We start from the raw sequence: 288,358 nt of genomic DNA on the forward strand, positions 1-288,358 counted from the left end.
CTTTGGTATCAACAAAAGCGATACTTTTAACTGTACCATGATCTTATCTTGGGCCAGCCCTGCCTGCTTCCAATCTGCGTTTAGCCAACCAAGCACAGGCTTATGTCTTCCCAGTCTGATAGCTACAGAGGACCGAGAACCAATGCAGTAACCTTGGATTTAGTCAAGATGCAACTCCAGTCAGAACGAAGCTTCTTAATATCTTCCTTAAAGAGCTTCATAACAAAGAAGGTATTCTCCCTGAGTGACCCTTCCCTACCTCCTCACAGATCAGTTAAAACTCTCATTTCCTCCCATTCTAAAATAAAGAATATCTGATTCAGAAATATAACCTCTCTCTCCTTCTTGCTACAGTGCCTTTTAATTAGGCCTATAAAGACTCTGGAGATTATAGAGCTTGCTTTTTTTTGTAGTGTGTTCTGGAAAATTACTGCAATTGGACCAAATCGAAAAAGGTTATTCAATGTGTAGCATTTTTCAATGGCATTAGGGTGTTGGCTTTTCTTATAATTATGTGTAAAGCAAGCAGAGCATGTACGTTCTTTTGGAAGACTATTGATGGGAGTGAAACAATTTCGTTCTTACCCAAGTCAAGTGCTAAAATCGTAGCAGAGAGAGATATTTCACAAAGGACAGAACTTCTTGTTCTTCTGTTTCTGTAGATCACATGTGGAACTATTTGCAAAAGGGTGTGGAGTGGGGTTGGGGGACAGCCTTTCTTAGACACAGCTAGGTGGCAAAGTGCTTAGAGCCCTGGACCTGAAGTCAAGAAGGCCCAGTTCAAAATCAGCCTAGGATACTTATTAGCTTTGTGACCCTGGGTGAGTCCTTTAATCTTAGTCAGTTTCAATTTCCTCCCAGGGTCGTTGTGAGAATAAAATGAAATAATATTTAGAGAGCACTTTATAAACCTCAAAGTAATATATAAATGCTGGCTATTATTATTGCTTGCTGTTTTTCTAAAAGTCACCCTCATAATGTCAAATTTTCTATGCTAATTTTATTGATCACTCTCTGTGGAGTTTAAGTGCTTCTCTCAATTCTTTGAAAAGGGAGAAAAGAGAAAAAAGCCAATGTTCCTTATTTTTTTCCTGCTCTAACATCCTATATGATTTTAAGTTTCCTTCTAGGTCAACTATTTTCTGTTCAGAGGTCACTCCCAACTCTGACCTTCCAAGCTCTGATAGCCTATGTCCTAATGTCCTTCCAGTTCTTCGTATGCATTGAGGTCCTTTCCAGGCTGGTCATTTTCTCTGCTAAGGGCTCTCCTAACTCTTGGACATCCAAGTCCTTTCCAGCTCTAAAATTTGGTGTCTCTCCTAACTCTAACATTCCTTCCCATGACTCTAATTTAACATTATTGTTTGTTCCCTTTTGGCACGTTGATATGCTAGGGACTGACTCTATGATCAAACATGCTAGAATTCCAGTGCTACCTATGTGGAATATTAACTTAATGTTAATTAATGTATTACTGGTTAGAGCACAGGACAACACATAAACAAAGGAAAAATTAAAAAACATAGAAATCCATCAATATGTATTTATTAAGCACATACTATATGCCAAGCATTGTGCTAGGAATTCACAAAAAGGCAAAAACAAAAAACCAAACAAACCAAAAAATCTTATTACCTGCCTTCAAGGAGCATACATTTTAATGTGGGAGATAATGCATAAACAACTAGGAGCTAGTGGTAGCTGTTGGATGTAAGGGAAGGGGCAGAAAAGACCACTTGTAAAAGTTGGGCTTTGAGAATGATGATAACAATACTACAGGCTTCATATAAAACAGTAGCATATGATTGTCAAATGAGTACTTTGAGTTTAGAGCTGAGATTAAGGTGGACTGAATTTAATGTATTAGGGGTTAATGCACAGAGCTGTTGTCTATGCTGTGTAACAGATACGCATTGTTATATATAATTTGAAAAGCTGTTTGGACATGGGCCTCAGTACATATAATAGTGATACTGCCATTCGTTTATGTAAGCCTTCTGTGTTTGACAATCTTCGTAGCCTCTAGCATGGTCACGAGTATCCTGAAGGGTGCCAAGTGTACCCATAAGTGTTATTAGAAGCCCTGAGGCAAAGAGAAGTTAAGTACCTCAGATTGAATTCCAACTGGGAAGCAAGAATCAGCCACACAGTCAAGGACAGTATTCTGGAAACCAACTGATTTCAACCTTCAGGCAATTCTTTTTGTCTCCTTTGTCAGAATAGCAGTGGAGGGGCAATGTGTTATGGTGGAAAGGATGTTGGCTCTGGAACCAACAGACCTGGGTTTAAATCCCTGCTCTGACATTAGCTATATGGCCATGAGCAAATCACTTAAATTCTCTAAGCCTTGGGTTTTTCCTCTGTAAAATGGAAATAATCATACTTGCATGACCTATTTCACAAATGCTTTGAGGAAAGCATCTTATAAAATGTTGAAAGACCATGTGAAATGAATTATTATTCCCATAATTCTTCAAACAACAGAATCAGAGATTGTTTGGTCTGCATTTCCCCATGAATGATCTCTAGGGTCCCTTCCAGTTCTGGAAAGTTTCTAGCTCCCTGCCTTATTTCTGTCTAAATCTGACTGTTTTTGAAGTCTCAGCTCTTATCCCTTAGTTCAGTCCACCTTAATCTCAGCTCTAAACTCAAAGGACTCATTTGACAATCATATGCTACTGTCTTATATGAAACCTGTAGTATTGTTATCATCACTCTCAAAGCCCAACTTCTACAAGTGGTCTTTTCTGCCCCTCCCCTAAATCCAATAGCTACCACTAGCTCCTACTAGTTTATTCATTGTCTCCCACATTAGAATGCATGTTCCTTGAAGGCGGGTAGTAGGATTTTTTTTGGTTTGTTTGTTTTTTTGTTTTGACTTTTTGTGAATCCTTAGCACAATGCTTGACACATAGTAAGTGCTTAATAAATACATATTGATGGATTTCTATGTTTTTTAATTTTTCCTTTGTTTATGTTTTGTCCTGTAGCACAGGCTCTAGAACTACTCTCCCAATCCCCCATTATCATTGGCAGGTCAGGTCTCCAGAGCTTGGCTTCTAGAATTCCTCTTGGGGTTTATGGGTAATCCTGAGGGGTTGGGGGGGCGGATATCACTCAAAAGTCCCATCAATGTACTTCCTCCTATGATCATCAGTTAATACCAGCCAGCCAGATTTAACTAGCTTTTAGAAATAGTTATTTATTATGGTAGTATAGTTGGCACAAACCATTCCACCCCCAACCCTCTGCAAAAGTCTGTGACATATTTTTCCCATAAGTACTTATAGAGTGCAGGGGAGAGTGAGCTCAAGCTTATACCAATGTATGGCAAAGGTGGGGTAACTTGGTTTCTAGAAATTCTTTTGCTAGAGTCCTTAAGATATTGCCCTTAGGTATGGTAATTTTCTGCTGGGTTTAAAGAGCCTTGAATATGGCTTCCTTTATCAAGTCCAGTCTATCCTCTACTCTGATGTAGACATTGTCATTCTATTAGCTAGGATGCTGAAGAAAATGGTCCAAATCCTGTGATTCTCCAAAGTTTGCAAGATCCTCATCCAGTTAAGGCTGAGACTGAGGCACTCTCATTCCACCCCTCCTGCCCTCAAGGAGAAAAAATTCTTTCAGGAGCTTGAATGGAAGCTTCAATCAATAATCGGATAGACAATCAAATCCCTGATTCTGAGTAGCTTGCCCCACCGGGGCATGACTAAGTCCCTCAACCAATCCAAATGGAATTCCTGTGCAATATCATGCCAGTTCATCGATTGTCTTTCAAAGACAATAAATTGGTCAAAGACTTTTTAATTTTTTAATTTTTTTTTTTGCTATATATATTTTTTAGGGCTAGCTAATGGGATTAAGTGAACTTGCCTGGGGTCACACAGCTAGTAAAATGTTATGTGTCTGAGGCCGGATTTGACCTCAGGTGCTCCTGAATCCAGGGCCAGTGCTCTATCCACTGCACCACCTAGCAGCTCTGGTCAAGGACTTTTTAAACTTAATCTAAAGCCAATGATTGATTGATTCAATGGAGGTGTCTAGGCTTTGTTCATATCTAGGTGTGTTCCCACCTAGTTAAAATCTTGTCATTTACTTTAAATGGGGTGAAGGTACTTATTTAGGCTCACCTTCACTGTTAGCTCTCTCCTATAGATCTTAAGCTCCTTGAGGGGGAAGACAGTTTCTTATATATCTCTGTATTGTCCACAGTACTGTTTTTACGAAACAGTAATATTCCATTCCATTCATATACTACCATTTGTTTAGCCATTCCCCAGTGTGATGGGCCTCTACTTTATTTCTAGTCCTTAGCTACTACAAAAAGTTCCACTATAAATATTTTGGTGTATACAGAGACTTTGCTTCCTTGTGGTATTTGCCTAGCAGTGAAATTGCTGGATCAAAGGATATAAACATTTTAGTCACTTTCTTCAAATGATTCCAAATTACTTTCCCGGCTCCACCAACAGTGCCTTTCTTTCTGCATCTACTCCATCACTGACTAATCCTGTCTTTGGTCATTTTTGTCAGTTTGCTAGATATGAGTCGAAAACTATTTTCTTTGCATTCCTTTTATTATTAGTGATTTGGAGCATTCTTTCATATGGTTGTTTTCTTCATTTGTGAACTACCTATTCCTGGTATTCTTTTCACTCAACTAGTGTATCATGCTGTCTCTACCCTCTGCCAGTTAAATTCTAAAAACACACATGGTGCAGTGGAGAACTGAGGCAATTATCCCTGTAACTCAGACCCCCAAAATAGTTTCACTTAGAATATTCAGATTAATTGGACTAAAGTTTTTTTTTTTTACAATTCTCTGCCAAGCAAGCAAAGTGTTTTCATTAAAAGCTATTCTAATTTAAACCAAGTCAGCACAGGAATTGAATGGTTTTGTCCTCAGTGAAACCCAAATAATCCACTCATTAAAGAATCTCTCTTCTATTCCTGAACAAAATGGATTACAATATCCATTGTAATCCATTGTAGTATCATTGATAAGGTCATTCCTACTGCTCTGCAAGCCTTCTTTCCCTTCCCTGACCTAATCTAGTTCCCAAATCAGTTTTGCCTAACTGAGGCACTTTACCCAGAGATTTACTATCACTTTCACTCACTACTCCCTTATGGCTCTGTAACATGGGTCAAAAACATCCTCTCCATTTTATAGATGTTAAAATCCAGGCCTCTAAGGACCACTAAGTGGCTTGTCCAGGATGATGAAAGAAGGCAGGGCAAAATGAACAGAAGAAAGATTTTATCTAATTTCTCTTCTCAATGTTTTCATACTTCCTCTTTTCTCCATCTCTTTTTCTATTTCCTTGTACTCCCATCAATTACCTTCCTTTCAAGTGGGTAATAATTACCTTTTCCCAGCTGATATTGTCCTCCTGGTCACTCCAGAGTGGAACCAAGCCTCTCTATGAGCTGCAATGATTACTTAACTGGTTGAAATCCTTTCTCTTGTAGTAACATCCAAGAGTGAAGAAGCTGTCTCATTCATTCCATTTCAGATCTGGCTGTTGGCAGGGCGTAGAATCTGCCCAGTGTCAGGGGAGCTCCCATTACCCTGCATTTTCTCTGGCCAAGATATCAGGTAATGTTTTGTTGTTTAGTTGTTTCAATTGTGTCTGACTCTTCATGACCCCAGTTAGGGTTTTCAGGCAAAAATACTGGAGTGGTTTGCCATTTCCTTCTTTAGTTCATTTTACAGATGAGGAAACTGAGGCAAACAGCATTAAGTGTTTTGCCCAGGGTCATATAGCTAGTAAGTGTCTGAGGCCAGATTTGAACTCAGGTGCTCCTGACTCCAGAGCTGTCCTTCTATTTACTATGCCACCCAGCTGTCCCAGGGATATTTAATCTCTACACATCCCCACCCTCCTTTTTTAAATCCCTTCTCTCAGTTGTGTTGTTTTGTTTCTTTTTCCACTCCTCACATAGCTTTATCAGTACTCAAGGATAAGGCAGTCTATGGAAACAGCCCTGGTCTTTGAGTGGGAAGATTTGAGTGTAAGTCTTGGCTCTGCTATGTATTCCACATAAGACCTTGGCCAAATCCTTTCACATCTCTCAGCCTCACTTTCTACATTTTCAGATGGAGATAATACTTAAACTACTTACCTCACTGAGTTGTTGTCAAAAGGATGAAGATTCTTGTTAATTTTAAAGCTATGAAATATGGAGTTATTACTATTATTGTTATTCAGATTTTAATTGGCAATGCATATGTTGTGTTTGGTTTTACATTTAAAAATTTAAATGTATTAAAAGTTAAAATGTCAACAAAGATACACTTCTGAAATTATGGAGATGACATATTAGTTCAAAGTATGTTGATTTGAAATCACAGGACCTGGACACAAATCCCTACTATGCTAAGTACTGCCTTGTGACTTCGGGAAAGTCATTCCCCCTCTCTGGGCCTCAGTTTACTCCTCTGTCAGATGAGGGAGTTGGTCTAGATAATGTCTAAGGTCCCTTCTAGCTCTAATTCCTATAACCATCACTACAGTACTTAGAATAGTCTCATATAGTGGCTTTCACTACTCCAGAATGAAATAAATGAGTAAACAGATATGGGAAGTGCAGTCCCAAATTGAATTTAAATCTGCTTTTATCACCTTCTATAGAATATATCCCAGTGGATAAGGAAAAGAAAATGTAAATGGCTTTGTAATATAAAACAACTTTCAAGATCTGCTGTGAGAAAAGGTGAGTTTAAATAAGAAAGATACCCAACAACATCCAGGAAATGCTACTAGTCAAGTGCATTCCGACCTTGTCGTTCCTTGCCCCCAACCTCCTGGATTAGAGTTTCTGTAAAAGTCACAGAAGGGAAGAAGATTGCTTATGTTTCATGAGCATCAGGGGACAATAATAACCCTTTAAAAAGTGTTTCACTTTGAGTGAAAAGTGAGATGACTACACATGGGAAGACTGTTTTCGTTCTGAAGGGGGCAGAGTACCGCCAAAGCCTCTCAGACCAGTCTAGTAGGAATCTTGCCTCCCCTTCCTTGTGGGCTGGGCCCGTGGCAATCTCCAAATGCACAGACGTCTGGGTTTTTCAGTGAACCCAGTGATCATTTCTTGCACAGCCAAATGCATCTTCAGACATGATATAGGATAGAGGTACATTGCCTCTCCTTAAAGAGTATAAAGGGCAAGTTGATACTAAGGTGCTTATGCAAGATGGATGTAAGAAAACAAACCTATCTCTCAACCTCCTGCACTCTTGGTGCCTGACGCAAAGGACAAGAGCATACCATTAGCACAGCCTTCAGCGTTTTCAAATAAAAACCTTTCTTTTTCCATCATAAGTGCCCAGCATTGTTTCTGATTCCCAACGAGAAACACCTTTTCATAAACATCTTTGGTGGTGGTGTTCTGCGCGTGGTTGTGTTTGCGGTTTTGCAGGAACAAAGTGATAGCATAACTCCAGGGATGCCGTTATCAAACCAATCACAGTCATTATAATTAGAAACCCAACTAAGAGAAAGCTGAACATGAAATTCATCCACAGAAGATCTGAACGGCATACATTACACCCCATGTTTGATAGTCTTTGAAGACGGCCAATTAAATATATTTCGGGGAGAAGAAAAGTATGGGGTTTTTTTTGTTTATTTAAATGTATTTGGGTAATTGTATCAAAGGTTCAACAGCAATTGAGAGGGAGAGAGTAAGACGGTCGCTATTAATTGCTGGTGACCAGCTGCTATAAAGCAGATGCCTAAAGCCAGCTTAACTGGTTATTAAAAACAACAGCAGTGCCCACTAGACACTAATTTAAACTGGGCCTGCTGTGGCCAAGCTAGAGGAGAACCGAGGCAGTTACCCAGACAATTCAAGGAGAAAAAGGAAGCCCAATAGCTGTGCCTCGATTTCTTTGAAAAAGATATGCTTCTATTTTTTTTTCCCCTTGACTTTTTTAGATTATGGTCAGAGAAGTTGTGCATCTTAACCTAGCCCCAAACCCTGAAGCTTTTCCCTGCGTCTTCCCAAATGGGATAGAGGGTGAGGGGTGGGGGAGCAGTCTGAACACAAGAACTTGGAGAGGGAAGACGAGGCGCACTGGCCTCGAGCGCATCCTGGGCGCCAGGGTCTAGAGCTCCTCCTTTCCTACGCCCCTTCCCCTTCCCTCCCCTTTCCCCGGGCTGTACTGTTTCACCCCGTCTCCTGGCAACTGGAGGGCGCTAGGAGGGACGTCATTTCCTGAAGATCTCGCGGGAGGGGGAGGTTTGGGGGGGCAGGGGGCGGGGTGAGGGTTGAGACGTCGGAACAGGCTGGAAGCAGAGGCTGGCGCTGGAGCTCGGGGGGCGGGGAGCTCAACAGTTAGCAAAAGTGCCCCGCTACGGACCTGGGGAGGCGGCGAGCGCCGGAGCGGCCTCGGAGCAACTTCTCCTGCTCGTGGGACAGCTCCAGGGCACTTCGGGAGTCGGTACCCCATTGCACTTTGGAGGTGGGGATCCCGTCCTCCACTTTCCCCCAATTTTGCATTTCGGGGGACCTTTCGCAGGGGACGGTCCTGGGCTCCGGACATGCCCCGAGATCTTTGTTTGACAGCTCGGGACTCGCCTAGGCTGCTTTGCCGGGGGCTTCGGGAGTAGAGCCCCCGATTGAGGGGGTGGGGTCCCCCAGGCCAGGGAGAAGAAGTGGCCTGGCTGGGGGAGCCCGGGAATGGTCTGACTTGGAGGTGGGGGAAGGAGGTCCAGCGCTGCAAAACACCCAGCCTCCAGCCCCATTCAGCCTCCAGGGCTCCCCTCTTCAGAGCGAACCTGAGGTCGGGAGATGAGCACCCAGCTGGACCGCCTGTCGGTGACCTCGTCCTCCACCGGCTCTCTGGGCTCGGCGGCCGGGGCGGCGGCTGGCTCGGCTGGCAGCGGGCTCCGGCTGCTGTCGGGCAACGTGCGCAAGCTGCACCACGCACTTAACTTGCTGCTGAACGATGCGGAGCGGGAGCAGTTCACCCATTGCCTGAATGCTTACCACTCGCGGAGGAACGTCTACGACCTGGTGCGGACCCTGCGCCTGCTGCTTGACAGTCCGGACAAGCGGCAGCTGCTGCCTATGCTGCGCCTGGTTATACCGCGCTCCGACCAGCTGCTCTTCGACCAGTACACGTCCGAGGGGCCCTATCTCAAATCCCACACCGCATCGACCCCTGGGGGCGCCAACGGGGCTGGTCCGGGGCTGCTGGACGGTGCGGCCGCTGCCTCTCCTCCTCTAGCCGCTACTGGCTCCCGCAGCCCCAGTCGCTGTCCAGCCGACCCTCCCAAGTGGACTTCGGTTCCGGCCCAGAGGGGGCTCCTCTGGAGGAGCTGCGCGGGGAGGTCCGGCTTGTGAGTCTTAGGAGAAGCAAGACCAATGAGGGTCTCGGCTTCAGCATCCGAGGTGGCTCTGAGCACGGCGTGGGAATTTACGTGTCCCTGGTGGAACCGGGCTCCTGGCGGAGAAGGAAGGGCTAAGGGTGGGCGACCAGATCCTGAGAGTAAACGACAAGTCTTTGGGCCGAGTGACCCATGCTGAGGCTGTCAAGGTAGGTGGAAGAGGGACAGACAGGCAGCCTTGGATGCAGGAACAAAATGTTCACTTAAAATTCCCTGCTAGTTTTGGGGTAGGGGGATAACATAGGGATTAGCCCTTCCCTAGCAGAAAGTTTTCTGGTGAGCTCTTTAGTGTCTGGTATAGTGTATGGAGAGAAACTTCCGTCCTAGTGACATCCACCACAGCTGTAATGGCGAGTTTGTCTTGGCCCTGTTTAGGGGTGAAAGCGGTTTTCTGAAGTCTGCTTACCTGCCTAACACAACTTACAACTCACCACCCAGATACTACCACTGCTTCCAAGATCCTCTGTGGAATAGTCTTGGGCAGTGCAGTCTCAGGCTTGGATTCTTGGGAAACTGACAAGGAGAATAGACATCTGCTCTTTCTACTTCCTGTGCTATGCTCAGTGTTCCGTGACCCCTTCGTTCCAAGACAGGTTTCCTAGTCTGCAGTGAATTCGATGCAGAATCCCCACAGTAGAATCACGCAATTAGAATGTATAACATATGATATTAGAGCTGGGAGAGATCTTCTAGTCCAACTCCAGTAATTTTACAGAAAGGGAAACTGAGGCCTTGAGAAGAGAAGTAACTATTAGGAGGTCCCAGGATAAGTGGCAGAGCTGGCCTCCTCAGTCTAGTGCAGAGTTCTTTCCACTGTAGTTAACAGTTCCTGTTCTTCTCTCTTCTCCCTTCCCCCCACCTCCCTCCCCCAACTTGGGGAGCATCTCTGCGTTAAATTTCATAGGAGTTCATAGGATTTAGAGCTGGAAGGGACCCTAGTCCAACTCACTGTTGTTACAGGAGAGAAAGCTGAGGCCCAGAAGTTTAATGACTTCACCAACATCATGCGTAGCTAAGTGGAAGAGTCAGCATTTGAACCCAGGTTGGGAATGTCTTTTTAACTCTTAGAAGGAACTGGGCATGTTGACCATACCACACTAGTGATAGGAACCCCAAGTGGGTAGACTGAGCAAAACTTCTTTTGGGTACTATTGCAGATTTTTTCCCCTCTTCCTCCCTCCTCCCTTCCCTTTTCCCTTCCCATCAGTTCACCTTTACCTTTTATTTAGCACATCATTTATTTATAAAGAGATGGTCCATTAACCTTACCCCTTTAAAGGTGTGTAGTTCACAGATGATAAATGTATTCTATGATGATGTGTGATCTAAATGGTGATTTATACATTTGGATGCAATTTTACTAGCAGCTTAAAGACTATCTGGCTATTTCCTCATTACAGAGGTGTGAAGCAGGAAATTTCCAATCTTTTAGAGGGTTGAAAAAAAAGAAGCAATAGAAATACTAGATCCACAGTCAGAATTATGTGCTATATCAAATTTAGTTTTGTGTTCCCATTTTTGAATAGTACAATGAAGAAGAATACTACCTAGTTAGATGAAAATTAGGATCCTTGGAAAGAGCCTTGCTGGACTAAGAGTGTTGCCATTAGGAACGCAGAGCTTGGGACAACATAAACAGAGATGGGAACTTGATATAGTGCCAGCCCTTTAGCAAAGTTTATTTACCATTGGCACTTGGAAAGCAAAATTTAAAATCACCGAGGCAGCCTCCTGAAGTTTCAAAGTCATTTTTTTTTTTGGCAATGAGCAGGTACTTTATTTGAACAGAAGTTTCATGGTTGGCATTAGGGATGAGCCAGGTTGTAAATTCATTGTGTAGAAGGGCTACCTTTCCCGAGCTGCTGTGGCCTGCACCTCAGTGTTCTCTAACTTGAATTCCAGCGCTAGACTGGAATGGTCATTTGGACACAATGAATCTTTTCTTCTTCCCTTTTAGTCTGCACGGTCCCATTACTTCACCAGAAAGTTACCTTTGAAGCACTTAAAATGCAAAAAGCAAAATGAATACCCCTCTGAATCACTGTTAACATTTTGAAAACACTGAAGAAATCCAGTACAGAGCACATCCAGCATAGCATAAAGGTCTGATTTCAGTGAGAGTGAAGATTCAATGTCTATCTTGGAGTCAATAGAATGTCAGGGCTAGAAGCGGCTTTTGAGATCATCTAGTCCCATTGTCTCATTTTACCTTGAAGCCTAGAGAAGGGAAGTGACTGCCCCAAGGCCACATAGCTAAAAAGTAGGACATGAATCCAGGTTTTCAGATTCCAAATACGTTAATTCTTTCACTTAAAACATACTTTTAGTCTTAATGCCATTGGTGTCTTCAGTTCTAAGAAATGTACACTGTCTAGGTACAGTCAACTCTCATTTCCCAAAATTGAGACATTTAACTAAATTCTTTAAATAGAGAACTATTTATTCTTTTCTATGAAATTTGGATTTTCTCTATGTTAAATGAAAGTAGATGGAGATTTAAGGGACTATTTCCCCCCAACAGCAAAATATAATGGATTCAAGAACAAGATGTCCCCCAGCTCTACCCTCAAGGGAAGCCTAAAGCTCTTGGTGGCATGAGCTTTAGGCAAAAGGTGTCCAAAATCAACTGCTTTCTCATTTATAAAATGTTATGTCTTAGACTTTCATCTGCTGTGCCTAAAATGAGGTGTCATTTTCCCATTTTTCCCTAATCTCGTAAAACTGGTAGGAAAAATCTGCTATTTTGAATTCTGTTTCTCTTCCTTTCCATTACAAATAAGAAGGCTTATTCTCAAAAATGTATTTTTGATATTAAAATCTGTTGCATGTGTCTTATTTGGTGGCGAAGGGTGAATGCTCCAAGCTCTTAGAAGGATCGATATGCACACGAAAAATCAAGTTTTGGAAGTCAGATCACACCCTGACTGCGATGTGCCAGACTCTTACTCTCTTCACAAGCTTCTCTTCTCCCCAAACCCACCAACGTTTTTGCAAAGTGGGAATTGCATGTGACAAGGTGTTTTCCTCTTTAACTGATGAAACAAGCATTGATCACCACCCAGAGGCAGGATGTTGGTGATGAATGTACAGTTCCATTGAGAGGTGCACAGCCTCTCTCCTTAGAAAGCCTTTTTACCCTGAGGTAGCAATCACAGATCTAGATATCAGTGCAGCCCCTTATTTACAACTTCCCCCCAAATATTTTGGCTTGGTTTTGATGAAACTCTCTTGAGTGAATGATAACAACCACCACAAATACCAGCTTTCTTTCCTCCCAGTTCTCTTCCTCTCAGTCTCTCTGACATGCTGAGTCTAATCTGCTGGGATTTATTGATTTTTCTTTTCTTTGCTCTGCCTTTAAGATAAAACTGTAGCCTACCCAAAAGAAAGTTGGCTGAAGACGTGATATTCTGAGAAGGGAATCTTGGCACTCAGACAACCTCACACTAAATCAGGAAATGATGACATAAATTAATGGGCTCCATACTGTACCAGCTGGAAATTTATTTTCCTTTCTCTGACCCTAAACATCAGCAATGGTGATATTTTTGAGCAAATGAGGTTTAAAACAAAAGTAGGATTCTGGCACCAAAGGTAGAATTATGAAAGCTTACAAGCAAACATTCATGTCCGTTGGTCTGTGAGCCTTGTGGTTCTGTGGGCATCAATGACCAGCATTTCCAGGTGTTCTGTTGTACATGTTTCATCCAAATTAAAATTAAATGACCTTCTTACTGCTGCAACTGAACCACCAAGAAATCCCACAGGCCCATTGTAGTGTGAATGGTTTTATAAGTGAAAGTTACATTCCCTTTTATTTTAATTAGGGTTACTCAAGCCCCTTCCCTTCACCTCCTATAATATCCCAGGGAGCAATCAGTGCATATTAATATGTCATTCTATTTGGTCTGGCCCTTTCTGAATTACGAATCTGTCAGCTGCCAATTTGTAGTGCCAGGTTATCTGAGACCGTTACAAATGATTACCAAATCTTCCTTCTCAGCCTGTGAAATGCAGTTTCCCCACTGGTCTCTTTCCCTTATTCGATTTGGAAACAGCACAGAACATTTTTATTTGCACCGAAGAACTTCCAAGGGACTTAGCCCAGGGACTGGATGATTCTTGAGGATTAAGGACAATATTGAAAGGTTGTTACTAATAAATTTTTATTGTATTTATTTCTTGTTGTACCACATCCAAGACAACGGTGACTTTAGACATTTCTAGGGTCAATTTCTTTAATGAAATGATCAATCCATCTATCTGTCTATATGCACACATATATACATATATACGTATATATGTATGTATGTGTACACATACAAATACATATACGCACAGATCTAGTTGCCAATGGTTTTTTAAAAAAAATTATACTTTATCAGCCTATGCTGTGAAGATTAAATATTCTTTTAACAAATTATCTTTCCATTCTTTTGGGTCCTAATCAGAGACATGCTTAGAATGGAAGAGAAAGACACTTTTTTGGGGGGGGGGGAGGACTGATATTTTTGCAACAAAAACACTTTTATCATTTTGGACTTTATATCTCTGCTTCTTTTAGGGATTGCTAAGAATCAAAGCAGGAAACTCATTCATTTAAACATTTAAAAAAATTAGAATAATTCTAGTCATAGATGCTTTGTGTTTTTAAGTCACTGACATTTTCCTACCCCAGCCATGGTCCAGTCTACTGCTGGTTGTTAGCTACCATAGATGCATCATATGAATAGAAAGTTCAGTGAATCAGATCTTTTAACCTCCAGTCATTTTTTTTTTTGTATTCTCACAGAATTAAATGCTATCAACCATAGAGCTAGACAAAGTATATGCGCAGCCAACTCTTATTGGCCAGGGAGTATTACATATTCAAGTGTATACAATGTGAGGCTACACCCATGAACACACCTAGAGAGCATGTGCACATTGCCCAAGGATTAATGATCATCTTCTTATAAGGACTGTTTATTGAAACAGGCTTAAGGGCTTTTGCTATATAGCTCTGTTTCCAGAAAGATTCATTTACAACCCAGGAGGAGCAATCTGTCTTTCTTCCCTAGGAGGCTCAGGTCAAGTCACCACAAGGACAGTAGGAATGTGATTAGCAGAGACTACGTTTGTTTCTACCTCGAGTCAGCTGTAGGCTAAAATAAAAATCTTTTCTAACTGCATCTTGTTTTCCAGACATAAACCTCATGTTACCCTGAATTTAAACACAAACAGCCTGGATTGCCCTTTGGGTTCCTTGTTGGCTTTTCTGTACTGAAGAAATTTTAATTTTGGCAGTTTGGCAAGCTCAAAGGGTGTCAGGATGGAATAAGGATCATTTTACGTTCCATTCCTAACAATTCTTATTGGCTAGGATGAGCAGTACCAAGAGATAGGAATGTTTGTCTTTCGACTTCGCTGTATTGAAATGATATGGAAAGGAAGAAACTGATTGTCTCAGGAACCATGGAATGTAGAGCCTGAAGGTGATGTGTGCCCAGTTTTCCACAGAAAACCACCTCATCACTTGCTTTTTATTAATTATACCCAGCATGGCTAGACGGTTGTCTGTTATCATGGTTTAATTTTTTTTAATGCTTTTTTATTTCTTAAGTTCAGAATAAAATAAATAAAATTTTAAAATACATTCTGTACTTCATAAATACTAAGAAAAATCCATTTCCATATACAAAATAGAACATGAAAAGAGGATTATAAGTAAAACCATGAATCTTTATTACATATAGCTTGCTTTAAAAAAAGTACATAATAAATTCAGCATAGCATTTTCAAAGCACCTTGCTTGTTTCTTTCTTTCTGAACATCTTCCTATTCTCTTATGTGCATTCAAAATGTTTCAGTGACATTTTTCTTTTTTGACTAACCTTCAAATTCCCCCCCATTTCTTATGTCAAAAAATGGGTGTATCATTCTGTACCTCATCGTGTGACATTTTATGATGTGGAACATTGAAGACATTCCTGGATTTGGAGGCAGAGCTCTTGAGTTCAAATCTTGGTTCTGACAGTTAGTCTCTGGGTGACATTGGACAAGTTATTTGGGCATCTTTTCTGAATTTATAAAATGAGAGGATTGGGTCCCTGAGGCCTCTTCTTGTTCCAAAGGGGTAATCCTACCACCCTCATGTATGACCGTATGCTGTAGTAGACTTGAACCAAAATCATCTAACTTCTGCCACTTCTACTTACTAGCCATGTGACCTTGAGCTCTGCTCTGATCTTCAGTTTTCTCATCTGTGAAATGGGAATAATAATACTTGCATTACCTATCTGATAGGGGTATTTGACAACTCAAATAAGAATGTGTACATAAAGTCCATTTAAAATGCAAAGTGCTTTAGGAAAGTAAACTGCTCTTATGATGGCGGGTGCTCTTTTTATTTAATACAATATTCCTACCCACTCCCACTACCATTCCTGATAATGCCTTTACAGAGCTCTTTTCAAGTAAAGACAACTGAACACAAGCAATTCTTGTAGTTGAGATCACCCAATTCATTTCCTTTGTCCCTTAGCTCTTAAAACCCAAAATCATGCTTCCAGAAGTAAGTAGGCCTATTTCAGTAACTCTTCTGTCTCCAAGATTCCACAATAGAATCATTTCTGCATTTGGAAACAATAAAAGATCCAATTTTAGGTAAAGTACATTTTCTGTACAAAGCATGGAAGATGTTTCAAAGTCTACTCTCAAGCAAAGCAAATAACTCGCAAGTTTAAACTTTTCCTTCTATATTGAAAAAACATATTTAAGCTGATTGATTTTTCAGCCCCATCCTCCTTGCTTCCCCTGTTGAGAATTACAGTGTTCTTAATGCTCAATTGGCCGAGGTTTCACTTCAACTGGCAGTCCATTCTGGAGCTATTTTTTCCCCAATACCCTGAGTGTATGTATTAACAGCAATGCCTCAGCTTTGAATACTAAGCAAATACCTCAGCCTGCAGTAAACAAAACCCGAGAGGCTGAGTCTGTGCAATGCTAGAAGAGCACTTGAATTAAAATAGAAAGGCCTGGGTGGTCATCCAGATGTTTTATTTAAATGACATCATTCCCACAGATCCAGATGCTTGGCACTTTGTAGAAAAAGCCCATTAGACAATTGGATTGCTCATGTTTTACCACTGCATGTTTTGGCATTATAGAGACATAGCCAGAGAGCTCTAACCACTCCCCTCCATTGCTATGCTAGGGCAAGATCACAGGTTTGAGGTTAATCACTTTACTAGGATGTTCCACAGGTGAAAATAACCTGAAACCTATGAGACCACTGTTTTATTCAAGACCAAAGTTGCATATTGGTCTTAATCATAATTATTATTGACTTAATCACTAGCATTTAAATATCACTTTGAGGTTGAAAAAACTCTTCATATATGTTGTCTCTTTTGATCCTCATAACAGCCCTGGGAGGTATGTGCTATTTTTTTTATCATCCCCATTTTTGCAGATGAGGAAACTGAGGCTGAGAGCTTAATTATTATTTTTACTGATACTACTACTACTACTACTACTACTACTACTACTACTACTACTACTACTACTACCCATTTATATAGAGCTTACTATGTACCAGGCACTGTGCTAAGCACTTTACAGTTATCTTATTTGATTATCACACCAGCTTTTTGAGGGAGGTGTTATTATTATCCCCATTTTACAGATGACAAAACTGAGACAAATAGGGTTAAGTGACTAAATCATACAGCTAATAAATATGTGAGGCCAGATTTGAACTCAGATCTTCCTGACTTCATGCCTGGTGCTCTATTCACTTCGCCACCTAGCTGCCCCACATGGACACACACATATACACATATAAATACAGTATATGTGTGTGTGTGTGTGTGTGTGTGTGTGTGTGTGTATAATATACATATATATAGTATATAAATATGTGTATAATGTACTATACACGCACCCACACATGCACACCAATGTTTGGTATCATTTAGACAAAACATATGGATGACTGCCCAGGCTTTTCTATTTTCATCTAGGTACTCTTCTAGAATTGCACAGACATAGCCCCTCGGATTTTGTTTGCGGCAGACTGATGTATTTGCTTAATATTCAGAGATGAGACGTTGTTGCTAATACATACACACACTCACACATATGTGTATATATAACAAATTGTATATAGAACACCATAGTGGACATTAAGAAAGATATCTTTTAGGAAAATCATGGGCCTTCCCTTCACACGACTTCCAGTCTAGTACAAGGACAAATCACACACTCAGATGGTTATAATACACAAGAATATCAGAGCATTTGAGAGGTACAAAACAAAGCACTATGTCAGGTCCAAGGGAGGAGGTTGTTACTGGGGTGAGATAATAGGGGTCAGAATAGTATTTGGAGAGATGATAGCATTTGAGCTTTAAAGGATGGGTACAAATTTAACAGAGGTGGATAAAGGGGCTTTCTAGGCTCAGGGAACAGTGTGAGCAGAAGCCTAAAAGTGCAGGGTATATTCTGGGAACAGATTGGTCTAGTTTGGCTGGAACATGGAATGTATAGAGGGGAGTAATGTGAGCTAAGTACAGGACTACCCAAAATGATGGAGGGCCTTACATTCCCAAGTAGAGATAATGGAACCTTATTTGGTTGGCAGTAGGGAGCTAATGAACATTTTTGTGGAGAGGAGTGATATGATCAGACTAAGAGTGATTATTCTGGTGACAACATAAAGCAGTTTGGAGGAGAGAGCTGAGGTAAAAAGACCCATTTGATAATCCTGAAGAGTGGTAATGAGTATCTGCCCTAGGGAAGAGAGATGAGGACGCAGATGCCAGATATATTGAGGTGGTGGTATTGACAAGACTTGGTAATTGATTGGCTATAAGGGATAGGTATGACAAGCTAAAGATGCCATCAAGATTCCAAGCATTGTAAACTGGGTGAACAGTCATGCTACCATCAGAAAAACCTAAGTTAGAAGGAGCACTTGGTTTAGGGCAGTATTAGCCTTGAAAGCCTTAGGCTGTATCTTCACCAACCAACCAACCCCAGACCAAAGCAAAACAGATGTTTAGGGGTAAAAATAAAAATCTTTAGGCCAGATTGAAATGATGAAGATCCTCACTTATTTGGGTGACTATTCAACTCTCCATAGTGCCCAGGTCAATGCAGGTATGAATGGATCCATTGGGCAAGACAGCCATCTTTGGCTGTTTTTTCCTCATTGTAATTATAAAATCTTGTGGATCAATTGAACTTCAAATGTTATATTTTTGAGTTTTTCCCCTTTTAATTTATTGATATGAGGCAGAAATAGAGACAATGAAGTGACAGCAATAAAAAAAAATGTTGACTCTCTGTCTCCCTGGGAAAGAGCATTCCCCCACCCTTGTCTTTCTAGCCTTACTGCATCAGGATGCTTCCAAGGAACTATGTAATGAGGTACTTTAACTTCCTTTAAGTGGCTTTGAATGGTTAAATGATGATTTGGGACCATTAGTAATTGTGCAGCTTAAAAGTAAAACCAAAAAACCCCAACTTTTAATTTATTTCACTGAAATAATACTAGAGCTCTCCACTAAGAGCTTCTGTATAACAGATGAAAATTTGCCTTTCAAAGCTTAAAACAAGTTGGAAAGCAATACAACCCTCAAAAAGATACAGATCTATTTTTTCCTTGCCTTTTTAGGTACTTGTAAGTTTCATCAAATGTAGCTGGATTCATAATACCAAGAACAGACAATGGGCAGTCCGTTGGTGCACGTTGAGTCAGCATCACCTCCGTTTTTATTCATCTTATTGACTCCCAGTCTCATTTCCCACAGTGACTGTTTTGAGACCTTTTTTTTTAATTACCTCAAACCTCCATCTGCCTCTGCCTCTATTCCTTTTGTGTAAGGTGATCATGATGCCTGCTTAATCAAGATACAAGCTATCCAATGTGAGCCCTTCTCAACTTTGCTCCCCCACAATTCAAAACCCTGTATTCTTCATTTTCTCCTCCTTCTCTCTTTATCTCTGAGAAATAAATGCTTGTCTTCCTTACCAGTGCTGCTGTCCAAATACAAACAAAAAGGTTTTTTTAAATGCCTCTTGGGTATATAGGGACTATACTAGGGACTGGAGGGGATCTAAAAATCTGATAAGACAGCCCTTGGCCTCCAGAAGCTTGCAATCTGGTAGAGGAATAGGATGCTAATACCAATACACAATGATACCAGCTAAGTGCATTAAAGAGTTATAAAGCCAAGGTTTATTCGAGGTCTAAAGGGCAAAGTCATCACCAACAAGGGATCAGGGAAGGATCCTTGGAGAAGCATTTGAGTTGGGCTTTAAAAGATAGGAGAGAATTCAACGAGATTCAAAGAATTCAGTAGGATGTGAGGAACAGAAGAGAGGACATTTCAGACCCAGGGGAGAGAGATCTTGTTCTATCAATCAACCAGCCTTCCCCCTCTTCCTTCAGTCTTTCCCTTTTCAGTGGTTCCTTCCTGACTGCCTACATATATGCTTTGGTCTTCTTTATTGAAGGATAAAGACTGGATCTTCAATTTCATTGAAATTGGGAGCTCTTGGGTAAGGAAACTCCCTCTCTAATGCAGGTCAGCATCTTCTCTGCAATTTAGAGTCTTGCATCCAGTATGTGTCAGAAGTAGGACTTGAACACAGATCTTGTCTCTGAAGCTGGTTTTCTATGGACTATTCCACTCTACCTCACTTATGTATCCTTAAAAAAGTACCTAAAACTCTACTACTCCCTTGAACTACTCTCCTATTTTTTTCCTTCTCTTCATCCATCAGACGTCTTGAATAGTTCACACTTGTTTTGTTTCGTCAGTGCCACCTAAAGATTCCTTAATTACTCTGTCAGTATTGACTAAAAATGTCCTAATTGACAAATTCATTGGCCTTTTATCATTCCCTTTTCTCCAGGATCTTTTCTTGTCTTCTTTTATCATTTAATGTAAACTCTCCATTTTACAGATGGAAACCTGAAGCCTAGATATGAGTCTGGCTTGCTTAGAGTCACACAGGCTATTTGTGGAAGAACCAAGCTGGGAACTCAGATCTCCTGACTTCCTTTCAGTCTACTTTCTATTATATGGGGAAAACCAGGTTGTCACTAAGGATGTCCCTGAAGGAATATTTCCAAGGGCTTCCACAGGCCAGAAAATAGCCATGTCATTTTGTTGTTGATGGTGGTGGTCCCTTTGTTAGATAGAAAGAGGAAATTTTATTCATTCTTCCTGGTCCAGAGTCATTTTTGCCCAGTGTTCTTCGGAATACATGGGGCTGAAAAAGATATGTGGTAATTTTTATAGCTTGGGGGATTCCACATCTGTGTTCAATACTTTTGAGATCAGGGAGAGTGGGTGAGGGAAAGGGAAGAGAGGGAAATAAATTGATGCCAAGTTTCTGGGAGGGAAAAGTGAATGTATTTCTTTTTTGGAGGCTTACAGCAGAAAGACAGTATGTTGAGGGTGGAAAGAATTCTGGATTGAGCATCAAAAGAGCTCATCCTAGATGTATCGTTGTTTTGTTTCATGACCTTTGGCAAGTCAAAGCTTCTCAAGACCTCAGTTTTCTCATTTATGAAGTGAAAGAATTGGACCATGTGACCACTAAAATCCCTTCCATTGCTAAGGTCCTATAATTCTATAAGACATTGTACAAAACTGGTTCTCCATCTTTCAGAGCTGTTTTTCACTACCTCTCCTTTATCCATCAGCCTCATAGAGGCTCCAGAATTCAACTCTCTGTCTCTCTGTCTCTCTGTCTCTGTCTGTCTGTCTCTCTGTCTCTCTCTGCCTCTCTCTCTATATCTATCTATATCTATATCTATATCTATATCTATATCTATATCTATATCTATATCTATATCTATATCTATATCTATATCTATATCTATATCTATATCTATATCTATATCTATCTTTCTCTCTCTCTCCTTTCTCCCTTCCTTTCCCTACTTAGATAAGTTAGTGGTTCAAAATCTTCTGTCCCACCTTCTTTACCTCTAACCTCTTAGCTTAATTAACTCCTTTATGATACCCTTTTCCAAGAAGTCTTCATTTATTTTGTCCTGTCTCTGTCTCTCTCTGTCTCTGTCTGTCTCTGTGTCTCTGTCTCTGTCTCTCTTTCTCTCTCTCACTTCTTATCTTCTCTTTGTCTCCCTCTCTTGGCAACCTAGGTCGTCTAATCCCAGGCATCAGCTGTCAGCTCTTTGCATATGACTCCTAAATTTGACCCTAGCCTTGGCTTCTTTCCTGACCCTTATTAGTTCCACATTTCTGACTGCCTATCTCCGTGTGGCTACACTATCAACACATTAAACTCAACATATTATGAATATGGGGAATAGACACTTTTTGTCTGGAGTATATGGTAAATGACAGGGAGTAGTAGACAGGGAATAGACAAATACATTGGGGCAAATCAGAGAAGATTGAAATTCAATCCAAAGAGCATGGGCTTTCTTTTTTTTTCCTTGAAGAGTGCTAGGGAACAGCAGCTACAGAATATTGCCTGTGTTTTCAGATGCAGTCACTGAATTGGTTAGTTTTACTGTAACTGTTTTTATTACAACAATTGGTTCTAGGATTGGGACAGTATTATAAGGAAATGACTAGGATGTGAATAACAAAAGACATCACTTTTAGAACTTAAAAAATGATGGTGATTTTGAATTCTACAACTAAATAAGTGTTTTTTTTTAAAAAGTATTTTTCTGTTCATGATAAACATAGGAGGTTAATGGCACCCATATGTTGTGGCCAAACAGATGGTATTTGACTGATAGCATTTTATTACAGAAGTCAGTACCTTCTCACTGATATGTTGGGTTAGGGATATTTTTTGTTTGTTTTTACTTTGATTTTAATAACTTTACATTGGTCTGATTTGTGGGCTTGGCTTATAATGAAAGATTGATTTGTTGGTATAGGGTTTTGATCTCTAACTTTACCCCTGTGAATTCCCAATTAAGGGAAGGCCATTCATCTTTCCCTGAGGATTGAAGGGAAACAGTGAGGGAGGGAAGGATTGGCAATTGGTAATGAGTACAGGGAATTCCATTAATTTCTTCACTTAGTGGACACAGAAAATGTCATTGACATAAACAGATCCTTCTGAAGGATGGAATATGTCACAGACATTGATCCCAGAAAATAAAAGACTGCATTGCAAATCCATCCAGGAGTAGCTACAAGCTATTGTATTTGTGACTTATTGGATCTAGTTATTCCTTTAAAAAAAAAGGAAGCAAGAAAAAACTTTTTTAAGTGATTAACTTAAATAGTAAAAGACTAAAAGCCTAGCTTGGTGGATAATTAAGGAATTGCATTAAGCAGGAATCAATATCATTTTGGAACCTGCTCTGTCATGTGTCTTTTTGAGTCATTTTTCGTAATGGTGGTCACTGTATTGGTGGTCATTTATACTTATTGCAGGCTACTTATAACACAGTCCCTGAGTCCTATTTTTCTTCCTCTTTCTCTGATTCTCTATTTTCTTTCACAATTAAACCCAACTTTAATTCATAAAGATGTTTAGAAGTGTCACAAAATGCAGTGCGGAGGACTGTTCAAAAATGTCAGGTCCCTGGACCAGCATCTGGATTCCCATAGGTAGGAGAAAAAGAAAGGTTTTCTTTGGAATTTTCCTGGTTGTTGATTGATTGGTGACATTGAGTTCATACACAATGACTTCATTGAACCTTCTTGAAAAACAGCAAGGTCATAAAGGGAAAGGGGTGGTGGCAGAAGCCTGTGCTGCCTATATTCCATGTTGTAAATATACTGTGTTCTCACTGTAAGACACGTTGGAACATACAATGTTAGAACAGGAAGTGTTCTCAGAGGTCATTCAGCCCCTTCATTTTGCAGATGAGGTAACTGAACCTCAGAGAAGAGATGGCCTTCCCCAAATGACACAGCTTGTTAATAGCAGAAGTCAGGTGTCATGCTTATACCCCATTCTACCTCTCCAATCTCCAACAAGTGGCGATAAGAGAGCTGGATTTCCTTTGGAATCTATGGATGCTTCCTTTTGTATCTGATTGAGTGTGTCCTTTTTTAGAGTGGGAATCCATTTTAGCTCAGTTTAAATGAGCAGAATTAAAATCTGTTTTTAAAATCTTTTTTTTCTCCAAACTTCCCAGGTGTCTGTAATTCATTTGCACATTTTAAAGCACCTACTTTATGTCATAACCAAAATAAAGAATCCCTTCTGCTGATGACAATGCTATCTTCTCAGTCATCCAGGCTCGAACCCTCAGTATCATTTCCAACTCTTCCCTGCCCTTCACTCTCCATTTCCCATCAGTTGCCATGACTCTGGATGATAACTTTAGTACTATAAGGCACCTTAGAGATAATCTAGTCCAATGCCTTCATTTTATACATGAGAAAACTGCATCTCAGAGAAATTAGGTGATTTGTTCAAGGTCACACAGGTAGTAAAAGGCAGAGCTAAGATTTGAACCTCTGACTCCATATTCAGTGCTCTTTTAAAAAAAAAAAAAGGAAAATGCTTGGTTTTGTTCCATTGTATGTGATTCTTCATAACCCCATTTGGAATTTTCTTGGCAAAGATACTGGAGTGGTTTGCCATTTCCTTCTCCAGTTCGTTTTACAGATGAGGAGGCTGAGGCAAACAGGGTTAAATGACTGGCTTAGGGTCACACAGCTAGTATCTGAGGCCAGATTTGAACTCAGGTCTTTCTGATTCTAGGCCCAGTGCTCTATCCATTATGCCATCCTTTATTTCTATTTTATAGAATAAAAAAGGGCTGTATTTGTACTAAATACAAACAAAATTCATGTGTTCTTGTGTATGGGAGAATAGAAAAAGATGTTAGTATCAGAAGCTGCAAATTTATAGTAAGTAGAGTTTACTTTTTAAAAATGTTTGTAATAAATTCAGCATGTTACTTTTCAAGCTGTCCTGCTTTGTCTGTGTTTCATTCTTAACTTCCTTCTGTTCTTATCTTTAATTCAATTCAATAAACATTTATTAAGTACCTGCTGTGTGCCAGGTACTGTACTCTACTGAGTGGTGGGGATACAAATCAGAAAAAGAAAGACAGTCTCTGCCCTCAAGAAGCTTACAATCTAATAAGGGAAGACTGCAGATAAAAGGAAGCTGGAAAGGGTGGGGGAAGCCAGGGGGTGTCTGGCCCAAGAGCATCTCGTTTCTTGGAGTTGAAACCTGGCAGAGCTGCACATAGAAAGTGGAGTGTGCTGAAAGTCCACTGTATGCCTTCTATGAAGGAAGGCATTGGAAGGAATTTAGTACTCCCCCCTCCAGCCCTCCAGTCATAGGGGAGAGGAGGCTGACATTTCCAAGGCTTGAGTTAACAGCATGGTGATAAGATTAGAAGTGATCTGTGCATTTTCTTTTAAATAATCCAATGGCCCTGTCTTCATTTTTTCTTTTGGGGGGCAATTTTATCATTACCCCCTCTCTTCTCAAGATTTCTTTCCCCCCAAGCACTTTGTAGCTCTTTCCTTTGCCTTCATGACTTCTTACCATGCATTACACTTGTTTGTATGTCATACAACACCAGTGCCCAGCACAATGAATACACAGTAAGCACTTAATAAATGTTTATCGAATGAGTAGATGGATCTGGACACCTGGAGACCAGAGACCTAGGTTTGATTCCTGAATTGGTCCTTGGCCCTTACTATTTGTGTGACCTTGAGATGGTCATTGCCTTTCTGGATTTTAGTTTACTTCTTTAGAAAATGAGGAAGTTCACCTAGCTCAGGAGTTCTTGGACCATAGATAGATTTCAGGGAGTCTGTGAATTTGAATGGGAAAAAAAAGACATCTCTATTTTTATCAGCTCTAAGTGAAATTTAACTTTTCCTTAAGTTATGAATGTTGGCAACAAACATTATTTTAAGAAGAGGCCTGTAGACTCTGCCAGACTGCCTAAAGGGTTATGACATAAAAAAAAGCAAACATTATTTTAAGAAGGGACCTGTAGGCTCTGCCAGACTGCCAAAAGGGTCTATGACATAAAAAAAAAAACCACTTCCCCTGGATAATCTACAAGGTTCCTACTAGTGATCAATCTGTGATCCTATGAAAACAGAGGATGTCATTGACAATCGTAAATTTAAGGGCCTATTGAGTGGTCCAGATAGTAGGCTAATAGAGCTAGAGCTTCTAGCTGTATTCTAGGTTTCTTTTAGGGACCTCAGAGGTCTTCATATCACAGAGGAGAAAACTGAGGCCCAGGGATAAGCAATTTGCTGAAGGTCACACAGGTTGTAAGTATCAGAGATGGATGTGAACCCACATCTTCTGATTCAAGAACCAGTGTTATTAGCATTTTACTGTACTCTTTCTTTCTTTTTAAAAATGTTTAATTATGTTTGTTTTCTTTTTAAAGAAATTTAATTTTTGTTTTCATGAAGACCTGTCATCCCTCTTTTCCATCACGTCTCCTTCCCCCTCTGAGAAAGTAGGAAAAACAAAACCCGTTACCAGTATGGATAGTCAAATACTATATAAATGCTAGCTTTTACTCTTTTTACATTTGGATCCTTTTCCTCTTTCTTTATTCCTTTTTGGGGATGGACCTAGTATCATTGGGTCAAAAACTATGCACAGTTTAATAGTTTGGCACAGCATAGTCCTGAATTGCTTTCCAGAATGGCTGGATTAGTTCACAGTTCTACCAATAACGCATGAATGTACCTGTTTTCCCATAGCCCCTCTATCACTTGCCATTTTCCTTTTTTGTCATCTTTGCTAATCTGATTTGTTTTGGTCAACTGTCAATCTGAGTTGTTTTAATTTGCATTTTTCTAATGAGTGATTTAGAACATTTTTTCATATGCTATTTAGCTTGGATTTCTCCCTCTCAAATCTATCTATTCAATATCCTTTGACCATTTATCAACTGGAGAATGGGTCTTATTCCTATAAATTTCAATCAGTTCCCTATATGTCTAATAAATAAAATGTTGTCAGAGAAACTTGCTGTAAAGATTTTTTCTTATTTACCTGCTTCACTTATAATTTTAGCTGAATTAATTTTGTTTTTGTAAAAAGTTTTTAATTTTAGGTAATTAGTGCACTGCTTTTTAATATGTTTAATAGATATTTCCTCAGATCATAAGTGTAGAGGTAGAAGGGACCTTAAAGGCCGTTTAGTCCGACCCTCTAGAATAAGAGATTGAGTGGGAGGTATTGATGGAGAGACATAGCTGGATTATGATAGGAAGCCAGGCTAACTAAGGAAAAGCTGAGGTATGATTGATAAGGGGCTGGGGTGAGGTGGAGTAGAGGAAGCATGTAATCTGGAACCTTCCTGTTTTGTTTGTTTGTTTTGCTAAAAGTGCTGACTTCATTAGTTTGTATGTTCCTACAGAAATACAAATATTGTCGATGCACTCTGAATTTGAATATCCAGTCATCAACTCCTTGTGTTTCTTGGGAACAGTCATTCTTGTATTCTCCCATCTCTCCAGTTTCATACTTCAAACCATTTGGAGAATTCTTTTTGAATTTCCTTCAGGGGCACTTTACATAAGAAAAATCTCCTCTTACATATGTGTATTATTACTTCTGTACATCAGTGGATCTGTGGTCCCATCAACTTGGATATACCCTGCACAATTAGAGAACTCATCATCTGCAATTCATATCCATGTTCTTCCGTCAATCTACTACAGAGGATGATGTAGGTGTTTGTTTTTGCATTTCATAAATACCAGGAGAATGCTTGGGCTCTCCTTCTAGTATCTATCATTCTTGCCACATGGTAGACCTGCATTTTTTTCATATTACTAAATTATATTCCTTACCAATCAAACAATAAATCAATAAACATTTATTGAGCACCCAATATGCCCCTAATTCTGTGTTGAGGAGAAGGGCAAAAATATAAATTAGGTCAGTCCTTGCCCTCCAGGAACTTACATTCTAATAGAGGAATTCAATACATGTGGGAAAAGAGGGAGAGAGTTGACCAAGGAAAGTACTTTTGGTGGAGGCAGGCTTTGGGATCGTGAGTAGAATTAAGGGGAAATAGATTGTCATACCTTTCCAGTAGTAATGATAGTATTAATGTGATCATTACTCTTAGAACAAAAACAAGTAGTAGGAAGGGAAGGGAGTAGCCACATGTATACTTACAGGGAAGTTGGCAAGATTCTTGTACTAGCTAGGTCCTGACTGATGAGTAGATGGGATACCACCTCTTGAGTATAGTTTAATCATTGGGCATATGTTATAGCCTACCCATGCCCACCATTCATATATTTATTGTCCTTTTGATGACTTATATGTTTGATTCCTATGAGATTTTAAATATTCCGAGATTTGAAACCATGTTACGTTGCCATGAAAACACTTGAGTTGAAAAGATTTGCTCTTTGTACCAGGAAAGGAATTCTGTATCACTAAAAGTATTGTAGTTTCCCATAGGTAATCTGACTCCTATATAATCCTGGGTACAACTCCTTGTTTGTCTATGTGCAGTGCCTCTTCTGGATATATATATATGTAGATAGATAGATATAGATATAGACATATATAATAGATATATAGATATATATTGATATACTCTCTATATATGTGTATTATATGTGTGTGTGTGTGTGTATATATATATATATATATGTATATATATGTACTAAACTCAATGGAATGGCCACTCTATTGAGACTTTTTTTTATCCATTTAGGTTTTCCTGTGTGAATTGATGGGCTGATTTTCAAATAATAATGGCTTTCTTTTAGGCCACCCGATAATGTACTGCGATTTGTTACAGTCAGCCTAATATCATTCATAGATGGAAATATCTGGAGGACTTCATCATCTGTAGGGATTCCTTCCATTTGGACCTTGTGTAAACCATCCTTTGTGATAGTGAACACCTTTGGCAAGAATATATCTCTTTCTTAAATGTTTTGTTTAATATTAATAGAGAATTGTTGAACAGAGCTATTCCTGTGCTTGCATTTATCAAAGCATCTTTGTAGATTTTAACATAAACACAAGAGATTCCCTTTTCGAGTGCATTCTTTAAGACTGTGTTTTGTTCTAACAAGTCACTTTTTTTAAATCAATAAACAATAAATCCAGTGGGATCTCATATTCTCTGCACCTTTCAGTAAACTGTGTGACTGTAAAGATGTTTTTAAAAGACTGGTTCCCTTCTCATATTTTCATAAAGGAAAACATCAATATGTGGGCAAATTATTCTCACAAAGATTTGAAAATAATGAGAAAGGCAAATGGGTCAGTAATTATGGATGTTCCCTCTGTTGTAGAGGTTCTTAACTTTTTTTTTTCCTGGACCCCTTTGAAAGTCTGGTGAATCATACGGATTCCTTCTGAGAATAATGTTTTTAAGCATATAAAATAAAATATTTAAGATTATGAAGAAAACCAATTACATAGAAATAGTTAACTCTTTTCCTGCTGTTTTTTGGTCATTATTAATGCCTGTGATTTTCCCCCATTATCTTGCTCTCTTTTCCTTTATGAGATATTATCTGAAGTGATTACACAATGCTTTCAAAATTCTGCCATCACTTTGACATCTACTGGTCTATTGCAGCTGCTGTTTCTGACTTTGTACTAATGCTATTTCTATTTCTTCTTGTAGCATATCAAGGATTAATGTGTTAGGCTTCAAATGTGCTGGTACCTTTGGAATCGATAACAAAATAGATCATTACAGAAACATTGAAAGATTCATTATGTTTTCTATTTGTTGTCTTATCTCTGAATGCTTTGAGATGATTTGGCTCATTTAAGTTTCTTTTCAATATTTCTGTAGATTTGTTTTACCTTCTGCTTTTTCCTGTTTTATATTACAGTATTAGAGATAATCTTCCATTATCCTCCCTCATAATGTTTTGCAATGTTTATATTTTTTTCTAATTTTATTTTTGTTTTCAGTTCCAGATTCTCTTCTTCCTTCTACCCCCTCACCCACCCATTGAGAGGGGAAATATGATACCCTTACATATTTGAAGTCATGGAAACTATTTCCTCATTAGCCATGTTCTGAAAAATAAAGAGAAAAAATACATACTTCAATCTTTACTCTGAGTCCATCAATTCTCCATCTGGAAGTGTTTAGCATTTTATGGCATGAGTCCTTTGGAGTTATGGATTATTGTATTAATCAGAGTTACTAAGTCTTTCAAAGTTGATGATCATTACAATATTGCTGTTACTACATATATTGTTCTTCTGGTTCTGCTTATTTCATTTTGCAACAATTCATATAAGTTTTCCCTGGTTTTTCCTACCCCCTTCATCATTTCTTATAGCACAATAGTATTCCATCAGAGTAATATACCATACCTTGTTCATCCATTTCCCAGTTGTTGGACATCCCCTCAGTTTCTAATTCTTTACCACCACAAAATAGCTGCTATAAATATTTTTTTGTACATGAGTCCTTCTCCTTCTCTTTTTCCTTTGATCTTCTAGGTATAGACCTAGTAGTGGTATTACTGGTTCTAAGGGTATGCACAGTTCTATAGCCCTTTGAGTATGGTTCCAAATTGTTCATCAGAATGGTTGGACCGGTTCACAACTCCACCAACAGTGCATTAGTGTTTCTATTTTCCCACATCTCATCCAGCATTTGCCATTTTCCTTTCCTGTCATCTTAGCCAATCTGATGTGTGTGAGATGGTACCTCAGAGTTGTTTTAATTTGCAGTTCTCTAATTTATTAGTGTATTAGAGCATTTTTTTATGTGACCATTGATAACTTTGAGTTCTTCCTCTGAAAACTGCCTGTTGTATTCTTTGATCATTTATCAATTGGGAATGGCTCCTATTTTTATAAATTTGACTCAGTTCTCTATATATCTGAGAAGTGAGGCCTTTATAATGAGTTTATATTCTTAACCTGTGTTGCTCTTGGCTGCTGTTTACCTCTACTTGGCAAATAATTGCTAGTTAACAATGTTTGGGGGCTCTTTTGGCCTCCAGTATCGTGACTATATTGGGGAAAATGTTTTTTTTTTTTAGGAAATGGTGATAATCAAGATCAATATCTTTGCTTTTAAAAAAAAATTTCCCACTTTTTGATTTTGAAATTTGTATGTGCATATAAAAATATGTATGTATTGTAGTTGAAAGAGTAGGGCTTTCCTAGTCTCAAGTGTATCTAGTGCTTGCTGTGTGACTATTGATAAGTCACTTAAACTCTCTGAGGCTTAGTTTCTCTGACTATAACAGTAGAACTAGTTCCCTCACAGTCTTGTAAGGGAAACACTTTGTAAATCTTAAAGTGCCACATAAATGTGAATTATTATTATTATTATTATATTATATTATATTATATTATTATTATATGCATATATGCATAAGTATACCTGCTAACCTACATCTTGTGGGCAGCTAGGTGGTGCAATGGATAGAGTGCCAGGCCTGGAGTCAGGAAGACCTGATTTCAAATCCGGCCTCAGACACTGCTGTGTGACCCTGGGTAAGTCACTTAACCCTGTTTGCCTCAGTTTCCTCATCTATAAAATAAGCTGAGAAAGAAATGGCAAACCACTGTAATATCTTTGCCAAGAAAACACCAAATGGGGCAATGAAAATTGAACACGATGGAAATTGACTAAACAAAGACAACAAAAACCTATATGTTGTCTTGTTAAGTTGTTTAGCCCATAGAGGATGATGTAACTCTTGGCTTTGGTTAGATTTTATAAAAGTGTAGAGTAAGATGTATTTATTTTTAGAATATTTTAATCCACCTGCCTAAATTACTAAATTTTAAAACATCCTTTTGTCTGTTTATCTATCTATCTAGGCAGCTAAGTGGCACAGTAGATAGAATGCCAGGCCTGGAGTCAGGAAGACCTGAGTTCAAAGCTAGCCCCAGGCACTTACTAGCTGTGTGATTCTGGGTAAGTCACACCTCTGTTTGCCTCAGTTCCTCATCTTTAAAATGATTTGGAGAACATGGAAAATCACTCCAGTATCTTTGCAAAGAAAACCCCAGATGGGGCCATGAAGAATCAGGCACAACTGAGCAACAATATCAACAATCTATTTATAATCTATCTATACATACACATACACGTATATGAAAAATATTTATATTTTTGTAATGGCAGAGTGCTCCCTTAGTAGGCACATTGTGAGAGATTGAATAAATGATCCTTTCACAATCAAGGCCATTTAACAGTTCAAAGATAAACTTTTATAAGATGTGCACTCCCACTGAATCATGAGAATGGTCAGAAGAACAGCAAATTTCATTGTCTCACTATTGATAATGTTCAGTTCTCAGCCTTCTGAATGTCCTCATTTGTTGAGATGGGAAACTTCTAGATTTCACAAATTGAAATCAGGTCCAGGAGAATATGTAGCAGTGTGGAAAGTGAGGTACATTTTATCTTGTTATCTCAAAGCAGAGGCAATCTGATGTGATAGCTACTGAGTCAGTAAGACCTGAGTTCAAATCTCACTGCTGCCACATACTGGCTCTATAACCCTGAGCAAATCATGTAAACTCTCAGTGCTCCAAGACTCTAACATCATAAGTTTATAAACTAATCTGAAATAGTAGGCATGAGCAACTTCCTATCCTGATAAAATCACAGGTCTAGTCTAAAAGAAAAACAAAAACAAAAACAAAACCTCATTCCATTATGACCTAAGTCATAGGATCAGGAAGTAGTAGAATTAGTAGGAACCATGGTACTCAGACTCTTGGGGCAAAGAATATTGGAAGGGCCTTTCCCATTCCCAGACTATGACACAAAAGAGGTTAACAATCTCCTTGTAAGTGCTTAACATTGATTAAATGCTAAAAGCAATAGGGTTTTTCATTTGCAGCTGATCTAACTGAAAGGAGTCTTAGGAGATGACATGTTAGAATGCAGAACATAGCATGGGAAAGCTGGGAAAGATTTGTTAACACTGCTAAAGATAATAATAATAGCAGATATTTGGATAGCAATTTAAGGGTTAAAAAGTGCTTTACATACATTTTCCCATTTGAGTCTTACAACAGCACCAGATGGCAGGTATTATAAATACTTACCTGTCATATAGGGGACTGCATGTGTGTGTGTTTGTGTGTGTGTGTGTGTGTGTTCAGTCATGTGCAACTCTCCATGACCCCATTTGGTGTTTTCTTGGCAAAGATACTGGAGCAGTTTGCCAGTTTGTTCTCCAGCTCATTTGACAGATGAGGAAACTGAGGCAAACAGGGTTAAGTGGCTTGCCCAGAGTCACATAGCTAATAAGTGTCTGAGGCTAGATTTTAACTCAGGAAGACGAGTCTTTGTGACGTCAGGTCCATCTTTCTATCTACTAGCTGCTTGAAGTACCGGTCGTATTATCCCAAATTTTTTTCCAAATGAGGAAATTGAGGCTCAGTGACCTGTTCATGGCCCCACGTCTGATAAGCATCTGAGGTGGCATTTCAACCCAAGTCCTTCTGATTACAAGCCCAACATTCTGTCCATTATTTCATACTGCTTCTCAATGCCTCGTAATTCTTTCTTTTGACTATACTAAGGAACAAAGGATTTTAGAACTGGAAGAGACATTTAGCATGGACTGTTAGAATTTCAAAGGACATTTGGGACCATTTACTTCAAGCCCCTCATTTTACATTTGAGGAAACTGAGGTTCACAGAGGATGTAATTAATTCACTTGCTCTAGGCCACACATTTGGCAATGACAGAGACACAACAAGAACCCAAGTCTTGCTCATTATCAGGCAGTGCTCTTTCCACTACTTATCCTGCCTCTCCAATATCCAGGGGTAATTGGAGATAGCCAGTTGAATCTCCTTTGTAATCCAGTGATGCCTCCTTATTAGCTTCCAGAAATAACCAAGCAAGGAGGACTCTGACTGGAGCAATAGAAATGGATACAAGGTTACCCAGGCAATTGCATACATCTGAAATAAGAAATTGCCTACTTGGCAAATTGCTTATTTTTCTTCAATTCTCTTTCTTCAGGGAAAGGATAAAGTGTTGTAGGGGAGGGGAAGGAATAGCTAACACCAGTCCCCAGAGCTGTGACTTAGGAAAGGTGCGATTTGGATGGGGCATAGATGGCAAGAATGTTACACATCAGTAGGGTGCTAACTTCCAGCATTCACGTAGCTGTTTGAAGGCTATGATTTCCTTCTTTCTAGAAATGACAAAGGAAATTCTAGTAATACAGATGATGAAGAAGGAATGTGTATTCTTTGAGTTGTTTCCTTTCCTCCCTTCTCTTCCACCTGTTTCCTTGCCTGTAAAATGGGGATAATAATAGCACCTATGTCCCAGGATTATTGTGAGCATTAAATGAGATAATGTTTAAACAAAGCACAGTGCTTGACACATGGTAAGTGCTTAATAAATGCTTTCTTCCTCCTTCCCTCCCTGTATCCCTTACCTTTTCCCTTCCCCCCACTCCCTCTCTTTCTTCCTTCCTCTTTCCTGCCATTCCTTCCCCCTGTCTTTCCTTCCTCCCATTTCCCTTCCTTCCTTCCCTCATTTCTTTTTTTCTCTCCCCACTCTCTTTTTTCTTTCCTTTCTCCTGTCCTTCCTCCTGTTTTTCTTCTTTCCTCCCATTTTTCTTTCCTTTCTTCCTTCTTTCCTTCCATCCTCCTTTCTTCCTAATTCCTTCCCTCCCTCAGGAAAAATAGACAAGCTAGCCAATTCAATCAGTTTTCAGCCTTATTGATTTGACCTCCACAATTTCTTTCATATCTCTCCACTTTTCTCTATTCACAGGACCACTGTATTTTAGTTCAGGCTCTCATCACCACTGGCCTGGACTATTGCAATAGCCTTCTAATTGCTCTTCCCACTTGCAGTCTCTGTCCCACTCCAATACATCTTCTGTGAAAATGATATTCCTAAAGCCCATATGTGACCATGACTCCCCCTTGCCCAGTAAGCTCCATGGGCTCCCAATTGCCTCTAGTGTCAAATACAAATGCTTCTTTTTGACAGTTAAAGCCCTTCACAACCTAGTTCCAAGTTATTTATTGCCCTTTTTTCCCTTTCATGCACTCTGTGGTCTAACCAAACCGGCCTTCTTGCAAGTTTCTCACACAATATGTTCCATCTCCCATCTCCATGACTTTTCACAGGCTACCTATCTCTCATACGCAGAATGAACTCCTTTCTCACTGCACGTACCTTTTAGAATCCTGAGCTTCCTTCACATTCCAAACTCAACCACCACCTCAAACATGAGGCCTTTCCTAATCACCCCAGGTTCTAGTGCCTCTCTCCTATACCTCTCCCCCCTCCACAAATTACCTCATATCTACTTGGTATATATTTTGTATAGTGTGGTATAGTGAGTGGAAAGCTAGCCTTGGAGATAAGAAGACCTGGGTTCAAGTTCTGTCTCCAAACATATACTGCTTGTGTGACCCTGGTCAAGTCACTCTTGGTGGTCTAATGACTTTAAGACTTTAAGTTGCAGAGGAGGTACTGACTTGCCTTGGTAGAGGGAGTTTCCCTATCCATAGATTTCACTATGCCAGTGAAATCACAGGGCCAGTCCCTATGCCTATTTTTTGTGTATACTTGTATGTGTACATAGCTCCTTGAGGGGAGGGACTATTTCATTGTTGTCCCCTGGTATGCTGCACATAGTAGGTCAGGGATTCTCAACCTGGGGTGTGCAAACTTGAATGGAGGAAAAACCCTACATCTTTATTTTCACCTAACCTCTATCTGAAATTTTGCATTTTAAAAAATTATTTAAAAACATTATTCTGAGAAAGGTCCATAGACTTCACTGGATTGCCAAAGGGCTCCATGACACAAACGAGGTTAAAAACCTTTTCATAAGTGCTCAATAAATGCTTATTGATTGAATGCTGAAAGCAATAAAGTCTTTCATTTGCAGCCCCTCAGTGGTCTAACACTAGAACTAACACTACCAAAATGGCTCTAGGAAAACTTTGGGAAGGCTTATAATCAGGGATATTACCAGGGAGACTCTAGCATGGTGGTCTTCAGGCCGTGGCAGGAGGAAGAAACCCATCATGGTTCAGTGAGTCCCAGAACTTGGCACATGATTGTATCAACAAGCTCTCTTGGGATGCCGGGGTCCATGCTGTCAGGCAGCCCAGGATCAGAGCAACTTGCACTGTTTATAGACAGGAAAGGCAGGTCTGATTTTTTCCCCTATCCCTGAGGTCCCACGCAGGCTGGCACTAATCAGCAAAGAAGCTGAATGTTTCTAGTCTGGAATTTTCTACACATAGAACAGTACTTCTCAGAGAAAGTTATTGAAAGCAACATGAGTGCACAAAAATGTTCATAATAGCATTGTTTGATTTTTCATGCTTTATTGACGCCTTTTATTTTTGCATAACGACATTTCTGAACATATCTGTGTTTTCCTCACCCTTCGCCTCCCCCCACCCCAACTTACTAATAAATAACAGTTAAGCAAAGCCAACCTTCACCATAGTGAGTCTGATAATCTCTGCAACATCCAGGACCCATAACTCCTGTCCCCTCCAAGGAAAGGAGAGATGCCTTTTCTCACATCTTTTCTGGGGCCAACATTGGTCACTCCAGTTATATATTTCTAAGCTTTGTTAGGGCTGTTAAGTAGCACAGTGGATGGAGCACTGGGCTTGAAATCAGGAATACTCATCTTCATGAGTTCAAATCTGGCCTCAGACATTTATACTCTGTGTGACCCTGGGCAAGTCACTGAACCCTGTCTGCCTCAGTTCCTCATCTGTAAAATTAGTTGGAGAAGGAAATGGCAAACCACTCCAGCATCTTTTGGACATGACTGAAATGACACAACAACAAAACCTTTGTTAATTTAGAGTTGTTTTATTTTACCTTATTTTAGTCAGTGTGTGTATTGTTTTGCCAGCAGCATGATTTATGAAAACAGAAAAAAAATGGAAACAAAATATGCACCCAATGACTGGAGAATGGCTGAACAAATTATGGCGTGTGAACATAATGGAATATCACTGTGCCACAAAGAATGAAAACTAGGAACAATTCAGAGAAACATGGGAATGCTTGTATGAAGTGATGCAGAGTGAAGCAAACTTGACCAAGAGAATAATACACACAAAGACTACCACAACATAAAGGATGTGAACATGGAGAGGCAACAGAATTCTGGTGAAGTACCATGGTTATAATTGTTGAAGTCAGAGGGCTCATTACTTCTTTTTATTAACAATCAATAAATTAAATTTCTTGGAGAAGGCACTTTGTTGGAAGTTTAAGTGTTTGTTGGAAGGCATCTGATGTGTCCAAAATATGTATAAAATAAAATTGGTTTAGATTCACTCTCTAGTCCTTTCCAACTCTAAATTCTGTGATGTTTGGGAGACTTTGAATAGTGTATCTAATTTAGTGTTGTTGAGATTGGAGTCCTTTAGGTTTATTGAGTGGCCATGTTGTCAAAGAGATAAAGTTTTTATTAATATATTTTTAAATATCATCTTCATTTCCAAATATACCTGTTCCCTCTTCCTTATGTAGAAACTCATCTCTCATGACAAAGAAGAAAAAAGAAGAAAAAAAAGTTCAATAAAATTAAGTAACTCTTCAACCAAGTGTAAATATATGTATACATAGATAGATAAGATACTTTTACACAGCTGTAGCCGCCCCCCCCCCCAAAGACACCAAATACTTTCTTTTTTGGCTAGGCAATAGGGTTAAGTGACTTGCCCAGGGTCACACAGTTAGTAAGTGTTAAGTGTCTGAGGACAAATTTGATCTCAGGTCCTCCTGACTCCAGGGCTGGTACTCTATCTACTGTGCCACCTAGCTGCCCCAAGAATACTTTCTGTACTCTTATCTAGTGCCAAGCTGCTTCTTCTTCTTCTTCTTCTTCTTCTTCTTCTTCTTCTTCTTCTTCTTCTTCTTCTTCTTCTTCTCCTTCTTTTTCTGGCAATTGGGGTTAAGTGACTTGCCCAGGGTCACACAGCTAGTAAGTGTCAAGTGTTTGGTCTGAGGCCTGATTTGAACTCAGGTCCTCCTGACTCCAGGGCCAGTACTCTGTCCACTGCACCACCTAGCTACCCCTTCCATAAGATTTTGAGTTTTAAATTTTCTCCCCTTCCTTTTCCTCCCCCTTCCAAGATGGCATGCAGTCTGATATACTCTCTACTTAGACATTCATGTTAAGCATATTTTCCCATTAGTCATGATGTAAAGAAGAATTAAAACTGATGGGAGGAACCACAAGAATGAAGCAATAAAACAAAATAACAAAAGAAAAGGAGAGCAAATAGTGTGCTTCCGTATGCATTCAGACTATATAATTCTTTCTCTGGATATGGATAGCATTTTCCATTGTGAATCTTTTGGAGTTGTCTTAGATCCTTGCATTGCTGAGAGGAACCAAGTCTATCAAAGTTAGTCATCGCACAATGTGGCTGTTACTGTGTACAATGTTCTCCTGGTTCTGCCCATTTCACTCAGCATCAGTTCATATTAGTCCTCCATTTTTGCACAAACAAAGCCAATGCAACCAAGATTAGGAGGGAAGCAGGAAACTGGGAAAGAATATTTACAAACAGTGTCTCTGATAAAGGTCTCATTTCTTAAATATATAGAGAACTGAGTCAAATTCATAAGAATATGCATCTCCCCAATTGATAAATAGTCAAAGGATATGAACAGGCAGCTTTCAGAGGAAGATATTAAAGTTATCTATGGTCATATGAAAAAATGCTCTAAATCAGTATCGATTAGAGAAATGCAAATCAAAACGACTCTGAGGTACTACACTAATCATACCCATCAGATTGGCTAACATGACAAAACAGGACAATGATAAGTGTTGGAGAAGATGTGGGAAAATTGGAACGTTAATTCATTGTTGGTGGAGTTGTGAACTGATCCAACCATTCTAGAGAGTAGTTTGGAACTATGTCCAAAGGGCTATAAAATTGTGTATACCCTTTGACCCAGCAATACCACTTCTAGGTCTGTATCCCAAAGAGATCATAAAAATGGGAAAAGGACCCACATGTACAAAAATATTTGTAGTAGCTCTTTTTGTGGTGGCTAAGAATTGGAAATTGAGGGGATGCCCATCAATTGGGGAACTGCTGAACAAGTTGTGGTATATGAATATAATGGAATACTATTGTGTTATAAGAAATGATGAGGGGGCAGCTAGGTGGCACAGTGGATAAAGCTCCTGCCTTGGAGTCAGGAGGATCCGAGTTCAAATCTGGCCTCGGACACTTCATGCTTACTAGCTGTGTGACCTTGGGCAAGTCACTTAATCCCAACTGCCTCATCAAAGAAAAAAAAATTAAAAAAAAGAAACCCAAGTGATAATCAGAAGAATTTTAAACTCAAAAGCATATGGAAGTGATTGTTGATAAATCAAAATAAATTAATAAAATAAAAAAAAAGAAATGATGAGCAGGCAGACTTCAGAAAAACCTGGAAAGATTTAATTTCTCTCTAAGACTGTAAGTTGAAGACTATATTGGTAGAGGGACTTTCCTTACTATGAATTCCCTATACCATTGTAATTACACTTTATAAAAAAAAGGAATCCATAAGGTGGTGGACTGAGGACTTGCCCTGATCCCCTTATTTTTCAGAACTGACCTTGCACTGGTGTCTCTATGCTCTCTCTCAGCTGAAGACAAGCTCCATGTCACTTGTCCTAAGTGTAAAAATTCCAAGTGACATCTGTTTAGCATAAGTCATCTAGTCCAAAGCCTTCACTGGAACAAGTGGTACAGTGGATGGAGCAGGAACTGGAGTCAGGAAGACCTGATTGGCCTCACTTACTATCTGTATGACCCTGGGCAAATTACCTAACCTCTGTCTGCCTCAATTTCCTCAACTCTAAAATGGGTATTATAATAGCACCGCTTCCTAGGGTTATCAGGATTAAATGAGATATTAATAAAGTGCTTAGCATGGTGCTTGGCATATAGTATATATTTAATAAATCCTTTCTTCCTCCCTTTTCTTCCTCTCCCTCCTTCTTTCCTTCTTTCCCTCCCTCTCTTCCTCTTTCCCTTTCTTCCCTCCTTCCTTCTTTCCCTTCTTCTTTCTTCCTTTCCTTCCCTTCCTTCCTTCTTTCCTTCCTTCCTTACTCCCTCCCTCCCTTCTTTTCTTCCTTTTTTCCTCCTTTCTTCCATTCCTCCTCAATGAGGAAACTGAGACTAAGAAAAAAAAAAAAAGAAACTCACTAATGGGTCACAGGGGCAGAAAATTGGCCGAGATGGGATTTGAATTGAGATCTTGTGACTTTGAATCTAGTGAGTTCTCTTTCCCCTGCAAAAGAAGTATCACATTCTTTTTTCATTTCAAAAGTACTTTTGTTTGTTTGTATAATCTAATTAGATCCTTACCCATTTTATGATGAGGAAATTGAAGCCCTGAGAAGGTAAGTGACTTTCTGGTTGTAGGGGAAAAAAAAAAAGACCTGGGTCTTTTAGTGTTCAGAGGCAAGACAAAAGTCAAAACAACTAGCCATGGCCCAGGATGCAGGGGCTGAGCTTGGCATCTTCGATGTCTGATCAAGCTCTAAGTACTGCTGTTCATTTACTCCCCCATGCTGACCTCTTTTAGGGTCATGACCCTCAAAACAGAGGTGGCCACCAAGCTCATCCCCCTCCTGCAGCATTCGGATGTTCTCCTCAAGCTTGCTCTTCCTGCTTCCTCAGGGCATAAGCATAGCCTTCACTCATCACGCATCTTAATTTTAACTGAGATTCTACTTTCCCGACCACTCTGTCAAGGGAGCACCAGGGGAGCCATAAAAGAACACTGTAACTTTCTCATTGCTCATCTTTCCCAACTCTTTTATTGCTGTCTCGGAGAGCTGATCTCAAGTGGTTATCGCTCCATCAGGCACTGACATTTAACTATGAAATTAAGACAACAGGCAGTTTCCTTTTCCACTCTTCTTCCCCTGCTGGAGATTAGGAGTCCAGAATGGTTGCACTTGTTGATACAACCAAAGCTCCCTGTGGCTCTCCTTTGTCTTTGAAAATGGCACATTTTGTGTTGCATAATCTTCAGGATGTTTGGGGAAATCTTTTGGTGACAGATCTGGGTCAGGTTTGATTCAACCATGTGACTAAAAACTAAGCAAGCTTGGTGAGTTTGTACTTTCATCCATTTCCATTCCAGTGACTAAATATGAAGTGCCTACTGTGTGCAAGGCACTGGGTGTGTGAAAATCAAACAAAACTACTCTTTCCTCTAAAGGAGTTTACATTCTACTGTTGTTGGTGGTGGGAGCAAAGGGAAGGGGATACAATACATAAACAGATTAGCAATATACATGATAAAACTTTTTACTGTATAATGTCTCTTTTTAAATTAATTTTATTTTTAAAATAAGTTTTTATTGGTGTCTTTTGCTTTTTATATCATCACAGGTTTCCACAGGATCTGTACCCTTCCCACTTACAGAGAGCTATCCCATATAACAAATGACATTTTTGAAAGAAAGAAAAAGAGAAAAGAAAAAAATCAGCACAACTTATTGACACATTGAAAAAGTCTGAAAACATGCACAATGTACAAGACCTGTGGACCTCCCACCTCTCTGAGGGTGTTCTCTCGCATCTCTTCTTTTTAGTCATGCTTGATCTTTATAATTTTGCAAGAAATTAATTTTTAAAGTTCCACACTTAGCTCCCCCCCATTGAGCATTTTCATATACAAAGCTGAACAGAAAAATAGGATTGCATATAAAATGACAAAAGTGTACTAGGTACAGCTTGCAGACAGGATGTTTGAGGTGGGAGAGAGCACTAATAACCAAGAGGATCAGGACAGGCTTCCTCTAGGAGAGGCCTCATGAGCCTTGAAGTGAGTGAGGCTTTCCAAGAGTCATGGAAGAATGTGCAAAGGCATGGAGGTGGGAAATAAGAGTGCTGAGTTCAAGGAATAGCAAATAAGCTACTTTGGCTGGAACATAGAGTATATGAAGGAGAGTCATATGTAGTAAATGTTGAAGGATAGTTTGGAACCAGATTGGGAGAGGTTTTAAAAACCAAGTTGAGGGGGTTTGTATCTTATAAAGTAGGGATACAATTGGCATATTATATAATATATGCAATATGATATACAATATCTCATACAATAGGCAGTAGGGAGTCACTGATGAAGATTCTTGAGCAGTCAAGTACCATGGTCAGATTTATGCTTTAGTAAGATTATATTGGCAGCTCTCTAGAGGAGGGATTGGAGTGGGGAAAGACTGGAAGTTATGAGTCTAGACTATTAATGAGTGACCGTTCATTTTAGGACCATAATATTACCACTCACCAATAATAGTTCATAATTCTACAATACTTTAAAGTTTCTCAGGTGCTTGCCTAACAACAACCCTGTGAGCTGGGTAGTTCAGCTGCCATTTTTCCCATTTCATAAATGAAGAAAGCGAGAGTTATGGAGCTGAAGTAGTTTGCTAATATGCATCTGATTGGGAACTTGAACCATGTCTTTTGAGTTCAAGACCAATTTTCTTTGCACTGTACCTCACTACCTCTCGAGATAGAGTTAGATATGTATGGCTCTTGCCCGGAGAGCCCTTGGCTTAAATTGGAAAAAGATGGGAATAAGCACAGAAGAGCCTACCTCCACATTTTGTAGGCTGGAGAAAAATGCTGTGTGCTAAACTCATCTGCAAGAGTTCATTAGACAAACATGGGACCTGAAGTAATGGGACCTTGAGGCATTTTTGAATTGCTTCCTTCTTCCTAATAATCTCCCTGGTAGGAGCAGTCTTTGAAAGTTTGATGATAAACAGGATCATTAGCACTGTGTGAAAGGAAATAATGTGAAGGGGAAAATAGGACCATTTTTCTTGAGATTTTTGCCCAAAGGGCAAGGAGGCCTTTTTATACCTTGCACTACCCTTTTTCTTGTCTTTTTTGTCTGATCTTCTTAGGCAAAATGTGGGATACAGAAAAGATTGTTCCCATTTTCTTGGGGGAACACTGAGCACTCTTAGTCATGTTAAATTAATGCCAAATCTGGTTATACCACAGGCCTCTGACCTGGGGCATAGTTTGCATGGCATTATAGAGTTAGAGCTGAAATGGACCTTAGAGGCCATTTAGTCCACTCTCTCATTTTACAGATGAAGAAACTGAGGCACAGAGAGGTTAAATAATTTACTTCCTGAGGCAAGATTTGATTCCAGTCATTTCTCATTCTAAGCCCAGTGTTCTAATCCCTAGGCTATTTCATCTTTTAAACATATCCCCTTCTAAGAAGCATCTTGGTGATGCAGTAGATAGAGCACCAGTCCTGAAGTCAGGAGGACCTGAGTTCAAATGCGGTCTCAGACCAGACACTTGACACTTACTAGCTGTGAGACCCTGGACAAGTAACTTAACCCCAACTACCTCACCAAAAAAGCAAAAAATAAATAAATAAAAAATAAACATATCCCCTTCTAGACTCCATATCTAAGCTATGTGACTCTGGGACAGATCATAGGATTCTAAGATTTGGAATTGGAAGGTAGCTTAGAGGCCGTCTAATAAAACTATCCCTTTATTCTACGAAGGAGGAAACTAGGCCTATGGGGGAGAAGTGATTTGCCAGAGACCAGTGGTAGCCAATGATAGAACTGAGATGCGGCAAAGTGCTTTCCTCTCTAAAGTAACAGGAGTTTTATCTGTCTGTCCCTAGGCACTGAAAGGGTCCAAGAAGCTAATCTTGTCTGTGCATTCTGTCGGACGCATCCCAGGGGGCTATGTCACCAACCACATCTATACCTGGGTGGATCCTCATGGCCGGAGCATCTCTCCCCCTGGGGGTCTTCCCCAGCATCAGAGCAGCTCCCTCCGGAGACAGGAAGGGGAGAGGAGGAGCATCCTGCAGTTTCTTCCAGAGGGAGATGAGAAAAAGGTAAGCAGTGTTATCCCTTCCACATCTCAACTTTTCCCTATCTTGGTTTCTATATATCACAGATTGGCATAAGAAATTAAATGGGAATTTTTGGGGAGTTTTGCAGAAGCCGCAGACAGCAAGCAAAGGCCAGCTGACAATACAGAAGAAGTTTAGAAACTCAGAAATGTAAAAATATATGCACAGAATTGTATAATATCAACATATTTTATTTTTTAATAACACAATCAGATTTCTTCTCCAGTACAAGGGAAGGGCCAAAAACTTTTACATGGATTTTTCAGATCACCAGGGTGCTGAGCTCCGAGACCCTTCAATGTGGAAGGGATAACTATAGACGGAACCTGGGCTGCCCAAGGTTTCCTTTTCTTTATAATAATAAGAATGAAGTAGTCTTCTGGTACAACATTCCCTACCTGTTGAAGTCCTAGACAGTTAGAATTCGAAAAGGAGGGGGTAGTTCCAGTCTAGACATAACTATCTATTCCCAACCCTGGATGTCCTGGAAGTCGAAGCAGTAAGCCTTAACCTGAGCTTGTTTTCAGTACCCCTTGTATAGGTATAGCTATGCCCTGTATCCTAGAGAAACACAATTCCCAGAGTTGGAAGGGACCTCAGAGGTCATCCAGTCCAAGCCCCCTCTACCTGAGCAGGAGATGACATCCTTGATAAGTAGTCATCCAGTCTTTATGGAAAGGTTCCAAGTGAAGGGAAACAACTATCTCCTGAGACAGCCCACCCCACTTTTGGACATCTCTAGTGTGTTCTTCTTTGGGGAAGATATTGCATAGATGTGAAATCTGTCTCTCTGCAATATTCCCCTCCCTCCTCATTCTTAGTTTTGCCCTCTGATGCCAAACAGAAAAAACCTAATCCTTTTTCCTCATAGCAGCTCATTACACACTTGATAGTTATTATACCTACCCTGATTATTATAAAAGAAAATCTTTTCTCTAAGTTAAACATATCAAATCATTCAACTGGTCCCCACATGGCAAGGTCTCCAGTCTCTCCACCTTCTCTGTCACATTCTTCTGGACATGCCCCAGCTCATCAATGTCCTTCTTAAAATATGGTGCTCAGAATTGGGCACATTATTCTAGATGTCACTGGACCAGAGCAACCTAGAGTGGGTACATGACTTCTCATCTTCTAGATGAATCTAGTCTTCTCTGAATACAGCATAAACTTACTCTGTGGCTATATTTTCACTGTCCTCACCTAACCATGTGTGGTATATTCTGGGAGAATTCTACAGAACTCATGTTTCTCCCCCCACCCTGGCTCCACTGTTATCTTCTTGAAGCTAAATATCCCTAATTCCCACATCCAATCCCCATATGGCTAGGTCTCCAAGGGCTTTATTATCCTGGTCACACTTCTTTATTGAGAAACAGAACCTGAGGGAATTGGGTATTTGGGGTGAGGGCAAGGGGGAAGCTGCAAATATTCTAGACAAACTTTAGCGTTACTATTCTACCTACCCCTGTTCCTCTAGCTAGTATAGCAGACTTGGATGTGACTTAAAGATTCATTTGCTCTGATGTGATAAAGCTCAAGTGAGATTGCTATGAAAGCACAGATAAATGTCATATTCCTTGCCCTAATGGAGCAATCTAGTAGGTCTGATTAGACATGTACACAGTTAAATGATGGTGAGTGGACCAGTGATTTCACTGGTATAGGGAACTCCCAGATGAGAAAACTCCCTCTATCACTGTAGGTTGGCATCTTCTCTGAAACTTAGGTATCGTTTTAGAAAGTTGCTTGGGGCACTGCCCAGTAAGTTTGAGAGGTAGAACTTTAAGCCAAGTCTTCCTGGATCTGAGGCCATTGTTTTCATAGAATATGACGCAAATTAGAGTATGATACACATATAAGAGGAACACAAGGTACTAGTTGGTCAGATAAGAGGAGGAAATAACATCTTGCTGCATAGTGGGATATTGAGAATGAATCCTAGGACTATTTAACCATGAGGGTAGCATTTGAGCTGTGCCTCAAAAGGAATGGGAAGGATGTTGAAAATAGAAACTGCTGATGCTAAGTGAAGTGAGCACAACCAGGAGAACATTGTACATAGCAACAGCCACATTGTGCGATAACTATGATAGACTTAGCTCTTCTTAGCAATACAGTGATCCAAGACAATTCCAAAAGACTCGTGCTATCCACATCCAGAGAAAGAACTATGGAGTCTGAATGCAGATCGAAGCATACTATTTTCACTTTTCTTGTTTTTCTTTTCTGTAGTTTTTCCCTTTTGTTCTGATTCTTCTTTCACAACATGACTAATGTGGAAATTGTTTAACATGATTGTACATGTATAACATATCAGATTGCTTGTTGTCTTGGAGATGGGGGAGGGGAGGGAAGGAAAAAAACGTGGAACTCAAAATTTTATAAAAATGAATGTTGAAAACTATCTTTATATGTAATTGAAAAAAATGCTATTAAAGGTAAAAAAAGACAATGTGAACCGGTGGAAGGAAGAGGAGGGATTCTAGGCATAGAGAACTGCGTGGGGAAAGGTGTGGAGGAGGGACTGCCTGGAACCTAACAGTGGCTAGGCCTCTGTCCTGGGGCCACTGTTAAAGCAGTGCTTCTTAGCCAAGTTCCAAAGAGGGAATGGGAGTTAAAGAAAGATGGAAGATGATGGGGGTGGGGAGGAATGGGACAAGGTGAATATTATAGAGGATAGAAGGTCAAGCTGGCTACTGCGTCCTCCCTCTGCACCCCCTATAGTGCAATTGTGGAGGTGACAGCACAAATAAAAGAAAATGCTTGTCTGGTGCCATACTCATGCTAGATTTTCTGATCTATGTGCCCTGAGTCTAAACTACTCTAATATACAATACCTGTGAGTGTGTGATGGAAAGAGTACTTGACTTAGACCCTGGCTCTGATACTTATTAACTTTGTCACCTGGGGCAAACCCAGTTTCCTGTTTGTAAAATGAGAATTGTTACCTTCACACTATCTTACTTACTTTACACTATTATTGTGGGGAAAGTATTTTGTCAACCGCAAAGAGCTATATAAATGTGTTATTCTTGTTGTTAACAGATGCATAAAAGAATTCATACCATTTTGAATATATTAATTAGCCTCTGACACATATTAGCTTTGTGACTGTGGGCCAATCACTTAACCTTTCAGTGCTCTAGGCAGTTCTCTGAGACTCTTAACTTATAAAGATGGTGCTGACCTGTACTGGCAGAGGGAGTTTTCTTCAACCTTGAGAATTCCCTAAACCAGTGAAATCACAGGTCTAATTCCTATCTTCTAATTAGCCAATGGCAAGGAGTACTATCATACTTCAGGGATATAGACATGCCTTAAGTGAACTGCCTGCCTCCTAGACTCCTTCAGATCTGAGGGGAGAGCGAGATGGAATCATAGTATTGTTGTATGCTTAAGAGCTGGAAACAACCTTAGAGAAAATGTCCACTCTCCCTCCTTTTACATTTGAAGAAATTGAGGCCTAGAGAGGGAAATTGACTTTCTCAGATAATATAGCCATTCAGTAGCAGAATTGAGACTCAGACTTAGGTTCTCTGATTCTAAATGGAAAGGTCTTTTGCATAGAAAGGGAAAGAGGAAAATCAATTAAGCAGTTATCAACGAGCATTTATTTAATACCTACTATGTGCCAGGCACTGAGGATGCAAATATTAAAAAAAATAATAATCCCTACTCTCAAATACTTTACATTCTGTCAGGGAACACAACCTGTCTCTGTAGGTATGTGTGTGACATACTGAGTTGCCTGCTCCTCTCTCTTTCTGCCTCCCTCCCCCTGTCTCAGTCTCTCTGTCTCTCTCTTTCTCTTTTCTGTGTCTCTCTTTCCATACACACACACACACACACACACACACACACACACACACACACACACACACAGACCTATATGCATACACATATAGGTGTGTGTGTATACATAAGTACACATATGGAATAAAGACAAAACAAATACATAGTAGTCAGAGATGGTGGAAAGTAACAATTGAAGGTAATTAGGGAAGGCATTGTGCAGAAGGTGGTTCTTGAATTGCATTTTAGAGGGATTCTATGAGGAAGAAATGTGTTTTAGGATGACCAATTGCAAAAGCTCGTGTGAGTTGGAAGCTGGAGAGTTGGGAGATGGAGTGACCCATGTGGAGGAACAGAGACCAATTTGGCTGGACTGTAATGTAGAATGAAGCCAAATAGAGGACCAGAGGCAATAGGGAAAAGACAGTAAAGAGTTACAGCCAGGAACAGTTTGTTTGGGAAAAGTTCAGAGTAACTTGCCTAGATTTTAATGTTGGGCTCTCTGGTCTCAGCAGTCTCCTCCCTCCTCCCCTCTCACCAGCTTCATCACCTTCTAATTTGCTCCAGATAATTCAGGTTCACCCAAGAGTCCCTTTGGGTCACCCCGTAGAGTGCTTGGAGAGTGAGTGTCGCTCTTACCTGCCAGAAAGGAAATATATTACAGAATGAAAGGCCCCATGCTTTGCTGATGAAATATTCATGGTGGTCATGGGAAAGGGAATGTCGTCATTGTCATTTCCATTTAAAGGAAAGGAGAAGTGGCTGGAACAGGGGAGAGTCTGGCAAAGGGCTGCTTTGTATCTTGGACGCCTGTCGGCTTAATGTGGAGGCAATGTCTGTAGTGTAATCCGTGAGATGCCTTTGAAGTCAGACTTGGGAAACATTTCTCCTTGGCATTTGTCTTTCCCTCCTCATGCATCTCTATTTGCCATCAATCCTTTGACTTTTGCACACATCCTCAACGTCAACTTTGAAAGCATTTCTGACCTCAAGTAATACATACAATATATATCAATAAATTATAATTATGTCACATTCTACAGTTTACAAAGTATGTCCTTCACAATAGACCTGTGAAGTAGGTAGGGTAAGTATTAGGAGCCTCATTTTATGTGAAGAAGTTGAGACACAGGAGGTTAAAGTGACCTACCCAGGTGTTCAGACTTTACATCCAGCGTTCTTTCCACAGTACATGAACATAGAGGATTTGGAGCCGGAAAGATCCTTACAGATTGTTTAATTCAGCAGTGGAAGAGGCTGAAGCCCAGCATAGGGAAGGGAGTTCCCTGAGGTCACACAGCTTAGAAGTAGCAAGTTTTCTGTGTCTAAATCCAAGGCTCCTTCCACAGTGCCACATTGCCTTTCCACAAAGTGCATTTAACTTATGTCTCCCCACTCAGTCTAAAGTGCAGTCATATCTTATCATCTGGATAAATACATGTGCCTCCTGTGAATGGAGCCTCAGTGATATGTTTTATCGTCTAGAGTCAGTGCATGAAGACTCAGATAGATACTGATCAGTCTCTATACTGATATAACCTCTAGCACCATGGACAGTTCTTCTATGACTGATTTATGGGAAAACACGGAGAGGAATGAGGTGTGGGAAGACTGAGATTAGTATGGTTGGAGGGAGCATCCACCCCAGGGGATGAGTTGAGTCTGAGATCCATCTAGGTCTTCAGAGTGGTCAGCCAACAATTTTGTGGGCCCACCCCTGTAGTAATAGTAGCTAGTGATAGCCAACATTTATATGGCGCTTACTACGTGCCAGGCACTGTGCCAAGCACTTTATAATTATTATATCATTTGATCCTCATGACAACTCTGGGAGATAGAAGCTATTGTTGTCCCCATTTTGCAGATGATGAAACTGAAGCAAATAGAGGTTTAGTGGCTTGTCCAGGATCACATAGCTAGTAGGGGCCTGAGGCTGGATTTGAACTCAGGTCTATTCTGAATCTAGGTCTGGTGCTCTAGCCACTGCACTACGGGTAGTTGTAGGGGGACCTGGGCTGTATGGCTTCTTCCTCCTCCTCCATCTTTTGGGCCAATCTTCTGAAGAGAATTTATGGGAAAATATTGAAAAGAGTGGAATGTGAAAGAATAAATGGAGTATTCATACCAGTGAGATCACAGATCTTTCAAAGTATCCAAATCGGCAGCCCCCTAGCAGTTAAGAGTTATTCTCCTGATTTTCTTGGATTCAGCTGTTTAGCACACAGACTTTTAAATGTCTTTTTTGCTTTTTCATATGTAGCCCCAGTGCTTAGCACAGTAAGCATTTAATAAACGTTCTCTCTCTCACATACACACATACATCTTCATCCATCCATTTATCCATCTCTCTTTTTCTATCTATCCGTCTCTCTAGTGAGATGGTGGGGAGTATCTATCTTGTATTTTCTTAGAATGTTTAGATCATGCTGCTTTACACTTTCCTAAAAACCTGACCTAGAAATTAAGATTATTTAGAAAATTTGATTATGTTTTTCTTGCAGTGGACACCAGCAGCCAGTAGGTTAAAAGTGATGTGATGGCACTATGGGTAATGGAAAGAACCAGTGCTGGGGTCAGGAAACCAGAGCTCTAGCTCCAGTTCTGCCACTCACTCTCTTGCCATGTGACCTGAGGCAGGTCACTTTCCCTCCCTAAATGTCAGTGTCTTCATCTACGAAATGAGAACAGTAATACTTGAACTCACAGGTCTGTTACAAGGATCAAATGAGATAATGGATAAAAATTACTTTGTTACCACAAAGTGCTATGTAAATGTAGGTTCTTATTATTATATTATTGATTGCCAGTCATTGTCTTTACAATTTCTCTCTCCCTTTTCCCCCGTTGATCACACCAAAACTTTTAAAAATTCCATTTGCTTAACATTAATATGCAAGATATGATGCATTATAGTCTTTTCTGATCAAGGCAGAAGGTAGTCCTTCAGGCTTCATTGGTATGCATGGATGTGGCTTACCATTGGATGCTGAGACTGGTGCTTAGTCTGGGGGCTTTATACTCTAGATTGAGCTTCACCTCTCTTCTGATAAGTCACCCATTACAAGGGAAATGGTGACATCTTGCAATCATGAGATGAGGGGGTGAAACTGACTGGTGCAATGTTATTTTTCAGAACCAGTCCCGAAACATTAGGAAAAAAAACTTGAGCTTCTTCATTTATGCATGCTGGGCACCCTTGAAGTGACCTAGAGTGTGCTCAGACTTACATTCTCCTGCCTCTCAGCTCCCTTTACAAGGGCAGTATACAGACACGTCCCAGAAGAGTGGTATGCAGCCAGCAAGAAGTAGTAGGAGCCCGGCAGCCATGGCAGAACTGTGTCCAAATTGAAAATGCATAAATTTCTTTCTGTCATTGGGAAACTAGCAGGGTATTTTGTAGGAAGAGGAGGGTGGAGAAAAAGGATTAAATCAGCTACTATAATGTAGACTCTTTTTTTTTTTTGCAAGGTATTTGAAAAAGAAATATGCCCGGAGATCCAGAATTAACACTCCAGGTGGGAGAGGGATATAACTTAATACTACCATGCAGAGCCAAATAGAAGGTTTATAAGGTAGATTTGAAATGAAATGTTCCTTTGGCTAGTTTTGTCTATGACTGAAGGGCCCATCAAGGTTAAAATCAAGGCCATGAAGCAAATATGTCAAAGGCAGAAATGTTCTTACCTGGTCCTTTTATCAAACTCTGTGAATGTTTATTTAGTGCCTATTATATTCAGAGAACTGTTTAAAGGCTAAGGGAATGTGAAAATGGATGCAACACAGTCCTTGCTTCAAGGAAGTTGCAATTTTGTAGGGGGCATGTGGCAACTATAGAGATAATGATAATCATACTATTTAGCATTTCTATCGCTCTAAGGTTTGCAAAACAATTTACATATTCTTTCCCATATGATCCTTAGAACAATCCTGTGAGGTAGGAGCTATTATGAGCCTCATTTTATAGTTGAGGAGCCTAGATGCATATTCTTTATAAAAGATATAGGAAGTACAGACATGCCCATCAAGATGATTGATGCTATTTCCTTGATAGGCTTGGAATGAGTTGTCTGGTCAATATGACCAGGTTAAAGATGTGGTGCTTTTGAGGACAGCTTTCTGTGGAAGATATAATCCCATTAACCACAGGTTGATTGAGTCATGCTTATTGAAGATCTCACCCTTGGACTGACTTTGGCCAATAAAACAAAAACAAAAAAGAAAAAAGAAAAAACCCAAGCAGACATCGAGTAGGGCTATCAAAGAACCAGAGCTGAGCCAAGCACGTCTACAGAGGGTTCCAGGGGACCCCTTAGCCCCACAGAGGCAGTCTTAGAACTTCTTAATCTCAGAGATGGTGTAAGGCAATAAAAGGGTGGCCAGTTAGTCAGTAAACATTTATCAAATGTTTACTATGTGTCAGGCATTATATTAATACAATTCCTAGTGCTAGGAATACAAAGTAAGGCAAAATAACATTCCCTAATCCCAAGGAGCCATGGTCTAATGGGGGAGGAGTTCTTGGAGTGGGGAGCCAAATGGGCCCAGAAGAGGAGGGAATCACATACTTCTATATTTGGTAGTGGCTGGAGGTATCATTAAAGTGGTTGTCATGTCAATAAACATTTATTAAGTGTCTACTATGTGTCAGGCACTAGGCTAAGTACTAGGGATACAAACAAAGGCAAAAGCTAGTTGCTGTTCTCAAGAAGCTCATGGTGTAATGGGGGAAACAATAATTTACAAACAAGATATATACAGGATAAATTGGAGATTATCAACAAAAGGAAGGCATTAGCATTAGGGAAGATCAGGAAGGGTTTCTTACGGAAAGTGAACTTTCAGCTGGAACTTGAAAGAAGCCAGGGAGGCCAGGAGGTAGAGATGAGGAGGGAGAGTATTTGAGGCATGAGGGACATCCAGGGAAACAGTACGGAGTCAAAAGATAGAATACCTTGTGTGAGGAACAAGAAGACCAGTGTTCCTGGATTGCAGAGTACCAAGTGGGGAGCAAGGTGTAAGGAGACTGGAAAGTAGGAAAGGCTTTGAAGGACTTCAAATACCAGACAGAAGATCTTCTGTTTGATCTTGTAAGGTAATAGGGAGCCACTGGAATTTATTGAATAGAGGAGTAATGTGGTCGGACCCTGCTTTAGGACAATCACTTTGAAAAGCTGAGCAGAGGATGGACTGGAGTGGGGAGAGCCATTGGACTGTTGCAGTCATGTAGGTGTGAGGTGATAAGGGCTTGCACTAGGGGTGGCAGTGTCAGAGGAGAGAAAGGAGTGCAGATGAGAGATGCTGCAAAGGTAGAATAGATAGAACATGGCAAGATCAGTTATGGGAGAGACAGTAATGAGTTGAAAATGACAACTAGTCTGGAGCTTGAGTGGTGAAAGTTCGTGGACGGCACTTAATTCCTGGTCAGTGCTGAGGTCCTGGGCCCAGTCTCCTAGAGAGCAGGAATAAACATGTAGTCCCATAACTGGAGAAACACCAAGGCACCAAACCAGAATGTAGAGAAGAAAGCCTGGACTTTGCAATCCATTACTACAATAAATTATGAAGACTGCCACATAGGTACTAGGTAGTATAGGAGATAGAGTGCTGGACTTGGAGTCGGGAAGAGCTGAATTCAGATTTTGCCTGAGACACTTAGCTGTGTGACTCCATGTAAGCCACTTCATCTCTGTGAAGCCTGGGCATCTTCTGTGGTAAAACAGGGATAATAATAGCACCTCTTTCCCAGGGTTATTGTGAGGATCAAATGAGTTAATATTGTAGAGCAATCTGCAAACACTAATGTACTCTATAAATGTGGGCTATATTGAAGAGATATGAGAAGATTCCCCCATCTACCTTTATGGAGGTGGGAAGTCCACAGGTGTTATATATTGAACATGATTCTGGACTTTTTCAATGTATGGTTAGCTGTGCTTACTTTTTTTTCTCTCTAAAAAAGTTGTTGTTCAGTTGTATCTGACTCTTCATGACCCCATGGACCTTGCTTGTCCATGGGGTTTTCTCAGTAAAGATAGTGGGGTGGTTTGTCATTTTCTTTTCCAGTAGATTAAAGCATACAGATGTTAAGTGACTTGCACAGGGTCACAGTTAGTGTCTGAGGCTGGATTTGAACACAGCTTTTCCTGAATCTCAGTTTGGCACTCTATCCACGAGCCATCCAGTTGCACTAAAAAAACAAAGAAAGAAAGAAAAAAAACCAAACCAAACAAAAAACACTTTTTGTCATAAGGGATGGCTCTCAGGGAGGGAGGGAGGAAGGATACATAGGATAGTATAGTGTTGTAAGAAACAGAAAATATCAGTAAAAACTTATTTTAAAAGATAAATGGTAGCTACTACTATGATAATAACAACTACCACCACCACCACCACCACCACACCACCACCACCACTACTACTACTACTACTACTACTGCTACTACTGCTACTACTATTACTATCACTACCATCACCATCACTACTACTTCTTCTATTACTACTGTTTCTACTATTACTACTACTGTTATTACTATCACTATTACTACCACTACCACCACCACTAGTACTACCACTTCAACTACTACTACTGCTGCTATTACTGCTACTACTACTGCTACTACTACTACAACAACAACATCTACTACTACTACTATCATAACCACCACCACCACCATTACTACTACTGCTTCTACTACTATCATGACCACCATCACCACCACCACTACTACTACTACTACTACCACCACTATTACTACTACTATTACTATTACCATTACCATTACCACCACTACTTCTACTACTACCATTGTTACTACTACTACTCCATCTCCTCTCACCATCACTACCACTACCACCACTACTGCCCCTACTGCCACTACTACTACTACTACTACTACTACTACTACTACAACATAAGTCCACTGGGAAACAAGATTGAATATTTAGTAAATCCAAATGCAAAATTCCATTTTGAGGGAGCAGAGGGGCTCACTAGAGTATGTGGGGCATGTATTTTTCTGTCTTCCTTCAGTGTCTCTCCCATCTTGGGGAGTCTCTGTCACCTACATGGATTAACCTGGGGACAAAGGTTCTTGACTCTTCAGTATCTCTCTCTCTCACTCTCTTTTTTTTTAGGCAGTTCAGTGACTTGCTTAAGGTCACACAGCTAGTAAGTGTCAAGTGTTTGGTCTGAGGCCAGATTTGAATTCAGGTCTCCTGACTTCAGGGCTGGTGCTCTATCCACTGCAACACCTAGCTGCCCCTAGGATCTCTCTTGATTCTTTTACAATTTTTTGCTTTTTCTCTATGAAGCAAAGTAAAGGCCGTCCTATATGCAGGATATATTGTTGGTCTGAGTGCATGTTACAGGAGCTGAAGGCCCTTTTTGCTCACATCTGTAGGGACGTAGATGTGAACTACATTCTCATGTTCCCAGGGGAGATCCTGCATGTGAGCAAGATAAATCAAATTTCAAGGATAACCAGGGGCAACACCGGACAAAAATATGAAGCAAAGAATAATTTGTGCAAGGCCCTGAAGATTGGTCCATATTCTTATGAATACAGGATGTATGGTTCTGGGCCAAAGGTTAGATATGTAATTTAAATCATTCACTTATTAAGAATCATAGGATCAGAGATTATAGAATTATAGATTTATAGCAATGAGCCCTTAGACATCATCTAGTCCAAGCGTCTTATTTTATAAATGAGCAAACTGAGGCCCAGAGAAGTTAGTTGACTTGCCTAAGGTCTTATAGGTAGTAAATAGCAGACACAAGATTTGAACTCCAAATATAGCACTCTTTCCCACTATATCAGATATGAGAAAATTAATTTGATTTTTTTTAGTTTTGGGTTTTTCTTTTGGAAGCAATTGAGGTTAAGTGACTTGCCCAGGGTCACACAGCTAGTCCATGTCTGAGGCCAGATCTGAACTGACTCCAGGGCTGGTGCCCTATTCACTGGAGAAAATTAATTTTAAAGAACTTATTTTGGGAGGTGAAATTGATGGGAATATGGGAGTGGTGGGGAAAATGGAAGGAAAAGAGGGAATACTTGGAAGATATGATCACTATAGGAACAGGTCGGTCCTGGAAGGAGAGGAAAAATTCTTTGTGTCCTCAAACCCAATTCTCCCCTTCGTATTAGGGTGAGTATAAGCAGATGGCCGTCCTTCAGGTCCAGGTGATAAATTGCAACTTCAGCACACTAAATACTCTTCTCCTGGCCCTCGAGAAGACCTGCTTATTCTAGACCCCAGAAGTAACTGAGTCACTTTTCTCATTTAAGAAAAACAAAGAAGGTGGAGATAGTCCTGCTCCCCTCTGTCCTGGTCCGTCTATATTTGGCTGTTGTGTCTAGTTCCAGGTATCATTTTATCAAGGACAGTGACATGCTGGAGCACATCCAGAGAAGGATGTCTGGGATGGTGAGGCCTGGAGACCGGGCCATGTGAAGATCGGTTAAATCCAGGAATATAAGAAGAGAAGACTTTGGGGAATGGGGAGAGACACGAGAGTTGTCTTCAAGTGTTTGAAAGGCCATTATGTACAAGTATTGAAGATGTATTGGATTTGTCCTGCTTGGCCCCAGAGGACAACACTTGGAGCCAGGAGTGAATGTTGCAGAAAGGAGGGGCAGCTAGGTGGTGCAGTGGATAGAGTACTGGCCCTGGAGTCAGGAGGACCTGAGTTCAAATCCAGCCTCAGATACTTGACACTTGCTAGCTGTGTGATTTTGGGCAAGTCACTTAACCCCAATTGCCTAGCAAAAACAAAACAAAAAACAAACAAACAAACAAAAAAATATGTTGCAGAGAGCAAGATTTAAGCTGGATGTAAAGAAAAGCTCATTAATAATCATTAGGGCTATCCAAAAGTAGACTTAGCTGGCTTAGGAGGAGGTGGGTTGCCTCCTACTGGAGGTCTTCATGCAGGTGACCACTTGTCAGGGGTGCTGGAGAGAAAATTTGTCTTCTTATTGGAGTCAGATGGAATGGCTGGAAGAGCCATTGAAAGAGGTCTCTTTCAACTCGATGATTCTACGCACCTATTCCTGGTGAGTAATTGATGCATGTGGAAAAAACTCCTGGTTCTGTTGTTTGCAAGTAAGCATGCATACATTTCACGCACTGTTCTTTACTGCTGAGTTTGCATTTTCTTTTTATTATTTTTGGGCCTTCGTGGCAGAAAAGGTATGAAATGGTCTCACGGAGCATTTGTTTCCACACATCAGTGAACAGCTCTCCAAAAATAATTCCTTTTACTTGCGAAAAGCAGACCTTTTAGGTTGAGTTTACCAGTATTGCAAATGGACCCTAGCTCTGTGTTGTCTAGGACTGCACCCCCATACATGCTCAATGACATTTTAAGAGGGAGCAGAGAGATGTATGATATGAGAACTGTTCTTTTGTACCTCCTTCCTCCCTGTGTGAACAGGCCTCAGATGTTCTTCAGGGTAAAGTGTTTGCCAGAAGGCTTGGGGGAAGTTGAGGAAGCAATGAGATTTTTAATACCTAGGGCTCTGTACTAAGACTATTTGATGAAGGATTGATTCTTAAGGTTGCTTGGAATGTGCTGTTCCTTTAAATCAGGAGTCTTTAACCTGGGGTCTGTGAACTTGGTTTTCAAAATATTTTGTTTTAGTATGTTTACCATATTTCAACATAATTGGTTTCCTCTGTAATTTTTTGTATTTAATTTCACTTATTTTAAAAAAACTTTTTTTTTCTGAGAAGGGGTCCATAGGCACTACCAGATGGTCAGTGGACTCCATAAGGCACAAAAAATGTTGAGAACATTTGTTTTATATGAATTGTTGAGGTTCAGCTCAAGCTGTATCCTCATCTAGAGAGGCAAGTTGCTTTCATGGAAGGAGTGTCAGATCTGGGTTCAAATGCTGGCACTGGCACTTGTTAGGTGATTTACCTTGGTTAAGTCATTTAACTTCTTTGATCCTCAGTTTTCTCATCTGTAAAATGGGGATAATAATGCATATACTACCTATCTCAGAGGGTTGCTGTGAGGAGAGCTCTTTGTAAGCTACAAAGCACTAGTCATATCTATAGCTATAGCTGTAGATCTGTCTCTAATCTTGCCAAAGGATCCTGTCCAGCCTGAAGGAGATAGTGTATCACTGGCCGTTTTCAAGTATTGCTCCAGGGTTTCATTTTTTATTCACAGCCTAGATGATGATGGTAGAACCAAAGCAGGGGATTCTGAAAGGGTATGCCAGGAGGAAAAAGGGAACATATACCTTTTAGGCACTTAGCTTAGTGTACTAGGACCTGTGTTAAGTGCATTACAAATATCTCATTTGATCAGATCAGGAGAAATGGTCAGCAATCCTGTAGGGCAGGATTTTGTTGGAAAAGGGCCATGTATCAACTGTTAAAAAAATGATCAGGCCCTCAGAAGAAAGATACACAGCACAAAGGAGCATATTTATTGAGATAAATAATAGCCTGGGTTGAAGATGGGATATGGATGAATCAGTATTTCATATAAATAAAAGGGTCATTGTTTTGACTAGAAACTGAAAATCAGAAATATGGAGCTCGTTAAAAAAAATAAAGCAGGGATAATATAAGGTCACAGTAACATATTTACAACTCAGAAAAGTGGATCATTGGTTATATTTTTACTTAGGCCACAAAAGTCATAATGAAAATGACTCATTTGCATAACACTTTAAGGATTACAGGGTGCTTTCCTCACAACACCATGTCGGGGGCCAGTACAAATATTATTTGGGACACTTTACAGATGAGGAAACTGAGGCACAGAGAGGTACAGTGAAATGCCGAAGGTTACCCAGACAGTGGTAGATGAACTCTTAGGTGTCTTCTCACTTTAGATCTATGCTCCTATGACCCTATGACTCCTTTCTATTGTGGAAGTTTTTATAGTGACTTAGGACAGCACCAGTGAATAAGGACAGTAGGGACAGTCATGGTTATAGATGATGTTTTTTCATCAGTAAAATACCTCCCAAGGGGTTATTTTCTTGTCAGCAGAGATGATCTTTGGACTCTCATTCCACTGCTATTTTTCACGTCTTCTTTCTCTTGCTCCTAGAATGAGCAGTGTCTCTAACACCATTCCCTCACATTTATTACAGTAGCATCAGTGACAGAGTACAGTTTGATTTGTTCCTTTGCCTCTCCAGTTCTGATGGAGTGTTCAGTTCTTCTTAGCCGTGCATGAATTGTTCAGTTTAACCAAATCAAAGCATGTTTCCACTGGGCAGAAAGGACCAACTATACTGTGGCACATTAGAGCCATTATTGCGGTTCCTAGGCAGAGAAGGAGCCTGACTCTCTTGGGGAGAATATGTTTTGGAGATGGGTTTCTGTCCTTTATTTTTAGAGGTGGGTGCTACTCGTGATTGAGTTGGCAAAGAGGGGCTAAAACAATAGTCCTCCTTATGCTTTGTTGAGCCCACAAAGACAGAATGCCAGTGTTGGAAGCATGAGCAGCACTAAACAGTGAACATGTATTAAGCACCTACTGTGTGCTAGACACCGAGCTAGGGATAAAAATGGACAAATGACAGTCTTTGCCCTTAAGGAGCTTACATTCCATTGGAGGAGGGTTGGGTACAAATAAATGTAGCATGATGAAAATTGAGGTGGGAAAGAATAGTAAATAGGAAGATGGGGAGAAGAGGAGAAGGTGAGAGAAGGCTTCACAGGCGGTGGTACCTGATCTGAGCCTTGAAGGCAGTGCAGACTCTGAGTGTGGGAGTGAAGAGGGAGTGCATTGCAGCTATGGAGGGCATCTTGTACACAGGGACATCTGTGAATAGGTGAGCATTTGTTAAACACTGTCTAGGAGCCAGGCACTATGCTAAGAGCTGGAGATGCAAAGAAAGCCAGAAACAAGGCCCTGCCCTTAAGGAGCTCACATTCTGATGAGAGAGAAAACATGCAAACAAGTAAGTACATATGTGTCTGTATGTGCTATTATATTTAAATATACTATATATGTGTATATACACATATAAATACATATATAGGATATTTCTATATAGGTCATATATAGTATATCTTAATATATTTATATAAATAGCATAATGTATATCAGTATAATATAGTATATAGTATAGCTTCATATATACTACGTATTACATAGAAATAGACCCTGTATGTATACTATATATTATATAGCACAGTAGCATAATATATATATAGCTTATATAGCATATACATATATAGTATAAGTAGTACATATCATGTATATCACATATACAGATCACATATACATTTATACACATGCATGTATATACATATATCACATACGCACACAACATATACAAATATCCAATACATACCATATAATGTATCTAGCATATAATAACAAATGCACTACATATGATCTATAAATATGCCATATAGAGTATATACTATGTATATACTACATAAATATACTGCATATATGTGCATATATCTTAGTATATACTATAATATATAAATATACTACATAAATATAGTAAATAGACTATATATACTATGTTTATGTCTTATGTATATATACACATACATGTATTTATATATAGTCTATATCTATATATTTAGTATAAATATTATAATGATATGTATAGAATATGAAGTATATCTTACTATGTACTGTATATAAATATATTATATATGGTATGTATACTATATAGAGAGAATATAGTATATATGGTATATATCTTATATGTAGCATACATATTTAGTATGTAGTATATCTATGTTGTATATTGACAGTATATTGAATACACATCCCATTTCCTAGTGTGCATATGTGTGTGTGTGTGTGTGTGTGTGTGTGTGTGTATGTGTGCGCTTATATAAACTATATATAAATATACAATATATGTATGCCAAGGGGGAACCTCCATCCTCAAGGCCACACGTGGGCTTCTAGGTCCTTGGGTATGGCCTTTTGACTGAGTTCAAGTTTTACAGAACAAATCCTTTTATTAATTTATTTATTAAGACTTAGAGGGCCACTCGTGGCCTGAAGGCTGCAGGTTCCCCACCTCTGGCCATATAAGCATATGTCTTAATGTATTCTATATTGACTATTATATATAATTTATAGAGACATATAAGCTATATATTATATAAATAAATATATTCCATATAGAAAAATATACTACAAATATATACATATGTGTATACATGTATGTGTGTACATGTGTGTATGTATATATGTATGTAAAATATAAATGAGAGGCAATCTTAGAGGGAAGTCTCCAGCAGTGGAGGGGAACAGCAAAAGTGGCTTGTAGAAGGTTGGACTTGATATGAGTCTGGAAGAAGCCAGTGAAGGCCAGAGGCAGAGGTGCAGGTGAGGGGAGAACAACCAGTGAACAGGCACAGTACAGAAGCAAGAGGGTGGTGTTTCAAGTCTGAGGAATGGCTAGTATTCTAGTAGTTCGGCTGGAATGTAGAGTTGATAAAGGAAAGTAGCTGGCACTGTTAGGCTAAAGAGTTTATGTTTTTTCTTATAAGAAATAGGGGAATGCTCAAGATTTTTGAACTAGAGAGTGACACGGTCAGACTGGAACTTTTAGGCAGATAATTTTTCTTTTAGTAAATAGTATTTTTTAAATTTTTTCCAGTTACTTATAAAGATAGTTTTCAACATTTATTTATTTATTTACTTATTTATTTATTCGTGCATTCATTTATTTGCTTGTTTATTTATTTATTCATTTATTTATTTATTCACTCATTCATTCATTAATTTATTTATTCATTCATTCACTTATTTATTTATTTTTAGGCGATTGGGGTTAAGTGACTTGCCCAGGGTCACATAGCTAGTAAGTATCAAGTGTTTGGTCTGAGGCCTGATTTGAACTCAGGTGCTCCTGACTTCAGGGCTGGTGCTCTATCTACTGCGCCACCTGGCTGCCCCTCAACATTTATTTTTTAATAAGATTTTGAGTTTCAAATTTTTTTCTTCCTCCCACCTGTCCCCCCTTCCCAACACAGCAAACAATCTGATATAGGCTATACACGTGCAATCATGCAAGCATATTTCCACATTAGTCACGTTGTGAAAGAAGAAATAGAACAAAAGAGAAAAAACGCAAGAAACAAAAAACCAAAAAAAGTGAAAACAGTATATATTCAGACTCCATAGTTCTTTCTCTAGCTGTGGATAGCATTTTCTGTGATGGGTCTTTTGGAATTGTCTTGGATCATTGTATTGCTGAGAAGAGCTAAGTCAATCGGAGTTGATCATCGCACAATGTTGCTGTTACTGTGTGCAGTGTTCTCCTAGTTCTGTTCACATCACTCAGCAGCAGTTGATGTAAGTCTTTTTTTTTTTTTGCTGTTATTTTAGGCAATGGGGTTAAGTGACTTGCCCAGGGTCACAAGCTACTAAGTGTTATATGTCTGAGGCCGGATTTGAACTCAAGTCCTCCTGAATCCAGGGCCGGTGCTCTATCCACTGCGCCAGCTAGCTGCCCCGGATGTAAGTCTTTAGGAAGATAATTCTTGAAACTGTGAAGTGGATGGCTTGGAGTGGGAAGGGACTCAACACAGGGAGACCATTTAGAAGTCCGTAACTGTAGCCTAGGTGAGAAGTGAGAAGTGCCTGAAACAGCATGGTAGCTATGTGAGACTACAGAGGAGAGCAGAGGTGACAGATGTTATGGAGGCATAATTGAGAATACTTGGCAATTTGTAGAAGGCCAAGAGGATAGAAGTGTCAACAGTATCAAAGGAAATCAATTAACTTATCAACTAGTCAATTCATAAGCATTTATTAAGTCCCACCTGTGTGCCAGGAAACACTAGCTACGGAGGATTCAAAGGGAAAAAAGAGAAAGAATCCATCCCTGTCCTGAAGGAGCTTACATTCTATTGGGAGAATAAAGTACACATAAGTTTTGTGAGCTCTTTGAACTCTGGATCATTTACAATGACCAAAATTGCCTTAGCAACGAGTCTGGTACATAGTAGGTACTTAATAAATGTTTGTCAACCTGGCTTGGCTAGATCCCTGAAGAAACCTAAATGCTTTTATGGAGCAACAGGTCACTCCTACTTCCCACCTTCTGCAAACAGAAGTCAACTAAAAACAGCCTATAAAGATTCAGTCTTAAAAAATCTTAACCTGAAATGAGTGTGGTCTTCATTAGGAATCTCTTCCTATGCTTTTCTACAGCAGAGGGATGAGCACTTGCTGTCTCTTGATGCCACCATATGGTCAGCTTGGCCTCTGGTCAAAATCAGTGTGTTTGAACAGGTTGGAAACAGTACTCCCCCAGGATGCCACTGGGCGGGCATACTGTAGAGCTCACTACATCCCATCAAGACTGTCCGTGCAGTGGTCTTAGCTATTTCCAAGAGAGCTTTGATTTGGCAAGGATGCTTGGGAACAGTTCTTCAGAGTTATGGCCAAAGCTGAGTCTGGCATTTCCAAAAAGCATCCTGCCTAACATTTCCTGATGCCAGCCATCTGTTCATGGGAAGGACTAAGATGCATGTACCTGTTGCTCTCTGTGTTTTCAAATGTACTGTGATTGCAAATGTTATTGCTTGCCTGGATGTATACATTCTCAGGAGCCTCACAAATTGGATAATCTCTCTTTCTTTAAAAACTTTACCTTAAATCTGCCAATAAAAAGCATCTCCCAGTTCATTATCTATACTAGCTGCCAAGAAATATTCTGCGGCCCATTTGCTTATAAAAAATGAGGAGCCGGATCCTTATATTGTGCAAACCAGTCTCCATTTGTAGGCTGGGCACTTGAGGAAGCTGCATTAATTCTTTGGCGCCCAGGGTGCAATTTAGTCTGTACAGGGAGGGACTGTGTGGGATGAAGTTTCTTTGTAATTATGACCCCCCCCCACCCCCACCCCAATATGCATTGTGCTGTTGTGCCTAGCAGGAAAGCAGCTGGATTTAGAATCTAATGTTGGATGTTTGAAAATGAGCCCTGCCATTTAACTACTGTAATCTTGGCAAGTGACTTCCCTTCTCTCTGGGCCTCTGTTTCCTTTTCTAAACGGCAGAGATTGAGCCAGATCTGGGGTTTTTAACCTGGGGTCCATGAACTTGTTTAAAATACATATATACATGCACACATATATATATTTCAATATAATTGGTTTTCTTTATAATCCTATGTATTTTATTTTATGCATTTAAACACATTATTCTGAGAATGGGTGCTTAGGATTCACCAGACTGTGGAAGAGATCTAGGACACCAAAAAGGTTAAGAACCCTTGGGCTAGACAATCTCTGAAGTCCATGCCAATTTTAAATCCTGTCACCCCCTGCTAGCTACTGTGATTAAATGCTCTCCTCCACACATGGTAGGGTCTGTCACTCTTAAGACAAGCTTAAAATATTTATTAAGTATTATTTAAGAGGATAGTAAAAAGAATGCTGAAATTGGAATCCTAAGGCCTAGATTCCTGTCCTGGATCTGACACTTAATAAATGCATACCCTTGGGCAAGTCATTTAGCTGCTCTTTTAGCCTCAGAATCTTTTTTCTCCATTTTTATTTTTTTATTTTTTAAAATGTATTTAGTATTTTATTTTTCTCCAGTTACATGTAAAAACAATCATTTTTAAAACGTTAAGTTCCAAATTCTCTCCCTTCCTCTTTCCCCCCCATTGAGAAGGCAAGCAATTTGATATAGGTTATGCATGTGTAGTCGTGCAAAACATATTTCAATATTAGTCATGTTGTGAAAGAAAATGTAGATCAGAAACAAACTCAAGAAAAATAAAGAAAGTAAAAAAAAGTATGCTTCAATCTGTATTCAGACACCATCAGTTCTTTCTCTGGGGATGGATAGCTTTTTTCATCATCAGGCCTTCAGAGTTGTCTTGGATCACTGTATTGCTGAGAATAGCTAAATCATTCACAACTAATCATCTTACAATATTGCTGTTACTTTGTACACAATATATTTCACTTTGCATTAGCTCGTTTAAGTCTTTCCAGGTTTTTCTGAGAGCATCCTGCTCATCATTTCTTATAACACAATAGTATTCCATCACAATCACATAGCACAATTTGTTCAGCTATTCCCAATTGATGGGCATCCCCTCAATTTCCAATTCTTTGCCACCAGAAATGAGCTGCTATAAATATGTTTGTGCATAAAGGTCCTTTTCCTTTGTGTTTTTTATCTCTTTTTGGATACAGATCTAGTAGTGGTATTGCTAGGTCAAAGGGTATGCATGGTTTTGTAGCTTTTGGGGCATAATTACAAATTGCTGTAAGGAATGATTGAATCAGTTCACAACTCCACCAACAATGCATTAGTGCTCCAATTTTCCCACATCCCTTCCAACATTGGTCGTTTTCCTTTTCTGTCCTTTTAGCCAATGTAATAGGTATGAGGTAGTACCTCAGAATTGTTTTAATTTGCATTTCTCCAATCAATAGTGATTTAGAGCATTTTTTCATGTAGCTACAGATAGCTTTGATTACTTCATCTGACAACTTCATATCCTTCGTTCATTTATCAGTTGAAGAGTTTCTTTTATTTTTCTTATAAATTTGACTCAGTTCTCATTTGAGAAATGAGGTATGTATCAGAGAAACTTGCTTCAAATTTTTTTTCACAGTTACGATTGCTGAATGTATTTCCCTCCATCCTAGTCTCCCCCCCTTTATTCTATTCTCTCTCTCTTTTCACCCTGTCCCTCCTCAAAAATGTCTTGCTCTGACTACTCCCCCCCCAATTTGCCCTCCTTTTTATCACACACACCCCTTCTCTTTTCCCCTTCCCCTCCTATTTTCCTGTAAGGTAAGATAGATTTCTATACCCAATTAGTTTCAGAATTTTTTGCTGCAAAATGAGAATGATATGACTTGAATTATCTACTGCAAAGTGTCATCAATCTTAAATTGCTACAGATGTGTGAACAGTTGAAATGATAGGATTCTAGAGAAGTGTTCTCCTGAGGATGCTTGAGTGTCCTAACTCCCAACTTGAGTTAGAACCTGGGGAAATAGAGTACCTGGTCACCTGAACCAAGGAGGACATGACAATTTGTTGCACTCAGTACCTGTCAGTCCTCATTGTTCTGCAAGTGATTGAAAGTCTGAGTCTAGAAACAGGCTAGACTTTCTGCTCCCAAAGAGTTCATTTGGTTGAATGACAGGACCCCAAAACAATGCTTAATGAATGACTCGATATCAACTTGGAAGTCTCTAGCACCTCCTCAATCTGCCCTTGGCCTTGTTCTTTTCAATTTTTTTTTCTTAATGACGTCGATAAATGTTTAGACCTGCCAATCTAATTTACTGATGATATAAAGTTAGGAGGGATAGCCAGCATGTTGGGTGACAGTCAGAATTCAACAAAGATCTCAATAAATAGGTTGAAATAATGTGCTAATAAGATGAAATTTTAATAGAGATTAAGTCCTGCCATTGGATTAAAAAAAATACATTTCTCAAGTAGAATGTAGATGTGAGGTAGGTAGATAAGAGCTCATGGGATTGCTCAGGGCTTTAACTAGACTACAAACTAAATATGAATCAATACTGCAACATGGCAGCCTAAGAAGTTGATGGCATTTTAGGGTGCTTTAAGGAGGAACCCTATATAAAGTCCAGAACATGAGTGGTGGTAATCCCATTATACTTACCTCAGCAGTATTATGTGTGGTTCTGGGAGCCACTACATGAGGACTGATGAAATGATTGGCCCAGCTGATGAGATTGCATTTAACCTGGAAAAAAGAAGACTTAGAGGGGACATGAAGAGCTGTCAAGGGGAAGAAGGATTAAACTTGTTCTGTTTAGTGACAGAGGGCAGAACTAGAATACTGTGTGACATTTGCAGAGGCCAGTTTTGGCTTAATATAAGGATAAAACTTCCTAATAATTCAAGCTACCTATGAAGGCAGCCAGGTGGCACAATGGATAGAGTACTGGGCTTTGAAAGAGGAAGGCCTGGGTTCAAATAAGACACTTCCTAGCTGGGCAAGTCACTTAACCTTCTTCTGCCTCAGTTTCCTCATCTGTAAAAGGGGATAATAATAGCACCATCTTCCATGGTTGTTGTAAGGATAAGGTGAAATAACACTTGTAAAGTACTTTCCAGACCTTAAAATACTAGCTGTTATTAAATGTAATGGGGTTTCCTAAGGAAAGAACAGGTTGTTTTTCTCTGAAGACCTTCAGGTTGAAGAGGGCTGGAACACCCTTTACTGGGGAAGTTGCAAGTTCTTGGCATTTAATCTTTTTAAAAAATTTATTTTATTTTTAATTCATGGAACAAAACAAGCATTTCCATAGCACAGTCCAATAAAAATATGATTGCATGTGAAACTACAAGTCTATCATATACAGCTTGCTGTCCTCTGCATATGTGGGTGAAGTGGGGGGGTAGGAAGGTGGGAGGAGAAGATAAGGTGACAGGGATAGGGTAAAAAGAGAGGCTGAGAAAGGAAATAGTGAGTAAAAATAGAATGGAGGGAAATTGGGATTGAATTTTGATCATATAGGGATTAGATTAGTGGGTCTCTTCCAACTCGATGCTGTGCATTGCTCAGGATGATAGAAATGGTTTTGTTATGTAAAACTCAGTGAGCTCATTTTTTCCGTGTTTTACAGGCAAGTTTATTAATGGTGTTTTGTAGGAATATAAGAATGGCTGTCATTTCTCTAGTACATGGAGGTTTATGAGGCATTTTCCTCATGATAACCCTGTGAACGTGAGATCTCAGAGTTGCAGCTGGAAGGGACCCTACAAATGAATTAGTTCAGCTCTCTTATTTTAGAGATGAAGCACTGAGACCCAGAGACCTTAAGTGACTTCCTTTTGTTTCTCGGCTTTTTTTTTTTTGGGGGCTAAGCAATGAGTTTAAATGACTTGCCCCGGGGTCACACAGCTAGTAAGTGTCAAGCGTCTGAGGTTGGATTTGAACTCAGGTCCTCCTGATTCCAGGGTCAGAGCTCTATCCACTGCTCCACCTAGCTGCCCCAAGTGACTTCCTTTTCAATGACTTGCCCAAGGCCACACATGTAAGAAGTAGCGATGTGAACCTCAGTCCTCTGACTTTAAATGCAGAATGCTTTTCTTTGTTCTATGCAGGAGGTGGAAACATTGTTCCCTTTCTACAGACAGATATAGTGAAGTGAAGTGACTTGCCTAGAGTCATTCAGCTAGTAAGTGTCAGGATTCAGGTTTTGAACTCAGAACCTAGAATGCCAGAACTGAAAAGGAGTTTAGTCTAGCCTACCACTTCTATTTTACAGATGAGGAAACTGAGGTCCAGAGAGGGAGAATAATTTGACCAAGTCTACATGGCTAATTAATAACATGGCTTAGACTAGAACTCAAAATATTGTTGAGGTTAATGTGTTGATCTGTGTAATTGCTCGTAAGTGAGTTTACGTGCTCTTCAAAATGCACTTTATCTTTCCTACTTACTCTAAAATCTATGATGGTGGGAAAGTCATAGTCAAGGGTATGGTTTAGTGTGCTTCAGATTTGGGTCCCTCCAAACTGATAAACTCCCTTTGCTTTCTCTTGCCCCCTTACCCTCTGCAGGTGAACCTGGTACTTGGTGAAGGGAGGTCCCTGGGCCTCATGATAAGAGGAGGAGCAGAGTATGCCTTGGGGATTTATATCACTGGTGTGGATCCAGGGTCCGAAGCAGAAAGCAGTGGTCTCAAGGTGAGAGCTATCCTAACAATCCCATGAGCTTCAGTTTGAGTGGGGAGAGATGGGATATCTTTGCTACCTTTACCTTTACTTGATAGTAATCAAATTGTTATTTTGTTAAGTTATTTACAGTCATGTCTGACTCTCTGTGACTCCATTTGGGGTTTTCTTCGCAAAGATACTAGAGTGGTTTGCCATTTCCTTCTGCATCTCATTTTACAGATGAAAAAGTAAGGCAAACAGTGACTTGCCCAGGGTCACACAGCTAATAGGTGTCTGAGGCTGAATTTGAATTCAGGTCTTCCTGACGTCAGGCCCAGTGCCCTATCTGCTGTGACACCTAACTACCTTGGTAATCAGATTGATTGCTGGGCTGAGTCTAGCGGTCCTGACTTATTTGGCTATACCTTGGGCTTGGTAGCATTTTAAACAAATGGTAAAGATTTTAACAAATTTTTTAACCATTTTAAACAAATGGTTAATGGTCACAGTGGTAGGGCCCTTCTTACACTAGTTGTCAAGCACTTTGGTGATGCTCTGGGAAAGGAATGCAGCATCCCAAGTGATAGGGGCCATCTGGACCCAAGCAGAGGTGTCTGCAGCTCCCATCAGGCACCAGCACAACATGACTCTTCACCTTCATCGCGCCATATCTAATCTGTTGTGAGGTCCTCCTGATTCTGCCTATGTAGCATCTCTCATCTACACCCCTTTCTCTTTTCTGACTCTCAGCACCCTAGTGTAGTCCCTCATCACCTTATGCCTGGACTATTAAAATAGCCCTCTGGCTGGTCTCCCTGCCTCCAGTCTGCCCTCCATCCACTCTATCCTTCATTCAGCTATCGTAATGATCTGTCTAAAGCATAAGTCTAACCATGTGTCTCCTTCTCCCTATTCCCCCAATAAACTCCAGTGGCTCTATGTACATAGTTTATTATATGTTTTCTCCTCCATTAAGATGTAAAGGCCTTGAGGGCAAAGATCTTCTTTTTGCCTTCCTTGTATCTTTGTGTATGTGTGTGTGTGTGTGTGTGTGTGTGTGTGTGTGTGTGTTTGTTTGTTTGCCTAGGCAGTGGGGTTAAGTGATTTGCCCAGGGTCATACAGCTAGTAAGTGTTATGTGTCTGAGGCTGGATTTGAACTCAGGTCCTCCTGCATTCAGGACTGGTGCTCTATCCCGTGCACCACCTCGCTGCTGCTACTTCCTTTGTATCTTCAGAGCCTAATATCATGTTTGCCCAATTTGTTGTTGTTCGGTTGTTTTCATTAGTGTCTGACTCTTAGTGACTCCATTTGGGGTTTTCTTGGCCAAGTTACTGGTGATTTGCCACATCCTTCTCCAGCTCATTTTACAGATGAGGAAACTGAGGCAAACTGGGTTAAGTGACTTGCCCAAGCTCACATAGCTGGGAAGGATTTGAGGTTGGGTTTGAACTCAGGTCTCCTTGATTCAAGGACCAGTGCTCTATCCATTATGCCACCCAAATGCCCTTTTGCTCCATAAAAGTGCTTAATAAGTTCTTGTAGACTGACTGACCAAACACATGCCCCATTCACAGCTTCTGATTTCCATGGCCTCTGGTGTGCTTACTGGTGTGCTTGTGGAACAGAGTGGAGAAAAATCCATGAGCTAGAGCCCTATTTGACGATTACAAGATTGCTTAGGGCTTCCAGGCTCCTAGAAGGTGGGGACTGAGTCTCTGTCATTGTCATGAACTAGTACTGTGTTAAGGAGACTAAGTACTTAATGAGGATTTTTTTTTTCTGATGAAGGTAGTCCCAAGGGGGAAGTTGGACAAGCCTCTGTACACAGTGGATGCCAAATAAATAGTGATTGACTGACCCAGCGTTGTGGAGTCAGATGAAACCCAGGGTGTGGGCCTGTATGTCCTTCATTTTCTAATTTCTGTCGCTGTAGCTAACCACCAAGTTTTGAGACATGAACTCTGAGGAGTAAGGCCGCTTATCTCTGCCACTGCTTTTTAGAGACGTTGCGTAATCTCTGTGGGATTCATTTGAGAACAATATAGATCAGACCTTGGTGATGGATGGTTTATTACTTAGCCTGGCAGATAAGGCCCCACATCTGTAGCCTGGAAAATTTTCATCACCTGAACTCATGATTCCATTTTTACTCCCTCCTGCTGAAGGGTACAGTGGGGGAAAACATTTTGCTTGAGAGAGCTCAGAGACCTAGGCCTCACATGCCTTTAACTGTGCCAGTTTGGGCAAGGCAATTGACCTTGGTGGGTCCCAAGTTTCCTCTTTTGTGAAATAGTCACAGGCACTAGCTACAGGGGATGGAGTCAGGACCCCTGGGCCCTGCCTTATAGATGTGACTGTCAGCAAGTTCCTTACCTGCTCTGAGCCTCAGTTTCCTTATCTATAAAATCGGGATGCTATTACTTATATTGCCTATCTCACAGTGCTGCTGTAAGTGCTCTTATAAACCTTAAAGCATTATAGATACCTGAATGCCTCTTTTTACAGAATTGAAGCAGCTTAATGGACCTAGATTGTCTCCAAGGTCTCCTGTATCTGTGATAATGCTCATACCTCTTCTATCCTCTTTCTTCTAAATGGACTAAGAAAACATCAACATTTTCCTGTAGCAAACACATTCTAAGCACTTAAACAAAAGCTTATCCTGGAAATTGGAAATAGCCTGCCCCCTCCCCCTCTTCCTCCCTTCCCTCCACCTCTACCCTTCCCCATAATCCTTCTCCCCCTCTCTTTTATCCAGCATGGTAGTGGAAAGAGTTCTGGATCTAGAGTCAAAGGTGGTGGTATTCAAACCCCAACTCTGCTTCTTATTACCTCTGTCACTTGGGCCTCAGTTTCCTCGTTTGCAAAATGAAGGGTTTGGACTAGATGACATTTAATGTTCCTTCCAGCCTTAAACCTATTGTCTCTCCCTCTATCTCTTTCTTTCTCACAAATAACTTCTAAGGATAGACATTATAGGGAGAATGTTTATTTGGCTACTTTTCAAGAAATTCTATAGAGGCATTGATGACTTTGGGCTTGTGATTACATTGTGGGCAATAAAATGCTTTATTTGCACATAAAGTGCCTCTCACAAAGCTTTTGCCTTCTATAATATCAAATGCAGTAAAGTATTTTATATTCTTCACCACTGTTACTGCTTTCTCTTGAAAGCTCTTTCAGATGTGTGAACATCTCCATACTTTGTGTTTTATCAGAAGTCCATTCGACTAATGTACTTTTCAGTGTGGATAATTGCACTGCAAATACCTAGGAAAAAAGGAGATTGATCCTGTAGGTGGCAAGCCAATCACATGCATTATTTGTAAATAGTTTTCATTTTTGGCTAATGAGACAGCCCTCCGGGGTGAAAACGCCAACTCTTCCTGCAGGGCTCTGAGCTTACAGCCTGCCCAGCTCTGGGAGGGCCTGGCTTGGAGCCATCGTCAAGGAGAAGAGCCCCACCTACCTTCCCACCCACCTACTTAAAGTCTCCACTAGCTCTTGCTTGGGTTGCTAGGCGAGCTGCTTTTCTCTAGCAGTTACTCTTAGGGACATCAAGGCACCACTGGAAGCAGCATTAAGGCTTTCAAGACCAAGAGAAAATCTTTTCTGAACTGTTGCATCACCGTGGGAAACTCCAGTGGAACCAGGGGAGGAGGGAGTAGCTAAGGCCAGGAGAGACTCTGGCTCATTGGAGGATGTGGACTGTGCTTGAATCCAAATGAGACCCCAGAAGGGGGCTTTCAGAAGGGCTGCCATACCTTTCCACTTAAAAGGTGGAAAGAACAGGTTTTCTTGACAGTAGCAGTTGAAACAAACCATGTAAGAAAGATGTTTCAGGAAAACTTGAAAAAGAAAATCATGCTGTCTCAGGGGTTCCTGGGTTCTTATCTGGCAGGAAATACTTTTCAGACCCAAGTATAAGCATCTCAGGTCTTTGCGTGTAGCATTGCCAGCTGCCTGTCTGTATCGAATCTCCTTTTAGATCTATCCTCTTTTTCTTATTCTCACTTTTCAAATGTCATCCTGTCTAGGACCCAAGATAAATCACCTTGAAACCCTTTCTCTTCTTTTTAAATGCTATCCATGCATTCATCTCGTCCAACCTGTACATACCCCTGATAAGTATTCATCCAGTTTCTTCCTAAGACCTTCAGGGTTGGGGAACTTCCCCTCCAGGCAGCCCATTCCCTTTGAACATCTCAAATTGCTAGGAATTTTTTCCTCACACAGAACTGAAATTTGCCTCAATGTTAATTTCTACCCACTGTTCCAACTACAGAGGGTGATCTACTCTCTAGAGCCAGGTGGAACAAGCCTACTCCTCCATTTGCCTGATAGCCCTTTAAAAGCTGAAGAAAAATATCAAACACATCCCCTCTTCTTCTCTTCTTCAGGCTAAACATGATGCTACATTGAAGCAGTCAGATGGCCCAGATAGCATGCTGGACTTGGAGTCAGGAGGACCAAAGTTCAAATCCAGCCTCAGACACTTACTTAACTGAGTGTCCCAGGGCAAATCACTTAAGCTTTCTCAGCCTCAGTTTCCTCATCTGTAAAATGGAGATGATACTAACCCCTACCTCACAGGGTTGGTGAGATTAACATATGTAAAGGGCTTTGAAAATCTTAAAGTGCTATAAAAATATTGTTATTATTATTAACAATGTTCATTGTCACAGTGTGCAAGTAAGGGACAGGCCCACAGTATTTCTGTCCTGTCTAGTTTCTGCATCAAGTGTCAGACATCACTCAGAACACCAGGATTCAAACAAATAATCATATCTATATCTATATACAGATAGATATATAGATATATCTAGGTATGTATGTATATGTATGTGTGTGTCTATTTGTAGGTATAGATGTAAGTAGGTATGTATATGTGTCTGTATATACACGTGTTTTTGAATGTATGTGTATATACACACACACATACATATATACATACACACATACTTATATTCCAGTAACCCCAGTTAGAAGCCATTCTCAAAGTGATTAAAAGCAGTTCAGAAGGATAAAAGCTACCTACAGGAAGGTTAAAAGTAATAGTAAGGAGGTTCCCTGGGATCTTAGGAGCTCCCGAACTCCTTAAAACTGCTTTTATATCCTTCTTGCCTGATGGACCCACAGCTGAGTCCTAGATCAATCCACCTCAGGGCTAAGTTAACCCAAACTGGCCCAGTTGGGCACTTCAACTTTCTCTCTCACGATATTCTCAGCTGGTTTTGTGTGGGAGTGTTGATATTAACTCACGTATCCACAGTTCCCCCACGATCCCGGTGCATAAAAACTTCCCAACTCCCTCAATAAGGATTTTTGACTTGAACTCAACTCCAAAGCTAACTGGGGAAATTAAAGCTTCTCTCTCCTGAATAGAACTAGGAACTAGGACTGGGACAAAGAGAGATTTGGTGTTTATTTTATTAGAGAAACCAGCTCAAGAGGTACTGTCACCCTTTCTAGTTCATTTTCAGCAAATCTTGCTAAAAGACAGTGACAATTTATATCCCTGACCAGGGTGTCAGCCTAGCCATTTAAATCTACTCTCTTTGAGACACCCGCATTCCTCTGAGATAAACCAACAAGCAGATACAGCGGTCTCTGAGGCTGCCTTCCAGAATAATACCACTGGGTTTTCTGTGACAGGAGACAGATCTCTCAAATCAGCCTAATTTATTCGTGCCTTTTGCCAGTCTACCCATGTTCTTTCAGAAACTCCAGAGTCTCTGAGATTTAAGTGAGTGGAGAGGGAAAAAAGAATTCAGAAACATGTACCTACCTGGCCCAGGCTAGTAATCGTTCATTTCCACTGTCAGTGATTTGGTGCCCCTCCTGACACTCCATTTCCTTCACAGGGGAGGCAGCTTAGCTCAGTAGAAAGAAGGTTGGACTCCAGAGCCCTGGGTTTGAATTTCAGCTCTGATGTTTATTAGCTGTGGAACCTTGAGTAATTCACTTTCCTTATCCTTGGTTTCTATTGTTTTTAAAATAGGGATGATAATAATACCTGTGTTACCTGCTTCACAAAGTTGTTTTGAGGAAAGCGTTTTCTGAAACCCCTGTGACAACAAACGTCATCTTTAGACAATAGCTTCTTGGTTCAGACTGACATTTGTTTTATAACATTTCCCTGAACTCACTACCATTTCAAAATATTGATCCCGTTTTAAAGAGAGAGAAAGCACACTGGTGGAGTACTGAACTGGAAGATGGGTGGATGAGTGGGCTTTGTCACTAACCAGATTCGTGAATCTTGGCAACTTAATTTATATAGGGGACAGTTTCTATAGTCCTGCCCCTGCCTTCAGATAATACCTCGTCTATTTACTGTATACACATTTTATATTTACTTGTCAGTATATATATATTGTTTTACCTGATGGAAAATAACCCCCTTGAGGACAGGATCTGTTCAGTTTTTATGTTTATATCCTTAGGAGCTGGCATTGTGCCTGTCACATAGCAGGTCTTCAGAAAAGACTGTTAATGTTTCATTGGTTGATTGATCTGGAAAAAGAGAGGTTTGGACTGAAGGTCCTTCCGGCATTCTGTGATCCTGTGAGTCTAGACAGAGCAAAACTAGAAATTGATATTCACTATCTTTCTCCTTGTGTGTATGTACACACATACACACACACACACATACAACACACACACACACACATGTGCTTTCTCCCACCCCACTCCTACTCCCTCCATCATTTCCTCTGAATGAAATATGAGGAAATGAGTCCCTGAAATATCTTGTTATTTCCCCGGTTCCCCCTTTCACTGAGCAGCAGTTGAAGAGGTCTCCATGTCAGTGCTGATGCCGCATTGTGACACTCCCATCAAACTCTGGGCTTATTGATTTTTAATGTTGCCGAGGCTCGGCTGTTTTCTCCAGCACTGCTTGGTTGTTCACCAGATGTTGGTATCCATTTAACATTATGCTCTGTGCACTCCTTGGAATTCACTGATTTGTGTACACAACATGCTATGAATTGAAAACATGTGAAGAAGGAGGGTTGAGAGGAGGTAGAGACCCTGGGTTAATGTAAATCATCTTTGTTGATTTCCAAAATATACAGGTGAATGGCTTGTTTGAATCCCAGGAGTTATGACTGATACTAAACTTTGATGGTAAAATAAGCATTTATTGATAGGCCTGTGAAAGAATAATGCATCTCCCCCCACCATTGGTGTGCAAGGCACGGTATGTATGTTACAGCTTGGTCTACCTTGTGTATCACTAGAAAACAGGAATCTCTTCAGCTCCATCTCTCATTTATGGGATTTCTCCTTAGAATGGTAGTCTTGGGCTTTTTCTAAAATGAGGCACTTTATTGGCTCTACCCACTGAACTTTTAGAAGGCTCCTTTGCTGAGCATGATGGAGACATGGATTGTAGGATTATACATTCAGTGTTGAAAGGGACATTGGAAGGTCCAACCCTCTTTTTTATAGATGAGAAAACTGAGGCTTACAGAGGTAATGGACACCCAGGTAGTAAATGACCAAGGGCTCCTGTATACTCTTCTCTGAGCGTTATGTCTTCATATAGAGGAAAGAATCATAAATTTAATGTCTGTAGATCCAAGTTCAAAGTCCAGATCTATTACTTAAAATCTATGTAATCTTCAATAAGTCATCTTACTTCTCTGGCCTCAGTTTCCCCATTTGCAAGATGAGGGGATTGGACCATGAATGGTCCAATTTTAGAGCTAAGGTTCCTTTTAGCTCTAAATATATGACTCCAAGAGGGAACAAGTGGGTTTTGTTTAAGGAACTGCTCAAGAAAAAACCTGGTAGGATTTACTGAAAGAACCCCTCTCTCCCAGAAGGCAGTGAAGTTTTTGTTCACCAGTGATGATTATGAGTGGGTGACTGAGAATTTCAGTCTTTTGTTTCATCCATTAATTCTTCCCCCTCCCTCTCCCCTACTCTTTTTTCTTTTCTATGTGTAAATATCTTTGCATATCATATATGTATATATATATGTATATATATACATATATATATAATAGTATATGTGCACGTATGTGTATGTGAATATGTTTTTGTGTGTTTGGCTGTATTTACTTCCATGCACCAATTTCTCTGTAACTTGCTTTATTTATATAGTACTTTTTTTTACTTCTGTCTTTCATATCTGTTTCCTCACATGGCCCTCATAATATCTATGTGAGGTAGGCAGGACAGATATTCTTATATCCTTTGTACATAGTGAGGAAACTTGAGGGAAGATTGTTGACTAGCCAAAACTCCCACAGCAGGTAGTACAGTTGGGGCTAGGACCCAGAAGATCTGACTTTTAGCCTCATAAGGAGAGAATCCTTGAAGGAATTGGGAATAGCTGAAGAGGAAATAGGCCATAGATTGGAAAGATTCCCATGAGACTAAGATAACACCAGTGTTTGCTGTTAGTAGAAAACACATATAGGCTCCCTCGACTCTTAATACAAACAAAATATTTATAAAGTGCTTAGCATAGCAATACCTAGCACATAGTAGGCACTTAGTAAATCCTTCCTTTCCTCCCACCCTTGTTCCTTCCTTCTCTCCCTCCCTTTTTCTTCCTTCCTTCCTTCCTTCCTTCCTTCCTTCCTTCCTTCCTTCCTTCCTTCCTTCCTTCCTTCCTTCCTTCCTTCCTTCCTTCCTTCCTTCCTTCCTTCCTTCCTTTCCTCCCTCCCTCCCTCCCTCCCTCCCTCCCTCCCTCCCTCCCTCCTTCCTTCCTTCCTTCCTTCCTTCCTTCCTTCCTTCCTTCCTTCCTTCCCTCTAGTGTAGGCCTGCACAACATTCAGCCCATGAAAGGATTTCGGGTCATCCATAAAAGGATTGCGGGCAGCCAGCAAAAAATGTAGAGGATGTAAAACAGGCTTGCACAACATACCACTCGTAGGCCACTTTGGCAGACTGCAAGCCATTCATGGGCCATCTATCTATCTATCTATCTATCTATCTATCTATCTATCTATCTATCTATCTGTCTGTCTGTCTGTCTGTCTATCTATCTGTCTATCTATCTATCTATGTGGGGTTTTTTTAGGCGATTGGGGTTAAGTGACTTGCCTAAGGTCACACAGCTAGTAAGTGTCAAGTGTTTGGTCTGAGGCCGGATTTGAAATCAGGTCCTCCTGACTTCAAGTCCTGTGCTCTATCCACTGTACCACCTAGTTGCCCCTATCTATGCGTTTTCAATCTCAGTGTTTGATCTAAGAAAGACAAACATGATTAGGTTGTGTCCATAGTTTTATTTCTCTCAAAGCTGACATGCATGAGTGGATGCAGTCTGGAACTGGGCTCCTTTTGGATTTTGTGGACACAGTTTATATGCACAGTTTATATGTTGTACAGGCCTGCTCTAGTCCTTGGATGTATTTGGATGGAAATGGACTACCTTCCTAGACCTTTCTGAAAATGGAAACGGGTTTTCTTTGGTTTCTGCCTCCTAGTGCCTTAGACATCAGCTCAAGTTCTACCTTGTCTTGTTTCACCTGTAGTGGATAGCTTGAGATTCACATGTTTACCAGAATAGCTCAGCTCCCCTCTCCATCAAGATTCTTTTCTCTTTCATGTGACTTATCACATTATAGATTAGAAAACAGTTCCTGAAGGGAATGGAAAATATAAGATACAACATTAAATTCCTGACTGCCTGACATTTTGCCACTTTTAGAGGGGTCTGAAATCTAAACTCTCCAGAAGTTGATCCATATTTTGACCTTTACTTTTGCCAAGAGAACAGACATGTCTAGAGACTGTTTGAAGAAGAAGTCTGTCAATGAAAGTCACAAAGAAGGAAAAGTGAACAGACTGTCTATGGAATGGATGGCAGTCTCTACTCTGCTATAGAAATTGGAGTTTTTTCCTGTCTTCTTGCCAGGTGAAACTTTGGGTGTCATGGTCACAAAGGGTATTTCTGAGGTTTTTGACATTGTCCTGTATTGCTCTGAAGAAGCCGAGGTTTCCCTGAGAGGAAAAAGAAAGAGAAAGGCAAAAAATCTTGCAACGTTCTTTTTCAAAATTCTCACCTCTCTGTGGCTCTCCAATCTGTCTTTTACAGTAGAAGACCTATACGGGTCATTGCTGGTTCCCCCTTGAATTTCCACTTCTCTTTGGTACCTAGAGATGACAGGAAAGTGAATGGGAAAACACCTGTAGCTTATGGCAAATTAGTGTTACATTTAGTTGGACTAGTGTTGCACTGATCCCCATTGAGATGTTTTTCAGTTGAATGAGGAAACGCATGTGGCCAGAGAGTCTGTGGCATCAGAGAAGGCTACTAAGAGGTCCCATGTCCTGGATCTCTGCCCTGAATGAGCTCCAGGTGGCAGAGCCACTTTCTTCCTTTTAACAAAAGAAATGAAAAATTATAAAAAAAAATCCATTCATCTCTTCTATTTGTATTGTTCTTGGAGGATTTTGAGGGTTGGAAGAGGGACTTTTAGGGTGATCTTGGAAAATCACATCCCTTTTCTGGACCTCAGTTTCCTTAGCTGTAAAATGAGAGACATTCACTAGATAATCTCTGAGATCCTGTCCAGCTCCAATATTCTAGGTCCCTTCTGGCTTAAACATCTGCTTATAAAATTCTTAACCAGTTAGATTTCTAAGGTCTCTTTCAGCTCCCATTTTTTATAAACCTATAAATTTTAGTCCAGCCTCCTTCCCAATGCAGAAATCTCTTCTGCAGCTGTAGAGGGTTGGAACTATGGAAGGGATTATAATATCATAACATTTTATCAATTAACGAGGGCTTATTGAGTGCCCACTGGGTTTCAGATACTGTAATAGGTGCCATAACTGTGAGTTGTGAACAGGTGGTTAAGTGCATGAAAATATGTTCATGACAAATCTAGATTCCTTGCTAGCTAATAAAAGGCTTTGTTCACATCTGATGTTATTGAAGACCTCAGAATATAAATTTGGCGTGTGCAAGATGAGTATCCTTGCACCTCTAGCAGGGATAGGAAGCATAGTTTCCTCTCTATTTTGCCATAATTTCTAGCTTGTTTTTCTGAAATTGCCTCTGAACAGATCTTGATAATAAATTGTAAAAGTTCAAAGTGCCTGGTCCCTCACGCATGATTAAAGGAGCACCATCTAGTACTATAATTACTTCCAGTTACATGGCTGCAAAAATAAAAGAGAGAAACTAAAAACTCTCATGAGTCAGGCAGTGATTATAAAGTTGAAAGGGCAACCACAGGCTTACCTTGTGGAAAGGAAAATGAAAGGCTTTCATAGTAAAAGGCCCACGTACTCCATCCCATGCATTGAGAAGCTCAGATGGGGGGTAGAATAACACCTCTGTTCTCATCTGAAAGGTCCTCAGTGGTGAGAGCAGTGTGAATATTTGAGGGGCTGGTCGTCTGACCCAGGGTCACTTTCTTCCAGTTATTTGATTCTAGTTCAGTCCTCAGTCAGGGGCTCGTGACAGGCCAACACCTTTATTATAAAATGTTCAGCACATAAAATGGAAAAAAAAAAAGAACTGATAAAAGGGTGGGCGGAGAAAAAAGTAGAGAAAAAGTGATGGGAAGAAAGAAATTGTTCCCTGATATTATTCAGAGACATAAAATGTCTTAGTAGGAAGGGACTTGGAACTTAGAACAATGCAACCTAAAACATAGCATGTTAGATTTGTGAGGTAGATGTCCAAGACCACACATTTTATAGAGGAGAAGCATAGGCCCAGAGAAGGGAACCTACTTGAGATCACACAGAGTCGGAGTCAGGATCTGGTTGCTCTGTACACCTACCCAGACCTTAAAACAGTTGGTCCATTTGGTAGACATTTTTAAAACTGCGTATGAGGGACCTGGGAAAGATTGATCTCTTCACCCAGAGAAAAAAAATCAGATGGAAAAAGGGTATAGTGCCTGGAGAATTTAGGTTGGTATACAGATCAGTTTAGACTTCAGAGTGGTTAAGCTTTGTTGAGGTTTAAAAAATAACTAGTGAGGTTATTATTACCTAAGGACATTTCAGAAGAGGAGCAGAGCTCCTTCTAAGCCTAGCCCTGTCTCTCCAACAACCTCTTAAATTAACTCGGAGACCTTTTACTGAAAAACTTTTTCCTTTGTGAAGAGTACAAAGGAAAAAAAGAGGCTTGGGATCATAGCATCTATGAAATTGAAAACTGGAATTTTTTTTCTTTTTGTGTCTGTTTTATTGCTTTGAAAAGAGAGCAAGGGAATCCACATGTGTTGTATATATAGATATGCACACACATACATCTATACATGTACAGATGTACAAATAATCTATATATGCATGTGTATATACATATAATATACATATATAGTTGCACATAGAATGCATATACACACATATATACACAATGTGTTGTAGATATTTTAAATGTGTACATGTAAATGCATACATACATATATATGTATATATGCATATATCTATATATCTATATCTATATCTATATCTATATCTATATCTATATCTATATCTATATCTATATCTATATCTATATCTACATCTATATCTATATCTATCTATATACATTTTATATGCATACACTAAAAAATCCTGGGATCCAAGTATAGCTATTTGCTATTTGCAGCATGGTGATGTGATGCTTGAAATTTGTAACCTTTCTTAAGTAAATTATGTGAATAATCAATTAATTCATAAGCATTTATTAAGCACCTACTATGAGCCTGGCTGTCTAGATGCTAAGGATACAAGTAGAAAGAATGAAACAATGCTGACTCTTAAGGAGTTTACATTCTAACAGAGAATACAGGGTAAATATCAAGAGGATAAATGCCACAATATACAAAGTGGTTAAATGTAAGGTAGTTTGAGAGGGAGAATGCCCAAGCAGCAAAATAGTAGTGACTGCAGCCCCTTGAGAAAATTATTAACCAGATGCTTAATTCAAGCGTTAGAACTTTCAAATAAATCGTTCCCTTTCTGGTAGTTAAGTAGCTTGGGAAGCACATTAGGCAAGTCTGTCATATTTCGATGGCTATGGAAATTTAACTCCCCATGATTGTCTGTGGCAAAGGTCCCATAAATACGTGCACGTAATCACCATGTTTTTGCTTATAATCCTTCTAGAGAAGTTTCTTTTCATGTGTGACTGGCCTGAGGGGCATACTGGAAAGACTCTGAAGGCCTGGGTTCTATTTGTGGCTTAGCCTCTAAGTTTCTAAGTCACTTTGGGCAAATCATTCTGTGTTTCTGGGACACAGAGATCGTCTAGTTCAAACTCCTCATTTTTACAGATGAGAAAACTAAGGGTCCGCTGGCCTCCAGCATGCTATAGTATTATTTCTTCTTTTTTTCTGTTTATTTTTTAAACATTTTTAAAAATTTCAAGTTCCAAATTATCTCACTCCCTTCAGCCTCTCCTCCAACCAATGAGAAGGTATGCAGTATGATGCCTGTTATACATGTGAAGTCATGCAAAACATATTTTCATATTAGCCATAATGTGCTATGTTACAGTAAGAGAATACGAAAAAGTTCTTTGTAAGCTGAAACTGGCATATTGTTACACACTATAATTAGAAAGTCTGGCCCTGGTACTCAGCATTTATTTAGTTCGTTAAGGTTTGCAAAGGGTTATAAATATTATCTCATTTGATCCTCACAACCCTGGGAGGTAGGTGTTATTATTATCTCCATTTTACAGATGAGGAAACTTAGGCAGGCATAGTTAGTAATTGTCTGAGGCTGGATTTGAATTCAGGTCTTCCAGACTTCAGTTCCTGAGCTTTCATGTAGCTGCCTTTAGGCCTTACTAGATGGAATTCTGAGTCTGAAGTTAGGAAGAACTAGGTTCAAATCCTGCCTCTGACATTTATTAGCCGTTTCCAAGGAGAAGTCAGTTGATTTCTCTGTGCTTTATAAACTTCAGCACTCGTGAAATGAAATGTAAGGTCAAGTGGTCAGTCAAGTAAATAAATTTTGATTAAGTACTTACTGTGTGCCTGACACATGGTAAGTGTTAAGAGCTGAGGATACAAAGGAAGGTAAAAAACAAGGTTACTCAAGGAGCTCACATTCTAATGAGGAGATGACATGCAAATAACTATGTATGTACTGGCTGACTCTTTCATTGTCTGTTGTGCTGAGAACAAGAAGAAAAGAGTTAGATAAAATTCAAAGGTAATCACAGGCAGGTATTTCATTTTTATTCAGTGGGTTGAGTTCTCATTCTCTATCAAAAGATTGATCAGATTTGGAAACTAGCAGAAAAAAATGGACTGATTTGCCTTTTGACTCCTCTTTGCTACTTTTTAGGGGAGGTACAAGTAAGCAGCTAGAAGACTAAACTCATGGGGATGGAGGGAGTGATAGAAAAAAAAAGACTTCATAATCCACAATGGGGAAAATCATCCCCTGGACACCTGCGAGGTGAGACATGAGACAATTCTCATGGCACCCTGGGGGCCCAGGTTAATCCCTACCCTCTTCCACCACCTTGCCTCTCTTACTATTTAGGAAGAACTTTACTATTTGGCAAATCTGGATCTTTGGCTGCCTGTTGAATGAACAGATTGGGAACCAGGGATCTCATTTTGTCGTGCCTTGCCTGTCTCCAGCATCCTGTGTATCCTCATACTTTTATTACCTTGAATACTTACCAAATGATGGAAGGTGCTCTACATTCTTATAGAGCACCCACACAGGACAGCTGCTGTGCATTTTAGAAGTTTCTTTTGTCAGTGGTTGGCGGTTAGAGAAACATCTTGGGTGTTCTTCGGAATCCGTGAGATCTTGTAAATAAGAGTGCAAGCTACTGTCTCAGCTTTTGTCATATGTTCTGTCTACACTTATATCATCTGCTGATTTTTACCCCTTGGTATATCTATCACAGAATTTTTGTCATTAGCTCATCAAAGCTCTGCCCTTGTCTCTGTAGGTCACTGGTTTGCCCCAACCCTCTTTCCAGTAGTTTCCTTCAAGCCTCCTTCATAGGGACCATGTTAGCAGCTTTCAGAACTGTGGGAGAAAACTTATGTTGTCTCATTAAAACTGCATTGCTATCTTGTATCCCCCAAAAAAGCCATTAAAATTTTATACCTGACATGGAAAACTATTAAAGATTCATAATTGCAATAAAACTCTCTAATAGAATTTGAATTTTCATCCCGATAATGCAGCAGCAATCTGGGTACTGTTCCATGCAGCAAAATCCATTTCAACAATGCTATCAGAATGGATTGAAAGAACCCAGAGATAATGTTTATTGAACACTCCCTTCAAAGCCACTTGTCTCTGTCCCTCATGCTCTTATCCTGAGAGGATGACGTTCCCTTCTCCAAGCTTGGCTCATAGGATCAAGTTGTTGGCTTCTCTCTCCTCCCTCCCTGGCAAATGCCTCCCACCCACACCTCCAGTACGCGCGCACACACACACACACACACACACACACACACACACACACACACAGCAAACAGCATCTCAGCAGCTGAGTTGTGAAGGCAGGAGCCCGGGCATAATCCTGCCTTTTTTTTTTTTGAGTCCTCAGAGCATCTTGGAATGAAGATTTTTACCCTCCCTCACCCCAACCCCTTTCCTCTTCTTTCTGGATTGATACTCAAGGAGTGCATATTGTAATGTAATGGTATGGCAAAGTGGCTAGACTGTTTTTTTTTTTTCCGGACTTCCATGGCTGAGTACAAAAGGCACTTAAATGGGTCAGCTGGACTTTTCCATTTGTCATTGTCATAACTATAATACAGTGGCTGGATGAGAGAAAAGTACGTGAGTAGATAGGAAGTTCAAAGGAGAATGAAGGAATAAACCAATGAAAATCATTTATTGAGCACCATGTGCCAGGAATATCTTTTCAAAAAGTCTTTATTGAGCAGAATCTGTATTCTCAGTTTAAGGTTTGTATTCTAAAATGGGTATTTTGGGAAGAGAATTGCCATTGTGGAGAAAGTTATTTGTAACTGGGGGCAAGCTACAAGTGCTATAGAAAGGAACACTTGATTGTGAATTTGGGGAGGAGCTTATGTATATCATTTCCCCAAAAAGAGGGTAGGGGATAGGGGGTCAGTATGGAAATAAATGACATCTTCATCACAACTCAGACAAAGTTATTCCAAAAATCCCTTTCAGGAGACAGAGAGAGAGAGTCAGAGACAGAGACAGAGAGACTGAGACAGACAGAGAAAGAGAGAGAGAGACAGAGAGAGAGAGAGAATTGAATGACTGTAGAAAACAAGTAGTTTACTTAGTAGAAGTAAATAAGGCTACTGCCTTCATTTGGTGGCCTTTGTGCACTGGGCTCTGTACTCTAGGCCATTACCTATAGGTGCTGCTCAAGTGTTTCAGGAATGTGGAGACATCTGCTACTGTCACCTCTTCTTCCCCCATGCTTGGCATTTGAAGCCTTTTACAAGCTGACTCCAATCTCGTTTCCAACCTAATTTCACGTGACTCCTCCTTACAGGCCCTACAATTTAGCCTAGTTGTTCTTCCCCATACACAGCCCTCCATCTTCTATGACTTTGCCTCCCTGTAAGGAGTTTGCTTTTGCGTAAGCTGTCCCTCGTTCCTAGAATGCTCTCCTTCCTCACCTCTACCTCTTAGAATCCCCTGCTCCCTTCAAGACCCCAACCCTCTTTCCAGTAGCTCAGGTGCCATTTTCTACATGAGGCCCTTCCTAAACTTTCTAGTTGTTAGCACTCTGCCCCAAATGCTGAGATTCCTTTATCTTCACTTTGTATGTATTTTTGACTTATTTATCTATATACATGTTGTTTCTACTAGCAGAATGTAAGATCTTTGAAAGAAGATTTTTTTAAAAAATTTGGTTTTGTTTCCTTGTTGCCTAGCCCAGTGTCTGGGCAAATAATAGGTATGTATTAATATATACCTATGTATTATAATATATATAGGTAATACACAAACACACACACACACACACACATATATATATAAATGCTTGTTCAATTGAATCGAGCCTCAATATTTTACCTAGTTTAGGATTTCAGATCTGGGACTTCGATTTGGGAACTGCCCAGAAGAATCCAAAGTAGAAGGGAATTTATTTTCATTCAGCAAACATTTATTAAGTACACGCTGTATGGTAACGGTAACATTTTCTAATGATCAGCTATGATTAACTTAGCTCTTCTCGGTAATATAGTGGTCTAAGACAAGTCCAAAAGACTCATGATGGAAAATGCTTTCCACATCCAGAGAAAGAACTGATGGGGTCTGAATGCAGATCGAAGCATACTGTTTTCACCTTTTTGGGTGCTTTTTTTCCGCCTTTGTTCTGTTTCTTCTTTTACAACATGACTAATGTGGAAATATGTTTGATATGATTGCACATGTATGACCTATATCAGATTGCTTGGGGTGGGAGGGAAGGGAAGAAGAGAGGAAGAAAAATTTGGAACTCAAAATCTTTCAAAAAATGAATGTTGAAAATTGTCTTTATATGTAATCGGAAAAAAATAAAATACTAATAAATTTTTTTAAAGTATATAGTGTGTGTCAGAGGACTCTACTAGGCACCAGCATATACAAAGTTTAGATTAAACATGGTTACTACCCTCATGCAGCTTAGAGTCCAGTAAGGGAATAAGGCACAGACACAGGTAAGTACGATACAATACAAAATATTACATGATAAAATGTGTTAGACAAGTGCAGGGCAGAGTTCTGTATGAGGCCTAGGGGGAAAATCCCTTTAGGGTCCTAATAGGAATAACGTGGGGGATGTTGGCCTTAAGAACATTAGCTGCCTGTCCTTGGGTTGTATTTTTGCCTAAGGGTTCATCTTAAGGCATTCATAATATCTTTATCAGTATAGTATGAAGAACTCTCATTTTTAATATTTTGAAATAACTTATCAATTGTTTTAAAAAGATAACTGTCACATCTCAGTGTCACCTCCCCCTCACCATCATACCAACGGAATCCTCCTTTGAAACAATGGATCACAACAATTGCAAAACGAATCAGCAAGTCTCAGAGCCCTTATTTCATCAAGTGTATTTATCTTTTGTGTGTCTCCTGCCACGCACAAGGGTGTACACATAGGAGGCACTTAGGACTTCCTGCCTGACTGATGTGAATGGTGAAATGGAGAACCACAATGGAGGCAAATGAACCCCTTAGGTTCTTCTTCCTCTGATTTCCACTCGGGGCTGCTGTCTGTCAGGCCTTCACTTAAGGAAAGAGTGGGGGTGGGGTGGAGTTAGTCTCTAATCATTACCAGAGAAGCCAAGATTATGCTGTCTATTCTGTCTGCCTGAGACAGACTGCACTTGTTCTCAAGAGTTATTTGTTATTTTTGTCTTGGCTCTGGGGCAGGAAATGTTTCAGCAAAGATGGTTGAGCATCCATTCTCTTTCTCCCTTCCTGAGAAATTGGGAGGAACTTGAATCCCAGTGTTGTATCTCCTTATCCTTTTCCTTATAGGACAAACTTTTCTTTTCAGGGTCCTAGATCACAAGATCATTGATTGAGAATTAACAGGGATCTTGGGGGCCACTGAGGACAACCGCCTCTTTGATAGATGAGGAAATGAAGTCCCACAGAGGTTAAATGACTTTCTTAAGGTCACATAGGTAGTATTAGTGGCAGAGCCAGGATTTGAACGCAGGGCTTATGCCTCTAAATCAGGGTTTTTGATCTGCTTGGAGTGTCAAGGAAATTCAGCTCTAGGTGGGGAGGTGTCATAGGATCCTAGGATACTGGAGATGGAAAGGATCTTAGATGTTGTCTAGTCCTTATTTTATAGATGAAGAAACTGAGGCCCTGACAGGGGAAGGAACTTGTCCAAGATCACACAGATAGTACTCATCAGAGTTGGAATTTGGACCCAGGGTTTCAGAGCTAGAATTGGACCCAGGGCTTTGGACTTTAAAGGGATAAGAATTCAGCTGTAGACTTCTAGTCCAGTATTGTTGCCAGTGGAATGTATTGTTTTTCTTGCAAAGTTTATGCATCTACAGGTAGCTCTTCTCTGGCTCCGAGCATTGGTAGGCACCTAGCAAATGTTTATTGAATTGAATAGCATTGGAGGTGGCGTGGTGTATTGGAAAGGGTACTGGATTTGATTTGCCACAAGGTTTCTCCCTGGAACTCAGCATGGTGGTCCAACCATGGGAAGGCAATTCTCCAAAGCTCCCTCCTAATGACTGGCCCCCATCTGTGCTCAGGAGGGAGTGCTCAAATCTACTTTAGTGTAAAGAACAGCCTCACTTCATCTGCATTTTAAACCTTTAACAAAAGCTGAGTAGGTACCAGGTGGTAGAGGCAGCAATCCCACAAAGTGCCATAGGCAGCCTACTGAAAGCTTCATTGGCTTCCCTGAGAGGGGGCCTCTTACCTGTGCTGTACCATCTCATCTGGAGCTGTCCCATCACATCCTCTTTCTCTGCAGCTCTGAAGGGTCTTCCTCCCCTCCCCTCCCACTGACTTCTCACAAGTTGCCTGTGTTTGCAGAGATGTTGGCCATGTCTCAGGAATACATGCCCATTGGCTACTGCTGCTGCCATGGAGGGCATTATTTGTAGTGATGTCACAGAATCATAGAAGCTTCTCATCATTGACTCTGGGAGCTAGAAATGCCCTTCAGAGCAACTAGTCTCTTGCAAGCATCTGCTCTATAGAATCTCTGACAGGGTCTGTACTTGAACACTTCCACTGACAGGGGACTCACTACTTCTTGAAGTTGGCCATTCCACTGTCTCATAACTCTTTTATTGTTGGTTGATAGCTCTATTTTTAGGAAGTTGCTAGTAAGCTAAAACTTTCTTCTCTATAATTTCCATCTACCATTCGATGTCTTTTCTCTGGAGCTGCACGTGAATAAGTCTAATCCCTTTTCCAGATGACAGTCCTTCAGATATTGCCACCTTCCCCTTCTCAACTAGTAGAAACTTACAGTCTTCAGTGTTTCCCAGCGAGCTTCCTAAGGTAGCAGGTTGAATTTCCAGGAAGGAGTTCAGGCCCGGAGAACAGAATGCTCTTTATAGATATCTGCCAAGCTGATTACAAAAGCTTATTATGTCAAGTCTCATCTAACCTGGACTTGTACATGAAAGAGATGCCCTCTGCCATCTGACTCTAGCCTGTGGTTCTAGCCTTTTCTTTCACTACTTCCCTTCCATGTACCTTCTAGACATAGGTTTTTGTTCTGGCTTTGATTACTTAAATAGCTTGCATGGCCCTGGGGAAGTTCTTTCACCTTTGTGCCTCTGTTTTCTCAGCTGTAAAATGGGGATAATAATTGTGACATGACTTATTTCAGAAAGGCTGTGGGGAAAGCACTTTGAAGTACTATAGAAACAAAACTCTTATTGTTGTTTCTTTCTCCTCCCACCAACACTCCAGGTATTTTTTTCATACTCTCTTATGGAGTTCTTATAACCCCAGATCCTTACCTCTCTTTCAAGGCCTGGATCAATCTCATCTCCATGAACCTGGAAATAATCTTTACCACTGTTGAACTATTATAGTGCTTATCATCTTACCACTCATGGGATGCTTGTCAATGTACTACCTTGGATTATAGTTATTTGTGTGCATGCTTATTTCTCCCTGACCAGGCTGTAACTCCATCAGTGTAGTGACCCTGCCTTGTGCCCCTCAGCCCCTGCCCCCCACGGCACTGAGCATGGGACTTCGCACATAGTCTGCTCAACATGTATTTGCTAACTGAATCAAATTCATTTTATGTGCCATAGATATGCAGAGATAATTCATGCCATGCCTGCTTTGTTTACTGAGAGAAATTGATTCACTGTCTATTGTGGGCACAGAAGAGAATAAATTCCCTGAGAACTGTTAGTTGTCCTGGGTGGAGGAGAAACTCCATGTTCTGTCTTTGGCAGCTTCCTTCATGCTTGTGTTGCACTGGTACCTGAAGGAGTTTACTTTGTCCCCTGATGGACTGCAGATGATGGAGGGATCTTACCTTATCCTGACAATGAAGGGCATTTCTGTGGTTTGCTATCACTTGGGACATATTAAGTGATAAATATTACTTCTAGAGCAAAAAATAAAATGAAAACACTTTTATTGCTTTATCCTTCAATGCCCTCCACAGCAACACTCCCTCCCCCTCCCTTCCCCTATATGGGTGATACTGATGACACTTAATTTTAGGTTTTGAAAATGTTGTCCATTTGAATGTGTGGGCAGGGGGAAGCTAACTAGGCAGATGATGCAGTCCAGATGCATTTTGTTTTGTTTTCTTGTTTCACCATTTGTTTGGTTATTTTTTCCCCCTCCTGATTAGCAAGAACAAAATATTAGCCTTGGCTTCCTGGTCTGTAGAGACTGTGAAAATTGGTGTATACTTCCTTAAATGTCAACTTAATTGTGAGTCCAGCTTCACAGAGAGCTCCAGCAAAAAAGTAACATTTCTGTGCATAAGCAAATACAGCTGCCAATGTATTTGTAAGGTACTGGCTTTTCTCCCAGGAGCTCTACTGAGATTTTTTTTTCAATATGGTAAATAGAATCATAGAATGTCAGAGCTAGAAAGAGCTTAAGAATGTTGAATATTAGATTATAGAATATATAATGTCAGTGCTGAAAGGGACTTAGAACATAGAATGTTAGACTATATTATATAGAATGTAAAAGCTGGAGAAGACCTTGGAACATAGGAACATAGAGTGTTAGGCTATGAAATATAAAATATCAAAGCTGGAAGAGACCTTAGAATGAAGAATTTTAGGCTTTAGAATCATAGGATGTCAGAACTAGAAAAAGCTTCAGAACGTAGAATGTTAGACTATAGAATATAGAGTCTCAGAACTAGAAGGGACTTAGCATGTAGAATTTTAGACTAGAATATAGAATATCAGAGCTGGAAGGGACCTTGGAACATAGAATATTACACCTTAGGATATAGTATGTCAGACATGGAACTTAGAACATAGAATGCTAGACTATCGAATATAGAGTGTCAGAGTTAGAAAGGACTTAGAACATAGAATGCTAGAAAATAGACCATAGTTATCTAAAGCCCGAAAAGCTTTCAGAAGTCATCTCGGGGGCAGCTAGGTGGCACAGTAGATAAAGCACCGGCCCTGGAGTCAGGAGGACTGGAGTTCAAATCCAGCCTCAGACACATACCACTCGCTAGCGTGTAACTCAAAGCAAGTCACTTAACCCAAATTGCCTCATTAAAAAAATAAAAAAGCCATCTCGCTCCAACCAGTTCAAGGAAACTTAAATCCAGGCTAGAGAAGAGACTTCCTTAAGTTGACCAAGAGGCAATGGAGCAAAGACAGTCTCTTGACCCCCAGGGTTGGATGCTTTCCCCCACGTGAATTCTTTTTCTGTGCCCTATCTACTTTTACCTGCACTAATCAATTCCCATGTTTATTCATCTTAGCCTTTCTCCTTTTGTTTTAATATAGCACATCCAAAGTAATCACCCTTTCCTAAGGGAATAATGAGTTACTTTCTGTAGATTGCCTCAGTTTTTTTGTTTTTAATAAGAGAAGAGCTACCAATGCTACCATTATATGTGAAGTAATCTCTTGGACCTCCTGGCTTAATCAGAAGGCTGAGTTAGAATGAAGTAAGTAATGAGGATTACTTTTTTTTGCTTAATAAAAGTGACAGAGACTTACTTAAGAAAACAGAGCATTTCACTGATATTAAACATGCATGTCTAAACCCCACAGTGACACCAAATTAGGGTAGCTGAGTATATACCCAACTGAGCAGAGTTCAGTCAGAAGACAATATGGCCATATGAAAGGTGAGTGAAAATGGGTTCCAAACCCTATGTTAAGGGCTGGGAATACAGATACAAGTAAAGAGAAAGACCTTACTCTCAAGGCTTTTACATTCTACTAGGAGAAGAAAGCATGTAATAGGGCTGTATAAAAAGACACAAGGAAAGAAGAGAAACTTGACAATAAATTGATGGAAATAAGCAGGAAAAGAAATGAAACCATCTCTATCAAACAGGCCAGGAAAGCTTTCATTTGCAGCAAGTCTTAATAGCATAAAGGGAAGTCTAATAGAAGACAGGCACAGAGAGAGGACAAATAAGTGGCAGAGAAGAACTCTTTGTACCAAGACTCAGGAGAGAATCAGAGGGGAAGGTGGGAGAGGAAAAAAAGCAGCAGAAATATTTTTTTTATTAAAATTGTTAAAGATTTTGTTATTCTGAATTTGAGAAACGCTAGCAAACATGAATATTTTCAACAAAGCACAGAAAAAGTATGATTCAGTATGTGGAATGACATATCTTATTATGCACAGCTTGGTGTTGTTTTTTTTAAGATATACGAAATTTGCCATGTTAATTCCCCAAAGCTGTTCCAATTGTCTGTGTTTCCCACTAAACCTCTTTTGTTCTCATCTGTCCTTTTGCTTTTTCTTGTTTTTCTTTTGTATTGCTATCACTAGCCCCTCTCTCTGTCAAATATTCCCTTTCCCCCCATTTTTATAATTCTGTCTCATAGTAAGGTAGCAGAGTCACTCAAAACAGATCTATGTATTGATCATGTCCAAAAGGCATGTCTCACTCTGCACCTCTGTCTATCACTTTTCTCTCTGGAGGTAGATAATGTCCTCAGTCCTCTGTAGTCATGATTGGTCATTCCATTGATCAGAGTTCTTACAGATTTCAAAGTTGTTAGTTTTTGTGATGTTATAGTTATTATTTAAACTGTTCTCCTGGTTCTGCAAACTTTACTTAGCATCAGTTCATATAAATCTTCCTGAATTTCTTTGAATCTGTTCCTTTCATCATTTCTTACAGCACAAAAATATTCTATTGTGTTCGTATACCATAATTTGTTCAACTGTTCCCCAATTTCTAGGTACCCCCTTAATTTTTATTTCTTTGCTGCAACAAAGTGCTTCTATGAGTTTATGTTTTTTAAACATGTGGCTCTTTCCCTCTTTGACTGCTTTAAGGGGCATAGATATGCTTAGTAGTGACACTGAAGTATCAAAGGGCATCCATAGTTTAGTAATTGGGGGGAGGTATTGTTCCAAAATGCTTTCCAAATAGGCAGACCCATTCACAGCTCCACTAGAAGCACATTATTCTACCTGTATTCCTACAACCACCCCATAACTCTCATTTTCCTTCTTTGTCATCTTTACCAATCTGATGGGTATGAGATGAAACCTCAGAGTTGTTTTAATTTGTAGCTCTCTTATTATAAGAGATCTGGAGCATTTTTTCATATAGTTGTTGATAGCTTGCTTTTCTTTTTTAGACATTTATTTATTCACGCAAGAAGAAACCTTTTAGCCTGTAGTTTTAGTAGAGTAGGAACTATAATTGCTAGGGAATAAAAAAGAAACATAATCAGGAGAGGTTTCATATACTATACTATCCCAGGGGTTGGCAGACTATGGCCTGAGGGCCAAATCCACCCTGCTGTCTGTATTTATTTTTTAAGCCTTAAACATTTTTTGTAAAAACCATTCTTAACTCCCAACTGAACAAAAACAGGCAATGGATGGATTTTGGCTTACAGATCCTACTGACCTCTGGTATAATATATGTAGGTGCAGAGAATTGTGTGAGTGAAGGCAAAGAAGGGAGATTGAACCAGGCTGAAGTAGAAGGTACCTGTTGGGGCAAAGTAGAAGACTGAGTTGACTAGGTAACCTGTTAAAAGGCTTTGAATATGAAGTAGAGGAACTTGAACTTAATCCACTAGTTATTAAGGACTTGGTTAATTGGCAAGGAATGTTTGGAAGCCATTGATACTTTGCCGCAGTGATGATCTCATTGATGGAGACACTCTCTCTGGTTGTGAAGAGCACAACCCATACGCACTCTTCATCTTGTGCAATTCTTGTCCCTCTCCTCCCATAAATCCTTCACATAGGGGGTAGGGTCTAGTGCCAGAGGTTCCCAAACTTATTTTGCCTACAGCACCCTTTTAAAAAAAATTACTCAGCATCCTCCCATCTACTTTCTTTAACCCTTTAATGTTGTTTTATTATTATTATTATTATTATTATTATTTTGCATCATTTCAAACTACTGCTGCCTCCCTGGATCATTCCAGTGCCCCCAGGGGGCAGTATCACCCACTTTGGGAATTTATGGCTGGCCAGTTAGCAGTAGGCCTTCCCCTAGAGCTCTTGGCATTGTAAGGATAATGATAGGGCAAGTGCTATAAGAAGGCAGAGCTACATGGCTGAGTGGATAGAGTGCTGGGCCTAGGGTTGGGAAGATCTGAGTTCAAATCTGGCCTCAGACACTTACTAGCTATGTGATCCTGGGCAAGTTACTTAACCTTGTTTACCTCAATTTCCTCATCTGTAAAATGAACTGGAGAAGGAAATGGCAAACCATTCCAGTATCTTTGCCCAGTAAACCCCAAAAAGGCATCACAAAGAGTTAGACACGACTGAAAAATGACTGAAAAACAAACAATAAATGCCATGAGATGCAAAGGTTTTTTTTTTTTATTATTATGGAAGCAATGTTTTAGGAAAACCAATCTGGCAGTGATATATAGGAACTTGGAGACACTAAAGGAAAAAGTCCAGGATCTGAGTTCTAGTCAATCAATAATCAATAAACTAAGTAAGCAATACTAAATGCCAGTTATTGTGCTAAGGACTAGGGACGTAAACAGAAAAATGAAATAGTCCCTGCCTTAAGGAGCTTATATTCTGTTGTAAGAGAGCACACTTACGTTAAGTTTATACAAAATATATAAAACACAAATACAAACATTTTGGGAAGGAGGGCGCTAGAAACTAAGCAGGGGTGAGGAACCTGCAGCCTCGAGGCCACATGTGGCCTTCTAGGTCCTTGGATGTGGCCTTTTAATTGAGTCCAAGTTTTACAGAACAAATCTTCTTATTAAGGGGATTTGTTTTATGAAGTTTGGACTCAGTCAAAGGACCACACTTGAGGATCTAGAGGGCCACATGTGGCTGCAGATTCCCCACCCCTGAACTAGAGAATCAGGAAAGGTTTCAAGACAGCATTTGAGCTGAGCCTGGAAGGAAACAAATGATTTTGAAAGGCTGGGGTAAGGAGGGAGGAAACTTTCTGGGCATGGAAGAGGTGAGCATGTTAGGAAGAGCGAGATGCTGAATTCAACTGGATTGTTGTGTGAAAGGTATAGTAATGCCTAATTAGGCTGGAAAGTTAGCTGTGAAGATCATTACTTGCCAAACAAAGGAATCTCTATTTGGCAATAGGGAGACACTGAAGTTTATTGAGTAGGAGAAGTGATCAGGAAAACCTATGCATAAGGAAAGTCATTCTGGTGGCTATGTGGAGGAGAGGTCAGAGACTGGATGGAGGAAGACCAATTATGAAATTCTGGTAGTGGTCCAATAGAGAAGTAAGGAGGATCTGAACTAGGGCAGGGTCATGAGAGTAGAGAAAAGGAATCAGATAAGAGAGATGTTGTGGAGATATAAAAGATTTAGTGTAGTAAAGAGTACTGAACTTGGAGTAAAAAAAAAAGACCTGAATTTAAATTCTACCTCAGATGCTTATTAGCTGTAACCCTGGGCAAATCATTTAACTTCTCCACCTCAGTCTCTTCATCTTAAAATGGAGATAATAAGAATAGCCCCCAGGGTTGTTGTGAAGATCAAATGAAGTCACATAGATTAAAATTCTTTGCAAACCTTAAAATACTATATAAATGCTAGCTATTATTTATTATTATTCATTATGTTGGGATGAGAGTACAAGGAATCAAGGATGATGCTGAGGCTGTGGACTTAGGAGATGGGGAAAAGTGGCAGTGCATTCTATAGAGATCGGGAAGTGTGGAAGGGGGGTGGTTTTGGGGGAACGATAATGAGTTCTGGTTTGATCCGGTTAGTTTGAGATGTTTATGGGATATCTCGTTTGAAATATCCAATAGGCAAAGTGGGATAAAGAATCATCTATCGGAGAGTAAAAGGATAGCCTAGATGAAGTTAGGACCCAGTTGAGATTAGATAACATAAATTCGCTAAGGACTAAGGAGAAAGACTTTGGTTAAATGTACAGATCTGGGAGTCATCTTTATGGAGATGATAATTAAACCAATGGGAGCCAATCATATCAAGGGAGTGAGAATAGAGAAGGAAGAGAAGGGGACTCCAAAGCTGGAGTTGTTGGGTAGAAGAGCTAAAACAGAACATGGGCATGATAATTCAAAGAGGAAGACAGAGTTGAGGAGAGGGCAATCAATACAATGAAATACTGCAGAAAGGATGAAAAGATCGGGGACTGCAAAAAGGCCATTCAAGTTGACATTTAAGAGAGCATTGGCAACTTTTGAGGAGGTATTTCAGTCAATGATGAGATTGGAAGGTAGAAGGCAAAGGGTTATGAGATGAATGGGAAGAAAAAATTGGAGGCAATGGAAACAGCTTTTTTCTAGGAGTTTGGTTGTGAAAGAGAGTAAAGATATAGGATAATAGCTTGAAGGCATCTTCTTAAGTGTAAGGTTTAGTGGGGATTAAAAAAAATTCCCAATTACATGTAAAAACATTTTTTAACATCTGTTTTTTAAAATTTTGAGTTCCAATTTTTTTCTTCCATCCCTCCCCCCTCCCCTCCTTGAAAAGGCAAGTGATTTGATATAGATTTTACATGTGCAGTCATGCAAAACATACCTCCATATTAGCCACGTTGTGAAAGAAAAGACAGACTGAAAAAAAGGACAAGGAAAATAAAGTTTAAAAAAAAGTATTTTTTGATCTGCATTCAGATGGTATCAGTTCCTTCTCTGAAGATGGATAGTGTTTTTCATCATAAGTCCTTTGAAACTGTCAGATCATTGCATTGCTGAGAGTAGCTAAGTCATTCTAGCTAAGTCATTCACAGCTGATCATCATACGGTATTGCTGTTATTGTGGACAATGGTCTGCTGGTTCTGCTCGCTTCACTTTGCATCAGTTCATATAAGTCTTCTAAAGTGGGGATGTTTTAAAGGTGTGAGTGTGTATACTGTAGACAGTGGGGAATTGGGATTTGGGGGAGATTGATGATTAGAGAAAGAGGATGAATATGGTGCAATCTACTGGAGAAGACAGGAGGAATTGATAGCATCTTTAGAAGAAGTCCCCTTTTAGAGGTCATGAATGTAGAGACTTTGGGAAGGAGACACCTCTTTTATCAAAGACTGGTGTGAAGGAGGAGAGGATGGGAATGATGCCAAAGAGTTTTAAGTTGTAGAGGGGGAGATAAGATGTAGCTCATGGTGAATGGCCTCTATTCTGTAAGTAAAATATAAAGCAATCTTCTAGTCTTGGGGGGCTGGGAGTTGGACAGGATGAGAGAGGCTTGAGGAGAGAAGAGAAGGCTTGGAATAGCCTCTGTGGGGAGTGAGATAGAGAACCAGTTAGGGAGGAGTTAAAGGATTATATTGCAGGAGTGGGGGCCCAGTTGAGTAATTAGGTGGCACAGTAGATGGAGCGCTGGCTTTGGAGTCAGAGAGGCCTGAGTTCAGATTCTGCCTCAGATACTTATTAGCTATGTGACCCTGGTTAGGTCACTTAACCACTCTCAGCTTCAGTTTACTCATCTGTTAAATGAGAGAAATCAAAATATCTATCTCCCAGGGATACTGTGAGAATCAAATGCGATAACATGTAAAGTATTTTTGCAAATTCTTTAGTCCCTGTATAAATGCTAGCTAATATTGTTTGTAGCGGAACCTGTCAGCATGCTTTTGTGATTCTTTCAGTTCCATTTAGCAGCATGTAAGTAGGAATGGAAGAGGCAGATGAGAGCAGTAATCCAGGGCTTGGGTTTGGAAAAGCAAGATCAGAACTGCTCCTAGTTCTGTCTTTTACTTGCTAAAACCACTACTCTAGACTCCTCTATCTTCGTCTATAAGATGAACACTCTGATGCTCCCAAAGGCCCTTCCAGCATTCTGTGCTCTAACATTGTTCCAACCTGGTGTGTGTATGAAGTGGGTATCGTGTCTACGGCAACTGAGCAAGCTGTTGTGTACATAATTATACTGAATAACTTTAAAAACATAATCAATATTGTTGGCTAGTGTAGGGTGTGAACTAAGATGGCATCCTGTATGGTTTGGTATTAGGATTTGAATTAGAAGACCTAAGTTTAAATCCGGACTCTGCATAGTACTACCTATGTAACCTTGGGCAAATCATTTTCTCTCTCTTAGCCTCAGTTACCTCTTCTGGAGTTTCCTTTCAGATACCATAAATGGCTGTGTGACCTTGGATGAAATTACTTACCTTTCCTTCACCTTCTTTTTCCTGTACAAGTCATTGCATCTCTCTTGGCCACAGTTTACCCTTCTTATGTTTCCTTTCAGATGCCATTAATAGCTGTGTGATCTTGGATGGAATTATTGGACTTTAGCTTCCTCTTCTATACAATAAAGGAGTTGGGCCAGATTACCTTTAAGGTCCTTTTTAGCCCCAGTGTCATGTGGTTCCACTTCACCAGTATCACTGACAAATATATGGATGTTTTACACAAGACTCAAATAAGGAATCAGTCATTCTGAGACTGATTAGCATCCATTTTCCTCTCTGTTTCTCCTTACCAGAAAAAAAAAAATTGGTATTGGTGTAGAAGCTTAGTCAGAGAAAGATGACCAGACCTTGGAAATAAGAGGGGTTGGTTGAGGATGTAATGGAAAAAGCCAATTTTATGAGCATTTATTAAGTGCCTCCTCTGTGTAGGCATCATGTTGTGTTTAGATTGTAAGCTCCTTGAGGGCATAGACTATCTTTTGCCTCTTTTTATATCCCTAGTGTTTAGCATAGTGACTGGCACAGAATAGGCACTTATAAATATTTATTGATTCGTTTATTGTTTGGTTGGTCGCTGGGTGCTAGGGATATACAAAGACAAAAATAAAATTGTTCTTGCCCTCGATGAGTTTACATTTTGCTAGGAAAAAACAAGATAATAGCTAGCTCTATTTATGCAGTGTTTAAGGTTTGCAAAGAGCCTTACAAATATCTCATTTCATCCTCTCAACAGCCCTGTGAGGTAGGTGCTATTATTATCCTCATTTTGTAGATGAGAAGATTGAAACAGAAAGAATGAAATAACTTGCCCAAGGCGACAAAGATAATAAATGTCGAAAAGGATTTGAACTCAGGTATTTCTGACTCCAGGTTGGCCCTATTCATTGTACCATCTAACAGTGTCCAGATAAGTCTAGTTAAGTTGCTGAGGGTATACAAAGTGATTTCCTGGAGGGGAGGTGGAGAGCACTGTAGGTGACTCATGAACTAAGTCTTGAATAGAGATAGAGATTCAGCAAAATTGAGGTGGAGGGAGAGAAATCCTGTGTAGAGAGACAGAGGTCATTTTTCTAGTCATGTCTGACTCTTCATGACCCCATTTGGGGTTTTCTTGGTAAAGATATGAGAGTGGTTTACCATTTCTTTCTCCAGCTCATTTTACAGATGAAGGAAATTGAGGCAAACAGGGTCAAGTGACTTGCCTGGGGTCACACAGATAGTAAGTGTCCAAGGCCAGATTTGAACTCAGGAAGAGGAGTCTTCTTGACTGGAGGTCTGTCTCTCTATCCACTGAACCACCTAGCAGGTAGGAGAGAGGTGGAGGAGTTAGAAAATGAAATAGAGTGAGTGTGTGGAACAACAAAACCAAAACAATTTGACTGGAATGTAAAGTACATGAAAGGAGAGAATGTGAAATCAGTCTGGAAAGATAGATTGAAGTCAAATTGTGAAGGGCTTCAGAGGTCCAGCAGAGGAGTTTGTCTCTGATTGATAGTCAGGCAATAAGTCAGCCACTGAATCTTCTTGAATGGTGGAGTTAGGTCTATGCTTGAAGAATGCCAAATTGGCATTGATGTGGAGAATGTAGACAGGAAAGATTGGACATCAATGCATGGTGATGATGGGACAGTGGAGAGAATGAGGATGGATGAGAGTTATTGTGGAGGTGCAGTTTACAAGAGATCACAATTAATTTGCCATGGAGGGTGAAGAAGGACCTGAAGTGGGGAGCCTGGTTTATTAGAAGGATAATGGTACCATTGATAGAAAAAGGGGGAAGGTTGGGGAAATGTAATAAGTTTTGCTTTGAATGTGTTGAGTTTGAGATGCCTATGTGATCTATCTACATAGAGATGTCCCACAGGTGATGTGGAACTAAAGCCCAGGAGAGAGATGAGGACAGGATACCTAGATCTGGGTGGATCTATATGGAGATGATAATGGAACCTTTGGGAGCTGATGAGATCACCAAGAGGGTATATAGAGAGAAGAGGGCCCAGGACAGAGTCCTGAGGCAGAACCATACAAAACAGTGAGGATTTGGGTGATGGTCCACCTAAGGAGACTGAGAAGGAATGGTCATACTGGTAGGAGACTCACAGGAGAACAGTGTCATGAAAACCCAGGGAGGAGAGAGTATCCAGGAGGAGGGGGTAGCCAACAGTGTCCCGCTTTAGAGGAGTCAATAAGCATGGGGCAGAAGGAAAGACCACTGTACTTAGTGATTAAAAGATCATTGATGACTTTGGAAGCAGCCTGCAGAGGACAGAGAAGTGAGTGGGGTCGAGGAGTTTTCTAGGGAGTCATGTGAAATGGTAGCTTTAACACGGCAGGGGCAGGAGGAAGATGGTAGGGTCATTTGTAGGCAATTTTTTTAATTATAGGGGAAACCTAGGCATAGTCTCAGTTTCTACATCTGTAAAGTGAAGGGGCTGGACTTAATGCCCTCTAAGATCATTTTCATATCTGTGATCACATGACTATGGGCAACAAGTAAGGAGCTAATAGATGAACAGAGATTGAAGATTACGAAGAGAGATGAAATGATTGAAATATGAGCTCCCACAGAAGTCAGGGGTCAGCCAGTTAACTAGTATTTATTAAGTATGTACTACGTGCCAGGTCTTGTGCTAAGCACGGAAGATATAAGGACATGCACTCTTAATTTTCCCCTCCTTTCCCATAAAAAAACTAGTCCCTGCTCGCAAGGAGATCATAGTGTAACCCTGGGCAAGTCACTTAATCCTTTTTGCCTCAGTTTCCTCATCTGTAATAAGGTGGGTCCAAGTTGAAAGGCTGACCTGGCTAAGAGAACTACCTTTTCTTCTAAGACCTGAGCAAAGGAGTAGAGAATGGGGGAAGATGTGGAGGAGAGGGGCAAGTTCATACCTGGTGGTCTTCATTTTTTTGTGTCAAGTATCCATAACCTGGCTTCTTCCTACCTTTCTGGTCTTCTCTCCTTCATTAGACTGTTAGTACCTCACGAGCAGAGACTTTGTAAGGTAAAAACTTCCTTTGTAGGCCGGGTGCTTAAAGCAGTGCCTGACACATAGTAGTGCTTAATAAGTGTTTGTTGACTCAGTGATTGTCAGTCAACCTCTATAATCCAGCTGTTCTAATCTTCTTGTAGTTCCTTGAACACATTCCTTCATTTCCTGTCTTCACATTTTTGTACTGGCTATCACTTATGCTTGGTGGTGTAGTGGATAGAGCGCAAGGCCTCACTCAGATACTTAATAGTTGTATGACCCTGGGCAAGTCACTTAAACCTATTTGCCTCAGTTTCCTCATTTGTAAAATGAGCTGGAGAAGGAAACGTCAAATCACTCTAATATCTTTGCCAACAAAATCCCAAATGGGGTAATGAAGAGTTGGACGTGACTGAAACATGCTTAGAATGCTCTGTCCTCACACCTCCACCTCTTCATTTCCCAGGCTTCCTTCAAGATTTAAATCAGGTGCCACCTTCTGCTAGAAACCTTCCTGGATCCCCTGTCTGCTCTAACTTTCCCCACAAGTTTGCCTGCTATCTGCTCTGTATATACCTTATGTGTACTTGTTCACATAATTTCCATCAGGACCTGGAAGATACACACACACACACACACACACACACACGCGCGTGTGTGTGTGTGTGTGTGTGTGTGTGTGTGTATCATCCATAGATCTGGAAGGACAATATATATAATATTATAATATATATCATTATATGTAGTACATAATCTAATTGAATATCATATATAATTATAATATATATTATATTTATATATAATTATGTAATATAATTATATACACATACAGAGGCCTAGATCTATTTTATTCCAGATAACACCTGGAATAAAAGTCATTGTAAATCTTTTAAAACTTTGTGTAACTTTGTATGGTGTGATGAAAGGAACACCAAATAGCCCAAGAGACCTGAATTTGAATCCTGACTCTGACACTCAGTAGCTGGCCCTGGTAAAGTCAATTCACCTCCTTCAGCATCAGTTTTCTCACCTCTAAAGTGGAAATAATAATGGTTTTACTACCTACCTCACAGGGTATTGTGAGGAAAGCTTTTTATAAACATTAAGTACAAATGTGCTTTATTTGTCATTTTTACTTCTTTTTTTTTACCAGCACACACATATACACACATAAATATGCATAAACATTTCCCCAACTCTCCGTATACATACATGCATACACACACACATACACAGTGGGAGATGTTGCAACCTTAGAAAACTCAAGAAGGGCTGAGTATTGCTTCAGGGTCAGGAGGGTGGGAGAAAGATTGTGAGACATGTCCTAGACCCTCATGGGCCTAGAAAGGGAGAGAACTGCAGGAAAGAACTGGAAGGGAGCAAGCACTTAGTTTTTGTGTGGGACAGAGACCACTTACTCAAAAATAAAAACAAGGACTTAGATACCTTGAAAGTAGAAAGGAGTGTATTGCTTTCTCATGAGAAAGGGTACCCCCTTAGTTGCCATTGTGGGCCAGGAGAGTATGAATTCCTTACAGAAGTAAAGGCTTATTTATGCCCTAACGCGAGCTCCTCCTCCCTAACCCCCTGCCCCTTATCCCATTGGCTGGGCTTTCGGGGACACAATCTTTTCACAGAAATCTAGAAGAAAGGTAGTTACACAAGTTTGCCCAGAGACAAAGAAACGGCGGGAAGTTTTTGCAAGGGAAACCAGTTCAGGTTGGGGGCAGGGCTTATTCTTTCTGCTAAGCATTTACAAAAAAACAGGGTCTGAGTGGGGGAGGCTTTTGAAAGCATCAGGAAATGTTAACAAGAACCACTGATTCCCTGAGGAGGTTTCCGTCTGAGAGATCATCTCTCACATTTTGGAGGCAGCATAATTGCAGTATATTTGTGTATAATTGGAAAAATCATCCAGCCTCTTTAGCCTCAGCTCCCTCTGAGATTTCTTCCAGTTCAGCGTCTGTGATCCATCCAAAGAAAAGCCATGTGGCAGAGGCAGAGGCAGAGCCTGGGATGGAGAAGTATCAATTCAACTTTAGTTTAGCCAACTTTTGACTCTGTGTTAGACCCTGCATCCTGGGAGCTTGCCTTTCAGCACACCCTGTACATGGATGGTCACTCCGTTGTTTTATCTTTAGGTCCCAGTCCCTTGTTTGTGACACTTTGGAAGTCTAGTCCACCCCTTTCCATCTTTGTTCTTACTTCTTTGTTTGCTCTTGATACCCTCAGGTGGGGGACCAGATCCTGGAAGTTAACGGGAAGAGTTTCTTGAACATTCCCCACGATGAAGCTGTTAAGCTGCTGAAGTCATCAAAGCATCTCATCATGACAGTGAAGGATGTGGGGAGGCTGCCCCATGCCCGAACCACCGTGGATGAGACCAAGTGGATTGCCAGCTCCCGCATCGGAGAGACGCTGGTGAACTCAGCCGGGTCTGTTACTGGTGCTCTCTTGCCCACAGAGGCATTTCTGGAAAGTAGTTCAGGTTCTCACAGTTCCTGTACTCTGTGCAATGAGTTATGCTCTCAAGGTACTGTGAGTCTCTGATTGGTCACTGCCTATGACAGGCAATATCTTTAGGAGGGTGGGGCATTGTGCTGTAACCAGGAGCGTACTGATTCTGAAGTTAGAATTCTAAATCTGTCATTTGTTACCTAAGGTAATATGAACACGTCATGTACCTTAATTTTTTTCGTTTGTAAAAAGAGGGTTGGATTAGATACTCATCTTTGGGTCCCTACTCTGAATCTGGTAATGGTAAATGATGATTATCTTCTCCAACTCCCCTGTACTTCTCTTCTGAGCCTCAGTTTCCCCATGTATAACATGAATCTTGCTTTTTTTGTATTCTCAGCATTTAGCACAGTGCCTAGCATACAATAAGTACTTGATAAGTTTATTGATTAATTGATGTCTACCTCAACAGGGCTACTTATAAAGATGAATTGAAACAATGTCTTTAAAAAACTTGGTAAATCTCAAAGTGCTGTATCAATGTCAGCTCTTATTATTATCAATCATCATTCTCTGGCTTGGATTTAACTCATAAGAGCCTTCATTACATATTCTGAAATTTACCAACCTCTATTCCTGGCTGATAGAATGCAGTCTCCTTGAGGACAGGATGGTTTCACGTTTGTCTTTGATTCTCCAATGCTTAGCGTAGTGCCTGGCATATAGCAGACCCTGAATAAATGCTTGCTAAGTCATTAATTGTGTTCCCCGTAGCCTACAATTCAGTAACCCTCAAGACTAAGACCCTAGTTATCTAGGCCCAGAATCTTAAGAGCTTATTTCCTGGAAACCAATGGGAAATTCATCTTCCTTCGAAGTAGAAGTGGCCTTACCAAAGAAAAGCAATTTTCTCTGGCCAGGCCAATTTGAACTGTTTAGAGGATGCTAAGAATTGTTATCTTTGTTTGCAGGATACCTGGGGATCTCACTGGAGAAGGGCCAGCAAAGGTAAGAGGTTCTTAATCTTATGGAGATTTGAACAACAACAATAAAAAAGGTCCTTTCTTTAGCTGGTGTTTAATCCTGACCCAAAGGCATCAGAAGTTGATTTATTCCTATCAGCTCTTAATTGGTTTGATCACTTTCTTTGCCGAGCTTTTTTGGTACACCCTGGGCAACAACAGATAAGAAATCACATCTGGCCAGTTCTCTGACTCTTTCTGTCTTAAGACATTTATTGGATTATCTAGCTACTTTTATCTTCGCCTTCCCATCCCTGAGCTGCCCTTCCTGGGGATTGGTTAATGGGGCTCTTGAAAGTACCCCCTATGAGTCAGGGTCTTTGGGGAAGCTTTGAGTGAGTTTCTCAGGAAGGAATCCATTTCTCACGTTAATCTCTGGGGAAAGCTGTGCTGCCTGAATATTTGGAGGAGGAAGGAGATGAGAATTTTTGAGAGGGGAACGGAAATGAGCTTTAATTTGAGATGCTGGAACAAGAACTTACATGATCCTGCTTCATCTTGTTATGGAGGTTTTTTTCCTCCTTTGAAATCCTGATGCCTTATCCTGGCTTGGAGATGGCCCTAGCTTCTGAGATCCCAAGCCAACGAAGTACAGTTTCTGTTAGATCCTGCCAAATTCTGAAGAGGCTTCAAGTGCAAGGAAACCTCTCTTGTACTTCTCTCTTTTTTTTTTTTCCTGTGGACCTTGCTAATGTGCTTAGCATGCATTGTTTCATGTCTGTGTATGTGCTATATGATGAGGTAGAAAAGAGTGCTTGAGGCAGATGGAGCAAGCAGAACATGAGATAGGAGATAAGATCAGGATGTGACCACACAGAAAAGTGGTTAAAGAAGACTATGCATTGAAGCCCCCACCATGGACTTACCTGTATGCTTTCACAAAGCACCCTCAATTCCAGAGCAACTCTTCCCCTCCCCATTCTTGTTCTCTTTGCTTATCACCTCCGGACTACCTGATATCCCAGGCATTTTGGAGCCATTCTTGCTCTTCCCATTCTTTTATCCCCTTTCCCCTATTCCATAAAATTTTATTTAAACCATGTCTTTGACCTAGCTAACCACCTTTGCCTCCTATGAAAAGCAGGGGATGGCCACTCTGCTCCCTTAGGGAAGCAGTTCTTTAGGGGAGCAGAGCCTGTGGCCTATGCTCTGCCTTACACGTGGAGTAGAGCCCACTGGGGCTCTCTGCCTCACGGGGAACAGGACTGCTTGGGTACATCACCCCAATACATGCCTTTCTTTAGGTTGGAGACTCTCAGTGAATTCTTTTAGGATGCTAGGACTCACTTATTCCTTATCATTTCAGGTAGCACCCCAACATTCTTAGGGTCCACCCTGAACTCATCACTAGTGGCTATAGAGAAGGTCTAAGTGAATTCTTTCACACCTGAATCAGCTCACCCGACTCTAACATCAGCGTTCTATATCCCGCAATGTCAAGCTTCATGAGGGCAGGGACTGGGCCTTATCTAAGCTTTGGATGTCCCACAGTGCACGGCATTCTGCCTACTTTAGAAACTCAGTAAATGCTTATTGTATTGAAACAGGCATACCAATGGCCACTATGTCCAAGAGGGCAGAATTTGGAGCTGTGGGTAGAAATTACAAAGGTAGATTTTGGCTGAATGTGCTGAAAAACTTCCTACCAATTAGAGCTGTCCAGAAGTGGAATGGGCTGACTCAGGAGGTAGCAGACTCTCCTTTGCTGAAGGGTCTTCAAGTACTGGCTGGATGACTGGATGTTCATTGGGCACATGGCAGAAGAGATTTCTGCTCAGTTAAACTGAGGTCTATTCTAAGTGTGAGATACTGTGATTCTGTTACCCCCTAAGTTTTGAGATTCTCATTACTACCAGGTGATGTTTTTTGGGGGCTATAGTTGTTCACAAAGCCCATGCATTGACTCATGGAGGAATTATTGCAGCCCGCCTTGGGGGAGGAAGTGCCCTCACTCAGTGAAATCATCAACCCTTGAAGTGTTGAAGAAAGTAGAAGTTTTAATTTCTTTGTTCACTTTTTGTGATAATAATAACTCACGTTTCCATAGCACCTTCAATTTACAAAGTATTTTCCTCGTCACAACCCTGTAAGATAAGTAGCATCAGTATTATTAGCCCCATTTTAGAGAATAGGAAAGTAGAATCATGGCTAAGACTTAAGTAGTGCTTTATAGTTACAGAGCATTTTACATAAATTGTCTCATTTGATCCTCATGGCAGGCCCCTGAGGTGATCAGGACAGGTGTTATGAAACCAGTTTTAGAGAAAAAGAAGCTGAGGTTCAGAGAAGTAAGGCACGTGTACCATAGGTCAAGGATTCTCCCTTTCTCTTTGGGTTTGGAAGATGCATTTAGCCACTGCTGACATTTGAATTTGCCTTCTAGAAACTTGTAAGAGGAAAAGGACTTATATGTGAGAAAATATTTATAGCAGCTTTTTTTTTTTGTGGTGGCAAGGAATTGGAAACTGAGAGGATGCCCTTCAGTTGGGGAAGGGCTGCACAAGTTGTGGTATCTGGTTGTGATGGAATACTGTTGTGCTATAAGAAATGACAAGGGGGATGGGTTCAGAAAAACCCAGGAAGATATATGAATTGATGCAGAGAGAAGCAAAAATCCCAAATGGGGTCACGAAGAGTCAGACATAACAGAAAAGACTGAAGAATAACAACAAAGTGGGCAGAAATGGGAGAAGGTTTTACAGGGTGACAGGAATATTATAAAGATGACCAACTATGAAAGACTTGGCTACTCTGATCAATACATGATCCAAGACAATTCCAATTCCTCATGATGAAAAATGCTATCTACCTCCAGAGACAGAGCTAATGCACTCTGGGTACAGATTGAAGCATACTTTTTTTTTTCCATTTTCTTGCTTTTTTTTTTGACGTGGCTAATACGAAAATATATTTTGCATGACTTCATATGTAGAATTGATTCCGTATTGCTTGCCTTCTGTCAGGGTGGGGAAGGGCTAGAGGGAGAGAATTTGGAACTCAAAACTTTTTAAAATAAAGAACATCAAATAAATTATTTTTGAAAAGGAAAAAAAAATAGAAGCTTATAGGCAAGCAGCGGCACCAGCCAGCTCTCTTAATTTAATGTTAATGACTAGTGTGGTCTGTTAAAACCAGTACGTGGACAAATGGAAGCCATGGCAAAGTGGGCAGGGCAGAGGTGACATAGGTTTGGGGAAGCCACCTTTAATTTTATCTGTAATAGGGACATTTTGATAATCTGGATCTAAAGTCATAGAGTCTGTGCAGAGGTAGATGGTGTTCCAAATCCATTAACATGGGTAATAAACTGAGGTGCTATAGATAGATTCCCTAAAACATTACCAGTCTGTGTCTCCTTCTCCTTCCATCTCCCTCATCTTTATGTCAGTCCTTTCTTGCTCTATTTCTTTTATTGCTTCTCTCTACCAAGTTAATACCTAGGCCCTGGGTGTGCGCCAGTAATCTTACCTAGAGTTTGTAAATGTCTGTAGGAGGCATTCTTCATGGCCTTAGAGGTGGCTCAAGCTTCAAGGTCAGCCTCCAAGCCACCCAGCCTCAATGAGATTAAGTAAATCCCAGATGCCCAGGTCATATAAGAATTATAGGGTCTGGGCCAGAAAAGCCATTTAGCAACCCTTACCCTCATGCTTCCTCCCTGCCCCCCATTCCTGTGAGGGTGCTAGGTGGGCTCTAGTTATTATCTATGAAGTTATCTCAGTGCTAGAAAGAAAATGTTTCTCTCAGTCTTGTAACATCTGTATGCCAGTACTCTGAACTTTACCCCCCAAAGAACTTTGGTTTAGTAAGAATTTAGGCCAGCCCAGTCTTTTTTTTTTCCTTTTAAATTGATTTTTAAAAATTAGCAAGCATTTATTTTTTCCTCCTCTCCTACACACATTGAGAAGGAAAAAAAGAAAATCAAAACTCTAGCAACAAGTATGCATAACTAAGCAGTCCAAAACCAACTATCTCATTTTGCATTTTGAGTCCATCTCCTCTCTGATCTGAGTTCATTAGTCAACTCTTAATTATCTATGCTTCTAGAGGAATGTTAGTGGTATGGATAATTGAAAAACTAGGACTAATCCCAAACTACAAATAATCTGAAACCTACTTCTGTTTGACTCTGTGATAAAGACTATATAATTTTTGTAACAGAAGCAGACTCATCTTCGTAATTATATTTGGCTTAATAAGACTTTATTTGAAGGGGCAGCTAGGTGGTGCAGTGGATGGAGCACTGGCCCTGGATTCAGAAGGACCTGAATTCAAATCTGGCCTCAGACACATAACACTTACTAGTTGTGTGACGCTGGACAAGTCACTTAACCCCATTGCCTAGCCAAAAAAAAAAAAAAAAAGAAAGAAAGAAAGAAAGAAAGAAAAAGAAAAGAAAAGAAAACCTATCTGTGGCCCAAAGAAGTTTAAAAAGGGGCAGCTAGGTGGCACAGTGGATAGAGCATCGGCGCTGAAGTCAGGAGGACCTGAGTTCAAATCTGGCCTCAGACCAAATACTTGACACTTACTAACTTTGAGACCATGGGCAAGTCACTTAACCCCAATTGCCAAAAAAAAAAAGACTATGACGACTTTATTTGACCTTAGCTAAAAATGAGTTTGCATTTCCTGAGACCTCACTTGCCTCTTTGCCTATTCTCTTCGTTCTGAGCCATCCTTCACATAGCTGCCAGAAACACCTTCCTAATGCATACATCTGACCATGCCACTCCCCTGCTCAAAGATATTTAGTGGTTCTCTATTACCTTTAGGAGAAAATACAAGTTTCTTAGCCCAGCTTTGACGGTCCTCTACATTCTGACTTCAGCCTATCCTTCCATCTTTATTTCATAGAATTCACCTTTTCACACTCATTGTCCAAGTCAAATTAGACTACTGATTGTTCCCAAGTTTTGCCTTACCATCTTCTGCCTCTATTCAGATGTTCGGGTTGTACTCCATGCCAGGAATGCACTCATTTTCTTATCTCTGCCTTTTCTTCTTCATCACCATATCATCATCATCATCATCATCATCATCATCATCATCATCATCGTCATCACCCCTTCTCTTCCTTCAAGTTCTAGCTCAGATATCACCTCTTCCATGAAGCCTTCCCTGACTTTTTTAGTTGAAATGTTTTATCTATCATAACCCTATGTCTAGCTCTCTTTATTTCTAGCACAATCTATAACCTCATACTTATTTGTGTCCATGTCATATCCCTTTGATTATACTGTAATTTCTTTGGGGTCAAAGACTGATGGGTTTTTTTCCTATCTATCTCAACACCATCCTCACCCCCATCTCCGAAACAAGGGGTTTAAACACAGTAGGCACCTAATAAATGTTGAATTATTATTGAACTGAGGATGTATAGAATAAATTCTTGTTGTCGTTGTCATTAATATAGTATGGAGAGGTGGTCCAGAAGGTCGGGCCAGTGTGATTCAGTGGAAAAGGGTCAGAAGACCTGGGTTTGTATCTGTTTTTGACACTCAGTTGCTGTTTGGTTATGGTTAAGTGACAATGTCTCTTAAAGTCTCTGGGTTTCAGTTTCCTTATCTGTAAAATGGGGATATTAATACTTACCTCACAGAACTGTTGTTAAGGAAAGTGCTTTATATAAATCTAAGTTATTTGTTATACCAGTTCTGACTCCATGACTTTGGGCAAGTCATTTTCATTCATTCATTCATTCATTCAGTGAGCATTTATTATGTACCTACTATGTGCTGGGTCCTAGAGATTCAAAGACAAAAATAAAGCAGACCCTGCCCTCAAGGAACTTACATTCTCCCAAGTGAAACTCATATATCGATAAGTTAATACAAAAATATGTACAAAATGAACACTAATTAATTTCAAGGATGGAAGGGCACCCCTTCTGTGATGGTCAGGTCTCCGGCTTCAACTGCATTATTTGTAAAAGGAAGAGGGATGGACTGAATGATTTCTTCTGTTGCTTTCAGCTCTAGGGGAAAAATTATGAATCCTAGTCATGATTTTGTGATTCTGAGGCTGTTTCATATTAGGGGGAAGCCTTTTTGGGATTAAAAATGGACCAATGGGCAGCCAGTGAGCAGCTGCCTCTACAGAGATGGAGACCTCCTATAACTGTCTCTTAGTAGTGATTAGCCAGGGAAGTCTGCGCTGGCGGCAGAGCTAAAAGCCCAGCAGGGAGCCTTTGCCAAAGGGATTGGACTCTTTGTTAGCGTTCCTTTCAATTCTCTGCAGCCCGAGGCGCCCACCTTTCTCCCTCCTCCCCCCTCTACTTTTAAGAGAAAATGATTTGGGAGGTTACACAGGTGGCTGTGGCTGATAACAAACTCCAGCTCTCCCTTTGGCAAAACATCTTACTGCCATTTGTTTCGTTAACAGGCATCAGGCTGATTGGTCGTTTTCTTTCTCTCTCCCTTGCGGTATTTAAATCCCCAAGGCCTGAGAACCGAACTGTCTGTTCTTGAAAAGTGGTGGCTCAGAAAATCCTCAGGGCAGCCCTTGACCTTGGGGACAGTCGCATTCCCCAAGGCTGAGCCTGGAGGGTGGGGGTGGGGTGGGGGTGCTGGCCCAGGATGGAGCTAAGGCTCCCCCAGGGGAGCGAAGCTGCAGTGGCGCATGAATCCTGTCAGGTCTCTGGATCTGGTATCATGGCTTCCCTGGATGTTTAGAGAGCCAGCTTTGGCTAGATGGCAGGATAATAGAATTCAATTTAATTTAACAAAATCTATTAAATTTGCTATGTGTGAGGCACAGTTCCAGGGGCTGAGGATATTGGGATAGGACTGGACCTATAGTCAATTTCTAGATGAAGACAATACCTTTGAAGATAAAAAATGAAACAAATGCTTCCTTAAAGGGCTTGAAATCTACTTGGAGGAAAGGGTACACGTTTGGCATTTATACAGATAAGTATAATTCATGGTAATACTTGTAGTATAATAGGAGGAAGCAGAGGTCCAGATAAAGGGCCCCTAGAAAATTTGAAATTCCAACACTTTCAGGTTGGAGAGTTGGGGAGACTTCAGAAAGAAAGTGGCACCTGCTGTGGGCCTTAAAAAAGGAAAGGATTTCATCAGGCAGAGATGAGTGGGGAAGGCCTTCCATGAGTGGGGGAATGCTCTTTGTACAGAACAGAGAGGAATGGAGGAGAGTGGTTAACAACAGCTTGTAAAGTCCTTTTTGAATGGAATAGACATTGTATGAAAGGGAGGCTGAAATGAGACTATAAAAGTACATTGGAGCCAGATCATTGAGGATTTTGTTGTTGTGATCTTAAATGCCAGCCTAAGGAGTTGGAATTTTATCTTGGAGGTAGTAGAAAGTGACTGGAAGTCATGAAGACCCAAGTTGAAGACCTTCCTCTAACATATGCTGGCTACATGACCTTGGGCCAGTCAACTATCTGCTTAGTGCCCTCAGGCAGTGGTCTTAGATTGTAAATGGCATAGAATGCTTTGGAGAAATTCATCATTGGAAGTTCCCTATCCCAGTGAAATTACAGGTCTAGTTAAAAAAAATGATTGTCCATAAAGAAATGTATGATGAGGCAGAATGTGAGAAGGGCCAAGAGGAGTAGGGGCAAATGGTTATGAAAAAGCCTGCTCCCCATGGTGCAGTAGTTAGAGCATTGAATTTGAAGTCAGGAAGACCTGAATTTAGATATTTAACTAACTTTGATCCCAGGCAAGAGGTAGCATTATTCCCATTTTACAGATGAGGAAATGAGACCCGGAGTGGCTGAGTCTCATACGCGTCCTGTCTCAGACAGGATTTAGCTGAAAGGGACCTTAGTGGTCCTATAATCCAGTCCCTTCATGCAGGTTCCTCACAGAGTTCAAATGAGATAATATCTGTAAAAGCATTTAGCACAGTGTCTGGCACTGAGTGGCTGTTAAATAAATGCTTATTTCTCCTTCCCTTATTCCCCACATGCTATAAATGAGGGAAATTAGTCTCAGAAAAGCAAAGTACCTGCACGGTTTCCGACATGCAGGACATGTGAGGCAGGGTTCAAACCGGGCTCCTCTGATTCTAGCTCCATTCTACTATATCACATTGCCTCTAGCTGTCCAGGCCATAATTTGAACCAATGTTTCCCAAATACAGGACAAATTCTTCTCCTTTCCCATATGCCATGTTTCCTTTCCTAGGATGTTAGAATTGGAAAAGCCTTTCTAGTCTTGTCTAATCCCTAGAATCATAGCACCTCAAAGCTAATAGGAACTTCAAAGATATTCCTAATAGAGTCCTTGATTCATTCTCATTCTTCTTCCATGCCTCTCTCTCTCTCTCTCTCTCTGTTTGTCTCTCTCTCTCTCTCTCTCTCTCTCTCTCTCTCTCTCTCTCTCTCTCTCTTTTCCTCTCCATCCTTCTCCCTCCTTTTTCTTTCCCTTCCTCTCCTTCCCTCTCTCTTTCCCTTTCCTTCCCCCCCTCTCCCTCTCTCTTTCCCTTCTCTCTCTCATTCTCTCACTCTCTTTCTCTCTCTCATCCTCACCCTCTCCCTCTCCCCTTCCCTCCTCTTTTATCTCTTGTCTTTCTCTCTGCCTCTCTATGTAACTCTCTCTGTCTCACTGTCTCTGTCCCTATCTCTCTCTGTCTATCTCTGTCTCTGCCTGTCTGTCAGTCTGTCTGTCTCTATCCCTTCCTTCCTCCCTCTCCTTTCCCAACTCTCCAGTCCAGGTCAATTTGCCTGTGAGGACCGTAATCCAGGCAAACTGGGGACAGTCTCTTGTCATTTTCCCCACCCCCCACCTGAAACTTCTGGCCTTTTTAAGGTATGTTACCTGAGAAATGAATTCCCAGATCTAATATATGATGGTTAATTGAGGTTATTATCTCCTTTTGTTGATGGCCTCTTGAAATCTAGACCATTCTCAGGTCAGACTTGAGCAGCCTGAGAGCTCAGAGAGCACTTGTGTACAAGGTTAGGTCAGGCACGTCTTAGGGGCAAGCTGACCTGGAGCTGAAATAGGCAGTCAGATGGAAATGGAAACAGAGAGACAGACAGAGACAGAGACAGAGAGACACAGAAAGACAGAGACAGAGAGACAGAGACAGAAAGAAACTGAGAGACAGAGAGACACACAGACAGAGAGATGGAGACAGAGAGACACAGAGCGAATGAAAATTAATACCTTGGACAGTTCTCTCACCTTAAGGCTGTCTAGGTGCCTTACCCTATGTAACAAATGTCAGTTGCTATTTCTCCTCTGTAGCTTGCCCAAGATCTGACATATAAGCAGTATATGAGTCAGCCTTCAAACCAGGTTTTCTGATTCTAGATCCATTGTGCCTTTTGCTGCATGTCATTAGCTGTTCTTGTCAAGGCTAGGATTTGAACCCAGGTCTCCTAACTCCAGGACAAACTCCACCTTCTTTCCCCTGTGTCCTGCTACCCTTCCTGGGATCTTGTTGTGACTGGTATGTCATGAGGGAGATTTCCTTCCTGTGGCTTACGCAGGCATGTCTCACATAAGATTTTTAGTCATGCCAAGGAAATGTGGATTCTCACTCCAGAATAAATTCTGTTCTCTGTGTGATCCAATTTGTCTTTCAGCTGGGATTCTACAAGGGGCCAGCCAGGTCCCAGGTCACCCCAAGCAGCATGGTCAACCAGACCCGGGTCATCTTAGAGGAACAAGCCCGGCATCTGCTTAATGAGCAGGAGAGAGCAACCATGGGCTACTACTTAGATGAGTATAAGGAGAATAACATCCATGTGGATGCCCTCATCATGGCTCTGTTTGAACTACTCAACACCCAAGCCAAGGTACAGTGCTGTGGCCAGGGCTGGTGCCACTGGAGCTGCTCCAGACCAGTTCTGTAGACTTTGAGGCTCCAAACAGCCACCAGGCTTCAGGGAGTGGGGAGGAGTACCATGAATGCCTGATGGAACCCTCACTTTCTTCTAGACTTTGTCAAGACCTCAGTTATACATTCAGAGGCCCCCAGATCTAAGAAACACATGCCTAAGATTGAGACACCTTTGTTTGGAAGTTCAAGAAAATGCCTTATTTTGTGGGATAGTGTTTATAGTGGAGAGGGGGATTAGGGAAGGGATCTTTGGAAAGCATGAATTTGGGTTTGGGGTTTGTAACAATTGGGGAATCATAGGATTGTGGACTTAGAACTGGAAATGACCTTGGAGGTAATTTAGTCCAAATGATGAAATGACTTGCTCAAAGTTGAGTAAATAGTAATTGTCAGAATCTTGTCTCAAAAATTAGAGCTAGGGCTGAAGTGGAACTCGACAGTTCCCATCGTCCACCTACAGTAAGATAGCTTGACATAGGTCTAAATAGTCATAGGATCGTGGGATTTCGAAGTGGAAGAGGTCTTAGAGTACCTCTGGTCCAATCTTTTCATTTTATTGATGAAGAAACCAAGGCCCAGGCCTTAGGTTGAGTGTCTTGCCAAAGGTCACCTGGACAGAAAGTAGCAGAGACGTGATTTGATTTGGAAGCAAGTCTTCTGACTTCAGATTCAGAATTCTTTCCACTAGAATAGAGGAAAGTTCACAGGGTCTGGAGGCAGAGGACCTGGATTTAAATCCTGCTGCTGATACCTACTACTATTGGTGTAATCCTTGGCATGTCACCTTTCCTCCCTGAGCCTGTTTCCTCATCTGTAAGATGAGGTTGGACTTGATAGCCTTCATGATCTCTTCTAATTCTACATCTATGAACCTGTGACCTTGAGCAAGTTATCTTAACCAAATCAGTCAAGAAATGCTATGAGATTATTTGTGAAAAGGAGTTAAAATGTAAGGAGGCTTTAGAGATTATTTAGTTTAAGATTATAGAAGGGGGAAAAAACCTTTTCGGGAGTGCTCGGCTGAATATGTTCTTTTGTTCCCAGTTTTCCCTTCTATCTGAGGTGAGGGGTCTGATCTCCCCCCATGACCTTGATCGCTTTGACAACATGGTGCTGAAACGGGAGATTGAGTCCATGAAGGCCCGACAGCCCTCCTGCACTGGCACGGACACTTACTCTGTGGTGTCTTACAGTGACACCGGCTCCTCCTCTGGTAGCCAGGTCACTTCTACCACAGTCAGCTCTGCTCGAGTGAGTGCCCCCCACGTCGGGCCCACCGTCTGCTTAGGGGTGGGGATGGGGTTCTTCTCCCAGCCCCTGATTCTCTCTCTACGCACTCAGTAGCAGCTCCCATCCCTTCCTCCCCTCCCTCCCAAACCATAACCAGAGGCTGGCCAAGGTCTTTTTGCAGCTGACCATTTGTAACAATGTGATCTGACAAATAGTGAGCAGTACCTCACGATCCCAGAGGATTCAAGACCTTTCATCCAAGCTAAATGGTGTGGCGGAGGAAGGAGGAGCAGGAATCCTTCTTCTCTGGACCCTCCGTCTCGAGGTGTGACACATCAGTCTGTAAGCAAGCATCTGTGTTTACCGCAGGGTCAGTGCTCCATGATAATCCAGTGGCTGATTATCCAGCTTGTCTGGGTCTCCTGGCTCAGTTTCTCCTTCTTGTTTCACGCCTTTTGGTCAGTTTACTATGCCTTCACCAATAAAAGGGAAAGAAAAGGGAGCAGAGATAGAATTTTGACTTCTCTGTTTGTCTGGGTCCTTGCTGTTTTGATATATTGGGAAAGGAGGCTGGAGCTATTGACAAAAATGAGATTTTTAAAAACATTATCTAAGGATTTTCATGACACTGTCTCTCATATTTCTCCATGTCTGTGGATATTCAAGGTGGGGATAATGACCTATGATTCCATTGGTGGAGGGAGTTCCTGGTGAGGACCTTCCTCTACCAATATAGGTTGGCACCTTCTCTGCAAATTATTGTCTTAAAGAGCTGTTTATAACACTGAGAGGATAAATGACTTGCCCAGGGTCACACAACCAGTGTGTCAGAGGTGAGACTAGAACCCAGGTCTTCTGGCTTCAAGACTTACTCTATCCTCTATGGCATACTGCTTCTGAATATTCTAAGTGTGGTCTATATATGGCCTCTTGACTGTTACCAGATCTTAGGAACCCACAAATTACCTTCCTTCAGCAACAATCTGTCTCCTTTTCCATTGCAGAGTGCCTCCTGCCTCCTTCCTTAAATTGGGGCAGGTGTGGGAACAAAGTCCTTGGGCAGCTTTATTTCCCACAAGAACTCCAAGTCCAAATCATTTTCCTGGACAGGTGCAGGAAGTAGCATCAAAGCCCTGATTATAACAATATCATCATTTCATGCTTCAGGATATAAACTGATCACCTGGAGTCCTGATTCTCCAGGATGAAACTAGAATTCTTCTGCTCCTCTGCACGTGTTCAGCATAGTAAATTCACTTTGGCATCTTGTTCATCCAGTTAGTGGTTTATGCAGCACTTACAAGATGGGCCAGGGATATACTTTGTCCAGGGGGTGACCCCTAGGTGAAAGTCCTGGCCACTGTGGACATAGTGCGGGGCTCAAATGCAAAGTGGTACCTTCTGAATCCCTGAGGATAATCTGGGATCTAGTTAAAAACTGCACGCTTTAATCTGTCACATGCCTGTCTCCTTAAATCAGGGACCCTGACAGAAACAAATTTCAATCATCTGCTGCCCCTTGGGAATCATTTAGATTTTAGGAGATGATTCTGAGTGCTTTTTCAGGCCCAGGGAACAAGACTCTTAGAAGCAGTTTGGAAAGAACAATGAATGACCTAGGAGACTGTGGTCCTGAGTTCTAGTCCTGGCTCGATTACTGACTCACTGTGTCACTGTGGGCAGCTCTCTTCTAGCTCTCTAATTCTCTAATTCTCTGAGCCCCTGGCCCAGGCCCTACCCTGTGTCAGTATTACTTCACATGTCCCAAAGCTGATATGTCTTCAAAAGCCCAGTCCCCTGACAGATTTTGAATTTTGCGTTGTGGTAGCTGGTGTTACTTCCCCTTCTGTTCTGAGGACCTTTGAGAGCTGCAGAAAGTTTCTATGTCTGGATTTTTTTCCTAACCAGCTAGGCTTCATCATATTCAGTCCAGTCTCTGATGAGCTGTAAAGATGGTTCTTTCACTTGCTGTCACTTTTATGAGCAAATACCTCCTACTGCTGGGTAGTACCTGGACTGGTACAGAAGAAGGTTTAGCTCTAATGATCGCCACTGCCCTTCCACATCCAGAAGAAGCCCTAAAAGCCTTACAGGCAATGTAGGTGATCTTCAGCACCTCAGTTACTGCCTTTAGGAGAGACCAAGAGCAGTGTTCATGGAAACCTGGAAACCTTCTTCATTTCAGGGACAAGTGAAGTACTTTGTGCCTGCACAAGAGATAGTTTGCCAGGGAAGGGCACACCCTGGGTTATTTCTCAAGTGCTTCTAATACATTTGTGTGGTAAGACTATATATAGAGATATATAGATATAGATATATATGTACACACACATATATACGCATATAAACACACACATATATACATGTAGTCCTTATATATACACATGTGTATATATTCACATATATACACATATGTGCATGTGTATATATGCACATATACCTAAATATATAACATACGCACACATACATGTACACACACATATATGTGTGTGTGTGTGTGTGTGTATATATATATATATATATATATATATATATATATATATATATATATATATATATATATATATATATATATATATATATATATATATATATATATATATATATAATATATATATGCCCATGCATCCATCCAAGCAAGCAGCAAACATTTGTTGAAAGCCTAGTGTATGCACTATTGTTAGGTACTAACTAGGAAATTTAGGAAACCTTCCCTAATACCCAGCAGTGAAACTTGCTAACAGTCTGGAGCTCGGCAGGCTACGCAGGCTGAATCTAATTATCTGGCCCCCTTTTCTTCTTCTGTCATCATTCCTGAGACATTCCTCAGACTGTAGCACTCAATCAGACTCAAGCCCTGGTTTACATATGACTGTGGAAGCCTGAAGATGACATTTGCATCCAAGGCATTGCCTGCATTTCATATAAAGGCTTCTAGGAAGGGCTGAAAGTCTCTGCTTCTCCCCTAAGACCCAGATCACAGGCTGCACCACTGGATAGCCCCTAATTTTCTATTTTTGGTAGATTGGTTTCATGACCACTATATGAGTTTCAGTATTAATCCTCACTTAGCTCTAGGGCCCCCTAAAATGTCTGCCCTAAACTGCTCCTATGATTTTTACTTTAACAGCTTCATGCAAGAGAATATGTTACTTAGTGGATTTGTGGCAAGAAGGATTGGGGGTTCTTTTACCAGGGTCTTATGTTTATTTTTATTGCCTTTTTTGTGTGTGGAATGGTAGTGGTTTGCTGCATCTGTTCCAGTCCCTAATGCATTGTTTTATTTTGTTTTTCCCCCCCTTTTTGTGCTTGCCTAAATTATCTTTCCCAGGAGCGGCTCTTATGGTTAATAGACCTAATGGAGGTATGGTCCTTTCGCTGGGAAGCTTTCCTGCTATGGTTTCCATAGTAAAAAAGATGGGGTCGAGGGTGGGGTGAAGGACAAAAAGTGGTTGGCTGCCAAAGGCAGGTCTGTCTCTAAGGTCTGGCCCTATAGGGGGCTGAATAGGAAGGACATGTTCTCCAACATCTCCTCCTGTTTGCCTCTCAGTCTTTTTATGTGCCCATCTGCCTGTTCTTGGATCTCTCTGTCTCATTGTGTGGTCTGGTTGCCAGCTCATTAGGCTTTTCCTGTGGCTTCAGTCCTCCTCTTCCTCCTTGTCACATCATACCACATGACAGCTGCCATGTCAGTGTGTCATGGTGGAAAGAGACCTCGGTAGTGGCAGAGCTGGGAGTACAACACAGATCTTTTGGCTCCTGCTCTATGATCTTGGCCAAATTACATCATTGGTGTCTCAGTTCTCACATTTATATTTTAAGGTCCCTTCCAGCTCTGACATTCTATGTCCTAAGGGCCCTTATGCTTTTGACATTCTGTATTATAATGTCCCTTCTAGCTCTGACATTCTGTGTCCTAAGATCCCTTATATGTCTGACATTCTATATTCTAATATCTTTTCCAGCTCTGACATTCTGTGTCCTAAGATCCCTTATACCTCTGACATTCTATATTCTAATGTCCCTTCTAGCTCTGAAATTCTATGTCCTGAAGTCCCTTATATCTCTGGCATTCAATTACCTCTGACATTGTATTCTCTGAAGTCCCTTCCAGTTCTAAATTCTTTGCTTATTCATATGTGTGGTCGAAGCTGCCTCATGCTGCTTATGGAATTACTAAGTCACCACTACAATATGGCATAGTAAAAAGAGTTGGAGTCCAGAAAGACCTGAATTCAAACCGTATGTTCAATAACTGGTAGCTGTGTGAGAATGGGAAAAAACTTAACCTGAGTCTCAGTTTCCTCGTCTGTAAAAAGGTCAAAATAATACTTATAGTATCTACCTACTAGGGCAGCTAGGTGACACATTAAATGAATTGCTGGGCCTGGAGTCAGGAAGACTTATCTTCCTGAGTTCGAATCTGGCTTCAGATATTTACTGGCTGTGTGACCTTGGGCGAGTCACTTAACCCTGTTTGCCTCAGTTTCCTCATCTGACAAGTGACCTGGAGAAGGAAATGGCAAACCACTCCAGTACCTTTGCCAAGAAAACCCCAAATGGAGTCATGAAGAGTCAGACACAAACTGGAACAACTGAACAACAAATAAAACCTACCCATCAAGGTTTCTGTAAGCATCAAATGAAATAATTTATGCAAGGTTCTTTGATTCTCTAAGAGCTTTGTAAATGTCAGCTATTATTTTGATTACCAGTAACTCTTTTTCTAATAATTGGTCCTAGATCTGATGGATTTTGCTTATTTCCTGTATATAAGCCCTGTGTCACTTAGGGAGATAGGAATCTTAACATTCTCATAACCTTCTTTTCTCCTTCATTACCTACTAGCCCTCAGTCTCTGGGTGTTAAGTGTTCAGAGAAGTTAAAAGCAAAAGAATTTTTACCAAGACCTCCTAACTTTCTTCCATGTCAGTTCAGGTGACAGTTATTGAGAATTATTGTCCTCCAGGGCTAGGGATGAGTACTCATCTAAATACATTAGTGACTGTGGGCCTCAGGGCAAGCAGAAATGAATGCTGTCCATCTGTATTAATCTCTTATCTCCCTCATTTGCCCTTCTTAGTGAAACTCAAGTATACAGCAAGGAGCTCAGTAGTCAAATCCAATAGAAACACAATAACATTAACCAATACAAGAGATTAAGACTTGGGTCTCCTATTAGATAGACAAACAGATGATGGATGGAGAGAGAGAGAGAGAAGAGAGAGAGAGAGAGAGAGAGAGAGAGAGAGAGAGAGAGAGAGAGAGAGAGAGGATTTATTAAGTTCTTGTTATATGCTAGGTTATTGTACCAGGCTGGGCAGTTAAGTGGTAATGGATAGAATGGCAGGCCTGGAGTCAGGAAGACCTGAGTTCAAATGTGGCCTCAGATACTTACTAGCTCTGTGACCCTGGGCAAGTCACTTAACCCTGTTTGCCTCAGTTCCCTCATCTGTCAAATGAGCTAGAGAAGGAAAAGGCAAATAACTCTAATATCTTTGCCAAGAAAACCTCCAATAGGGTCACGGAGAGTCAGATATGATTAAAATGCCTAAACAACAACAATAAATAAGTACCAAGTACTGTTCTAGGCAATGAAAATACAATACAAGCAAGATAGTCCTGGCCCTCAAAAGAGCTTACATTCTTGTTAGGGAAAAAGAACACATAAATGGGGAGTTGCAAAGAGTGGAGGGATGGGTATGGAGCGATATGGTTTAGAGATGTCTGGGAAGTAAGGGCAGAGGTCTGGATCTGAGCAAGATGAGGTGAAAGCTCACCTATCAGACCCCGGGGGAGTCCAGGGATAAAGTCTAAGTTTCAGGGGATGAAGGCTGGAATGATTTGGAGATGTACAGGAAGATGGTGGTATAGAAGAAAGAGCATTGCATCTGAAGTCAGAGACCTTGAGTTTGAATCTTGTCTCTGACACTGACTACCTGTGTGACTATGGAAAATTCAGTCAACCTCTCTGGGCCTCCGTGTCTTCATCTGTAAAATGAGGGGCTCACAATAGATGGCTCTAAAACTGTCATCTTGTGACTCTGCTACCCCTAAAAGTTTTGTGTGGCCTCTTACATTTCATCATCTTTCCATGCCTGCTGCAGTCAGCCCTTGACTCCCAGCCCACATCCAAGCTTTCCGGGGCATGCAAGGATAGCTGTTGTAGCAGGCTAAGAACTCTGGATCTCTATAGCTTTACCTCTTATTCAGTGCTGAAGAAGGTACATTATAATGTAGAGAAGGCTGCTGGGGGGTAACCAGGAAGGAGCCCACACACAGTAAGGAATACAGCATAGCATTAGAGTCACCTTCAGGAACCCTCCTGAAGTATTCTGTCAGAGTAGGAGTGTTGAAGGGGAGGCGGGCCTCAACCAACCAGCACCCTGCAATCTCACCTCTAAAAGGGCCCTGGTAACTGACTTTGGGAGTCACGCTCTTAGAGTTTTAGAATTGTAGCGTCAGAAGAAACAGTAAGAGGACATCGGGTCCAATCCTTACCCAAAATATTAATTCCTTTTTACAGCCCTTCCGACATCTAGCTCACACTTGAACTCTTCCATTGATGGGGAGCTCCTTCCCTAATGAATCAGTCCTTAACAAGTTTTGGGATTTTTTCCTTTGCTTCTTCCATGCAAAAGTCCCACCAGTGTTTCTGAAGGTGTTTCCAAAATTTTTTTTATTTAGGGGATAGATTTTCAATTTTCTGAGGCTAATCCATTCACTCCCTCACCCATCCACCCCTCCCCAGAAAATCCTTTCCCCCTCCAAATCCACATACCCATTCAGAATAACTATTAAGCCTGGTGCATTGCAGCAAAGTTGCCTTTTTTTCCCCCCTCTTTTGGCACATGTACAGGGTGAGATGGAAACAGCTAGGTAACGGTGCCCCTGAACTTCGTCACTGCACATAGGAGGGACCAATTACCATTTAGAGTAATTCTCTTTATCAGGCAGAATGGCTATCTTTACCCGGTTAAATGCCTTCTCCAATTGCAACTGTTTTCCATAAACAAACCAACAATCAAGGAAGATCAGATGCAGTTCTCCTAATCGTGAAATCGCCTTTATTTTTCATTTGCTTAATACCAAGTCAACTCTGAGAATTTTCACCTGATTCCAAAGAGCATTTCCTTCCCGTAAAAGAACTGCTGCCAAGATAGCAAAATGGAAAGCTGTACTGATTAAAGGTGGGGGTGCTGTGGAGAGAACTTCACTCTCAACATTTCATTATATGGTGAATGTTTATTTTATGACAGGTGCGAAGTTTATAGTTCCATAGAACGAAGGCTGTCTTATGTCCCTTTGGTTTCTAGGGTCCTTTCCAAGTCTGAAACTATTGGATCTGTGATTTTCAGGGCAGTAGAAGTGGAAGATTGTCTCCAACTTTTTAGACTCTAGCCTGGCTCAGCCTCAGTGTAGAGGATTTCAGATTCTCCTCGAACCACAGCAAAGACAGAGATACTTGTATGACCCAGTTTGAGAGAGCACACACGTGGACTTACAATGTCTGGGGGTCGAAACTCAGTTCTGTTGCTCACTAGTTATGCTGGACCACTCCCTGGAGTCTCAGCTTCTGTAAAATAAGGGAGACTATTCCTGCCTTGTCGGTCTTAACAAGATTACTGTGAAGATCCAATGAAATAAAATGGATTTTTTTTTGGAATTCTGGTAAAGCCCCATACTAATGCAAAGTAGGGTTATTCTTTTTATTATTACTATTTGAGATATTTAAGATGTCATCAGCAATTTTTGCTGAGCAGATTCATGCCTATATTGTGGGCTGTAGGAGGTTATGAGGGAAGGTAGAAGCTTGGACCTTACCCCAGAAGGGAATATGTATCACACCTTGACACTTTTCTTATTGTTTGTTGTTAAAGGTGGCTAGGTGGCACAGTAGGTAGAGTACTGGGTCTTGAGTTTGAAAGACGAGTTCAAATCTGGCCTTAGACACTTACTAGCTGACCGTGGGCAAGTCACTTAACCCTGTTTGCCTTGGTTTGCTTATCTATAAAATGAGCTGGAAAAGGAAATGGCACACCACTCCAGCATCTTTGCCAAGAAAACCCCAAATGAGGTCACAAAGAGTCGAATAGGACTGAAACAAAAGCAAGCTTAATTATATACTGACCCTAGAATTGCTTAGCCTTCCCTGACCCCTCTTCATTCTAGTGTCTTCCCTCTGTTGATTGATTCCAATTTATCTTTACACAGCTTGTTTGGACATAGTTGTGGGTATATTGTCTCTTCCATGAAATTGCAAGCTCCTTTCGGGCAGGGACTGTCTTTTGCCTTTCTTTGTATCCCCAACACTTATGTGCCTGGCATGTGATAGGCACTAATAATTGTTTACTGATTGACTGATACCTCAGACAAATTGTCCAAAATTATTCACTGAGTAGTAGCTAGGTTTCAGCCATCTTTCAGGAAGTTTAGTGGTATTGTTTTCCAAAGGAAATTTAAAGCCACCAAACATTTTCATAAGATTCTTTCAAAAATAAAGTTTGGGGCGGCAACTAGGTGGCGCAGTGGCCTGAAGTCAGGAGGACCTGAGTTCAAATCTGACCTCAGACCAAACCCTTGACACTTACTAGCTGTGTGACCCTGGGCAAGTCACTTAACCCCGATTGCCTAAATAAATAAATAAAGTTTGGGTTCCTAACCCACAGTCGGTGAACATTTTAGTAAACTGTCTAAGCAGCATCAATGCCAGAGGATCAGGATGGACCATAAAACAAGGAAATATTTGCTCCTTAAATCTGGAGATGGCTTAGGGAAGAATAGCAAGAATTTGAAAACCTTGGGAAAGAAATCTTAGGGGGAAAAACTCAAGAATCATAGCTTTAGAGCTGAAAAAGACCTTTAGAGATTATCTTATCTGAGAATTCTTAAACCTTTTTGTGTGTGATCGGGATCCCTTTGGCAGGCTGGTGAACCCTTCTCAGAGGAACATTTTTAAATACATAAAATAAAAACATAGGATTTTAAAGGAAACCAATTATATTGAAATAAAGTTATCAAAATATTTTGGAAAAAAATAAAACAATTCAAGATAAGACCCCAGGATAAGAACCCTGGCTTTAGTCCAACTCTCTCCTTTTGTCAACAGACAGGTCAAGTGACTTACCCACTGTGACACTGGGAGTAAATGGCAGGGCTGGGCTTGGCACTCAGGGCCTCTCACTTCGATTCCAACATTCTTTTCACTATGTTGCCTCCCCGGACTAGGGTCATTCAGCCTGGATCAGTGAAGAATGAGGGAGGTGCTTAGTTATAGTCTCTTTAGAGAGAAATGATTCAGAAGAGGAAGGTAGAGGTGTCAGAGCAGGAAGGGTTTTTAGAACATAGGATGATAGGATAGATAATATAGCTTAAAGTTGTAAGAGTGTGTAGAATGTTAAACATGTGACATAGAATGTTAGATCTGGAAAACTTCTTAATGAAATGATTCACTGAAGCAAACTAAACTGCATGTAGAAGGATTGAAGGCTGACCTTCAAGTACCTCCATGTCAGAGTTAGAACCTTTTTCCTCCTCTCTTTTCTTCTCTCTCCTCTTCCTTTCTTCTTCTTTCTCGCCCTTTTCCTCCTCCTCCTCTTCTTCTTTTTCTTCCTTCTTTTCCTATTCTTTTTCTTTCCCCTCCTCCTCTTCTTTTTCTTCTCCTTATTCTGCTTCCTTCTCCTTTTCTTATTCTTTTTCTTTCTCCTCTTTCTCTTCTTTTTCTTCTCCTTCTTCCTCCTTCTCTTCCTTCTCTTTCTCATCCTCCTTTTCCTTCTTCTCCCTCTTTTCCTGTTTTTCTCCCTTCCTCTCTTTCTCCTTTTCTTCATCTTTCTGGTACAGTAGGCACAATACAAAGCCCTGCCAGTAATAGGTGAGCAATAAATAGTTGTTGAATTTAGTTAAGTTGCTTAAATGTAGTTGCCCCCAGAGGCAAAGAAATAAGCTCAACTGTTGCCCTCTGGAGGACCCTACCATCTCTAGAATATTGAACTGGAATCCTCTATTTTTGGTAGACTCTTTTAAAAATTGCTATTAATACTCTTTTCTCCACCTCCCCCACTGCCATTTCCTAATTACTGCCCCTTCCCTCTCAATATAACCTTCCCTCCCTTGTTACAAATAAATCCAGTCAAGAAAAGCAGATAGACATATTGGCCATGTCTGCCAATGTATTCCTCATTACACATAGTCTACTGTGTCTTTGCTGAGAGATAAGAAGCATGCTTCCCCATCAGTCCTCTGTTGTCACAATCTGATGCTGCATCAACCAGCTTTCTGAGTTCTTTTAATGTTTTTAATGTTTTCCTTTAGTAGATTCTTCACAGCAGACCAATAGCCATATTTCCGCCACAGCTTTCCCCTCCCTGTTTGCAATAGTCACGATCTTCTGCATTCGGTGAAAGTTAGTTCCTTATATTCCCGCTAAGTGAAAGTGAGAACCCATAAAGAGAGGAAATTGGGAGGCTTTTGTTTATAATATTTTCATTTCTTTTCCTCAAATTGCTAATCCTGCTGAGATCTCTCTGGCCCTGGTCGAAATCCCCAATCACTATTCGACCTGAGCTGATGGGCCTCTAATCTCATATTCCTTCTATTAAATTCCATTTTAAGATTCCTCAGCACAAAAAAAAAGTCCTCAGTGAAGCACCTGGAACAATAAATTCACCCAGCAGTTTAATGGCATCTGAGGTAGTTATTGCAAGTCTCTGCCTCACATTGCTATGAAGTTTGGAGCAAGAAATAATTCAGGTGACAAATGTTTAATGATTGTCCGCAGTGGGCTTATGTAACATCTGCCTCCATGGTAAGGACTTGGACAGGGCCAACTCTATGTACAGCTGACTTAAGGATGAGAGCTGTGAGGGCCTTAAGTGCAGTATAAGTATTATATTTCGGGAAAGGACTTGGTTTCAGATTCCAGCTCTGCAGTTTGTTATCTGACTTTGGGCTAATTACATCACCTCTCTGGGCCTCCATTTTCTCATCTGTAAAATGAAGAGATTAGACTAGATGATCCCTAACATCTTTTCCATCTTCTAAATTCTATGATCCTATAAGATGTTTTGGTCTGAGATGCCTTTTATTAGGTAAGACTATTTCTTACCTATTTTTCTACCTCTGCATCTTCTGTCCAAGTCCCTTCTCACTTCTTTCCCACTTGACTGCACAGAATTTCAGAGAATTTCAGAACCAAGTGGGATGTTTGAGAACATCTAGACAAGGGGTTATTAACCTTTTTTGTGTGTGTCATGGGCCCTTTAGGCAAGCTGGTGAAGCCTATGGACCCCTTCTCAGAAGAATGTTTTTAAATGTATAAAATCCATAGGATTACAAAGGAAATTAAAGGTTAGTGAAAATAAAGATGTAATTTTTTCCCATCCAAATTCATGAACTTCCTGAAATCTTTCCCCAGATCCCTTTAGGATCTGTTGACTGTAAGTTAAGACTCCTATTGTAGACCAACTCTCTCATTTTAAAAATGAGGAAACTCAGACTTGGAGAAATGAATTTCTAAAAGTCACATAGCTTTAAAGTTAGTGGTGCATCCAAGAATTGAATGCAGTTCTCCGGACCCAAGTCGAGGCCTTTCTCCACCATACCATACTGTCTTTTCCATTAGAGCCTGCACACAGAAACCTTAAAGAAAACAACCTAATCCTGGGGTTCATCTAATATCTCCAGTGGAGCCTTGACTTGTGACTCCATCAATTTTCTTGAAGTCAAAGTGAGAAAGAAGGGGATTGTAAAAGTTAATAGCCATCAGGAAAAACCCAACACAAAATAACCTGCAAGCTGTAATTGTTTAATACTAACTTCTAAACTTTGGAAATTGATGTTTGAACAATGCCAAGCTCAGCACCTCTACCAGATGCTCCGGAAAATGATGAAATGCAAACAGCAGCCCCATTTGTCTTCCATGTTTATTCATTGACAGACCCTGCGCATTTCTAAGAATCACTCAGTGCTCTTGGTTTGGATAAGTACCGTACAAGGAATATGTGCTTTGTCCTCCTTCCAACAAAGGCCAGGAAACCGGTGGGTCTACTGCTGAGCCCTCACTGAGGCTTTGCAACCTTGAGAAAGCTGGCTAACCTCTGAGTCAGTTTCCAGAGCTGTAGAATAGGGAGAACAGTTGTAGTACTTTTGTCTATGATGCTATCAGGAGGTGGATGTGAAAGCCGTTATGGTTTCATTGGAGAATTTAGATTCTGAGATTTTCCAGTTAACCATAGAATCATAGATTGTTAGAGATAGGCAGGGTCTTACAACTCAGGATGTTAAAACTAGAAAGGTGATAGGAGCAGAGAACTGGAGGTAGGAGGGACCTTATACCTAGAATACTAGAGCTGGAAGGGGTCTTAGTGCATAGAATCACAGAGTCACAAAATGTGAGACTTGGAAGGGATCACATGTAGTCCACCCTATATGTAGAAGAATCTCAGCTATATGACACGTCCAACAAGTGGTGATCCAGCCTCTGTTTGAAGACCTACTAGGAGGCGAAAACCACCACTTCTTGATGTGTAAGAGGGAGGAAGGAAAAGCATCAATTAAGCACCTACTAGGTACCAGGTGCTGTGCTAAGTGCTTTATAAATATTACATATTTACAAATATTCTGAGACTTTAAAACAGAAGTTCTTGATCTTTCTTGCTTGTGTGTCCCCTTTAACAGTTTGATGAAACCTATGAACTCTTTTTCAGCATGTTTTTAAATTCATCAAATAAAATACTTAGGATTATAGAAGAAATCAATTACATTGAAATATAGTTTCTCTCTCCTTATCCATCTTTTTCTGTCTGTCTGTCTGTCTGTCTGTCTATCTATCTATCTATCTAATCTTTCTGACAAATTCACAGACCACAGGTTAAGAAACCTTGCTTTAGAATATAAAATGTTAGCACTCCATTTTGGGGTCCAAACCCTGAATTTACAAATGGGGAAACTGAAGCTTAATCCATTCACATATAAAGTAGGAAACCAGCAACAGCATGTAATAGGACAAAGGACCCAAAGTAGTGACTTTATATTAGTCTTTCATTTTTAATAGAGTGAAAAGCTAAGTAGTCAAATGATAGTTCAACATAAGCGTATGTACCAGACATTTGTGGGCCTGTGGGAGGTGATGGCCAGACATGGCAAAGTCTTAATATACTTCACTTTGAAAGTCATAACCCTGTGCATAAAAGTCATTATAATTTATGACCACACACAATCTCTATTTTTGTCCTAAAATATTAGACACCAGGGACGGCCTAGTCCTGCTTTTGCCAACCCTGAAAAATTGAGTTTTATTTTATCTCTAACTTAGAAGAAGATAATTTCTAGTTTCAGCTGCTTATGGGCTGAGCAAGGAAGTTGGGGGTGGGGAGAGGAAAAGGAAAGGTTTCTGGGTGTTCACATACAGTTCTTAGCTTCCTGAAGACTTGCAGATTCATTTTAGAGCGAGAAGGTACTTTGCAGATCATCTAGTCTAACCCAGCTGAAGAAATTGCAACCTGTAGAAGAACTGGGACTTACACAAGGTCACACTGGTAATAAGCTGGCATTTGAATCCTGGTTTTCTGAATCCAAACTCAGTGCTCTTTCTTCTACACCATGATCGTTTAGTACCTGTTTATTAAATGTTTGTGTGCAAGGAATTGTGCTAAGTCCTGAGGGGAATACAAGATAGGGTTCCTGTCCTCCAGGTCCTCACAGTCTGACAATAGGTGCAGAACAGGAGGACACCAGAGTGGTGCAGATAGTAAGTACTTTCAGTTGGAGTGTTCCAGCTGGAGCACGGATTTCTCGGAATGCTTGATTGTTTTGTCTAACTTCCAATTAGGTGGGTTTCCTTTCACCCCCAGGTGACACAGATGGAATAACTATGACCTGAGGACCTGCCTCCTGCTACCCTTCCACCCCCCAAGAAAATATCTTCCCTATTGGAAGCTTCTCTTCTTCAAGGTCTAGGTTCTAAATCTTTTTGCCATTTTTCTCTATAAATGCTTGCTCCTAACTCCCTCCTTTGAGCAGTTCTGACCTTGATCCTTATCGGGAAGCTTTAGCGATAAAAAGCCTATTCTTTGAATATCTTTGCTGACTAATATATCGGGTTATTAAACTGCTGTCTCTGTCTATTTTGGTAGCAAATGAGGTAAGACTTTAAGGACAGGAGCCTTCTGAGCAACTGGATTTAGCAGATGGAGAAATGCAGACGTCCTGCAGCTCCAGACTAATCAGTTGTTTATCCAACAATAAATAACAGGCAATAGAACAGAAGATGTGTTCTCCACTCTTTGGCACCTTCCAGCACTAATTACACCATTAATGGCAGAGAGTGAAATATTTCACACTGTCCACAATACAATAATGCCAATTCTGTCCAATGCAGCCATGAAGAAAGCCATTCTTTACCTTCCAATGGCCTCCTGTCATCATCCTAATCCTCTGTCAATGTCACACCTACTTTTCTGGGTACTTCAGCTCACCCAAAAGCGGGAAGAATATGTAGTTTAGGATTATAGATGTAGAGCTGGAAAGGCCCTTTGGAATTACCTAGTCCAATGCCTTCATTTTACAGATGAGGAAACTGAGGTCCAAGAGGGAGAGTAGCTTGCTCTAGGTCACATAGATGGCGACAGCTAACATATAGAGTGTAAAGGTTTACAAAGAGCTTTATAAATATTATCTTCTTTGGTCCTCACAACAGCCCCATGCTGTTACTATCCCCATTCTATAGATGAGGAAACTGAGGTTGGCAGAGGTTAAGTGACTTGCCCAGGTTCACATAGTCTAGTTGGTGAGACAGGGAAAAGATTACTAAAGATGCAAAGCCATGTTTGCTAAGTGTCAGGTTGTGGGGCTGGGAGGGTAGGGTGTTCTAAGACTAAGTACTCTGGGTGTTCATTGGAAAGAGCTATTGTGAGTAGGGGGTGCCTGTGAAAGACTCCAGGGAGGAGGTAGGCCTTAGGTTAAGCCTTGAAAGAAGGGGAACATTATGACAGGTCCACCAGATGAAGCCCATTTTCTTGTACTCTTGCCCTAGGAGAGCAGAAGAATCTCTGTAAAGAAGAACCTGCACCCCAAGGATGCCTTTACCTCTAATATTTATGATTCACACACATGCTAATAGTTCATCCTCTTCTCCGAGCCACTGTAATAACTTTGTGACTTACAGAGTACTTATCTCTTGACAGCTCTGCAATTGGGCATCCAAATACAGCTAGAGCAGAGTTTCAGGTGGTTCTAATACAGCAAGTAGTACAAGTATCATGATTCCTATTTTATAGATGAAATTCGGACTCAGTGAGGTCATGTAATACATTTATGGTCACACGACTAGTCGGCAGCAGAGCTAGGCCTGATGCACTTGGACTCGGAATCTGAAAACTTGGGTTAGAATCCTTGCTCTGCCCCTGACTAGCCCTGTGACCATAACCCACTAAGCTGGGCATCCTCCAGACTTGGCTCAGTGCTAACCCAAACTTCTGGATGAGGCCTACTAGGGCCAAGGTCATGTTTTTTCTCTACACCTGTGCATGTCCCAGCTGTCTTTGAATGCTGGGTATTGCTGCTCTACCTGCAGGAGACATCAACAAAATTTTTACATTCCTCTTTTGCTCTTCCTAATACACGCAAATGATATTTTTATAAATTCTTTGGCATTAATTGGGAGTGCTTAGTCAAAGTCACTTTAGGCCCAAATTACTTCTTTCCCAGAACATCTTTTGGAGAGTCGTGAATTAATTTCATTTTCCTTGGTGCTCATTTTTCTGACTTTACCTCAGTTGTTGACATGGACCAGGACATATTTTGACATTTCATAATGTCATTTGGGCTGCAATTACACAGAAAGCAAACATCTGGCACTGATTTGAATAGGTGATTGCCAAGGCCCAGGGAGGCCTCACCCTTTACAGCGGGGGATGAGAACAACACATGAAGTTAACGGAGATATATACTACTTGGGCATCCTCAAGGGGTGGTACCTAACTCTCAGGAACAGGGAATTCTGATTTAGTGAAACATACAGAAATGAAGGCTAGCAACCAGTGCTCACTTTATCAATAGGCTAAATTTTAAAAAAAGTCCTCCACATGTTGTTTTGAGCTGGAGTGATGGAAGTGAAAGGAGAGGAGCCATGATATAGCACTGAAGCAGCAGAAAGACAGGGTTGTTTTCCCAGAGGACAAGCAGCTTTCTTCTTTTCAGTGTGTATTTGCTGACTGCTTTCTTTTTCATTTCTTTCTAGAATACTCTGGACCTTGAAGAGACTGGAGAAGTAATCCAGGGCAGTATCAATGCTCTGCCAGATGTTTCCTTGGTAAGATGTTCTGCCTTCTCTTTTGGCCTTTCATTGGAATAGGACATTTCGGCCACTAAGAACTAGCAGAAGGGCCAGTGAGGTGATACAGTGGATAGAACACTGGCCCTGGAATCAGGAAGACCTGAATTTAAATCCAGCCTCAGATAATTACTAGTTGTATGACCCTGGACAAGTCACTTAACCCTAATTTGTCTCCAAGTGGGGAAAAAAAAGAACTAACAGAGAAGCAGCATGTCACCAAAAAGTGTAGGCTCATAGGTGAAAGCTGGAATTAACCTCAGAGGCCAATTAATCCAACGCTCTCGTTTTATAGAGGAGGAGATTTAAGCCCAGGGAGTTTAAGTGACTGTCCCATGGTAGCACAGATAGTTGGGATCAGACTTGAGTTAGAGGACCTGCCTTAGAACCCCCAAGACCTGGGTTCAAGTACCATCTTTGACATAGACTAATTGGACTAATTGGACTAATCACTTATCCCCTCAATGCCCTTGGGCAGCTCTCTAAAGCACCAAATTATAAATGAGGAGCAGATCTGGATAAGGGGAGGGAGTTTCCATATCTGGAATCCCCCACCCTGATGAAATTGTAGGTTGACACAAAACCGCAAAAAAAACCCCCAAAAACCCAATTATACCAGGCATGTAACCTGGTTTTCATGAAATACATTTGGCATAATGACGAAAGGGGGCTCTGGGTCTCAGTTTTTAGTCCCAGCCCTGCTCTTTGCCCCAGCCTCAGTGTAGCCACTTTATACCTGTGGGGGCTTTGGCAGCTTGTGGTCCCCTTGCTGGATTTCAGTGTCCTCAGTACATAAAGTGAGGGGATTAGGACAAATGCTTCCCTAAGGGGTCTAGGGAAGGGCTTTCTCTCTCAGAGGCTGTATGTTCTCTGGTCCCTTCCAGCTCTAACCTTCTGTGTCAGATGGTCGTTTCTGGCTGTAAATCCTATATTTGCATAACTCTGTATCTTTTTCTATCTTGTTTTTCCCTCTGCCCTAACAGCAGCCATCCCACATTATCTATTATATCTTCTTCTGTTTCTGTTTGCAAGCCACTGGGCTTCTCTGTGTAGAGTTGAAGGATAATGTCACCTGTATGCTCATTTTCTCTTTTTCCACTCCCGCTGTGCTCCTCACTGGTATAAGCTAATCCCTTAGAATGTAGCAAAGCCAAGGAAATGTCTTTTTTTTTTTTTAATACTGCCTACTGCCTGTAATTAAGTCTGTAAAGACTCCTTGCTACAGGATATTGCTGATGCCAAGGACTTAGTGAGATTCCCAAAAGGAGGAGGCTATTAGGTAACAATACCGTCTGCAAAGATACTTGCCAAGATCCAAGCCGCAGGGGTCAGTCTTCTATCAGCAGCTGAGATGACCCAGATTTTCCACTATGGTGTTGCATTATTCAAGCAGGCCTCATCACGTGGCTGATAGAACCCTGACAACTGTAGGAGACAGAATTCCAGCCTGGATCTTGGTTGGTTCTGGTACAACCTCCCATCTCTTGAGTCTCTCTACAAAAGAAGGCTCTCCCAGATCTAGTGATGGAGTCTGATGGCCTCTGTTCTTGCTGGATTTTTTGGCAGGATGATGTCGCCTCTCATCCTGAGGCACCACCCAACTTCAAGCCTCCACCACCACCTCCTCCAGCTCAGTCCCTTGACTCTTCTGTTCCTCAACAGAGAAAGACTGGGAAAGACCATCTCAAACACCCTTCTTCAGAGTCTTCTCAATCGGGCCCTTTCTTCACAGCACCCCGCAACATTAGCTCACCAACTGGCCAGCCAGAGAGGGACACAACCAGCACCCCATCCACTGGAGCCACTTCCTCTGTAGAGGGGTCTCTTGCCAGCCCCATCTATGCTACCATTTCTCCAGCCAATCACAGCTTGAAGAGACCAATGGATACACACCTCTCATTTGTCAACCAGCACCCAATAGGCCCCTTCCCCAGGGTCCAATCTCCAACTCATCTGAAGGGCACGTCCCTTGAAGCTTCCTCAGGGAGCAGCCTCCCAAGTCTTCCTCTTCCCTCTCCTCCTGCTGTCCCTATTCCCCTTGATAAGACCAGTCCCAAGTCAGGAATGAATCATCATTTTGTCATGGTGGAAGTACACCGGCCAAACAGTGAACCAGACGTGAACGAAGTGAGGGCCCTGCCACAGACTCGAGGTGAGTAGCCACCAGTCTGTCATGGATCCAGAATTCTCTCTACCCACTAAGAATGGGTCCACTGTTGCTTCTCTGCCATTGACTCTTATGAGAAAAGAACAAAGAAAGAAGCTGATACTAGGGGTTTATTCCACCAAAAAAAATTTTTTTTCCAGGCTATGGCCCTTGGGCCAGTAAAGATTCAAGTCTGGCTTTTCTGTCTTCTACTCCTACCATTCAGTGGTAATTATCATTGTTGACTGAAAAGCAATGCAGAAATAAATTTCAGTGGAGCTTCTTAAGTGATCTAATTATAATCAGTGTAGTTTTTAGTGGGAGCAGTGTGGTACACTACAGTATACAAATGCTGACTTGGAAGTCAGAGGAACTGTGTTCAAATCCCAGATCTGCCACTTGTGAGCTATGTGCCTTCAGAAAGCTACTTTATTTCTCTGGGCCTCAGTTTCTCCATCTGTAATATAAGGGCACTGGACTAAGTGACTCCAAGTTTCTCTTCCCAAGGGCATTCAGTGTATTTGATTCTATCCCGTTTGTTTGAAAATTGGTAATCCATATTAATAATGAGGCAGCATGGTGGATCGGCCAGATGGACAGCTTTGGAATCAGGAAGACGGGTTTGTGTCCTGCTGACAACATACTTCACATGCATATGTCCTCTGATGCCATGGGCAAAGTCCCTTAACCTCTTCATCTGTGCTTCAGGCACTTCTCTAAGACTTTGAGTTATAGATGAGTTTCCAACTTACATGAATTACAGGGAATTTTCACATTAGAACTTCCCTACATCAATCACACCACTGATTGGAGAAAAAATAATCACTTATGATTCTTTGAGGTTTGCAAATTGCATTGCATACATTATCTCATTTGCTTCTCACAAGAATCTTGTGAATTAAAATATTCTTTTCCCCACACAGAGAAGCTATCTTCCACTGATGTCTAACCCCGTTGCCTCCTTGTGGCATAAAGGTGACCCAAAGGCTCTGAAAGTAGTGTTCTAGTTCTGATAGGTCCTACCAAGCTAGAAAGGATTTGAGTACGGGTTGGTGATACCAGCTTAGCTAAATGCGGAGGAGAGGGTCCCCAGGTTGGCCTAAGGCTGGAAACTTTTCTGGTGGGCCAGCCCCACAGGAGCTCATAAAGGCCATCTTCTAAGGCTAGGAGGGGTTGCAATTTGTACTAGCAACAGAATTACCCAACCAGTAATATAATGGCTTCTCCAAGAACCAGTCAATCAAGTATTTATTAAAGTGCCTGAAGTGTATCGATAGTTGTACATACAGTAACCAAAAAAAAAATTACCTTTCCCCAGCCATCCTGGATAAATGGGAGCTTTCCATATTTTGACCTTGGAATGAGTTTCAAAATAACAAGGAGAAAAGAGCAAGGGAAATGGCCTTCCTACAGTATATTACACACTGTGCTATGGTTTGTGTGTCTGGAGAGATAATATTGAGCTGTCTTAGACCATCACCTCTATTTTCCTCCTCCCTGGGTGGCAGTGACACACCTCTGGGATGAGCCCAGGCATTTAAGACAAGCTGTCTCAATGGCTGGCAAAGCTAGGAATTTCGAAGTAGAAAGTCCAACAACACTTTGAGAGGGAGAGGTTCTGAAGTGACTTTTGATACCCCTCTAAGGCAGGTCTTGGAACAGCTACACAACCATTCATTGCCAGCTTTCCGATTTCCCTCACCCCAGGACGTCGAGAAAAAATCATGGCTTTGTTGGGCCATGTTGCCCTCTTGTGGTTTGACCTGTCATTGCTAGCTTAGAGGGGTCTTCAGTGCCAATAGATGGTAATAGAAGGCAGTTGGTGGGACTTTGCACTTATTTAGTAACCATTTACCCCTAGATCAAGAGTTTTTAACCTTTTTGTCTGTCAGAGGTCTCTTTGGCAGTTTGATGATAACTAGGGACCCCTTCTCAGAAGAATGCTTTTAAATGCGTAAAATAAGATGCATTACAAAGGAAACCAATTATATTAAAATAGTTCTCAGAATATTCATTTTTTTAAGTTAATGGACTCTAGGTTAAGAACACGATCTTAGATCACTGAGCAACTATCAGACACTAATCCATAAACCTTCCCAATTAGCCTCAGAGTTGAAAGGTGATTTCTCCCAGTTTTCAGATGGGAAATTCAAATCTAGAAAAAAATGATCAGTTTCAGCATCAGATACAAGAATGAAATAGAGGGGTCCAGACTCGAAGCATCCGCCATGACCCCCTAAACTAGGAGTTATTAACCTCTGGTCTATGAGCTTCAAAAATATTTTTTGATTACTGTATTTCAAAATAATTGGTTTCCTTTGTAATTTAATTTTATACATTTAAACACATTATTCTGAGAAGCATTCCCTAGTTTTCATCAGATCATAGAAAGAGATCCATGGCACAAAAAGATTAGGAACCTCCACCCTAAACTAAGCTTCTCTAGGCTAGCTAGCAGGCTTTTGGAGAAGAAGGAATCCTATTCAATTGAAATCCATTTGGATCCTGTTTCTGAACTCTAATTACCTCAGAAAGGCAAGATTCCAACTCTGGCCTCCAGCTCTGACTAGGGAGCAAGACTGTCTTCCTCTTGCTGTCTCTCATCCTGCTTCTCACCATGTTTAATCCCAGACCACTTCCCATAATGTCTTGACACCTGAAAACATGTGATTTATTATTTTCTGCAACCACTGTCTGGGACCTTTTCTCCCTCAGGGGCATAACTATATCAGAACTACAGTGTCAGAAAGGGCCCCTTTATTTATTTCTAATACAATACAACAAACAGTGTCTACTGTGCACAGAGCCCGGTGCTAGGTACTGGGGGAGATACCGAGCTTACATATGATAATAGTTCATGCCCTCAAATTGCATATAGAATAGTCAGGAGATGTCACCAACTCAGATCATACAGTATTGTTGTTCAGTTGTTTCAGTTGTGTCTGACTCTGTGAATCCATTTGGGTTTTGGTTTTTTTTTTTTTGGCAAAGATACTTGAGTGGTTTGCCATTTCCTTCTTCATCTCATTTTACAGATGAGGAACTGAGGCAAACAGGGTTAAGTGACTTGTCCAGGGTCACACAAGTAGGAAGTGTCTGAGGCCAGATTTGAACTTAGGAAGATGAGTCTTCCTGACTACAGGCCTGGTATTCCATCCATTGCACCACCTAGGCACCTCAAAAATACATGAAAAGATCATTAAAGAGTCAGAAAACAAGGGTAGGGGAAGCCTGACGAGAAACTATCAACTGGAGGAATCAGGGAAAGTTTCATGGAAGAGGTAGCTTGGGGGGTGGGGTTTTAAAGCACAAGGACTTCAACAAGCAAAGAAAAAAGGAAGGCATTCCAAGTCCTGGGAACAGTGTGAGCAAAGCACAAGCGTGTCTGGGGACATAAAGCAGTCCATTTTGGCTAAAGCACTTTGTGTGTAGGGGAGTGATGTCAAATAAAACACAATGAAAATAGTAAATATTAATTAAGTGCCTACTGTGTGCAGGAGCACTGTGCCAAGCACTAGGGGACACCAAGTTGAGCTAAGACAATATCTTCACCCTCAAGGATCTTTCCAGGTAGTAGGAGGAAGAAAATGGAAAAATAGCCAGATGATGGAGGGCCTTGAATGCCAAACAAAGGAATATGAACTACTCTTTAGAACAGTAGGGAGCCAGTGAAGATTTTCAAAAAGTGCAGGATGTTAAGGAAGATTATTCTGGTAGTGGGATGAAGAATGGATTACATGAAGGAAAAAGTAGCAGAGAATAAGACACAGGAGATCATAGAAGGTGATACTGAGAGTCTGTGTGAGAATGGCAGCAGTTGAAATAGAGAGGAGAAGAAAGATATGAAAGATGACAGCGTTAGAATCCTTAGGACCTGGAACTGATTGATTGGATAGGATAGAAGTGAGGAAAGGGAAAAATCAACAGTAATGCTAAGGTTATGGATGTGAGTAACTGACATTGACATATGTTATGGAAAGTATGGAAATCAGAAGGAAAACCTGATTTAGGGGGTAAGATGAGTTTGGTTTGGGACAAGAATGTGTCAAAGCCAGGTCAAGCAAGAGAGCCGGTCATTAAATTCTCAGTATGAGCTTAAGCTTCTACCTTGGAGGGTGGTAAACAATTGGACAAAGCTGGGCTTGATTTATCATTTTGCTTGATTGCATTGTCGACTTAAGAAAGTGATAGAGAAAATGTTAATAATGAAGATTAAACTTAAAAGTGTGTTGTGCGTTTTCAAAGAGCTGGTTGTTAAACATTTATTAGCACATCCCTGGTTTGAGATATGTTCATTTGGAGGTGCTAGAGGGGTATCCATGTACAGATAACCCATAGCCTGCAGGTGATTGGAGGTAAGGGTCTTGGATAGGTCAAAGAGAGCTCAGATCTAGAGATAGAGATTTTCAAGTGATCCACATAGAAGTGGTATTTGCCAATAACCAAAGGGTAACCATTTCTGAGCCTTCTCCACCCTTCTACAATGCAAGGGATATTGGGAGTATATTTTGCACCATTGGTGGTGGTGGTGGTCCTTTGTTTTCTAAGAAGACCAGTGACATCATAGGGATGTCTTGACTTGTGTGTGAATTGGATTTTAGTTGAGGCAGAGTTGTGCAAAATTGTCAGCCTTGTTCTCTCTTTCTGAATCCTCCAAGTCCAGTAGCAAGATAAAAGTCAAGACCTTTGGAGAGAAAGAAAGGAATGACACTCAATTGCCTTTATACCCTTGCAAGTAAAGCGTAAGTGAATTTCAGTAAACTGAATCATGGATCATCACCAAGTGATGTCTTCTTGCAGTTTTAATGGCCTTATCTGGAGTGAGTATAGTTGTAGGGGCCTGGAATAGCACTGTATATCTCATATTTAATTAACTGTCCAAAGGGCACTACTGCCAATGCATGGCTGCTGTGGCTTCTCCCTGTTGTGACTCCTGAGTCAAAAAACCCCTGTACCAGTCTTTGGGTCTTTGAGTCTCACGGGAGCTACTTGAAAAGAAACTAAAATTTCCTAGATTAACCTGGTGCCCAAACTAGTATCCTTATCCTCCTGTTTACCTACTTATGCCCTATGTCCAATTCCACGTGGAGAGCAGAAGGGACTCAGAGGCCCAGTGTCCATAGGTATTCCTCAGCAGCCTCCTGACAACATATTCTGTTTTCCTTCCTGCTAACAGCTGTTCTCCCGCTGTCACCCCCAGCAGCCTCTACCCTTTCCCAACTATCAGACAGTGGGCAGACTCTCAGCGAAGACAGTGGCGTGGACACTGGGGAGGCAGAGGCCTGCAGCAAGGACCAGGGCCGACAGCAGGCCTCCATAAAAGGAAGAGGCAGCAAGGACCTCCCCCGGAACGAAGGGGCAGCAGAGACAGCCACCAAACCGGTAAGTAATAGACCATGAGGTGAGGAATAGATATGAGGTAGCTTCCTAGGCAGGGCAGGCTGGGGATTGGACTCCACCCTGGGGTTTCCGGGGTGTTCTGGGATGGGGAGGCGGTGGAGTCTGCCCAAGGGAGGGGGTTCCTAAATGTGATTCAGAAGCCAGTGGGTAAGGGGTCATGGTTGACCTTGTTCTCAACCCAGCCTATGTGTGTGGTGTGAGAGGCATGAGCTGGTCAGCAGCTGTATGTATCTTGTGCCTGAACAACACAGATAGGGTTTTGCCATACCCTGCCTTGAAGGCACCCAGTCATAGAGGCCTCCTCATCACCTCCCCCCCATCTTTAAACATGCTGGCCTTGCCCCATCCCTAGAGTCACTGAATCAGAAAATTAAAGAACTTCTTCCTATTACACATTGATCCAAATAGCTGGCAAAACTAGAGACCAAGTTTGCCAATGTTGCCCAAACTCTATCACACCCTGAGTGGTGACAAAAGATATCAGGATTTCTCTTTCTAGTGGATGAGAATGTAAGTCCATCTGAGCTTGCACTTGCTTCTGGGTGGCTTTTTCCACATAAGGGTTGTCCCCTATAAAAGAGCTCAGCATGTAATAAGTAATTTAAACACACAAAAACTGGGAATCGATAAACCTGGGTTCTAATCCTTGCTGTGTGTGGCCTTGGACAAGTCACTGACCTCCCTTGGACTTCAGTTTCTTCATTATGGTAATGTGTAAATTCCTTGAAGATGAAGACTGTATTGTATGTATCCCTTCCACATGCTATACGCATTATACATGGCAGATTTAATAATACTTGTTGAATGACTGGATGAGTTTTTTGTTTTTGTTTTTTTTCCTTTTTGGTGAGGCAATCAAGGTTAAGTGACTTGCCCAGGGTCACAGCTATTAAGTGTCAAGTATCTGAGGCCGGATTTGAACTCAGGTCCTCCTGATTCCAAGTGATTGAGTTTTTTAAACAAATAGTTTGGATTAGATGAACTCTAAGGTTTTTTTCCAGCTCTACGATCCTTGGATAGGGCCAGGAAGCTTAGAAGAATCCAAACTGTCCAATTTTAGAGGCAGAAAGGAAATCTAACCAAGACCTTTAGGGGACCCACTGAAGGGGCAGCCTTTGGGGATGATAACATTTCCTCTGCCTTCAGCCTGGCCTCCTGGAGCCCACATCCTCTCTGATCCGAGTGATGAAGAGCGCGGCCACCTTGGGTATTGCTATTGAGGGTGGTGCTAATACTCGACAGCCGCTGCCAAGAATCGTAACCATCCAGGTATGGAAAGAAGCAACATCTGAGAAAAGCAGAATCCTTTTTGGTTTCCCCTAGACTTGGCTACGTGACTCCTCCCTGCCTTCTCCCAAGCAACCAATGTGATGGCACTGCAAATTCCAGAAAACATCAGGAGGTTAAGAATTCTAAGTGGCTCCAGGACTCTTAGCCTCACCCCACCTCTTGCCCCTACTCTCTCTCCTATATTTCTTCTCCATAGTGGTATCTTGATCAAAGCAGTACTAGAGCTGTATCCAAAATATTTCTGTGCTTTGAAGTTTACCAAAGATGTGATCTGGGAACACCACTGATTTCACCTTTGTCATTAGCCCTCCCACAAACATCCTCCTACTAGAAGTCAGGAAGGGTGCATAACCATGAACCAGAGGCTTAGGGCTATAGAATAAAGACTCAGTCTCTGGTTTTAGAGAGACCTTAGATGGAAGCGAGGAGTTGCATGTATTACTACCTGTGCATTGGAGCTAGGTGGGGAGGGGAGTCTGGGATAAAACAAGCCTATAAAGCTAGAATGGGTTGGTGGCTTCAGCCACCTGGATATTTAATATGATCTTTATGCTCTGCTTAGGTGTACCCATAGCTTGGCACAGCATGTGTTGGGTCCAGGGGCCATTTTGCATTTGTATGTGAGCATTACTACATGTGCCAGCTGCCACACACATGCAGAAGGCATTCTTGGTAGCTACTCAAGTGCATGTAAATAAGAATTAATGAGAGTAAGCTCAGCTCCTGGCTGTGGCAGTCTGAGGCCAGGTGAATCCAGCCTGCGGTCTGTCGGAGCCACCGGTGGCTGGTCTAGGGCCGTGGGTATCATGAGCTGACATCCTCGTCCCGTGTCTCCTCTTTGCAGAGAGGCGGCTCTGCCCACAACTGTGGGAAGCTGAAGGTGGGTCATGTGATCTTGGAGGTGAACGGCACGACAATGCGGGGCAAAGAACATCGGGAGGCTGCCCGCATCATTGCTGAAGCCTTCAAGATGAAGGACCGGGACTATGTGGACTTCCTGGTTACTGAGTTCAATGTGATGCTTTAGGGGAAGGACCCCCAGAGCCCAAGTAGAAAGATGGCCCAAGGGAGAGTGCCCAGGATCCAAGTAACTGAGAACAGTGGTGGCTCTGATGAGCTCTGTGTTGTGTCTCACACGTGTGAAAGTGCACGTAGCTCCACATCAAACAGATGCTCCTTCCCAGATCCCTCGTGCTCCCCTCCTGGCTATGGCAAGGTGATGTGAGAGGCCTGTTCCAGCCAGCCCGCCAGCCCAGATTAGGGCCCACCTACTCCCCTTGCCCTCGGGGAAGGTCTTGTTCCCAGGCACATGGTCAAGCTGGCTGCTGGCTGGCAGACAGAAAGACAGACAGACAGACAGACAGCTCTTAGCATCTGCTGGGTTAGCAGTCAGCCCCAACAGCGCCCAGAGAGCAGGAAGGAATATGGGGAAACAGGGAAGGACTAAGAAGAAGAAAGAGGCCCAAGAGGGAGGGAAAGCAAGAGCTCCAAGAACAGAATAGACGGGGAGCTTATGCTTTTGTCCGTCCTTCCTCTTACCTGTTTACCTTTGTCACTACTTGGCTCCACCTTTGTGTTAAGGGACATGTCCCGCCTTTACCATATGCTCAGCTCTGTTGTCCTTTACCTTCACCCTGAACCCTTTTGAATCCCTCCTGAGTTGGGTTAGAGGCTCTTTTGCCCTAACCTGCCAGCTCTGGCCTCCTCTCCACCTTCTCACACTCGTACCCCTTGAAGAGAGGAATATATCCCATCTGCCCCCGAGGAGCTTGGCTCCCTTTAGTAACCCCTCTCCTTCCTCTGACAAGCTGTTAGCCAGAGCAGGGGTGAAGAGAGAGCCCTGGGGCCTCGGCGGCCAGAGGATGGTCCCCCGGAAATGCCCTGCTGCAATCTTCGTGCCACAGACTGGGTGGGCAGCAAGTGCCCTCCTGCCCTGGCTGTTTATTCCACCCAGCTTACTTCTCCACTGTCTTATTTATTATTTGTTTTCTACCCTGTCAGCCATGGATCCCAAGCTCCCCCATCTCCAGCACCTATCCTGTCTGGTTATCCTGTGCACAGCCTAACGATGGATGCCTTGTAAATGCAGCAATGTCAGTGTATTTATATAAAGAGCTTGTGATTTTAATTTTTCAATAAATCTAACATGTTAGGAAAAAGCGTACTGTGGGGCCCGCCTTCTTCCCACTGGAAAGTGTCACTGGGTCACGGCCTCCCACTGAGGAGCCCCTGTCTTCTCGGGTTATCGTACAACAGTGTTTAATGAGTTTTGATCTTTCTCTGATACTGGCTAGTTTTGTGGACTTTGGAAAATCATTTAACCACCCTGTGCCCCATTTTCCTCATCTGTAAAATGGAGGCAATACCACTTTGAATGTCTTGATGCAGGGGGTTGGACTAGAAGACATCCTGAGAGCTTTTCCAGGACTAAGTTGTATTATCTGATATGCTCCTTGAAGACAGGGACCAGGTGGGATTTATCTCTGTGTTTTTCACATTATTATTCCTATTGATGGATTCTATGAGTTTGTAACCCAAACTGGGCAATCCATTCTGCTGCATCTCTCCTACAGCCCACAAGGGGGCCAGCTTTGACCTGATTGAAGACGAATCTCCCTTGATATCTCAGCTGGACATTGAAAGGAATGAATCCTTTTAAGAATGGAGTTCCTCTGGCACTTCCAGAGTCTCTGAAGGTGCCTCACAAGGCAGTCCACTGGAGGAAAGCAGTGTAGCATAATAAAAACTAGAACTGGGTTTAGAGTCAGAAGCCTTGAGTTTGAATTCTTTAGCTGTTACGTATGACTCTGTGACTATGGACAAGTCTTTGGGTCTTGTTTTCTTAGTCTTTAAAATGAGAGGGTTAAACTTCACAGTCTTTAAGATCCTTTCAAGGGCCAAATCCTATGCTATCTGCGAAATCCGTCTCTCCTCACAAAGTACCGTAGAGGGTTTCTGTATGATATCCAGCTGAGACGGCTTACCAAGAGGTATTTCAGAAAGACTGTCTAGGGCCCTAATAATCACGGTTCCAGAAATGGTTTCTAAAGTTCATTTTATTATAACCTCAGGGCATCTGGCTCGGAGTAGTCTTTTCACAAAGGAATGAGTTCTGAGCTGGATTTGTGAACCAGCTTCCCTCAGTGAGCAAGGCCAATTCCCATCAAATCAATCAATTGGACATTGAGGGATCAGGCAAGACATCCAGGCACTCCTAGAGCATATACTCTGAGACCTCTGTTGACAGCAGAAGATGGGGTTAGAGTGAGTGAATCTTACCCAGCGATTATGCCTATGTATCTGTGTTCCCAAGACCCCTGCTATGGATATGTAACAATATTGATGAAGTAGAAGCCTTTGTCCTTAAAGAACTTATAGCCTAGTGGGAGCATAAAATTAATACTCATCTTCATATCCCCACTGCCTTGTACATACTAATTGCTCAAAAGCTGTTGAATGAATAACAGGATAGATAACTTATACATATACATACATGTGTGTGAAACAGCATGGTTTAGTGGAATACATACTGGAGTTGGAGCCATAAGACCTACATTTGAACCCTGGCTTTGACTAGATGTATGACTTTAGGCAAATCATTTAATCTGTCTTGCACATCAGTTTCCAAATAGAGAAGCATCATATATAGTGGAAAGAAAACTAGACCTGGAGTCAGGAGAGTCCTGACTCTGACACTTGCTCTCTGTGTGATCATGGGCAAGTTCTACCTTCTCAGAGCCTCAGTTTCCTCACTTGTAAAATAGGGATAAAAATATTTGTATTAGCTCCTTCCTTGGGGAAGTAGGGTGGCCTAGTGGATAGAATGCCAGGCCTGGAGTCAAGAAGACTCCTCTTCCTGAGTTCAAATTTGGCCTCAGACACTTCTTAGCTGTGTGACTCTGGGCAAGTCATTTAACCCTGTTTGTCTCAGTTCCTTCACCTATAAAAGAGCTGGAGAAGGAAATGGCAAACCACTCCAGTAGCTTTGCCAAGAAAACCCCAAATGGGGCCATGAAGAGTCAACTATAATTGAAAAACAACTGAACGAGAAATCTTCTTCCTATGGTTGTTATAAGGATCAGTGAGACACTGAATGTTAAGTGAATTGTACACCTTGAAACTCTATACATACAGGCTGTCCAAAAGTGCTACTGTACTGGACACTGTGTTGTTATTACATTGTTTTTTAGTCATGTCTGACTTTTTCTTTTTAGGCAATTGGGGTTAAGTGACTTGCCCAGGGTCACACAGCTAGTGAGTGTCAAGTATTTGGTCTGAGGCCGGATTTGAACTCAGGTCCTTCTGACATCAGGGCCAGTGCTCTATCCACCACGTCTAACTTTTCATGGCCTAATTTGGGATTTTCTTGGCAAAGATGCTGGAGTGGTTTGCCATTTCTTTCTCCAGCTCGTTTTACAGATGAGGAAACTGAGGCAAAGAGAGTTAAGTGACTTGCCCAGGGTCACCCAGCTAGTAAGTGTCTGAGGCCAGATTTGAACTCAGTAGGATGGGTCTTCCTGACAGACCAAGCACTCTATCCACTGTGCAACCTAGCTGTCCAAACACAGTGTAAATGACAGTTACTATTAAGGCGGGACAAAAATGCTTGTATTACCACCCTCACGGACTTACCATGAGAAAAGTGCTTGGTAAATCCTGATAACTGCCATTTAAAGTCAATAAGTCAGATAGAAAAGAAGTGGACCATGTAGAGTAACCATCAGGTAGGAGGACACTCTCCGCCCAGCACAAAGACTCATCATATCCTATAAACAATGCCTCACATTTTTAGCACTCAAAAGTTTAAAAAGTGCTTTTGTCACAACAATACTGCAGGGCAGATGACAGTGCTATGGCCATCTCTGTTTTATAGATGAGAAACTGAAACCCAGAGGAGGACAGTGGTGTACCCAAGCTTACACGGTTACTAGATTTGAACCCAGGCCTCCTGCCTGACTCCAAGGCTCATGTTCTTTCCATAGACTCACTCTAATGTGGTCTGGACCTCCAACAATCTTGTCCTGGCAAGTCAACAGCTACACAAATAGCTATGATTTTTTTTTTTAAAGAGAAGTTGGGAAACCATTACAGGCTATTACTGTGGTGTGAATTGTAAGGGCCATAAAGGTTTAAAGGAGGCAGAGAGAAGTACAGAATATACATTTAATTGCAGCCTTTAGGAGCTGCTGGCCGCTGCTGCCCCATCCCCACAAGAGCCGTAACTGGGAACATTTTCATTGGGAGCAAGGGGTGGTAAAGTAGTATACCCTAGAAATATCTCAAGGTTTCTCTTCTGCTGCTGAAAGTGAGGCTGCTGAGGAGGAAAAGCCTGCTGCCCTTGGGAGGGTAGATGGAAAGCTTGATGGGGTAGTAAAGGCATGGGTGGATGAGACCCCCAAGGGGCAAGTAGGATGTTTCACTATTTCTAAGGAAAGAGGGGAAGATTCAGGTAGGAAAGTTCAGCTATAGCATCTGCCCCTATCAAGACAGGAAGCACACCCCACCCCCCCAAGTAAAAGTGCTGTCAGCTCTCTATAAATTACCCAACGTGGGGAAAAGGTACAGCTGTCCATCCTACTTATAACCCTATTCCTTACTCTGGAAAAAAAATTAAGCAACTTAATTCCATGAACCACTGAGTAAAACTACAGTTCTCTTCTGGGGAGGGGCAGCCCTCCGTGCATTAAAGTGACCTAGAAAAATGTTCTTTTTCTCCTCCCTCATTCCAACACATGTATGCTAAGCCTTGCCCATATTGTCCTGAAAGCAGAAGTTCCATATATACCCAGCATAGGGCTTCCAAGCAGGTATTAGTATTTCTTGGCTCTGAAGCCCAGAACACCAGAATCTCCTTACAGAGCAGGGAAGAGATTTAGTAGAACTCTGAGTGGAGGCTGGGTGGTGAAGAAAGTCTGAGAGTCAGATCTGATTTCTAGTTCTTAGCTCCACCTGGCACTAACCCATTGTGTGATTTGGGCCAAATCACTTAACCACACTAGGCCTCAGTTTCCTTACTTGAAAAATGGACATATTAGACTAGATGGTCAGTCCTTATGGTCCCTTCTAGCACTAACATTCTATGCTAATAGTAACTCATTTATGTTTTTTAAAGATTTACAAAGCACTTTTCTATACTCTGATGTAGGCAGTATAAGTGTCATTAAGCTCCCTTGACAAGTGAATAAACTGAGGTGTTGCAATATTAAGTGACTTGCCCAAGGTCACACAGCTAGTAAATGTCAGGGCTAAGGTTTGAACCTTGGTCCTTTGGTATCATATCTAGCACTTTCTACTATAACAAGCTGCTTAAACTTCTCTCCATCTCAGACATTCTATGATAATAAAAATGATACCAATACCTCAAATTTATATAGCAATATACAGTTTACAAAGCACTTGTTCCCCAACAGCCCTGTGAAATGGGGAGAGCTAGTCTCGGGCTTATGCTTAACCTCTCAGCCTCAGTTTCCTCTTCTGTAAAATGAGTTTGGACCAAGTTATCTCAAGGGTCTTTTCCTTTAATGTCTCTGAGGACAATTGGAGGAAAAGTAAATTTAAAACCTATAGGTCCTGGCATTAGAAAAATAATCTTCCCATTGAGGGAGCTTTCTTTTCTTTAGAATGTTCTGCTTTCAAAGTTGCTACTGCCAAAATGTCTCAGAGCCCAGCCTCTGGGTTAAGTGAAAGCAGGTCATCGGTTCCTAGGGATGAAGAAAGAGATTATATTTCTAGGGTCACTCACCCTGACTTGGGCACCTCGTGAAATCCACAGTTTGAAATGCTGAGAATAAATAAAGGGGGTGGAGGGAGGGCGGTGAGGACTGTGGATTCCTTCTGGCAGATGAACAGCCACGGAGGGAAAAAGAAGGATGTCGACAATTTTCCCAGAAGAGACACAAGGAAACTCTCATCTCCTGCCTCAACAAAACATGAGTCCTCAGAACTGGGAGGAGCCTTGGAGTCTAATACCCTCGTTTTACAATTGGGGAAACTGAGGCCGAAGATGAAGACAACAGAAGAGGGGAGGGGAAAAAAGGGAGTGGAGGGGGTGTAGCAGGGATGGAAGAGGAGGAGAGTGAAGGGGAGGGGAAAGAAGGCAGTGGAGGGGGTGTAGCGGGGATGGGAGAGGAAGGGAATGGAGGGGAGGGGAAAGAAGGTAGTGGCGGGTTAGCGGGAATAGGAGAAGGGAGGGGAAAGAAAAGAAAGCAGAGGGAACTGACTTAAGAGTCAAAAGATTTAGAGTTCTGGCTCCCCTATTGGCTACCTGTTTGATCTTGGGCCCGTTTTCTCTTCCGTGAAATAAAGGAGTGTCTATCAGCTCATCTGAGGTCCCTTCCAACTCTAAATCCCACCTTACAGTCCGTGGAGGCCCATTAATAGGCCTTCCCACCCGCGTCCCTCAATGCCCTCTCCAGAAGGACGAGACTTTCCGGACACCCCTGATTCTATGAAGGGCGGGCAGAAACGGATGCATCTCCTCGATTGGTGGAGGTGGTTCAATCCCCGCCTTCCTGGGGCCGTTCCCTTTACCCCATTGGTCAGACCTCTAGAATTATGCTAAAATTGAGCCAAGCCCCCCGCCCGGAGCAGCTGCGACTCTCAGATTGGAGACTATTGTTTGCAGTGCTTTAACTCCAGGAAATTGACTAAAGGAGGCGGGGAAGAGTTTTACCCCGAGCTGGGCTGGGTTGCTGGGCTGGCGGCTTCAGGGGCCCGGGATGCGGGGGAGCGTGGCATCCCACTCGGTCTGGGAGGCTGGAGAAGAAGAATGACGCCCATCCCCACCTGGCATCAGGGTGGCGGCTGCAGCAGCTCAGGTGAGACGGGGAGAAATCACGCTCCAAAGCGGTCTGCAGGAACTTTCTCCAGCTCTGGGGAGGCGCGGGCTGGTCCTGTAGCGTGTTCTGTGCCGGGCCCCAGCTCCGCAGGCAAAACGGGGTGGAGGAGAAACTACGTCCCGGGGTACCCCGCCCTCTGATACTACCCCATTCTTCTCCGGACGTACCAGAACTATAAACATTTCTTTTTTTTTTTTTCTGAGCGTGAGAGCTTAGTCCTGGATCAGCACGACTCTGAGCCTCAGTTTCCTCGTATGTAAAAAGAACTGGTTGAACCAGGTAATCTTGAAGATTCCTTCCAGGACTCATGTTCTATTCTTTGATCCTAAGAAACCTGACTTCGGAGTCAGAAGACTTGGCGTTCCCAGTTCAACTATCCTGCACACTATCTGCTAGTAGTGTAGTCAAGCCATCTAGTTTTTCCTCTCATTAGTACAGGGAGAGGGTTAGGCTAGATTATCCCTGAAGTTCCTTCCAGCTCTCGATTCTTTGACTTCCCCATTCTGGGCCTCAGTCAATCCATCTTTAAAAGTAAAAGGGTTGAATTAGGTTGTCTCCAAGGACCCTTTCATCTCTAAAGTTATTTTTCCATAATTCTTTTAACTTGTCTCCCTGGGGAAAACATGGTTCTTTCTCTTCCTTTCTCTCCCCTACATCCCCAGAGAATAGATACTGGACTATCTGGAGGTATTTACAGGAAGAACAGGTACCTGGGAGCCCTTCATGGGAAAGGGTTAACTTTTAAGTCCCTGAAATGCATCTTGGGGTGGGTTTAGTGGGGCAAGGAAATACCTTTAGTAGTTTCCATGCACCCCAATCACATGTGAAGGATTTGCCTGAAGCTTTCTGGATAGGAAGTGTCATTGTTTGTGGTGGGGCTCTATATACCAGGCAAGCCCACCTTCCAAGGAAGTTCCTCTAAGGAGGTTTCAGGGATCTGGATCTGTTTCTGAGGTTGGTGTCTTGGGGCCCGAGTTGCTGTGGTTACCCCCAGGGAGGTGGCATACTTGCCTGGGACCTGGTTTGTGTGGGTCTCACTCACTAGGCAACCAAAGGCAAGAAGCTGTGAGTTGACCTATCTCATGCTTTTCCATGAGCCCAAAATAATTTCCACCCTTTTCTGGGGGTTGTGTGTGTTTTGGGTGGGGGAGGGGTTAAGTTGAGATGGGATAGTGAAAGGTGGTGGGAGATCACCACAGGGACTCCGTCCGGTTATAAGATGAGTTTGTTTGGCATGTTTTTAGAGTCACACAACAGCAAGAGAAAAGGGGAAATGAGTATAATCTAATGACTGGTGTGGTGGTAGAAATCAAGTCTTCTGAGGAGACAAGCCATACAAAGAGGCACAGTGGTAAGAAAACTGGACTTGGAAATCAAGAGATATAGGTTCTAGGCCTGACTCTTTGGGAAGCCTGAGGCCCAGATAGCAAAAGTGACTTCCTCACCTGTAAAATGAGAGTGTTACAATAGATGGTCTTTAAGATTCCTTCCAATGCTAACATTCTAGAATCCTGAGGGTTCCATCCCGGGTTTCATTTAAACCTTTTTTTTTCTTTTTTTGAAGAGACCTACGATTTCACAAGATCTTCTGAGGAACTTCTACTTAGGCAGGTAGGCACCCTTTCTGTAATTTATAGTCATCTTAGAGAGTATCCTGGGACACTGAAAAGTTAGTTTGCCTAGGATTACACAGCCATCAGGCATTTCAGAAGTAGGACTCGAACCTAGGTCTTGTAGACGACAAGGTCAGCTCTCTGTCTACTAAGTCATGCTGCTTCTGAACTTCAGCCTTTTCTAAGCAGGAGATTTCATCAGCTCTCTAGGGTTGCTGACTGGAGTACTTCGGAAGATGCCAAGTTTTGAGAGTTTCCAGGGAGATCTGGAAAAGTTGGGAGCAGATGTGTGTCATCTTGCCTAGATGATACTTTGAAAATTGATACATACCATTTGAATTCCTATTCCTCCCACTTGGGAGAAAAGGCATTTTTAAAGCCTCTAGGTCCTGGCGTTAGAAAATCAACTTTCCTATTGGGGGAGCTTTCTTTTATTTAGAACATTCTATTTCTAGGAAGAACCAGGCCTAGAATCTAAATCTCTTGATTCTAATGAACTCTGATCTTGAAAAGACATTTAATTTGGGGCCTCAGTTTTCTCATCTGTTAAATGGAGAGTAATTGTCCTGCCTTTTGTTTCTCTGCTATGAGAATCCAATGAGAATGGATACAAAAGCTTTAGTAAACTGAAAGCACTGTCTTTACACTCATCAGCTCTTGTCACTTCCTAAGTCCTTATAGGCGATTTTAGATCATTTTAGATCTGGATGGAACCTCAGAGGTTACCTATGTTCCAGGAGTGGGAAACTTTTGGCCTTGAGGTCATGTGTGGCTCTCTAGGTCCTCAGGTGTGGTCCTCTGACTGAATCCAAACTTCACAGAACAAATCCCCTTAATAAAAGGATTTGTTCTGTAAAACTTAGACTCAGTCAAAAGGCTGGCCATCATAGACCTGGGTTCTGGTCCTTCTTCAGGCACTAAACCCAGTCGTGTGACTTCAGTCCAATGGTTTCACATCTATGAGCCTCAGTTTCCTATAGTGGAAAGGACATAATACTCCCTAATCACCTCAGAGGTGTGAGGATTGAGTGAAACATGCTTTTTGATGATTAGAACTGAGAGGGACCTTAAAAACCATCTAGGCTAAGCCCCTACTTTTACAGAAGGTGTTTGGGAAGCCTGCAAAGTGGTAATTCATTTGAGGGGATTAGCGGAGGAGTGATTAGACAGGTAGGGTAGGACCCATTGCATGCCATACAGAGACTGATGGGCTGGCCTAGGGTACTTCACTCTAGTGTGAGGGCAGGCAATCTACAGTAAGTTCACATTTATACCAAGCATTTTTTAGATTTAAAAAGCACTTTTCTCACAATGATCCCACAAGGTAGTTCTTGCAAGTTTACTATTTCTAGTTTACAGATGAGGAAATGGAGAGTCATAGAGGTTAAGTGATTTGTCAATGGTCACGTAGCTAGTGGGTGTCAGAGCAGGCGTTAGAACCCCTGTCTCTTAACTTCAGGTCCAATATACCTCCCATTTCATTAGGCTGTACAGTGCTGGTGCTGGTTTGATGTAGAAGAAGGAGATGCTTAGTTAAAATTTGTTTTAACACTTAAAAATTTTTAATTGTGATCTTTCATTCTTATTTATTACTTCATCTACCCTTTCCAACAAGCCACACCTTTTAACAATGAATGAATGAATGAATGAATGAGAGAGAGGAGAGAATGACTGACAGACAGAGACTGGGGAGAGAGGAACAGAGGAGGAGAGAGAGATTGGGGGGGGCAATTCAGCAAACCTAACTAACAATCAAGTGAGTCTTTTTTTTTTGTTATTTTAGGCAATGGGGTTAAGTGACTTGCCTAGGGTCACACAGCTAGTAAGTGTTATGTGTCTGAGGCCAGATTTGAACTCAGGTCCTCCTGAATCCAGGGCCAGTGCTCTATCCACTGCGCCAGCTAGCTGCCCCAATCAAGCAAATTCTGACAGTATAGGTCAGCAGTTCTTGAACTGTTTGGTCTTAGGGCCCCTTTCATACTCTTAAAAATTAGTGAGGACTCCCTCTTCCAAAGAGCTTTTGTTTAGGTGAGTAGTATCTATTGGTATTTACTGTTAGAAATCAAGATGTCTTAATATTATTATGAAAATAGTTTTGAACACATGGACTCTCTAAAAAGGCCTCAGGGACCACCCAAGGATTCCTGTGCCACACTTTGAAATCCTCTGGTATCAGCATGGTTCCCTACCCATAGTTCCTCATCTTGGCGGAGGAGAGAGTTGCATTTTCTCATCTCTTCTACAGGGCCAACCTACGTCATAATAATTACACAGTGTTTATTTTCCATATGTTTACTGTTCCTTCCATTTGCTTTGTGGTAATCATTGTGTATATGGCTTTTCTGCTTCTGCTTCCTTCATTGTGCATCTGTTCATCTAAATGAACCTGCTTCCCATGCTTCTCTGAATTCTTTGCATTCAAAATCTCTTCCAGAGCAGTACTATTGCATTTGAATGACTGACTTTTAAATATATTGGCTTTTGGTCTGATGGTCCCATGCCTGGAAGCAAGAGATTGTGGTGAAATGGTTGTAAAATGGATTTCTTCTGTTGAGGCATGGTTTAGACTTGATGCCTTCTGAGGTCCCTTCCAACTCTGACATCCTATAAGGCCGGGAATATCCATTAAAAGCATTAATGACATAGAAATCAAAGGAAGTTAGAAGTATGAAAGCAATTTAGTTATTTGCAGAGTGCAGGATGAGCCAAGATTGATCTATTGAGAAGGGAAAAAAAGACTGTTTCCAGATCTCCAGATCAGGTTAAAGATGTACTTCCTTGGGTGTAGTTTGGGAAGGGGCTGTGAGGGGCATAAAGTAAGGCCAGAAAGGAACATCAGGGGAAATCCTACTTTTGTGAGAGGGAGGGTAGTGAGAGAGACACAGTTAACTCTGGTACTTTCAGAGGACCCCGGTTTATTCTTCTAGCCTCTTTATCATCCTTTTACTCTGTGAAACTTGGCCCAGCTGGCACCCTGGCACAATCAGTGTTGTAGGAATCCTGCTTATTTGGAGGGACCAGTGCTCTTTTTCACAGTCATGAATGCTCTTAGAAATGCCAGGTTAGGGAGCAAGGACTTTTTAAACTTGTGGGTGATGGGCAGCCCAGCCTTGAAAGGTTTTTGAGCAGAGAAGTCACAGAATGATAGTTATGCTTTGGGATAATGAACCTGGTGGCCTGTGCAGGATAGACTGAAGAGGGAGCTAGTAGAGACTAGGAGAGTACTTAAGAGTCTATTATAGTAGTCTAGGTGTGAAGTAATAAAGGCCTGGACTGGTGGGGGGGGGTTAATGGAGGAGACAATGCAGGCAAGAACTACTGGACAGGTAGGTGTATTCCTGACCTTCCTCAGTGTTCTCTTACTCCAGGGTGAGTACCATTTTCCATTACAGGTGTCTTTGGCAACCCTGAGCCAAACCTCTGTTGCCAAATTGGATGCCCTGGGCTCCCAGGGCGCAGGCTGATGGCATCTTTAACAATGTTGCTTAGTGCAGCCACCTGGACTCCCGCCAGAGACCAGCCCAATATTGGAAGATAAAAAAACTATTCATCTACACCCAGGACATGTGCAGAGGGAGGGGCTAGGACATGGAACCAAAGCAAGAATATATCTGGCTGACAGGTCCTTTTGTGTCTAGCACCATTACCAGTGGAGGGAATGAAGGCAAAGGATGGCGGTTTCTCTGAGAGAAACTCACCCGCCATATGATTAAGCGGTTAGAATTAACATTGCTGTGTTATCACCTGCTCCCAGAATTCGGAGGAGATGGTAATAGATCCCATATCCTCACTCCCCTGCTTGGGACCAATACTGTATTTCAGGAGATGCCATGGTTTAATGGACCCATGACTGGCCTGAGGGCAGTAGGTGTTTGTCTGAATGCTTGGCTTTCTAGGTGACACTCAAAAGAGCCTCATCCACCCACCCATTTCACAGATGAAAGTCTCAGTTTTCTCAGTAGGGACTGGATGAACACCTGTTGGGGGTCTCATGGAAGGGATTTCTTCTGTTCAGGTGTGGTTTGGACTGGATTCCTTCTGAGGTCCTTTCCAACTCCCAGATCCTATAGAACTTCAAAATCCAGTAAGACAATCGAGGTCATGGAAGTCAAAGGATGTCAGAACCGGAAGAGAACTTAGTTCATCTGTAAAATGAACAAGTTGGGCAGGATTATCCCTGAAAAAGAAAATAACTTGAGCAAAGTCATTTATTAAAATAAAATGCTGTCCAAATGTAGGGTCTTGTGTAGAAGAGAAGATTAATTCAGCTCTGGCAAATTGTTGTTGTTGTTTGCCCTTCGTTCTTGAAGAGGACCATGACGTCAGGGAGGTGATGCCATGGCATTTGTATAAATTGGATTTAAGTGAGGAAGGCTGTGCAGAGTCACCAGCCTCACTTTCTTCTCCAGAGCCATCTCAGTCCAATGGCAAGCTATAATCAGGATGATTGGCAATGGCCTTGAATGCAGTAGGAGACCTTGGCCTTTTTAAGCTAAGGTCTTTCCCAGGTCTCAGTTTGAGTGAGGCAATGCTCTTTCAGTGATTAAGACTAGGTAAGAAATGAGGCAGAGGATGACCTTTTTTCCTAGTAAAAAAAAAAAAAAAGAAAGAAATCCAGGTTCCTCATGAAGGAAATTGGATAGTGAGTCTAGGAGTCAAAAAATAAATGCCATGTCTCTTGTCTGTACTTTCTCGGATAGGATGCCAGAAGTTTGTACTTATCCTAGAGATATTGAAAGTGGGAGAGAGGGTAGGTGGAAGGTGGGGCTGCATTGGTACTCATTAAAGTCAATGGAGGTATGGGTGAGATCAATACCAGTTTTGTAGGCTAGAGATAAAATCTTTGAACCTGTTTACAAGGGTATCTTAACTTATTTATCATCAAGGGATGATTTCTAAAGACAGAGTCTAGGAGACCAGGCATCAGAGTATGTATGTTTCGGGTAGCAGAAGTGGTTTAGCAATAGGCATGAAAAACAATACCACAGGGTAATAAAATCATAGGCGCATAGCATCATAAATTTAGAACTGAAAGAGGCCATGTTGTGCAACCCCATCATTTTACAGCTGGGCCTAGAGAGCATATGTGACTTACCCAAGATCGCACAGGTGTGGCATTTGACTTCACAGGCAATACTCTAGTAGTGACTGCCATTTATATAGCACTTAGATTCAAAGCATTTTTCTTCACAAAAGTCTTGTGAGGTAGGTCTTACAAGTAGCATTTTCCTCATCTTCCTGATAAGCAAACTGAGTCTCAAAGAAGTTAACTCTCTCACCATGGGTCTCAGTGGTCATAACTGTCTGGGCAGGGATCTGAACCCAGGTCTTTCTTAACCCCAGGCCCCTGTGTTCCCCATTAGACCACACTACCTGGGGCGGGGGTGAGCTGATATCACAAAGTGGCATCTTGCCGAGGCTGTCTGTTCCCTACGCACGCTTATTTTCTAGATGCTAAACTGGTGATATGCCGAGACAAAGAGGAAGTGGGTTACAGGCCTGGGGGACATTGTGCCAGAAGTGTTGTTGGACTCTTAGTAATTCAGCCAGCCAAGGTAAATGAAATAGCTGGGCAAGAACATTGGCAGGCTCATTTTATAAAGCCAGTCGCCATTTCCTGACAGCTAAGCATCCTAACTGGTCCTGGCAGTCTCTCTGGAGAGGCAGCTGTCCCCTCAGGCCTAGCAGCCTCCCCCAACCCCTCCAGACGCTCTCTGGTTCATTCAGTGACTTTCAATGGCTGCTAGGGCTTCACAATTGTAATCCTTGTATCACTAATTGCAGAGCGCTGCTTTCTTTAATCACCCCCTCATGGAAATGTCAGGCCATGATACGCCCAGAACACAATAGCCCCAGCAGTGCCCAAGTCACTGGAGGGAATCTGAGCATCATTAGTGCCAGAGGAAACTCTACTGTTGGGCTGGGGAAGAGAGGGGGAAAGGCCTCTATTGGGTAATGATGGATTTATTCCTCCTCTGGCCTTGCTTTTCTGCATCACACCTGTGTGGCAGGCAGAAGCCAGACTCATTTGCTCTATTATATGGGATAAGTAGCCATCCCCCCATGCCTCACCCCACCACCCACAATAGCAATGACAATGGTTTGCAAAACACCTGCCCCTCTCACCAACCTTGTGACAGAGGTAGTGCAACTATTTCTTTATCTTTTGATACAGATTGGTGATTTTATCCATCTGGGTAACTTCCAATGTAGAAACTCCCTCCACCAATGCAGAGAAGAGCATTTGTAATTTAGAACCTCAGAGGGTTGCCCAGAGCACTGAGAAGGTATAGGACTTGCTCAGAGCCGCAATGTGTCAGATGTGGGACTAAAGCTTTGGCCTTCCTCACTCTGAGGCAGGTTTTCTATATACTATACCTTATTGCTTTTTGTGAAGGTAATAATAAGAAGAAGAAAATTAATAATAGCTAACATTTATGTAGTGCTTACTATGTGTCAGGAACTGTGCTAAGTGCTTTATAATCATTATACCACTTGCTCTTTACAACAACCCTGGAAAGTAGATGCTATTTTTGTCTCCATTTTATAGATGAGGAAACTGAGGCAAACAGCAGTTGAATGACTTGCCTAGGATCACACAGCTGGTGAGTGTCTGAGGCTGGATTTTACTATTATTCCTCTGAGACTCAAAGAAGGATCACACAACTAGTTAGGGTCAGAGGTGGTCCTTGAATTCTAAAACCAGCTAGTGATCTTACCACTAAACCATGTGCTTACAGGGGGACAATGTGGGATCACAGGACTCACATCTCAGAGTTAGGGAACCTGAATTTTGAGTAAACTGAAAAGTTTCATGAGGTGCACAACAACTCATGATACAGAACCCCATTATATGCTGAACCCCCAGAATGGCTAAAATACCTGGAGAATGTTTAGCTAGTAGGGGCGGAGCAAGGATGTGGGTCAACTGGGGGCATGGAGGCTGCAGGAAGATCAATCCTTTATGTCTCTGGGCTTTTGGTCCCAATGACAGGGTCACAGAAGTTTTGTCCTGTTCTTCCCAATCCCTATCCCTTACCCCTACCCCATTCCAGCCTTTGGACCAGCAGGCTTCAGAGATCACGTCTTATTCACTCCTGTATCTCCTTCAGTCCCTGGTGTGGGATCTTGCCCATAGCAAATGCTCTGTCAGAAAGTGTCGAATTGAATGTCCTCCCTGGCTTCCTTTAAGTCCCTAAAGTGAGGCTGGTGACTTTGCACAGCCCTTCCTCACTTAAATCCAATTCACTTACAAGTCGTGACATCATCCCGCTGCCTATAGGAAGCCTTTTCCAATCCCTCTCAATTCCAGTGCCTTCCCTCTGTTAAGTTATTTATCCCAAATGTAGCTTGCTTTGTATATTTTTGTTTGCATGTTGTGTCCCTCATTAGATTATAAGCTACTAGAGGGCAAGGACTGTCATGAGCCTCTTTTTGTATCCCCAGTGCTTAGCACAGTGCCTGACACATAATAGACACTTAATTAATGTTTATTGAGTTGAATTGAATGTGCATGAGGTGTTTCAGCAGGGCCTGAACATCACCTACAGGCCCTGAGGTGCTAGTTGTATAAAGCCTGGGCCTTCTGTCCTGAGGAGGTGGGGTAAAGGTACTGGTTAGATGGGGAAACACTTTGCCTGGAGGGGGCTAAGGAAGACAGCAAGGAGCATGGAGGAAAGGATAATGGTGAGGCTGGATGGAGCTGATTGGTAAAGGAAGTCAAAGCAGACACCAAGGAGCTGGATCCCAAATGCTTCAGCTGGCTAGGAGGAAGCGTGGTACAGTGGAAAGAGGCTCTGGAGTCAGAGGACTTGGGTTCAAATCTTACCTTTGGCACTTATTGACTTTGTGACCTTAGGCAAATCACTTACCCTCACAGGGCCTCAGTTTCATCATCTGTAAAGTGAAGGCTTCAGAAGAGATGGCCTCTGAGATCCCTTCCTGTTTTAGATCTCTGGTCCTTTGGCTTGCTGGAGGGGGGGACAATGTGGAGGAGATGGGTGGGTGGGGAAAGAATTGACAATGGAGAAGACAATTCACACATGGATATAAATCTATAGGCTATGTTCATATTGATCCCTATGATGTACAACTCATGATGCTGAACCCCATTATTCTGGGCTCAGCATAGCTAAAAATACCTGGAGAACGTTGAGTTGGTGGTGCAGAACAGGGATGTGATTCAACTTGGGTCAAGGAAGCTGCAAAATGCTTCATCCTTTCTTCCTCCAGGCTTCAGAAAAATATCTATATGGTCCCAATGGAGGAGTCAGGGAAGCTCTTTCCTCTTCTTCTCCATCCCCATCCCTACTCCCACCTCAGTCCAGCCCTTGGACTAGCAAAGCTCCAGAATGCTTTTAATTAAAAGGCTATGGGAACTCTAAATTAAAGCTTTAAAGCAGAGCCCCTTTGTAGCCATAGAATAGGTTGGGGATGAGGAAGAATGGGTACAAATGTAATTTTTGTTGTTGTTGGGTAAGAAGTCAGGTCCTTTGATTTCTTTTCTTAAAATACATTTTAATTTATTTCATTAAATATTTCCCAGTTATGTGCAAACATTTTTTAACATTCATTTAAAATTTTTTTTGAGTTCCAAATTTTTTCCCTCTTTCCTGCCCCTCCTGTACCTCTTTAGACAGCAAGCAATATGATATTAAGTATACATATGAAATCATATAAAACATATTTCCATATTAGCCATTTTGCAAAAGAAAACACCCCCCCTAAAATCCTTCTAAGAAAAAATAAAGTAAAAAAAAAGTGTGCTTCAATCTGTACTCAGAATTCATCAATTCTCTTTTTTAGAAGTGGATAGCATCAGAGTAGCTAAGTCTTTCGAAGTTGATCATCCTTACAAATCTTGCTGTTACTATGTACAATGTTGTCCTAGTTCTTCTCACTTTGTATCAGTCCATATAACTCTTTCCAGGTTTTTCTGAAACCATCCTGTTCCTTATTTCTTATAACAATAGTATTCTATCACAACCATATACCACAACTTGATAAGCCATTCCTCAATTGACTGGCATTCCCTCAATTTCCAATTCTTTTAGACCACAAAAAGAGCTGCTATAAATATTTTTGTACAAATTGGGACCTATGATTTCAACCTTGTTGGGGAACTCTTGATGTAGAAACTCCCTCCTGCAGTTCATGTTGCCAATTCACCTGCAACTTATGGTCTTAGAAAGCTGCCTGGGGCATCCAGAGGTTGTGACTTGTCCAGAGTCACATAGCCACGTATCTGAACCCAGGTCTTCCTAACTCCAAAGTCTGCCTTCTGTCCACTATATCCTGTTACCTTTCTGGATTGTGTTTTATTGGCTCCATATTATGCAGATCCCATAGGGGATGCATCACAGTATAATGGAAAAAGCCCTGGGCTTCGAGGTTCTTACAGATAGGATTATGGAATCCAGAACTATGCTCTAGACATCCTTGAATCCAAACTTGTCATTTTACAAGTAAGGAAGTGGAAGTAGAGAGGGAAAGTGACTTGTCTAAGGTCACACAGGTAGTTAAGTAGCAGAGACAGAATTTGAACCCAGCTCCTCTGACTCCAAATTTCAGTGTCTTTCTACTACCACCAAACTACCTTCCAGTTGTGCCCACTTGATGTGCAGCCTTAAGCAAAGTCACTTCCCTCTCTGCTCTGTTTGCCCATCTGTAAAATGAGGGATTTGAACTAGATTGGTCTCTAAGGGCCTCTCCTGCTCCAACATTCTGTGTTTTATGCTCTAACATTCTAATGTTCTAAGGTCCTTTTCAGATCTAATGTGCTATACTGCTCTGGTTCTTTTCCCAGCCTGTGAGAGACCCATAAAAGGTCTCTAAGGGGTTAAGATCTCTAAGTTGCTCACTCATATACACACACAGACACCCTTCTCGCTCTCTGACGAAAACTTGTAGGAAATCTTGCCTGTGCGCTTCCTGCTCAGCTTGTGAAGAAAAGGCAGGGGGCGGGGAAGGGGTTGAGGGGCAGAGATGTGGGTCTGTGAGGGCTCCTTTGCCTCGCTGACAAAACGACCTGGAAGTGTGCCAGGGAACCCGAGAGAGATGGAGGGAGGGAGGCAGAGCAAGTTAGAACAAAGAAAAGCCGAAGTCTCCTGAGACCTGGACCCGACTGGGGAGTCCTCAGGTCTGTCCTGGACAGAAAGTGGTGAGCACGGAGTGGGGCGGGGCAGTTGAGGGGTGCAGTCCTTTTGGCTGGTTGAATAAAAAACAAACTGAAAGAATAGAGAGGAAAAGCAGAGCCAGTCTCTGAAGGAAGACAGTAAGTCAGGAATTATATAGCAATTGGGTGATCAATATATGTAACCCTTCGTCTCGATGTGCTGCTGCTCCTTCTCCTCTCCTTCCTACCAGTGCACACACTAGTGGTGGGAGTTGCTGAGCTCCTGGAAGGAATGGGAGAAGGGCTAGGAATTTCTAGAGGTTACATCAGCATCCAGAGACTAGGCAGTTCTGCTAATGGGGATGCAGCCAGGCAGGCTGTAGTCATGAGACACCAGTGTCCTGGCTGGAAGGGTGGACGAGTGGGGTTGGGCCAGGGTGAAATGTTTGTGATTCAGGAGAAGCTAACCCATAGCAGAGCCATAGCTATACACAGCAAACGAGCTCTGGCTGCAGCATGTTCCCTCTGACCCAAGAAGCAAAGGGTGGAACAAGTCTAACGCAGTCAATTAGAAGGGCCATGGCTTGAGACTTCTTGAGATTGAGTCCTGAGTTTCCATTCTGAGTCTGCTTTGGCCCCATTGGCTTCTTGTGGTTTGAGCCTCATGAACCCAAGGGAGAGGAGCAGTGGGCAGAGCCATTTCTTCCCTTCTCGAGTGAAACTGCTTTGACTTAATTGAGTCAGAGCAGGGCTGATGGTAGGGGCTTAGAGGAGGTGTGGGGTAGGAGGTAGGTACCCTAAAGCCCTTTTCCAGGGTTCTTTGTATCCTTTGCCTAGCAGCCTGGCCTCTCCCTGCACTCAGCCCAGCTGAAAAACAGATTTCTCATGGCCTTTCCCCTGCTATGTCATCGCACGCTCCACCATCAGGGTGATCTTTCTCCAGTTGTGACATAATATTCTTTGGGTGCAGTGGGAAGTTATGTGCATAGGGGATTTCTTCTGTAGAGCTCCACAGTGTCTTTGGGTTGGTGAGCTGAATGAGGTTGAGCACTGTGGTATTGGACTCAGGGTTTACTGAGTTCTTAGCTTCCATTATTGTATAGGAAAGTTCAGCATTTCTTGGATTCTCATTTGGTCTTATAAAATCATTGAGTCTTGCTGTGAATAGAGTGTGGCCCTTGAGTATGGTACCTCTCATGTAGATTGTGTGTTTGTTGTGGGACAGCGGATGGCTTGTAAGAGTATTTATTGTTGGATAAACAGGTGGTGTCTCTACTCTGTGTCCTCTGGGACTCAAAATGACTCAGGTACCAGCAAATGTGGTTGAAGACTTGCTAATTAGGAGTCGAATTCTGTGTTCTGGTCCAGGCTTTACCACTAACTAACTGTGTGACCTTGGACAGTCACTTTAATTCTCTGAGTCTCACTTTCCACATCTATCAAATAGGACCAAATAACCCTTTTTTGTAGAGGATTTTGAGCTAAATAGGACCTTAAAAATCACATAATTCAGCCCTCTCATTTTATAGATGAAGAAACGGTGGCCCAAAGGGATAAAAGAACCTGTCCAAGGTCACATAGCTTTGAATCTTAGGCTGACTTCTACAAAGATTTTGAGGATCAAATGAGATAATAGATGTGAAATTTCTCTGAAAATGATTCTTTATGTAAAAGTAAATATTGGATTATTATGCTCTAAGGAGAAGTAGAAAACACAGGGCTATGAAAGAAAAAGAAAATTTTTTTGCCTTCTGTGGGAGACCTGAGTAGCTGTACTTTACAAGATAACTAGAAGAGATGGGGCTAGCTGAGATAGGTAATAGTAGCCCCATCACTTCACTATGATGATATGCCAGGGCTATACGTCCATGGTGCCAAGGGTCTTGGTTGATGACTTATCAATGAACACATAAAGGACAGGCCACGCCCGTGTCTTGGAGCAGATGTGAGTCCTGAGGACTTGTAGGACCCTGTAAATGAGAGGGTGACCACAGATGACTGATGCTCTACTCCTTGTACTCAAAGTGAGATTTCTACCCAGGGTGACTCATCCCAAGTGACAGGAAGTTCCCCTTTTTACACTCCTGGGCCCTTGTGATTGGGTAGATGGCAACTGAGAAACCACATTGGGAAAAAAAAAAGAAAACCTGACTCTCTAGTTGGCCTCCTGGGGCCCCTTCATCTAACACATTTTTTCCCCATATGGAGAAAAGTCCACACCTAAGTCTTTGTAGACTGAGTGCTCCTGTCAGTCACACCCATGTTAAGATGCTGGGCCAATTTGATGCTCTAGGTGCAGGGGTGGGGGACCTGCAGCATCCAGGCCACATGTGGCCTTCAAGGTCCTTGGGTGCAGCCTTTTGACTGCGTCCAAGTTTCACAGAACAAATCCTTTTATTAAGAGGAATCCAATTCAATCAAAGGGCAGCACTTGAGGACCTAGAGAGCCACATGTGGTCTTGAGGCAGCACGGTTCCCTACCACTGCTCTAGATGTTTTCAGATAGAACATTTGAATTCATTCAGCTTTATGGGTACTTGGAGGCTGGGCAGGGCTCATGATTATGAGAGTTGAGAAAGGTCAGTACACAACTATTTCTGGAGAGAAAGGGGTCTCCAGGGAGCTGCAGGGCCTGAGAAGCTAGTGTGTGACTTGGGCTACAGGCAGGCTGCCTCTTAAGGGGGCTGGGAGGAAAGCCAGGCCAACTGCCAGGAAGCATTTATTTCTAAGCACTTACAGACACTGTGCTAAATACTGCAGATACCAGGAAAGGCCAAATGACAGAGAGGTGCTGAGCTCCAGCACCAGCAGGAAGGTGCCATGGAAGGAGAGCTGTACGTGGAATCAGAGGACCTGAGTCTGAACCCTGGCTCTGATACTTACGGACAAATTATTTATACCTTCTGGGCCTCAGTTTCCTCATCCATAAAATGAGGAAACAGTGACCTTTCAGATGCCTTCAAGCTCTGAATCTAAGATCTCAGCTCTCTACCCTGGCTGCAGACTTAACCCTTTCTTCCCTGCATACAGTTTCTCTCAAGGTCTTTCTCTTTCCTCACCCCATTTTACTCCTTAATATCTTAGAGATTCCCTCATTAAAGGCAGAACAAAATCTTTCAAAGGGTATGTCTGGAGACATTGTGGAATAGTGAGAGAGTACTGGACTGAGAGTCAAAAAAGGGGGCCCATGCCTCCAAACCCCCTGTTCTCAGACTGACTCAGCTTGCAGGAGTGGAAAAGTCACCTCACTTCTCAGGGGATTTCTCTCTATCTTTAAAGTAAAGGAGTCAGATTAGACCAGTAGTTCTTAAACTTTTTGGCCTTCCCCAAGAGCTTTTGTTTGTATGGTTATATCTATCAATAATTACCAAATTAGAAATTAAAACATGTTATTATTATGAAAATAGCCTTGACATTGAGGACCCCCTGAAAGGATCTTGGGGACTGTCAGGGTTCCTCTAGTATACTTTGAGAACCACTGGACTAGCTGGTCTTTAAGCTCCCTTGCAGCAAGTTCCAGTGGTGGTCTGGGATTGGGGAATTAAGTAGTCTGATCTTTGGAGCAGGGTTTGTACAGTTAGGATTCCTGCCTGGAGCTCTCCAACACTGCCTTCCACAGCATCTGAAAATGATAGAATAAAAGCCATTTGGCCACTGAATACTCTCAACTGACGTCATGGCCCGTGACAGAGGAGTCTGTGTCTTCAGCTGCTCCAAGTGGAGAGTGATAAAGTCAGTCCTGGGAGCTGATCCACACTTGCAGCTGCCTCCTGTGACCATTTTCAGGCCGGCCCCAGGAGGGAAGAACTTGATACCAGGGAGAGCCTACCTGGCAGGAAGAAGGCCCAGAAAAGTGTGAGGCCTTTAGGCTACTTAGGTTCAGCCTTGTGTTTACTCCCTTTCATCATTCCCTTTCTTGCTCTCAACTCACCTTCTTCTCTCTTTTTCTTTTGTTTATTTTATTCTTCAAGGAGTTTTGAAAAAGAGCATGCTGTAGGGGAAAGAGCCTGGGAGTTTGGAAAAGCTAGGACTCAGAGGTGGGGAACCTGCAGCCTCAAGGCCATATGTGACCCTCTAGGTCCTCAAGTGCAGCCATGTGACTGAATCCAAACTTTGAAGAACAAACCCCCTCAATAAAAGGATTTGTTCCGTCAAACTTGGACTCAGTCAAAGGCCACACCCAAGGACGTAGAAGGCCACATGTGGCCTCAAGCACGGGTTCCCCACCCCTGAAGTCTAGTTTCTAATGCCAGATTTGCCATCTTGGAACCATGGGTGATGGATGCCTTCCCTACTCTAGGCCTCAGTTTTCCCACCTGTAAAATGAGGAGTCTGGGCCACACCAGGGTTTCTTAAACTTCCAGTTCCATGAATTGGTACAAGTCCATGATGGCCATGAAAATGGTATAGTGGAAACAGTTGGATATGGAGTCAGGAACACCTGAGATTCCACTTGCACCTCAGATACATACTTCCTGTGTGCCTCTGGCTAAGTTATTTAACCTCTCTCAGCCTCAGTTTCCTCATCTGCAAAATGGATTGTGGTGAAGATCAAATGAGATTATGTAAAGTGCTTCGCAAACCTTAAAGTGCTGTATAGATGTTAGCTATTACTCTGATGATGACAAAGTTGTATGGATACACAAGACTTTTTGCTCTCAAAAATCCTTAATTCTTAAAATTACTGAATTTTTAAAAAATTCTTACTTTTCCCACTCTGGCCCTACCATGCCCACCCATGACCTTCTCTCCTTGATAGCTCCCAGTCCCTGAGCAGCTCCAAGTCACTTACCTGTGAAAGGTGGGAGAATCTTCGGTAGAGAATTTAAACATTTTGCTATCCAAGGTATAATTTGGGGTGGGAAGTACCCGATGAGAAGATTCTGAAGGCCTCTTTCCAGGCCTGATGTTTCATAATTCTACATACTTGGGTCTCTTCTATTGCTAACATTTTATAATTCCACCTCTTGGGTGGTGGAAAAGCACAGCTTAAAAAGCCGTCTCCTCTCCAAGGCCTTTCTTTATGCCCCCACCTAGAGCTCTCTCTCCCTCTTGAAATCACTTTTGGTTTTGGTCCAGATCTGCGATTTTCATTGAAATAGGGATCTCCTTCTGCCAGTGTAGACTAGCAACTCTTTTGGTAACTTGTAGTTTTAAAGGGCTGCCTAGAACGCCAAGAGACTAAGTAACTTGCTCAGAGTAACACAGTCAGCCTACGTCTAAGGTAGATCTTGAACCTGGGTCATCATTCCTCGTAGGCCGACTCTCTGTCTACTATGCCCAGCTGTCTTTCGTTTCTACTTTGTATTTACTTCTCTTCATATGTCGCATCCCCTGCAGAAGAATGTAAGCTCTTTGAGGGACAGAGCATGCTGAGTGTCTCTCCAGCTCCTACTGCCTTGTATGTGGGCAGGTACCCTGCACATTTAATAAATATTTGTTGAACTGAATGGAGATAATTGGGTTCTATAAATTGACTTCTTACTGAGCAAACTAGAACTGCCTTTCATTTGCCCAAGATTTACATTGCTTCTATTTCTGGGCTGCATAATGGTTAGAGAGCTGGCCTTGGGTCTGGGAAGACTTGGGTTCAAATCCTACCTCTGACACATACAAGTTTTGTGACTCTGGGCGAGTCACTTGAACTGTTAGTGCTCTAGGCAACTCTATAAGATATAAATGGCAGAAAAAAGGTGCCAGCCTGAATTGGTAGAAGGAGTTTCCTTACTTGAGAGTTCCCTATTCCAGGGAAATCATACCTCCAGTACCTGTCAAGTTCCCATGCTATCCCTATCCAAATCTCCTGTCTCTTGTCCTTATGTCTCACGATTTAGTTCTCTACTTAAAATATTTTTTTTTCTTTTAGGTAGTTAGGGGTTTTGTTTTCTTTACTTTAAGGAGAAAGATATGCCAGTGACTACTCTGTAAGCAAAGGCATCTGCCATCCAGTCGCCACTGCTCCAGCTCCCTAGGAATGGTGTTAATCATAGGATTCCTTAAGAGATCCCTGAATGAGTGAGCTATGGGCTTGGAATCAGGACAACTTGGGTTTAGATAACTTCCTCTGACACTAGCTGTGTGGCCCCAGGCAAATCACTTAATCTCTCTGAGCCTGTTGGGGATATTATTATCTGTAGTACCTGCCTCAGTGAGGTATTGGCAGAAGTATACTGGTAAATGTTTTAGCAGCTAGCTCTCAAAAAAATATATGTGCAACACAATTTTAAGTTTCCTTTGCATTATTATTAACATTTTCTCCATCACTTTCTTAAGTCTAGACGACCAACAAGACAAGAAGTCCAACCTGATGTGTAGCATTTTCTGATTTCCAAGGTATAAATGTTCACACTAAAAATTTAACAATCAGCTTTTGAGAGTCAATACAAACTGGTTCTAGCACAACCCTGGGTGATAGAAGCCTCAAATGAAACTGTGTATGTAAAGCACTCATAAGCTTTGAAACACAGCAAAAAAAAAATCAGTTATTGTTATTAGGTAAATAAATATTTTCATATATTGAATTTTTCTCGAAGGGAGGTTTCTTTGTAGGCATCAAAATTCCTCTTTCATTATGTCTCCCTTGAAGGAACGGTGCTGAGAAGAAAAGTCACGGCACCCCCCTCTAAGCCTAGAGTGACACCATTGAAATGAAGAGACCCTAGTGACCTCCCTTGCCCACTCTGTTCCTTTTCTGGGCCTCTTTCATCACTATACCAAATATGGCCAGTTCAGTGCCATTAACTTCTTAACCTGAAAGGTGAAGCCTCTTGGCTCTAACTAAGTGGCTATGTAACCCATAGGCAAGTCATATTTTTTTCTGGGCTTTAGTTTCCTTGTCTTTAAAGTGAGGGACTTCGATGCATTAATGTCTTAGGTTTCCTCTATTTTTAATGGTCTACAGCCATTCACCAAGAATATCTTGTTATATGCTGAGGGGTTGCCTCATTATCTTCACTTTCTGGAGGAGAAAACTGAGGCCCAGTGCAGCAAGGCAGTTTAGTCATAACACTAAACTTGGGATAAGAAGACCTCTTTTCATGTCCTGGCTCTAATACCACTTATAAGTCAGGGAAAGACCCTTAACCTCTTTCTCAGACTCAGTTTCCTCATCTGTAAAATGGGAATAATAGTACTCACGCTGCCTACCTTACAGGGCCATTGTAAGGGAAACATTTTGTAAACCTTAAAACACTCTGATAATGCATGTCATTACTGTTATTCCAGATGATGAAAATGAACTGGATGTAGAGAGCCAAGGAAATTCCACCTCTTCTCTTTATGGGTCCCCTCAGCAAGACCATCAGCAGGACATGGCTGAAGATGGACTTCGCAGAGACACCAGGGATTTCCTAGAATCGCAGAGAACTGAGTGCCCCAGTAGAGGCTGCCTGCAGCGTGTGTATAAGCGCCGGTTCAGCTCTGACTACAGCATCAGCCCCACAAGTCTGGAAGAGGCTCAGCATGAATCTGAAGGGTCGCGTTATAGCCAAGAGGAGGACAAGGTCTCAGGCCAATATGACTTTATCCTGTACCCCACCAATACCCCCACTGGGCATTACCCAAGACCAGGTTCTGTGGGATCAGCAGACAGCATTTCTGAGAGTATCGGTCAGTCTGGTGACAGCTTGAACTACCCATCAATGCCCCCACTGGGCATAACCTGAGACCAGGTTCCGTGGGATCAGCAGACAGCATTCCTGAGAGTATTGGTCGGTTTGGTGACAGCTCAGAGTACCCCTCAGAATCAGAGGCAGCTTCATCTTTGGGTGATAGCCATCCAAGAATTACCCCAACTGAATCCTTTCAGAGTCACTTCCTAAGCTCTTTGTCCCCAGAGGAACTGCAGCATACCCCAAGTGCTAATGGCAAAATGAACTCTGATGCTTCTTATGAAGAGAAGCCTGGTAGCCTTATGGGAGCTGTCAACCACACAGGGTCTGCAACCTCTCAGGACTTGCCCAATTCTAAAACCCAGATGCCCCACAGTAAATTTGGGAGGGAGGAGTCCAATTCTCCTTTTCGGTGGGGAGGAACCCAGCCCTTGGACCAAATTCAAAAGTCAAAGAAGCCATCCCCTGCAGCGCTTCGTTCACAATTCAGTGGTTCGTTCTGCCTCTTCAGCCCCCCAAAGAGGAGCACCCCAAAGAGGCTGAACCTATCCGGGGCTCCCAAGAAAGGGGTCAATGTGCCTGCCCACTCCCCCTCTGAAGTCTCCAAGTATGGCCGGGGGCAGCTGAACTACCCATTGCCTGATTTCTCCAAGGTGGAGCCCAGAGTACGGTTTCCTAAAGCTGAAGAGAGCTACCACCCTCCCAAGGGAAAGAACCACTCCAGGCAGTCCCAAGGTCCCACGAGACCTCTGGTCTTCAAGTCCCCTGCTGAGATTGTCCGGGAGGTACTGCTCAGCAGTGGGGACAACTCCCCTCAGAAAGCTTCTCTTCCTTCCTACGCTGGGGCCAAAGTGCCCAAGGAATTCAAGACACCTCAGCAGGCAACAGAACTAGTACAGCAGTTGCAGGTAAACCACTTCTGGCTCCCTGGTCACTGCGAGGCAGCTCCATTGCCAGAGGAATCTCAGGGTCCCCATGCTTGCCTGCCCTTGACGTGAAGGTCTGAGGCTGAGTGGAAGGCACCTCTCGGGTTCCTTCCATCTCTACCCTTCCATGACTCCAACATAAGTACAAACATTATAAATTGGATACGTACATGTTACTTAATGATCATGACTTGAAACAGTTAACATTTAACTTGAGATCCAATCACAGCCATTTGGGTATGTGTTCATTTGGTTCCCATGGGACCCATTTTACAACCACTAAACAAATGAAATAAACAGAAGGAAAAACAAATGGTGAGGAATGGCTAAAGCATTATTTCGTAATTGAGAGCAGTAGAGAAGTGACCTTTGTGTCAGAAAGACCTGGATTCAGGTACTGTCTCTAACTCATATTATCATGTCTGTGTGACTGTGGGCAGATCATTTCATCTCTCAATGTCCCAGTCAGCAATCTGAGACCATAAATTGCAGAGTGGAAGCCAGTCTGCTTGGGTAGGAGTTCCTTACTGGAAACTCTTCGTGCAAATGAAACCACAGTGAAATTTAAAGAATTGGGGGATGGTCAGTATCCATTAGCATGGCCTTGGTGTGCCATTTATTGTGTAATTACTCAGGGAGCATCATTCTAAGGTGATGTAAGAGACAGAATCCCGTCACATGGCTATTCCATTTGATGCCCAGGCTAATAGATGTCCAACTGTGTTGCCTTTCCCCGCAGGAGGACTACCACAGACTGCTCACCAAATATGCAGAGGCTGAGAACACCATTGACCAGCTGCGGCTAGGAGCCAAGGTACTGAATTGAGATCATTGTTGACCACGGCTGATCCAAGCACAGGGAGCATCACTGATTCTTTAGAGAGGAAAGTGACCTGCCTAGTGCAAGTCTGCTCTCAGAAAGGGTATTGCTTCTCTAAATCTGAGCAGGTAGTGTGGTATGATGGTGACCATTGTTTCTATAGCACCTGAAGATTTGCAAAGTGTTTTACAAATATCTCATCTGATCCTCTAAGGTAGGTGCTATTATTGTCCCCATTGTATAGCTAGGAAACTGAGGCAGATAGCAGTTAAGTCACCTGAGGATGGATTTCAACTCAGGTCTTCCTGACTCCTGGTTTAGTGCTCTATCCACTGAACCACCCAGCTGCCTACTAGAAAGAACAATGAATTGTGATCCAGCAAGCCTGGGTTCTCATCCCAGCTTTGCTACTAACTCATCAGTCACTTCATTTCTCTGAATGTAAAGCAGATAATAATATGTACCCACCCCTCTCTCACATGGTTGTCTGAGAACTCTGTGAGATCAAATAACAACAGTGAAAAGTGCTTTGGGAATTAGGCTGGAGAACGAGCACATAAGAGTTGGAGTTGATGTCAGAGAAGCTAGTTCAAATCTGACTCAATTGCTTAGGGACTTGTGTGACTCTGGGCAAGTCATGGAGCTTCCTTGGCCTTCCTTTAATCATCTGTGAAGCGAGGGTCCCTTCTGCTTGAAATCCTATGATTCTATGTGGCATTGCCTGGCAGGCTGAGCAAATCCCCCCTGCCCCCACCTCTCCCTCTCAAGTGCAGGTTTGCAGCCTGCATTTTGGTGCTTCCTCTTTCTGGGTTTTACTTCACTGCGGCTAAGGAACTAAAGCTAGAGGGAGGAAACTGAGCTCTGTTGTAACCTCTTACAGCTTCCTGCCTTTATCCCCTCAGCTACTTACTCTCTAATTCGGGGCTACAGACATAGGCAGGAGCTGAGGCCTGTCGCTATTTCCAGCCCATGTGCTCTGCCTGTCGTAGCTGAAGTTCAGGCCTCTCCCTTATGCACCTACCCTCATGTGACCCATTGCTTGAATCCAGACAGGAGCACCGACCTTTCTTTTTCTCCCTGGTTACTCCCACTTGTTCCATTTTGCTTCTAAAGCATCCGACCCTTTGAAACGTGTGAATGAGGGTGAGGCAAGATTAGACCAAGGGACAGGGTAGGGTCATAGGAAGATTGCTACAAGAGGATGCCAGAGACCTGGGTTCCTGTCCCGCCCTTCACAACTGACTTGGGCCAGTTGCTTAAAACTTCGGGTCTCGCTCTGTTTCCTCATCTGAGGATCATAGGAAGCTATCTTCATCCTCTCTGATGAAGATAAGAAGAGCTGTCCTGCCTATTTTGAGAATCAAATGAGACATGCATGGGAAAGCACCTTGTAAACTTGGAGGTTTGCAAGTAGAGAGCATGGTGTAATTTGAAGGCCCAAGGGTTCTTAGGATACATTGCTTTCCTGGAGGTCCCAATGAGCAACTTCCTAGTTCAGTGTTCCATTAGGGAAAGAGGCCTCACCTCCCCAAAACTGAGATGAATTGTTTAGTGGTCCTGAGGACAGGACCAAGAGGAATTCTCTGGCATCTCTCGTCAGCTCTGGCCTATCTCCTCTCAATCACATCAAGTGTCACTGAGAATCAGTGTTCTCCAAGCTGTGTCTTTCCTATTGTTTCCACCATTCTAGCTCTACATGTCATCCTCCTCTTGTCCTATGTGCAGGGAAACTAAGTCAACAAGAAAGATCCAAGTAGAAGAAAAGAAGTGAAATAACCATAGGAATAATTTATATGCACATGGTGCTTCAAGGTCTGCAAAAGGCTTTCCCTGTGACAATGTCTTGAGATAGGGAGATATAGCATGAACCACTGGGGTGATATTTACTTATGCTTGAAAAACTGCACGAAATGAAGGTGTAGGGAGTCTATAATGAAATGACAATACTTCTAGCTATCAGAATTAATTTATGAAATGTGTGGTCCTGCAATCTTTGACACAGGCACATCTGAGAGCATAAGGAAAGACCCAGAAGGCCTAAGTAAAGATGCCATGGTCCACTATGAACCTTATGACAGAGTTACCATCACAAAGCTCTTTCATATATGTTGTATCTGGAGAACTCCAGTCACTTGCAGTACAGTCTGCTGCATGAGAATCTCCAGAGACATATTTAGTAGAAACACAAGTTTAGACACACAGAGAATTCCCATCCAAATAACTCTCCAGAACCTTTTCTTTTTCCAAACCACACAAAGGTTTCATTTTGCTCTCTTTCTGATAATATAATTAGCTCTGCAGTATGAGGGCCTGTTTAAAAATACCAGCCCAGCAGTCTGGGCTAGCTTCGGTTTTATAAGCAAGCTAAGAATGGGTGAGAGGCAGGGTGTAGTGACTCAGTAAGCCCAGCTACTAGGGAGGTTGAACTGTTGGACCTTTCAAGCTCAAGTTTTCAGCTGCAGTGGAGTAAGCCAATCCAGCATCTGCAGTAATATGATGAGCCCCAAGGAGCAAGGGCCACCAAGTGTCCTAAGGAGAGATAAGCCAGCCCAAACTGGAAACAAAGCAGGTCAAAACGCCTGTGGTTGATCAGAATGGGTTTGGGCCAATAAGTAGCCCTTGTGATGGGAGGAAGGGGGGAGGGAGAGACAGAAAGGAAGAGAGAGAGAGAGAGAGAGAGAGACAGACAGACAGAGAGAAGAAAGAAGAGAAGGAGGGGGGAAGGGAGAGAGAAAAAGAAAGAAGCAAGGAAAGAAAGAGGAGGAAAGAAAGAAGAAAGAAAAGGATGAAAGGAAGAAAGAAAGAAAAGAAAGGAGTAGGAAGGGAGAAAGAAAGAATGAAAGAACAAAAGAGAGGAGGAGGAGAAAGAAAGAAAGGAAGGAAGAAAGGAAGAAAGGAAAGAAAGAAAGAAAGAAAGAAAGAGAGGAAGGAAGGAAAAAAAGAGGCTGATGCCCTTGTCAGGGTTATTTGCAACAGCTGCTGCCTTTCTAATGTACACATCAGTTGTCTTGTCTTCCTGATTATGGTATCAGTGACCCTTCTAACTTTCTAAGTCTCTCAAATGCCAGATGCGGCTCCTGGGGAGAACCCACTGCTGTAAATGTTCCAAATTTTCACTCAGTTTATATGGCTTCTTATTGCTCCCTGCTCGCAGGGCATAGCCCAGACCCACTAGTGAGTCCCACTTTCAAAAGGAGGCAGCTGTTCAGGAACACAGATGTGTGAGCTCCTCAGATCTCTCCCCCACACCTCTACCTCTCCCCCTTTTAATTCTTTTCATTTGAATCCAGTGTGTTTTTTTTCTCTTCCACATGAAGCCTTTCTTTTTGATGAACCAGACAAGGGATGGGGGATGGGGGACTGAAGAGCCCTGGTTTCTGTACAATTTGTTAGTCACTTCCCAGATTCTTTACATCAGCATGGTGGGGCTGGAGAAGAGAGGGAGACACTTCCTTCTCCTTGCTTAGCACAGGACTAAAGGAGCACAAGGATAAGGGATGCTGAAGAAATGGTCCAGGGCCCCACATCCTCCAGTCCCACATCCCTCTCCTCTATCCTATTCAGAATCCCTAGAGATTCGTGTTACCACAAATAGAGAAGACAAAGCTTTGCAGCGGGAACTGCCCCTTGGGTAGCCCAGGATCACCAGAAGAAGTGTGGGGCGACTGGTCTCACAGAAAGAGGGAGGGTGAACAGATGGCGGAGGAGATTATTAAAATCCAGCTTTGTTCTCCATCAGGCCCCACAAAGGGGGAGTGAGAGGGGAGCCAAGCAGCTCTAATGATCTATACCACTTTGGAATAGGCTTTCCAGAGGAACGTGAAGAGAAGCTTAAACAGGGCCTCTGCCACAAGACAGGCTGCCTTTGTGGGGTGCTCCCTTCCTCAACATTAGCAAAGCGGGTCCAAAGTCTATGGTCCGTGTCCTGACACAGGTAGACAAGCAAAAAGACTGGTCCCTTTGGGGTTTGTTTTTGAACAAACAGATGAATATGGTGCTTTGAAAAGAGTACTGGATTTGCAGTTGGAAGACCTGGATTTAAGTCCTGGTCCTGCCACCTGCATGGCTTTGGACAAGTCATATGTTTGGCTTCCAGCTTCCCCATCTGTACAATGTATATCTGTACAACAAGGGAGCTGGTCTGGATGAAATATCAGGCCCTTGCTGGTTCCAATCTTAGGGTCCAGAATTTATGTATCCAAAGGAGTATCTTCTTCAAGCAGTCTTCTTGGTAAGCTCTGTGCTTATTTTCATAGAGCAGCAAAGTGGTACAGTAGATGGAGTGCTGAGCCTGGAGTCAAGAAGACACATCTTCCTGAGTTCAAATCAGGCCTCAGATACTTACTAGCTGTGTGACCCTGGGCAAGTCACTTAACCTTGTTTGCCTCAGTTTGCTCATCTGTAAAATGAGCTGGAGAAGGAAATGGAAAACCACTCCAGTATCTTTGCCAAGGAAACCCCAAATGGAGTCAGGAACAGGTAGACACAACTGAAAAATGACCGAACAACAAATGTTTATCTCAGCGGGGATACTATTGCTCCAAACACATCTGGACTCATCTTTGAGGGCTGCTTTTAAATCCAATTGACACATGCAGCATGGTAGGCCTATTATTTTTTGCTACCCTGTTTTAGGCCTTATGTGACACAGCCCAAGGTAAATTACTTACCTCATTCCCCTGATGCTATTGTGAATGCCTTTTGGCTGATTCTCAGGATTAGATCGACCCTCAAAGTGGGAAGATGGGACATCATTTGGGCCATTCAAGGTTGTCATGGGCTGTAAAGGTCATTTCCAAAGAAGAGTTCCCCAATGTCTTGAGCAATGGTAGCCACTTTGGAATAAGTGTATAGGTTCCCAAGAGGAACAGTTTGAAGGCAACAGCATTAGTTTTGATATCTAAGCTTTACTATGCTTGAGGGGAAAAAAAGCAGTTACATTATCATATGGAAGCTCCTCATATATTGATGGCGATGCTAGCTAACTTTTTATATTGTACCTGACGGTTTACAAAGTACTTTATAGCCATTAAGAACAATAATGATAATAAATGCTTTTATATAGTGTCTAAAGGTTTATAAAGCTGAGATATACAATGGCTCTTTGAGGTAGATATTATGCCATTGTATAGATGAAGAAACTGAGCTACGGAGAAGGGAAATGACTTGTGTATGGTCAGACAATAAGTATTGGAGGCAAAGTTTGAATCTAGGTCATCCTGACTCAATCATTATACCACGGCATTTCTCCATCTCATTTGGTCTTTATATCTCCTTGCTGACAAAAGTCCATGTAGTCAATGCCATGATTTTTCTAGTAGTGATGTATGTGAGGGTTGGATTGTAGGGAAAGTTGAGCACCATAGAATAGACTTTTTTGAATTATGGTGCTGGAGAAGACTTTTGGGAGTCCCTTGGAGAGCAAGGGGATCAAATCAGTCGATATTCAGAAATTCAAGCTATTCACTGCAAGGTCAAATACTGAAGTTGAAGTTTAAATACTTTGGCCACATAATGAGGAGACAGGAATCATTATTAAAAAAAACAAAACAACAAACCTTGATGTTGGCAAAGATTGAAGGTAAAAGGAAAAAGGGGCAGCAGAGGATGAGATGGAGAGATAGTGTCATGGAAACAATGAACATGAACTTAGACTTCAAGAGATAGTGGGGGGTAGAAGGGCCTGGAGTGCTCTGGTCCATGAGGTCACAAAGAATAGGACTGACAACAACTGAGCAATAACAACAACAATGTTCCTCAGAAGTGACCTAGGAAGTAGGCATTTTAAATAGATACCACCCCATTTTATAGATGGGGAAACTGAGATTCAGACGGGGAAAATGGTTTGCCCAAACCCCATCTTCTTTCTTCCTTGGAAAATCAAGCTTATGTATTCAAAAGGTCAGAGTGTTAGTTATAAGGAGACTTGGAAATAAGTCTTAAAGATAAGGAAACTGAGGCTCAGAAAGGTTAAGAGGATGTCCCAAGATCCTTTAATGAATTCATGATTAGTAACTCATTAGGAATTAATTCCAGCGAGTTGACAGCAGAGACAGAATTCAAGTGCTGGTCTTCTGCCTCCACCTAGTGTCCTTTCCTTGGCACTGCACTCCTTTTCCTTCTGATCCCAGAGGCATGGCGTTATGTGCTGCTCCCCATTTTCAGGGTTAATCAGTTATTTAAGACTACCAGTATGTATGACATGGCCGTCATTTATTTCCCTTTGGATTTCTGCTTCCTTTGCTGATCTTAAGTTCTCCCAGATATAACTTATCTTCCTATCTTCTTCACAGGTAAACTTGTACTCTGACCCGCCCAAGCCCAGCCATGGTGTTCATATGGGATCCATGCCCCTTGGGACCAAGGTCATGTCCTTCACCATTCCCCAGGCTAGGATGGCAGAATGGCAATCAACCACCAACGCTGGATCACAGACTTTGTTGAACCCAGGTGAGTTTGGGAGGAGGAAAAGGCAGAACTATAGAAGCTAACATTCTTAACTGCATTGCATTGTCCCTCAATGTCCCTATTATCCATCTAGTAGTAAGAATTGTCATGAGGGGAAGAGGCTCCATATCTGACAAAGAAGATGCCACTGAAAGGGCTAAAGGCACACAAAAATAGGAAGGAGGCCCCGAAGTCCCAAAGACCTTGGTCAGACTTGGTGACATACCATTACAATTACTTTTCTGCTGCTAATAGGTTCATAGAACTTAGAACTTGAAGGACCTGAGAGAGATTATTTTTTCCCAGGCCCATTATTTAACAGAAAAAGAAACTGAGGCCCAAATATGGAAAGTAACTTGCCTATGGTCACACAAATTCAAACCAAGGTCTTCCATTTATAACTCCCTGTAATTCCTCTGGGGAAGCTAGGTGGCACAGTGGATAGAGTGCCAGGCCTGGTGTGAGGAAGATCTGCGTTTAAATTCAGCCTCAGACTGTGTCACACTAGCTGTGTGGCCCCGGGCAAGTCACTTAACTGCTGTCTGCCTCAGTTTCCTCAACTGCAAAACAGGTATATTAATGGAACCTACCTCCCAGAATTATTGTGAGGATAAATGAGATATTTGTAAAGCATTTTGCAAACCTTAAAGTGTTATATAAATGCTAGCCATTATTACTGTTATTATTATTATTAACTTAGTCAATGAAATCTCATATTAGCTCCATGATAAGCCCTCCTCGTCACAGAATCTCAGAGTCAGAAGACTTCAGAGGCCATCTTGTTTAACTCATACCAAAATAAGACTTCCCCATGCAACATACCTGACAAATGGTCATCTAGCTTTTGTTTGAAGGCTTCCAATGAAGGGAAACCCATGGAAATGAAGGGGAACCTATTTCTTTTTTCATGGACTCTCATATTCTTTTTGGATTTTGCTGCATTTTAATTTGCTCACCAATTGCATTGTAATTATTTGCATACAGGACCCATCCACCTGGGAAAGGTGTCCTAAAATAGAAGATCCCTGATGAGTGGGACTGTGTTGATATCTCTGAATCCTTGGCTATGACCCTTCTCCCAGGTGCCTAGTATAGTGCTCTACATGTGTGGTATTGGGACCTGGCCTTTGCAGTTCAAAGAGACTTTGGTTTGATTTCTAGCTCCAGCGCTTACTACCTATGTGACACTAGACAAGTCATTGATTGCCCTGGGTCCCAGTTAACACATCTATAAAATGGGTAGAATAATAATAGGTACTAGGTCTAGGGGTTGTTGGAAGGAAGGCACTTTGTAATCCTTAAAATACATAGACATATGAGTCATATTTTTAAGGAACTCTATCAACTTGTGTCATTGGACAGAAATCTGACATTTAGAGTACAAAAGTTAAGAAAATGCTTCTTAAAGGAACTGAAAACCATGCTTCTTAGCATTCTTAATAATGGCAGTAATAATAATAGCTACCATTTATATAGTGCCTACTATATACCAGGCACTTTTACAAATATTATCTCATTTGATCCTCATAACAGCCCTAGGAGGTAAGTGTAATTATTATCCCTATTTTACAGCTGAGGAAACTGAGACAGATAAAGGTTAAATGACTTGACCAACATCACACAGCTAATAAGTGTCTGAGGCTAGACTTGAATTTGGGTCTTCCTGGCTCCAGCCCCACTGCTTTTCTGCTTCATCACCTAATTTCCTTTTCTATCATTCTACCACCATCATTACATAGGACTAAAGTCTGTTTTATGTTTTTATGCATGATATCATTGTAAGTTTCTAATATGACCAGCCCAATGGCATTGATAGGAATAGCTGAGGCCCATTGGGCCCTGCAACTTAAAAACCTGTTGGGTACTGGGCTTTAGGGTCCCTTGGATTTTCCATGACTATTGGCCTCTGGGAATAGAGGAGGAACAGGACACTTCCCTCAGCCCCCATTCCTGTTTCAAGTAGTCAGTGGGGTCTTGTGGAGGTTCTGGGCCTGTTGGGCCTTTCGGTTTGTGTTTCTGCCATGGAAAGGGCCACTGTTAGACTCCATCCTTGAACTTGACTCTCAACATTGATCTATTCCAGAGCTATCAGCAACTCAAGGTGATCTGATTCCATCCCCTGCTGCCGCATACCCCGGCCCACTGACAGAAAGCAATGGTACATCTACGCTAGAGCCATCCCTAGGAGATCGTCTGACCCAGACACTGGCCAACGAGGTGGTCAGGTTCCTAGCACAGGTGAGCCAAGTCCCAGCTATGCAGTGTGTGCAGAAAGGACAGAGGAGCTTAAAACAAAAGCAAAGGCAGAAATGTTCAAATTCTAGAACTTCCAGATGCCATTTCCTCCCCTTCCCCCATGAAGGGCTAGATCCCAACTGTCTCAGAAAGAGGGAGACCACAGAAGGAGGGATTACTGACTAGGACATTTATATCTGGATTTGATATCTGGAATTTCTTTCTTATATCTAATCTGAAAAGGGATGCACTTGGTAAATGTTTAAAAACAAGGGGGAAATGTATGCAAGTATACTTTATGCTTAATCGGCATTGTTAACACTTTCTTAAGTCTGGACAGTCAACAATAAATCAAATCCTGATTTGTAGTGAATGCCAATTTCTGAGATAAAAACACTCACGCTGAAAATTTAACAGTCTCGTAAACAGGTTAGAGCTGGCTCCAGCACACCCCTCAATCTAAGTCTTCATGTTGTCATTCAAGCTCACCTGTTCTTGTTGGGGTCTCATTAGAGATGGGGAATAGTAACTTATCATCCTTTCTCAGAGTCCCATGTCATTTTTACACACCATCATAAAATTTCCCATCGGTTTTCTCTCCTCTAGGTTAGATGAACATAAATAAACAAACTAAAGAATATGAAAAGTGATCTGAACTCTGAGAATTATAATAGCTGAAAGGTGAGGGACTACATGTAGGGGCAGAAGCTTGCCTACATTATCAGACATGGTTGGTGTGTTGGTTTTTTTTTTCCACTTAACTGTTTTTTCTGTATTGCCACAAAGTGTGTAATTTTAGGGGTGGGCGAACAGGGGGACTAGATCCAGAAGTGACTGTGATTTAAAAACAAGAGTCATTCATAAAACTCATGAAAAAATTAATATGTAAATTTAAAAATATTTAATAAAATAAGATAGTTAAGATGTAAAAACTCTATAGAATTATGGAATATTCAGAGGAACCTCAGAGATCGGTTGAATTGATCCTTTAATTTGACAGATAGGAAAACTGAGTCCAAAAGAAATGAAGTGACTTGTTGAAGGTCACACAGATAATTGTAGAGCTGGAGCGGGCTCTTGGCTCACAGCCCTGGTATTTTTTTAAATTTTCTAGCTCTTTTTTGTTCCTGAAAAATCAAACTTAACAGTTTCTCCCATCAAAGAACTTACCTTTCAAAAAGTATAGTATCATAGGATTTTAGAGCTGGAAAGGACCTTAGAGATGATGTAGTCTAAGCCCCTCATTTTACAGAAGAGGAAACTGAGGCTGTCAGAGGTGCCATGCTTTGCCTAAGGTCTCACAAGAAGTTAGCAGTAGAGCCAGGCTTTCCCTCAGATCTTTTGGCTACAAATCTAGGGCTCTTTCTAATGAGCCGCAAACAAAATCAAGTGATCAGAATTAACAAAGACCTAGAGGTTTTGTGGAATTCACCCAGAGGATCCCCAGGGCACCAAAACCTTCATAGAGACATGACAATAAACTCAATTTGGTTCAAAAAGGATCCTACACACCCACCGAGCTGTCTTTAGTTGCCTGAGAAAGGCCCAGGGGGATTCCTTCTGTGCCCCTCTTCCCCAATAGCAGCCTGCTTCCCAATGTCATGAGGACAGACATAAGGGAATAGAGTCAGGAAACGACCTGCTCTGAACACACACTGTGCACGGGGCCCTGAGGTTAAGAACCAACATTTGAAAAGGATGAGGTCAAGGCTGTCACCCTGAGTAATCTTTGAGAGCTATTGGCTAATGATGCACGTGATTTTTTCCTTGCTCCAGGTGAAATCTTTTGAAGGACTGGTCCAAGAAGGAAGGTTGGCACCTCAGGATCAGCTCAAGGTACCACTAGCCACTGCTCTGTTCACTTCAGGATTTTTCTATAGAATCTGAGTTATATATGTGTATTTATACGTGTCTTATATGTGTATTTATTGTTATTATTATATTTATAATTAGCCTTTACCTCACCCTTGCCCCTCTAGTTTATTATAATATATAAATGTAATTTTACACTTAGATATAAATTATATATAATATACACCAATTTATATAAACTCACATATCAGACATATGATATACTTATGTTTTTCAATATTTACATATTAACAAATGCATATAATTAACAAATCAACAAAATAATATAAAATATCAATAAATAAAATAATAGAAATATCACAAACAAAAATAATAGAAATATAAATAAAACATTATAACTAAAATCAATACAAATGTTTCACTACAAATATAGCAATTGTCTATAAATATAAAGTTATATTTATATGCAAATAATATGGATATAAAATTGCATTTATATATGTGTTATATATATTTATATGTATATTTCTATATAAATATATCTATATACACATCAGTTATATTAAATATAAATACATAAATCATCATAAGTCAGTGGCCATATATGTGAATATATGTACAAACTGTGAGTATATATTCGTGTGTGTGTGTGTGTGTGTGTGTGTGTGTGTGTGTGTATCTTCATAAGTCAGTGGCCAGGTAAGAGTCAAAATAAGGAAAGCTAAGGCCAGAGAGCCGGCCTACCTACCAAGGCTTTGAGGACCACAACAGTAGCTTTCAGGAAGCAGTTAAGTGCCCAAGTCATCTTCAAATTATGTGGCATCAGGCTGTTCTGTAGTTGTGCATATTCCCTCCTCCTATGCCCTAAGCTGTATCATGACTGGCCTCAAGCCATGGGGTTACAACCTTTCAGAAGTGGGAACCAAAAATTCTCAGTTCCTGGTTCCAGAAAATGAGGATGAGGATTAAAGGAGGTGGTCGGAAGGGGAAATAGCTCCAAATCTCAAGTGGTGAGAGAGAGCCTGTGCTGAGTGGGAGTTCTAGGGGGAATGTACATGCTGACCCTCATAAAGGAGCTAGACTCACTTGTGCCAACTTGGAAAATCCAACCGGGTGCATAGAATAACATCTATAACTAGTCTTCATACTACTGAAAATTGATTTGCGTTCAGGGTTGCCAGTTAGCTGACATTTGACTGGCTTGGCTGGTATTTTATCAAAGAAGCTAAGAATAGTCTTAGTAATGTCATGTTCTGGCCTTTTATTTTTAACTTTTGGTAATAATGACAACCTCAATTAAATTCAACATGAAATTATTAAATGCCTACTATGTTCCAAACACTATGTGGTTGGTGTTGGAATACTAAGGCAAAAACTAAAGAGTTCTTGCCTTCAGGCATTTTACAGTTTCTTTGTGGGCACAGGGGTGTGAGGAGACTTATGTGTACATGGAGAAGTAAATATAAAATACACACACACAGAGTAACTTAAACTAGGGGAATCAGGGAAGGCCTAGTATAGAAGGTAGCACTGGAACAGATCCTTGAAAGAAGTTAGGGAATTTCCAAGTTGGAGGGAGTATGTTACAGGCCTGTGCTAGAGCAGAGAGATTAGAGATGGAAACTGGTTTGTGGAGAAGAGCATAATGTATATAATGTAATAATTATAATATGTAACATTATATATAATATAATAATAATGCAATGCAGGGAGAATGTATAATGAATGATGGGGAGAAATGTGAAATTAATCCAGCTATCAGACATGGGATTTAAACCCAGGTATCCCAGGCCCCAAAGCTAGAGACTAACCCACTTTCCTGTGCTGTTACAAGTTGCCTATCCCTAAATTAATCTCATGGGGATATTAAGCTCTGTGTTAACTGCTGGGACATATACTACTCACCTGTGACTCTGTGGGCTCCCATGGCCTCTGGAAGTTCATACCTCTCTATGTTCTTTTTATTCCAGGAGTTTTGGAGGCTGAAAGAAGAACAGGATGCTTTGGAGAAATCCTTTCTCTGGGCACGAGGAGAGCACAGACGTGTGCAACAGTCCAGGAATCTGAGGTGCTTCCTGGTGAATTTGATCCTAACAGGTATGTGTTAGGAAAGGGAACCCATTGCCTGACAGGATGACATCTGCACGGCCAGGATTTTATCCCTAAAATTGCCCCCAAAGTTCTTGGAATTATGTTCTAGGGAAATTGCAGTTAATCTTCAGTGATTCAGAATAATCAACTGGGAGGGCGTTGGTAACATGGAAAGTAAGTGGCACAGGAAGCCTGATCCATTTAGTAGAAAATCCAGTTTGTGGAATATTTAAAAAGTGATACACTTTCATCCTTTTAAAGTATTTGATACATTAAGATTATATGACTCAGTATTAATAAGAAAAGTGAGCTAATGTGGGTAAGTTCTAGGCCTATAATTCCATCAGTATGAGGAGCTCGTCAGGAGGAACTCTCTCTAACAATGTAAGTGGAGCACTGAGAGGTTAAATGAATCTGCAACCAGTATCAGTGTTACAGGCTCTGAGTTCAAATTCTGCCTCTCATGATTATTACCTATGTGACTTGGTCAAATCATGTAACTTCTCCTCCCTGGGCCCTGTTTTCTTTCTTAAAAAAAAAGTTTTATTTTTTCCCCAATTACGTGTAAAAACAATTTTAACATTTGTTGTTTTCTTTTTAATTTTGAGTTCAGATTTTGTCCCTGCCTTCCTCCCTTCCCACCTCATTGAGAAGACAAGCAATTTGATATTTATACATGTATGGTCATACAAAACATATTTCCATATTAGTCATATCATGAATGAAAACACTTCCCTCCTCCCAAAAAACCCAAGAAAAATAAAGTAAAAACAAAAGTGTTCTTCAGTCTATATTCAAACTGACTCCATCAGTTCTTTCTCTGGACGTGGACAGCATTTTTCATCTTAAGTCCTTCAGAATTGTCCTTCAGAACAGCTAAGTCATTTACAGTTGTTATGAACAATTAGTATGTACAATGTTCTCTTGGTTCTGCTCATATCACTCTGCATCAGTTCATGTAAGTCTTTCCAGGTTTTTCTGAAATTGTCCTATTGGTAATTTCTTATATAGCACAGTATTATACCATCACAGTCATATACCACCAACTTGCTGAGCCTTATTTTTCAAGTCAACAAGCATTATTAAGTTCTATTAAGTACCATATGCCACTGCTGAGCAGTAAAGGATACAGAGAACCACAAAATAATCCCTGCCTCAAGGGGCTCGCATTCTAATGAGAAAGACAACATGTAAATAATTAGTGACATACAAAATATACTAAAACAGCAGATGGAAGGTAGTCTGAGAGAGGAAGGTACTGACAATTGAGAGAGATCAACTGGGGGAAAAGCCCCCTCTAGAACATGGAATTTGAGCTGGGTCTTGAAAGAAGCCAAAGAAGTTGAGATTATGTATTCCAAGGATGGAAGACATTCTGGGAAAATGGACAGAGATAGAAGATGGAATGTCTTGTGTGAGAGACAGAAAGTAGTTCAGTGTTGTTGGGTCACAGAATTCGTGAAAAGGAGTGAAGCATAGGGACTGGAAAGGTAGGAAAGAGTTAGATGGGAAGAACTTTAAATTGCAAACAGAGGATTTTATTTGATACTGGAAGTAACAGGGAGCCATTGGAGTTTATTTGAGCATGTACGTGTGTATGGGGGGGGGTTTCCTTTCTAACCCTAAGATTTTGTGATGGTTTTTTTTCTTGTTAGCAAGACCCATGGTAAAACAAGAGAAACTGTGCCCTTACTGATCTAGAGAACTCTAATTAGGGGTGTGCTGGTAAATGTTTAACAACTGGATCTCTGGGGAAAAAAAAGCACACACGACACACTTTTTAAGTATAATCTGCGTTGTTCAAATGAGTTCCCAAACTTATTTGGCCTACCAACTCCTTTTAAAAAAATTACTCAGTGCCCCCCTGGAAATCTACTTTCTTTAACCCTGTAACTTTTTTTTTTGAAATTTATATCATTTCTAAAAAAAATACCACCTCCCTGGATCATTCCCACACTCCCAGGGGGTGACCCCTCATCACTTCAAGGAGTCCACTTTGTGAACCTCTGCATCAGGCCTTGATTTGTATTGTTGGCTAATTTCTTAATGTATAAATACTTATGCTCAAAATTTAACAATCAGATCTAGTGAGCCAGTGGTATTTGGCTCCAGAAAACCCCTGACTGAAACAAGAGATAGTGTTAATTGAGTTCTTATGAAGGATTCATACAAACTATATAAAAAGAGATTTGTCCAATGCACACCGTGTAGTTCTGCTGTTGTCTGTCTGAGGTTCTGTGTCAGTGAACATAAAACACCTCTGCTCTTGCACATTAGCTGGTGAGGATACAGGTAGATTTTTGCTACTTGGGCTGGAACACTTAAAACAGAGTTAGGCAGCCCAACGAACAGCCTAGAACCAAAGCCAATGACAGTCTGCTTTTCTGGCTACATATATGAGAACTTATGAATGGAAGCAGTGGGTTCTGATGGGTCCCTGTTGGGAAGGAGTCACTGTGCCCTGGCAGCCCCCACCTCCCAGCTCCTTGCCAGACTACGCCCTCAGAGGCTCTGGGTTTTCCTGGCTTATTTGCTTTCTGACCATTAGATCTCTATCCTTCTGGTGGGTCAGTCTTCATGTTTCTATGTCTAGGATTTTTCTCCCCTTAGTAAGCAGAGCCAGCATAGAGTCATGTAAGGAGCACTGAATTTGGGATCATCCTTCTACTTACTTACTTTGTGCCTTTGGGCCAAGTCATTCTCCTTTCTCTGGGTCTCAGTTTCCTCATGTGTAAAATGAGGTCAGACTAAGTTTTTCTCCTAAGTATAGATTTTATGATTTATACATGCTAAGAGGCATCTAGTCCAAGGTCCCTCTCTCTGCAGGGGTGAGTCTGCCCTACAGGTTGTTCTTTTTTCTTTTGTTTTGGATTGGGCTGTGATTTCATCAGCTTAAGGAACTCCCTCTACCAATACGAGACCTTCTCTGTCACTTATAGTCTTAAGAGGATAGCCTGGGACACTGAGAGATTAAGATCAAATGACTTGCCCAGGATCCTGCAGCCATGTATGTCAAAGGTAGGGACTTGAACTCAGGTTTTCCTAAGTTTGAGGCTAGCTTTTTATCCAGTAGTCATGTTATCTGTGACTGCAGTAGTCTAGGGAATTTCCCACAATGCATTGGGAAGAAAATCCTGAGCCAGTGCATCTTCTTCCCCTTTTAGAATGTAACAGTCTCCTCTCTCTTTCTCTCTCTGTCTCTGTTTCTATCTCTCTCTCTCTGTCTCTCTTTCTCTTTCTGATTTCATTCTTCTACATAACCATAATTTGACCTGTTTCAGGGAAGTGGAAGGAGAGATATTTCGGCTGGGAATGCGCCTTGAGGAGCTCGTGGATGAGATAGATGGCTTAAGACCTGACCAGCTCTCCCTGAGGACCCCTCCAGGAGAAAAGTCCCATGGCAGCTCAGCAGCTTCACCTGTATCAGACCTGCCAGCTCCGTCTCCTGATCTATCAGCTCAAGCCCCCAAGCCAGCTGTCTGTACCCCCTACCCTGAGGTAACTCTTTTCCCCATTACAGGAGGAAGGCAGTCCTCGAGCCCACTGGGGAATGAACTACATTAGACTTCTTGTTTCTTTTTTGTGTGTTAGATCTTCATGAGAATCTGTTTGAGTCAGACTCAGTGTTTACTGTTAAGTCATGCTTGGGTTCTCTTGGACTAGCCAAGGGGGGAATGCAATAGATTGAAAAAGACATTTATTAAGCACTTCTGATGGAGCCAGATTTCAGAGGGCCTTGAATGCTGATCAAAGGGATCTGAACTTTATTTTGGAGGCAATTAGGAGGTTCTAAAGATTTTTAGTAAGAGGAATGATATGTCCAAGTATGTGCCTGAGGAAATTTATTCTGGCAGCAGTGTGAAGGATAGACTAGAAGGGAGAGAGATCAGAGGAGGGAAGACCTTTTAGAAAGCTGTTACAGTTGTCCTAGTGAACTAGTGGACTAATAATAAGGGCCTAGCTAAGGGTGGTGGCAACGGGGAGAAAGAGGGACAGAGAGAGACAGACGGAGAGATAGACAGAGACATAGACAGGGACGGAGAGACAGGCAGACAGGGGGTGGGATGGGGAGGGAGGGTTAATGGAAGCACGGAGTCAGAAGTAAAGCTAAGACAGACTTTGTAGTCCTGACTTTTTACAGGCAAATATGTTTTCTAAAGATTTAGTTGGATTGCTCTGTAGTGTTTGAGGCTCCAACCTAACAGTGTCGTTTCTTCTGGGAAACCGTTACGAGGTGGTATTTTATCTTCTTTTGTTCAGTCATTTAAGCCATGTCCAACTCTTCGTGACCCCATTTGGGGTTTTCTTGGCAAAGATACTGGAGTGGTTTGCCATTTCCTTCTCCAGCTCATTTTGCAGATGAGGAAACTGAGGCAAAAGGAGTTAAGTGACTTGCCTAGGGTCACACAACTAAGTGTCTGAAGTCATATTTGAACTCAGGAAGAGAATTCTTTCTGGCTCCAGGCTTGGTGCTCTACTGTGACACCTACGTTTTACCCTCTAGGGTACTAAAAATCAAAAGCATGCGTGTATTGGATGTTGATCTTGTAAGACCTGCTGGGTACTGGGTGCTGCTGGTGGTGGTGCCAACTAGGCCCTGCCCTCAGGGAAATTATACATTATGCTCTTCCTCCCAGACTACTCTCCATCTCTCATCTCTGTCCCTTTGCCCTGATTGTCCCCATGCCTGGAATAATCTCTTTCCTCATTTCTGGCTCTTAGGTTCTTTGGCTTCCTTCAAGGCTCAGCTCAAATCCTGCTTTCTGCAGAGGCCTTTCTTCCATTGCTGTTACCTTCCTCCATGAGGTTCCCTTCCTCTACTCTGTGCGTATCTTTCATGGACTTAATTATTCACTTGGTTCCTTCCCGATTAGAATGTGAGCCTCATGAAGGCATGGCCTATTTCTGCCAGTGGATAGTGTACTGGCCCTGAAGTCAGGAAGACTTGAGTTCAGATTTGGCCTCAGATACTTACTAGCTGTGTGACCCTGGGCAAGTCATTTAACCCTGTTTGCCTCAGTCTGCTTATCTGTAAAATGAGCTGGAGAAGAAAATGGCAAACCTCACCAGTATCTTTGCCAAGAAAACCCCAAGTAGGGTCATGAATAGTCAGACATGACTGGAACAATAGTGCTTAGCACTGTGCCTGGCACTGTTTAACACTTGTTGACTAATTGTAAGGGGGAAGAACACTGGGGTTGAGGCCAGTTGGCTAAAATCCCAGTTTCAGTATTTGCTAGTTTGGTGATCCTGAGCAAGTCACTTAATGTCTCTTAGCTTTAGTTTTCTCATCTATAAAATGAAAACACTATTCATACTTTGTCTAGCTGTTTTACAGAAAGCCCTTTGTACACTCTGAAGGGCTGTGGAAAATTGAGTTATTGTTAAAAGACAGAGACATGGAGAAGTGTAATATGTAGTACCTTGCAATAAGTGCCAGTGAGTTACAAAACCATAGGCTAAGGCCTGATGGGAGGAAGAGAAGGGAAGGGGATTAGCATTATATTGTGCCTACTACATGCCGGGTCCTGTGCTATCTCATTGGATTCTTGGTTTTTTTTTTTTAGGCAATTAGGGTTAAGTGACTTGCCCAGGGTCACACAGCTAGTAAGTGTCAAGTGTTTGGTCTGAGCCTGGATTTGAACTCAGGTCCTCCTGACTTCAGGGCCGGTGCTCTATCTACTGTGCCACCTAGCTGCCCCTATCTCATTTGATTCTTACAACGACCCTGCAAGGTTAAGTGTTCCCACTTTATGCTTAAGGAGCTAAGGCAAACAGAGGTCAAGTGACTTGCTTAGGGTCATACTGCTAGACTCAGACTCAGATAATCTGAGTCCAGATTTGAACTCAGGTCTTCCTGACTCTGGGTTCGGTGGGGAAGGTCATTTTGCACAGGGGAGGAACAGAGATGACTTCCTGGGGGAGGCTGCGTTTGATCAGAGCTTTAGTGGACAAAGACGGGAAGGAAGTATATTTCAGGCACAGGGAGCAGAATGCACAAAGACAAAGAGGGGTGAAAGTGTATCTTTTACTATGCTTTTGTGCTCTTCTTGTGCTTATCTGTCATGCCATCCCATGGAAAGGAGAGAGAGAGACATGGCTAGACAATGACCCACATAGGTAGAGATGGTGCCAGTTGAATTAGTGCACCCAAAGACTTGTCATCTTTTTTCATATTACTCTGTGTTCACAGGTTGTATGGTGTCATTGATAGAGAGCCAGTCTTGGGAGTAGGAGGACCTGGGTTCAAGTCTTTTCTCTCTACTCCCCAAACAACTTTCCAAGACTATGCATTGTAGATTAGTTGCTGATTTTCACTGATGGGGGTTTCCTTACACCTATTCACTCAAAGGTCCAAATGAGGAATAAAAACCAGCTGATATTTGCCTGACACATTAAGGTTTGCACAGTGCTTTGCATATATTCTTTTATTTGAGCCTCACAACAAACTTGAAGAGTAGATACGAACAGGTATAATCCCCATTTTACAGATGAGGAAACTGAGGTTAAGTGACTTGCTTGTAGTCCTGCAATGTGTCAGAGTAGGATTTGAACCCATGTCTTTCTTATTTCAGTACCTACACCATATCCACTGTGTCATGCTGCCTCTCAGAATTCATTTTTAAAGATAGCATTTTATTTTTTCCAATTACGTGTAAAGGTAATTTTTAATATTCATTTAAAAAATTTTTGAGGTCCAAATTTTTCTCCCTCCTTCCCTTTCTTACCCCCTCCCTAAAATGGTAAGCAATTTGATAAAGGGTATATATGTACAATCATGGAAAACATATTTCTGTATTAGTCGTGTTATAAAGGAGAAACAGACCAAAAGGAGAAAACCATGAAAAAAATAAAATGAAAATGGTATACTTCAATCTGCATTCAGACTCTATCAGTTCTTTCTCTTAGAGTTCTTAACATACCTCTTAGAGTTCTTAAAGGCTTGATGTCAACTTGGAAGGAGGTCTCTAGTGGAGTATTCCAGGGCCATGCCCTTTGTCCCATGATGTTTAACATTTAAAAAAATATATGGCTTCAGAAAATAATAGCTAGCATTTACATAGCATTTTAAAGCACTTTACAAGTATTATCACATTTTATCTTCACACTAACCCTGGAAGGTAAGTGCTATTATTATCCCCATTTTACATTTGAGGAAACTGAGGCAGACAAGTTAGGTGACTTGCCTAGGATCAGATAAGTATCTGAAGTCAAATTTGAATTCAGGTCTTCCTGACTCCAAGACCGGTGGTCTATCCACTGCACCATGTGCCCGCATAGGTAGCTAGCCAACCTGGTTTTGTGTCACCTTCAGATTTGAAAAGCCAACACAATGGGTGATAGAATCACAATCCCAAAAGATCTCAGTAGGCTAGAGCAACAGATCAAATCTAAGATGATGAAATTCACTAAGGATAAATGTGAAGTCCTATAAATCAGTTTCACAAGTACAAAGTAAGGGAGCCATTGGTCCCCCTTTTTAAAAAAGAATACGTCTTCTTTAGTATATTGTTGCTATTTCAGTTATGTCTGACTCTTCCCCCATTTGGGATTTTCTTGGCAAAGATACTAGAGTGGTTTTCCATTTCTTTCTCCAGCTCACTTTACAGATGAGGAAACTGAGGCAAACAGGGTTAAGTGACCTGCTCAGGGTCACACAGCTGGGAAGTATCTAGGTCAGATTTGAACTCAGGTCTTCCTGACTCCAGGTCTGGTGCTCTATCCACTGTGCCACTTAGCTGCTCATTCACAAGATTAGGATAAGTATAACCTAGGTTACATAAGTGAGTTTCCTGGTGCGGATGGAAGAGTTATCTCCATTGGTTGTTTTGTCCAGAGCACTGGGCTAATTGGAGTCTCTCTGCCTCCTTGCCTCTCTTTCCTACAGAGCCCAGCTATCCAGAATGGCCACACTTTTCTGTCTGCAGCGCATACAGAAGTGAACTCTGCCAGCAGCGAGTTAGAAGATGAGAGCCCTGCACTGCCCCAGCCACTTCCGTACAAGCAGCTCCAAATGGAACAGGAATTCCAGAGCCTCATGGCCCGGTAAGTGTCCAGGGTACAGTCAGAGAGTCCCATCCACTTATGGAAACTTCCCAACTCTCCTGGCTCCATTCAATCCCCAGCCCCAGACCTTCCAACCCACTTTGTGTCCAAACAAGGTGGGGAACCTACAGAAAGACCTGGTAAACATCAAAACCTTGAATAGACTCAATACTTGATAATATGTAGTTACTGAGAAATTCAGCTTGGTGAAATGGTATATGCTGAGGTGCTAAACCAGACCTTTATGAAAATATTTCTTTTTTTCTTTTTTTGGCTAGGCAACTGGGTTAGGTGACTTGCCCAGGGTCACACAGCTAGTAGGTGTCAAGTATCTGAGGCTGGATTTGAACTCCTGACTCCACAGCTGGTGCTATATCCACTGTGCCACCTATCTGCCCCAGAAAATATTTCTTTAAAATATTCTGCGTCCATTTTCCTGTATGGATAAGTAGAGTCTCAAGAATGCCTCATTTTTCCCTTGGACCATTGTAGGAATCCCGCAGGGCTTGGATCTTTTTAAATATCAGTTCTTAGTGATTAATAGTAGAGACGAACAGGTACAGGAGACTCTGTTGAATGCATATGAATTCTAGGAACATCTCCAGGAAGATTGTTTTTTAAATTAGTTTATTTTGAATTATCAATAATCACTTCCATAAGCTTTTGAATTTGAAATATTTCTCCCCCTCCCTATCCATCTCCCTCCCCAAGATGGCACGCAATGTGATAATAGGCTATATATATACATTCCTAGTGATGTTATAAGTAAGAATTAGAACCAATAAGAGGAACCACCAGAAAGAGGAACCACAACTCAATAGAAGAGGAAAAAAATGCAAATAGTATGTTTCATTCTGCATTCAAACTCCATAGTTCTTTCTTTGTATGTGGATAGCATTTTCCATCATGAGGCCTTTGGAGATGTCTTAGATTCTTGTATTGCTGGGGAGGGTTAAGTTTATCAATATTAGTCATTGTACAACATGGCGGTTACTGTATACAACGTTCTGCTGGTTCTGCTCACTTCACTCAGCATCAGACCGTGCAAGTCTTTCCAGGTTTTTCTGAAGTCAGCCTGTTCATCATTTCTTATAGCACAATAGCATCCCATTACATTCGTATACCACAACTTGTTCAGTCATTCCCCAATTGATGGGCATCCTCTCAATTCAGGAAGATTGTTTTAGACAAAATCCCCAATACCAGTTTGTTTTTTTATGGTTCACCTTTCCTATTCCTCTTGCAAGTTGAGGGCAGGGAAAAAAATTCTGGTTAATTTGAGCTCTGATGTGAATAAGGAAATTTACATAATTCCCCCCAACCCAATCTGTAGGGAATCATTTAAATTTTTTTTTCAATTTTTCATTTTCATTGATAGCCTTTGTCATTTTCCCTCCCCAAAATGTCACTTCCTCTCCCCTCCCAGGAAAGCTATCCTTTTTTTTTAAAAGGGGAAAAGAGAAAAGGAAAGGGAATAATAGGCAGGTCAACAAAACTAAGCAACACATTAACAAACAAACAGTTCATTGATGTTCTACACCCGTAGTCCCCCACTTCTGCAAATGAGGGAAAGAGATGCATTTTCTTATCTTTTCTTCAGGGACGAGCTTTGTTATTATAATTACCAGTAAGGATTGGTTTTTTTAAGAACCACGACAGCGTCTTCTTTTGGCTGCATGGGGTGTAGTAGGAGGCATCCTGTGACTTTTTGGATTGGAAGGAGGTGGGGGAGGAGGACCAGAAAAAGCTTAAGTTTGGAGAAGTCCTTTTGGGAACTCCACTGGACTGGCCTATAGCCTCATGTGCTCCATTTCCCTCACAAATAAAAACGGGATGATTTTCTATATAGTAGTGGCACAGTGAATGGAGTACCAGGCCTGAAGTCAGGAAGACTCATCTTCCTGAGTTCAAATCTGGCCTCAGACACTTATTAGTTGTGTGAACCTGGGCAAGTAATTTACCCTATTTGCCTCAGTTTCTCATCTGTGAAATGATCCGGAGAAGGAAATGGCAAACCACTGCAGTATCTTTGCCAAGAAAACCCCAAATGAATGGCGCAGGTAGGTGGTGCAGTGGAGTCAGGAGGACCTCAGTTCAAATCTGGCCTCAGACCAAACGCTTGACATTTACTAGCTGTGTGACCCTGGGCAAGTCACTTAACCCCAACTGCCTTAAATAAGTAAATAAATAAATAAAAGAAAACCCCAAATGGGGTCATGAAGAGTCAGACGTAACTGAAAAATGATTGAAAGGCTTGCAATAGAGTACCGTAACGCAGACTCTATAGTACTGCTGGAGCTTTATAATTTGCTCTGCAAAGGAAGGTACAATGCATTAGTCATTATGACTAAGGAAAGAGTACTGACTGGAGTCAGATAACCTGGGTTCACATCTCACCTTTGGTGATGGATTCAGATTGCAGATTGAGACATATTTTTTGGACATAACCAGTGTAGGAATTTGTTTTGTTGGACTATACATGCATGTTTACAACAACTTTGTTTTTCTTTGCTTCCCTCCCCTGCCCCCACTGGAGGGAGAAGGTAGGAGGGAAAGTAGATTTTTGCTAATTGACAAAAATAATTAAACAATTTAAAAATATACAGGTTCAACAGGAAAAAATCAAGTCTGTCTTTGACACTTATTGCCTTGTGAACTGAGACAAATCACTTAGCCTCCCTGGGCCTCAGTTTTCTCTTCTGTAAAATGAGGGGATTGGAGTAGATGGTTTTCGAGGTCCTTTCCAGCTTGAGATCTGTGAACTTGAGAGCCTATGGCCAGGATGCGCATAGTAGGGAGAGCTGCTGAAGGGGCCTAAGGGGATCTTTGCCGAAGGATGCTTGGTGTACCACTTGGTTTGCTCTGTTGGCTTTGGGGAAGCCAAGATTGAGTCCATCAATGTTTTATAGAATCCACGCAGAGGGGATTTGATGTAGATGATCAAGAGCAGATGTTCTTCACATCCACAAAATGTAAGGACTAGAGTGAATGCGCTTAAGCCAAAATTGTAGGGATTAAAGTGGAATATTGGGATGAATCAACGATCAATGTGCCAGAAGGCACTGTGCTAAGAGTTGGGGAAGCAAAGAAAGACAAAAATAGTCTGTGTCCCATAGGCGCTTACCACTAGAATCTGTTATAACTATAGGTTGTGTTACAGAGTCTTCTCTGAAAAGTTTTGAAAGTTAGGATGGAGTCTCATCTGTCTGGGATGGATTAATATACTGCTATGTGAAGGCAGGGGGGTGGACTATATGATGTCTCATCGGCCAGTCCCCAGGAGTTTAGTCCTCCATCTTGAGTACCAGTTCTTGGTCACGTCTGCAATGTTTCCCAGCCAAGAGCGCTTCAAGGCAGCAGATGGTAGTACTCAAGGTCACACCTGTTCTGTTGGGTCCATTATAGATACCACAGTATCAAGTTGTTCCCTGATGCTGTCAAGTTGGAAGAAGACCAAGAAGAGAAGGATTCCACCCAGGAAGTGGATGGGCCAACTGCTGGGAATCCCAATGCTTTTGAACCCAGTTCAAGGAGGATGGAACAGGAGGAAGGGAATCACCCGAACCCTCTTGAGTAAGTCACTTGCTCCTTGGCTGTTCATTCTTTATTAGATCCAGGCATCTCAGTGATGAAGGAGGTTAAGTTTGTCCCTGATCTAATTCAGAAAACATTTATTAATTTGACATTGCCTTCATTTTCAGCTATATCCTCATTCTTGACCTGCCTCTCCACTCTGTTGTGAGATGCCTGCCCTGGCAATGGAGCAGGTCCAGTTTCTTTTCTTTTTCTTTTTCTTTTTCTTTTTTTTTTTGGTGAGGCAATTGGGGTTAAGTGACTTGTCCCAAGTCACACAGCTATTGAGCGTTATGTATCTGAGGCCAGATGTGAACTCAAGTCCTCCTGACTCCAGGGCCGCTCTATCCACTGTGTCACCTAGCTGCCCCTGCAGGTTCAGTTTCAACACTGATTGACATCCTGATTCCTTCACCACTTAAATGAATATGTGATTTCCCTCCACAGAGGCAGGGTACCCCATTTCATCATCCTGGATACTAATTAGCCCCTCGTATTTCCATAAATACTAAATAGAAAGTGTATCCAACACAATAAGAAGCCTTCACACTGCCTCTTTGAATAATTTCATGGACACCCAGGGAAACACTTCTTATCCCTCATGAGCCCTCTGTGTCCCTTCTCTGCCAGTCATACACTTCCTTAAAGCTCTATCTTATTCTTTGCTCATGAGCTCCATGGTAGCCTTGATATGCATGTGAGCCCAGTGATTTTTTTCCTAAAGACCCATAATCCTTACCAGGAACTTCTCAGTTGGAGCCTTCTTTGGGGCACTTTTCTTCATCTATGATCCTAGAACCACGAGAGGGGCTCCCCTTCCCCGCTCCCCAGATGTGGAGTAAGCACAAGGGAAGACAAATGGGGTAGGGCCTGAGGAGCCCCAGGAAGGACGAGGCTGATGCATGCTTTTCATTTCTTGTCAGAGAGTGTGTGGAGCAGACCCAGTCGACCCAGCCCCTAGATCTCCAGTCGTCGCCGGGCAATGATGGGCACCACTTGGATGGGCTTCCTCAGGGTCCTATGACTCAGCCACCCCCACCTGCCCCCCAGATCACCCCACCAGTCTCAGAGCAAAAGCAGCCACCCTCTCACCAGAGCAGCATCGCCAGTCTGGCTGGCAGTGGGGCTTCAGGCTCTTTGCCCCTTCAGAAAGCTTTCCATTCGACCAGTACCTCCCAGCTGGCGAAAAACTTTGATGTGAGCCAGTACAAGGTAACGACTGTGTTTGGGGGATGTATAATGCTTCTAGGGAAAGGGCTTCCGTTTATAGCCTGGGAGGTAATCAATGCAAGCTGTTTTCTGAAGTCGTCTGCCAAACAGTAGTGCAGGGAAGATAGTGAGAGCAATGGAAAGAGCCCTGGGTTTGAATCCAGATTCTGATTCTTAGAAGCTGGGTGACCTTGAACAAGTCATTCTCTGATCCTCAGCCCCTCATTTGTAAAACAGGAATGATAACCACGTTAAAAACAATTGATAATTCTGTAGCGCTTTAAGGTTTACCAAGGGACCTTTCTTCACAACTTTGTGTGGTATATATGTAGCACATGTATTGCTGTGTCATGGTCACTAGGGCTTGGTGACCCATGTCCTTTCTTGAGTTCAACATTCACTTCTTGGTGCCCCAGGAACCTCTCTAAGAATACGCATAATGCTGAGCAGTTTGATTTACATTGGTAAAAAGGGAGTTTCTGCCCACTCCTTATACCAATAAAATCTGACCCAACACACACACACACACACACACACACACACACACACACACACACACCCTCTTCAGAAATGGGAACCAGCTATAGTGATGAGAGTTGATGTGGCAGGTAGAAATGGTCTGGTTTCATGACATGTAAATTTAGAAAGGAGTTTGACCCCTCATTCTAATGATGATGACAGTGATGATAATGAAGACCATGTGCTTACATGGCCAGAGAGGCTGATGAAATACTGAGCAGCATCAGGAAGACGATTAAAAATGAGACATGAAATATGTTCCCTTTCTTTTTAAAATAATTTTTATTTCATCAAATATTTCCCAATTACACGTAAAAACATTTTCAACAATCATTTTTAAAAATTTTGAGTTCCAAATTCTATCCCTCAATTCTATACCTCCTTGAGAAGGCAAACAATTTTATTTTGATTACACACGTGAGGACTTGCAAAGCATATTTCCATATTCGCCATGTTGCGAAAGAAAATACAAACAAAATAAAACAAAAATAATTTTTTACAAGTATGCTTCAGTCTTCATTCAGAGTTCACCAGTTCTCTCTCTGGAGATAGATAGCATTTTTCATCATGGGTCCTTTGGAATTGTTTTGGATCATTATCTTGATGAAAGTAGCTAAGTCTTCCATAGTTGATTATCCTTGTAATATTGTTGTTACTGTGTACAATGTTCTCCTGATTCTGCTGACTTCATTCTGTATCAGTTCATATAAATCTTCTCAAGTTTTTCTGAAACCATCCTGCTCATCATTTCTTATAGTACAATAATATTCCATCACAATCATGTACCACAACTTGTTCAGCCATTCCCCAACTGATGGGCATCTCCTAGATTTCCAGTTCCACCACAAAAAGAGCTGCTATATTTTTGTACAAATAGGTCCTTTTCCCTTTTCTTTGGTGTCTTTAGGATACGAACCTGGTAGTGGCATTACTGGGTCAAAGGGTAGGCACAATTTTATACCTCTTTGGGAATAGTTCTAAATTGCTCTCCAGAATGGTTGGACCGGTTCACAACTCCACCAACAGTGCACTAGTGTCCAAATTTTTTCACATCCCTTCCAGCATTTGTCATTTTCCTTTTCTGTCATGTGAGCCTATCTGATAGGTATGAATTGGTATCTCAAAGTTATGTTTGCCTTCCTCTAACAGTAATTTAGAACATTTTTTTTCCCATGAGACTATTGATAGCTTTGATTTCTTCTTCTGAAAACCATCTGTTCATATCCCTTGACCATTTATCAACTGGGGAATGGCTTATATTTTTATAAATTTGGCTCAGTTCTGTATATTTGAGAAATGATGTCTTTACCAGAGAAACTTGCTGCAAAATTGTGCCCATTTCCTGTTTCCCCACAATTGAAACCAAGTAACCTCAGAAGTCTGTCCAAACTCTAAGGTTCTGTGAATAGCAGTTGAGGTGTCTGATCTGTGAAAGCAAGCAAGGAAGTGTTCAGGCTAGAATTCCAGACAAGCTTCCTCACGGCAGGATTAAGAATATGATTAGTGTTAAGGGGGACCATTGTTACTTTTCAGGATCACCGGATAGTATCCCCAGAAACTGACAGTGGCTTTGTGGGATCTGAAAGCAGCAGGGTTTCTCCATTAACCCAGACTCCAGAGCACCGACTTTCCCATACCAGGTATAGCAGTTCACATTTCTGCCTCCTTTCTCATGGTTCCTCTCTTCTTGGGATGGCCTCTGATCTCAGGAATACTCAGAGCTGTGTGTGTTGGGGAGGTAGGTTGGTTAGAGGGATGGTGGTGGAGTGTGTAAATAATTGCTGTGGGATGATTGCTTAGGACAGAACACAGAAGAGTAAATTGGGTGCAGTGGAAGGAGGAAAGACAATAGATATAAGAAAGAAGACCCTAGAAATAGGGCTAGATTTAGTTAAGAGAACCCAGGTTTGATTCTAAGCTCCATCATATAAGAGCTGTGTATCTCCTTGGTAAATCACAGCATCTGGCTGGCTGGCCTCTGGAGTGTATTCAGTTGCAAAATGAGGAAGTTGGATAAGATGATCTCTAAGGTCCCTTTCCAGCTCTAAATCTTATGAACATGTGAACCAGATATCTTTGCTTGAGAGGATGTAGGCTAAAAGCACATAGACATGAACTATCATAATGCATTCTCAGCCCAAAACAAGAAAAGGGACAGTGTGAGTGGGCCTCACATTTTTCTTTATGTCACAGTATGTCTTTTGGTACCAGTGACCCAAGGAGATTACCCCAGCCATCTACGTCAAGTCTGCCCCACTCTCCATCCTCCCACCATCCAGGAAGGGACAAGCATGTCATCAGAGTATCCTCTGGGCTCAGCACATCAGGGGCCCAGGCCCAGAGGTCTGACCCAATGCCTATCACTCCCCCAAAGAAGTGGACAAAAAGCTTCCACCACAAACTGGGACCAGGTACAAAGATGGGTGAGTCTTTATGGCATGTAAGAAATGTTTGGGTGATAGTTTAACTTCATAGCACTACCCAATTACAAGGTGCAAAGGCGGAGGTGGGGGTAGAGGGGAGAGAATTAATTCCCTGTAGCCCGCGTCCTTGGAGACTGGGCCATTGCTGGGCTCCCTCTGGTAATTAGTTCAAGAGGCTCTGATGGAGCATGTCCTTTCCCCAAAACAGTGACCCCAAATCTACAAGCATGCAGATTTTTTTGACTCTCAGATTAGTAACTCACCTGAGACTAATTTGCAACCGTACCCAATTTCTTCCTTGTCTCTCCTGGTATCTATTTCTTATCAGCTGACTTGGATGGTGAGGGCCATGATAGGGCCTGTGAACAGCATTCCCATGGCAGAGAAGATGACCAGTCTCCTGCTGCCACCCCTTCTGATGAAACTCCTCAAGAGGCAGTACGACACCCACTCGGCAACCTCATCTCCCGGGAAGTGAGAGAGTGAGTCCTACCTGACCATTTAAGTGATCAAGCTGTAGAGCCAGCAAGATGACTAAAGGTCATCTAGTCCAGTATGCCCATTTTATAGATAGGGAAACTGAGGCCCAGAGAACCGAAGTGACCTTGCCCCAGGGTCACACAAGGAAGTGAGTGGAAGATTTCAGGAGTCCCAATTCAACGCTTTTTAAAGTTAGGCATCACTGCCTTGAATTCATGTTTCTTATTTTTTAGGAGAAATAGTTCAGGGTGTGCAGCTTTTCAGATACTGAGATTCCCCACTACCCTTATCCCGAAGGGAATGCCTTGTCTGGAAAAGAAAACGTTCAATTGCCTTTTCTCCCACTTGTACTATGTGAGAATCTCTGCTGTGTTCTTAGCCAAATACTGTCTTTCTGCTGAGAAATCTCAGATAAGTAGTAGTTTTAACTGTTATCTATTCGTTTCCTTCTTATCTGCTTTTGGCGAGTGGCATACATTTCTCTGGGCTGTTGGGATGTATGTAGTTGTCAGGATAGACAAACATGTTCTGCCATGAACCGTCTGTTGATCCTTCTATTTTGAGATCCTCTTATTAGATCATAGATCACAGAATGTTGGACGTAGAAAAGATCTCAGGGCCTGGCTAATCTAACTGCCTCATCTTGAAGCTAAGGAAACTGATTCCCAGAGGGGGTGAGTAATTTGCCTAAGGTCACAGAGCTAGTATGTAAGTGGCAGAGGCAAAGTTGGACCTAGGGCCTACCCCAAAGTTAGACCTGAAAAGTCCTTTGATGTCACCTCTTCCAATGCCTTCTTCTCTACCAGAGATTTTTAACCTGGGGCCTGTGGACTTTTCCCCCTCAATATATTGATCATAATCTTTCAATATAATTGGTTTCCTTTATAACTCTTATGTATTTTACACATTTAAAAACATCCTTTTGAGAGGGGGTCCATAGGCTTCACCAGATTGCCAAAGGGATCCATGACATACATAAATACACACACACACACACACACACACACACAGACACACACAAACCATTAGGAACTCCTCAGAATAAAGATAGAAGAGCATGGAAAGATATAGCTCACAGATAAACTGAGGCTTTCAGAGGCAGCTAGGTGATATAGTGGATAGAGAGCTGGACCTAGAGGCAGGGAGACCTTAGTTCAAATCCTGCCTCAGACACTTGCTAGCTGTGTGATTCTGGGCCAGTCACTTAACCACTGTTTTTCTCAATTTCCTCATCTGTAAAATGGGGATAATAACAGCACCTACCTCTCAAGGTTGTTATAAGGATTAAATGAGATAATATATGTAAAGTACTTTGCAAACCTTAAAGCACTCTATAAATACTAGCTGTTATTATCATCCTTCCCAGGATGAGCTCCTGTGTAGGGCGAGACTAGACAAAAAGACCCAGAGTCTAAAGTGTCCACCCCCAGCAGCATTTGCCATCATCCTTGGAGTAGTGAACTGGGAGTCCAACAGACCATGAATTAGAGGGTTAACAAGCCAGGCTAATTTAAAGCTGGGTCCTAATTCTCTTTTATCTCTCTGACTGACCCAGATCCCTTCCCCCATCAGTGACCCTGAGAAGCAAAAAGCCAGACGCTCTAAGCTGCCCTGGAGCTCCTGCCAAGCCAGTGGTAATTGGCCGGAATGCTGTCCCCAGCCCACACGTGTCCTCATTATATGTCTCCTGATTATGTAGCCCTAACAAATGTCTCCATGGGGATTGCTAGGGAACTGGCTCCTTAGACACGTGTTGCTCCCAGCAGGTTCTAAGCTCTGACTCCTCCAAGGCGATAGAGCCAGGAGACACACAGGCCTCCAAGGGCCTCTCCTCCCTGTTCTTTTGGTCTGGAAAGAAGCATTAGGAGCTACCATATTGGGAGAAGAGCTGACCTGGTGTTAGGGGAACTGTTTAGAGGACCTGTATTGCTCAGGACGATGGCCACGACAGTTCCGAAGATCCTGGATTCCTCTGTCTTGTGTGTATGGGTGCTGTGCCAGTGGGTGGGAACCCACTTAAGAAGAGGGCCCAAGTTTCTGTTCCTAGCAAATGAATCTGATTTAGAAGGAACATAGCATCTGGTGTAGTGAGAAGAAAACTCAGGTTTGAAGGCTCAAAGGATTCAAATCCTGACTCTTGCCATCTTGCTAGATGGACGCTTGCTTCCATCTCTGGGTCCTCACTTTTTTCATCTGTAGAATAAAAAGTGATTGGACTAGATGATCCCTTAAGTCCATTTCAGTTTTTTATAGCTCCATCCCTACCCAATTTTAAAAGATGAAGGAGGTACAGATAGTGAAAACTCCTTTCCTGAAGTCACAGAACAAGTTCGTGGCAAAGTTACGGATTAGAATTCAGGTTTTGTGACCACCAGCCCCATGTCCTATGCTACCCATATAATAGAAAACTAAACACTACTTCAATTCAGACTCTGGGGAGAGGAGAAGATGGGAAGAGGGGAGCTGGTGAATTAAGATGACCTTGCAGGCAGGGATGTGGTAGTCATTGGGGCGTTTTGTCTACATTTTACCAGCCTCCTGAGCAGCTTTTGTTACTCTCATCAGACTGCTCATGCTTTGCACCAGCCCACTGGTCTCTCCAGTCCTGTTGGTGGTGATAGGAAGCACTTATGATGAATTCCTCCTCCATCATTCAAGGGAGGATGCTGAAAACAACTCTCCTTTCCCACTCCTTCTGGCACTTGTGATATCCATGTGGAAGCAGCAGGGTGTCACAGAAAAAAACCCCAGGATTTGGAATCAAAAACTGGGTTTGAATCCTTACTCTGCCACTCACTATATGTGACCTTAGGTAAATTACTTATGCTCCTCTCAGCTTCACTTTCTTCACCTGCAAAATGAAGGAATTAAAAGAGGTGATGTGATCCTCTAACCTATGAGGATCCCTAAAGGACCAAGGGAAAAGCTACCACTCCCCCCACCCAATTCTTCTCAATGGAAAATTCTCCTTAACTGATCTAAATACAGTCAGATTTCTACTAAACAGATAACAACCAGACCCTTTCATTATCAAGAACCTTACCCCACCTGCATTACCTTCCTGTCCCTGTCAGGTAGGCAAAGAGGCATCATGGGAAAATCAACTGTTCAGAATGCCCAGTAGCTCTCTGTTAGAATGTCTGCTCCTTGAAAATTGGGTCTGTGATTTTTGTTTTTGTCTTTTGCCTTTTGTATCCCCAGTGCTCACAGCACAAAATCTGCTCACAGTAAGTGCTTCATCAGTGCTTACTGACTGGTTGATATATTGGGAAGGGCTCAGGGGAGACCCCCCCCTTTGCCCCTGGTTAGAGAGATTGGAGTGGGTTCTTTCTTGTGAGGGAAAAACAGAAAAGAGAAAAGAAGCAGACCACGAGTTTAACACCTTGAGTCCACTGAGGAAGATGCCAAGTTGCATGCATGACCACTGTTTTTCTCAGTGACCTTTGCCTGTTCTTCTCTCTATGGTATAGTAGAAAAGGGTCAGATGAACTGAGCTGAAATCCCAGCTCTTCAACTTATTACTTGTGTGACCTTGGATAAGTCACTTAAACTCTCTGGGCCTCAGTTTCCTCATCTGTAAAATGGAGAGGTTGGACTAAGGTGGCCCCTGATGTTCATCGGGCTCTAAACCTATGGTCCTGTGATGCCTAGAAATCACAGGTATGTCGTGACCAACAGACATAGGCCCTCCCTTAGTGCCTAACACAAAATGATCACAGGATCCCCTTAGCTTTCCCCTGTTGCACTCTCTTCACCAACTCTATTTCCATGACAGCCAAGCTATCCGGGCCCTACAGCAAGAAGTGACCCGACTCCGAGACAGGATAGAGGCCAGCTTGAACAACCCACCTCGGGACACCTCAAGTCATAACTTCCAACAAGCTACCAGGGCTCGGAGCAGGCTTGCAAAAGAGCCCTTGGCTTTGGGGGAGCTGTCCCCATACCAGGTGTGTACATGGGGATTCAGGGGTCACCTGATTGGACCCAAGCTTGAACAGCTAGCTACCACATCCCCAACAAGTGGCCCTCTAGGTTCCTTTTGAAAGGCCATTGCAAAGTTGAACCTACTACCATCGGCAACACTGAAGCCATATGGCTCCAAAACTGGAGGCAACTGAAGCTGATAGAATTCCCTTTTCCCACGCACAGCCCTTTAAATACTTGTTGTTGTTGTTGCTCTGGGTCCGACACGTCATGACCCCATGGACCACAGCATGCCAGGCTCTTCCATCCTCCACTATTTCTCCATCTGTTCAAGTTCATGTTTGTTGTTTCCATGCTACTATCAATCCATCTCATCCTTTACCATCTCCTTTTCCTTTCGCCTCCAATCTTTCCCAACATCAGGGTCTTCCACTCCACCCCAGTCTTGTCTTTAAACATCTTGTTCTTTTAACCAGTCCTTATATGACAAGGTCTGTAGTTACCTCAGCATCCTCATTGACCTCCTCCGAATGTACTCCAGCTTGGCAGCATCCTCCCTAACATGTGATGTCCAGAACAGAACACAATTATCTATTTGAGATCCTCATCCCAAGACAGAGGGATGAGGGTGACTAGAGCAGCTCACAATACTCTATACATGGCCTGACCAGGACAGAAGATAAAGAGGTGGAACAATGCTGTCCCCTCGCTCTTTCTGTTCCCTGTGGCTCCCTTAATGCAGCTCACTATAGGGGAGGAACTCAGGCTTTGAGTTTAGCTTCCTATTTCTCCACTGAGAGCATTAGTCTCCTTGCCACCGTGGCACCAGGCACCTAAAAAAGTGAGTGCATCTTCCCAGTTATCTGAGGATTTATAGTCACAAAGGAACAAGGGACCTGGGGGAATATGGCCGTCAGCTTTTAGGAAGGGGATGATGAGTTTGTATGGAAGCTGCCCTTTCCTTTGGGTTGGGGCACCATCTATTGATCCTACTGTCTTTGGAATATTTGATAGCCAAGATCAGTTATGAAAGATTGTCTTTCTTACGTTTAATATGATTGTACATGTATAACCTATATTAGATTGCATGCCATTATGGGGAGAGGGGAGGGGAGGGAGGAGGGAATTTAGAACTCAAAATCTTATAAAAATGAATGTTGAAAACTAAAAATAAACAAATTTTTAAAAAGATTGTATTTCTTGGCAAAGTCCCAGGAGTTGACATTGTCATCTTTTTCTTTTACCAGTAAATCTGCAGAGAGATACCAGAATGACCGTGGAGATACAACTCAAAACAATAGCACAGGAAGGGTGCGGCTGAGATCCTCCTCTGTGCCCAGGGAAGCCCAAGCAGCTCAAAGTAAGTGACCTCCAGAAGAGTCTGCCTTTCTTTGGTTTTGTTTTTTTAAATTATTTTTGGTTTTAAATTCTCTTCCATCCTTCCCTTCACACATTGAGAAAGCAAGAAATCTGATATTCAATGTATATATGAAGTCAATTAAAACATTTCCACATTGAGGCTGACTTTCTAAAGGTCAGGATCTGAATTAGAAAACAGATCTGGGAAAACTGCTTCTCCAGCCCCAGGCATCTTTACCTTTGGAGGACCAGGCTGGGTCCTTCAAGCAGGTTTGTCTCATGGCATTAGGGGAAGGACCATTGGACTTGGAGTCAGGAGAACTGGGTTCAGACCCCCAACTCTTGACATTTACTGGCTTTGTGGCCTTGGACAAATCACTTAATCCATCATAAAATTATAGGATTTAGAGCTAGAAAAAGGACCCTAGGCAATAGCTAGTCCTACCCCTTCATTTTACAGATGAGAAAATGGAGGCCCAGAGAAGTAGGACCTTGTGTCCAAGGTCCCAAACCTAGTAGGTAGCAGAGTCCAGGATTCACATCTCTTTAATGTGACTCCAAATTACAGCTTTCATGCCATCTCCCTTAGCTTCTGTTTCTACCTCCGTAGAATGGGGATGATATTTTCTCTGCCCATCTCAGAATCATGGAACTTGAGAGTCTCAAGGAACCTCAGTGACCCATACCCCCCAAAAGGAATCTCTACCATAACAAACTTGACAAGTGGCCTTTACGTGAAGACTTTCAATGAAGAGGAATCCACTAAGCTCTGAAGCAGCCCTTCCATTTGAGGATAGCTCTCATTGTTTGGAAGCTTTTTCTGACATCAAGCCTGGATTTTCCTCTGTGACTTCTACCCATCATTCCTGATTCTGTTTTTTGGGGCAAAACAGAATGAATCAATTCCCTATTCCACACGAGAGACCTTCAAATGCTTGAAAACAGCTACCATATCCCCCTTCAGCCTTTTTTTCCTCAGGCTAAACATCTTCCAGCTCCTTCAACCTATCTCTATATGACATGGGCCCAATGTCCTTCACCATCCTGGTTTGTCCTTCTTAGAACATATAGATCATCCCCCTGATCAATGTCCTTCTTAAAGTGTGAAGCTCAGAAATGAACCCATCAAGACTGTTGTGAGGAAAGCACTTTGTGTGTAACCTTAGCATGCTGTGTAAATGTCACTGGTGATGGTGATAATGGTATAGTATTGGGACAGGGTTGGGGAACCTGCAGCCTTGAGGCCACATGTGGCCTTCTAGATCCTTAAGTGTGGCCTTTTGACTGAATCCAAATTTTATAGAACAAATTCTGTAAAACTTGGATTCAGTAAAATTTGGATTCAGTCAGAAGTCCACACTTAAGGATCTAGAAGGTCACATGTGGCCTCAAGGCCACAGGTTCCCCATTCTTGTATTGGGACAACAAAGATGGTCCTTAATTGGGCTCTTATTAAATGTAGTTCTGTCCCTAAAGAGCTAATATAGCTTCTTACCACCAGAAACAACTTGGGAAGGAGGAAAATCTGACTCTTATTCAAGTTGCCTCTTAATGAGGGTCCCTGAGGTAAGGTACACTGATATTCATGTCCAAGCAAGGGACAGGAACCCTTGGAATTGTTTTTCTACAATCGTGGAGAATTTGAGAGCACCTTCATGTTTGGTCCCTCTCATGACCTTGGCACATATTGGTTAGATGCTGGCTGGAATCAGAGGTACTGTTTGTAGCCACAGAACAGAATGAAGAAAAATTAGTCCAGTGGTGCCCAAGTGCTCACCCGAATTTCCTCTCATGAGCATTTATTGAGGTCTTTCCTTTCTCTAAGGCCCAGCTCAGGCATACTTTCCTCCATGAAACCTCCCTGATCCCCCCAGTTAAAAGCAATCTCTTTCCTCATAGTTCTCCTTTGCTCCTATCACATCCTGCCTTCTATCATTTTTATTTAGATACAAGTTGTATTGCCTACCCCCATTAGATTAGAATTGAGTATTTAGAACTAGAAGAGACCTTAAAAACCCCATCTAGTGCATCTTTGGAATTTTACAGATGAGGAAATGAGGCTCAGAAAGGAGAAATAATTTACCCATGGTCACATAGGCAGTAATACCCACAGACACAAGAATCTGAGTCTTGGCCCTGGGGCTCCAAAATCCTGTGCGTTTTCTTCTATATCAGTCTGATTCCTTAAGGGTAGGGACTGTGTTGTTTTTCATTTTTCAGGAAGCATATGTTAAATATCTACTGTGTGCCAGGAATCATGCTAGACACTGGAAATATAAAGACAAAAATGAAAGTCTCTGAGTGGAAGCAGCTTATGGTCTATGGGGGAGGGGAGAGCAAATGTACCCAGATAAGTTTGAGCAAAGTGTGTGCAGGGTCAATACAGAGAATTTGGGGGTGGGGTAGATATTAGCAACTGTGGGGAACAGGATACATCTCCTATAGGAAGGGGATGCTGAGTTGTGCTTTGAAGGAAGCTCAGGCTTCTGTGAGTAAGAGGTGAGGAGAAAGAGCATTCCAGGCATGAGGATCCAGCCTGGGAAGAGTCAGAGAAGCATGAGATGGAACGTCATATACCAGGGAAGAGGAAGACATCTGGTTTGACTGTAATGAAGGGCATAAAGGGGAAGTAACATGAGATTGGTCTGGAAAGTTGGGTCACAGCTAGATTATGACAGGCCTTAAATGCCAATGAGAGTTTATATTTTATCCTGGAAGCAAAAGGGAGCCACTGAAGTTTCTTGAGCAATGGAGCACCATGGCCACACCTGTCCTTTACAATGATTGATTTTGCAGTTGTGTGCAGGATAGATTTGAGAGAAGAGAGCCGAGAGGTGGAGAAGACAATTAAAAGCTGCCATAATGTTCTGGCAAGAGATGGTGAGGGCTTGAACTAAGATAATGACTGGGTGACTGAAGACGAAGGGATAGATGCGGGAGATGTCACAGAGATAGAATCAGGAAGACTTAGTAAGTAACTGATTAGATATGAGGAGTGAGGATGAAGAGATGGGGAAGACTCCAAGGTTTCTACTCGGGGTGCCTAGAAGGCTGGTGGTGCCCTCAGGTGAGTGTGTGAGTGTGTGTGTGGGGGGTGTTTGCGTGCGTAGGAATATATTTTGGACGTGTTAATTTTGAGGTGCCTTTGGGACATTCAGTTGGAGCTGTCCAACTTTCAGTTGGTGATGTAGAATCTTTGTCCTTTCAATGCCTTGTCTGCGATAGGCACTTAGTGCATTTGTTAAGTTGAATGTTAGCTTCATTTAAACATTGTTCATTTGTTTCAGTTGTGTCTCACTCTTAGTGACCCTATTTGGTGTTTTCTTGGCAAAGATACTGGTGTGGTTTGCCATTTCCTTTTCCAGGTAATTTTACAGATGAGGAAACTGAGGCAAACACATTTAAGTGACTTGCCCAGGGATCACACAGCTAGTAAGTGTCTGAGGCTGGATTTGAACTCAGGCCTTCATGACTCCAGGCCTGGAGCTCTATCTACCTAGCCACCTAGCTGTCCCATTTGAATATTAATACGTCCCAATTCCTAATCCAGCCAGCCACAGGCATGTATCACCATAAAAGTGAAACAGCTCCATAGCAGGGTACTATCTCAGACATGGTGCCATTAGAATATTCTCTCTCTCTCTCTCTCTCTCTCTCTCTCTCTCTCTCTCTCTCAAGAGTTTGGAATAGTGGGATTTGGAAAAATGGAAAGAAAGGTTAGGTAGAGAAGGAAGTGTGGGAAGCAGACCAACACCAATCTCTTCTTCAGACATCACATTTTATTTTGCACCTCTCAAGTACATCTATCAAGGGGTTTGTAATTTTATTAATAATATCTTACATTTCTAGAGCATTGTACAGTTTATAAAGCACTTTTCTTACAACAGCCTTGAGAAGCAAGTAGTGTCATTACTATCACATCCTTATTTTGACAGATAAGTAAACTGAGGCTTAGAGAGATTGTGTGAATTACCTGAGATAACATAGTTCAAAGTGATGGAGTCAGAACTTGAACTCAAGCCTTCTGAGTCTGGGTTCACCGCTCTTTCTAAGACATCACATTCCTTTTCAATTTTCTTTGAGAGCTATGTTTTTTTTATTTCCAAGTAGTGTTTTTTCCTAATTACATGTCAAGACAATTTTTAGTATTCATTTTACAAGATTTTGAGGTCCAAGTTTTCTCCCTCCCCTCCCCTCTTCCTAAAATGGTAGGCAATTTTTAGTTAGGCAATGGGGTTAAGTGACTTGCCCAGGGTCACACAGCTAGTAAGTGTTATGTGTCTGAGGCCGGATTTGAACTCAGGTCCTCCTGAATCCAGGGCCGGTGCTCTATCCACTGTACCACCTAGCTGCCCCTCTCCATGTTTTTCTAAAACCATCTTGCTCATCATTTCTCATAGCACAATAGTATTCCATCACAATAATATACCATGACTTGTTCAGCCATTCCCCAATTGATGGGGAATTTTCCCCATCGATTCCAATATTTTGCCACCATGAAAAGGGCTGCTATAAATATTTTTGCCGATTTTGCCCTCTGGTTCCAGGATATCAGGCAGTTTTCCTTGATAATTCCTTGAAAGATGCTGTCCAGGTCCTCCTTTTGAATATGGCTTTCAGTTAGTCCAAGGACTCTGACATTGTTTCTCTTGGATCTATTTTTCAGAACCGTTGCTTTTCCAATGAGGTATTTTACATTTCCTTCTATTTTTTCACTCTTTTGAATTTGTTCAATTGATTCTTGATGTATTATTGAGTCATTAGCTTCCACTTGCCCAATTCTAACTTTTAAGGAGTTGATTTCTTCAGTTAGCTTTCGTACTTCCTTTTCCATTTGGCCAATTGTATACTTTTTAAGGAGTTGTTTTCTTTTTCCAAGCTATTGACTCTTTTTTCATAATTCTCTTGCATGACTCTCATTTATTTTCCCAATTTTTCTTCTACCTCTTTTATATGATTTTAAACTCCTTTTGAGCTCTTCCATGAGTTCTTTATGGGCTTGAGACACTTCCCATTCTTGTTTGGGGCTCTGCCCACAGGTGTTTTCACCATTGCTATCCACTTCTGAGTTTGTGTCTCGATCTTCCCTTGTCACCATAATAACTTTCTGTGGCCAGATTTTTTCCGTTGTTTTTTGATCATCTTTTAAATTCAGTCTCTGCTACCAGGGTCGAAGGGGCACTGTCTCAGGCTTCTTGTGCCAAGGGCTGCAGGCCCTGGCTGTTTACCTGGTGCTGTACTGGTATTGCCTTGAGGCCCATGGGGGACCTTCATGTCTGGTGTTGCACTAAAGGGGTGGGTTGAAGGGTGTCTGGTGATGCTGGAGGCCACAGGGACCTGGCAGCTTACCTGGTGGTAAGCCAGAGTTCTAGTGAAGTCAGTGCGATGTTTCTGTGAGAGTGAGAGTTTTGCTATCCACACCTCTGATGATTTCTTCTGGTTCTTTTGGACTCTATCCATTCCAGCTTCACAGTCAGAACAATATATATCCAAGATCCAGGCTGAGGAGAGCAGAGCTGAGGAGCAGAGCCCCTCAGACAGAATAAGAGGAGGAACCAGAGGGAAGCAAACAGACACAGTCCACTTCCAGGGCCACTACACAGGTGAGAGACGAAAAGGAGCCATTATACTGAGGTGGGAAGGTATCCCAAGATCTTCTTCATTTCAAATGATCCCACATGCTAAAGCCTGATTCATGGCCTTGGGAGCCAGTCTAGATAAAGTATTAGAAAGATCCTACAAGGGAGGAGAGAATATGTAAATGGTATGTGGTATCAGTGAAAATAATTAATGTTGTTGATCATAGATACTAAAGAACTAACAATAAAATGAGAAGAAAAAACTAAAAACACCCATTAAACTGTATCAAAAATATTAATTATGGTTGCTTATGTGAATTGCTTACAATTTACATATCAATAGAATGCAACAAAAATGATCATAATGTGTCATTAAATTTGTGTCCTACCTGTCTTGGTCAGAGAAAATAGATAAAGAACCCCCCCTTCTCCCCCCAACCCCACCCCACCCCTCCTCTTGGCATAGAGGCAGGGAACTGTGTTGAGAGGTTGTTACTTATGCTCCATCAGTTGTTTTCCCTTGATTGTTTTTCATTATAGTAAGGGAGGTTTCAATTCAGTTTGAGGAAGAGGTTGGTATCCAGAAATGACTGACGTAAAATCAAAAGGCATCAATGAAACTTATTTTATAAATGAAAGGAAGGAAGGAAAGAAGGCTGGAATGCCCACTGGAATGCTGGAATGCCTGTAATAATCTCACATTGAACACTTCTGCTCCAAGACCTTGACTCTCACATAGCCTCAGGTTGTGGCACCAAAGAAAATCTTTATTTATTCTCTTCTGTTCCTTCCCCTTTTCCTTCTTTCTATGTGACTCTTGACTTTCAGGAAAATATAAACAAGCAGAAGACTTCGAGAAACTGAGGCAAACCCAAGGAGGTATGTTCACTCAGGGAGAAAGTTCCCTGTATCATGAGGTAGTGTGGCGGTAAGGTGGAAGGGTTTGGAGTTAGAGGATCAGGGTTTGAATCCCAGCTATGACCTTGGAGTTTCAATTTCCTGAATGTCCTCAAAGGTACTTTTTATGGTTCTAAATCTATGATCCAGTGGGCCAGGGACCCTGCAAAAGAGCCATTCTAAACCAAAGCAGCACCACAGGGACCCAGGTCTGGCAACTTGATTCTATATTGTAAAATAAGTGCCAGATTGACCAATAATCAACAGGTGACAAGCCTGTTCCACACTCAGGGCTTGTATCACTAGTGATACCATGATTTTATCAGGAGCTTTTGATTTCTAGCTCTGCACCCATTCCCAAGGTGTGGCAAACAGTTACCATTTTTGATTTGTATCCCTAGGTCACGAATATTCTGTCAAATCCTCCTACCGCTTCCAGGCAGACAATAATTCTCGTTTCTGCCCCCGCTGTCACTCATGGAAGAAGAAACTTCCAGGTAATGATGATTATCGGGGTCTACCCAGGATGAGCCCAGGCCAGGCCAGCCTACAGAGCTACAGAGTTAACTTTGACTTTCAGGAGCTCTCTGTGTTACCAAGAAGTACATATTAGTAGTGTTGGGGCTCTTATCCTAGGATCTGGGCAATCAGTCATTCAATCAACAAAGTATTATTTCAAGCAACTGTTATTTGCCAGGCACTGTGCGATGTGCTGGGGGTGAGGATAGGGGATGGGAGGGAGGGTAAATTAATGAAATTAACAAAAATTAAACTTCTTGCACTCAAGAAGCTTACATTCTATCAGATGGGCAGAATGCGTGCCTCATTGGACAATGTTTCTTCCATAGATGTTTCTGTCTGAAACTGCCTCCATTAACCATGAAATGGAGAAACCATGAACATTTAGTGCCAAGGTCACTAAGAAACTCCCACTGAAGCACAAACTAATTGCCCTGTCTCTTCCACCAACCTTGCTACCCTCCACCCCAAGACATCTTTGGGTGCCAAGAACATACTATGTCCTTTGCCTAACATGGCCTTAGAACTAACCCCAACTCTGAACCAGGAGAGGACAGAAGGAGGGATTTTTTTTGGACACAATTCTTTTGCCTATGTTGAGCTCCATGAGAGTAAATCAAGGACCCATGAGCTCCTTTAATGATTGCTTTTCATTTTTTTAGACAACATTCTCAGCAAGGATCCAGAGGAACTTTTCCCCAGTGACAGCATGAAGAAGACCCAGTGTCCAATGTGTCACAGACCCAGGAATCCCACAGAGAGGGACAAGGAGCACTCTGGTAGGATAGAGATTGATTCCTTACTCCACCCTCCTAAAAAATGTTAAAGTCACCTTGAATTTGAGGTTCTTATCTGTATTTCCATAACATAAAAAGCCTTTTTAGCAAAGACAAGTCAATCTCTAGTCAACTATTGTACACCACAGGACAGAAATTGGGTTAGAAGGGAGAGAAGAGCTGAGAGTTCCTCTCTTAGCAGTCATGGACCAAGTAGGCATGGGCAGAGTTGTTAGTCTTAGCCACCACATAGGAGCTAGGTTCAGGTGGTGTGTGTGCGGGGAAGGGGGGGGGGGGAATTCTAGCACTGGAGCACTGAAGTTCCATCTTCTGACAATAGGAGGCATTAGTGATTTTTGTATAGCCCTAAGATATCCAGTGCCATCTTTCCTGGGGCCAAATCAGATAAGGATCATGAAAGAGTTCAGAGGTCTATGAAAGCCTCTGTTTCTAAGTTGTATCAGCTGCGCCATTAAGATTTAGCCATGTCTCCTAGCCTCTTTTTTGGCTGTCTTTCACCCACATCCTATCACCCTCTATTTCCTCAACTATTATTGACCCAGATCCCCTCAGACAAGACAGGTACAGCAGAACAGAGTTGAGGAAGGAAGATGGTGATAGGCAGATTTGGGAGGATACTGAAAGAATAGTAGCAGAACGTAGGAAACCTCTAATCACACCCCCAATTCTCTCTCTAGTCCCAGTTCCCCAAAGGGAGAAAGGGAGCCCCAAAGAGGAGCCATCTGAACATCACCTACTTAGGGTTCTGATGTCTTTCTACTAAGGTGATTCAAGTGAGGCCTGTACTGTTCATCTGTCAAAGACCCTTAGAGCCTTAGGATCTCAGAACCCTAGAATCTCAGTCAAGAAGGCAGATGTCCTAGAGGTGAAATAATCCCATCTCCAACCTGATGCAGGTATCTCCATGTCTCCTGTCATACTTCTCATGGCAAGGTAATGCTCAACTATCTTTGGTGCTTATCCTCCCCACAGGGATAGACAAGGGCATACAGAAGGGAGCACCTCTAAGTTCTGGCCCCACTCGGAAATCTGAGCAACGCCAGCAGCAGTCAACTTCGCCACCACTTCCTTATCCTCCTGGAGTGTGGTATCTAGCACCCCCACTCCCAGCTCCAGTGGGGGCAACCTTCGCTTACGTCCCACCGGTTCCTGTTGTGCCTTATTCATCCTCCACATTGTAAGAACCATTCTTTTCTCCTTCCTGATGCATATGGGCTCTTATGTCCTGGCAATTTTGCTAGGCTCAGGCAGGGCCTATTGAGTAGAGAGCAATAATGCCTTTGTCCTCTTTGCTACATGTTACATACATCCAGGTCCTCATTAGTGCAAACAGTGAATCCTGTGAAGTGGTCACATGATTTAACTTTGCACTATTCAAAGTTATATGAAATTATATCAAAATATGAGTAATTAATTGTTCCTGGCCCAATGGAAGTAGGCAATGAAAATGCAAGTGATGCCAGTCATTTCAGGGGATATATTATTTTCATTAATCCAGACCTAGCTATGACATCAATTCCAACTCCATTCAGAATGCAGAATGAATGGGTGTGATGGCCCACACTGATAATGCCTGCCATGGGGAAGACTAAGGCTCATGGACCACTTGTGCTCAGGAGTTCTGAGCTGCAGTAAAGCAAAAATCAGCTCATTCTCCTTAGGAGTCAGGCAGCCATCTAAAGAGGCAGCCTAGAGAGGTCTGAACTCAACCAAGCAGGACCCAGAGCAGCTGGTCCTAGTTTGTGTGATCAGCTGTGGGCTCAGACCAATAGTGTCCTAGTAAATGTTTCACAACTGGCTCTCTTTTTAAAAATTTACACGCAACAGACTTTTAAATGTACATTATTAACATTTTCTCCATTGCTTTCTCAAGCCTAGACAGTGAACAAAATGATAAATCAAATCCTGCTTTGTAGGGTTTGCCGATTTCTGAGGTATAAATGCTGATGCTGAAGACAATAATTGGCTCTCTTACTGTCTGGCTCCAGCGCATTCCCAGTTTGGGACCATATGTGGCCCCTGCACTCAGGCTTCAGCCTGCATGAGATAGGAAAACCCAGTCGCAAAAGCAAAACAAAATTCAAAAAGAGGCAGCGTAGTATGGCAAAAGAAGCAATATTTGTAGCTGGCAGGAACTTTCTACGTTCCTGCTACGTTTCAGAGATGGAAAATCTAAGGCCTAGGGAAGTTAAGTGACTTGCCCAAGGTCATACAGAGATGTTGTTCAGTTGGCCTGGAAGCAGGAAGACCTAAGTTCAAATCCAGCCTCAGTCATTTACTAGCTGTGTGACCCTGGGCAAGTCACTTAACCCTGTTTGCTCAGTTTCCTCATCTGTAAAATGAACTGGAAAAGGAACTACTGTAGTATCTTTGCCAAGAAAACCTCAAAGGAGTACTCAAAGACTTGAACATGATTGAAATGACCTGAAGAACAACAACAGGTATATATTATATACATACACACACACACACACACACACACACACACACACGAAGTTATTTTGAAGAGGGAGGTCAGACAGTAGCACATAGGCTAGGGGTTCTTAACCTTTTTTTTGTGTCCTAGACTCCTTCAACAGTCTGGTGAAGCCTGTGGACTCCTTAGAAGACTATTTTTAATTCATAACATAAAATACATAAGATTGCAAAAGAAACTAATTATATTGAAATAATTATCCAAACATACATATATATTTTTAATAGCCAGCATTTATGCTGCACTTTTAAGGTTTGCAGAGTGATTTGCAAGTATCATCTCACATCATCACGTGTCAATAACCTGGACAGGTGCTATTGTTATCTCCATTTTATATATGAATTCATAACTGCCCCATCTTAGGCAACCTGGAAGCACTCCCCTTCCCTTCCCCGAGAGCTCAGCATACTGGAGTTAGACTTAGTGTAAACACTCAATTGGCATCTCGGAACTCCTGCGCTCAAGCAAGCCACCAGTCTCAACCTAGCCCAGCAGTAAGGGATTACAGGTGGGGTCCACTACACCTGGCCCAACCCCATTTTACAGATGAGGAAACTGAGACTCAGTGAGGTTAAGTTGCTTAACCAAGATTACACAGCCAGTATGTGTCAGAGGCAGGACATGAATCCAGGTCTTCCTGACACTGAGGCATTCATTCTACCATGCTGCCTTTCCCTAATCATTCATCTACTATATTCAAGGTCCCACACTAGATCCTTAAAGATCAGGGCCAAATAAAATTCATGAAGAACCTTTGCCACCACTCCCGCATGCAAACTACTTTCTTTTCTACTGACTATTTGATTAAATTGGAGAGACAATAATAATGTGGCTCTCACAAAAAAAAAATTATGTGGTTCTCAAAAGGATATTGGAGAGGATGCCTGAGAGCTAGTCCACACTAACTACTCTCCTTAAGATTCCGGTTTTTTTCTCTGTTAAATTGTACTTCATGGTTTCCATGGTCCCTTCTAGCTCTAATATTCTGGCACTGACTCACTGACTGAATGACTTGACTTACTGTCTGACTGGATTAAAAGAGCTTGGTTTGACTCTACTGTGCCATATCTCTGACCTTGGCAAGTCATTTCTTCTCTCTGAATGTATTTCCTGCTATGCCAACAAACATGTTGGACTAGAGCAAGGGTGGGGAACCTCTGGCCTTGAGGTCATGTGTGGTGCTGTAGGTCCTTGGGTGCAGCCTTTTGTCTGAGTCCAAGTTTTACAGAACAAGTCCTTTTATTAAGGGGATTTGTTCTGTGAAGTTTGGATTCAGTCAAAGGGCTATACTTAAGGACCTAGAAGGCCATATGTGGCTTCAAGGCTGCAGGTTCGAGGATCTCTGGGCTTCCTTCCACATCCTACATTTCTCTAAATTGAGAAATCAGAATTTGGTCTCCTCTTCTCTCTACTCTCCTGGTAGGGGGCTAATGAGCAGCAGTCTAGGCACAAATCCAAAAGAAAGAGGGGAAAAAAACCCAAATGGTCCAGAGACTCCATGGGAAATGAATGATCAATTTCAAAAGATCAAAAAAATGGACTATTGTTTATTGTTAATAATGGATCATTACCCTTCCACTTCCTAGGTCTAAGCCTTCTGATTCTTCTGTCTGAACCCCTTCTAACTAAAGAATGTAATACAGAACATGTCCTGTTCATGGGTATTCTATTCATTGTTCAGGGGCACAGACATTTCTAATCCAAGCACTCTGTGCTTCATTATATTTGGCTCATCCAAGATTTATGGTCCAACAGAAAGGGATCATTTAAGTTATGGGCAATGTGGTCCTTGTGGTTTTTAGCATTCACTTATTTATTTTACATCTCCCCAGGTACTATTCTCCAGTAGCACCTACCTCAGCTTCCTCCCCTCTATATTACTCCAGTGGTAAAAAACCTGCCAAGGTGAGACCTTTGTCTCAGAGTCACCGAACTCCAACTCCAATTCCAGGCCACCGCTGCTTATCTGAGATGGATCTTGTTGACCTGGATGCCCTCAGCCTGTCCTTGAGCCAAGCTGTGGAAGCAGCCAAAAATGTTGAGCTCACCACCAAGCAGATGAGTCGGTCTTTGTCTGCTGATCTGCACAGAGCCCGAGGTCTGAGGGGATCCTGCCTCTTTTGACAAGAACTGACTTAAAAGGGGGGTAAGAGGGCAGGACATCTGACTTCTGTTTTATCTAGCGTGGTAGACTTCTTGCAAGAGCAAACAAATGTTCTGGAAATGCTGGGGGAAAACCCTTCATTTGGATGCTAAATCGGCAGGAGATGACAAGCTTATTTTTTTAACTCTTTTTTTAAACAAGAGAACAATGTATTTTTTCAAATATGGACTGACTTTTCAGTCCGAAGTCAGACACCAGCTGTGTGATGCTGAGAATGAACTATGTTCTCTGTACACAAGAACTCTGGGAATAGCCTTTCTTTCCATACCTGTACTTTCCTGCCTCCGGCTGATGATGCCTTTTTATTCAAGGCCAATCTGCTTTGTCTCTGGTCCCCATGGGTATCCCGTCTGAGTCCTTCAAGAGTCAAGGAGAGAGAGGCTTGCTGGGTGTGTGTGTGTGTGTGTGTATGTAGAAGGGAAATGGTGGGAGGATGAAGCCATTGCCAGCTCCTATGGAGACAAAAGCTGTGGGAGGTAAAAGGGCTCTTTGTCGGCAGCCTCTGAACTATTTTTGGAGTCTGATTGGGCAGAAGCCACTGGGTTTTCAAGGCAAAAGACAGCCTTCAATTTCTCTTTTGCTGGAAAGAAAGGCTTCCCCATCAATCTGTTTGGAGCCAGTGTTTTTGAAGTTGTTTTGGTGGTTGTTGTTTTTCCTGCAAGAATTCCTTCTGGTACCTCCTCCTATATCTTCTTCCTTCCTGTGGATTTATTTGGCATTTAACTGATTGGAGCTGAGACAGTTCCTAAGGGATTTATCTTTTGGGTACGGACTGTTGCACTGAGGGATGCCATTATCCCCTGCATTGACGCTTACCTCAGCATTCCTAGAATGCACCGCATAGATGGCATTTGTATATTTGGGGTATTTTAAACTTTATTTTAATTCCAAAGGTTAATGAAGAAAAATGAGTGATCTTTTTTTTTTAAAGAAAAACAAAACAAAACAAAAATGTGTCTAGTGTGTTTTGTCATCTTGTGATTTCCTAAGTCATGTTTGCACTGAAAATAGAGACAAGGAAAGCAAGAAAAGGGGCTTTGTTTCTTACAGCCAGCCTCTGAATGATGCCTTGCAGAAATGAAGACTGAATTCATGCCTTCCCTTCCAGAGCTCATTTCCTTTTTCATTTCTCTAATTTTTGTCTCTTCCGGTCATTTTATTGTCCCTTATTCTCTCTATTCTTCCCATTTTCTAGTCTTTATTCTACTTCCTCTTCCCCTCTCAGACTCTGAAATCCCTTTGTAAAGTGAGGGCACCTTCCAGTTCTTTTCTGTCTTCTTTAACAGGGTCCAAATGTTAGCTTACAGTGAAGTGGAAACAGGCATCTTTTCTGTCGGTGCTAGGCTATTGAGTTGTAAAGGCTTTCAGGTTCTAAGAGTTTAAGAGGTGTATTACCCTTGGGAGGGAGGAGAGCTTTTGGATGGGAAGGGAGTGAGCCCCATATACAGTCATCATTTACATTAGAAATAAACTTTAGGGGCCAAGCTCTCAACAAAAGTCAGACATTTTATTTTATTTTTTGTCTTTACGTCGTCTTTATTTCTGAATGGCCTTCCCCTATGCAGCAAGCCATCTTTTATAACAAAAATAAAAATAAAAACTAACCAATACATCAAGAGGTTCTGACAGTATATGCAATGTTCCACATCCATTGTTCCCCATCTCTCCAGTGAAGAGAAGGAAATACAATTTCTCATCTCTTCAGGGATGAGTTTGGTCATTATAATTATACATACGAACTTTATAAACCACCACCACCACTTGATTACTCATTCTCAACCTCCTCAACCCTCCCACCACAAAGTTTCAACCAAATGCCACCTAACCCTTCCACTATGCCCTCTAGAATGCCTGTTAAATAGACAATAAACTTCCTTTCATCTTAAATCTTCCACTCCTTGCATCTACTGAAACTTCTCCCTGATAACGCAACCTCTCTTTTCACCATTTCAGTACTGGCTGGCTGCACCTTCACTCATTCTCCTTGGCTCACTGGTTGGGGTGGGGGAGTTGGAATTCTACTTGTTCCCTATTGCCACTTCCAGGTTTTCCATCTGCCTCCATCACTGGGTGACTTTTGATGTTCAGGCACTTCATATCTACTATCCTATCAAAATCCTGGTCCTATTGTCTACAACTCCCAGTGTCACTCCCCTTCCTTGAGTTCAATACCTGGCTCACGGTTTTTCTCTCCTCCCCAACTCCTACTCTCATAACAGGGGACTTCAACATACATATTTACTCTCCCTCAAACATCCTAACCACTCAGTTCCTCAACCTACTCACTTCCCACAAGCTGTTACTTCACCCTACCCCACCCTAGCCCCCTTTTTGCTGATTATGGCCAGCCAAGTCTCAGCCTTGTATCACCCACCATTTGTCTTCTTCACTGCTATGCAAATGCTGCCAAACAAGGATGGAGAAAATCATGCAACCATTCTGACTCCACCACAGATTTGTGTTACACAATTCAACTGGTCCCTCACAGCTACTAGACAATCCTACTAGAGCTCCCTTATCAACCCACTATTCCACTCTCCACAGCAGCTGTTCCAAACCTCATCATTCCTTCCTCAAATCTTAGGCCATTTGCCATGAGTTCCCTCTTCTTCCCTCTTCCTTATCCCCTATCATTCAGATGCCTTTTACTACTATTTCCTCCTCCACTCATCTCATGTGATGAAGTGACCTTACTCCTTACCAAGGCTAACTAACTCCTCTACTTGTCTAAGTGACTCCATTCTATCCCTTCTCTTCCAACATATTGTCTCCTCTATTATCCCCACTCTTTCACTTATTTTCAATGATGTCTCCCTTTCTACTGGTTAATTCTCTGCTGCCTAAATACCTGCCCATGTCCCCTCCTGAAAAAACCCTCATTTGCTCCTTCCATTCCTGCTATATCTCTTCTTTCTTTTGCAGCTAAATTCCTTGAAAAGACTATTCATAAAAGATGCCTCCACTTTCTTTCCTCTCCCTCAACTCCTTATAATCCAGCTTCCAACCTTATCATTCCACTGAAACTGGTCTCTCTAAAGTTACTAATGATTTTTTAGTTGCCAGATACAATGGTCTTTTCTCAGTCTTCATTCTCCTTGACCTCTTTACAGCCTTTGACACTATTGATTATTCTTTCCTCCTTAATATTCTCTTCTCTCTAGAATTTTAGGATACCACCCTCTCATGATTCTCTTCCTACCTATCTGACCAATCTTTCTCTATCTCTTTTGCTGGATCTTCTTCCAGATCACACCCTCTAACATAGGTGCCCCTCAAGGTTTTGTCCTGGGCCCTCTTCTCTTCTCTCTTTATACTACTTCACTTGATGATCTTGTCATTTCCCATAGATTTAAATACCATCTTTATGCTGATGATTCTCAAATCTACCCATCCTGCTCCCAAATCTCTGCTGACCTCCAATTTCGAATTTCCACCTGCCTTGCAGACACTTTGGATTGGATTTCCAGTAGACATCTTAAACTCAACATGTCCAAAACTGAACTCATTTTCTTTCCCCCTAAACCTCACCCACTCTACCTTCCCAATTACTGTAGAGAGAAACACCATCTTCTCAGTCCATCAGGCTTGCACTTATGGGTCATCCTGGATCCCTCACTATCTCTCACTCCCTATATCCAATCTATTGCCAAGGCCTGTCAATTTCAACTTTGCAACATCTCTTGCATACACTGCCTTCTCTGCTCTGACACTGCCACTACTGTAGGGCAAGCCCTCATCACCTCATTCCCAGACTATTTTAATAGCCTGCTGGTGGGTGTACCTGCCTCAAGTCTCTCCCTACTCCAATCCAACCTTCATTCAGCCATTAAAGTGATTTTCTCAAAGCATAAATCCAATCACGTCACACATACCCCTCAATAAATTCCAGTGGCTTCCTACTGCCTCCAAGATCAAATACAAGCTGTTCTATTTGGCATTCAAAGACCTTATAACATTTCCAGTCCTCTTACACCTTACTCCCTGACATGTACTCTTTAACCCAGTGACTCCGGCCTCTTGTCTGTTACGTGAGCAAGATACTCCATCTCTTGGCTCCAAGCATTTTCTCTAGCTGCCCTGCATGCCTGGAACACTCTCCCTCCTTTGCTCCATCTGCTGACCTCCCTAGCTTTCTTTAAGTCCCAACTAAAATCCATTCTTTTACTGGAAGCCTTCCCCAACCCCTCTTACTTCTAGTGCTTTCTGTCTATTAATTACTTCCTATTTCTCCTGTATAGAGCTTGCTTTGTATATATTTGTTTGTGTGTTGTCTCCTCTCTTAGATTGTAAACTCCTTGAAGTCAGGATCTGTCTTTTGCCTCTTTTTGTATCCTCAGCACTAAGCACAGTGCCTGACACCTGCTAGGTGCTTAATAAATGTTGGTTGATGTATTACAGCATTCAGCTTCTTTTTTTCTTTCCATTTACACAGATATAGTCATTAACACATATACTTCATCTTTTAAAATAAATTTTATTATCTTTTGATTTTTACATCACCTACATTTTTCAGTACAATCTTTCACATGGTTGTTAATAGTTTGTGCTTCTTTTGACAACTGCTTTTTCCATCAACTTTGGCCATTTATTGGGAACTGGCACTTGGTCTTTAATAGTTCTGTTAGCTGTCTTTATATCTTGGATACATCCATTTCAAAGATGCATACAAGTCTTTCAGTTACTTCAACTTGTGTTTCATGGAATCTTTTTCATCAACAATAGCGATAGTGTATATTATGTGTAACTATATATATACTTATACATGTATAGTGGAGTTTTATAGCTTAGAGTATACTTTATCATTTAATCTTCATGCTCCCCTGTGAGTAAGGCAGGGCAGCTTGCCATTCCTATTTCACAAATATGGCACAGGATTCAGAGAAGGTTAGTGATTTGTCCAACATCACACAGTTAACAATTTATGGCAATGGTCTTTTGACTGCTAGCTTAATGAATGTTGCTTCCTTTGCACTCTGATGCCTCAAAAAATATTTCTGCCATAGATGTGGCATCTCAAGCATTTAACCAAAATCCAATCTGAATTAGAAGTCATTGATCCCAGTACTTTGTGTGTCCATGTATTCTCCTAAGGGCCAGGGGAATCAAGTGAAGATGGCTGACTGGTGCCAAGCTCTGAGAGACACAGCATCATTCTGCCCAAGCTGTGAGTGGCAAAGCTCTAAGTATCTCAATAAAACACTTTTCAAAGCCTAGGGTAGATTAGGAGGACTAGGTCCATATCTTCTCAGGTGTTCCTCTCAGGAACAGAATGACACTCTGGGCACCTACCCCTACTTTTTAGTAAAAAGTGCCTAGGATAGAAGTTAGTGACTGGTTAGAGATCACTAACCAGTCACTAAAGAGGACATTACTGTGTCATTTCCATATAAGACATGTTGTGAATTTTGCACTGGAAGCCTAAAACCCACTCAAATTTCTGTGAAATCATTCAACTGATTTTTTTTAAAAAAATGAGACAAATCAAGGCTAAATTAAAAAGTATATGTATTTTCCCCCTAATTTTTTAAATGAAACATCTTAGGTTCTATTAGTTATTTATTTTATATGCAATATCTTGCCAGGGAATCAGTGTTGTTCTAATAAGGACCATCCCTCAATTCATTAAGCATTTATTATTGGCACTAGGGACAGAGCTAGTACCCTGCTCTCAAAGAGTTGACATTTTAAAGGGAGTGAATCTAACCTAGTGCCTGGTACCTTTCATTTGAGGGGTAGTATTTTGAGACAGTATTTTGAATTTCAATATTAATTCCCAGTGTGAACTGAATGTAATCCCTGTCCCAAAACCCATTGCTATAGAACTCTCTCCTACTGGAGATGAAACCTCTGCCCCATATGAAGTGTGGGGCAGAGTTGATGAGAGGAAAGAGTTTCAGGTCTCAGTACCCTTTGAATCCTCTTTGGGGCTTCTCTAACCCAGAGTCTTCAAGGACCATTAAGTAGGCTTTTAGCTTCAAGGGGAAGATAGAAGAAGCTAAGCCCTCTTCAGGTTACTGAAGGGAAAAGATGATGAGAAGACATGAAGGAAATTGACATTCTCTAGCATGCCCCCATTCTCAGCTTGCTTCTTTAGAGGCTTCAGGGATTTTTCCATCTTGCTTCCAATGGGAGAGCTCCTTCACTCCCTATTGTCTGATATATATTCTCCTATATATACCTTCTCTGATATCTATCTCACTAATGATTTAGACAGATGGGTTTCTTTGCTACTTGATATGTATATTCATTTTGGAACTGGTAGGGAAGGGGTCAAGCCTTGGATATAGAGCTTGGGCTCTCCCTTTCCCCACAAATGAGAAAGCAATCAAGAATTAGATGTAATCTGACCATATTCCCTAAACTAATACTATTTAAAGGAGCAAATAGACATAATTTTAATCTAGTACACCTTTCTTTGAGGGGAGCAGAGTGGTGGCCTCTAGCCCCCACCCCCTAGCAGAAATGAAAGTCTCCCTAGGACAAGGGTGGGGACAAAAGAAGCTAGAGATGTCTATTCTGTTTCTCTTCAAGCCAAACAAAAGAACAATCCCCTCCCCTTATGTGGGCCCCTCTCTATCCATGGGGCTCCACTTCTACTCACTACACACATAAAGCTGAGAAAAAGTGGGGCTAGTGGAAAGGATAGATCTGTAGTCAAGAGGACTTAGGTTTAATTATAGCTCGCTATTACCTATGTGATCTTGGGCAAGTCACTTCCTATCTTCTTAGTTAAAATTCCTGCACCAGACATCTTTCTGTATGACTCTGGGCAACTCAGCCTTTTTTTTTTGTCTCAGTTTCCTCATATGCAAAATGGGGAGTGATAATAATAGCACCTACCTTCCAGGGTTTTTGTGAGGATAAAATGAGACAATAATTGTAAAGTCCTTGGCACAGCGCCATGCACATAGTAAGCACTACATAGATGGTAGTTGTTGTTATTATTATGTCACAAAAGACCCTGTCTTCTCAAACATCATATGGAAAAAAGCAATGAAAATGTTCAAAATAAGAAAAACTACTAGAAATCCTCTAAAATGTGTTGTGTTTTTTTATTTGTTTATTGTTAGGAAAAAAGAAAACTGAAAGAATATGATACAATTTCAATACAATAAAAACCTCTGTCTAGGATTTCAAAGAAGTCAAATCAAAAAGCTAGAAGTAAAATGTATTTTAAAAGAAATAACACCACCACCAAAAATGAACCTAGAATTTTTTAGACATAAAAATAGATGATAAAGATATTGAAGTAATTAATGGAAGAAATGAAGTTAGCAGGAATCATAAAATGAAGTGAATTGGGAATTGAGTGTGACTGAAATCTCAGGAGAAGATATGGAAGAGAGAAGAACTATTTAAACATATGGACATTATAAAAAAAATAGACTCCATGGAAAACGCTTATTTTACTAGAGAATAGAATGGGCGAAACAAGAAAGAAAGAAGAATGACTCCAGAGAATTACCCAACTGGTTAAATGGCTGTAAGCTATAATAAAAGGGAAATATTTAGAGGATAAGGCAAGGAGGGAACATTCAATGACTCCTCAAAAAATGAAAAATCTGACTTCAAGAAATTTTCCCAGAAATATTTAAAATAAGGGCCAGGCTGCCAACCAATGGAATTAACAAGATAACAATGATCCCCAGATTCAATTCATCCAATGCTGTCATTACAGCATCTCAGGGACAGTTCAGGCTCAGGACCTGTGAGCTTTTAGAGTTCCCCAAGTGGTCTGACCCATTGAAAAGTCTGATCACTGACTCCTTGCTCTGAACTCTGCAAGCTCCTGGCTTGGGTTTGGGTCCGAGTAATAGTAGAAAGCTGCTGAATTCAGCTACTATTAGCCAACTGGAGATCTCTGATGGCTCAGAGTGACAGAACCACAGACTCTCCTTTGGTCTGGGGTTCCTGACTTCATTATTCCTTTGCAGGCTTCAGATTGAGCTAGAGGGTAGAACTGGTGCCCCTGCTCTGCTCCTGGTGTCTGAATCACACCACTGATGCTTGTTTCTGAACTCATTCCTCTCTTGATATACTCACTAGGACCTGAGACTATTTGGGGGAGGCTGGAGAGTGGAGTAGGATTTGTTAATCCTGGTGTTGTAATCTAGAACTGAGTAGCGGGCAACAAAGCTGCCAGTTTACAGCTGTCCCTATCATTGGGCCCCTTCTTGCTCTAGTTTTCAGTCTCCCCCTCAGCCCTGAAGTGCTCTGAGTATGGTGAGCATGGCTGGATCCAGTCTCCCTGGCCACATCCCATCCCCAGTATTCACCAACCTCTCATTTTGTCTCCCTATGCTGATCTAGGCTGGAAAAATGATTTATTGTGACTTTTCCTTGGCTACCCCATCAAGATTTGGTCTGGTACATTTTCCAGATTTATTTAGAGGGATTTGGGGGGGGGGGTGCAGGAGCTCCTCACCACACTGCTTCCTGCTACTCCACCATCTTGATTCCATCTTTTACATATTGAAATGTTTGTCTTTGTTGGTGATTGGTAAACTCACAGTAAAAAATAAAACAATTTTTAAAAATACAAATACATTTTTGTCCTCAGACAAGTTTCTTTAAACTATTCAATGGAAAGACTGCAATACTTTAGCAAGTGAGAAAGTAAATCAGATATAGAGAGAGATAGAAGATCTGAGAATAATTAGGGATAAATTAAGGTCAAAGATGACAAATGTAAAAAGAAAAAATACTGTCAGATATCACTAGTTAAAAAACTATTATTGTAAATATTCTTTGGAATATATGTCTTATGGATTTCTTTCAAAAATGTGATTTTGGACAGAAAAGAACTTAGAGGCTCTTATTTCTGCTTGGTTATAAGTTTTGTCCATTCCATTTTTGCAGCTTTACTCCTATCCATACATTTCTCTCTATTCACACTGTCACCACCCTAGTATATGTCCTTATTACTGCTTACCTAGATTCTTCTTCCCTATAATTCCTCCTTTATATTATTGTTAGACTACTCCTCTGCTCAAACATCATTTAGTGGCTCTCTAGTGCCTATTAAATAAAAGTCAATCAACTTTGCCTGACATTCAAGGTTCACACTTTCCCACCCCCAAATCTGGTGCCCCCCTATCTTGCCACTTAGTCTCATATCACTCTTCTCTAGGCCTTATGCTAGCCAAACTGGAGTGAGAATAATTGAAATGAAAAGAAGTACTCTTTGTCCTCCAAGCACACCCTATGTTTACCCTCTTTCATGCCTTTGTACTATATCTGAAATGTTGTCAGTCCCAATATTTGCTTATTGGACTCACCCATCGTCTAAAGCCCAACTCAGTGCCTTCCTCCATGTAAGGTTACCTAGTCCCCTGCTGGTAACTCCTTTACAGGATTTCCCATGGCATTTTTGCAGGAGGGTGGCCAGGGGAGCTCTTTGATCAAATTTATGAGCTTTCAAGGAGTTGAGCCTTTGTTTAGGATTTTTTATTGCAGATTACCTATGGAAGCTATGGGTATGCCCTTCAGTATCTCTTGGAAAATGGGTCTCATTGATGGGGGTACCCCCAAGACGAATTTGTATCACACTTTTTGGAAAGTAGTCTCTTTCAGAAGGATCTACGCTTTGAGTTGGACTATAAAAGGGAGTAGTTACAGAAAATTCTACCCTTTTCCCTTTTCTACTTTTATTATGGAGGATATATGTATATAATAATGGTGATCTTGGAGCAGAAGTGCATAGCAGAGACAGACATGCCACTTCCCATGTGTCTTTTTATACAATAAGCATGAGTGATCCCAGATACACCACATGATATAGACTGCAGGGCAGGGTTACATGGGCCCAGGAAGTTTGCTTTTAACTACTCTGCTACAGGAGTGAGAGAGATGTATGGAAAAGCATATTGTAGAGATGGAGAAGAATGGTGTTGAGCAAGGCTGGACTCCACCAGGGCAGCTAGTATCTTCATCCACAAGGGTCAGGGTGGTAATGATGAGAATGGGATACAAATCTGATATTTAACGGACCTTTTTCTTGGTTAAGAATCCAGGTAGTCAGGACTGTGCCTTCTTCTCTTACATTTTTCTTTCCCTTTTTCTTTTTTGTTCACATGGAGCTGAGACTTAAGCCCAAAGTTCTTTGTCTCTTTTCAAGCCATTCTTTACTTTCCCAATATCATCTTAAATCTGATTTTCTCTACATAAAAGATGAGGGATCTTAATTATTTTGCATATATGTTTTTAATTGCATTTAGAACGTGCAAATGGGCAAACATTTAGCTGTTGAACTATGCAGAATTTAATTGCCTGCAGAGTTTCTATCCTAATAACAGAGGCCACTTGGGGACTTTAAAAAGCTGTTCTAAATTTATTAATGACCAGCAATAAGAATCTGTATTTTTTAAAGCTTTTCAAATTAGCAGAGGAAAGAATCTCTGTGGATCCAGCCATTGCCTCTGGATGTAATCGAGCTGTTGTTTGAAATGTGCTTGTCTGGGACTAATCTCCAGAGAGGGAAGGGAGGAGGGGCTATGCTTAGAAAGAAGACCTTATCCAAAGCCAAGTACCTGGGCTGAGATAGCCATAGTCTGGGAGGATTTAGATCTTCCAGATCCCAGGAAGGGAGGAAGGTACTCCTCAGCCAGCTGTCCTACACAGAGATCCCTGCAGGCTCCATATAGGCAAGGGGGAACACATATGATTTTTAGTCCTGTAGGTCCCAGATATCTGATTCTGTTTTTTGGAAATAAGAAATAGTCCAAGAGTGACCAGGCTTGTTTGCAGTTGGAGGCTAAATGAGAGACCCTAGAGTTGACTCTGTTTTTTCTTAGAGGTAGATGAGGAAAAGTGGAGAGTTAATATGCTTTCACAAGAAATCAATCTGTGGTAGAGAAATTTTTTTGCCTTCAGGAATATATACAAGTTATTTGCAGGACAGGGTAAAAGGCAGATTCAAATTGGTACATTCTCTCTGGCTGCACTAGATGGATTCACCAGTCACCAGTGATTGCTATTGATGTACCTCCTTTTGCCCTAACTCTTCTTTGGGGAAATAGCAGGGGAGAAGTGGGATCAAACCCGACAAGCCTATATCAATATATTATAGTCAACTGTGTTTTTTCATATTCCCCAACTGGACTGTAAACATGATGAAGGTATTGACTATTACTTATGCAAGGAGTGTAGGGATTTGGGGTTTGTTCTTGTTCTTGTTTTTTTTGGTGAGGCAATTGGGGTTAAGTGACTTGCCCACAATCACACAGCTAGGAAATATTATGTGTCTGAGGCTGGATTTGAACTCAGGTCCACCTGACTCCAGGGCCAGTGCTCTATCCACTGTGCCACCTAGGTGCTCCAGGATTTTGGTTTCTGAAGGGAAATAGATTAAAGGCTGTTAGCTTCACTAGTTGCCCTTAATCATTTTTGGTCTTGTTCCTGAGTTAACTGCATTGCAAATTAAGGATGAAAAAGTCTCCTCATCCCAGCTTTATCCAGCTCCTTTCTAATTTTGTTATGTAGATTCCCTGGGATATATCGAAGGGGATCAAGAGTATAGTAAGGGTTAAAAGAAATTTTAAACCATAGCTCGAGTAAGTTTAAACTGAGAGGCCGTTATTAGCATCAGAGAGAGGAATTCAAAAGACAGACTTAAAATGCCTAAAGGATTCTCAAGCTAGCTGGAGTGCGAGTCACAAACACACAGACCAAAAAACAAACAAATAAAAAGCCCTACAGAGAGCTGTGGGATTGTAGTCTAAAGAGCTAGGAGGTTCCCACTTCTGCCAGGAGGAAGTCGAAGACCGGTATATGAGCATTGGAGAACACCAAAAGTTGGGCGTATCCGCAACACAGTTGAAGACCAGCAGATGGCATCAGAGAGCAGCAGCTGCCGCCACAGCGCTGCTTATAGACTCTGCAAAGAACTGCCCCATCTCTAGAGATGTGCTTCCCTGGCTGTGCACATTCCCTGGCCATTCAGTGCCCATGTCTAGCCATACATGTTCCCTGAGCCACATAGGCTCTTGATGTTTATGTTTTTATTCTGGAAGATATATGTATATAATAATGGTGACCTTGGAGCAGAAGAGTACAGCAGAGACAGACATGCCACCTCCCATGTATCATTTTATACAGTAAGGACGGGTGACCCCAGATACACCAATTACTGAAGTCTTGAGGAAGAGAAAGAACTTTCACATGGTGTAGACAGCAGGGCAGGGTTATGTGGACCCAGGAAGTTTGTTTTTAACTAGTTTGCTACAGGAGTGAGAGAAATGCGTGGAAAAGCATATTGTAGAGATGGAGAAGAATGGTGTTGAGCAAGGCTGGGCTTCACCAGGGTCAGGGCAGTGGATTTGTGTGTTACCTGGTCGTACGTGTTCCTTGTGGGTGTTCTCTGGTCTTTTCCCACCAGGATCCTACTCTTCTTCCCACCCCCAGACCAGGCCCAGGACTTCAAGAGCAGGAAGGGGACCATTTGTGACATGAAGTGATAAGGGACCTGGTGTAGAGAGATGGAAGAAGAAGAAAAGGAGGAGAAGGAGAAAGAAGGGAGGAGAGAGAGAGGGATGGGGAGGAAGAAGAGAAGTGAGGAGGAAAAAGGATCCAGTACTCAGGGGCTAGGATAGAGTTGTCAAATGCACAGTGACCCACAATGCCCTGAATTTAGGCCAAACAAGATTAAAACGTAATTCAGAAATATTTAACAAAATAAATAAAAATACAATGAAACATTAACATGTGGCTTTCTAAGTCAATATTCGGCCTGATAATCATTTAAGATCAATTGAGCCCCAGTAAGGGCCAAAAACCTGAATTAATCTTTTTCTCCTTGAGTGAACTAAAAACACCCCTTCCTGTGTCAGCAATTTCCAAGACCAGATGGAACTGACCAGCATTCTTCCTGTTCGTATTCACTAAGTCCAGGATGTCTGGGACCAGACACTCTCTTGGATAATGGGACTCTTCTTATCTTGGTCTATAATTTCAATTGACACTTTTACATTCTCCTATTTTATTGTATTTACAACCTATTCAATTAAGAAAATTCTTTCCCCATGCTATATGTTAAACAAACACATGGGAGGCTGTATTTTTTGGAACACAGACATCCTGAGTCTGATCACTCTCAACTGTATAAAATCTCTATCATTTTGTTTAATCTCCGAGTCAGAATCACATTCTGGCTTCCATGTTAACATGATTCTCAACTGAAAGGGAATAAACTATATAATCATGTATCACCTAACTTGTTTGCCTTCTTTAACCAGACTTTCAGGTTAACAGGCCCACAAGGGCTCTTATGTATGGTTTAGTGGCACTGAGTTTGGAGACCATGTCCCTATATCTTATCTCTCAGATTAGACCCCTGATTCAAGGCAGGATGGGACTGAGACCAAGGACCCCAAAAGAAGGGGCAGTCTTTGATGCTATGGAAGGAAATAGTGATAATCAATGAAAATAAAGTCAGTCCACTGACCTCCAGCCTCTCCTTCTTTATTCCCCTATAAATCACATAACCCCATCCTGGGGACGGCTTTGGGGATTTCCAGGGGAAGTACTGGTTACCATGGGTGGGAACCCAGGGACTCGGCAGAGCACACATGTGGTAAGTGTCAGTAAAACGGAGGCCCTGAGAAGATCCGCCCATCTCTGAAACACCAACCCTTTTATCTTCCTTCATGTATTCCTACCTTATCTGATGGCTCTTCCTGTCTCTTTGACATTCAGGCTTGTGTACAACAAACTGATTTACTTATGATTAACCTCCTGGGGCTGAAGATCCTGAAAAGGTCAATATCTAAGGAACCAGCTTCTTGTTTGGGGCCTCTACTTTTCCCCACATTTACTGGTCTCTGAGAATACATGGGCCCTGCTCAGTCCCTCCATTCCTGGATGATCACTGACTGTGAGAACCCATCCTTCCGCTGAAAACCCCAAAAAGCTATGGTGAGAATTACAAGAAGCTGCACTTTCTTTCACTGGCTTCTCACCTCCACTGGGCTAGACCTTGTTCTCTGAGGGGACAAGAAAGATCATAGCTTCTGAGACTCTCCTTCCCAGGCAAAAAGAACAGAAGATGGGTCTTAGATAGCAAAAAAAAAGAAGGGCTACTGGTTGACCTCTTTCTGGGAGAGTTGAAGATGGTTTTCTGCTTAGAGGCAGAGCATTTATCAGATGACCTCCATTCCTCTAGAAATGAAGGGTTTTTTATTTTTTTTAATTTTTTGCTAGGCAATCAGGGTTAAGTGACTTGTCCAGGGTCACACAGCTAGTGAGTGTCATGTGCCTGAGACCAGATTTGAACCCAGGTCCTCCTGACTTCAAGGTTGGAGCTCTATCCACTGTACCACCTAGCTGGTCCATGATGGGCTTTTTAGGAAGACAAAAATCTCCAAGAAACTACTAAGACATCTTGGTTATTATGTATCCTGCAAATAAGGACTTCGCTTTAGAGTCAGGGGGCCTGAATTTGAACTGCAGTTCGGTGACTTTCTGAACATACATGTGGAGACTTCAGCAGACAATTTGTTGTTGTTGTTGTTGTTGTTTTTTGGCCAGGCAAGGGGGTTTAGTAACTTGCCCAGGGTCACACAGCTAGTAAGTGTTCTGTGTCTGAGGCCGAATTTGAACTCAGGTCCTCCCGAATCCAGGGCCAGTGCTCTATCCACTGCACCACCTAGCTGCCCCTTCAGCAGACAATTTGAAACACAGAACAGGAGATCTGGGGGTAAGGATTAACGTCATTAAAGCACTCATAGCGTTCCTTAATTGAGACATGGGATAAAAATCATAAGTTTGTTGACTGAAGCCCAGCTGTGGGAACTTGGGTTCAAATCCTGGCTATACTACTTACTAGGTGTCATTTTGGATGTCACATACTCTCTGGCCATCAGCTTTCCTCTTTGAAGGTGTTGGGCAAGCTAATCTCTAAGATCCTTTCTAGTTCTAAATTCTATGATGTAATGAGGTGTTTCATCCAGAAACAAGGAGAAGAATTTGAATGAGTCAATGTCGCTTCAACTATATTACTATCAGCCAGTGAGTGGTCACTGCAACAGCTGTGTGTGCCTCCATCCATGAGGTGAATCCTGAGGTCCCGGACCTCTCAAACTGCCTTACCCTGAATTTATAGGTTACCAAGCCGGTGGAAATGGGTCTTTCCTCCTCGCACCCTCTACCACTGTAGTGAGTATATGGGATGCAACACAAGACTTCTTGTCTCTGTCTCTTTTTGAACTTAAACTCAGAAAGGCCTGAATTCTCTTCTTGCCTCAGATGCTTTAGCTGTGTGACCCTGGGCAGGTCATCTAACCACTCTGTGCTTCAGTTTCCTCACCTGTAAAGAGGAGGTAATTATTCTCATTTATTATGGGAGGCACCTACCTCATAGAGTTATTGTGAGGATTGAATGAGGTAACATATGTAAAACACTTCACATACCTTAAAGCTCTTTATAAATACTGTTATTATTATTAATCATTATTATTTCTCCTCTGCCACTTATGCAAGGCTGTCATGTAACCATATGTGCTAAGGCTTTAGGAATAAAGCCTTCCTATCTATTTCCCACCCCCTTTCTCAGCAGTAAGGTATCATATATAACACAATCAATCAATAAACATTTTTTCCATATAATTCTCTCTCTGTGCTTAGGCCAAAACAACCTATCCCACATCCCCAGTCTTACTTGCACCAACCTTTGCTCAAACTCTGTACTTCAAATTGAATGCTCTCCCTCTGCCCTAATCTTTATTTGCAGACAACATATCTACCCTTATTCAAATATCAAATGAAAATCATATTATTTCATCATTAGAAAAGACCTCGGGGGTTGAAGGAGGGGGAGGTGTGTCCTCTAATCCAAACTTTGACCAAGAAAGAATCTTGTCTTCACAACATACTTGACAGAAAATTTACAATAATGGACAACCCACTAGCTCCTTCAAAGAGCCCATGCTGCCTAACGCATCACTTTAATTGTTAGGAAGTTTCTCTGGAAAACTGGCCTAAATCTGCCCTTTTGTGGTTTTTACACATTGCCAAGATTTCTGCCCTCAGAGGCCCATCAGTACAAGGCTAACCTCTGTTGCACATCATTGTGAATAGGAAAGCTTCTCAGATCCTCTCAAATTGAAGTCATCCCTCTCATCTCAAACTTTTTTGTTCTTTTCTTGAGGACCTTTCGCAAACTCTGGTCACTGGGGAGCTTTTCCCTACACTGAGCTCAAACTTGCCTCTCTGAAGCTCACCCCATTGCTCTGAATTCTGTCCTCTGGGGCCAAGCAGACTTTATCTAACCGCTCTTCCATAGGACAGCACCTCAATGACTTGAAGACAGATATTCTATTTCATCCCACCTCCAAACCCCATCACCAAGTTTTCTCTTCTCCAGACTAAACATTTCTAGCTCCTTGATGTGTTGTAGAGACCCCTCACCCTTTTCTGGATGCTGTCCAATTTATCAGTGTCTTTCCTAAAATGGAGCAACCAAAATGGATGATAAACAAGATCTGTTATAATCAGATTGGAATACAGGAGAACTAGCATCTCCTGGTTCTGGGTTCAACCCAGTCTTCTAGTCTCTAGATATTTTGTAGGTCCTGAATGTCATCCTCTTAGCTGGCCCTCCCAGCTTTATGTCAGTGCCTGAGTAGATAAGCTTGTCGTGTGTATTGCCACTGATTCAAAATATTGGACCGAACCAGAAATAGTAACTTGCTTACAGTCACACAGATAGGGTCACATCAAGACAAATTAAGGTCCTCTGACTCCTAGACTTCCTAAAGCAGCCTGTGGAAATCAGTATCCCTGGCCACAGGGTCCATTCCATTCAAGATCTTTCCTGTTCAATGGGAAACAAAATAAGTGGAAGACTGGAAGAGAGAGCTGAAAATCTGTCAACTAGACATAGGCCCAGTTTTCTTCTCCTTCTCTCTCCTGACACAGAGACTGGAGTGTCACTTCCTCTAAAACTTCCTCTTATTTCTACTTCAGAATCCAATTCCCTCTATCTTGGTGAGAAAAAACATCCAAAACAGTAGTTCCCTTTGTGGTTTACTTTGCTCTTTGAAGGAAGAAACTCTCTTTAAAACAAGCCCAGTACATATTAACTGTGTCATTTTTGGCAGAGAGAGCTCCATCAGATTTGCAGATAATTGCAGCCTTGCATTTCTATGGCTAGATCTTCCCTACAACCCAGGATCATGATCCATATCCAGAACCCCTTATCATTTCCTCTGTCCATTGGATCTGTAGCACCCTCTGATAATGTTATTCTGTTTCTACCTCTACTGACTTTTCAACTAATCTCCTCAACATGATTTCCTTTTCTTTTTCTATTTCCTTCCATATGTTTTTAATATATCCATAATCTGGAACTCCAAGCCCTAAATTTAGATGGACTGAACTTAACTTTCTAGGATTATCTCAAAATCATTCTCTCTGGTTCATATATCCATCCAGAATTTCCCCCCAGAATCTAAGAGTTTGGCTCATTTTACCACCATCCAGTCTTCCTTTGGGACTATTAGAATATGGACTGTTTCTAGGTCTCCACATGTAGATTAAAAAAACCCTCAGTTTCCATAAAGCACTCATCTAACACTGTGTGTGTGGGATTCAAGACAGCCTTAATTTAATCCGACAGGGGAAAAATGCAAACAACTTAAAAGACTCACAATGATCCATTAATTATCTAAACAATCACTCTTTTCTCTCTAGTGGGCCCCATTTCCCTTCGAGACAACTAGTCAATCCTCCAGATTCATCATCCCTACCTGTGATTTGGATTCCTTCATTAAAGGAAAGCATTTGGGGCAGATTGGAAGTCAGCTCCTCTCCAAGGACTGAGCAGTATGAATAACTCCATGTGCTGCCTTCTTTCCTAGGAAATCAGTGCTATCCAAATCCCCTACCCTTCCTAGGAGGCTGAGTCCAATATAGGAGTAGCACTCCTCCAAACATCCCTTCCCTTTTTCTTGGAGGCTTGGTTTGGAACCCTCCCCACTCTACCACTGTACCTGAGTCGTGGACTCCTCTCAGACTTCTAGTTTCCTTCTTTGTGGTCACCTCTAGGCCTAAGAGACTCCACTACTAACTCTCCATGGCAAGGTTTAGAAATTCAGGATGCAGGAACTCTTGTCTCTCCACCGTTGTCCTCAGCTTCTGTCATCCCTTGGATCAAACTCTGCCACTGATACTCCACATTTCTACTATCTCGAGGGCTGTAGGTGGCCTCTGTAGGGGTGGCAGCTAAGTGGCACCATGGATAGAGTGCTGAACAGGGACTCAGGAAGAACTCAATTCAATGTTGCCTCAGATACTTAATAGCTGTTGTCATTTAACCTCTGCTGCCTCAGTTTCCTCATCTGTAAAAGGTGGGTAATAGGGGCAGCTAGGTGGTGCAGTGGATAGAGCACTGTCCCTAGATTCAGGAGAACCTGAGTTAAAATCTGGCCTCAGACACATAACACTTACTAGCCATGTGACCCTGGGCAAATCACTTAACCCTATTGCCTAGCAAAAAAAAAAAAAAGGTGGGCAATAATAGCAGCTACCTTCCGGGGTGGTCATGAGGGTAAAGCAAGATACTATTTGTAATATACTTTGTAGAGTTTAAAGCAATAGATAACTGTTAGCTATCCTCACGATAACAACATGGTTCCTGATAGACTGGGTAAAGGGACAAGATGTATGTATCAGGTGCCAAAATCTGTTCTCAGCTCTCTGGTCTCTGGTTCCTGCTCTCCCTACAGTTCTCTGAACTGCTTCCAGGTCACTACACTCACTTTCTAGGCCCTAGTTCAAAGGGCAGAGTTCATTTCTTCCATTAGATTGACTGACATCTAATCAAATCATATCAAGACTCAATTAATAGAAATGTTAGTACATATAAATGAGACATAAAGTCCTAAAGAAAGACTTCATTTTGGACTTTGCTAAATCATGAAGGTTTCTTTTTAGTTGTGCCATCTACTAAATAACATTCCTAACCCTTTTTTATCGCTTCTGTTTCTTGTCAATTAATAAATTATCAAGTATTTATTTAGCTCCTACTATATTCTATCTAGTTAGTTGTAGGGACTAGGGATACAAAGACAGAAAAATGAAATCATCTCTGATTTTAAAAGTCTATTTTTATTAAGATGTGCCATTTCAGAGCCATGGTCTAGTTGGGGTCCCACACCATCATTTCTGATATGTTTCAGATTAAATTTGCCTCTTTCTATTAAAATCTCTATTTTTCTTGATAGTTACTAACACTTTGTTCATTTATTGTAGACATTAGAGGCCCTGAGTTTTATTATTGCCTCTTATCTTGGAATAGGGAGGAGTTTCTGAGTCAACAAAAAAGAATAAAGAGAGAAAAGACAGAATCTGTGGTCTACAGGGACCTCTGCCTGTTACTGTCTGTGTGGTTTTCCATTGTGCAAAGGCCCAGTCTGGAAACACCATGGTTTTCAAATTCATCATAAATGGAATTATCTCTAGAGATCTTAGTATCTCTTGGATTAAGCACAGCGATCAGATTCTTGACAACTTGACATGCTCTATATGAAAGAGGACAGTGATTCCTATCATGTGAACTGTCACAATTAAACAATGTGAATAAATGGAGTTATATGACACATTTGGGCCATGTCTTGGGCTGTATTAATAGAAGCATAGTATTCAAAACAAGAAAGGAAGTATTTTTAGGGTCTTCTGCCCTAGTCAGACAATTGATGGATGCAACAAATTCTTTATTTTAAAATTTAATTTCTTTTCAATTTTCCTGCCACTCCTCAAACCCCAATTAGGAAGGGAGAAGGAAGAAAATCTTTATAACAAATGGGCAAAGTCAAGCAAAACAAATTCCCATATTACTATTGTTCAAATATTATATGTGTGCATGTGTATGTGTATAAGTTCTTAAAACTTTTAAAGTTTTTGTTCTTATAAGGTTGTTTCTGTATAAATTGTTCTTCTGATTCTTCTAATTTTAATATGTATCAGTCCATAGGAGTCTTCCCTTTCCTCTTTCTTTGATCCCTTTGGGAGTAAATACCTAGTGGTGGTATGACTGTGTCAGAAGATATGCCCAGCTAATAACTTTGGGGGTTGGTTCCATGTTGCTTTCCAGGATGACTATAGCCATAATTCACAGCTCCACCAAGGTTCCAGGCACTATATTCCAAGAATTACACTGACAAGCTGGGGTCTAGCTTCAATGGCAGGAGAATGAGCTGGATTTGGATAAGGATAAGGTGGATGTTGAAGTCCTTGCCATGTAAATGACAGTTGAAGAACTTGGTTATCCTAAGAAGGAAAAAAGTAGATGAAGGAGGACAAATGAGAGCTGCCTTCAAACATTTGAAGGGTGATCATGGGAAGATGGATTAAACATGTATAGTTTGGCCTCTAAAAGCAGAATTATCTGCTCCTTCACCTTCTTTCTTCTTTATTGTCTCCTCTGACTCCTTCAGTTCAACACTGATCTGACTTATAGTCAGAAACTCATTTTAATTTTTACTTCTCATCTATCATACCCACCATGAACTATCCCCTCATCCTGGCTAAACAAACATTTAAAAGAATTGAGTGAAACTATGATAATAAATCTTCTTTCATCCATCCCTCCCCCTTATGCTTTTCAAATTTACCAAAATCTCAAAAGCTTCAGAAGAGACTGAAAAGGCTGGTGACATTTGTTTCACTTTCTACCAACTCATGACCTGATCTCCCTTTGGTTTCCATGTTGGTTCCTTTAGATAAGCATATCTCTTTTATTCTAGATAAAGATGTACAAAATACAAATGAAGTTTATGGTATTTATGGATTGTTACTCTCTGACACAGAGACCTCCAAAAACACAATCCCAGAAATTTAAGCAACAAAGGCATTGCCGAAGGATGAATTCTGGGAGAGCATCTATTTGAGTTTCTCATTTCTTTAGAAGGACTGTAAAGGTGAAGAGTCCTGCAAGTTCAAGGCAACAAATACACTTTCTACGTAAGTTCTATTTTTAAAACTGGTTTTTTTCCTGACAGTGGTGGGTTATCAGCATGAGCCAGTTTAAAGTAATCAGAGGGGGTTAAGAAAGTAGGTTATGACTTACTAAATGGTAGATGATAATGGCAGCTCCTCTTTTAAAGCATGTAGCTATAATAATAGCTAACATTTATAGTTATATAGAATTATGCTCACTATACTATAGTTATATAGTATAGTGCATATGATGTGCAAGGAACTGTGCTAAGTACTTTTAAAAAATATTTTTTATTTTTAAATTATGGAATATAACCAACATGTCCGTAACATAGTATAATAAAAAAGATGATTTCACACAAAACTGCAGGTTTACTACATACAACTTTCTATTCCTTTTTTTTCTTCCCTCCCCTGCCCTAGAGATGGCTACCATTATACACAGATAGGTATGTGTATGTATGTATGTATGTATGTATGTATACATATATGTATAGGTATACACACATATATAATTATCCTATAACTATTTCTATTTAGCAGTTCTTTCTCTGGATGCAGAAAGTATCTTTGTTTATATGTCCTTTATTTTTAATTTGTGTATTTGTAATAGTCAAAGTGACATAGTCACTCAAAGTCATTCTTAAAACAATGTTAGTTACTATACACAATATTCTCTTGGTTTTGCTCACTTCTCTCTCTGCTATTTTTTGCAAGTATTTCCATGCCTTTCTAAGATCATTGAGTTCATCATTTCTTACAGCACAGTAGTATTCTATCACAATCTTACACCACAAATTGTTCAGCCATTCCCCAATTAATGAAGATCCCCGCAATTTCCAGTTCTTTGCCACCCCAAAGCAAGCTGCTATAAACATCCTATTCACATTCAAAGTTATAATTACAATTTGTGAATTTCCCTCCATTTTATTTTTACTCATTTTCTTTCTCAGCCTCTTTTTACCTGATCCTTGTTACCTTATCTTCTTCCCCCACCTCCCATTCCCCATCCCACCCACCCCTCTAAGAGACCTTGACCCTCTCCTCCTACCCTCACAATCCCAATCCACACATATCCTCCAAAAGTCCCTTCTCCACCCTGTCCCTCAGTTTCCTTACCTCTCTACATGTTCAGAAAACTTCTATACCCTTCCAAGTATACATGTTGTTTTCTTTTCATGAGAGTAAGGTTCCAAAACTGCATAAGCATATAAGCAGTTTGACCTTAATGAGTGCCTTATAATTAGTCTTTAGTGCTTTCCTTATATTTCTTCTGGATATTTCATATCAAATTTTCCATTGAGTTCTGGTCTTTTTGTTACAAATACCTGAAAGTCTTTCAGTTTGTCAGTTTTTTTCATTCAGGATTATATTCAACTTTGCTGGGTAAGTTATTCTTAGATACAACCTCAGCTCTTTTGCTCTTCAAAATTTAATGTTCCAATACCTATCATCTCAGAGACAGAAGTTGCTAGGTCTTGTGAAATCCTGACTGTATCTCCTCAGTATTTAAATTGATTTTTTTTTCTTGTTGCTTGCAATATTTTCTCCTTAACCTGGGAATTCTGAAACTTGGCTATGACATTCCTGTAAGTTTTCCTCCTGGGATTTTTTCAGGTGGTGAATGGTAGACTTTTTCTATTTGTACATTACTTTCTTGTTCTAGAATTTCAGGGAAATTTTCCTTAATAATTTCTTGTAATATTTTATCAATTCATTTTTTGATCATAACTTTCAGGTGCTCCAACAATTCTTATATTGTCTCTTCTCGATCTGTTCTCCAAATCAATTGTTTTTCTAATGAGATTGTTTCAGATTCTCTTCTATTTTTTTCTACTTTTATTATTGCTTGGTGTCTTATGACATCATTTGATTCCTTTTGCCCAATTCTGGTTTTCAGGGAGTTATTTTCTTCCTTAATATTTTGTATCTCTTTTCCAGTTGGTTAACTTTCTTCTCATAATTTTCTTGGATAGCTTTTTTTTTCTAATTTTTCTTGATCTCTCTTATTTGATTTTTGAATTCCCTTTTAAGTTCTTCAAAGAACTCTTTTTGGGTTTGTGACCATATGATGTTACTCCGTGGGGTAAGTCCCCTGTCAATACCTGGATGCTTTATTCCAGGCTGGTAGGGGAGGGAGAGGGCCCCAACATTCTCCATCAGCAATACAACTGAAGCCTCATTTGTAGGTTGACAAAGACATGGATAGTGTGTCACCAGTCACCTAAAGAAATGATTTTTCTAAAAAAATGAGAAAATCTTGTGTTGGAAAAAGTACCAGTTGCTCATGGGTAGGCTGAGCTATTATGATAAAAATGACAATTCTACCTAAATTAATTTACTTATTCAGCACCATACCAATCAAACTAGCAAAAATTATTTTATAGAACTAGGAAAAACAATAACAAAATTCACCTGGAAGAACAAAAAGAATGTCAGGGGAACTAATGAAAAGAAATGTAACGGAGGTGGCCTAGCTGTACCAGATCTTGAATTGTATTATAAAGCAGCAATCATGAAAACTACTTGGTACTGGCTAAGAAACAGTGATGCATCAGTGGAATAGGTTAGATATGCAAGACACAACAGTCAATGACTATACTAATCTACTATTTGATAAATCCAAAGACTCCAGCTTCTGGGATAAGAAATCACTATTTAACAAAAACTTTTGGGAAAACTGGAAAAATGTATGGTAGAGATTGGGCATAGACCAACATCTTACACCCTATAGCAAGATAAAGTCAAAATGGGTACAGAATTTAGATATAAAGACTGATACTATAAGCAAAGTAGAAGAGTAAGGAATAGTTTACCTTTCAGATCCATGGAGAAGGGAAGAATTTGTGACCAAACAAGAGACAGAGAACATTATGAGATGCAAAATGGATAATTTTGGTTACATTAAACTGAAAAGTTTTTGCACAAACACAGCCAATGAATCCAAGATTGGGAGGGAAGCAGAAAACTGGGAATTTTTACAACTAATGTCTCTGATAAAGGCCTCATTTCTAAATATACAGAGAGAATTGAGTCAAATATTTAAGAATACAAGTCATTCCCCAACTGATAAATGGTCAAAGGATATGAACAGGCAGTTTTCAGAGGAAGAAATTAAAGCTATCTATACTCATATGAAAAAATGTTCTAAATCACTATTCACTAGAGAAATGCAAATCAAAATGACTCAGAGGTACCACAGTCACCCTGAACTGCACAATACCTGGGGTTCTAACAGTAAGACCAGTGAAAAGGGTCAAGGGGAAAGGGGCCCAGAGACAAGAAATTTACCATTTCCAAGGAGGCACCTTCCACCACATAAAGAAAGCAGCCTAACCCAGCAGCAACACAGACTTCTCCATCAGCATCAGCCACATCACTCCATTGGATAGTGGCACCTATGACTGCATGAAGTTCAAAAAGGGGACACCTAGCATAGAGTATAAATCTGGTATAAATCATGTTGTCTGTGATGGGCAAGTACAGAGTACTGGGACAACTGTCCAAGTTCTGCTAGCAATCAAAGGCCCAGGAATCTAGCCATAGAAGTCTCTCTTTTTCAAACTGTATTTTTTGAGGTTGGGGAAGTAAAGTAGTAGAACAAGGGAGGTTCCAGCTTCAGGACAAGGTAGCCCAAAAGTAGGAAGGTATGAAATATACAGGCTTGGGCATAAAACTTCCTTGACTATATACCAGCTTGTAAGGACTCTTTTAGATCTATCCAAAAGACCTTAGCCTTTTCCCCCCAAGGCTTTCACCTCTCACTCTTCTTAACTTTCACTAGTCACTAAGCCCCATCCAAAGGCACTGGTCTCCTGGTATGGGGGAGATTGATGTCTTCTACCACATAATACTAGAAGGAATTCCTCCTCCAAACTCAAGCCATTACGATCAGAGAACCAGAGTTTGAAGGCACAGTAATGAGTGGTTTCAGGGTCTAAAGAATGACCATCCATGTGGGAGTCTGGCTAGAAAAAATGAGGGAAAAAAAGGAAAGAAAAGAATTATTAGGTCACGGAAGTTTTGAATGCAGATGACCTGATAGGATATGATGTTTGAGGGGATATTAATATGTATATTAAAGTCCCCAAGAATGAAGGCATGGGTAGGCTAGAGAGAATGGTTGTGAACCAGGTTCCAAACTCTTTCAGAAAGGAGGAAGAAATACTTAGGGGTCAGTATATCATATGAAGAGGAGTCAGGACAGTGTAATATGGACACTTGGCTTGAATCTTCAAAAGAAGAAAGGTTGTTGAGCCATGGTGACAGAGAATAGATGAAAATGAGTGAGGAACAAGCAGCATGCCAACTCCTCCTGGCTCTGTGTGTCAGACAATCTGAAAGAAAGAAGACAAAGTATTACAGAGTTGTCCAGGGTGCTAAACTTTTCTGGAAAGTCAGACTTTCATGTGTTCTAGATGATGTTAAACAGAAAAAGAGAAGGCCGCAGTAAAGGAAGGTTTGTTAATGATTGAGTGGTGGTGAGTGGTCAGGGTGCAAGAGGGTACAGTGGGAACAGAGGGCAGAGGAGGAAAGGTAAAAGCCAGCAGAGCCCTCAAAGGCCTTTCATCTTCCTAATAACGATCTGGCTTTTCAGACTGGATTCCAGTAGACATCTTAAACTCACTCTGTCCAAAACAGAGCTGATTATCTTCTCCTTAAACCTTTCCCCTCCTACCTTTCCTAATATTGTATAGGACCGCACCATCCTCCCATTCTCTCTGGCTCACAACCTAGGAGTCATCCTACACTCTGCACTGTCTCTCACCTCCCATATCTGAGTTGTTGCCCAAGTCGATCAATTCAGCCTGTGCAAGAGTTCCCAAATATGCCCCCTTCTCTCCTCTGACACTGCCACCACCCTAGTGAAGATCCTCATCACCTCACACCTCGATTACTGCACTGGCTGCTGCTGGGCATGACGGCCTGAAGTCTCTCCCTACTCCAACCACTCTCCTTTCAGCCACAAGAGTGATTTTCCCAAAACTCAGGCCTAACCATGTCACCTCACTCCCTTCCCAGCCCTTCGAACAAACTCCAGGAGCTTTGTATTCGTGCCAGGCACAAATAAAAAATGTGGCTTTGAGCATTCAAACTGTTCATCATCAAGCCCCCTCCTACCTATCCAGTCTTCTTACATGTTATTCTCCCACATGTACTCTCAATCTGGTGGCACAGGCCTCAAAGATGTTCCACAAAATAAAAAGACTCTCCAGATTTTAGTCACTGGAATTTTCTTTGGTTATTTCCCTTGCCTGAATGCTCTCTCTCTCTCCACTCCAACAACTGATCTCCCTGGTTGCCTTTATGTCACCAGCAGGATCCCACATTCTGGAGGAAGCCTTCTCTAACTCCTCTTAATTCTAGTGCTTTCCCTCTCTTAATCGTTTACTATTTGTCCTCTATCTAGCTTGGTCTGTGGCTATTTGTTTGCATGTCATCTCCATTAGATCACAATATCCTTGTGGGTAAGGACTGTCTTTCATATCCCCAGCCTGGCATATAGTATGCCATTAGTAAATGTTTGTTGAACTGAATGTAGTTTAAAGGTTTGCGAATCACTTTGCAGACATCATCTCAATTGATCCTCAAAATAATGCTGTGAGGTAGGTATTGTCACCCCCAATTTACAGACAAGGAAGCTGAGGTCAAGAGAGATTAAAAGATTTGTCCCAAGGCCAAATCAACAAGTTTAGGGTTTTTTGTTTGGTTTGTTTCACTTTTTTTTTTTAAACTGTGTCTCCCTATCTCATGCTGGAAGTTCAGTGGCCACTCATGGGCCAGATGTCAAATGATCAACATGGAAGCTAAGACTTGCTCCTTTTTTCCAAGCTGGCCTATGTTGACCACCATGGTGGCCTCCTCTGCTATAAAGAGGCTCACCAAATTTCTGCCAGATTGAGTGTGGACAGCTGATGGGTTTTGCCTCACTATAGTTCAAACCCCTTGAACCCGAGGGATCCACAAGCTTCAGCTACCTCCCAGTAGCAGGGATTATAGACAGGTGCCACTATACCTGTCAGTAAGCATTTATTTAGTATTTAATGTATGCCAGGCACAGGGGTAAGCACTGAGGATACACATACAAGCAAAAGAAAGGCAAGCCCTGTCCTCAAGAAGCTTACATGGCAAATGGGAAAATCAACACAGAAAAAAAAATGAAAAGTATGTGTCAGGGAAGGTACCCACACTGGGGTCAAAGTTCAAAAAATCAGTGTCAGAGCTGAGAGAGTAATGAAGGACGGTTGGCCTGCATCCTCTCTCAGAAGGGAAACTGTAGGACAAACGCAATTCTGCAGCTTTGACTCCATGAGACGATGTCTCATTGGAAAATGCTGCAGGAACTCCTTCCCTGAGGCTTCTGGACTGGACTTTTCTGCTCCTTCTCCTTCTGGGGATCTCATGGGACCACAGCCCTTAGAATCACAGCATATCACAGGTAAAAAGTACCTGAGAATACAGATTATAGCCTATTTGAACAGACAGAACTCTTGGCACACGCACAGAGTGTTAGAACTACAAGGGACCTTAGAGATCATTTACTCCAATTACTGTGAATTTTTTTTATGAAGGAGGAAACTGAGGCCCAAGCCTGGAAAATGGCTTGCCCAAGGGTTCATAGCAAGTGAGTGGCACAACTAGGCAGATTCTTCTGGTTTCCTGAACATAGGTCTAGACTTCAATTTCTCCTGTCCTCTTGATGAAAGACAAATGGGCTAGACAAACAGGGAAGAACCCAGGCAGGAGGATTATCTGTAGTCCTTCTTGGCCTTCCTGCTACCACATCTGTAAGACATTCACACGCTGCATGAGACCACAGTCACTTCCTCCAACATAAAATCAAATCTACCAAGCCACTTCAGCACATTGTCCTCTTCTTATCAGTAAGGGAGCTCAATCTAGCACTCACAATTTCAGATTTTTCCTTCCATCTCCTCTTTGTCATCAGCAGAACTTGAACCCAGGACTTCTTGACAGAGGCCAATTCTCTATCTACTACAACATATACTTTATAAAGCTCCCTTATTTCTCTGCCAAATCCTACAAGCGTTTTCAATGCCCTCTAAATGTGTTCCCATGTATAACAGTTCTGCTCACCCCAACCTTCTCAGAGCTAGGGATCTGGACACCATAGAGTCTAAAATCTTTAGTTTACAGAGGAGGAACTTGAGACCCAGAAAGGGAATGTGACTTGTCTAAAGTTACACAGCAAATCTGAGGGGCAGAGCCAAAACTAGAGGTCAGCTAAGTCCACAATGATTAGACTACTTGACTTGAAGTCAAGAAGTCTTGAGTTTAAATCCTGCCTCAGACAAGTCACTTAACCTCTCAGCCTCAGAATGCTTTATCTGAAAAATGGGGATAATAATAGCACCCACTTCAAAGGTTTCTTGTAGGGATCAGTGAGATAATATATATTTATATATTTATATAAAGCACTTTGCAAACCTTGAAGTATTACATAAAGGCTATTGTTAATATTATTCTTACCATGATTATTATTATTACTCAGATTTCCAGCCCAGGACTTTTTTCATTGCACCATTTAGCCTCCTTCTTAGTTTTGTCAGACATTCCTTCAGGATCTAAAGGGTGAGAACTCAAAAAACCTCAGAGTCCGCAATACTAAAGAACCTTAGTGGATATCTAGTGCAGACTTGGCTCACAATCTATTCTAATGTGTCTCCCAGTACAAGAGGCTACCCACTTTTTCTTGACCACTTCTACTGAAGGAGAACCTCAGGAGCTTGTCCTTTCCACCTTGGACAGCTCTTGGGAAGCTTTTTTCTGACACTAAGCTCAAACCTGCCTCTGCAGTTACTCCTACTTCTGCCCTTGGGGGGAGGTAGACTAAGCTTAAGCCCCTCTTCCCCAGACAGTTCTTCAAAGATGGGAAGACAGATGTTCTGCTCCATCCCACCCAAAGCCCAGTCTTCTCTTCTCCAGACTAATCATTCCTAGCTCCTTGGCATGTTTTGCAGACCTCCCAGCCTTGTGGTCACTGTCCTTTGGATGCTGTCTAGCTTATCGATGCCTTTCCTATCATGTGGCACCAAAAACTGAATGTAATAAACTAGTTGTGGTATGGCCAATGCAGAAAAATATAGAACCAGCACCTCCTGGTTCTAGATTGGATTCAACCTTCTGTCTTGTAGACATCTTTGTGGGTCCTGACTGTCACGTGCTGAATTTGCTGTCCCTCCCTGCTTTGTGTCAGTGCCTGAGCTGATGAGCCTGTCACCTAAGACATCTACTGATTAAAATGCTAGACAGTTCTAGACTCAGTCCAGGGTCTCACAGATAGAGTCACATTAGGATTTAAATTAAGGTCCTCTGTCAATCACTATCAATAAATACTCATTAAGTGCCTACTATGTATCAGGCACACACTAAATGCTAGGGATACTTACAAAAGGCAAAAGACAAATCTTACCTTCAAGGACAATGAATGACAGACAGGATTTTTTTATTAGATTCTTGAGGTGATGGGGAGCAATTAAGAGTCCATTGAGGAGGGCACTGATGTAGTCAGACCTACCTTTTAGGAAAATCACTCTGGTTGTGGAATGAACAATGGATTGGAATAGAGAGATCTGAAATGGGCAGACTTAGCAGCAGGCTATTGCAATAGTCAAGGTGTGAGGGCCTGCGCTAGAGTGGTAGCATTGTGACAGGACAAGAGGAAACACATTCACCATATCACTATGTCTCATTTTTGTATTACCTTTATATCTTTTTTTCATGTTGTGCTATGTACTTGGAAATGTTCTTTTTTGGCTTTATGTATTTAAGTGCAAAATTAATATCTGTGTGTGTATATATATCTTCTTAATAAATGTTTCTATCCCATAGCCCAGAAGCCCATGCTCTAAATTTCAATGGACTGATTTATTCTTCCAGAATTATCCCAAAAATGTTCTTTGACTCAACCCAGAATTTCCCCCATGGAAAACCAGAGTTTCTCTCATTTTGCATCCCCTCAGGCTTCCCTTGGATTATCAGAATGTGGACTGTCTCTAGGTCTCTGCACAAGTGGATAAAAGAGTCATCAGCTCCAATACACCACCCATCAAACACAGTGCGTATCAGACTCAAGGCAGCCTTTCTTTCATAAAAGCTAACATTTATATATTGCCTGCCATGCCAGGAACTGTGGTAAGCATGTTAGAAACATTGTCTCTCATCTCCACATAACAACCTTGGGAGGAAGGTGCTGTTATTACCCCCATTTTACAGATGAAGAAATTAACTCAGAAGTTAAGTGACTTGTCCAGGATCACAAAGATAATAAGTGTCGGAGGTTAGATTTGAACTCAGGTCTCCCTGACTCCAGGTCAGGGCTCACTCCACTGCAAAACCTAGCTGACTCTGGGGAGTACTTTAAGACTGACAGAAGTGGTTTGCATCAATTATTTCATTTGATATGATGACACAGAAGTATTTATTCCACTCAATGGTTGATTTTTCCAGATAAACCCTCTGGTCCTTTGGTGTCCGGCCCCCAGGAAAGGGCAAGCATCAAACCTCCACTGGCTTTTCCCCAAAAAACATCAGCCTGAAGTGGTTAAAAAATGGGACTGAACTCCCTGCTCTCTGGACCCATTTTTTCCCAGAGGGAGATAGTGTTTCCTACAACCTCACCAGCACCGTGCAGGAGCTGCTCACACCCAGTGACGTTCACTCCAAGGTCATCTGTGAAGTTCATCACTCCACATCACAGACTCCTCTGTCAGGGAAAAAGAAGTTATCAGACATTATTTGAGGTAAGTGAGTCATGGTCCAGGCACTTCTTTCCCATCTCCTCCCCCAATTTGGCTTTTTTTTCTTAGCATTCTCTGAGACCAAGAATACCTTAGAAGCCTGGCCTTACCTAGGAAACAGGAAGCATTTATTAAGTGCCTAATGTGGGCCAGGCACTGTGCCAAGTGCTTTACAAATATTAACTCATTTTCGTGTTGACAAATCCCTAGGGGGCAAGTGGAATTATGATGCCTACTTTACATTTGAGGAAACTGAGGCAGGCAGAGGTTAAGGAGCTTGCCTAGGGTCACAGAACTAGTAAGTGTCTGAGGCTGGATTTGAACTCAGGGCTGCCTAACTCCAGGTCCAGCAAGCTATTTTCTGAGCCACCCAGCTGCCAATGAAGTCAAAATAGAGTCTTTTGAAGTTCTGGGAGCTCCCTCAATCCTAGAAGTTCAGGTGACATTATAGTTATGTCTTGTTCTCACAGTATCCCTGAGCCTCTTTCCCAGACTCACCCTTCAAACACTGAGAATAGTAAAAATTGCCAGTTTCTCTGAACTTAACAGGGTTGTTTCATAACAGGCACACCAGGCATAGAGTGTGAGTGATCATTCCTCTTCTGCAGATAAAGAAGCTGAGCTTCAAAGGGAAGAATTTCCTTCTGCAGGTCACACAACTATCTGGTCTCACAGAAGTGTTGGAAATGGGTATGAACCCAGGTGTTCTGACCCTAAGATCAGTGTCCTTATGATTCAGTTTAATGAAGTATGTGGTGTTGAAGTCCCTGGAATGTGGGTCACCAGCGTCTCTTCTCTGAGACTGCCAGGGAAGAAGGAGAAGGGGAAGGAAGAGGAAAAAGGAGAAGAGAAGCAATAAGAAAAAAGAAAAAGTGAATTGATTGTGAAATGTGAAATGGAGGCAGGCACACCCAGTCATTGGGTACTTGCTGGGAAAAATTATTATGGCAGCAGGAGACAGAGTAGCAATCTTAAATAACCATGGAGAATGGGGGGCAAAAACGACAGAAAGTACAGAGACAAGTGACAAAAGGGAGTACAGAGGCAGATGGTGTGGGAGCGGGGTATGGGGTGGTAACGACAGGGAGATAGGCGGCAATGGGGAAGAGGACGGAGAGGGGGAGAGGCACAGACTATCACTCATGTGACCATGGATTAGAGTTGGGAGCCTTAAGCATCATGGACCTGAAAGAGATGGAAGAGCTGGGGGACAGTAGTTGGAAGATTCATTTTAATAGGTTTTTTTTTTTTGAAGAATGGACTAACTCTTATCTGTGCCACCTAGTGGTTAGTTCATTGACACATCCAAATCATCTCAAAGTTGTCAGTAAAACTTTAGTTAACATGCCCTCATCATCTCAAAGGTATTAGCACTTCTTGGTGTTCTGCTGGCCTTACTGCAGACGTCTGGAACTTGTCTGAGATTTACATGTCATAAGACCAACAGTCCCAACAGCAGCACCCAGATGGCTTCAGCTGATTGAGGATGTGAATCTTAGTTAATGTAGGACACAACTTGTAAATTATGTTCCTTTGACCTTGGGGACAGTTTATATGTGACTTCTAAGTTCCCCCTTTGCATTCTGATTCCTTACTATTTCCCCTTTATACTGGCTCCTTATAAACATCCTATATATACTGACTAGAAGGGAAGATATCATTTCAAGGAAAACAAAACACAATATATTTTTTCACAATCCACTCCCTGGTCCCCTGATCACTATTATACACTACCATGACTAAGAGGCAATCTAAACAAAATCACAGCAAGAATATCAATCATGATATCCTTAAAGGATTTTCCCAGGAACCGTACCAATTCCTCTGGAAAAATCCAGGAGAAAAGATCAGTGAAAACCTTTATAGTGCCTGGAAAGACCTTGTCAACATCTGTGACGATGGTGTCATTCTTCATTTCATTTATCATATGGTGTGTGATGAGGGCTATTTCTTTTTGAAGCATCAATTCACACACAACAGGAGGAATTTACAAACCACAAACTCCTCCCTGTCTGGCTACCAGGTAGTACAAAGCCAGCTGGTGGTCCATCACCAGAGCTCCCAAAGTATGTTGTCCTTCAGCCAATTTGTCAAGTCCTCTAGCAGTGTTCTCAATTTGGTCCTTTAGTCACTTTGCAATATCTTTCTGTGTATATTCCAGCTTCCTATGGACCTCTTCCCCTGCAATTCCCCTGCTTACAAGGACAGTAAGGACTCCCAGATCTATTAAGACACGTTCCACTGAACACAAGTCATGGTGCAAGATGTCATGGGGGGTGGCAGGTGTTAATGGGCATTCCTATAGGAGATGAGGCCCGCACCTGTAGTGACCAGGATGAATGTCAAACTAAACAAGAAAGGCATTGGACTGTGCATGTGGATAAGATAACAGAAAACTGGTTGTGTCCACCCTACCATGTTCCTTCTGGCATTCCCAGTCAGGTTTGATTTCTCCAGATGACCACTGTGCTTTGGAACTCAGCTGACTCAGTCCATGTTTGACCACTGGGGGCATATATTTTCATCTGGAGACACCCTGTGGGGTGGATTCTGAATAATTTGTGACACCCACTGTTATTTTTAGGACTTTCATAGAGCATAAATTGGGTCTGCCTTAGTTAAATTCTAAATAGTCTGGTGCAATCTCAGGAAATGCATTTCTCTCTTTTTCTCTTTTTCCCATGAAAGGGAAGTTACCTCAGCTCCAATGAATTTGACTTTTGTTAGAGTTGAGGGAAACAGGTAATAGGGGCTATAACAGGGAAACAGTCTGCTCCCCTGCTCATACTGTCATTCGAGGTGCTGCCAAGGGCACCCAGACTCTCAGGTAACAGCTGAGTCCTGCTGATGGCTGGTCCTGTCCTGGAGACACTGACCAGCTGGGCCCTGGATGGAAAGTGTGAAAGAAGGCACTGCCTAGAGGCTGAGGTGGCTGGTGCCAGGACCTTCCATTGGTGGTAGTTCTTGGTGGTAGGGATCTGGGAATTTAGGCCAATCCTGACCTCCCCCCCATACACAGCTGCAAGTGCTTGGAAAGCTGCTGGGGCAGGGTTGTGGGGCCCCCTGCAGCTGCTGCCCTGCATTGTACCAGGTGGAGCAAACTGTAATTTAGGTTTCTCTAGAATTCTCCTGCATTCTCTTTCCTTAATCTGATCGAGAAGAGAGGGGTTAACAGAGGGACACAGGCTGTGACAGACATTCTGCAGTTTACAAAGACATAGAAAAGACAGATACAAATGTAAGAAAGAAGAGAGTGCAGTCCATAGCTATATATGCAATTAAAAGAGAAGAGTTCAAACCACAAGGCATGAAGAGAAAAAGTTGTGCCTCACTAGCGCTCAGTTACAATGTTCATTTCAATAAGTTCCAGAAGCTCACAACCAAACATGCAAGATATCCTTACTCAAATAAAATTTGACACATGCAAAAAATAAAAATAAATAAATAAATAAAAATCCAGATACACGCAAAAAGTTTGCCAATCTGGGTGCAAAACCAGTCTTACCAGAGTAATCCAGCTCAAGAAAAAGGGCCCTGAAACATTCCTCACAATGAAAAGCCAAGCTCAATCAAGGTGAGCCAGAGGGTTTGAGGAGGAAAGGGCAGGGAACTCTCCAGACAAGAGGGGTCAGACTTCACAGAAATAAATATCTGGTGGCACCTAGTCCACCCCCCTAGTACTGAAGGTCCATTTGGCCCTGTTCCATGTCAAATCCCACTTCTGACAACAATTATTGTCAACTGGACCAGAAGGGGCATTTAACCTATGGGTGGCTGGAACCAAACAAACACAGCAGGCTAGAGACAAGAGAGTCAGGACACGAACAGAAGTTTAATTAATTTCAGAGTGAAAAAAATGACTTGTACATATGGAAGCCCCCTTCCTAAGAAGGGGGTTTAAGGCTGCTAAGGCTGGGGCCCTCTACATACATGAAAGGGATGGGCCACAACACAATCATTTTTAGATCCTGAGCTGGTTCTCATGGTTGGCATTTCTTGGGACAACAGAGATGTTCTTGGGTCCTGAGGGAACAGTCATTGTCTCAAGTCTTGAGGGTTATGACTACTATACCAGGTATAGAACCAGAGCTTTGTACAGGAACAGTAGTAAAGTACCCCTGTCAGTGACAAGGAATAGGGACTAGGGACATGTGATGGATCATTCTGGTAAATTAAGGAGAGCTAAATCCATCAGTGAACACCTGGTACTGGTCTAAGCAATATACTTTGCTAGAGGGTGATATCCTGAGCACAAAGGATTATCGTTATGCCAAGCTCAGGACACAGACTGTTTGCTAGGCTCTAACTCTGGGAAACAAGGTATCTCCAAAATATTTTTACAATGGGCAACTCTTTCTTTTTTTCTTGAAATATGGAAGCAAGAAGGTTAGGCAAGCACAAAAAGCTTTGTTTTTAAAAATTAAACTTCTTGATCACTGATATGAACAACTAGTTTAGAAATTTTGAGTCAGTTATATATTCACCACAAAGCATGAATGGTACATATTGAATAATAATAGTAATATACTACACATGATTTCTTAATAATAGTACACATGATTTCTTTTTACTTTAAATAGATGTACAATCAATACTTTTTTAAAACAATTAACAAAGAGAGATTTAATCAACCATAGGGCATTCAACAAGGATATTTTTCAAGAATAACTGAGTTGATTCAGCTGAGTGAAGATTCTTTGCCTCTGAGTTGTCAGAGGTGGTCTGCCTGCCAAATTTCAGAGAGGCTGAAGATCCTGGCTGGAGGTCCTTAGTCTTTTTTTTTTTTAAATGTACTATTTATTCTTTTTTTTAGATTTATTTTTAAAATTTTTAAAAATTAATTAATTTATTTTTAGTTTTCAACATTCACTCCCACAAGATTTTGAGCTCCAAATTTTCTCCCCATCTTGTCCCTCCCCCCTACCCCAAGATGGCATGCATTATGAACACACCTTCCCCTAATCAGTCCTCTCTTCTATCTCTCCCCCTTTTCTCCTATCTCCTTCCCGTTCAACTTTCCTGTAGGGCAGGATAGATTTCTATACCCCACTGCTTGTATATCTTATTTCCCAGTTGCATGTGAAAACAATTTTTAATATTTGTTTTTAAAACTTTGGGTTCCAAATTTTCTTCCTTCCTCCCTAACCATCCACCCTCATTGAGAAGGCAAGCAACTTGATACTGATTATACACGTGTAGTCATGCAAAACACTTCCATAGTAGTCATGTTGTGAAAAACTAAGTATATTTCCCTTCATCCTGTCCCTCCCCATTTATTCTATTCTCTCTTTTGACCCTGTCCCTCCTTAGAAGTGTTTGCTTCTGATTACCCCCTCCCCCAATCTGTCCTCCTCTCTATCATCTGCTTTCCCCCCTTTCCCTTCTATTTTCCTGTAGGGTAAGATAGATTTCCATGCCCAACTGAGTGTATATGTTAGTCCCTCCCTAAGCCAAATCCTATGAAAATAAGATTCATTCCTTCCCTTTCACCTTCCCCCACTTCCCCTCCATTGTAAAAGCCTTTTCTTGTCTGTTTTATGTGAGATAATTTACCCCATTCTACCTCTCCCTTTCTCCTTCTCACAGTATAATCCTCTCTCACCCCTTAATTTTATTCTCCAGATATCATTCCTTCATCTTCAACTCATCTTGTGCCCTCTATCTATCTATCTCTCTATCTGCATATCTATATATCTATATATATATATATATATATCTCTATATATATGCATATATATAGACACATACATATAATTTTTTCCTTCCAACTACCCTAATACTGACAAAGGTCTCATGAGTTACAAATATCATCTTTCCATGCAGGAATGTAAACAATTCAATCTTAATAAGTCCCTTATGATTTCTCTTTCTTGTTTACCTCTTCATATTTCTTTTGAGTCTTGTATTTGAAAGTCAAATTTTCTATTCAGCTCCGGTCTTTTCATCAAGAATGCTTGAAAGTCCTCTATTTCACTGAATGTCCATTCCACTCCCCAAAGGATTATATACTCAGTTTTGCTGGGGTAGGTGTTTCTTGGTTGTAATCCTATCTCTTTTGCCCTCCAGAATATCACATTCCAAGCCCTGTGGTCCTGTTATCCGATTGTGTTTCCACAATACTTGCATTGTTTTTCCTGGCTGCTTGCAATATTTTCTCCTTGACCTGGGAACTCTGGAATTTGGCTACATAATTCTAGGAGTTTTCTTTTGGGGATCTCTTTCAGGATGTACCAGTGGATTCTTTCAATTTCTATTTTACCCTCTGGTTCAAGAATATCTGGGCAGTTTTCCTTGATAATTTCCTGAAAGATGATGTCTAGGGTATTTTTTGATCATGGCTTTCAGACAGTCCAATAATTTGAGAATTATGTCTCCTGGATCTTTTTTCCAGTCAGTTGTTTTTCCAGTGAAATATTTCACATTGTCTTCTATTTTTTCATTCGTTTGGATTTGTTTTACAATATCTCAATTTCTCATAAAGTCACTACCTTCCAATGCTCCATTCTAATTTTTAAGGAAGCATTTTCTTCAGTTAGCTTTTGGACTTCCTTTTCCATTTGGCCAATTTTGCTTCTTAAGGCATTCTCTCCTCATTGCTTTTTGGACCTCTTTTGCCATTTGAGTTAGGCTGCTACTTAAGGTGTTATTTTCTTCAGTATTTTTTTGGGTCTCCTTTAGCAAGTTATTGACTTGTTTTTCATGATTTTCTTGCATCACTCTCATTTCTCTTCCCAGTTTTTCCTCTACTTCTCTTACTTGCTTCTCAAAATCCTTTCTGAGCTCTTCCATGGACTGGGACCAATTGATATTTTTCTTGGAGGCTTTGGATGTAGGAGCTTTGACTTTGTTGTCTTCTTCTGATTGTATGTTTTGATCTTCTGTGTCACCAAAGAAAGATTCTGTGGTCTAACTTTTTTTTTTGCACAGTTTGCTTATGATCCTAGGCAATTACTTGAGTTATAAACTCTTCATTACGGTAGGGGTCTGCTTCCAGTATGGAGAATGTACTGTCCCAAGCTTCAGGGGTTTTGCGTAGCTGTTTTCAGAGATGCTTCTAGGGACCTGTAAGTTTTCAGTTCTTCTGAGGTGTTATAATAAGGGGCAAGGTGTTTACTCCTTTCCTGGCCTGTGCTCTGGTCTATGAGTTACCAAAGCACTCTTTTCTGCTTTGGAACTATGAGGAGGATTTCTTCTTAACCACCACTACAAGCTCCACCACCTCAGCACTCCTCCTCGCCCCAGGACTGCCACAGAACTGTGACCCAGATCCAAACACAAGCAAAGTAAGAGAAGCCTGCAACCAGCAAAGAGATCCCTGCAATCTCCCTCTAATCAGCCACTCAATTCCCCTTTAGTCTGTGGGCTGGAAGCTCCAGAAGCAGCCGCCGTCCTGGGGTTGTGCTCAGGGACTGGTGCTGGGATAGAGCGTCTTTCTCACCTTAGTCACAGACTTTTCCTACTGACCTTCTAAGTTGTCTTTGGCATTTGTGGGTTGAGAAGTCTGGAAACTGTCACAGCTGCCTGTGATTCAGTCTCTGAGGGCTGCTCCAGGTTGGCTGAGGCCTGTTTTGCCTGCATGCCCATGTCAAACTGCGTTCTTCTCCCCACCTGGTGTGATACACCTTTCCAATCAACCATCCAGGTTGTCTTGGGCTGGAAAGTTGTTTCACTCTGTCTTTTTCTGGGTCCTGCTACTTTAGGATTTGTTTAGATCCATTTTTTATATGTATTTGATGGGTTTGGGGGAGTGTTCAAGCAAATCACTGCTTTTACTCGGCCATCTTCTAGGCAACTCTTGAACTCAGAGTTTCAGATATTAGCTTGAGGCACTAAGAGGTTAAGTGACTTGCCCCAAGATCAGGGTCAGTTCATAGTCAGTATATGTAAAAGATTGAACTTGAATCCAGTTCTTCCTGACTGTATCCACTATACTTCACTGCCTCTCCTCCAGTCCAAGGAAAGGACCCTCTTCTCCCCACACCAATATAAGATCTAAGGTTCAGGACACAAGGAGGCAATTAAGAGAGTAGGATTCAACCAAAGTGGTTGAAGTCAATTACATTCAAAAACAGTTGTTAAGCACCTCCAATATGTTAGCCAATTATAGGTCCAGGCTTCTTCTATCCCTAACAACACCACCAACAAAACTGTATAAGTGTACCTCTATGTGTAAGGCACTCAGTTTCCATGCAGGGGCCACCACACAAGCATAAAATAATTACTGCCTTAAGGAGTTTTCAGCAGAAAAAAGATAACCAATGTCCCCTGTATTAGGAATTATTCCAAACAGAGGGACCTATTCCCAAGAAGAAGTGATTATTATCACTTTTACCAATATATTTCTTCCTGTTCCCTCCCCTCTGCCTCAGTCATGAGTCAGGAGATTGGAGCCTGGCCTTTGCTATGTAACTTTTCCTTATATTCTTCTAGTTCCACCAAAAATTGGTGTTTCCAGTCTATCATTCCCCTCAGATTGGATGGCAGCTACTTGCTATGTGATGAAGTTCTACCCCAACCACTTAAATGTCACCTGGCTGGTGAATGCATCATTGTCGGAGGAAAGAAGTCAACTACACCCACTGAGAACAAGGATGGCACTTGTAGCCTTGAGTGCTTACTTGTGGTCCCACTGCCTGTGCAAAAAGGAGATGCTGTTTTTACGTGTCAAGTGTCCCATGATTCCCAGCTTCCTATCAATGAGACATTGAGAGCTTTATCTTCTCCCATGCATGAGGCTCAAACACACCCAGGTGAATTTATCTCTGGTCCTAATCAGAGAATTGAGCTTCTATTTACTCATGTACAGAGATTGTTCAGAGCCCAGGCTCTGTTCAAAAAAAGAACAGCTCACCTCACTCAACATGATAATGACCACAATCTCTCTCCTTCACAAATGATGTGGAGCTTTTTAGTTTATGAAGGTCTTTTATACCCAGTATTTCAGGTGCTCCTTACCTCATCTCTGGGATTTTTAAGTTAGGCAGAAATTATGAGCCCATCTATTTTAACAAATGAAGTGACCCGTTCATCTTTACACTGCTAGTAAATTTAAAAACTCAAATTAGATTCCAGTCTTTGATTATTTTTTTTTTTTAAAGATTATTCAGGGCAGCTAGGTGGTACAGTGGCTAGAGCTCCAGCCTTGGAGTCAGAAGGACCTGAGTTCAAATCCAGCTTTAGACACTTGACACTTAACTAGCTGTGTGACCATGGGCAAGTCACTTAACCCTGATTGCCTCACCAAAAAGCAAAAAAAAAAAGATTGATTCATGCCATCCTACAGGCTAGAAGTGCAGGTGACTACTCAAGGCCAGGACTCCACTACTGATAGGCAGCAGAGCTTAGACCTGCTGTTTTTAACCTGAGATAATCACCCCTCCTTAGGCAACCTGGTTATCCAGTGGTCTTGGGGCTCACAGCATTGATGCTAAATGTATTTCAGATTCTTGACTGAAATAGCCTAGTTGGCTCCCTGCAGGTCAGAATACCCAATCTCCAGAAATCTGTTACCTTCAGCCTCTCTGGAATAACAGGCCTGTCTCTCCTTTGACTCCTGTTAAGGCTTTTCCCCTTATTCCACACTGCTTTTTAAGGAGGTTCTAGGATTCCACTGGGTCATTGGCAAAGGCCCATAATAATTGGCAGCTGACAATTTTAATACAGATTATTTCACAGAAACTAGAACCAACATAGAAATGGTCTCTACATTGTAACATTTTATGTTCAGCAGAATGTATAACGGTAGGCCTTATTGTTCTTGTTCTTCAATCATTTCAGTGTCTAAGCCCTCATAACCCCATTGGGAATTTTTCTCACAAAAATACGGAGTGGTTTGCCATTTCCTTCTCTAGTTCATTTTACAGATGAGGAACTAAGGTAAACAGGGTTTAGTGGCTTGTCCAGGCTCACACAGCTAGTAAGTGTCTGAAGTCATATTTGAACTCAGGGAAATGAGTCTTCCTGACTCCAGGCCCCACATTTTACCCATTATGCCACCTAGCTGCCCTACACTTACTGTAGGAATCACTTCCAAAAAAACTAATGTTTTAGAGCCTCAGGCAATCCCTCCCCTCCTCCCCAGCCTTCGCTGTATGTCTTGTCCCCTTAAAAATTCAACATATTGTCTACTAGTTAAAAGGATCTTACAGAACATGATGGAATGAGGATAGAGGAAGAGATTTTAAAAAAAACTTCTTTGAGCTGCAAAAGACATTAGAACACAGACTATTAGAACTGGTGGGGATCATTGTCAGACCCTATCACTTTACAAATGAGACAGCTGAGGCCAAGAGGAAAGTGATTTGCTCAGAATCACTGAAGAAATGGGTGAGAGGGCTAGGGCCTTGGTATCCTGTTTCTTGGTCCCAATGGGACAGTGGGGTATAATGCTAAAGAAGTAGACTTAGGATCCATGTGACCTAGGACCTCCAGAATCATGTTAGGCATGTGAATTGGTATTGTTCCAAGAAAAGGGCATCTTCTTATTAGTGACATGGCCCACTGGGTGTTACCCAGCCACATATTGAGGGAAAACAAACAAACAAAAAAAACAGCACCTAACCATGGAAAGCTCTCTACTTATCAACTTGTCTATTTAGAAATTACAAACGGGGGGGGGGCGGAGCCAAGATGGCAGAGTGAAAGCAGTGACTTGCTTGAGCTCTCCCCCAAACCCCTACAAATACTCATAAAAAATGGCTGTAAACAAATTCTGAAACAGCAGAACCCACAAAAAGACAGAGTGAAACAAATTTCCAGCCCAAGAAAACCTGGATGATTGATCAGAAAGGTGTATCGCGCCGGGCTTGGGAGCACAGCGCAGTGCGGTGTAGGTTCACAGGCAACAGCAAACCTGGAGCAGGCCTCAGAGGACTGAATCTTGGGCAGCTGTGGGCAGCTTTCCAGACTCCTCAACCCACTAATGCCAAAGACAACTTAGAAGGTCAGTGGGAAAAGTCTGTTTCTGTCGGTGCTGGGAAAGGAAGGCGGGGTCTCAGCTTCATTCCCCAAGAGTGTGGTACTGGGGGGGGTGGCGCGCAGCTGCTTCCCGAGCTTCCAGCCCACAGACTGAGGGGGAATCCAGTGGCTGATCAGAGAGGGATTGCAGGGATCTCTTTGCCAGTGCTGAGGCAGGAATCTCTTGCTTTGCCCGTGTTTGGATCTGGGTCACAGTTCTGAGGGGCAGTCCTGGGGTGAGGAGGACTGCTGGCATGGTGGAGCTTGTAGTGGCTGTGGAGAGGAACCCCTCCTCACAGTTACAGGACAGAAAGGAATACTTGTGGTCACAGGCCAGGAAAGGAGTAAACACCTCGCCCCTTATCATACCACCTTGCAAGAACTGAAAATTTACAGGTCCCTACAAGTATCTATGAAAACAGCTGTACAAACCCCTGAAGTTTGGGACAGTACATTCTCCACATTGGAAGCAGACTCTTACCTTAACAAAGAGTTTAAAACTCAAGTAATTGGTCGGGATCATGAGCAAGCAGCACAAAAAGAGTCAGACTATATTATCTTACTTTGGTGACAAAGAAGATCAAAATATACAACCAGAAGAAGACAACAAAGTCAAAGCTCCTACATCCAAAGCCTCCAAGAAAAATATGAATCAGTCCCAGGCCTTGGAAGAGCTCAAAAGGGATTTTGAAAAGCAAGTAAGGGAAAGAGAAAAAACTGGGAAGAGAAATGAGAGTGATGCAAGAAAATCATGAAAAACAAGTCAACAGCTTGCTAAAGGAGACCCAAAAAAATACTGAAGAAAATAACACCTTAAAAAATAGCCTAACCCAAATGGCAAAAGAGGTCCAAAAAGCCAATGAGGAGAAAAATGCCCTAAAAAAAAATTGGCCAAATGGAAAAGGAAGTCCAAAAGATTACTGAAGAAAATACTTCCTTAAAAATTAGAATAGAGCAATTGGAAGCTAGTGACTTTATGAGAAATCAAGACACTGTAAAACAAATCCAAAAGAATGAAAAATTAGAAAACAATGTGAAATATCTCATTGGAAAAACAACTGACCTGGAAAATAGATCCAGGAGAGAGAATTTAAAAATTATTGGACTATCTGAAAGCCATGATCAAAAAAAGAGCCTAGACATCATCTTTCAAGAAATTATCAAGGAAAACTGCCCTGATATTAGAACCAGAGGGCAAAATAGAAATTGAAAGAATCCACAGATCTCCTCCTGAAAGAGATCCCCAAAGGAAAACTCCTAGGAATATTGTAGCCAAATTCCAGAGTTCCCAGGTCAAGGAGAAAATATTACAAGCTGCCAGAAGGAAACAATTCAAGTACTGTGGAAACACAATCAGGATAACACAAGATTTAGCAGCTTCTACATTAAAGGACCGCAGGGCATGGAATATAATATTCCGGAGGGCAAAGGAGATAGGATTACAACCAAGAATCACCTACCCAGCAAAACTGAGTATAATCCTTCAGGGGAAAAAATGGTCATTCAGTGAAATAGAGGACTTTCAAGCATTCTGATGAAAAGACCAGAGCTGAATAGAAAATTTGACTTTCAAATACAGGACTCAAGTGGAACATGAAGAGGTAAACAGGAAAGAGAAATCATAAGAGACTTATTAAGATTGAACTGTTTACATTCCTGCATGGAAAGATGATATTTATAACTCATGAGACCTTTGTCAGTATTAGGGTAGTTGGAGGAAAAAATTATATGTATGATAGATAGATAGATAGATAGATAGATAGATAGATAGATAGAGGCACAGGGTGAGTTGAAGATTAAGGGGTCATATCTGGAGAATAAAATTAAGGGATGAGAAGGATTATACTGGAGAAGAAGAAAGGGAGAGGTAGAATGGGGTAAATTATCTCACAAAAAAAAACAGAAAAGAAAAGTCTCTTACAGTGGAGGGGAACAGGGGAAGGTGAGAGGGAATGAGTGAATCTTATTCTCATAGGATTTGGCTTAAGGAGGAATAACATACACATTCAATTGGGTATGGAAATCTGTCTTACCCTACAGAAAATAGGGGAGAAGGGGACAAGAGAGCAGGGGGATGATAGAGAGGAGGCAGATTGGGAAAGGGGTAATCAGAAGTAAATACTTCTGAGGAGGACAGGGTCAAAAGAAAGAATAGAATAAATGGGAGGGCAGAATAGGATTAAGGGAAATAGAGTTAGTTTTTCACAACATGTCTACTATGGAAGTGTTTTGCATAACTGCACATGTACAACCTATATTGAGTTGCGTGCCTTTTCAATGAGGGTGGGTGGGGAGGGAGGAAGAGAGAAAATTTGAAACCTAAAGTTTTAAAAACATATGTTTAAAAAAGTTTTCACATGCTATTGGGAAATAAGAAATACAGGAAATGGGGTACAGAAGTCTATCCTGCCCTACAGGAAAATAGAAGGGGAAGGGGATAAGAGAAGGGGGGAGAGAAAGAAAAGAGGACAGACTAGGGGAAGGGATATTCAGAATGCATGCCATTTTGGGGTGGGGGAGGGAGAGACAGGGTGAAAATTTGGAATTCAAAAACTTGTGGAAATGAATGTTGAAAACTACAAATAAATAAATTTATATTAAAAAAAAAAAAAGAAATTACAAAGAGCCTTCACTTGTCAGGTCAAGCCACAGACATAATCTATATAATCCTGGATATAATATCTGACTTCTCCTACCAGCCTCTCCTGCACCAACTATTAGAATTCACCTTCCTGTCTTTTCTGATTCAACATCTCTCACTCATCTTATCACACTACATTGCTCTCCCATCTCCTAAGAGATTTCTCAATTTTTAAAAGCATGAAGTTCATTAAATTCACTCTGACTGAGATATCTCGTTCACAGTGGGAAGAAAAAAAACAAGAAAGGAGCCAAGGATAAATCTAAAGTGTCAAATGTTTAGACACAAATGCAAAGAGTTTATTCAGCAGGAAGGATTAACTGAAGGTTCTAATCAAGGAATGAAATATAACTCCATAGATATCACTAAGATCTGGTGGTAAAATCTGAAGTATAATGGAGCCAGCTTGACCCAGCTTATGAGAGTCAGTTGTTAAATATTCAAGTGAACACTTACACCTGGGAATTCAAGAAACATTATAAATTAGGCTTAATTTATTGTTTTGTCCATTACCTGGACTTTAAAAATCACAAAGAAGATGGTAATAATGAAAATCAGCTTTAATAGTGTGTTCTACATATAGTTTGTTGGTTTGTTTTTTCCTTGCCAGAGAGCTTGTAGTTAAACATTTACCAATATACCCACTGTAATTACATAGAAAATACATCACAGGAAAAGGCTCTCAGTGGTTATGTATTATTGAAAGAGAATAAGATTGGAATAAAGAGGGACTGAGTACTATTATTTATTAAGAGGTACATCCTTAAGAAAATCCAAAACCTATAAAACAGAAAGAGTATGGTACAAAGTAGTTGGATAATGAAAGAGTGTGAACTAGACAAGTGATTTTATTATCTATGCATACTAGAGACCATCTGTAGAGAAAGAGGAAATACCTGAATACGTTAGTAAACATTATTATCCTGACATAGAGACACGATCCAGCAGTGATCAGGGGCTTCAATTATCCAGGAAGTGCTAAAATTCACCCTCTGGAAAAGACAGAGATGTTTATAACAGCATGGCTTGCTGTAAACATAATTTCATCCTTCCAAAATTGAGAAACTGAGAACAGGATATTTTATTATAGAACAGGTTATTCCTCATGGGGTGAAATTTTGTGGCTGGGGATGGGAGCCCTCTGGGGAAAATTATTTCCTCATAAAGTTGGTGATAGAAAAAGAAAGAAAAAACATGTCATAATCTCATATCACAAAAGATTTTGAGAGAGTCAACTTCAAAGATTTAATAAGAAGGACTGCTCTGATTCCATGGGTTCAAATACTACAGGGGACTTGAACTAAAGAGGGATGATAAACAATGAAGAATGATGTTCTGAAGACACAAAGTGAAATAATTTCAAAGAAGGAGCAAACATGAGAGCTGTTTGAAGATTATTGTTATGGAAAAGCAGAGAACCCACATACTAGTTTAGATTTTTGAAATGCAGGTATAAAAGATGGAAATAAGTCCAGATAGCAGAGGATGAAAGGAAAAGTACGGCATGATCCTTTACAAATAGAGTTGGGAATATTAAACCTCAAAATGAGTTGAGGCTGTTAAGAAAAGCTGAGGACAACAGAAGTGAAGATTTGGTTTTCATTTATATTGGGAAAAAAGAGGATCAAAGAAGTCAGGAGATTTATTTATTTTACTGGTATTTTTTTTTTCATAAAACCAGCTTCTAGTTTTATTTGTTAGTTCAATGGTTACCTTACTTTCAATTGTATTAATCTCCCCTTAGACTTTCAGGATTTTATGTTTCCAATTTTATGTTTAATTGGAAATTTTTAATTTGTTCCTTTTCAAGGTTTTTTTTTTACTTGCATGTCCAATTCATTGATCTTCTCTTTCTCTATTTTATTGATGTAAACAATTGGAGATATAAATTTATACCTAAGTACCATTTTGGATGCATCCAATTAATTTTCACATGTTGTCTCACTATTGTCATTTCCTTTGACAAAATTATCAATTGTTTCTATGCTTTGTTCTTTGACACATTTATTTTTTAGGATTAGATTACTTAGATTACTTGGATTAGTTTCCAATTAATTTTTAATCTTTCTTTCAATTGCCCATTATTGAATATATGTTTTATTGCATTATGCATTGAAAAGGATGCATTTATTATTTCTGCTTCTCTGCATTTGGTTGTGAGGTTTTTACATCCTAATACAAGGTCAATTTTTGCATAAATGCCATGTAATGCTGATAAAAAGTATTTTCCTTCCTGTTTCCATTCAATTTTCTCCAGAGATGTAGCATATCTAACTTTTCCAGAATTTTATATACCTCCTTAACTTCTTTCTTATTTATTTTTTGTTAGATTTCTCTAGTTCTAAGAGGGGAAAGTTGAGGTTCCCCACTAGTACAGTTTTATTGTCTATTTCCACCTGTAACTCATTTCATTTCTCCTTCAAATATTTAGATGCTGTACCATTCAGTGCATATATGTTTAGTACAGATATTACTTCATTGTCTATGGCACCTTTCAGCAAGATATAGTTTTCTTCCTTATCTCTTGTAATTAGATCAAATTTTCTTTTGCTATGTCTGAGACCATGATTGCTATCCCAGGTTTCCTTGCTTCAGCTAAAGCATAATAGATTCTGCTCTAGCCCTTTACCTTTACCCTGCATGTGTCTCTCTGCTTCAAATGTGTTTCTGGTAAACAATATACTGTAGGGCTCTGGTTTTTAATCCATTCTGCTAGCTGCTTCTGTTTTATGAGTGAGTTCATGTCATTCACATTTACAGTTATGATATTTAACCATGTATTTCTCTGCATGCTTTTTTCCCTTCCTTATCCCTCTCTCTCACTTACCTCTACTCTGCCCCTCCTCGCAAGTGTTTTACTTCTTATCACCATATCCCCCATTCCATCTTTCCTTTTATCAGCCCCTCCTTTCTATTATCCCCATCCCTTTTAACTTCTTTAAAGGGAAAAATAGATTTCTGTATTCTACTGAGTGTGTATGTTTTCCTTTTTTGAGCCAATTCTGATAAGAGTAAGTTTTAAGCTTTGCATGCCAACATCCTCCCCCATCTTCCCCTCCATTATAGAACTCTTTCATGCCTCTTTTATGTGAGATAATTTACCACATTCGATCCATCCTCTCTTCCTTCTTCCAGCGCAATATTCTTTCTCATCCACTCCCCATTTTTTGTATTATCCTATCAAAGGCCCTTTATATACACACCCTCTGTCTATTTATAATCCTTCTAATTGCCCTTATAATACCAAAGTTCTTCTGAGTTACAAATATCATCTTTCCATATGGAAAAAAAGTTTCACCTTATTGAATCTCATGTTTTCCTTTTCTTGTTTCTTTTTCACTTTTTTTTGTTTCCCTTAAGCCTTCTATTTGGAAATGAAAATTTTTATGGAGCTCCCATCTTTTAATTAGGAATGCTTGAAAGTCCACTATTTCCTTAAATATCTAATTTTTCCCCTGAAAAATTATATTCAGTTTTGGTGTATAGGTTATTCTTGGTTATAATTCTAACTCATTTGCCTTCTGGTATATCATATTCCAACTATATGAACACAACTACAAAACACTTTTCATACAAATAAAGTCGGATCTAAACAACTGGGAAAATATTAATTGTTCACGGGGAGGCTGAGCCAATATAATACAAATGACAATTCTACCTTAATTAATCTATTTACTCAGTGCTGTACAATAAAACTTCCAAAAATTGTTTTATAGAGCTAGAAAAAATAACAATTCATTTGGAATAGGAAAGGGTCAAAGATTTCAAGGGAATCAATGAAAAAATGTGAAGGAAAGTAGTCTAGGTGCACCAGACCTCAAATTATATTACAAAGCAGTAATTATCAAAATAATCTGGTACTAGCTAAGAAATAGAGAAGTGGATTAGTAGAATAGATTAGGTACACATTACATTATAGCAAATGACCATACTAATGTAGTGTATCATAAACCCAAAGACCCAAGCTTTTGGAACAAACACATCATTTCACAAAAATTGCTGGGAAAGCTGGAAAACAGTATGGCAGAAATTAGGTATATTCCAACATTTCACACCATATACCAAAATAAGGTCAAACTGAGTACATGATTTACACATAAAAGGTGAAATCATAAGCAAATGATATTAAATGATTAGGAAAGCATGGCATACATTACTTGTCAGGTCTATGGATAAGAGAAGAATTTAGGACCAAAGAAAATATTAAAGAGCATGACAAAATGTAAAATAGATAATTTTGATTATATAAAATTAAACAGCTTTTGTACAAATAAAACTAATGCTACCAAAATTAAAAGGAAAGCAGAAAATAAGGGGGGAAATTAGAGTAAGTATCTCTGATAAAGGCCGTATTTCTCAATATACAGAAAACTGAGTCAAATTTATATAAAAAAATAATAAAAATCATTCCCCATTTGATAAATGGTCAAAGGACATGAACAGGCAGTTTTCAGACTAAGAAATAAAAGCTATTTATAGTCATATCAAAAAAAAATGTTCTAAATCGCTATTGATTGGAGAAGCACAAATTAAACAACTCTGAGGTACCACTTCATCCCTCAGGCTCAGTAGCTTTTGCATAGCTCTTTGTGATTTTCCTCCTGGGACTCAAGGTTCTCTTGCTGTTCAATGTCTCCATATTCTTTGTCCACAGAAAGCAGAAGACAACAGGTGAGATGATGTATCTGATCGGCAGGCAGCAGGGTCAGGGTTCAAAGAAGGTGGCCCCAGGTGTTTGGCTAAAAGGGCAGTAGATCTGACCTCTCCACCATTCTTGAGGTATTTTGGAACTGAGGAAGGAGGGGATGGGAAACCACTAAGACATATTTTATGCATGGTCTCCTGAATTACTGACCGGCCTCCTAGTACCCTCACAATGGCTCCTAATTTTTCAGCAGAGAAATCCTAGTGGAGAGATTCAAGAGGGAGAGAGCAGGAGAAAATCAGAGTCAAAGAGTGGGAGGATGTCAAGGTGAGGATCAGGAGAGATTTGTTCTGACTAATCTCTGCTCTCTATTTTCTCCCTAGCTTCAGGGGCCAACCTCTACTTCAAGTGCTCCTCTGCTCCACCTCCTCAGTCTCAACTTCCTCCTACTTTCAGGCAGGGTCCTGGCCTGGGATAGAATACAGAGTTTCCTCCCCCATGCTACTGGCCCATAACAGCTGGTCTCAAAACCAGCTCCCTTAGATTCCTATCAGTACAGTGACCTGGACTAGACAGCCACAGTATGGCAGATACCAGGCTGAACTTGGCCTCTCTGGATTGACCCAAACTCAAGGGTACAGCAGAGCACAGACTCTGCTTCTTGAAGTTATTAGCTCTGCTCTTTCCCTGCAGAAGAAGACAGAACTACATGGGTTGGAACCAATCAGATCACTTAGTATTGCTCCCATGGGACTACCAGAGACACCATTGCTCCTTTCTTTTCTGCCATCACCATGTTGTCCTTCCTCTTCTTCCTCCTCTTCCTGACCTATTTCCCTTATTAAGCCATCCTCCTTCTTCTGTGGGTGATTCTGGTACTTGTTCTTCCCATTTTCAGGCTGGTTCTTGTGCTTGTTCTGGTCTTCTCCTCCTTGGTTTTGATTTTCCTGCTTTTATTCTTGTTCTTCTTCCCTTGCTCTTTTTTTCCCTTTCTCCTGGTTCTTCTTCTTGTGATCTTTTCCTCATTCTTGTTCTCGTTCTCTTTGTTCTTTCCCAACATCTCTATCATTTGGCAGTGCGACAAGATTTGCAACATTCTTGGCATATCCAAGGAGTCACTCGATGTGCTACAGCAATAATAACCTACATCCAGTTCATGTCATGGTTTCTGTAAAGCCTGTAGAAAAGCTGTTCAATGCTTTACTCTGAAGTTAACTAATTAAGCAACCTAAAAAGGAATATAGTATATAATTTGGCCACTATGTGACTTTACCTTGGGTTCTTATCATAATATCTGTCACAGTGTATCCTAAATGCCTATGGCTATCTCCCAAAGTGCTCTGGTATCTAGTCAATGCCAACAACAGTGTTCTCACATCCACATTCTTAGTCTACTTCTATATCCAGCAGATAGCTCCATAGTAATACTAGCATTTAATCAAATTTTAATTTTGGAGTAAAAGAAATTGAAATTCCAGTTTGGAATCTGACAATCACAATGCATCGTGAAGCTCCTCACCATCATGAGTTCCTCATTTGTAAAATGAGCTGGAAAGGGAAATGAAAAACCACTCTAATATCTTTCCAGAGAAAACTCCAAATAGGGTCATGGAGAGTTACACATGATGTAAATAACTGAACAACATATGAGTTATAATTAGCTGTTATTATTATAATCATGATGATTATTACATTCTTGATGGACTGGGTAGAGGGTCAGGCTGTGCACCTCAGTACTTACGTCTGTTCTCAGCTCTCTGTCCTCTCTCCAACTCTATGAACTGCTTAGTTTATTCAATTTGCTAGGGCCTAGTCTAAAACGAAGTTTATTTTTGAAAATAAATTGGTCCATTTAATTACATCAAGACTCTAATAATCAATGGAATTATTAGCACTCACAAATGAAACACAAGTTTCGAAAGAAATGCCTCAATTTTGCAACTTGTTAAGTTGTCAAGGCTTATTTCTGGTTGTACCATCTACTGAATAATAGCTTAACCCTTTTTCTCTGTTCTATTTCTTGCTAATCAACAAATAATCAAGCATTTATTGAGTTCCAACTTTATTCCAGCCACTATTCTAGAAACTGGAGAAAAGTGAAACCATTTTTACTCTCAAAGAGTCTATTGTTCAATATGATGTGCCATTGCCAATCCATGTCGTAGTTATGAATCCCATCCAACCATTTCTGGTAATGTTTAGATCGCATTTGCCTTTTACAAAAAATTTTTTCTAATTTTTCTGGATTGTTTCAAATACTCTGTTCATTCATTATACACATTAGAGGCCTTGGTCTTTATGATGTACTCCTGTCTTGGAATACGGAGAGATTTCTGAGTCAATAAAAAGGAATTAGAAAAGAAAAGGAAGAGTCTCTGATCCAAGAAGACCTCTCTCTCTTTGGGTCTTTATGGCTTTTTCTTGTAAAAGGACCCAGTCTGGAAACCATGTAGTTTTTAAAATCATTACAATCAGAATTATCTCTAGAGATGTTAGTATGTCGTAGATTGAAGACAGTGATCAGAATCTTGCCAACTTAACTCATGCTCTATAACAAAAGACAATAGTGATTCCTACTACGTGAATGATCTCTTACAATTAAAATATCAAAATAGTGGCCCATATAACATGATCTTGTGCAATATTGATATAATCATAATGTCCAGAACAAGAAAAGGAGCATTGCTGGTGTCTTCTGCCCTGTCATTATTGTACAACTTCTTCTAAATCTGCTTAGAATAAGGAGGTGTTCTGAGTAAACAAAAAGGAATAAAGAAAGAAAAGGAAGAGTCTCTGGCCTAAAGGGACCTCTGTCTCTTTGTGTCCCTATGGCTTTCCCTTTTGCAATGGTCCAGTCTGGGAATAATGTAGTTTTTTAATTCTGCATCAATTCATAGGAGCCTTCCAAGTTTCTCTGGAACCATCCATTTCAGCTCTTCTTACAGCACAATAATACTCCATTACATTCACTTATTTGTTCAGCTAACCTGTCATTGATGGTCACCCACTTAGTTTCCAGTTCTTTGCTACAACAAGAGGAACTACTTCAATTTTGGGGAGGGATTCTTTTCTTCTTTCTTTGATCTCTTTTACAATATAGACCTAGTGGGGTTATGGCTGGGTCAAAAGATATCCCAAGTTAATAACTGGGATAGCTCCACATTGCTTTCCAGGATTGCTGCAGCCACAATTTCCAGCTCCATCTACAATGCACGAAAGTTCCAGGCACCATGTTCCAAGATGACATTGAACCATTGTAGTCTAGCTTTGATGGCAGAAGACAAGCTGGATTTGGAGATGGATAATGAGGATGCTGGAATCCTTGCCATATAAACTGCAGTAATTATTTTTGGTAAGAACAAGAGCAGACATAGAGGGATAAATGACAGCTGCCTTCAAATGTCATGGGGAAGACGGAGTAAACATGTTCAGCAGAATTATTTGTTGTCTCCACACCTCTGTTCTCTATTGTATCCTGTGACTACCTCATTTCAACACCCATCTGACTCATGGTCAGAAATCCATTTTAATTCTTACTTTTTAATCTATCATGGCCACTACAAACTTTCCTCTAACCCTGGCTGGAACAAGGATTTCAAGGTCTCTGCTTCCTTGAACAGAAAAAAATAATATTGAGTTAAATTGTCATAAAGAAAGTGCTTTCAAAAGCCTCCCACTCACCCACCCATTATGTTCTTCAGATTTATTAAAGTCTCAAGAGCTTCAGAAGAGACTGAAAAGAGTGGTGATGTTTGTTCCACTTTCCACCAGCAATGATTCATGGCCTAGTCTCCTTCTGGTTTCTTTATTGTTCCTTTTAAATATGCATGCAACTTTCTTCTGTTTTTCTAGACAGAGAAGTACAAAGTGTAAATAAAATTTATGCAATTTCTGGATTTCTTTCTCTCCAGAAGCCTCCAAAAGCACAGTTCCAGAAAATGAAGATTCAAAAACAATACCAGTTGGTGAACTCTGAGATAGTTTCTGAGTCTCTCATCTCCGAAGCAATTCTCTGAGGCTGAAAAGCCGGGTAGACCAGGACAACCAATACACCTTCTAAAAGAGTTTCTATTATGGTAACATTTCCTGACACTAGGAGAATATCAGCATATGCCCAGTAGAAGCAAACAGATACGGTAAGAAACTGGGCTGTGGCTTGTTCAATGTCAGGTATGATAATGACATGATAATGAGATGATAAGGAGGAGGGGGAAAAGGGGAGAAGGAGGGAATTAGAGGATTTAGAATTTGATGGCAATTTAGAGATCTAGTCCAACTTCCTTATATTGCAGGCATTGAAATTATTTTTCAGTATTAAACAGGTAGTAAAGATCTAGGATTTAAAAGAAGATCTGGGTTCAAATTCTAGACCCCCCACTTACCAAGGGCATATGATCTAGGGTAAGTCATTTCACCTTTCTGGGCCTCAGTTTCCCCAAGACAAGAGGTAAAAGGGACAGCATGAGAAGGAAGGAAGTCTTCCTTTCCCCTCATCATTTCTGTTTATGTTGTGAGCAAACTATATTCTTCACCCTTTAGACCCAGCAGGCAAGAGCAGGCATGAACGAAAAAAAAAGCATTCATTTTGAACACTTACAAAGATGCAACCTCTTCAGGCTAGTCATCCTATCACAGTAAACTACTCTCATCCACATGGTAGGGAAACACAGGTAAGCAGGGTGCTTCTATATTAGGCTATCTGGGTACATTCAGAGCAAGCCACCTTAGAGGACCATACTGGCAGAATGGTCATGCCAGAGGAAATGTCACTCCTGTATTATCTTGGGCTGGGCTTTTGTGTTTAAGCTACCAGGAAGCTGAGACAACATCTCTTGGCTTAATCCTCTGAGCTAATTAAGTCTGAAGACAGTATCAAACCATCTAAGAAGAACTAACCTAACTAAGATGAAAATAGCGAGAGTTCTTCTCTTGATAGAGTTTGTAGCATACTATGTTATGATATGTATACAACTAAGAAACTACATAGGGCAACTAGGTGGTTCACTGGAAAGAACTCTGCACCTGGAATCAGGAAGACTTGAGTTCAACTCCTGTCTCAGACACTTACTACCTTTGTTACAAAGGTGATCCTGGAGAAGTCACTTAACCCTGTTCACTTCAGTTTCCTCATCTGTAAAATTAACTAGAGAAGGAAATGGCGCACTAGTATCTTTGCCAAGAAAATCTCAAATGGAGTCACAAAGGGTCAGACATGACTGAAACAACTGAACAATAAATATATACCAAAAGAAGAATGTGATAGAGACAAACAAGAGATTAAGGTAGGACTCTATGAAAATTTTATGAGAATCACTTTTAGGTATTGAGAAAGGAAAGGTGTTCAGCAATATTTCATAGGGTAAGTACCTCCTGAATTTAAGCTTAAGAGAAGTGAAGCATTTCAGAAGTCAGTGACGAGGAGGCAGAAGTGATATGTGCATGTACACAGAGAAAACAGATACTAGGATGAGATTATGAACTATGTAATGTCCGTATTTTTCTGGGATATTCAGTGCAAAAAAAGGAGCAGCATGATACAATGTTGGAAAAATAGACTGTAGCCAATCTGTTGATGGCTTTAAACATCAAGTTAAGGAGTAAGTGTTTTCTCCTTAGGCAATAGGGAGTCGCTGTATGATTTTCAGAAACGGAGTGATGTATCTGATTGCGTAAAAACTAGATTATTTTTACCATTCACAGCAAGACCTGAAACAATGAGATTGAAGGAAGTTGAACTGAAATCCCTCCCACTTCCTATTTCTCACCAAGAAGAGGATCCCTTTAACCCCAGTTATTTGCCCAACGAGCAGAGGCAGATGAGTTTGACTCCAATTTCTCCCTGCAAAAGATCCACTGTCCATTCTATGAATCTAAGCCAACAAAGAGTCACACACAGAGAGGAAGGACCAAAGACCCATTGAAATGTCCAACCTCTTCTACCTGCTTGGTTCCCCTGTGCTTTCCCTGCTGCTGATTCTGCTACTTGGCCTCTCTGGTGAGTGGGGAACTTCAAGGCAGAAAAGGGAAGCATCCAGAGGTTCATGATACATCTGGACAGACCATTATGGACTGGCAGAGAGGTTTTCTGGGAATGGTGTGATTCCAAGGGCCTGCAAGGATAGTCAAGTGCTGAAAAGGACAAGAAAAGACGTGTTCACATAGTTGACATATAGCTCTTCTTTCTCTAGAATGTTACTCTTCACACAATGGTTTCCTCTCAGGAGCACAGTGAGATAGAAATTCCAAGTAGGATTGTCTCCATTTCTCAGATGGTCAAAAGGAGACTCAAAAAAGTTATCTTTACACAGATGGGAAGTGACATAGCTGTCATTCAAACCTCAGCCTTCTTCAGCCAAGTCTAGTGGTCATTGTGATGGATGAGATTACCCTATTGTTAGTCCTTCTGGAACTTTCCATAGGTGACTTGGGATTTTGAATGTTCTGCATCAATAGAGTTATGGGGAAGAAGTGTGGTTGTAGTGACAAGAGCTGTGGAGTAAGTGTCAGAAGGCCTATAATTTAACTCTTCTTCTGCCACTAATCGCTGGGTTTGTTTGGATGAATAACTGAACCTCTCTCAGTCTAAAAGGAGAGCATAGCCTTAGATAATAATAATAATATTAGATACACAATAATATTACAGTATTTGACATGTCTAAGGGGCTTTATAATTTACAATGTTTTGACACAAAAATAACTCTTGAAATACTGCAAATGTTTATCCAGTGAGGAAATGAAGACTCGAAGATGTTAAAGGATTTGCTCAATGTCATATAATTCTGAAATGGTAAAGCTGGAACTTGAACCCAGGTCCTGTAAACCAGTTTTTTTGGATCTTTCCAACTCAATTGTCTGAGTATTTCTCAACCATCCATCATATGTAAAGTCCTGGGCTAGATACCAGGGATGCAAAGATGCAAAACAACTTGGTCTCTCTCTACTAGAAAATTAACAGTATGTTGGAGAGGAATATGATGCAGACATAAAATGATATAACACAAAGTAGAATGTGATTGGGGCAGAAGACATCCAGATCACATGCTCTAGGGATGCAAAAAGGAAGGAGTTCCAATTATGAGTCTTGGCTCAGGCTGAATGACCATCCCTGAGTCCCAGGTCTCTATCTCCCCTCTTTCCTGTACCTTCTAGTTTTTCATAACTTCTCATTCACTCGTTTCTGCCATTCTTTTTCATACACCATTTTCTTTCCTCTCTTTCCTGGATTCCCTGCTTCTTCGCAGGGTCCTAGTAACCGTGGTCTCAAAGCTCTTTGTCTTTCCTTCTCTTTTGCCTGTTATCTCTTTACCATATGACTCTAGATAATCAGCCCTAGGAAAAACTGTCATGAAGTGTTCAATTTAAATCATCTCAGTGAACGTGGTAGATGCCTACTACAGTGGATGACATGCAGAAATTGGGGACAGGAAGACATGAGTTAAAAACCTGCCTTAGTCAATTACTGTCTGTGTGACCCTGGAAAAGTCATTTAACCTCTATGTGTCTCAGTTTCTGCATCTGCAAAAAATAGTGCCTACTCCGCATGGTTGCTGTGAAGATCAAATGACTTGAGTTATTGAAAGTGTTTTCTAAATCTTAAATTGATATATAGAGGCTGGTTATCATTACTGTTGTGGTTGTTATTATTGTGTGGAAGCACTATGATCAAATTTGGGCTTTAAAATATGACAAATGATATAGCCCTTGCTTTCAACAACCTTATATTATACTAGAAAGGAAATGTCACCTACCTACATGTGTATAATAAAGGTGTACTGTGATAGAATAAGCTCCTTGAGAGATGGAGGCTATTACAATTTTATCTTTCTATCCCCAGCACAGTTGATGCTCAAGAAATGCTAGCAGGAAGGAAGGTAGGGAGGAAGGAAGGAAGGAAGGAAGGAAGGAAGGAAGGAAGGAAGGAAGGAAGGAAGGAAGGAAGGAAAGGGAAGGAAAGATCAAAGGAAGAATGGAGGAAAAGAGAGATTCAAACAAAGAGGTCTAAGAAAATCCAAAGAGGGAGAGATCATTTTCAGGTGAAGGATTTGGGAAAAGTTCATGAAAGATGTGGTAGCTGAGTAGAACCATGCAGAAAGAGAAAAACTTTAGCAGGTTGAGAAAAAGAAGAAGCACATTTCAGGCATTGGGACAAGGGATGGCAGAAAAAGATCAGAAAATATCCAGTATGTAGAAAGCGCAAAGTTAAATAATGTGAACTCAGGTTGGAGTAATTGCAAACAGAACGTGGAGGGCTTCAAGTGGCAGATGGGGGATGGGGTGAAGAGGATCTATTTTATGCTTGAGGAAACAGGAAGTCACATACGAGATTGAAGCAGAGGAATGTGTCAATCTAACCACAGTTGTTTCATGACCCACACCATACCTCTACTAACTTAATATTTAACAGTAACTACCTGTGTGACCTTGGGTAAGTTATGACACTTCTCTAAGCCTCAGTTTCTTCGTGTATAATGGGAGAGGAGAAGATTGGACTAAATGATTGCTAAATTTACTTACAGCTTAGAATTCTATGATAGCCAAAGACAGAAACCGAGTGTACATTGGGTGTTCATCATTGTGCTCACTCCCATACACTTAGATTCTCTCTAACCTCCCTGAAAGAGGCAGCTCATGACTCAGTGGATAGAGCACTGGGCCTGGAGTCGGGAAGATCTAAATTCAAATGCAGCCTCAGATACTGCCTACCTGTGTGACACTGGACAAATCACTTTGATTGCCTGACAAAATGGATCCACTGAAGAAGGAAATGGCAAAACATTCCAGGATCTTTGCCATTAACACTCCAAATGGAGTCACAAAAGGTCAGACATGACAGAAAAAACTGAACAACAGCAAAGCCTCCCTGATTCTCTTCTTGGGCATTTGCAGGTAGTCAACCCGGTTCTCCTGTGATCAGGCTGGCATGGTGTGCAGTGGACCCCAGAGTCCCCTGTAATATCTGGATGGATCATCTCAGGCTGGTGGGGGAGGGAGGGAGACCTTCAACATTATCCAACCCCAACAAAACTGGAACCTTATTGTGAGCACATTGGGAGAAATAAGGACAGTTTATATTACAGTCACCCAAAGAGGTGATTTTTCTAAAAAGATGAGGAAATCTTTTGTCGTAAATGCTTTGTGAGTTGTACAGAGATGTACTGATATTCTATTCCAGTACGATACAAATAATCAGAGACCTTGAAGAGTGGATCAAAATTGTGTGAGGCAGCTGAAGTGTATATCATCTGGGGCATTATGTTTGCTCCTGGAATAGTGCTCTAATTAAGGAAGCTATCAGTCAGCCTACCAAAGATGACTTTCCATTTGAATACTTTTATTCAATCATGAGAAGCAATTTTTTTTTTATTTATTTATACATTTATTTATTTGTTTTTTGGTGAGGCAGTTGGGGTTAAGTGACTCACTCAGAGTCACACAGCTAATAAGTGTTATGTGTCTGAGGTCAAATTTGAACTCAGGTCCTCCTGACTCCAAGGCCGGTGCTCTACCCACTGCACCAACTAGCTGCCCCTGAGAAGCAATTATTTTAACTATCTGGGCAATAGTTCCTAGAATATGAAAAAGAAAAGAAAAACAGGAGTGACTTATCACTGGTTTCTATCTGAAATAAGAGGAATTTTCAAATAATGATAAAAAGAGCAACAAAAATAATTAGAACCGCCAATTTTCATAGCACTTCAAAAGCTATGTGGATTTTTTCATTTGATCCTCACATCGAAAGTTTGTGGTACTTACTTGCAGACTCATTAACCTCATTTTCCTGAGGAGGAAGGAGAGCAAGGGACCTCCAGGTGTTACACCATGATTATCGCAGGCTGGATTTGAAGCCAGGTCTTACTTGATCCAAGTCCAGTGCTTGCTGGTCAAAGAAGAGCATCAAATCATAAGCCTTTATTATGTACTGACTGTGTACCTCACAGACAAAGGAAAAACAAGAGCCCTTACCCTCAAGGTGCTCCCACTGAAATAGAGGGAAACAACACAGACACATGAAGACAATAAAAAACATGCCTAAAATAAATACAAAGCCTTTGGTATTAACATAAAGTGGGATGGGTGTTGGAGGAGGGAAGAGGAAATGCCCCACAGGGGAGGTGGTGCTTAACCTGAGCTCTAATGTCTTTGCCCAACATCATCTCTGACTCCAGAATTACAGGCCTTCTCCATGATGCCCTCTCAGTTCTCCCCGGATCCAGAATCTGGATGCTTCACAAATGACCCAAACTAGAGGCAGACACCTGGGCTAAAATCCTGGGAGGGTCAGGGCAGGAAAATGAGGTTAAAACTTATATTTCCTTGTAGGAGCCCAAGGCCAGGAGGAGATCAAGGTGCTGCAGCCTAAGGATCCACTCTCTGTGGCAGAGGGAGAGACAGTCACCCTGAACTGCACAGTGCCTGAAATTCTACCAGCAGGACCAGTGAAATGGTTCAAGGGGAAAGGGCCCCAGAGACAGGAAATTTACAATTTCAAAGGAGACACCTACCCCAGGATAAGTCAAACAGCCCCACTTAGCAGCACGACAGACTTCTCCATCAGCATCAGCCACATCACTCCAGAGGACAGTGGAACCTATTACTGTGTGAAGTTCAAAAGGGGGACTCCTGACACAGAGCTTAAATCTGGTGGGGGCACCATATTGTCTGTGATGGGTAAGTACAGGGCCTGGGACTCCTGTCCTTTTTCTGCTAGGAATCCCAGGCCCACAACTCTGCCCAGAGTGGCCTCTCTTTTTTTCAGTCTTATTTGAGGTTGACGAAGGAAGGAAATCAGTAAGCCAAGGGAGGTTCCAGCTTCAGACAAGGTACCCCAAACCTAGGAAGGTATGAAATATCCTGGCCTGGGCCTTAGGCCTCCATGGACTATAGACCAGGTTCCAAGGTACTGGCCCTTCTTTGATCCATCCAGAGACCTTAGCCTTTTCTGCCCAAGGTTTTCCCCATTCACTCTTCTTAACTTTAACTGGTTACTAAGTCCTATCCCAAGGTATTGGTCTCCTGGTGTTGGGGAGAATGATGTTTTCTACTCCATAATACTTCTGTTGCTTTAGTAATCCCTTCTCTATACTCAGGTCATTATGATCAGAGAACTAGAGTTTGAAATCTTGGTGGTGGCACAATTATGGACGGTTTCAGGGTCTTAAAAATGATCATCCATGTAAGAGTCTGGGCAGAAAAAATGAGGAAAGAAAGAAAAAGAAAGGAAATATAGGTCACGGAAATTTTGAAGGTTGATGAACTGAGAGGTGATGATAGTAGAGGGGACATTAACGATTACATTAAAGTCCCCAGATAAGAAGGCAGGGGTGGTTTGGAGAGAATGGTTGTGACCCAGGTTCTGAACTCTTTCAGAAAAGAAGGAGAATGATTTGAAGGTCAGTAGATCACATGAACAGGTGTATGGACAGTGTGATATGGACACTTGGCTTGAACCTCCAAAGAAGAAAGGTTGCTGAGCCATGGTGACAGAGAATAGATCAGAAAGACAGTGAGGAACAAGCAGCATGCCAACTCCTCCTGGCTCTGTGTGTCAGGGAACATGAAAGAAAGAGCACCGAGTATTCTGGAGGGTGTCCAGGGCTGTGGTCACTTCTGCAAAGTCAGACTTTCATGAGGGCTACATGATGTAAAACACGAAAAAGAGAAGGCTGCAGTAAAAGGTTTGTTAATGATTGAGTGGTAGTGAGCAGGCAGGGTGCAAGAGGGTACAGTGGGAATAGAGGGAAGAGGAGGAAAGGTAAAAAACTAGCAGAGCACTCCAAGGCCCTTCATCTTCCTAATAATGATCAACAGCAGTGCCTTTCAGTCTTTTCAGACAGGATTCCAGTAGACATCTTAAACTCACTCTGTCCAAAACAGAACTGATTATCTTCCCCTTAAACCTTTCCCCTCCTACCTTTCCTAATATTGTATAGGGCAGCACCATCCTCCCATTCTCTCAGGCTCACAACTTAGAAGTCATCCTACACTCTGCACTGTCTCTTGCCTCCCATATCTGAGTTGTCACCCAAGTCAGTCAATTCAGCCTGTGCAACATTTCCCAAATATGCCCCCTTCTCTCCTCTGACACTGCCACCACCGTAGTGCAGATTCTCATCACCTCACACCTGGATTACTGCACTGGCTGCTGCTGGGCCTGACGGCCTGAAGTCTCTCCCTAATCCAAACCACTCTCCTTTCAGGCACAAGAGTGATTTTCCCAAAACTCAGGCCTAACCATGTCACCTCACTCCCTTCCCAACCCCTTCAACAAACTCCAGGAGCTTTGTATTCATGCCAGGAACAAATAAAAAATGCGGCTTTGAGCATTCAAAATGTTCATCACCAAGTCCCAACCTACCTATCCATTCTTCTTACACCTTATTCTCCTACAAGTACTCTTCAATCTGGTGGTACAGGCCTCAAAGATGTTCCACAATAAAAAAAAAAAAAAGACTCTCCAGATTTCAGTCCCTGGGAATTTTCTTTGGTTATTTCCCTTGCCTGAATGTTCTGTCTCCTCCACTCCAACAAATGGCCTCCCTGGCTACTGTTGACCTGAAAGCTGGTAAAACAGACAACAAGCTAGGTGATAAGAAAATCCATATAGTTTTATTCCCTTAAGTTAGCAACATGTTACATCGAGCCAGAGCTTTAACTCTGACTAAATCAAGCAATTTTAGGAGGACATTTAAACCTGTGACTCAGGATGTCTGTGTTACTCAGTTTATGGTCTCCATATGTTTAACCAGAGTACGAGAAACAATTGAACAAGACAGGGAAAGGTCAGATCCAGGATGTTTGTGTTTCCTTTACCACCAAGATGAGAAAAATCCCCATTATTCCAGGTAGTGTCTGCGTTAAAAGTGACATAAACATAAGAATGCTGTTAATCAGCTTTAGCAATTGCCACAGGAAAGGGCATTCCCAGTTCACTCAGGAAGAAAACATTAATTCAGGTTTTTGGCCTGTATTGGGGCTCAATTGATCTTAAGTGATTATCACTACCTTTATGTCCCAGATAGGATCCCACAGTCTGCAGGAAGCCTTCTTTAAGTCCTCTTAGTTCCAGTGCTTTCCCTCTCTTAATTATTTGCTGTTTATCCTTTTTCTAGGTTGGTCTGTGTCTGTTTGTGTGTATGTGATCTCCTCCATTAGATCACAATATCTTTGAGAGTACAGACTGTCTTTTGTATCCCCAGCCTGGCATATAATATGCGATTAGTAAATTTTGTTGAATTGAACGCAGTTTAAAGGTTTGCAAATCACTGTGCAGATGTCATTTCAATTGATCTCTAAAATAATGCTGTGAGGTACACATTATTACCCCCATTTTACAAACGAGGAAGCTGAGACCAAGAAAGATTAAAAGATTTCACCAGATTAAGGGAAGTTTTGGGTTGTTCTTTGGATTATTTCTTTTTTAAAACTGTATCTCCCTATCTCATGCTGGAAGTTCGGTGGCCATTCATGGGCCAGATGCCAAATGGTCAATATGGAAGCTAAGACCCTATTCCTCCTTTCCAAGTTGTCCAGTTGGACCACCATGGTGGCCTCGTCTGCTGCTAAGGGCTCACCAAATGTGTGCCATGTTTAGTGAGGACAGCTGATCAGCTCTGCCTCACTGTAGTTCAAACCCCCTGAACCCAAGAGATCCACTAGCCTCAGCTACTCTCAGTAGCAACGATTACAGACATGTGCCACTATACCTGGCAGTTAAGCATTTATTTAGAACTTAATGTATACTGGGCACAGGGTTAAGCACTGAGGATACAAATACACACAAAAGTAAGACCGGCCCTGACCTCAAGAAGCTTATATTCCAATTGGGGGAATCAATACAGAAAAAGGAACTGAAAAGTGTCTGTGTCAGGGAAGGTACCCACACTGGGGTCAAAGTTCAAAGAATCAGACTCAGAGCTGAGAGAAGTGAAGGATAGTGATCCTGAATCCTCCCTCAGAAGGGAAGCTCTAGGTCTTAGAGTCTAGGCTTTGCTGCTGCCACCCCCAGACACTGTCCCATTGGAAAATGCTGCAGGAACTCCTTCCCTGAGGCTTCTGGACTGGACTTTTCTGCTCCTCCTTCTGGGGATCTCATGGGACTACAGGGCCCTTAGAATCACAGCATATCACAGGTAAAAAGTACCTGAGAATACAGATTATAGCCTATTTGAACAGACAGAACTCTTGGCACACGCACAGAGTGTTAGAACTAGAAGGGACCTTAGAGATCATTTACTCCAATTACTGTGAATTTCTTTTATGAAGGAGGAAACTGAGGCCCAAGCCTGGAAAATGGCTTGCCCAAGGGTTCATAGCAAGTGAGTGGCACAGCTAGGCAGATTCTTCTGGTTTCTTGAACATAGGTCTAGACTTCAATTTCTCCTACCCTCTTAATGAAAGACAAAGGGGCTAGACAAACAGGCAAGAACCCAGGCAGGAGGATAATCTGTAGTCCTTCTTGGCCTTCCTGCTACCACATCTGTGAGACATTTACACATTGTATGAGACCACAGTCACTTCTTCCAACACAAAATCAAATCTACCAAGCCACTTCAGCTCATTGTCCTCTTCTTATCAGTAAGGGAGCTCAATCTAGCACTCACAATTTCAGATTTTTCCTTCCATCTTCTCTTTGTCATCAGCAGAACTTGAACCCAGGACTTCTTGACAGAGGCCAATTCTCTATCTACTACATCATATACTTTATAAAGCTCCCTTATTTCTCTGCCAAATCCTACAAGTGTTTTCAATGCCCTCTAAATGTGTTCCCATGTGTGTAAAAGTTCTGCTCACCCCAACCTACTCAGAGCTAGGGATCATGGACACCATAGAGTCTAAAATCTTTAGTTTACAGAGGAGGAACTTGAGACCCAGAAAGGGAATGTGACTTGTCTAAAGTTACACAGCAAATCTGAGGGGCAGAGCCAAAACTAGAGGTCAGCTAAGTCCACAATGATTAGACTACTTGACTTGAAGTCAAGAAGTCTTGAGTTTAAATCCTGCCTCAGACAAGTCACTTAATCTCTCAGTCTCAGAATGCTTTATCTGAAAAATGGGGATAATAATAGCACCTATTTCAAAGGTTTCTTGTAGGGATCAGTGAGATAATATATATAAAGCACTTTGCAAACCTTAAAGTATTACATAAAGGCTGTTGCTATTAGTATTCTTACCATGATTATTATTATTACTCAGATTTCCAGCCCAGGACTTTTTTCATTGCACCATTTAGCCTCCTTCTTAGTTTTGTCAGACATTCCTTCAGGATCTAAAGGGTGAGAACTCAAAAAACCTCAGAGTCCCGCAACACTAAAGAACCTTAGTGGATATCTAGTACAGACCTGGCTCACAATCTATTCTAATGTGTCTCTCAGTACAAGAGGCCACCCAACTTTTCCTTGACCACTTCTACTGAAGGAGAACCTCAGGAGCTTGTCCTTTCCACCTTGGACAGCTCTACTCATTGGGAAGCTTTTTTCTGACACTAAGCTCAAACCTGCCTCTGCAATTACTCCTACTTCTGCCCTTGGGGGGAGGTAGACTAAGCTTAAGCCCCTCTTCCCCAGACAGTTCCTCAAATATGGGAAGATAGATATTCTGCTCCATCCCACCCAAAGGCCAGCCCCAAGTCGTCTCTTCTCCAGACCAATCATTCCTAGCTCCTTGGCATGTTTTGCAGACCTCCCAGCCTTGTGGTCACTGTCCTTTGGATGCTGTCTAGCTTATCGATGCCTTTCCTATCATACGGCCCCAAAAACTGAATTTGTAAACCAGATGTGGTATGGCCAATGCTGAAAAATACAGAACCACCACCTCCTGGTTCTAGATTGGATTCATCCTTTTGTCTTCTAGAGAGTCCTGACTGTCACGTGCTGAATTTGCTGTCCCTCCCTGCTTTGTGTCAGTGCCTGAGCTGATGAGCCTGTCACCTAAAACGTCTACTAATTAAAATGCTAGACAGTTTTAGACTCAGTAGCTTTTCCAGGGTCTCTCAGGTAGAGTCACATTAGGATTTAAATTGAGGTCCTCTGTCAATCATTCTACCAATAAATAATCATTAAGTGCCTACTATATACCAGGCACAATAATAAATACTAGGGATACTAAAAAAAAAAGGCAAAAGACAATTCTTGCCTTCAAGGACAATGAATGCCAGACAGGATTTTTTTATTAGATTCTGCAGGTGATAGGGAGCAATTAGAGTCCATTGAGGAGGGCACTGATGTAGTCAGACCTACCTTTTAGGAAAATCACTTTGGTTGTGGAATGAACAACGGTGGAGGGGAGAGATTTGAAACAGGAAGGCTTAGCAGCGGGATTTTGCCAAAGTCAAGGTGTGAGGGCATGAGGCACTGCACTAGAGTGGTGGCAGTGTGACAGCAGAAGATGAAACACATTCATCATATCACTTTCTCTTATTTTTTTATTTCCTTATATATCTTTTATTTTCATGTTGTGCTGTGTACTTGGAAATGTTCTTTTTTGGCTTTATGTATTTAAGTACAAAACTAATATATTTGTGTGTATACATATCTTCTTAATCAATATTTCTATCCTATAGCCTGGAACCCCATGTTCTGAATTTACATGGGCTGATTTATCCTTCCAGAATTGTCCCCAAACCATTTTTTACATTTACGTTTACTAGAATTTCCCCTACGGTACCTCAGAATTTGCCTCATATTGCCTCCACCCAGCCTTCCCTTGGATTATCAGAATGTGGACTGTCTCTAGGTCTCTGCACAAGTGGATAAAAGAGTCATCAGCTCCAATACACCACCCATCAAACATGGTACATATCAGATTCAAGGCAGACTTTCTTTCATAAAAGCTAACATTTATATATTGCCTGCCATGTGCCAGGAACTGTGGTAAGCATGTTAGAAATATTGTCTCTCATGCTCCACATAACATTGGGAGGAAGGTGCTGTTATTATCCCCATTTTACAGATGAAGAAACTAACTTAGAAGTTAAATGACTTGTCCAGGGTCACAAAGATAGTAAGTGTTTGAGGCTAGATTTGAACTCAGGTCTCCCTGACTCCAGGTCAGGGTTTGCTCCACTGCAAAACCTAGCTGACTCTAGGGAGTACTTTAAGACTGACAGAAGTGGTTTGCATCAATGATTTCATTTGATATGATGACACAGAAGTATTTATTCCACCTAATGCTTGATTTTTCCAGGCAAACCCTCTGCTCCTTTGGTGTCTGGCCCCCAGGAGAGAGCAAGCACCAACCAGGTGGTGAAAATCTCCTGTACCTCAACTGGCTTCTCCCCAAAAGACATCAGCCTGAAGTGGTTTAAAAATGGGACTGAACTCCCTGCTCTCTGGACCCGTGTTTTCCCAGAGGGAGACAGTGTTTCCTACAACCTCACCAGCACCGTGCAGGTGCTGCTCACACCCAGTGACATTCGTTCTAAAGTCATCTGTGAAGTTCATCACTCCACATTACAGACTCCTCTGTCAGGGAAAAAGAAGTTATCAGACATTATTCGAGGTAAGTGAGTCATGGCCCAGGCACTTCTTTCCCATCTCCTCTCCTAATTTGGCTTTTTTTTTCTTAATTTTCTCTGAGGCCAAGAATACCTTAGAAGCTTGGCCCTTACCTAGGAAACAAGAAGCATTTATTAAGTGCCTAATGTGGGCCAGGCACTGTGCCAAGTGCTTCACAAATATTAACTCCTTTCATGTTCACAAATTCCTGGGAAAGTGGAATTATGATGCCTACTTTACAGTTGAAGAAACTGAGGCAGCCAGAGGTTAAGGAGCTTGCCTAGGGTCACAGAACTAGTAAGTGTCTGAGGCTGGATTTGAACTCAGGGCTGCCTAACTCCAGGTCCAGCAAGCTATTTTCTGAGCCACCCAGCTGCCAATGAAGTCAAAATAGAGTCTTTTGAAGTTCTGGGAGCTCCCTCAATCCTAGAAGTTCAGGTGACATTATAGTTATATCTTGTTCTAACAGAATCTCTGAGCTTCTTTGCCAGAGTCACTCTTTAAATACTGAGAATAATAAAAATTGCCAGTTTCTCTGAGCTTAACAGAGTTGTTTCACAACAGCCACATCAGGCATAGAGTGTGAGTGATCATTCTACTTCTGCAGATAAAGAAGTTAAGCTGCAAAGGGAAAAATTTCCTTCTGCGGGTCACTGAAGTCTGGGTCTCACAGAAGTGATGGACATGGGTGTTCTGACCCTAAGATCAGTGTCCTTATGATTCAGTTTAATGAAGTATGTGGTGTTGAAGTCCCTGGAATGTGGGTCACCAGCGTCTCTTCTCTGAGACTGCCAGGGAAGAAGGAGAAGGGAAGGAAGAGGAAAAAAAGAGAAGAAGCATAAGAAAAAAGAAAAAGTGAATTGATTGTGAAATGTGAAATGGAGGCAGGCACACCCAGTCATTGGGTACTTGCTGGGAAAAATTATTATGGCAGCAGGAGACAGAGTAGCAATCTTAAATAACCATGGAGAATGGGGGGCAAAAACGACAGAAAGTACAGAGACAAGTGACAAAAGGGGTACAGAGGCAGATGGTGTGGGAGCGGGGTATGGGGTGGTAACGACAGGGAGATAGGCGGCAATGGGGAAGAGGACGGAGAAGGGGAGAGGCACAGACTATCACTCATGTGACCATGGATTAGAGTTGGGAGCCTTAAGCATCATGGACCTGAAAGAGATGGAAGAGCTGGGGGACAGTAGTTGGAAGATTCATTTTAATAGGTTTTTTTTTTTTTAAGAATGGACTAACTCTTATCTGTGCCACCTAGTGGTTAGTTCACTGACACATCCAAATCATCTCAAAGTTGTTGGTAAAACTTTAGTTAACATGCCCCCGTCATCTCAAAGTTATTAGTACTTCTTGGTGTTCTGCTGGCCTTACTGCAGATGTCTGGAACTTGTCTGAGATTTACATGTCATAAGACCAACAGTCCCAACAGCAGCACCCAGATGGCTTCTGCTGATTCAGCTGACTGAGGATGTGAATCTTAGTTAATGTAAGACACAACTTGTAAATTATGTTCCTTTGACCTTGGGGACAGTTTATATGTGACTTCTAAGTTCCCCCTTTGCAATCTGATTTCCTACTATTTCTCCTTTACACTAGCTCTTTATAAACTTACTATATACACTGACTAGAAGGGAAGAAATAATGTCAGGGGAACCAAAACAAAATACAATTTTTTCACAATCCACTCCCTGGTCCCCTGATCAATATTATACACTACCATGACTAAGAGCATATTAATAAATTAACTAATTAAAATTAATATTAACAGCAAGCATATTAATCATGGTATCCTTAAAGGATTTTCCCAGGAATCCTACCAATTCCTCTGGAAAAATCCAGGAGAAAAGATCAGTGAAAACATTCATAGTGCCTGGAAAGATGTTGTCAACATCTGTGACAATGCTGTCATTCTTTATTCGATTTATCATATCATGTGATGATAGTTATTCCTGCTGAGGCCTCAAACTGCACATAACAGGGGGAGTTTACAAACCACAAACTCCTCCTTGGCTGGCTACCAGGTAGTCCAAAGCCAGCTGGTGGTCCATCACCAGAACTCCCAAAGTATGTTGTCCTTCAGCCAATTTGTCAAGTCCTCTGACAGCGTCCTCAATTTGGTCCTTTAGTCACTTTGCAATATCTTTCTGTGTATATTCCAGCTTCCTATGGACCTCTTCCCCTGTAACCCCCAGGTTACAAGCACAGTAAGGCCTCCCTAGCCTATCAGGACATGTCCCACTGCACACCAATCATGGCGCAAGATGCCAGGGGGTTTGGCAGGGATTATTGGGCATTCCTATAGGAGATGAGGTCCATACCTATGGTGACCAGGATGGATGTCAAACTAAGCAAGAAAGGTATTGGACTGTGCATGTGGATAAGATAACAGAAAACTGGTTGTGTCCACACCTACCATGTCCCTTCTGGCATTCCCAGTCAGGTTTGATTTCTCCAGGTAACCACTGTGCTTTGGAACTCAGCTGCCTCAGTCCATGTTTGACTACTGGGGGCACATATTTTCATCTGGAGATACCCTGTGGGCTGGATTCTGAGTAATTTATGATATCCATTGCTATTTTCAGGAATGTCATGGAGCATGAATTGGGTCTACCTTAGTGAAATCCTAAATAGTCTGGTGCAATCTTGGGAAACGCATTTCTTTCCTTTTCTCTTGTTCCCATGAGAGGGAAGTTACCTCAGCTCCAATGAATTTGACTTTTGTTAGAGTTAAGGGAAACAGGTAATGGGAGCTATAGCAGGGAAACAGTCTGCTCCCCCTTCTTATACTGCCATTCAAAGTGCTGCCAAGGACACCCATACTCTTTCAGGTAGCAGCCGGTTGGGACTTGATGATGGCTGGACTTGCACTGGAGACACTGAATGCCTGGTCTCTGGGGGTGTATGACGGAGGGTACCGCCTAGGGCCATGGGGCCTGACTTCCCCCCCACACACAGCTGCAGTTGTAGGTGTTGGAAAGCTGCCGGGATAGGATGTGTGCCTCTGCCCCTAGAGCTGCTGCACCCCATTCCACAAAGTGAAGCAAACTAAAATTAAAATGCCCCTAGAATTCTCCTGCATTCTCTTTTCTTAATCTGATATAAGACGAGAGGGGTTAACAGAGGGATGTGGGCTGTGACACAGACATTCTGCCTTTTGCAAAGACACAGAGAAGACAGATACAAACATGAAAAAGAAGAGCGTGCAGTAAATAACCAGATATGAAATTAAAAGAGAAGAGTTTAAAGCACAAGGCACACTGAGAAAAAGTTGCGCCTCACCAGTGCTCAGTTAAAATGTTCATTTCAGCTGGTTCCAAATGCACACAACCAAATATGCAAACCATCCTTACCCAAATAAAATTTGACACGTGCAGCAAAAAAATTTTAAAAATAATAATACACCAGACGAATGCAAAAAGTTTGCCGATCTGTGTGCAAAATAGGCCTTACCAGAGTGATCCAGCTCAAGAAAAAGGTCCTGAAACATTCCTCATAATGAAAAGCCATGCTCAATTAAGGTGAGCCAGAGGATGTGAGCAGGAAAGGGCAGGGAACTCTCCAGACAAGAGGGGTCAGACTTCACAGAAATAAATCTCTGGTGGCGCCTAGTCCACTCCCACTGGTATTGGAAGGTCCATTTGGCCCTGTTCCATGTCAGATCCCACTTCTGACACCAATTAATGTCAACAAACCAGAACTGGCCTTTGGGCTGTGGGTGGCTGGAGCTGAACAAACACAGCAGCTAAGAGACAGGATGATCAGGAGAGTCAGGACACAAACAGAAGTTTAATTAATTTCAGAGTGAGGAAAATGACTTGTGCATATGGAAGCTCCCTTCCTAAGAAGGAGGACTTAAGGCTGCTAAGCCTGGGGCCCTCTAAATACATGAAAGGAGTGGGTCACAGTACAATCATTCTTAGATTTTGAGATAGTTCTCATGGTTGGCATTTCTTGGGACAATAGAGATGTCCTTGGGTCCTGAGGGAACAGTCATTGTCTCAAGTATTGAGGGTTGTGACTACTATACCAGAAATAGAATCAGAGCTTTGTAATAGTAGTAAAGTACCTATCACTGACAAGGAACAGGGACCAGGAACATGTGATGGATGGTCCTGGTTAATAGGGGGAGCTAAATCCCTCTGTGAACACCTGGTACTGGCCTAAGCAAAGTGCTTTGCTAGAGGGTGATATCCTGAGCACAAAGGATTATTGCTATGCCAAGTTCAGGACACAGCCTGCTTGCTAGGCCTTAACTCTGGGAAACAGGGTATCTCCAAAATATTTTTACAATGGGCAACTCTTGAACTCAGAGTTTTAGATATATGCTTGGGGCACTGAGAGGTTAAATGACTTGCCCCAAGGTCAGAGTGAATTCACAGCCAGTATATGTAAAAGATTGAATTTCAGTCCAATTCTTCCTGACTCTATCCACTACACTTCCCTGCCTCTCCTCGAGTCCAAGGAAAGGACTCTCTTCTCCCCACAGCCTATATGAGATCTAAGGTTCAGGATACAAGGAGGCAATTAAGAGAGTAGGCTTCAACCACAGTGGGTTGAAGTCAATTACATTCAAAAACATTTGTCAAGCACCTCCAGTGTGTTAGCCAATTACAGGTCCAGGTTTCCTCTATCCCCTAACAACACCACCAACAAAACTGTATAAGTGTACTTCTATGTGCAAGGCACTCAATTTCCATGCAGGAGCCACCACACAAGAATAAAATGGTTATTGCTTGCAAGAAGCTTTCAGAGGAGAAAAGATAACTAATGTCCTCTATATTAGGAATTATTCCAAATAGAGGGACATAGGAACACCTACTGCCAAGAAGAAGTGATTATTGTCACTTTCACCAAGATATTCCTTCTTGTTCCCTCCCCTCTGCCTCAGTCATGAGTCAGGGGATTGGAGCCTGGCGTTTGCTATGTAACTTTTCCTTATATTCTTCTAGTTCCACCAGAAATTGGTATTTCCAGTCTGTCATTCCCCTCAGATTGGATGGCAGCTACTTGCTATGTGATGAAGTTCTACCCCAACCACTTAAATGTCACCTGGCTGGTGAATGGCATCATTGTCGGAGGAAAGAAGTCAACTACACCCACTGAGAACAAGGATGGCACTTGTAGCCTTGAGTGCTTACTTGTGGTCCCACTGTCTCTGCAAAAAGAAGATGCTGTTTTCACATGTCAGGTGTCCCATGATTCCCAGCCTCCTATCAATGAGACATTGAGAGCTTCAGCTTCTCCCATGCATGGGGCTCAAACACACTCAGGTGAGTTTATCTCTGGTCCTAATCAGAGAATTGAGCTTCTATTTACTCATGTACAGAGATTGTTCAGAGCCCAGGCTCCATTCAAAAAAAGAACAGCCTACCTCACTCAACATGATAATGACCACAATCTCTCTCCTTCACAAATGAGTGTGGAGCTTTTTAGCTTATGAAGGTCTTTTATACCCAGTATTTCAGGTGCTCCTTACCTCATCTCTGGGATTTTTAAGGTAAGCAGGAATTATTAAGAGGTATATATGCTTGAAGAAATCCAAGACCTATGACACAGGAAGAGTATGATAGAAAGTAGTTGGGAAAAAAAAGTGTGAACTACACAAGTGATTTTATTATCTATGCACGCTAGAGATCATTTGTACAGAAAGAGGAAATAGCTGAGTACTTTAGGAAACATCATCCTGACACAGAAATATGATCCAGCAGTGATCAGGAGCTTCAATTATCCAGCAAAGTGCTAAAACTCACCCTGTGGAAAAGACAGAGATGTTTATAACAGCATGGCTTGCTGTAAACATAATTTCATCCTTCCAAAATTGAGAAACTGAGAACAGGATATTTTATTGTAGAACAGGTTATTCCTCATGGGGTGAAATTTGTGGCTGGGGATGTGAGCCCTCTGGGGGAAAATTACTTCCTCATACACTTTGTGATGGAGAAGGAAAGGAAAATGTCATAATCTGATATAACAAAAGATCTTGAATGAGTCATCTTCAAAGAGTTAATAAGAAGGACAGCTCTGATTCCATTGGTTCAAATTCCACAGGGGAATTGAGCTAAGGAGGGGTGATGAACAATCAGGAATGATGTTCTGAAGACACAAAGGGAAATGATTCCAAAGAAGGAGGAAATGTGTGAGTTGTTTGAAGATACTGTTATGGAAAAGCAGAGAACCCACCAACTAGCCTAGATTTTTCAAATACAGGTACAAAAGATGGAAATAAGGCCAGATAGCAGAGGATGAATGGAAAAGCATGGCATGATCCTTTAAAAATAGTGTTGCTGATGTCAAACCTCAAAAGGAGTTGAGGCTGTTAAGAGAAGCTAAGAACAATGTGAGTGAAGATTTGGTTTTTGTCTATACTGAGAAAGAAGAGGATCAAGGAAGTAATGGGATCCCTGCTTTGCATAGATGGAGCAATGATGACAGATAAAAGAGAAAGCAGTAGAACTGTGTGCCTAGGCTTACAAAGAAAATGATGTACTGTTAATGTCCTTATCAAGGTATTTTACTAAGTATTTTTGCTTTCAATTAATTATGACTCCTGCCTGGCATTCTTTCTGGCTGTGATTGGAAAGGTGGAATTACCAATGTATTTTTTTTCTTTTCACGTTGTGACAGATCCCTTAAGATAATTTCTGCATAGTTATGTCCTTAAACACTTATACCTTTCATTCTACTAAGCACTGTGAGCACTCTTTTAACATAAAATAAGCAGTATGGATACTGAATTTTTAGAATATTGGTCCTCAGAAGCATAGAGAAGACAGCTAGCTAAAGTAATGCCTCCTGTATAGACTCCCAAGTACTTATACTGTCTACAATTATTTTAAATGGAATTTCTCTTTTCTATCTCTTGCTGCTGGGCTTTGTTGGCAATATATGCAAAAGTTGATGTTTTGTGTGGATTTACCTTATATCCTGCACCTTTCTGAAGTTGCTAATTATTTCAAAT

At 41.5% G+C, this 288,358-nt stretch overlaps 3 protein-coding genes and 1 pseudogene across 3 annotated transcripts; all 4 read left to right on the forward strand.

Moving 5' to 3' along the window:
* The first annotated feature begins 8,288 nt into the window (after positions 1–8,288).
* Positions 8,289–141,652, forward strand: WHRN (whirlin). The gene is given in 14 exon segments (XM_020990625.2): positions 8,289–9,191; positions 9,329–9,444; positions 9,447–9,541; positions 42,998–43,216; positions 67,563–67,688; positions 102,039–102,241; positions 103,235–103,271; positions 112,842–113,054; positions 114,143–114,349; positions 130,566–130,637; positions 132,225–132,810; positions 138,005–138,186; positions 139,351–139,473; positions 140,339–141,652. Coding segments are annotated over 14 exon segments (2,760 nt in total). The 5' UTR covers positions 8,289–8,793; the 3' UTR covers positions 140,522–141,652.
* A 5,436-nt stretch (positions 141,653–147,088) lies between these two features.
* AKNA (AT-hook transcription factor) lies at positions 147,089–219,357 on the forward strand. The gene is given in 25 exon segments (XM_078150184.1): positions 147,089–147,311; positions 166,284–166,694; positions 166,697–167,577; positions 168,335–168,409; positions 174,709–174,865; positions 176,946–177,100; positions 178,874–178,933; positions 180,880–180,961; positions 180,964–181,006; positions 184,282–184,498; positions 188,889–189,046; positions 192,452–192,619; positions 193,543–193,831; positions 195,881–195,987; positions 196,541–196,770; positions 197,099–197,252; positions 201,026–201,176; positions 201,178–201,197; positions 202,422–202,534; positions 207,999–208,136; positions 208,941–208,991; positions 209,411–209,506; positions 210,191–210,307; positions 211,298–211,502; positions 214,634–219,357. Coding segments are annotated over 25 exon segments (4,419 nt in total). The 5' UTR covers positions 147,089–147,262; the 3' UTR covers positions 214,926–219,357.
* Positions 219,358–239,088: 19,731 nt separating this feature from the next.
* LOC110211296 (signal-regulatory protein beta-1-like) lies at positions 239,089–245,659 on the forward strand (annotated as a pseudogene).
* Positions 245,660–269,669: 24,010 nt separating this feature from the next.
* Positions 269,670–286,856, forward strand: LOC110211378 (signal-regulatory protein beta-1-like). Its single transcript, XM_020990629.2, has 4 exons — positions 269,670–269,894; positions 274,220–274,567; positions 281,081–281,395; positions 286,350–286,856. The coding sequence occupies exons 1-4, from the start codon at positions 269,822–269,824 to the stop codon at positions 286,838–286,840; spliced, it is 1,227 nt and encodes a 408-aa protein (XP_020846288.2). The 5' UTR covers positions 269,670–269,821; the 3' UTR covers positions 286,841–286,856.
* The last annotated feature ends 1,502 nt before the right edge of the window (positions 286,857–288,358 follow it).

Source organism: Phascolarctos cinereus, unplaced genomic scaffold (genome assembly GCF_003287225.1).
Source record: "Phascolarctos cinereus isolate Bilbo 61053 unplaced genomic scaffold, phaCin_HiC Scaffold_2;HRSCAF=192, whole genome shotgun sequence".
NCBI classification, from domain to species: Eukaryota; Metazoa; Chordata; class Mammalia; order Diprotodontia; family Phascolarctidae; genus Phascolarctos; species Phascolarctos cinereus.

Coding starts and splice junctions, on each gene's coding strand:
- LOC110211378 (XM_020990629.2), top strand. CDS start 269,822: ATGTCCAACCTCTTCTACCTGCTTGGTTCCCCTGTGCTTTCCCTGCTG. Junction 274,568..281,080: donor CACCATATTGTCTGTGATGG/GTAAGTACAGGG, acceptor TGATTTTTCCAG/GCAAACCCTCTGCTCCTTTG. Junction 281,396..286,349: donor GTTATCAGACATTATTCGAG/GTAAGTGAGTCA, acceptor ATATTCTTCTAG/TTCCACCAGAAATTGGTATT.